General features: G+C 49.7%; 3 protein-coding genes across 8 annotated transcripts in view; all 3 read right to left on the bottom strand.

The window, feature by feature from the left end:
• The window catches only part of cabin1 (calcineurin binding protein 1), a 589,218-nt gene extending 543,254 nt beyond the window's left edge, over nucleotides 1–45,964 (bottom strand). For all 3 annotated transcript variants that reach the window (XM_041202355.1, XM_041202357.1, XM_041202356.1), the window contains exons 1-6: nucleotides 45,621–45,964; nucleotides 40,725–40,814; nucleotides 40,361–40,474; nucleotides 23,329–23,463; nucleotides 22,539–22,719; nucleotides 14,174–14,303 (exon numbers count right to left, since the gene is read on the bottom strand). In XM_041202355.1, coding sequence (XP_041058289.1) covers nucleotides 14,174–14,303; nucleotides 22,539–22,719; nucleotides 23,329–23,463; nucleotides 40,361–40,474; nucleotides 40,725–40,814; nucleotides 45,621–45,623 — 653 coding nt within the window. In that variant the 5' untranslated portion in view covers nucleotides 45,624–45,964. The remainder of the gene's footprint in view (nucleotides 1–14,173; nucleotides 14,304–22,538; nucleotides 22,720–23,328; nucleotides 23,464–40,360; nucleotides 40,475–40,724; nucleotides 40,815–45,620) is intronic.
• Nucleotides 45,965–54,855: 8,891 nt separating this feature from the next.
• Nucleotides 54,856–74,323, bottom strand: LOC121286179 (protein PML-like). 3 transcript variants are annotated; one of them, XM_041203160.1, is made up of 6 exons: nucleotides 74,248–74,323; nucleotides 70,576–71,072; nucleotides 67,506–68,083; nucleotides 63,965–64,038; nucleotides 61,250–61,484; nucleotides 54,856–57,759 (listed from the first exon to the last, which is right to left on the bottom strand). In XM_041203160.1, exons 2-6 carry the CDS (start codon nucleotides 71,067–71,069, stop codon nucleotides 57,716–57,718), a joined length of 1,425 nt encoding a protein of 474 aa, XP_041059094.1. In that variant the 5' UTR covers nucleotides 71,070–71,072; nucleotides 74,248–74,323; the 3' UTR covers nucleotides 54,856–57,715. The 3 variants fall into 3 exon arrangements, with proteins under 3 accessions (XP_041059094.1, XP_041059095.1, XP_041059096.1); XM_041203161.1 differs by having other exon boundaries at nucleotides 61,254–61,484; XM_041203162.1 differs by having other exon boundaries at nucleotides 61,385–61,484.
• An 8,531-nt stretch (nucleotides 74,324–82,854) lies between these two features.
• Nucleotides 82,855–284,994, bottom strand: LOC121285479. Of its 2 annotated transcripts, none has more exons than XM_041201947.1 (4): nucleotides 284,837–284,994; nucleotides 282,400–282,448; nucleotides 275,876–276,032; nucleotides 82,855–83,862 (listed from the first exon to the last, which is right to left on the bottom strand). In XM_041201947.1, exons 2-4 carry the CDS (start codon nucleotides 282,412–282,414, stop codon nucleotides 83,123–83,125), a joined length of 912 nt encoding a protein of 303 aa, XP_041057881.1. In that variant the 5' UTR covers nucleotides 282,415–282,448; nucleotides 284,837–284,994; the 3' UTR covers nucleotides 82,855–83,122. The 2 variants fall into 2 exon arrangements, with proteins under 2 accessions (XP_041057881.1, XP_041057882.1); XM_041201948.1 differs by lacking the exon at nucleotides 284,837–284,994 and adding an exon at nucleotides 283,973–284,119.
• Nucleotides 284,995–288,358: the final 3,364 nt, after the last annotated feature.

Here is a 288,358-nt window from a genome sequence, read left to right as displayed (position 1 = left end):
TCTCTGGCTAAAGAAGTTTCTCCTCATCTCTGTTCTAAAAGGTCTTCCCTTTACTCTGAGGCTGTGCCCTCGGGTCCTAGTCTCTCCTACTAATGGAAACATCTTCCCCACGTTCACTCTATCCAGGCCTTTCAATATTCTGTAAGTTTCAATCAGATCCCCCCTCATGCTTCTAAACTCCATCGAGTATAGACCCAGAGTCCTCAAACGTTCCTCATATGTTAAGCCTTTCATTCCTGGGATCGTTCTCGTGAACCTCCTCTGGACCCTCTCCAGGGCCAGCACATCCTTCCTGAGATACGGGGCCCAAAATTGCTCACAATATTCTAAATGTGGTCTGACCAGAGCCTTATAAAGCCTCAGCAGCACATTCCTGCTTTTATATTCTAGTCCTCTCGAAATAAATGCCAACATTGCATTTGCCTTCATAACTACTGACTCAACCTGCAAGTTAACCTTAAGAGAATCCTGGATTAGGACTCCCAAGTCCCTTTGCACTCCAGATTTCTGAATTCTCTTCCCATTTAGAAAATAGTCCAGGCCTCTATTCTTCCTACCAAAGTGCATGACCTCACACTTCCCCACGTTGCATTCCGTCTGCCACTTCTTTGCCCATTCTCCTAACCTGTTCAAATCCTTCTGCAGCCTCCCCACCTCCTCAATACTAACTGTCCCTCCACCTATCTTTGTATTATCTGCAAACTTAGCCAGAATGCCCTCAGTTCCTTCATCTAGATCATTAATGTATAAAATGAAAAGTTGTGGTCCTAACACTGACCCCTGCGGAACTCCACTAGTCACCGGCCGCCATCCTGAGAAGGACCCCCCTTATCCCCACTCTCTGCCTCCTGCCAGACAGCCAATCTTCTATCTATGCCAGTACCTTGCCTCTAACACCATGGGCTCTTATCTTACTGAGCAGCCTCCTCTGTAGCACCTTGTCAAAAGCCTTCTGGAAGTCCAAGTAGATAACATCCATTGGCTCTCCTTTGTCTAACCTGCTCGTTACCTCCTCAAAGAATTCTAACAGATTTGTCAGGCATGACCTCCCCTTGATGAAACCATGCTGACTTTGCCCGATTTTACCATGCACTTCCAAGTATTCTGAAATCTCATCCTTAATAATCTTACCAACGACCAAGGTCAGGCTAATTGGCCTGTAATTTCCCATTTTTGCCTCACTCCCTTTTTAAACAGGGGGGTTACATTAGCGATTTTCCAGTCCTCTGGGACCCTCCCTGACCCCAGTGATTCCTGAAAGATCACCACTAACGCCTCCACTATCTCTTCAGCTATCTCCTTCAGAACTCTGAGGTGTAATCCATCTGGTCCAGGTGATTTATCCATCTTCAGACCTTTCAGTTTTCCTAGCACCTTCTCCTTGGTAATGGCCACCATACTCACCTCTGTCCCCCGACCCTCTTGAACTTTGGGGATGTCACTCGTGTCTTCCACTGTGAAGACTGACGCAAAGTACCTATTCAGTTCCTCCGCCATTTCTTTGTTCCCCACTACTACTTCTCCAGGGTCATTTTCCAGCGGCACAATGTCCACTTTTTCCTCTCTCTTACTCTTTATATATCTAAAAAAACTCTTGCAATCTTCTTTTATATTACTGGCTAGTTTACCCTCATATTTAATCTTCTCCCTCCTTATTTCCTTTTCAGTTGTCCTCTGTTGGTCTTTGTAGGCTTCCCAATCCCCTGGTTTCCCACTGCTCTTCGCCGCATTGCATGCTTTCTCTTTAGCTTGTATGCTGTCTCTGACTTCCCCTGTCAGCCATGGTTGCCTCAACCTCCCTTTAGAATGCTTCTTCTTCCTAGGGATGAACTTTTGCTGTGTCTCCCAAGTTACTCCCAGAAACTCCTGCCAATGCTGTTCCACTGTCTTTCCTGCTAGGCTCATCTCCCAGTCAATTCTGGCCATCTTCTCCCTCATGCCTCTGTGGTTGCCTTTATTCAACTGTAATACTTATTACATCTGATTCCAGCTTTTTCCTCTCAAATTGCAGGGTAAATTCTATCACTTCCTCCTAAGGGTTCCTTCACCTTAAGCTCCCTTATCAAATCTGCCTCATTACACATCACTAAATCTAGAATTGCCTGTTCCCTAGTGGGCTCCACCACAAGCTGCTCCAAAAAGCCATCTCGTAGACATTCCACAAATTCCTTTTCTTGGGATCCACTACCAACCTGATTTTCCCAGTCTACCTGCATATTGAAATCCCCCATGATCACTGTAACCTTGCCTTTCTTACACGCCTTTTCTATCTCCTGGTATATCTTGTGCCCCACATCCTGACTAATGTTCGGAAGCCTGTATGTAACTCCCATTATGGTTTTTTGACCTTTGCGGTTCCTCAACTCTACCCGCACAGATTCTACATCATCTGACCCTACATCATTTCTTGTTATCGATTTAATTTCATATCTTACTAACAAAGCAACCCCACCCCCTCTGCCAACCTGCTTATCTTTTCAATAGGATGTATATCCTTGGATATTTAGTTCCCAGTCCTGATCCCCTTGCAGCCATGTCTCCGTGATGCCCACCACATCACATCTGCCAATTTCAATCTGCGCCACAAGCTCATTTACCTTATTTCGGATACTGCGTGCATTCAGATACAACACCTTCAGTTCTGCATTTCCCGTCCCCTTTCTCATCCCTTTATCTGATGTGCTTCAAGTTAGATTCCTAGCCCTTTCCAAACACTCTGTCCTATTTTGTGTTCTGGAGACTTTAATAGCCTCTCCTGGACTCTCCTTTCTTTTCAGTTTTTTCATAATTTTCCATGAAGTTGAATCCACCCCCCACCACCCCCCACGCTAACCTGCTACTTTGTTTCCCATTAGTCATGCTTCTTGAAGTTTTACCCTTCCTTCCCTTCCCCCCAACTTTCTAGTTTAAAGTCCTGTTGACCACCCTATTTACTCTTTTCGCTAGAACATTCGTCCCAGATTGGTTCAGGTGGAGACCGTCCCAACGGTACAGACCCCTCCTGTTCCAATACTGATGCCAGTGCCCTACAAAATAGAACCCCTCTTTCCCGCACCACTCCTTTAGCCACGTGTTTACTTCCCTTATTCTCGTATCCCTATGCCAATTTGCACGTGGCTCGGTTAGTAATCCGGAGATTATAACTCTTGAGGACCTGTTCTTTAATTTATTTCCTAGCTCCTGATAATCCCCAAACAGGTCCTCTTTCCTAGTCTTATCTATGTTATTTGTCCTGACGTGGACCACAACAACTAGGTCCTCCCCCTCCCTCTCCAATATCCTTTCAAGCCGGTCAGAGATGTTCGTCACCCTGGCACCGGGCAGGCAACATACCATGCGGGACTCTCGATCCTGCTTACAAAGGAAGCTATCAATTCCTCTAATTATAAAATCCCCTACGACTACCACTTGTCTTTTTGCTCCCCCCTCTTGAATGGCCTCCTGTGCCACAGTGCCGTGGTCAGCTGGCTCATCCTCCCTACAGCCCTCTTTCCTCATCCACACAGGGAGCAAGTACCTCGTACCTGTTGGACAAGGTCAAGAGCTGAGGATCCTCTGTTCCTGAACACAGGATCCCTCTACCTGCCTCACTTGCAGTCACACCCTGCTGACCCTGACCACTGACCGGACTTGAGGTATTTAATCTACCGGGTGTGACCGCCTCCTGATACAAAGCATCCAGGTAACACTCCCCCTCCCAGATGTGCCGCAGTGTCCGGAGCTCGGACTCCAGCTCATCAATTCTGAGCCGGAGTTCCTCCAGCAACCAACACTTGCTGCTGTGGTCACTGTGGCTCGCAATGGGATCTGCCAGCTCCCACATCATACAACTACAGCACATCACCTGCCCGGTCATCTCAACTTAGATAATTAATTTATTAATTAGCTTTGCAGTGTTTTTTTTTCAAATTTGGTGCAGATTTCCTACCAACCAATCAACTCACAGCTTTCCTGTGATGTCACTTTTTCAGTTTTGGCTTCAGTTACTCTGTGCCCCGAGGTCACCGCTCCAGTGCTCCTCCCTCCGACTGGCTTGTTAGCAAAATTGAAACCAATGGAATTATAGGAATTGTGACTCCATGAATATCAGATTGGCTAAGAAGCAAAAAACAGAACGGTTGTTTTTCAGATGGAAGTATACAGTGTTGACCCCAGGATTCAGTGTTAAGACCACAAAGTTTGTAAATGACACAACACTTGTAAACATAGTAACAGTGAGGAACAGGATAGTAACAGACTTCAGGAAGACAGGCAGGCTGGTGAACGGACAGACATATGGCAGATGAAATTTAGCAGAGAGAAGTAAGCAGTAACTTATTTTGGTAGGAAGCACAAGCAAAGGCAATATAAACCAACAAAATGCTACAATTTTAAAAAAGGAAGCAGGGAGTGAGAGATCTGGGGTTGCACATGCACAAGCTTGTAAAAATGCCAGGACAAACTGGGAAGACTTAAAGCCAATGGAACCCTTTATTTTATATATATAGGCACACAGTACAAAAGCAAAGAAGATATGCTAAAGCTTGATAAAACACTGGTTAAGTCTCAGCTGGAAAATTATGCCCAATTCTGGGCACCACACTTTAGGACAGATATCAAAGCCTTAGAGAGGATGCAATGGAGATTTAGCAAAATGAAAGCGGGGATGGTAAGGTTAGACAGAACTTTAGAGTTGGTCAATGGTCAGGGACAGGAGGGTGTGACAGAGTCGGGCAAGTGTGGGGAACCAGCATGTAGCAATGGAAGATCCTCAGCCCCTGAATTTGACCATGAGGTGTGAGGCGTTTACTACCTGTGAGGATGAGAAGGACAGCAATGTGGATGAGAACTGACCATGGCACAATGCAGCAAGATGCTATTCAAGCGGGGAGAGCAAAAAATATGGTAGTGAAAAGGGACAATATGGTTAGGGGGATAGATACTGTTCTCTGCAGCCATGACCAGGAGCTCTGTGTGTTGCCTGCCTGGTGCCAGGGTTAATGACACCTCCGCAGGACTGGAGATAAATTTGGAGTGGGGGCAGGCGGGGGGTTGGGGGGCAGTTGTCACGGTCCACATGGGAACCAGTGACACAAGTAGAACCAGGAATGAAGTTCTGATTGAGTATGTTTGAGGAACTAGGGTCCAAATTAAAACACAGAACAAAGGTGCAAGATTATCTGGTTACTCACTAGAATACTAGTTGATAAAATCTAACTTTATTATTAGAAACTAACATCTAACCTTATTAGGAACTTGTCTTGGTAATATAGTAAAGTGGGAAAACTTAGAATTAGGGCACAGTATAGAAAAGATGCCAAAAGTGGGACCATGGGAAAATTATATCAACATTTAAAATAACTTACTCCCAGCAAAAAGCTAAAGATTTGAGCCTGTCTGTAAGGCTGCTTATGTATGTACAGACAAGGGATTGGAAAGTCTAGGCCCCTCTAGCGGTAAGACCTTGGAACACTGAATTAAGGGAGGTCATTAACTTGTAGATGTGGAAAACATTCTGTAATGGTGTGATGTTCACATGAAAGATACTTGGTTGGTCAGGAAAAATATCCTCTCAAACTGGGCTGAAGAGGATTGGAGTGAAGAAGGGATTAATTTGTTAAGAGCCAGGAAAAGAGCAGCCTTGAATTGTCTTTGTACACAGGGAGAAAACCTCCAGGAACAGAACAAGACAAGGCACAAGGGAGAGAGGGAGAAACACGAAGACTAAAGCTGCAAGTCAAACCATTAGCGCACGCTACAATCTTTACACAGGTAGTATAATCTGTGTTAAATTGTAAATCACCATCCCAGTTTGTCATAATTTTACTGAACTTAATAAGCTTGTTTTGACTTTATCTCATTCATCTCCTGACTGAACAGTCTGTTCCTATAACAGTTATGTGTACAAGAAACCACTCAAAACCAACACAAGTAATCATCTCAGCCATGCACCAATTAGCATAGGGTCAAGCAGATTAGAGAATTAAACATGTGGCTCAAAGAGTGGTGCAGTGCGAGGGGTTATGATATACTGGCACTGGCATCAATACTCAGGGAAGAGGGAGCTAGTCTGTTGGGATGACCCACTTAAACAGAGCTGCGACCAGTGTCCTGGCCAATCATATTACTAGGACTGTGGATTGAGCTTTAAACTAATGAGGAAGTCGGGGGGGGGAGATGGTGAGGAGGGGAGGGTTAGGGTGAACAGAGATTTTGAAACCCAAAGATAAAGTCAAGGTAACAAAACAGTGCAGAAATGTGGGTAAAGACAAGCAGAGTGGGATGGGACAAAGAGGTTAACAGTAATTGAGCATCATTAACTAAGGTCCAGGCAGGGAATAATAATAAAAAGGCTCTTTATCAAAACGTGCAAAGCACCTGCAATAAGACAGGTTAACTAGTGGCACAAATAGAGATAAATGGTTTAGATCTAATTGCCATTACAGAGATATGGTTGCAAGGTGAAGTTTGGGAAATAAATATTCCGGGTACATGATATTTCAGAAAGACAAACAGAATGGAAAAGGTGGAGGGGTAGCCCTGATAGTGAAGGATGACAAAAAGTCATTAGTGAGAAAGGATCTGGGTTCAGAAGATCACGAAATAGAATCAGAATGGGTGGAGGTTAGGAATAGCAAGAGTCAGAAGACACTGGTTGAAGTAGTTTATTGGCCCCCTGACAGTCATCATACCATTAGATAGAGCATTAAACAAGAAATTACTGGAGCTTACAACAAAGGCAATGGAATAATTCTGAGGGACTTTAACCTTCATATAGATTGGGACAATAAAATTGGCAAGGGTGGTCTTGAAGATTTTGAAGAATGTTTTCATGACCACTTCCTACAGCAATAGGATATGGAACGACTAGGGAAAAGGCAATCTAAGATCTAGTATTGTGTATTGAGGCAATCATTAAGGCCCAGGCACACACACACCCACAGTATCAGAAATAAGGGGAGTTAGAGTACAATTAAAAAAAGGTAAAAGAATATACAGTTAAGTGTGCTTTGATTGTCCTTGAGGTATAGATTTTAGGTTAGCTGGTTTCTTGGATGCAGTCAGATGTAGAAGATACTGGAATTATTCGAGATCTCGGTTCACTGATAGGTTTCGGGTACAGTTGGCTTCTCAAACCAGGCGACACACTTATTCCAAAAGAAAGAGTTAGCAGCCCTCAGCTTGTTTCCTCTGCTGAAGACTTTTTAAAACCATCTCTGCCACTTGCAATCTCTCTAGTAGCTAGCATCCTTGCCTTGAAAGACTTTACCCTTGTGTATTTCCAATAAGTTTTGGGTCTGTGTCTGCAGCAGCCATTGTTTCAATATCCAGTACTTTGCATTTTTAATGTCTCTTCCTTAGATAGTCATGAGTTTTGATGAGCGTCTGGATTATAGGAAATATCTCTCTCTTTACACTACCGAGGGTGATTTGTTGGTTTCTCACCTTCACCTTGGAATGTGGCCTTGCATCTTTAAGCAGTTTGCTCTGTCTCAGTTCAAATTACAAAATTTCCAGGCAGTTGAAAGTTGAAAAATCATATTTTCAGAAATAAAAGGGGCATAACCTCGTAACAATGTGCTGAATAATCCTGCAACTGTAACCCATCTATTTAAGAATGGAGGGGGAGAGAAAATAGGGACCTTCAGACCCATTAGCCTGACATCAGTAGTAGGGAAAATGCTAGAACCTATAATAAAGAAAGATAACAGGACACTTTGAAATTAATGCTAGGATTGGGCAGTCAGCATAAAAGGTTTAACAAACCTGTTGGAGTTTATTGAGGATGTAACCAGCAGAATAGATAACAGAGAACCTGTGGATGTGATATTTTTAGATTTTCAGAAAGCTTTTGATAAGCTGCCCACAAGCGGTTGGTAAACAAAATTAGAGCACATGATATTGGGGGGAAATACTGGCATGGATTGAGAACTGGTTAACAGAAAATGAAGAGTAGGAATAAATGGGTCATTTTCAGGTTGCCAGGCTGTGACTAGTAGAATTACACAAGGATCAGTCCTTGGGCCCCTGCTATTAACAATCTCCATCAACGATTTGGACATGAGGGTTAAAGGTAACATTTCCAAGTTTGCAGATGGCAAGTGGAGGTATGAGGAGGATGCAAAGACTCTTCAAGGGGATTTGGATAGGCTAAGCAAGTGGGCAAAAATTTGACAAATGGAATACAATGCGGAGAAATGAGAGGTTATCGACTTTGGTAGGAAAAACAGAAATACAGGGCAGAATTTTGCTGTCAGCGAGCAGGAGGCGGGCTGAACCCCCGACGTCATCCCAGCCCCTTTAAATTTTCAGGAAGGCAGGCCCACAGCTGATTTTGCTGCAGGCCCGCCGACCTCTCAATGGCCAATTGAGGCCATTGACAGGATCATTGAAACAATTAAAGGACCTGCCCGTCCAACCTTAAGGTTGGCAGGCAGGCCAGGAGCCCCAGCGGGCAATAGAAAAAAAACACGAAACCTCATCCATCGGCGGGATGACGTTACATGTAGGTTTTTAAAAAGTTTAATAAACTTATTATGGAAACTATGAACATGTCCTATCTCATTGTCACATGAGGGGGACATGTTAGGGAATTTTTTTTCATATTTTTTAAAAGTGTCAGCGATCTCCCTGAGGCAGCACTTTGCCTCAGGGAGATGTGCGTTCTTTCGTGCGCACACGCGAAAGAGCGCACTATCGCTTTTGGGGAATCCTCCCCCCCACCCGCACAGAAAGTGCACAGCGCTTCCCGCCGGACGTCACGCTGGGCGGGCCTTAATTGGCCCACCCATGTAAAATGGCAGCAGGGCCTGCTTCTCCAGTGGGAATCGGCTCCCCGCCTACCAGAGATTGGGTCGGGCCTGCCCACCCAGCAGACAGAAAACTCTGCCCACAGAGTATTTCTTAAATGGTGAGAGGCCAGAAAATTCAAAGTACTTGAGTGTCCTTGTCCACTGAAATCTAACATGCAGGTACAGAAAGTAATTAAGAAGGCAAATGGTACATTGGCTTTTATTGCAAGAGGATTTGAGTAGAGGAGTAAAGGTGTCTTATTGCAATTTTAGAAAGCTTTGCTGAGACCTCACCTAGAGTAGTGTGCGTAGTTTTGGTCTCCTTACCCAAGGAAAGATATGCTTGCCATAGAGGGAGTACAACAAGGTTTCACTAAATTAATTCCTGGGATGGATGGATTGTTCTATGAGGAGCAATTAAATAAACTGGGTCTTTATTCTCTGGAATTTAGAAGAATGAGGTGTGATCTCATTCAAACATAAAAAGTTCTTACAGGTTCGACAGGGTGGATGCAGGAAGGATGTTTCCCCTGGCTAGGGTGTCTAGAACTTGGGGACACAGTCTCAAAATAAGGGGCAGGTCATTTAGGACTGAGAATGAGGAGGAATTTCTTCATTCAGTGGGTGGTGAATCTTTGGAATTCTCTGCCCCAGAGGGTGTGAAGGTTCAGTCATTGAGTATGTTCAAGACTAGGATTGATACGTTTCTACATAGTAAAAAACATTAGGGGATACGGGGATGATGCAGGAAAATGGTGTTGAATTAGAAGATAGGCCATGATCTCAATGAATGGCGGGGAAGGCTTGAAGGGTTGAATGGACTACTGCTGCACCTATTTCTTATGCTCTTATGGTAATTAGTAACATCATAGTAAAAGATCTGCTGAGAAATAATGATCATAATCCCATTGAATTCCGTATTAAGATTGAAAGTGACATGCTCCAATTGGAAACAAGAATCTTAAGCTTAAACAAAGCCAATTACACAGATATGAGGGGAGAGAAGCTGAGGTTGCTTGGGAAAATAGACAAGATATGTGATAAATAAACAGTGGGAAACATTAAAAGAAACAATACAAAATGTTCAACAAAAATACATTCCACTAATAAACAAAAACTCAGCAAGAAAGACCCATCCGTGGATCACTAAGTTAAGGATTAAAAAGAGAGGCTTATAATGTTGAAAAGAACAGTAGCAAATCTGAAGATTGGGAGTGTTTTAGAAACCAACAAAGGGCGGCCAAAAAGTTGATAAAAAGAGGAAAAATGGACTGAGAGTAAATTAGCCAGGAATATAAAAACACATTGTAAGAGCTTTCACAAGTATATAAAAAGGAAGAGAGTAGCTAAAGTAAATGTTGATCTCCTAGAAGCAGAGACAGGAGAAGTTATCATGGGGAATGAGGAAATTGCACAGGTGTTGAACAAATACTTTGTGTCCGTCTTCACAACGGAAGACACAAGTTGCATACCAGAAATAGAGGGTAACCTAGGGGCTAAAAAGAGTGAGGAAATTAAGGTAATTAATATCAGTATAGAAAAAGTGCCAGAGAAAATTAAGGAACTAAAATCTGAAACCCCCAGGGCTGATGGCCTACACCACACGGTCCTAAGAGAGACAGCTGCAGAGATAGTAGATGCGCTGGCTATGACTTTCCAAAATTCCTTAGGTTTGGGACCAGTCCCACTAAATTGGAAGTTGGCAAAAGCAACACTGCTTTTCAAGAAAGGGGGGAAGAGAGAAAACAGGGAACTACAGGCCAGTTATCTTGACATCAGTCATTGGATGCTGGAATCTGTTAAGGAAGTCTTAACAATGCATTTCAAAAAGCATAGTATGATTAGAACAAGTCAACATGGTTTTACAGAAGGGAAATCCTGTTTGACAGATTTATTAGCAATTTTTGGAGGATGTAACAAGTAGGGTAGAAAAAGGGGAACCAGCAGATTTAGTGTACCTGGGTTTCTATAAAGCATTCAATAAGGTGCCACACAAAAGCTTAATAGGCAAGATAAGAGTTCATGGAGTTGGGGGTAATATATTAGCATGGATAGAGGATTGGTTAATGGACAGGAAGCAAAGAGTAGGGATAAACAGGGCATTTTCAAGTTGACAGGCTGTGACTAGTGGAGTGCCGCAAGGATCAGTGCTGGGGCCTTAGCTATTTACAATCTATATTAACGGCTTAGATGAAGAGACAGAGAGTAACATATCTACGTTTGCTGACGATACAAAGCTCGATGAGAAGGTAAGCTCTGGGGTGTGAACAGAAGCTGCAAAGCTATATGAATAGGTTAAGTGAGTGGGCAACAAAATGCAGATGGAGTATAATGTAGGGAAGTGTGAGGTTATTCACTTTGACCATAAGAATAGAAAAGCAGAATTTTTTTGAACGGTGTGAAACTTGTAAATGTTGATGTTCAGGGAGACTTGTGTATACTCATACAAGAAATGCAGAAAGTTAGCATGCAGGTACAATAAGCAATTAGGATGGCAAATGGCATGTTGGCCTTTATTGCAAGGGTATTGGAGTACAGCAATAAAGAAGTCTTGCTACAATTGTACATGCTTTTGGTAAGACCACATCTGGAATACTGTGTACAGTTTGGTCTCCATGTTTAAAGAAAGGATATACTTGCAATGGAGGCAGTACAAAAAGGCTCACTAAATAGGATTACCCTTTCATCCAGGAACCAAGGATGAGAGACTGAGTAAAATGGTCCTACATGCTTTGGAGTTCAGAAGAATGAGAAACAATCTCATTGAAACATACAAGATTCTGAAAGGTAGACTCAGAGATTGTTTCTGCTGGTTGGGGAAACTAAATCACAGGGGCACAGTCTTAGGGGGGTGTTGATCAATTAGGACTGCGATGAGGTATTACTTCACTTAAAGGGTTATGAATCTTTAGAATTGTCAACCAGAGGGTTGCAGATGCTCCATTGTTAAATACATTTAAGGCTGGGATAAATTGAAGCCAGAGATCAGCCACGATTGTATTGAGTAGCTCAACAGGCCATATGGTCTATTCATGAGCCTATTACTTGTGTTCTAGTTACATGGAGAGGTTGAAGAAGCTAGGCTTGTTCGCCTTAGAGTCGAGACGTTAAAGGGGAAATTTGATAGAGGTGTTCAAAATTAAGAAAATTTTTGGTAGTGTAAATTAGGAGAAACTGTTTCCACTGGCAGGAGGGCCAGCATCTAAAAAGTATAGATTTAGTTAATTGGTACATGGAGAAATAAATCGTACCCTGCGAGTTGTTGTGATCTTGAATGCATTGTCTGAAGGGGTGGTGGAAGCAGATTCAATGGTATTTTTCAAAAAGGGAATTGGATAAGTACTTGAAGGTAAATATTTTGCAAGAGTATGGGGAAAGAGTAGAGGATTAGGACTAACTGTATAGCTCTTCAGGGGCTGGCACAGGCATGACAATCCTAATGGTCTGCACTGTATCATTCCATAAAGCAACTCCTCTAATAAAAGAGGAACCTTTCAGTTCAGTACGTAACATGCTCGCCACACAAGTGGCAGGCAATAACCATATCCATCACTGGGTCTAACCAACTCCCCTCCACATTCAACAGCATTACCATAGCCAAATCCCCTACTATCAACATCTTGCGTCTTACCACTGACCTGAAACTTGACACTGACCTGTAAAATAATTAGAGCACGTCAGAGGCTGGGAGCTCCTTAGCGAGTAACTCACGGCCTGGCTCCCCAAAGGCACAAGTCAGGAGTACGATGGATCGTCTTGCCATTTACCTGGATGAATGCAGCTCCAACAACACTGAAGAAACTCCACACCATCCAGTGCAAAGCTGCCTACTTGATAAGCATCCCATCCACCACCATAAACATCCACTCCCTCCACCACTGACACATTGTGGTTGCTGTATAAGGTACAATGCAGCAACCCACCCAAAGCTGCTTCAACAGCACCTTCAAAACCTGCGATCTCTACCACATAGAAGGACAAGGGCAGCAGGTAAATGTGAACACCACCACCTACAAGTTCCTCCCCAAGTCACAGACGATCCTGACTTGGAACAGTATCACCATTCCTTCATCGTCACTAGAACCTAGCAGCAATTTGGGAGTACCTTCACATCGCAGACTTCAAAAATCCAAGGCGGCAGCTCACCACCACCTTCTCAAGGGCAATAAATGCTGACCTTGCCAACACCCCACAATCCATGCATTAAGAAAAAACAGAGTCATCAGGTATAGAATGCTGAAACAGAACAAAAAACATCTCACTACAGAAAATGCTGTAGCAACAAGCAAAAGTCTTTACACAATAAAAGCTAGTTCTAGTTAGAAACAACAGAGTTTTACCTCCAAAAGTCATTAAAAGGCAGTGTATTCATGAAAGAGTGCTTTGCAAACTCTGCTTAAGAACTGAAGTCAAAAGAGCTCGCCAGACACTGGAATGCTGCAAAGTGAGTACAGGCACACTCTTTCAAACTGGACTGTGTAGAGTTTGTATTAAGCATGAAACTACAAATATTTGTTAAAGATACTTGGCCTCCAACTGAGGCCAATACAACTGACAGGAAGAACTTACAAAGCACTGTTCCCAGCTTCTGCTCTTTCCCTCCTTTCATTACCATATATTTATCCAACTTTCCTCTCCCTTTTATTATCATTCTTTTGTTCACACCTTCATTCTTTCTTCTTCTTTGACCTGCTTGTATTCATTCAGACTTCTTCTTTCTCCACCCTTCCTATTTCTTCCTCTTCTTGCCATCCATTTTATCCCCATTATCTCATCTTCTATCCCACTATTTGCCATCCAATATACCCTCACTCCTGCATCCATTTTGCATCGTCCTCTCTGCATCCATTATGTCATTCATCTCTCAATTTTCCCCTTCTCCTCACTATCCATTCCGTCCACAAACCCTTGCAATCCAGTCTAGCCCTCTCCACTCCTCGGACTATCAACTGTCCCAGTTTCACCTCCACCCATTTTCCCTGCCCTTCCCTCACTATCCATTCACCTCTTCATTATCTCACCCTCCCTTCGCCATCTGTCCCCATCCTTGCATTCATATTTCCATCCACTTGCTACCTTTTTGCCTCCATTTTGGCCCATCTTTGCCATTTATTTTCCACCTCCCCTTTCATGCTCATAGATTTTGCACTTCAAGCGCACTTGATAATTGAACTTATAAATTTGATGATTTTTCAGCATCTTTGCCATATCTACAGACACAAAATTTTCAAGTCCATTGTTCAGCAAAGGATAATTATCAAAGCCTGAGCTCAATGCTGAAAATAGATCTACCATGCTGCAGACTACAATTTTCTTTGCTACTACTGGAAAGGACAGAAAGAGACAAAATTACACAATACCAAATTATATCAGAGCTATGCAGTAACAGATTAAAAACTTACCATTTCAAGAACATACGGAAGGAATCCTTTCTCAAACAAGGCTGTTCTTCAAAGATTTTCTCTTTTAAAACTAAACCCTTGCTGTACCGACAGTCCTTCTCCAAAGCTTTGCAAATATAATAAAGACAATCTGAAACAGGAGAGAAGATCAATGCGATTTTGGTGCTTTTTCTGATTATGCATGAAGCTTGCTCACTAAGCTGCCACCATCCATGCACCCTTCAATATCTATAATAATCAGTTTAATTAACTTCAGAAATTGGCTTCAAAACCCATGTTAAATCTTAAGCATCGGTCTGTTTTGAATGACTTCTAAACCAGGCGCACTAAGCATGTACCTGTCTGTGTGAAAATCAAATCTACACAAACTACCCATGTAAAGATCGCAAATTTAAAGTCTGGGATTTATTCTGCCATTTCTCAGATGCTTCTAATAATTTTAAAATGCTCCCTTCAGTTAAATGCTACAATTGAGGCAGGAATGGCCATTGACAACACAGAACAGCAGCAACATGAGTCATGCAGAGTGCCAGAGTTTCATACCTAATCTGGGCAAAACCAACCACATGGCTTAAAAGAGCACAGAAGTTTGGGTGTAAGAAATCATGCGTTCGGCTACAATACACCCAAATCTCTATCTTTTATGTCTAACCAAGCCATCCACAAAACTAGTCGCACCCTCGACTATCAAATGTGAGTATCCTGCAATTGAGCTTGCATGGGCATGGTCTCAACAGCACATTCCGATTTGCATCTGGTCTCCCCACCGCCAATTATCTTCATTGAGATTAACTCTGTATCATCAGTTCTTTGGATGTATTTTTAGGGCAATGTATAAGTCACATCGACAATTGAAAAGTTACCCCAATCGCAGGTTCTTAAAAATGCTGTTGTTGATGAATATGAATGAAGATTAAATTAACTGAAGCTTTAAGGCTTTGGTGAGGTCACATCTGGAATAAAGTATGCAGTTTTGATCCACATATTTAAGGAAGGATATGCTTACATCAGAGGCAGTACAGCAATGGTTTACGAAACTGCTTCCTGGGATGAGGGGGTTGCCCGATAATGAAAGGCTGAGTAAATTGAGCCTATATTCTCTGGAGTTTAGAAGAATGAGAGGCGATCTGATTGAAACACCCAAGATTCAGAACAGGCTTGATAGGGTGAATGCTGAGAAATTGTTTCCGCTGGTCAGGAATCTAGAACAGAGGGACACAGTCTCAGGATAAGGGGCGGAGCATTTAGGTCTGAGATGAGGGGAAATTACTTCATTCAAAGGGTTGCGAATCTTTGGAATTCTCTACTCCAGAGGGTTGTGGATGCTCTATTGTTGAAAACATTCAAGGGTGGGATAGACAGATTTTTGATCTTTCAGGATTCAAGGGATATGGGGAGTGGGTGGGAAAGTAAATTCAAAATCCAGGATCAGCCACGATGGTGTTGAACAGCGGTGCAGGCTTGATGGGCTGCGTGCTCCACTCTTGCTCCTATTTCTTGTATTCTTGTGACTCAAAGAAATAATCTACTCATATGAGATAAAAACAAAAAACTGCGGATGCTGGAAATCCAAAACAAAAACAGAATTACCTGGAAAAACTCAGCAGGTCTGGCAGCATCGGCGGAGAAGAAAAGAGTTGACATTGCGAATCCTCATGACCCTTCAACAGAACTGAGTGAATATTAGGAGAGGGGTGAAATATAAGCTGGTTTAAGGTGTGCGGGTTAGGGGGTGTGGTTGTAGGGACAAGCAAGCAGTGATAGGAGCAGATAATCAAAAGATGTCACAGACAAAGGAACAAAGAAGTGTTGGAGTTGGTGATATTATCTAAACAAATGTGCTAATTAAGAATGGATGGCAGGGCACTCAAGGTATAGCTCTAGTGGGGATGGGATGGAAAGACTAGCAGGGCATAAAAGATTTAAAAATAATGGAAATAGGGGGAAAAGAAAAATCTATATAAATTATTGGAAAAGACAAAAGGAAGGGGGAAGAAATGGAAAGGGGGTGGAGATGGAGGAGGGGGTCCAAGATTTAAAGCTGTTGAATTCAATATTCAGTCCAGAAGGCTGTAAAGTGCCTAGTCGGAAGATGAGGTGCTGTTCCTCCAGTTTGCGTTGGGCTTCACTGGAACAATGCAGCAAACCAAGGACAGATGTGTGGGCAAGAAAGGAGGGTGGAGTATTAAAATAGCAAGTGACAGGGAGGTTTGGGTCTTTCTTGCAGACAGACCGCAGGTGTTCTGCAAAGTGGTCGCCCAGTTTACGTTTGGTCTCTCCAATGTAGAGGAGACCGCATTGAGAGCAATGAATGCAGTAGACGAAGTTGGGGGAAATGCAAGTGAAATGTTGCTTCACTTGAAAGGAGTGTTTAGGCCCCTGGACGGTGAGGAGAGAGGAAGTGAAGGGGCAGGTGCTGCATCTTTTGCGTGGGCATGGGGAGGTGCCATAGGTGGGGGTTGAGGAGAAGGGGGTGATGGAGGAGTGGACCAGGGTGTCCCGGAGGGAATGATCCCTACGGAATGCCACCAGGGGGGTGAAGGGAAGATGTGTTTGGTGGTGGCATCATGCTGGAGTTGGCGGAAATGGCGGAGGATGATCCTTTGAATGCGGAGGCTGGTGGGGTGATACGTGAGGACAAGGGGGACCCTATCATGTTTCTGGGAGGGAGGAGAAGGCGTGAGGACGGATGCGTGGGAGATGGGCCGGACACGGTTGAGGGTCCTGTCAACGACCGTGGATGGAAAACCTCGATTAAGGAAGAAGGAGGGCATGTCAGAGGAACTGTTTTTGAAGGTAGCATCATCAGAATAGATGCGATGGAGGCGAAGGAACTGAGAGAACGGGATGGAGTCCTTACAGGAAGTGGGGTGTGAGGAGCTGTAGTCAAGGTAGCTGTGGGAGTCAGTAGGCTTGTAATCGATATTGGTGGACAGTCTAACACCAGAGATTGAGACAGAGAGGTCAAGGAAGGGAAGGGAAGTGTCAGAGATGGACCATGTGAAAATGATGGAGGGGTGGAGATTGGAAGCAAAATTAATAAATTTTTCCAAATCCCAACGAGAGCATGAAGCAGCACCGAATTAATCTTCGATGTACCGGAGAAAGAGTTGTGGAAGGGGGCCGGAGTAGGACTAGAACAAGGAATGTTCCACATACCCCATAAAGAGACAGGCATAGCTGGGGCCCATGCGGGTACCCATATCCACACCTTTTAGTTGGAGGAAGTGAGAGCAGTTAAAGGAGAAATTGTTCAGTGTGAGAACAAGTTCAGCCAGACGGAGGAGAGTAATGGTGGATGGGGGTTGTTCGGGCCTCTGTTCAAGGAAGAAGCTAAGGGCCCTCAGACCATCCTGGTGGGGGATGGAGGTGTAGAGGGATTAGACGCCCATGGTGAAGAGGAAGCGGTTGGGACCAGGGAACTGGAAATTGTTGTGTGACGTAAGGTGTCAGAGGAATCACGGATGTAGGTGGGAAGGGACTGGACAAGGGGAGAGAGAAGGGAGTCAAGATTACGAGAAGAGTTCCGTGGGGCAGAAACAGGCTGACACGATCGGTCTACCAGGTCAGTTCTGTTTGTGGATTTTGGGTAGGAGGTAGAAGCGGGCCGTCCGAGGTTGGGCGACTATCAGGTTGGAAGCTGTGGGAGGAAGATCTCCAGAGGAGATGAGGTCAGTGACAGTCATCGGACAGCCTGCTTCTACTTCCTACCCAAAATCCACAAACAGAACTGTCCCGGTAGACCGATCGTGTCAGCATGTTCAGGCCCACCGAACTCATTTCTCATTATCTTGACTCCCTTCTCTGTCCCCTTGTCCAGTCCCTTCCCACCTACATCCGTGATTCCTCTGACACCTTACGTCACATCAACAATTTCCAGTTCCCTGGCCCCAACCGCTTCCTCTTCACCATGGACGTCCAATCCCTCTACACCTCCATACCCCACCAGGATGGTCTGAATGCCCTTAGCTTCTTCCTCGAGCAGAGGCCCGAACAATCCCCATCCACCACTACTCTCCTCCATCTGGCTGAACTTGTTCTCACACCGAACAATTTCTCCTTTAACTCCTCTCACTTCCTCCAAATAAAAGGTGTGGCTATGGGTACCCGCATGGGCCCCAGCTATGCCTGTCTCTTTATGGGGAATGTGGAACATTCCTTGTTCCAGTCCTACTCCGGCCCCCTTCCACAACTCTTTCTCCGGTACATCGATGATTACTTCATGCCCTCGTCAGGACTTGGAAAAATGTATTAATTTTGCTTCCAATCTCCACCTCTCCATCATTTTCACATGGTCCATCTCTGACACTTCCCTTCCTTGACCTCTCTGTCTCAATCTCTGGTGTTAGACTGTCCATCAATATCCATTACAAACCCACCGACTTCCACAGCTACCTTGACTACAGCTCCTCACACCCCACTTCCTGTAAGGACTCCATCCCATTCTCTCAATTCCGTCACATCTGTTCTGATGATGCTACCTTCAAAAACAGTTCCTCTGACATGTCCTCCTTCTTCCTTAACCGAGGTTTTCCATCCACGGTCGTTGACAGGGCCCTCAACCGTGTCCGGCCCATCTCCCGCGCATCCGCCCTCATGCCTTCTCCTCCCTCCCAGAAATATGATAGGGTCCCCCTTGTCCTCACTTATCACCTCACCAGCCTCCGCATTCAAAGGATCATCCTCCGCCATTTCCGCCAAAGCCAGCATGATGCCACCACCAAACACATCTTCCCTTCACCCCCCACCGGCAGCATTCCATAGGGATCGTTCCCTCCGGGACACCCTGGTCCACTCCTCCATCACCTCCTTCTCCTCAACCCCTACCTATGGCACTTCACCATGCCCACGCAAAAGATGCAACACCTGCCCCTTCACTTCCTCTCTCCTCACCATCCAAGGGCCCAAATACTCCTTTCAAGTGAAGCAGCATTTCAGTTGCATTTCCCCCAACTTAGTCTACTACATTCGTTGCTCCCAATGCGGTCTCCTCTACATTGGAGAGACCAAACGTAAATTGGGCGACCGCTTTGCAGAACACCTGCGGTCTGTCCACAAGAAAGTTCCAAACCTCCCTGTCACTTGCCATTTTAATACTCCACCCTGCTCTCTTGCCCACGTCTGTCCTTGGCTTGCTGCATTGTTCCAGTGAAGCCCAACGCAAACTGGAGGAACAGCACCTCATCTTCTGACTAGGCACTTTACAGCCTTCCGGACTGAATATTGAATTCAACAGCTTTAGATCTTGAACTCCCACCTCCATCTCCACCCGCTTTCCGTTTCTTCCCCTTCCTTTTGTTTTTTCCAATAATTTATATAGATTTTTCTTTTCCCACCTATTTCCATTATTTTTAAATCATGTATGCCCTGCTAGTCTTTCCACCCCACCTCCACTAGAGCTGTAGCTTGAGTGCCCTGCCATCCATTCTTAATTAGCATATTCGTTTAGATAATATCACCACCTTCAACACTTCTTTGTTCCTTTGTCTGTGACATCTTTTGATTATCTGCTCCTATCACTGCTTGCTTGTCCCTACAACCACAGCCCCCTCCCTCACCCATCTTAAACCAGCTTATATTTCACCCCTCTCCTAATATTCACTCAGTTCTGTTGAAGGGTCATGAGGACTCGAAACATCAACTCTTTTCTTTTCCGTTCATGCTGCCAAACCTGCTGAATAAATCTACTTAAATGGGTTCAGCATCTCCTTGGACCTCAATTGTTTGCACTGATTTATGAACAGATACATCCACCTTAAACATGGGCATATTCTAATAACACCCAGAGGATATTGGGACGCTATTTGGCATTTGCAAAATGGACACGTTGTTGGGTGCAACTTCCAGGTTGAGCCCAATGAGGGATCACTTAGCATTGATAAATTACCAGCAGATAGAACAAAAGCAAGTAGCACAGTCAATACAGAAACAGGAAGGAAGAAATAAATAGCACAGCACAGACGTTAAAGTTAATGGACCGCAATTTATCGTCAGCAGCTAAGTAACAACATTCACCACTGACTTTAAAGAAAGTTGCCCACAAAGATCTAATGATCTTGTGGTGTGGATGTCACCTTTCCCAGCATTAATCTAATTCTAGCATCAACTATAAAGGCTCTCCAGCATCCAGCAAGTGATGCCATTAAATAGACCAAGCATCCAATCATATTGAAGAATTCTCACAGACAACAAACCAAGAAGCAAAATGCACCAATCATCCTTCACTTTTTAATCCTTTTACAAATAGCAAAGGTAAGATTAAAGTAGTTGAAATATTAATAAAACTCTATGGAATTATCATAATTGAGAAAGTTGACATTCCACAAAAATAAAATTAGTTTTTCAGGGAAGTTGGTCAGCAATAATCATGACTTAATAAACTGTTAAAAATCTGGTTAATGCCATTCAACGATGTTTTTCCAAGGGTTTTTATAGTGAGATTAATAGCATAAAAAGTGAACGCTCACACCAAATCATGTGATTTCTAACATTACCATCTACAGTGATTTCAACAGTACATTCTGTGGAGGGGCAGCAAATCAGTGACAGCAACATGTAGATTTCCTTATTTAACTGTGCATACCACAATTGCTATCAGTTTCACAGCTGAAATGACAGCAAATACTGACATTACAACCATTGATACCATTACAGCCACAAAATCCAGGACACAACAGACAGTAAGCATTAAAAAACAGCAGGTTGTTGACTTCTTAAAGCTGGTAAGCACCCAGCTTTGAGCTACACAACAATTACTTTTCTGTCTCAAACCGTATGGTGCTGATACACCATGGCACTTTTCATGAGGGATACTTATGACTAATTATCCACAGCGCAAGTTACAATCATCTAGCATGATTGTCCCAAAAAATTGATTCCCAATATAGATTTTCTAAATCATAACAAATTATTATCTTGTAAGAAGCAATCCAGGTGTTTTTCTGTCCAAACAAGAACTCTTTTCATAAATAATCTTCCAGTAAGTACTCTGGCTTACAATACCAAAGACTCTAAAGACTGGAGCCACTGCACATCTGCATTACATTCCACAGAGTTGTGTGATCAATGATACACCACAAAGGGCTGACACGTGAAACACAGTTAACTCATTCCAGTATCAAATTAAAGACTCTCCAAGGGGTCAATTAACTCCACTCAGATTCTTACATTTAAAAATTCACTGGGAGCTATAAGTCTGCATCAGGCATTCATTAGGGTTTAGTACAAGTTTCATGTCAAAGTTTACTCTTGTTATTCTTTAAGGAATGTAGAATAAATTTAGCTCTATTAAATCAAATACCTCTTTCACCATTAATAAAACTCAAAAGTCAGGTGTTAGTGCTGCAGGAGAGGAATGCCTCAGGTGAGGAAGTTGCAGAAAGAAAGGAGACCAGCTCCAGTGAAAGAATTTAGAAATAAATCTGCAAGAGCTCCCCTTAGCCTAGGTCACAGTCTGCCAGGCAGCAAGCCAAAGGGCAGGAAGCAGCAACCAAGATCAGAAGTAATAACAAGAATGGGTAAGGGGGCAAGAATGAGCAGGTGGTAGTAAATCAAGCCACAGTGGCCACTGTGACAATGGCAGCAAAGGTTTGGGCTCCAGAAGCGTTAGGAATAGTGGGTCGGAGGGCCATTTAACAAAATAAAATTTTCAATTTTAAAAATAATTGAGTTCCAACAAGCTTACTTTATTCAAAATAACTGAAGTTGCTTCCCAGATATACCTATGGACTTGGGCAGTCTCAAACACTAATTCAACAACAGCATCCAGCATGGAGCACTCAGACCAAGTAAAATAAACAGAGAAACTGAAAAGTACGACAAACAATTCAACATAAATGCAACTGCAGAAAAACAATTGTGACAGAAAAAATATTGACTGCAGGAAGTATAAATTTTTTTTAGAAGATTGAATTAAAAAAGATTGAATTTAATAGTAATTATGATAAATTTATTTCTTTGTTTCTCCACTTTGCACAGCCAACAGGGTTCATTGCACCACTTAAATATTTTCCTTTCCAAGTCACAGTTTTTTCCCCTGAGAAGGTCTGCTGTGTCATTTTACAAGGCTCAGCAACAAAATATTTCTACCTAGTGGCCATTCTGTGTATGCAGGCCTAGGAGTCAGTGTTGGCTGGCAAATGGACCATGGATGTTATCACAATAAAAATCCAAACCTGCACTCTTCCTGACATCCACACTTTCCAGCAAGGGGCACTGCAGCCACCAGAATGCCACAAGGCCCTGCTCACTGTATAATTCCAATCAGCAGCATTTTAAATATCAAATATTGGTCTAATTGCACTGCGCGCAACTGGTAATCCCCATAGAGAACCATGTTCCAGGAATTCAGGATATTAGAACTTACTGGTGTAATCACTAAGCGTGTACAGCACGGTGATGAGATTGTCCAGACATGGCCAGTGATCGACATTACACTTGAGTCCTTCTTCAAAGGCATGGCGGGCCAGTGGCACTCGAATCAGCCTCAGTGCCACTCTTCCTATTTTGTACCAGAGGTTCACATCTGTAGAGTCCAACATTACAGCCTGTGAAAGAGAATCATTACAAATAAAGAGTTGGATTGGAGAGTGCATGCTCAGAGGTGAAGCAAATTTAGATCCAGAGAAATAAAGGTCCCCATGCACAGTCCAATAAATGGTATTTAGTTTCATATAAATCAATGGTTCTCAAACCGTTAGGAATGTCACTGTATTGGGACAAATGGTCTGTCCAAGTGGGATGCGCAGAAGGGCTGATTTGCTGCAGCCTCTGCACCACTCCATGGCAACCCAAACGGCATGGAAAGTAGAGCAAAGTAAAGTATTGCACATGCAGGAGAACGCAGCGCAAGGGGGAAAGGAGATATAAGTGCAGGAAACCGGCGCAAAGAGAGTGGTGCAAGAAATCATGGAGAAGAGGAGCAAAAAGGATATGCAAGCTTTGTTGGCTTTTTGTAATTTGAACACCAGCAACTATAATTGAGCTTTGCAAAAAACAATGGAGCTTGTTGTTGAAAAGAAATCGAGCTACGACCATTTAACAGTTTCACACCTGGCGAAGTCAGAAAATTGATTTCTGTTAAAAGCTTTTCCAAATGTCCACTGCCAAGTCCCTACATAAGCTTTTTTTTTTTTGCAATAAATATATTTTCTCACCTCCAGGTAAAATTCCATAGCTGTACTTGGGTCATCTTTCTGGGATGCTAAACTGGCCAAGTTTTTATATGTAGAATACTTCAGCATCAATCCAGGGTGCTTTAAGCCTTCATTCTCATCACCAGACAGAACAGCCTACAAGTTAAAATAGTATTATAGTGTGTACATTTCATTAAGGGAATAGACAGCTGTCAGCAAGCAACCTGGAGTTACTCTGAACTCTGTCATGTATAAAGAGGTTTCTCGTGTTAGGCTTAATCAAGTGCTTTCAATTAACACAAGGACAAGAGGTGAGCAATTTGCCCATATCAGCATAACAATTAGGTTTTGTAAAGCAATTTGAACAAGAGAGGATATAAGAGGGGTGACTAAAGCTTAGTCAAGAGGTGGGGCTTAAAGAAAGGGAAGGAGGCAGAAATGTTTGGAGAAGGAACTTCAGATTGCAGGGTCTAGTCAGCCAAAGGCATGCTTGCCAATGGTAGGGCAAAGGAGGGAGGCTGAACAACAGGCCAGAGCCAGAAGCAGAAGAAAGCAGGAAAGGTTGTCAGGCTGGAGGAAGACGAGGACTTTAAGTCTGAGGTGTTAGGGGACCAAGAGCCATTGTAGGTCAGCAAGCACAGAAATGATGGCTGAACGGGGCTTGGATAAGGGCAGCAGAATTCTGCATGAGCTGAATTTTATGGAGGATTGAGCATGGCAAGCTAGCACAGGACATCACTGCAATACACCTGTCCGAGAGGTGGGACAGGCCTGGTTGAGAGTTTCAGCAGCAAATGGGTAAAGGTGGGCCATTTTACAGAAGTGGAAATAGATGCCCCTTGTATTAGGCAGGATGTGAGGAAGATCAGTTCAGGGTCAAATTGCAAGCCCTGGTTGCAAACAGTCTAGTTAAATCTGAACAGTGACCGGGAAAGGAGATTATATCAGTAGCAAGGGTATGAGTTTGAGGTGATGGAAGACCCCTTCAATCTGCCCAATATTAACTGGAGGAAACTGCAGCCAGGTTGTTGGAGAAGCAGCTTAACGTCACAGAATTACTCAAGGAATTGTAAGAGGTGTAAGTAAGTGGAGCTGGGTGTCATTTTTTTATTCACTCATGTGATGTGGGCACGCTGGCTAGACCAACATTTATTGCACATCCCTAATTGCCCTTGAGGTGGTGATGGAAAGCTGCCTTCTTGAACCGCTGTAATGTATATACTGTCATCAACCCGTACATACAAACTGGCCCTTGTCAATGGATGATATCTGCAAGGGACAGCAAGAAGAAGAAGAAATGGAATGGGGTGGTGGGGGCAAGGATAAATCCTAGGGAATTCCAGAAGTAACAGTGTACGAAGAAGAAGAGGAGTAATTGCTGGAGCTGGTCAGCTACAACCGGATGAAAGAGGAACCAAGTGAGGGCAGTCCTGCTAAGCAGAACAACAGAGGAAAGGCAGTGGAGTGGGGGACGGTGTGATTGGCAGAATCATAAGATGAAGGAGGACAAGGCAGGATGGAACATTTCTGAAATAAAAGCAAAATACTGCAGGTTCTGGAAATGTGAAATAAGAAGGAAGTGTTGGAAAAACTCAGGTGACAGCATCTGTGGAGAGAGAAACAGTTAACATTTTGAGACCTTTATGACTCTTCTTTGGAAGAGTACTTCATTGTTTATAATGCACTAAGGTGTACACTACTTGTGAAAAGCACTGTAGAAAAGCAAATATTTCTTTCTATTTACATGGTCAACTAGCATAGGAGCCAGAACGCAGTTTTGTGGGAATCAATGAAGTCAAAGAGGTAGAAGGTGAGTAGAATTGGGTCTTGTGGACAAAGTGAGCTTAAAAAGGGAAATGGGGAGATAGGAGACACATCACAGAAACATAGTTGTTCTGGGTTACAGCATAGGGAAACCTCGAGACTTAGAACTTGAGATTTAAAAATTTCTTTCCAATCCATTGACATAGCGCAGCAATATACTTTTTTATTCATCTGTGGGGTGCGGGCATTGCTGGCTAGGCTAGCATTTATTGCCCATCCCTAATTGCCTATTGCCTTTAAAAAGGTGGTGGTGAGCTGCCTTCTTGAAATGCTGCAGTCCATCTGGTGTAGATGCACTCCTAGTGCCTGGTCCAGTTAAGTTTCTGATCAGTGGCGATCACCCACCTCCCCCCAGGATGTTAACGGTGAGTGATTTAGTGACGTTACTGCATTTGAATGGTGAGAGGTGGTGGCTAGATTCTCACTTGATGGAGATAGTCATTCATGCCACACAAGTACCAATCAGTATTCAAGGGAGTGCTAATTAATATTGAGGTTACCAATCCAGGGGAGGTAGAGGATTAGTGGCAATGTCACCGGACTCATAATCCAGAAGCCCAGGCTAATGTTCTGGGGACACAGGTTTGAATCCCACCAAGGCAGCTGGTGGAAATTAAATTCAATTAATAAATTTGGAATTAAAAAGTTAGTCTCCATAACAATGACTGTGAAACGATTGTCAATTGTCATAGAAACCCATCTGGTTCACTAATGTCCTTTCAGGGGTCTGTAGCCGTGGCCGAGTGGTTAAGGCGATGGACTTGAAACCATTTGGGGTTACCCCACGCAGGTTCAAATCCTGCCGACTACGTTTTCCATTATTTCTGAATTTAACCATTGATCTCAGAAACAGTAAATGTCCTTTCAGGAAGGAACCTTGCCATAAAAACAAAAAACTGCAGATGCTGGAAATCCAAAACAAAAACAGAATTACCTGGAAAAACTCAGCAGGTCTGGCAGCAGCGGCGGAGAAGAACAGAGTCGACGTTTCGAGTCCTCATGACCCTTCAACAGACCTGAGTGAATCTTAGGAAAGGGGTGAAATATAAGCTGGTTTAAGGTGTGGTTGTAGGGACAAGCAAGCAGTGATAGGAGCAGATAATCAAAAGATATCACAGACAAAAGAACAAAAGAACACATAGGTGTTGAAGGTGGTGATATTATCTAATCGAATGTGCTAATTAAGAATGGATGGTAGGGCACTCAAGGTACAGCTCTAGTGGGCGTGGGGTGGAAAGGCTAGCAGGACATACAAGAATTAAAAATAATGGAAATAGGTGGGAAAAGAAAAATCTATATAAATTATTGGAAAAGACAAAAGGAAGGGGGGATAAACAGAAAGGGGGTGGGGATGGAGGAGAGAGTTCAAGATCTAAAGTTGTTGAATTCAATATTCAGTCCGGAAGGCTGTAAAGTACCTAGTCAGAAGATGAGGTGCTGTTCCTGCAGTTTGCACTGGGCTTCACTGGAACAATGCAGCAAGCCAAGGACAGACATGTGGGCAAGAGAGCATGGTGGAGTGTTAAAATGGCAAGCAACAGGGAGGTTTGGGTCATTCTTGCAGACAGACCGCAGGTGTTCTGCAAAGCGGTCGCCCAGTTTACGTTTGGTCTCTCCAATGTAGAGGAGACCGCATTGGGAGCAACAAATGCAGTAGACTAAGTTGGGGGAAATGCAAGTGAAATGCTGCTTCACTTGAAAGGAGTGTTTGGGCCCTTGGACGGTGAGGAGAGAGGAAGTGAAGGGGCAGGTGTTGCATCTTTTGTGTGGGCATGGGGAGGTGCCAAAGGTGGGGGCTGAGGAGTTGGGGGTGATAGAGGAGTGGACCAGGGTGTCCCCTGGGAACGATCCCTACGGAATGCCGCCGGGGGGGGGGGTGAAAGGAAGATGTGCTTGGTGGTGGCATCATGCTGGAGTTGGCGGAAATGGCGGAGGATGATCCTTTGAATGCGGAGGCTGGTGAGGTGATAAGTGAGGACAAGGGGGACCCTATCATGTTTCTGGGAGGGAGGAAAAGGCATGAGAGCGGATGCGCGGGAGATGGGCCGGACACGGTTGAGGGCCCTGTCAACGACCGTGGATGGAAAGCCTCGGTTAAGGAAGGAGGAGGACATGTCAAAGGAACTGTTTTTGAAGGAAGCACCATCAGAACAGATGCGACGGAGGGGAAGGAACTGAGAGAATGGAATGGAGTCCTTACAGGAAGTGGGGTGTGAGGAGCTGTAGTCGAGGTAGCTGTGGGAGTCAGTAGGCTTGTAATGGATATTGATGGACAGTCTAACACCAGAGATTGAGACAGTGAGGTCAAGGAAGGGAAGGGAAGTGTCAGAGAAGGACCATGTGAAAATGATGGAGAGGTGGAGATTGGAAGCAAAATTAATAAATTTTTCCAAATCCCAACGAGAGCATGAAGCAGCACCGAAGTAATCATCCATGTATCGGAGAAAGAGTTGTAGAAGGGGGCCGGAGTAGGACTGGAACAAGGAATGTTCCACATACCCCATAGAGAGACAGGCATAGCTGGGGCCCATGCGGTACCCATAGCCACACCTTTTATTTGGAGGAAGTGAGAGGAGTTGACGAAGAAATTGTTCAGTGTGAGAATAAGTTCAGCCAGACGGAGGAGGGTAGTGGTGGATGGGGATTGTTTGGGCCTCTGTTCGAGGAAGAAGCTAAAGGCCCTCAGACCATCCTGGTGGGGGATGGAGGCGCAGAGGGATTGGATGTCCATGGTGAAGAGGAAGCAGTTGGGGCCAGGGAACTGGAAATTGTTGATGTGACGTAAGGTGTCAGAGGAATCACGGATGTAGGTGGGAAGGGACTGGACAAGGGGAGAGAGAAGGGAGTCAAGATAACGAGAAATGAGTTCTGTGGGGCAGGAGCAAGCTGACACGATCGGTCTACCGGGACAGTCCTGTTTGTGAATTTTGGGTAGGAGGTAGAAGCGGGCCGTCCGAGGTTGGGCGACTATCAGGTTGGAAGCTGTGGGAGAAAGATCTCCAGAGGAGATGAAGTCAGTAACAGTCCTGGAAACAATGGCTTGATGTTCAGTGGTGGGGTCATGGTCCAGGGAGAGGTAGGAGGAAGTGTCTGCGAGTTGATGCTCAGCCTCCGCGAGGCTTACCTTACCTGGTCTGGCATACGTTTGACTCCAGGCTCTCTGAAGTGGCCTAGCAAGCCACTCAGTTGTATCAAAACACTACAAAGTCTACAAAAAGGGATGAAACCAGATGGACCAACCATCTGCGATCTCGGCACCACAAGCGACAACAGCAAACCCAGTCCTGTCAACCCTGCAAAGTCCTCCTTACCAACATCTGGGGGCTTGTGCCAAAATTGGGAAAGCTGACACACAGACTAGTCAAGCAACAGACTTACATAGTCATACTCACAGAATCATAACTCACAGATCATGTCCCATGGTGGCAGTGGTATACAGTTGCAAAGGAGTTGCCCTGGGAGTTCTCAACATCGAATCTGTATCCCATGAAGTCTCATGGCATCAGGTCAAACATGGACAAGGAAATCTCCTCTTGATTTTCATCAGCTGAGGGCAGTAGGTGGTAGACTACTCCTCCTCTATGTTGAACACCACTTGGAGGAAGGGTGGCTAGGGGGCAGAGTGTACTCTGGGTGGAAGACTTCAATGTCCATCACCAGGAGTGGCTCAGTAGCACCACTACAGACCAAGCTGGCCAAGTCCTAAGTGACAAAGCTGCAAGACTGAGTCTGCGGCAGGTGGTGAGGGAACCAAGAGGGAAAAGCCTACTTGACCTTGTCCTCACCAATCTGCCTGTCACAGATGCATCAATCCATGACAGTATTTGTAAGAGTGACCACCGCACAGTCCTTGTGGAGACTAAGTACCGTCTTCACACTGAGGATACCCCCCCATCTTTTTGTGTGGCACTACCACAGTGTGGAATGGGATAGGTCTCAAACAGATCTAGCAACTCAAAACTGGGCATCCACGAGGTGCTGTGGTCTATCAGCTGCAGAATTGCATAAAACCACAATCTGTAATCTCGTGGCCTGGCATATACCCCACTCTACCATTACCATCAAACCAATGGATCAACCCTGGTTCAATGAAGAGTGCAGGAGGGCATGCCAGCAGCAGCACTAAGCATACCTAAAAATGAGGTGACAACCTAGTGAAGCTACAACACAGGATCACTTGCGTGCCAAACAGAAAAGGCAGCATGCAATAGACAGAGCTAAGTGATCCTACAACCAACAGATCAGGACTAAGCTCTGCAGTCCTGCCACATCCAGTCGTGAAGGCTGGTGGACAATTAAAGAACTCAGTGGAGGGGGAGGCTCCACAAATAACCCCATTCTCAATGATGGGGGAGCCCAGCACATCAGTGCAAAAGATAAGGCTGAAGCATTCACAATAATCTTCAGCCAGAGTGCCAAGTGGATGATCCATCTCAACCTCCTCCAGAGGTTCCAGTTTCACAAATACCAGTCTTCAGCCAATTCGGTTCACTCCACGTGATATCAAGAAACTGCTGAAGGCACTGGAAACAGCAAAGGCTATGGGCCCTGACAATGTTCCAACAATAGCACTGAAGACTTATGCTCTGAAACTAGCTATGCCCTTAGCCAAGCTGTTCCAGTACAGCTACAACACTGGCATCTATAGGGCTATGTGGAAAACTGCCCAAGTATGTCCCGTCCGCAATGTTAATGTTAGAATTGTGCTGCAATAGAGTAACTCTTTCGAGTACAAACCCGTTTCCATCTGTTTCAGATGAAGTTACATTGTTTCATAGTTTACCATTGTGAGATTTGAACTCTTGATAATCTTTTAAATGAAAACCAAATCAACAAAATTGGGATAAATCAGGCACAGCCCCTAATTCAGGTCAACTGTAAAACCAAGGACAAAAATTTAAAAGAACCTTACAAACTTTAAATCAAAATGTGATTAAAGGGGTCAACAAAACACCCCAGTCCCCGCGGTGCCCACCGAGCACGGAAGGCCTCGAGAGTGCCAGCAGACACCGCGTGCTCCCTCTCCAGGGACATCCGGCAGCGAACGTAGCCGCGGAAGAGGGACAAACAATGGGCGGGACTCCCCCGTCGATCGCCCGCTGCCTGGACCTGTTAATGGCCAACTTGGCCAGGCCCAGGAGCAGGTTCACGAGGAGGTCCTCCTCCTTCCCGACCCCCTTCCGCACCGGGTGCCCATAGATCAGGAGCGTGGGGCTGAAGTGCAAACAAAACATCAATAAAAGGTTTTTCAAATAACTAAAAAGGGAGTGCAGCCTACAACACCCTATGTATACATGGTCCACGGACTCCACAAGACCGCAAAAAGGGCACTTGTCCTGAGAGTCCGTGAACCTATGCATCCTCTTACTATAGGGGACTGCTGCATGCAACACCCTCCAACCCAGGTCCCCGATAGAAAGGGGGAGGACACCTCCATAGAGGGCCTCCCATCGGGGGCCTCCGCCGCCGGACAGCAACAAGGCACGCCAGGGCGTGTCCGGTCGACGGACAAGGGCGAGAAAATGGAAGGTGTGCAGCAGCAGTCCGTACAAAAAGCCCCTCTTTGCCGTGCCAAAAGGCATGGAGGGCATGTCCCCGAGGTGGCTCATATTGCGGGGCACCAGTACCCGAGGGAGGGTTCGGGGCTTGGGGCCAATGTGGAATTCTGTCCGAACAGGGGAACGTTCAGACGGAAGACCACCGCGCACCTGGGCCACCTCAAGACCCAAAATAACGTCGGGTCCGAGCACGACCGTTCTCAGGTCTTGGATGGCATCGGCTGCGACCTGGACACTCACAGACACGCGTCGCGCCAACTCCTGCGGGAGCATCCAGCCCAGTCCTCTGCCACCCAGCACGTCCCCGATCCTGGTCACCCCTGCGGCCACAGCCCTCCTCTCCGCCAACGACTGAAAAGGACGGAGGGGCGAAATTTTCAGAGTTTTGTGAAAGAGCAGGCCGTTAGGAACTCTTTCGAGTACAAACCTGTTTCCATCTGTTTATTCAGATGAAGTTACATTGTTTCATAGTTTGCCATTGTGAGATTTGAACTCTTGATCCTGTCTTGACATACATCCTTGTGTACCCAAGAGTAGGTTATTCCTCCCCTTGAGGCTGTTCCACCACTCACTTAGATCATGGCTGACCTGGACCTCAGCTACATTTAATCACCTTTTAACTCTTTCAAGTACAAACACGTTTCCATCTGTTTTTCAGATGAAGTTACATTGTTTCATAGTTTGCCATTGTGAGATTTGAACTCCTGATACTCTTTTGAGTAAACCTGTTTCCATCTGTTTCAGATGAAGTTACATTGTTTCATAGTTTGCCATTGTGAGATTTGAACTCTTGATACTCTTTTGAGTAAACCTGTTTCCATCTGTTTCAGATGAAGTTACATTGTTTCATAGTTTGCCATTGTGAGATTTGAACTCTTGATACTCTTTTGAGTAAACCTGTTTCCATCTGTTTCAGATGAAGTTACATTGTTTCATAGTTTGCCATTGTGAGATTTGAACTCTTGTTCTTGGGGTTACAAACCCAGTACCATAACCACTTGGCTATTTAGGCCAAGCAAAATGGCACATTCTATGAATGTAACTCTTTCGAGTACAAACCTGTTTCCATCTGTTTCAGATGAAGTTACATAGTTTGCCATTGTGAGATTTGAACTCTTGATACTCTTTTGAGTAAACCTGTTTCCATCTGTTTCAGATGAAGTTACATTGTTTCAGAGTTTGCCATTGTGAGATTTGAACTCTTGATACTCTTTTGAGTAAACCTGTTTCCATCTGTTTCAGATGAAGTTACATTGTTTCATAGTTTGCCATTGTGAGATTTGAACTCTTGATCTTGGGGTTACAAGCCCAGTACCATAACCACTTGGCTATTTAGGCCAAGCTTAAAAATTACATTGTTTCATAGTTTGCCATTGTGAAATTTGAACTCTTAATCTTGGGGTTACAAACCCAGTACCATAACCACTTGGCTATTTAGGCCAAGCTAATAGGAATGTAACTCTTTTGAATACAAACCCGTTTCCATCTGTTTCAGATGAAGTTACATTGTTTCATAGTTTGCCATTGTGAGATTTGAACTCTTGATACTCTTTTTTTTGAGTAAACCTGTTTCCATCTGTTTCAGATGAAGTTATATTGTTTCATAGTTTGCCATTGTGAGATTTGAACTCTTGAGTCTTGGGGTTACAAACCCAGTACCATAACCACTTGGCTATTTAGGCCAAGCTGCTGCAATAGAGTATATGCTTTAAGTTGGTAATCAGGAGCAGCTGTCTCCAATTGAGGATGTATTAGGGCTTCAATACAAGAGTATAAAAAGGTGTTCACACTGAGCGTTGGGAGAATTGGAAGTGTGTGTTTTCACTTCGCAGGTGTGGAAATAAGTCGCTCTTAAAGTCCAGGCTGGCTTTAACTCATTCTTTCCTCAACATACAAATATTGGATTTAACATGGTAGCAGAGGATGAACATTAAGATCTGGTGATTGATTGTTGAATAAGAAATTTCTGTCTCTATTCTCAAAGAAAAAGCATACTATTCCTGATAACCTCAGTTGCAGAATGCAGGAGGACAATGCAAAATCTCAGGCTTTGACTATCCACTGGTTTTTTCCTCAGAGGCAGAACCATATCAGCAATGGAAAAATGAAGTTGAATTGAGGACACGGGTTACCTTGTTACCCTGGAGGAGGCAAGGTATGGCCTTGGCTTTGTCATTACTACTAATCTTACTTTTTGCAGGTAAAGTATTTTCAGAATTGGATTTGGATACTAAAGCAGGATTAACCCTTCTATTACAGATTTTGAATTGGTTAAGTTTTACGAAAGGGATGATTTGTTGAAGATGATGCATGGTCAACTTTTGATAGATTTAAGAAAATAGTTGACCAGTCATGGAGAAGTACATAATGGGCTTTGATAAGTGATATAAGAGACTGAAAAAGTTTAAGCTCGAAATCCCAGAGTCCATTTTGGCTTTGAAATTACTGGAAAAGATTGCTTCTCGACCAGAAGACTGCTGCCCTAAAGTTTTTTGAGAAAGCAGTCCTTTCCAGCTTCACTTCTATCAAATACAGACAACTCTGCTGTAAAGGGTGGAAGACTCCGTGGTTACTGAAGTTTAAGATTGCCAAAATGAGACAGGTTTCAGTACAAAGATGGGGTTGTTGGTCGGTGATCTTAAGACTGTTGCACTTTTAGCCAATTTGAGAATCACAGTATCTTTGCAGTGTAGGAAGAGGCCATTCGGCCTATTAAGTCTGCACTGGTTCTGAAAGAGCATTCCACCTAGTCCCACTCCCCTGCCTTATCCCTGTAACCTTGCACACTCTCTCTTTTCAGGTAGTAATCCAATTCCTTTTTGAATACTTCCATTGAACCTGTCTGCACCACCCTTTCAGGAAGTTTGTTTCAGGTTCCAACCACCCTCTGGGTGAAATTTTTTCCTCACATTACATTTACTCCATTTGCCAATTATTTTGAATCTGTGCCCTCTAGTTCTTGATGTTCTCTCGAGTAGGAACAGTTTCTCTCTATTTATCCTGTGCATACCCCTCAGGATCTTGAATGCCTCTATCAAGTCTCCTCTCAGCTGCCTTTTCTTCAGGGAAAAGAGTCCCAATCACCCTCATAGCTACAGTTCTTTATCCCTGGAATCATTCTTGTGAATCTCCTCTACTCTCTCCAATGCCTTCACATCTTTCCTCAAATATGGCACCCAGAACTGGATGCAGTACTCCAGATGAGGCCAAACTAGTGTCTTATACACGTTCAACACTAACTGCTTACTCTTGTACTTAATGCCCCAATTAATAAAGCCTAAGATATTATATGTTTTATTAACTGGTGTCTCAACATGCCCTGCCATCTTCAATGACCTACGTACGTATACACCGAGGTCCCTCTGTTTCTGCACCTCCTTTTGTGGCTGTCCCTTTATTTTATACAGTCTCTCCATATTTTTCCTGTCAAAATGAATCACCTCTCATTTCTCTGCATTTAACTTCATCTGCCACTTGGCTGCCTAATCTACCAACATGTCTATGTCCTTTTGAAGTTCAAGTCTATTCCCATTATGGTTGAAGACATTTCCAATCTTCAGTATCATCTGAATTTTGAAATCATGCTCTGCATACCACAATCTAGGTCATTAATAGGTATCAGGAAGAGCAAGGGTCCCAACAATGACCACTGGGGAACTCCACTACAAACTTTCCTCTAATCTGAAAAACAATAATTTATCACTCCTCTACTCTTTCCTGTCACTCAGCCAATTTCTTATCCAAGTGCCTACTTTCCCTTTTATTTCATGACCTAGAATTTTGTTCACAAGTTTGTTGTGTGGCACTGTATGCCTTTTGAAAATCCATACACATCATCAAGTGTTTCCCTTATCAACCTTCTGTTACCGCCTCAAAATAATCCAAGTTAGTTAAACATGATTTTCCCTTAATTCCATGCCAGCTTTCCTTAATTATCCTGCACTTGTCTGAGTAACTACTGATTTTATTCTATAGTGAAGTTTCCCTACCACTGAGGTCAAACTGGCTGGTCTGTAGTTGCCAGCTTTATCCTTGCACCCCTTTTTGAACAAGGGTATAACATTCGCAATTCTACAGTCCTCTGGCACCTTCCCTGTGTCTAAAGAAGACTAAGATTATCACTCGTGCCTCTGCAATTTCCACACTCTTCCCTCAGTGCCCTTGGATGCATCTCATCCGGTGCTGGTACCTTATCAATTTTAATTAAAGATAGTCTTTCCAACACCAACTCCTTCTCAATTGTAAGTTCTTCTGGTGTACAGTTATGTCCTCTTTCACCTCGGCCTGAGTAGTATCATCTTCCTTTGTACAGTCCATGTGAGCCAATTGACAACCTGTGGTCAGACACACCACACTATGACGCCAAGTGACAGATGCCACCCCAGACTGATGCTATAGATCTCTCCTCAAGTCCCCCTAGATGCTTGTCACGCCATGAGCCGAACAATCGGTCTCACTGAACTGTCTTTCACATAGGCGGCTATTTTGTCCAGGGATCAGCTGACCAAAGTGTGTTCCCAGGTGTCGTTTTGTCCAGAATAATCGGATACAAAAATAGCAGGACGGGCAGGAAAATCTACTAGAAAATAAGAATGTCCAGGATGGTGTCCAAGCAGTGAAGGCCATGGACTGGGAACACTAAATATAAGAATGGAAAATAAGGAAGCGTAGCCCAAGTTGTAGTAATGGGCCAGATGATGAAACATTCATGTATGGTGGACAGGGCCTCAGACCGGGTACACAGGGGGTCTGTGCGGAGGCAGTGGCATAGTAGTATTGCCACTGGACTACATGTGACCCCAGACCCCAGCAATGTGGTTGACTCTTAAATGCCCTTTCTGAGGGTATTTAGGGGTGGTCAATAAATGCTGGTCTAGCCATCAACACCCACATCCCATGAACAATTTTTTTTAAATCTAAGTCAGAGCCTGGAAAAACTTCAATGGGCAAGCAGGGTTGCAGCTTGACTGGACGACAAAGTGGAGAATACTGAACCTTGACGACAACATGGGAGAAGCATGAGTCCTCATAACGTTTTGGGAACGCCTGACAAGTTAGGGAATAAAGCTACCAGGTTAAACCGAGGGAATTGTGTGTATTCAGAGGTCCCAAACACAGGTTAGCCAGTATTGTCCCACACAGGTGGGTCTGCATGGGAAAGGTCCTACCAGATGGAGCTTGAGGCCAAGGTTAGGTTAGTGGCCCAGGGATTTGAAGAATGCGTAGCAGATAGAGGGGTCAAAGTGGGCTCACCCACAGATGGGAAAGTAATTTTGTAAAAATGTTTTCTGACCTTTTTGCCAACATTTTCATGGAAATGTAAGTTCATAGATATAAAAGGTGTATTTCCGCAGGGTGATCACCTGCAGAGGGAAGTGTTTCTCAAACCTCCTAAGGAGGCGCCAGAGGTAGGGGGAAAACTTTGGAAGTTGAATAAATGTGTATATGGCTTAAACGATGCTTTGAGTATGGTACTTTTCAGCTTGATCAGTTGTTAAAGCTGGGTCATCTCCAACTGAAGACAGATCCTGCTTTGTCTCACTGGTGGGAAACTTGCAGGCATCTTCATGGTGCATGTTGATGACTTCCTGTGGGGTGACAGTAGCGAGTTTCAAAACAGTTATTGAGAAGATCAGAACAGATTTTAAGATTGGGAGTCAGGCAAATGGGACCTTTAAATATATTGGATTATAAATAAAACAGTATGGGTCTGAGGTTACTTTACACCAGCAATCACATTTTAGGAAGTGTTAGCCTTATCGCAGTCAGTCGGGCTAAGTCCTCACAAAAAGGTGCAGGTGCTTCCAAAGACGAAACAGGGCAGCTCCAAAGCCTGATTGGACGATTAAACTGGCTGGACAAACCGAGGCTGGATGAAAGCTTTGATGTTCTTGAACTGAATATTATAATGAAACATCCAAAGGTCCATGACCACATAGGGCAAACAAAACATTAATAAAACTTAAAATGGAGGAATGTATACTGAGGTTTCCAAGAGTATAAAATTGAAGGTGTTCAGTGATGCCTCCCTCTCAAACCTTGTTGATGGGTTTTCAAGTGCAGCGGGTTTTCTAATATTTCTTGTGGATGAAAATGGGAAATGTTGTCCCTTGGCTTGGGAAGGCAAATAGTAAAGAGCACCCTGGCTGCAGAGACTCTCACTGATAAAGGTGGTTGACATGGCATTCCTTTCGTCTAAAACGTTGGGGGAAATGAAGATAGTGTCCCAATGGAATGTTATATTGACAATCAATCCTTTTAGGATAACATATGCTCCACAAAAAAGTGAGTGAAGAAAGGTTGAGTTGATACTGCAAGTCTAAAACAAATGGAGAAAACAGAAATCTTTAAGCTCCAGTGGGTTGATATGAGCCATCACCGTTATCAGATTGCTTCACCAAAAGGAATGCTTATGGTGAAAAATTGAGGGTATTAGAGGAGTGACTCAGGATATGACTTTTGAAAATGTGACATTTCTGTCTTTAGTTTTTTTGGCTGAAAAGAAAATGCACTTGTTATATTTTTTCCGGGAATCTGTTAATGCTGAAAATGTGCTACAATAGAGTACATGCTTTAAGTTTGTAATCAAGAACAGCTGTCCCCAATTGGGGAAGTATTAGGTCTTCATCACAGGGTTTCAAAAGGGGCACTATTTTAAAATTAGACATTGCCCTTAGGGCTGAGGAGGAGAAACTTTTTTCTCTCAGTTGTATGACTTTAGAACTCTCTGCCTCAGAAGGCAGTGAAAGTGGGGTCACTGAATATTTTTAGGTGGAGGTAGATTCTCGTTAGGCAAGGGAATCAAAGGTTATTGGGAGTAGATGGGAATGTGGAACTTGAAACAAACAGATCAGCCACGATCTTATCGAATGGCAGAGCAGGCTCGAGGGACTGAATGGCCTACTTCTGCTCCAATTTCGTATGTGCATATGTCTTCACACTGGGTGTTGGGAGGATTTGGAAGAGTCTGTCTTCACTCAGCAGGCTTGGAAATAAATCTGTCTTAAGGCACAGGCTACCTTCAGAATCATGCATTCTTCAACATATTAGATTTAAAACAGACAGCAGGACAAATCCAACCCAGCCAATTACCACCCCATCAGTCTACTCTATCATCTACAAAGTGATGAAAGGGGTTGTCCACAGTGTTATAAAGTGGCAGTTACTCAAACAACCCATTCACTGACACTCAGTTTGGGTTCCATCAGGACAACTCAGTTCCTGACCTCATTACTGCTTAGTTCAAACATGGACAAAAGAACTGAACTCCAGAACTGCCCTTGACATCAAGACCTCATTCGACAGAGTGGCATCAAGCCCTCGCAAAACTGGAGTCAGTGGGAATCGGAGAAAACCCTCCACTGGTTGAGATCATACATAGCACAATGGATGATGGTTATGGTTGTTACAGGTCAACCGTGTCAGTCCCAGGACACCACTACAGGAGTTCCTCAGGGTAGTATCCTAGACCCAACCATTTCAGCTGATTTGATGACCTGCCCTCATCATAAGATCAGAAGTGGGGACGTACAATCTTCAGTACCATTTGTGACAACTTGGATACTGAAGCAGTCAATGTCCAAATGCACCAAGACCTGGACAATATTCAGGCTTGGGCTGACAAGTGGCAAGTAACATTCATGCCACACAAGTGCCAGGCAACGGCCACCTCCTACAAGAAAATCTAACCATCACCCCTTGATATTCAATGGCATTAGCATTGCTGAATCCCCCCACTATCAACATCCTGGGAGTTACCATTGACCAGAAACAGAACTGGACTAGCCATACAAATACTCTGACTACAAGAGCAGATGAGAGGCTGGGAATTCTGCAGCAGATAACTCGCCTCCCCAAATCCTTCCACCTACAAGGCATAAGTCAGTGGTGAAATATTCTTCACTTGTCTGGATGAGTGAAGCTCCATCAAAACTCTAAGCTCAACACCAAGGACAAAGCAGCCGTGCATGATTGGCACACCATCCACTGCCTCCAACATCCTCTCCCTCCACCAATGCACAGTGGCTGTAGAGTGTATCGTCAAGGTGCAATGCAGCAACTCAAAGTTCCTTCAACAGCACCTTCCAAATCCACAACCGCTACCACCCAGAAGGACAAGGACAGCAGATGCACCACCTGCAAGTTATCCTCCAAGCCACACTATCCTGATTTGAAACTATATCACTGTTCTTTCGCTATTGCTGGGTCAAAATCCTGGAACTCCCTCCCAAACAGCAATGCAGGCATACATGCACCATATGAACAGCAGTGGTTCAAGGCAGCAACTCATCAGCACCTCCTGAAGGGCAATTAGGGGCAAGCAAAAAAAAATGCTGGCCCTAGCCAGAAACACCCATGTCCTGTGAAAGGGTTAAAAAAAACATTCTCGCATTTATCAGCCCAAGCCTGAATGTTGTCCAGGTCATTCTGCATGCAGGCATAGATCACTTCATTAACTGAGGAGTTACGAATGGTATTGAACACTGCAATCATCAATGAACATCCCCAGCTGTGACTTTTTTTTTGATGAAGAGGTGGTCATTGTCGAAGGTGGTTGGGCCTGAGACACTACCCTGAAGAACGCCTACAGCAATGCTTGAGGAACAGCACTTCATCTTTCAATTAAGCATTTTACAGCCTTTTGGACCCAACACTGAATTCAACAATTTCAGACCTTGAATCATTTCCCCCGCCCCCCCACCCCGCCATTTAGTCTCCAGCTTTATTGGCAATTCCTCAGGTCACACCTGCACGCACCAACACCTGGTCAACCTCTAAGCTGAGGCAGCTGAATTCTAAGTAACATTTTGTATCAGAAATTCTAACATTCAATGGCACTACCATTGATGAGTCTCCCCACCATCAACATCCTGGGGTTCAACATGCACCAAAAACCACAGTAAAAGCCTTGGCTATTAGAGTAGGTTAGGGGCTGGGTATTCTAAGGCAAGCAGTTCACACTCCTGACTCCCAAGAGCCATTCCAGCACCAACAAAGCACAAGTCAGGAGTGAGCTGGGATACTCTCCACTTGCTTGGATGAGCACAGTTCTAGATGATCAGCAGTTGATCTGCTGGATTTGCATCCTACCCAATAATCCCTCTGCATAGCTCATGCTCTTTACATTTGGAAACAATTCTGCTGTTCCTGGATTGTAAATATTAAACCACTCACTTGTAAAATAGCTTTAGATGTAACGTAAACCTAATTCTTTAATTATTGGGTATCTGATTTTTAGATCTAATTAGGATATTGCACAATAAGCAATTGTCTTGGATGTTTCTGGAGTTTGTGTATATGCATATACATACGTATTTCCATAAATTCACCAGAGGATCTTCTGACATTGCTGCAGAGCAGCAAATCTCAATCTGTAATGGATTATAATTTACTCCATTCAATCTGCAAGAAACACTTGAATAATGGAATAACAGTGCTGCAGAATGTACACGTAACCCATGGAAAAGAACATTTGCAGGATCAAGATGAAATTTCCATGCATGGTTTCTTAAACTGTTTGTGATGACTGAAGTGCAGCATTCAATATAGGTATAATTTTTATTCAACTAGTCTTGCAAAATAAATCTTAAATGTTATATTAACTGCAAATTCATTGCAATGTGTACAAAATGGGTTTAACTCCAACATCCTACATGTTTTGTAATGCTCACCTCTTTCAACAGCTGCGTATTCAAGAGTTCATGGTAAGCCTTTGAAGATTCTTCATAGCGATCATGTTTCTGGAGATCTAATGCTTTGTGATACAGAGAAAATGCTTCAGCTTCCTATGTTGGAGAAAATATACGTTAATTAAATTAGTTTAGTTTTGAGCCTGGAGAGCAGATGACAATGAACACACGATGTGCATTAGATATCTTCAGCTGAGAAACAATAACTATTTGATATATCATCAGGTGATCACCAGGCACATGATATAACAGGGCTACCAATGGCCTGGAAGATCCTCAGCTTGTGCTGGGTTAGCTAATCTCAGCTGGACTGCCACAATATACTATGTTAAACAATGGTACAAACCTGAGCCTCTTTTGTTTGAGTTTTGTGGCTCTTGAAGGATTCCTCGTGGTCTTCCACCACTGTAGTGTCATTTAAAGCAGCAATACGGATCTAGTAAAACAAATATTTAATCAAAATTATATGGTTGTCACAAAAACAATTAACCAAGTTTAACAAACTTATGAAGAACAGGTACATATCCTAGAACCTGTTAGCGTTGTGATGCTACTCTCAACTCATCTTCACAACCATGAGGGGATAAAATGAAAGAAGCAGGAGCAAGTTACTACACAATAATGCATCACACTGGTCTGGGGATGCATTAGCCATTTCAATATTATTCATACATTGCAGCTCTAATTCACAAAACATCTGCTGGAGAATAAGAAATCTAACTGGCAACATGATTTTAGAAGGGCTGGTATTTATTCTCTTCCTTTCTGAGGCTAGATTTTTGTCCTCAAACTTCACAGGAAAGAAAAATGTAAAGCAGAAAAAATACAGCCTTGGTCTCCCATATACCGCACATTGCTGCTACAACCAACCAAAGGTACAAATAAGTAACATGTGTCAGCCTTTTACCAAAGCCAATATAACTAGTTGCTCAGAACTGCAATTTCAAATGTAGGGATTTGGTGGCAGACTTAAGGCTTTTCCCTTTTAATCACCATCTTCTCCAGCTAACCTCAGGCTAACCCTCCCACTCCTTCCTCACATAACTATGTTGGCTCTTCTATTCATGAACCCAGGGAAACTAAGCAGTAAGGTTCATTTCCACAGAAATGAAATTGAAAAGTTAAACTAGTATCAAACCTTGCTCACACCTCAATATTGCATATAATACAGCTCACCATATCATAAAAAGGATATAGAGGCAGTGGAGAAAACGCAAAGCAGATTTACAAGGATGATACCAGAAATACAGGTATACCTATGAGCAGATGAACAGGCTGAGTCCCTTTTCTCTTGAAAAGAGAAGGCCAAGGGGGTGATTTCAGAGGTCTTTGAAATTATGACAGGGAAGGTAGACAAAAGATTTCTTCTTGTGGAGCAGAGCAAAACTATAGGCCAACAATATAAGATAGTCATCAAGAAATCAAGTATGGAATTCAGGAGAAACTACTTTATCCAAAGAGTGGTGAGAAAGTGGAACTTGCTGCTGCAGGGCACAGTTGAAGTGAATAGTTTTAGATGCACTTGAGAGAAAGCTAGATAAGCCTACAAGGAAAAGGGATTTGAGGATTACGCCAATCGAGTTAGATGGGGAAAGACAGAAGTTGAGAGGAATAGAACTGGTTGGACTGAATGGCCTGTTTCTGTGCTGTATATCCCATGTACGTAATGTATAAAAAAAAATTATCGACTCTGACCACCAACTCTCTGTTGCAATCTTTCCTGTATCTCCTAATGTCATTTAGGTATTTAGCGGTAGGCCACAAAGGACCATAGGCATCTCTCTCCATTAGAGAGACAATTGAGGGGCAAGGTGAGGAGTGCAGGCCTCCATGAACTACCACAGCCAGTATGGGGATGAGCCTTCGCTGTCATTCTGCATCAACCTCTAGCCAAATGAGCTAAAATGTTATTAATGTTGCTATATAGCCATTCCTTCTGAGGTTTCCTCTCAATCTTTTGTTTGGTTTGGAAGTCTAAAATATTAATATAGTTAACACATCATATTACAGCACATCGCCCTGCTTAGATTCTTCCCATTGCAATGAAGGCAAATGTCAGTTAATGACAAAGCTATGCAACATCCACAAAGATATTACCTTGAGACCAGATACCAGAATATACCTAGGGTTCAATCCTGAACAGTATCCAGTGTGGCAGGGTGTACAATAGGTAAGTGTGTGTCTGCCATATTCTGCCAAGGAAGATGGCAGCAAGGCAAACATTTTTAGGCCTCAAACAAGGGATTCTGGTAAAAGCAAAATACTGCGGATGGAAACAAGGGATTCTGGTGTCTGATATTTGTCCAACGAGAGCTCAAACTCTCATGCCAGTAGTCAAATGATAAAAAAATTGACTACTCTCCTTGGGCAGGTACAGATAAGCAGACTCATGGTAGCTTCAGGAGGACATGACTAGGATTGAAGGTTGGAAGAAAGACAATCCTGTAAACTCAGCAACCTGACACTTGAGCCAAGCTTGAAAGACGGGGAGAAAACCTGGATCATTAATGGCTCCTGGAAGGCCAGACCCACAACAGGGGTTTTCTCATCATCAGCTAAGATAACCCTGCAAACTTTAAAGGTATGGTAATGTTGGCTGAATAAGCAGTAAGAAACTGAACAATGTTGGCAAGATATAGTTTTAGCTAACAAAATCCATGCAGTTCTCCTGTACACCTTTAGGGGCTTGGTTCTTGCCACCCTCAACTAAGCCCAGTGTCTCTACAGGAGACTCTTTTCAGGCAAATGGTGTGGATTTCTCAACAGTAATTGGCTTGAAGACTCTTAAGCAGAGACATGGGTTGCTGCATGTTTCCAATACCCAGCTTGAGTACAATGTTACACAGTGATCCAGCTCACTGGATTCTCACTACATTGAAAGCATGACATTCAAAATGTTATTTAAACAAATTCTCAACAACAAAAATAAACATTCCAATTAGAAAGCAGGACGAGATTAATGATGAGCCCAGTTCTGGAGTGTACGGCATTGTTTTAGACACTCTAGTTCAGAAAGAATATAGGTGTATTAGAAAGAATTGAGAGAAGAATGACCAAGACAACTCCAAGAATATACTGATATGCAAAAGTCTGGAGTCAGTGCAGTATCAAGGAGATATTCCACCATTGGAGGTGCCATCTTCTAAATGAAACATTACATTAAGGCCATGTTTGTCCTCTTGGATGTGTATGAATTAGTGTCTCCTAGATTACATGGCCCAAGTCCTGGACTGAGGCATGACCTCACCTAATCAAAAAAAAGTGCTACCATTGAGCTAAGACTATAGGAAAAATTACAGAAACCCAATGTTATCTGATGTAATTCTGGTATGAAGCTCTAAATTCAGACATGAGTACTGCTGCAAACATCACCTATAAAACAGTCGACATTTCGAGTCTGAAACTTCTCGGCCTCCACCTATCATTGGCCTCCTATCGAGCTCTCCTGTCCCACCTCCTTCTACCAGCTTATATTTCATCTCATTTCTATATGTCTTAGTTCTGATGAAGGGTCATACGGACTCGAAACATTAACTGTATCCCTCTCCGCAGATGCTGTCAGACCTGCTGAGTTTTTCCAGGTACTTTTGTTTTTGTTCTAGATTTCCAGCATCTGCAGTATTTTGCTTTTACCTACTTTAGCTAGCATAACGCAGCTCATTATCTCCAGATAAAGCATAGAGTCTTGCATGGCTCAAAGATATCACACCCAAAAAGTTGTTTGAAGTTTTTCATGGTGAGAGTGATAACATTGTGTAAGGACATTGAGTAAATCTGCCCAAAATGTTGAGGCCTACCAGTTCAAAGGAACTCTTTTAAAAGGTAACAACTGCTCTTTTCAGAGAAAATTTTACAAGGTGCAACTGTAAAATCATCATCCACCCCCATTATACTTCAATAAAATTGTGTAAAATGCCTGTACAGTTGCTAGAAAATTCCTCAAGCTTATACTTCCTCAAAGTCCAGTGACAACATTTATCTTTTGTATCTTCAGTTGCCTCAAAACATTATCCTGTGAACAGCACAACAATTATCTTAACACTCCAACAGCATTAGCATACACTAAGCATGTCATAACTTCAGAAGGAAGAGAAAGACTCGCCATCAACTCTGAAGAAGAGTCATACGGACTTGAAATGTTAACTCTGTTTCTCTCTCCACAGATGCTGTCAGGCCTGCTGAGTTTTTCCAGCATTTTCTGTTTTTATTTTAGATTTCCAGTATCTGCAGTATTTTGCTTTTATCGCCATCTAACTGTAGTAAAATCATTCACATATTCTACAATTTCACAGCATTCACAGTGCAGAGAAAATTTCACTGACCAGTCTATTCACTATTCCTCCAACAATGATGCAGTCCATGCCAGTCTACAGTAGAGCATTAAGGATTGGACTGAAAGTTGCAGATAACATTCAGATCACATCATTGCCAGATAATGGCCATGTCTACAAACAATCTTCTTCTGACCTTCAACAGCACCACCACCAACAGTTTGGGCATCACCATTGATCAGAAGGTTTCACTGGCCCAGTCATATCAACACCATAGCCACAAAAGCAGCACACAGATTGCTTATTCTGTGACAAGCGACCTCTCAAAGCCTCTCCACCATCAACAGAGCCCAAGCCAAGAGACTGGATCCTCAACCTGCAATACTACAAATTGTTTCTCTCGCCAGATACTGCCTGACCTGAGAATTTCCAGCACCTTCGGTTTATCTTTGAGTCGTCACTTGTCATGATGATGCAATAGCAACACTCCAAAATCCTGACACTATCCTGGACAAAGCAATCCATGGGATCATCAGCTCCTGTTTCCAGATTCATTATCCATCTCCTTCATTACCGATGCACTGTCTAAAAAGTGCATTGCAATGACAGATCAAGCTTATTTAAATGGTAGCTTCCAGTACCGCAATCTCCACCACCACCGAGGACAGTAACAGTATTCTGAGAAAAGCATCATCTTAGTTCCCCACGTTTCTGCACCATCATTGGGTTAGAATCCTACCCCAGCTCCATTGTAGAAACACTCCCAGCACAGCACTGTGTGGTTTAAGAAGTAGGCCGCCTCAAACTCCATCAGTAAAGGTGTTCTAGGTAACGGCCTGGCACAGAGACATGGCACCTCCTGCCCAACAAACCTCATGTCGCTCCGAGTACTGGGCAAGTTCAGGAGCCCATACCCGGAGCGAGTCAGGAAGCCGGCCGAACAGCCGGCTACCTTCCCCTGCCTCACTCACCATCCTGCGCCGCTGCTGGGCTCTGTTCCGCGGGGAGAGGCTGCTCCTCAATCCGGCCTTCACACGCTCAAGGGCAGAGAGAGATACGACCACCGAAACGCCTAGACAGGCGGCGTCAGCTTAGGGCGGGAGGCCGGGGCAGCAGAGCGGGCCCAAGGGGAAGGGCCCAGGAGGAAGACCGGGGGGGGGCGAGGGGGGCGGGGGGTGCGGACTGGACCCTCACTCACACCCTGGGCGCGGGGGGAGAAGTGCACACTCACTTGCACCCTGGGGGGGTAGAATCTGGACCCTCACTCGCACCCTGGGCGCGGGGGGAGAAGTGCACACTCACTCGCACCCTGGGGGGGGGGGGGGGGGGAAAAGCTGGACCCTCACTCGCACCCTGAGGGGGGGGAGAATCTGGACCCTCACTCGCACCGAGGGGAGGGGGGGGGAGAATCTGGACCCTCACTCGCACCGAGGGGGGGCGGGGGGGGGGGGGGGAGAATCTGGACCCTCACTCGCACCCTGGGGGGGGGGGGGGGGGGGGGGGGAGAGAATCTGGACCCTCACTCGCACCCTGGGGGGGGGGGGGGGGGGGGGGAGAGAATCTGGACCCTCACTCGCACCCTGGGGGGGGGGGGGGGGGAGAGAATCTGGACCCTCACTCGCACCCTGGGGGGGGGGAGAATCTGGACCCTCACTCGCACCCTGGGGGGGCGGGGGGGAGAGAATCTGGACCCTCACTCGCACACTGGGGGGGGGGGGGGGAGAATCTGGACCCTCACTCGCACCCTGGGGGGGCGGGGGGGAGAGAATCTGGACCCTCACTCGCACACTGGGGGGGCGGGGGGGAGAGAATCTGGACCCTCACTCGCACACTGGGGGGGCGGGGGGGAGAGAATCTGGACCCTCACTCGCACACTGGGGGGGCGGGGGGGAGAGAATCTGGACCCTCACTCGCACACTGGGGGGGCGGGGGGGAGAGAATCTGGACCCTCACTCGCACACTGGGGGGGCGGGGGGGAGAGAATCTGGACCCTCACTCGCACACTGGGGGGGCGGGGGGGAGAGAATCTGGACCCTCGCTCGCACACTGGGGGGGCGGGGGGGAGAGAATCTGGACCCTCACTCGCACCCTGGGGGGATGAAATTGACCCTCACTCGCACCCTGGGGGGATGAAATTGACCCTCACTCCCACCCTGGGGGGATGAAATTGACCCTCATTAACACCCTTGGGGGAGGAAATTGACCCTCACTCACCCTGGGGGTGGGGAGAATTGACCCTCACACACCCTGGGGGAGGGAATTGACCCTCACACACCCTGGGGGAGGGAATTGACCCTCACACACCCTGGGGGAGGGAATTGACCCTCACACACCCTGGGGGAGGGAATTGACCCTCACACACCATAGGGTGGGGAGAATCGACTCTCACTCACACCCGGGGGGGGGTGGTAATTGACTCTCACTCAGACCCTGGGGGCGGGGAATTGACCCTCACACATCCTGGGTGGGGGTTGACCGTCACTCACACCCTGGGGGGGGGTGGGACTGACCCTCACTCACTCCCTGGAGGGGGGAGTGGGACTGACCCTCACTCACACTCTGGAGAGTAGGGGGACCTGTCTCACTCTCAGGCCCACCTCTGGCACATTAACTCTTCAAAACCTTTAACCCTCCCCCTTTCACCAGCCATCGGACTTCTGCCCTACACCTCAATAACCTGTCTTGCTACAGGCTTGGAGCTCAAGAAATACATCCAATCAGGTCTCAAGGATCGCATCCTAGCCCGGAATTCAATAACCGCGCGACACTCCAATGGGTGGTGTCAGGAGCCCCTGTGGGCGGAGTCAAGAATTCCAGTGGGCGGGGCAGGAGCTCCAGTGGGCGGGGTCACGAGCTCCAGTGGGCGGAGTCAAGAAATCCCGTGGGCGGAGTCAGAAATCCAATGGGTGAGGTCAAGTATTCCAGTGGGCGGGGCCGGAAGCCCCCCAGTGGGCGGAGTCTGCAACTCCAGTGAGCGTCGTCTGGAATTCCAGTGGGTGGAATCTGGAATTCCAGTAGGGGAAGTAAAGGCAAAATACAGCGGATGTTGTAAATCTGAAAGAAAAACAAAAAATGCTGGAAAAACTCAGCAGGTCTGATGACATCTGTGGAGAGAAAAGACAGAGTTATCGTTTCGAGTCCGTCTGACTCTTCATCAGAGCTAAAGAGAAGTAGGAACGTGGTGAAATATATACTGTTTCAGGGGGTGGAACAAGTGAAGCTGGATAGAGCGCCAGCGATTGGTGGAGGCAAAGGAGAGATTGACAAAGATGTCATAAACAAAAGGTCAAAGGGCTCTAAAGGAGGTGCTGATGGTGACATTAAGAGTAGAAAGCAGAATGTGATAATGGCTGGATCAGGGTAAGCACTCTGGAAAGTGACAGATGGTTATAGTGGGGGTGGGACATGGTGGGAAAAAAGATCAAAAATAGGCTAAAAGCTGCGGATAAAACAATGAAAATAAATGGAAATAAATTTTTTTAAAAATAAGTAGAATAAATAAATAAAAATTAAAAGATAAAAATGAATATTGAGAAAAGAGGATCAAAAAGGTTTGAGGATGGAGGAGAGAGCTCATGGCCTGAAGTTGTTGAATTCAATGTTAAGTCCGGAAGTCTGTAAAGTGCCTAATTGGAAGATGAGGTGCTGTTCCTCCAGTTTGCGTTGAGCTTCACTGGAGCGTTGCAGCAGGCCAAGAATGGACATGTGGGCATGAGAGCAGGGTGGTGTGTTGAAATGGCAAACAACAGGAAGATCTGGGTCATGCTTGCGGACAGACCGAAGGTGTTTCACAAAGCAGTCACCCAGTCTGATTCACTTGAAAATTTATCAATTTTGCTTCCAATTTCCATCCCTCCATCAAATGGTCCATCCCCAACACTTCCCTTCCCTGCCCTGACCTCTCTGTCTCAATTTCTGGTGATAGACTGTCCACCAATATTCATTACCAGCCCACCGACTCCCATGGCTACCTCGACTACAACTCCTCACACCCTGCATCCCATTCTCTCAGTTCCTTCACATCTGTTCTGATGATGCCACTTTCCAAAACAGTGCTTCTGATATTTCTTCCTTCTTCCTTAACCGAGGTTTTCCACCCACGGTGGTTGACAGGGCCGTGTCTGACTCATCTCCCACGCATCCTCACACCTTCCAATCCCTCCCAGAACCATGATAGGATCCCTCTTGTCCTCAATTTTCACCCCACCAGCCTCTGCATTCAAAGGATCATCCTCCGCCATTTCCGCCAACGCCAGCATGATGCACCACCAAACACATCTTCCCTTCACCCCACCGGCGGCTTTCTGCAGGGATTATTCCCTCCGGGACACGCTGGTCCACTCCTCCATTACTCCAACACCTCATCCCCCTCCCATGGCACCTTCCCATGCAATCGCAGAAGGTGCAACACCTGCCCCTTTATTTCCTCCCTCCTCACCGTCCAAGGGCCCAAACACTCCTTTCAAGTGAAGAAGCATTTCACTTGCACTTCCCTCAATTTGGTCTACTGCATTCGCTGCTCCCAATGTGGTCTCCTCTACACAGACTGGGTGACCACTTTGCAGAATACCTTCGGTCTGTCTGCAAACATGATCCTTTCTGTCGCTTGCCATTTCACCACCCCATCTTGCACTCATGCCCACATGTCCGTCCTTGACCTGCTGCAATTTTCCAGTGAAGCCCAACATAAACTGGAGGAACTGCACCTTATCTTCCGGTTAGGAACTTTACAGCATTCCAGACTTAACATTGAGTTCAACAAGTTCAGGCCATGAACTCTCTCCTCCATCCCCACCCCCTTTTTGATCCCCTTCTTAAATATTATTTTTTATCTTTTTATTTTTATTTATTCCACTTATTTTTATTATTATTTTAAACATTTATTTCCATTTTATTCATTGTTTTATCCCCAGCTTTTAGCCTATTTTTGATCTTTTTTCCCACCACCGTCCCTGCCCCCACTAGGGTCATCTGTCACTTTCCAGAGTGCTTACCCTAGTCCGGCCATTATCACATTCTGTTTTCTATTCTTAATGTCACCATCAGCACCATCTTTAGCCAGCACCACCATTATTAACAACCCTTCGACCTTTTGTTTATGACATCTTTTGCAATCTCTCCTTTGCCTCCACCTATCACTGGCTACCCAGCTTCACCTGTCCCAACCCCCTTAAAACAGTATATATTTCACCACATTCCTACTTCTCTTTAGCTCTGAAGAAGAGTCATACGGTCTCGAAACGTCAACTCTGTGTTTCTCTCCACAGATGCTGTCAAACCTGCTTTTCCAGCATTTTTTGTTTTTATTCTAGTGGGGGAATCAGAAGCTCCAGTGGGCGGAGTCAGGAGCTCCAGTGGGCAGTCTCAGGAGTACCATTGGGCAGAGTCAGGAGCTCCAGTGAGCAGGGTCAGTAGCTCCAGTGAGCGGAGATCAGGTGTCCCTTTGGAGGGGGACATCAGGTGCTCTGGTGGTTGAGCCTGGAGCTCTAGTTGGCAAGGTCAGGAGACCCCAGTGGGTGGTGTTATGAGGTCCAGTGGGTGGGATCATGCATTTCAATGAGCGGCATCATGAGTTCCAGTGGGCTGGGTCATGAATTTCAGTGGACTGGGTCACGAGTTCCAGTGAGCAAGCTCATGAGTTCCAGTGGGCAGGATCACGAGTTCCAGTGAGAGGGGTCACGAGTTCCAGTGGGCGGGGTCATGAGTTCCAGTGGGCTGGGTCATAAGTTCCAGTGGGCTGGGTCATGAGCTCCAGTGGGCAGGGTCAGGAATTCCAGTGGGCTGGGTCATGAGGTTCCAGTGGGCTGGGTCAGGAGCCCCCAGTGGGCAGGGTTAGGAGCACCCAGTGGGCTGGGTCAGGAGTGGTGGGATTTTGTCAACTGCTGTTTGTCAAGTGGGCAAGTGACTGGTGGGATTTTAAATCCTGGGATTGGAGGGATTTTAAATCCTGGTTTTAATGCGTTTAGCATTTTATATTATTGTTTTCAACATTCCATATTTGGTAAAGACTACTGCAATCAACACATCTTGGAAACTGGGAATCCCTTTTGAGCATTTCCTTAACACTGTAAGAATTGGATGAGGAGACCAGAGACGGTAGATGGGACCAGATTCTATCCTCCTTGAGATTAATGCCCTACTTCCCTGGGTAGGAGAAGGGAGGAGGGGGGATGTTTTAGGTGGCTTTAACACCTGCTATCAGGAGAGTGGAATCAAGTCAGTGCATTGGTAGACAGAGTGGGGGTGAAAGTGAGTGCTGCATCACCCCCTCTTTAGGCAGTACGCAGCCTCCAAACATTTAAAATTGAATGTTGAGATGTGTGTGCGCACACCTCCAATGGGAAGAGTGACAAACACCATCCTGGCAATGTGAATTTTTACCTAACAACTGCCGACAAACATGCAAAACAGCAGATTATGACATCAGTGACTGTGAAACATTGATTTAACACAAGCACTGCTATTTTCAGATGCCACACTCCAACCGACACCCCATTATAACCTTGCATAGCTGAACACAACATTAAATGACATGAAGGACCCACTCCTCCACCCCTGACATTACTTAACAGAATTACCAATTATTTACAGTTTAGTTGCTGGATTATTTCTTCTGAATATTGTGCAATTGTGCATGTTTTGGAGCTTACATATTGTTATGATCCCCAGCTGAGGTTACCCCTGGACAAGCCTGATCCCAGACTGGAACCCAGCTTGATAGATCCTAACTTTTATTTGTTTGTTTAGAAATGTGGAGAGGGGGTACTGAACAGAGTCACTGAAATCAGCTGATGAACTTTTAACAAAAGAATAAAACATTTATTCAACAAGAAAAGATTAACTGTATTATAATAGTCCTTCACGTACAACTACTCCTTTACGGATATATAGAGATTTGTAAGGATAACACAAGTTACAAAAGCTACCTTATACTCTAATGTCCACAGTAAGTACAGAGTCCATGTAACAATAGGCACTCTGTGGTCAGGTCACATTGTGAAACCAAGTGACAGATGCCACCTCAACCAAATGCCTTGGATCTCTCCTCAATTTCCCCCAGACACTTGTCACACCGTTTGCCAACCAGTCTCACTACACTCTGTCTTTCACACGAAGGTTTCCAATCTCCATTCTCCAACTTGCCTTGGAATCTTCTCCTAAACCGATGCTTTCTGTCAGACGCCTTCCGCAAGAGTTGACCTCAAGGGTTTCAAACTGTCCTTCTGATATCCCTCTTCCTTGGGTCACCGCATGCATTTGAGCTGTCTTTTTCTAAGGATAACACAAGTTACAAAAGCTACCTTATACTCTAATGTCCACAGTAAGTACAGAGTCCATGTAACAATAGGCACTCTGTGGTCAGGTCACATTGTGAAACCAAGTGACAGATGCCACCTCAACCAGATGCCTTGGATCTCTCCTCAATTTCCCCCAGACACTTGTCACACCATTTGCCAACCAGTCTCACTACACTCTGTCTTTCACACGAAGGTTTCCAATCTCCATTCTCCAACTTGCCTTGGAATCTTCTCCTAAACCGATGCTTTCTGTCAGACGCCTTCCGCAAGAGTTGACCTCAAGGGTTTCAAACTGTCCTTCTGATATCCCTCTTCCTTGGGTCACCGCATGCATTTGAGCTGTCTTCCACTCACTGTTTCTCACCGACTCAGCCATCAACAGTAGCACTGCTTCACATGCCCATAGCAAAGAATTACAGACCTTCAGTTGTCTCTTTGGACCCTCTTGCCTCTTGCAAGTTGTTCTCACTTTAAATCTGCTTTCTGCAGTTTTTGTTTCTTTAAACCTAAAGCTTTGAGCTTTTCTCTCTGCCCTCACTCTTAACTTCAGTAACAGGACCTTTTCCAGGTCCCTGTCCTTCCTTTGACTAGAAAGTCTGCTCAGGACTTTCCCCTGTTCCACTCCCCTGGATTTTGGGGCCTTTTCCTTAGCTTGGGATTGGCTATGTGTCCCCTTTGCTCCAAGTCTCTCTCTGGCAGCTACTTTCAAAACCAACTGAACTCAAACAGCTCCAAAATCAAACTGTTGTTTCTCTTGTGTGTGTGTATCTGTGTGAGGGACCTGCCTCTCTGGACCTCTGTTGCTAGGCAACGGCATTGTTTTTTTTCTACTCTTGTTTGCCTAACTTAGCTTACAATCATTAAACTCTCATTAGAAATGCAAGCACCTTTTAAAAGTTAAACTAAAGCTCAATTTGACCTTTCTTAACACACAAATATAGAAATACAAATCAAATTTAAACTTTAAAGCTAAAACTCATTCCTAACACCTACAAGTCCCAATATAATTTACATAAACTATCTCCATTTCTTAACAATATATTTGGTTAAAGTTTCATTAGTCTACAGGGTGTGGTCGAGCTCGTGCTGGGGTTGTTTTTGTTGATTCAACAGCTCATGTTAAAATATGCTACTCCCAGATTTGAGTGGCTTGGAGGGCCTTCCACTTTGAATTGAGCATGACTGGGAAAATGAAGAGAGGTCACACAAAGCAGAACAAGCTGCTGGAAGAGGAGGAGGAGGCCATATCTGCCGCGAGTCTTTAGGGAGCAATTCTGAGCCTCAGTAACGACCAATACTCAAGACATCTTTGCCTCACTGAAGAGATGGTGATTGAAATCTGCAAACTGCTGCAGTCCCAATTCCAACCTCAGAGCAAAGCACAGCCTGTGGCTGTCAAGGTGACTGCGGCTCTTAACTTTTATGTGTCTGGCTCCACAGGGGGGGACAACTTCATCTCATTTTCTATTGCCAGAAGCAAGTAGGCAGATTGAACACAAGGGTTTCCATGGATTACAAACTCCCCCAAGGGACAGGTTGTCATTGACTGACCGCATATCACCTTGTGTACACCTCATGTGATCTCTGCCATTTTCCTGAAGGAAAAGAGGGATTTCACTCCCTTGGGGTGCAGCCTGTGTGTGACCACAGGCAGCACATCCTGCAAGTGACTGTCTATTATCCTTGCAGCAGTTACAGTTCCTTCATTCTGTGCCATAGAGTCATTATGGCCCCGAAGAAGGTAATTTGGCTCATCAAGTCCATGCCAGCTCTCTGTAGAGAAACCCAATCATTACCGTTCCCTCATTCTAATCCTGTAGCCCTGTGAGTGTATTTCTTTTTAAGTGCCCATCCCATTCCCCTTTGAACTCATTCACCTTCTCTGCTTCCATCGTTCTGATGGTGAGATATATAAAATATTAAATGGTATTTTAAGTAAGCCAGGCCAGATGATAAAAAGTTAATTGAGTGAAAAGAAAATTGAAAACAGCTATTAGGAAGAATATGTTTACTGAAATGGTGAGAACATAAGAAATAGGAGCAGGAGTAGACCACATGGTCTGTCGAGCCTGCTCCACTATTCAATATGATCATGGCTGATTTGGGCTTCAATTCCATTTTCTTGCCTGCTCCCCTTAATTTCCTGGGAAACCAATAATCTGTCTATCCCAGCCTTAAATGTATTCAATGATGGAGCATCCACAACCCTGTGGGGTAGAGAACTCCAAAGATTCACAACCCTTTGAATGAAGAAATGTTTCTGCATCTCAGTCCTAAATGATCGGCCCCTTATCCTGAGACTGTGCCCGTGTTTTAGATTCCCTGACCAGTGGAAACAAACTGTCAGGCCATCAGGTCCTGGGGATTTTAGTCCCTTAATTTTCTCCAATACTTAATCTCTGCTGATATTAATTTCCCTAATTTCTTCACTCATTTTAACCCCTAGGTAACTGTCTATTTGTGGTATGGAACTTGTGTCTTCTATTGTGAAGAATGACACAAAGTATTTGTTCAACACCTGTGCCATTTCCTCACTCCCCATGTTAATTTCTCCTATCTCTGCTTCCAAGATCCAACATTTACTTTAGTTACTCTCTTCCTTTTTATCCTTATAAAAGCTCTTAGAATCTGTTTTTATATTCCTGTCTGGTTTACTCTTATGCTCTAATTTTTCCACCTCTGCTTGTTTCTAAAACACACCCAATCCTCAGACTTGCAATTGTTTTTTGCAACATTAAAAGTCTCTTCTTTTAATTTAATATTATCCTTAACCTCCTCAGTGAGACACAGATGGGTCTTTTTGTGCTTCGATGGAATGTATTTTTGTTGAAGATTTTGAATTGTTTCTTTAAATGTTTCCCACTGTTCATCAACCTCCATACTGTTGGAGATTAATCACACCAAGGCATCATTAATACATAGATTTATTACTTGTGCACAAGGGAGAACAATACAACGAGAGCTATTGTACCGTCTCAAAGCAGAATACACAAACACTTGCTTAAAAGCATTTTACAGCCAATCAGTAAATTTTGCACATCTCAATCCGCTTATTTGCATATGTTAACTAACCAATCCATGTTTTATTTAATTTCCATTCCCACCACAACAGATGCGGTGCCTATGCACTTGGTTATCACAACTTTGGTTACATTCGGCCTGAGAAAGAACATGGAATGTCTCAGGGCTCATCCTACAACAGAGGTCAGACAAAATGGTATTGTTCTTCAAGGGTGCAGTACTTTTCTCTTAGACCTAAGCATTTAATTCAATTTTTCCATTAACCCTTTTAGTACTAAGTGGGTTCCATATTTGTCTAGGCCACCACATACCTTTTAGCCTATTTACCCAATTAATCTTAGCCAGTTCTCCCCTCACAGCTATGTAATTGGCTTTGTTTAAGTTTGGAAACTGTTTAAATTTAAGAAGTGTTTGGAAGATAGATACCTGGAGGATGGACTTTGACAGTCAAATGAGTTTCACATCACACACTATGCTTAGGGTTGCTGAACCAGGGAGGCCGAGTCTGTGCTCAGTTAGCCAGGTTGGCATAAGGGATACTGCAGTTGGTCACAGTATCCCACAGCCAGGGACAGAATAGCTAGCTGGGGTTCCTGCTCATACTCACTGCCCAGAGACCCTGTTGGAACTATATGTATGACTCCATCATGAGACTTTATACACTGTGCCAGACATTTGTGCCTGAGCAGAACAGTTGATAGCAATAACTTACACTTATATAGCACCTTTAATGTAATAAAACATCCTAAGGTGCTTCACAGGAACATTATTAAACAAAGTCTGATACCTGAGCCACATAAGGAGATATTAGGTCAGATGACAAAAAGCCATGGTCACTGAGGTGACTTTTAAGGGGTGCTTTAAAGGAGGACAGAAAGATAGAGAGACGGAGGGGTGTAGGAAGGATATTCCAGAGCTTCAGGCCTTGGCAACCGAAGTCACGGCCACCAATGGTGGAATGAGTAAAACCAGTGATGCTCAACATAAGAGGTTATCAGATAAGCAACCTGCTAATTTAGCAACAATGGAGGAGTCAAGAGAGATCATGGTGAGTTCAATGTCATCAGTAAACATGTGAATGCCTTTGGATAGTGTCACCAAGAAGCAGCGTGTAGGTGAGAAATAGGAGGAGGCCAAGAATAGATCTTTGAGGGAAGCCATTGCAAGTGATTCTCTGGATATGATTAGATGGATAAGAATAGAACCAGGCGAGTGCAAGTGCAGTCCCATCCAGCTGGACAACAGTGGAGAGGGTTTGGAGGAGCATGGTGTGGTCAACCATGTCAAAGACTGCACTCAGGTACAGAAGGAAAAGGACGGAAAGTTTACCCTTCTCACAGTCACATAGGATGTAATTTGTGACTTTGATAAGTGTTTTTCAGTAAGCATAAAACATTTGCTTAAGCACTGCAGAGTGAGCCTAACCCTGCAACTGATAGAGAATGAACCTGGCCTCTCAACACTTCACAAGATAGTGTAGTGGGGTCTATACTGTACTGTACAAGTAAACGGTGATGTACCTGCCCTCAGAGTATAACTACTTTGTACTTAATCTCACCTGAGAATGCTCGATGCTGACTAGTATGAAAAAACTTTGCATGCTTCACAGCTGCTATTCCTCAATGGAATGGGCTGGAAAGTTAAAAATAATGTATTTGTTTATGTAGCCTGGACAATATCTAAATACATATCTCCAAAATTGGGAAACTGTTCAAAGTGAGACCTGTGTGGAAATGTGTAAATCTGAGGATGCAGGTAGCTGTCTTTTCCCAACTTCTCTATATAGGTTTTGTCTACGACTGTCCCTGGTCTTTATTTCTTCACAATATAAGCAGGGTAGGACTTGACTGGGGACACATTTTATAATGTGGGGAGGGTAGGACTGCCCGCTGTTGTATTTTAATACTAGGAATCATATACAGTGAGGTTTTCTTTATACCTACAAATAATTATCAATTCTCACATTGTAGTGCAGCATATAACACAAACAGAGATCAGGAGTTTCCTCTCAGCTTCTCTCGAATAGCCGCCCCAACTTTGGCAGAAGATCACCAGCAATCTCATTTACACAACGCAAGTAGGGTTTCAGCCAACCTGCTGCCACAGTTAGGGCAGCCACTTGGGAGAAGCCTTGGTCTGAGTATCTCCTGTGTCATACACAGGATGGAAGTAAAGCTTGAATTTGTGATACTGATATAATTTGCCTATATCCAAACAAGGGATTATCCATTAAAATAAAAGCAAAATACTGTGGAACTGGAGATCTGAGATAAAAACATAAAATACTGGAAGAACTCAGCTGGTCTGACAGCATCTGTGGGAGAGAAACAGAGTCAACATTTTGAGTCCAATAAAAATAGGGATTATTCATTATTAGTATAAATGGATAACATTATCTTGTTTCGAGAGCAGCAATCTGACATCCTCTTGTTTTCTGTAGCCATTTACAACAGCACTTCAGAAACAATCACAGAGCCACAGAATCTCACAGCACAGGAGGCCATTCCAATTTAGAGTTTCCCATTTAGTCCCATTACCCTGCTCTTTGTCTATAGCCTTGCAGTTTTTTCCTTTCCAGATACACATCCAATTCTCTTTTGAATCTGCTTACATCTCCCTTTCAGGCGGTGCATTCCGGGTCATAACAAATATCACAAATGTTTGCATTAGTTGCTGAAGAAAGCTGCTGTCTGTGCCTCTGCTCCAATCTTCCTAGGTGCACTCCGCATCAGGACATTCACCTTTGATTAATCACAGTTGGAATCTTCTGAATCTATTTGTATCAGCTCCACTGAAAAAGGAAGGAAGGAAACATCAAAGTTGAACATTGTGCATGAATGGGAACTCAAATACAACACAAAATTCCAAGTGGATACACACAGCCAAGTGGGGAGATGGCAAGGGTGACAGGGAGCCCGACAATGAAGAGCAACCCAAAGGAAGGACATGGCAGCCTTGCCAATTTTTAACAGCTAGGCCTTATTTAAGTAAATATGTAGCAGGAATTTAGTGGTAGGAAGCTGAGGCTGGGAAGACATGGGGATAGTCCCCAGCAGTCGGGCAGGGGGATGGGGGATGGGTGTTGGGGAAGCTGGACAAGACTCAGGACACAATAGCAATCAGGATGGAGGAGGTCTTGGCATTTTTAGCTGAACACCAAAGGCTACCCTTTGAGGACCAGGAAAACATTCCTGCTCCTCCTGGCCCACAAAAAGCTTCAAAACAGGCCAAGTTACAGACTTATCAGGACCTCGTCTTGCTGGTCGGCTCCTCCTGCCATGTTTCTGTTGCCTGGCAACAGACAGCTCGAGACTGCACCCACAACGAGGGTAAAAATGCATTGCCGTGCCAATGACATCATTGGGCCGTGACTTTGAAACATAGTTATAGGCCTACTTTTAGTGGGAGTCTTGTCCAGTGATAGAATCGCTGTTGTGAATGTCACACTGGCTAAGAATGCTGCAGGTTGAGGTTTTATTACACGACTCCAATATTTTAACCTGCCCATCAGTTGTGTTAAAATCGAGGCCCAGTATCTGGTACCTGCCAAAACTGGTAATATCTTTCAGATTTCATCATGTCATGTCAAAAATTTTTAAAATTTGCAGCTGATTTATAATTTGCATGAAGTAATGTCACGGAAAATAAATGATCATATTAAATACTACATAACAACTTTGCATTTCAAAATGGAAATGATGTGTAAAACACTTTACAGTTATCAATGTGATGGGATAATGTGTAAATTAAAGTCTTATTGCATGTAAGGAGGTTTTGTGGTGCAATGAGTCGTGTCCCTGCCTCTAAGTCAGAAGCTCCTAGTTCAAGTCCCACCCCAGTATTTGAAGGCCAAGGAAGTTTCACTATGTGGCCAAATAGGTTGAGTAGCAATTTATAAATTCTTCTGACATACACTAATGGCAAGTGTTAAGAGTAGGAGAGATTCTTGGTCAGCCGTGTGATAAAAAGTAAATAGGAGCCTCTACCATAACTATCCATAGCTCCAGACTACAACATGCATGTAAAGCAACCAGGGGCTGGTTGGCTCAGTTGGCTAGATGGCTGGTGTGGATCAGGTTGGTGCCAACAGCTCAGGGCCTTTCCAGGTGGGGTGGATTCCTTGCCCTACCTGTGGTGCTGTGGATCAGACCTGTCTTTATTCAGAGAACTAGAGAGGAAGATGATGGTTGTGTATAAAGGACAGGAAGGAGTAAACCATTCAGTGCACAGCTTGAGACCCCAGTGTTTAGGGTTTAGAAACATCTGCCTCCCTGATTGCCTTTGCTCCAAGGCAGAGTCATTTTTTGCCTCTTTAAAAAATTTAACATAATTTTTACCCCCAGATTTGTTTCTTTTTAATTTGAAAGGCAGCCTTTGAAGAGCTGCTTGTCTCCTGATATTCTCCCTTCATCACATTCTCTGTGCAAGGATTGCACAGACAACTTATTCAGATGAAATCCATGAAGTGGTCGGTGGTCTCGTAACATCTAATGAAGGCAGTTCCTCATCACTCAGCCAGTTCTTGCTGAGTGGTTCCATCAGTTCTTTTAGCTGAGATCACTGAATGAACCTTCACTGTGGGAGTGCCTGCAAGGGTAAAATAGGGCCCCTAAGCCATCTGCCAAGACACAGCCAACACTGACATTGCATTTCCACCCAACCATCCACAAGGAAGAATCACTCTCACCATGAGGGAATGCCAAAGACAATGATAATGAGGAACCTTTAAAGCTCACTCGTTGTTCAGCTGGTGTGCTCAATGTTAATATAGGGTGGAAAAGAATTGCTCTTTCCCCAGCCTTAGAATTCTACATTGAAAGAAAGAAGTGGAATTTATCTAGCCCCTTTCACATCCTCCAACATCCCAAAACACTTCACAAACAAGGTACTGGCATTGTTGCTTTGCAGACAAACATAGTCGATTTGCAGCTAACAGGGTCCCACAAGCAACAAGTCAGCTGAACGATTAGGGGATCTGTGATTGGTCTTGTTGATTGAGGAACGAATTTTGGCCAGCACACAGAGAGAATTCCCTGCTCTTCATCACATGTTGACATGGGGACTCCTTACTTCCACTTGACAGGCCGATGGACACTCGATTTAACATCCAATCTGAAAAATTATATTCTCGGACTGCAGCACACCCTCAGGCACTGCATAGGTAATGTACTCAACTACTGGAAAGAAGCTTGAACACACAAACTTCTAACTCGGAGTGCTACCAGCTGACACAAGCTGGCACACTCAATAGTTCATCGTGGCCATATTGATTTTTTCCCCCCTGTAGAGCCAGTCTGTATCTTGTTCTTATGTTTTTGCTTTCAGACAGCACTGACCATTATTCTGCTATTAGTACATTCTGCTATTTTGCTTTCAGACAATGTTGACCTTTATTCTGCTATTCACACCTTCTCTGGACCAAGCCTTTGTTTCTTTAATACTATATTTACCACTCCCTTTGTCTTTGGTTAAGTGGCATCTTTGACATTTAATCTCCCCTACCCTCTAACCTATCCCTGCATTTCTCTGTTGCTCCACCTGCCCCTCCCCGCTTTTGCAACAGCATAAAACCCATCACATTCCTACCTCTCTTCAGTTCCAAAGGAGAATCACATTGGACATGAAATGTTAAGTCTCGTTTCTCTCTCCAGATGCTGCCAGACCTGCTGAGTTTTCCTGGCAGTTTCTGTTCTTACTTCAGATCTCCAGCATCTGCGGTATTTTGTTTTGCTTTGCTCTTGATGTCAGCTTGGCTCAGTGGACGAACTCTTGCTTGGGTCAGCAGGTTTTGGGTTCAAAATGCATTCCAGAAGTTCAGCACATAATTTAGGTCAGCACGTTGTCAGAGGTACCAATTTCTGGATGAGACATTAAGCTGTCTAGTATCTGTTCGTTCAGTGGATGTAAGTGGATTCCACGACACGATTCTATCATGAACAAGGAGTTCTCCAGGACCCTGGCCAACAGCTATCCCTCAAACAACACCAACCAAAGCAACACAACTGATTACTAATTTCACTTGCTATTTGTGGAATCATGCCATGCAAAAATCAGCTCTCACTCAAATAATAACAATGATTACTCATCAAACATAATTCACTGGCTGTGTTGTGTTTCGAAACATCCTGATGACATGAAGAGCTATAAAAGTAAGCTCTTCATTACGTGAAAAATGTAAAACAAATTCACCCAAAGGTGAATAAGACTGGAGGAAAGAAGTGTGGAATGACTTTATTGACAGTGTTAAAGTGTTTTTGAAAAAATAAAGAATGTCAGCTTACCTACCGCATCTAGGACAAAGGGCGAGTTTTGCTTTCCATCATCCTCGGCATACGAAGTGACACTTTCTATGCGGGGGGTTGGGCTGTGGACCCCATAGTTGGAAGAAGTGCTGGAAGTTCCCTCTACACTCTTACCTGTCTCCTCTTTCACACACTGTTTTATAGGGGGTTGTGTTTCTGTCTCTGCATCCCGTTTCCTTTTGTCGCCAATTTTTTGAGCAGTGTGCTCCATATCCTGAAGAAATGAGTGGTTATTTAGGCATGTTATGGACAGAGCATTCATGTCCCGTTTAAAGCCAGGCTCCACCTCGCACATTCCCCATTTATCATGTCACACCCTAAGTCAAATGCAACTTAAAATTTACAAATTGTTTGCCATGGTGATGGTTTCAAAACCCTGAGATGAGAAGTTGGGAATAAGTAGGGAAGTTCCAGAGGAATGATGGGAAAGAGCAGGGCAGGAAGAAAGGGGGAGAAGAGGGGATCTACGAAGAAGCAAGAAGAGAGGTTGGGGTAGAAAGGCAGAGGAGAAAGGGGGAAAGGCAGAGGGGGGCTTAAAGGGACAGAGAGGGAGGATGGGGAAGGTAATTAATTCCTGTAGGGTTACTTTGGTGGCTTTGTAGGGATAGGGAAGAGGAGTGGATGATAGATAAGGCCAGGAAAAGAAATAGCGGGAGGACAGAAAAGTCTCTCAGCACAGACTCCATCCTGGTCTGTTCTAAGATGGTAATTAGAGTTCTTTTTTGGCAATTAGGGTCCTCTGTACCTCAAAGGACCCTTTTATTTTTAATCTTTCATGGGATGTGGGCGTCACTGGCTAGGCCAGCATTTATTGCCCATACCTAGTTGTCCTTGAGAAGGTGGTGATGAGCTGCCTTCTTGAACCGCTGCAGTCCATGTGGTGTAGGTACACCCACAGTGCTGTTAGGGAGGGAGTTCCAGGATTTTGACCCAGCGACAGTGAAGGAACAGCGATATTTTTCCAAGTCAGGATGGTGAGTGGCTTGGAGGGGAACTTCCAGGTGGTGGTGCTCCCATGGATCCGCTGCCCTTTTCCGTGTGGGAGGTAGTGGTCATGGGTTTGGAAGCTGCTGTTGAAGGAGCCTTGTGAGTTGCTGCAGTGTATCTTGTAGATGGTACACACTGTTTTACATATTAAAAACAGCCTATCCCTAAGGCAGGGAAAATATAAGGCCACTCAACAGTTCAACCTAGTAAAAGTGACACGGACCTAGTATTGGTGTTAATAAGGTGGTAAAGCTGCTAAGATCATTTTGAGTCCTCTTACACCAATTTCAGCAAGTTTTAATCATCCCCATGATAACCGTATTGCCAGGGCAAGAATGTAATTGCTGCAAGCTATACATCAGCAGTACCTTATTCATTATAACTAAACTGTGCTACAAATCATGTTGCAAGAGTGGAATGGGAGGAGGAAGATTGCTCCCCTGGTGACCTTGTGCTCATTGACCTATATTGGTTTCAAGTCTGGCAAAACTTCATTTTTAAAATTTAAAATTCTCATCCTTATTTTCAAATCCCTCCACAGACTTGCTTTCCACATCTATATATTCTCCTCTGGTCCTACAACACATGAGATCCCTGCGTTCCTCTAATTCTGAGTGTTGCACATCCCGATTTTAATTGCTCCACCACTGGCGGTTACGCCTTCAGCTGCCTCGATGTTAAGCTCTAGAATTCCTTCCTTAAACTTCTCACCTCTCTAACTCTCTCTCCTTCTTTAAGAGGCTCTTTAGAAGCTATCTCTTTAACCAAGCTTTATGTCACCTGTCTTGCGATCTCTTTATGTGGCTTGGTCAGACTCTAATAACACTCCTGTGAAGCAACTTGGAACACTTTTACTATATAAATGCAAGCTGTAATTGTCATTGAGATCAGCACATTTATGGATGAATTGCTGGGAGCACAAGATTGTGGGCCAGAATTTCAGTTTTCAGATAGCCAGCCATGGAGAACCAGCATTTTTTTCCATCAGCAACAGGGAAGCAACTCCAGGTCGAAGTGCATTGGAGGAGGAGATAGGGTTAGGGTTGTGTAAGGAAAGAGAAGCTGAAAAAATGTTTTGTTTTTCTTCACTGGGTATCCTCTTCAGTAAGGATTGGGATTGGGCGACTGAAGTAGGGAGCTTTGTCAGTCTGACCACATTTTGAATTTGGTGTGGAACTCCTCAGGAGAATCCTGACATTGACACTGCCCCATCAGTATTGTTTTATTCTTTCATAGGTATGGACATCACTGGCATTTGTTGCCCATCCTTAACTGCCCTTGAACTGAACATCTTACTCAGTCATTTCAGAGAGGGCAGTTAAGAGTCAACCACATTACTGTGGGTCTGCAGGCCAGGCCAGGTAAGGATAGTATACTTCCTCCCCTAAAGGGCATTAGTGAACAAGATGGGTGATTATGACAAATGATGATAGTTTCATGATCATCATTATTATTCACTGAATTTAAATTCCACCAGCTGCCAAGTTGGGATTTGAACCCATGTCCCCACAGCATCAGCCTGGGCCTCTGGATTACTAGTCTAGTGACATTACCAGTATGCCACCATCTTCCCTACTTGCTGCTGATAGACGTAAAGCTAGAGGCAATTACCAATTTTCCTACTCTTAATTCCATTCTATGAGATCATATTGCAAAATAACAAAATACTTTAAGTCCTTATAGTCTATAATAATAATATATCTTTACCTCTTTCCCGTACAATACAGGAGTATCGAATCCAGGCAATCTCGACTTTCCATCTGGAACTGCTTCTGGTCTCACTGGAAAGGAATCATTTGAACAGATGGATCAGTGATATAAACAACCAGGTCGAATACATCATTGAACTGATTAATATCCATTTAATTACATAATTCATTCAAAACATTCTTGGAGTGGGACACGTTACCAAACTAAAGCACAAAGTGGAACCATGCAAACATAGACAGCACAAAGATCCTTACCTAACAGCAATACATTCTGAAAGTATGCACAGATCGATACTCTTCTCAATTTATCATGAAGAGATTTTTTCACCAACAGATGCCATAATCTCGAGGGTCTGTGCTGTCATTGGTACTGATAACCAAATACGATGGAGGACAGGAGAGTGGTTACTCAGAGACCCTGCTCACCCCTGTACAAGGTGGGTGTCTGGCTCATTTACTGGGATGGACAGAAGGTGAAAACTGGGGGTCATTTACTGGGATGGACAGGGGAGCAGTCTGGGTGAGTTACTGGGATGGACAGGGATGCAGTCTGGGTGAGTTACTGGGATGTACAGGGATGCAGTCTGGGTCAGTTACTGGGATGGACAGGGGGGCTGTCTGGATTAGTTACTGGAATGGACAGGGGGAGCAGTCTAGGTCAGTTACTGGGATGGACAAGGGGGCAGTCTGGGTCAGTTACTGGGATGGACAGGGGGAGCAGTCTAGGTCAGTTACTGGGATGGACAGGGGGGCAGTCTGGATCAGTTACTGGGATGGACAGGGGGGCAGTCTGGGTCATTTACCGGGATGGACAGGGGGAGCAGTCTGGGTCAGTTTCTGGGATGGACAGGGATGCAAGCTGGGTCATTTATTGGGATGGACAGGGGGAGCAGTCTGGGTCATTTATTGGGATGGACAGGGGGAGCAGTCTGGATCAGTTACTGGGATGGACAGGGGGCAGTCTGGATCAGTTACTGGGATGGACAGGGGGGCAGTCTGGGTCAGTTACTGGGATGGACAAGGGAGCAGTCTGGATCAGTTACTGGGATGGACAAGGGGCAGTCTGGGTCAGCTACTGGGATGGACAGGGATGCAGTCTGGGTGAGTTACTGGGATGGACAGGTGGGCAGTCTGGGTCAGTTACTGGGATGGACAGGTGGGCAGTCTGGGTCAGTTACTGGGATGGACAGGGGGGCAGTCTGGGTCAGTTACTGGGATGGACAAGGGGCAGTCTGGGTCAGTTACTGGGATGGACAGGGGGCAGTCTGGGTCAGTTACTGGGATGGATAGTGGGGCAGTCTGGGTCAGTTACTGGGATGGACAGGGGGAGCAGTCTGGATCAGTTACTGGGATGGACAGGGGTGCAGTCTGGGTCAGTTACTGGGATGGACAGGGGGAGCAGTCTGGGTCAGTTACTCGGATGGACAGGGGTGCAGTCTGGGTCAGTTACTGGGATGGAGAGGGGTGCAGTCTGGGTCAGTTACTGGGATGGACAGGGGGAGCAGTCTGGGTCAGTTACTGGGATGGACAGGGGGAGCAGTCTGGGACAGTTACTGGGATGGACAGGGGGGCAGTCTGGGTCAGTTACTGGGATGGACAGGGGGGCAGTCTGGGTGAGTTACTGGGATGGACAGGGGAGCAGTCTGGGTCAGTTACTGGAATGGACAGGGGGAGCAGTCTGGGTCAGTTACTGGGATGGACAGGGGAGCAGTCTGGGTCAGTTACTGGGATGGACAGGGGGAGCAGTCTGGGTCAGTTACTGGGATGGACAGGGATGCAGTCTGGGTCAGTTACTGGGATGGACAGGGGGGCAGTCTGGATCAGTTACTGGGATGGACAGGGGGCAGTCTGGATCAGTTACTGGGATGGACAGGGGGCAGTCTGGATCAGTTACTGGGATGGACAGGGATGCAGTCTGGGTCATTTACTGGGATGGACAGGGGGCAGTCTGGATCAGTTACTGGAATGGACAGGGGGGCAGTCTGGGTCAGTTACTGGGATGGACAGGGGAGCAGTCTGGGTCAGTTACTGGGATGGACAGGGGGCAGTCTGGGTCAGTTACTGGGATGGACAGGGGAGCAGTCTGGATCAGTTACTGGGATGGACAGCGGAGCAGTCTGGATCAGTTACTGGGATGGACAGGGGAGCAGTCTGGGTCAGTTACTGGGGTGGACAGGGGGAGCAGTCTGGGTCAGTTACTGGGATGGACAGGGGGGCAGTCTGGATCAGTTACTGGGATGGACAAGGGAGCAGTCTGGGTCAGTTACTGGGATGGACAGGGGGCAGTCTGGGTCAGTTACTGGGATGGACAGGGGGAGCAGTCTGGGTCAGTTACTGGGATGGACAGGGGGCAGTCTGGGTCAGTTACTGGGATGGACAGGGGTGCAGTCTGGGTCAGTTACTGGGATGGACAAGGGAGCAGTCTGGATCAGTTACTGGGATGGACAGGGGAGCAGTCTGGATCAGTTACTGGGATGGACAGGGGAGCAGTCTGGGTGAGTTACTGGGATGGACAGGGGAGCAGTCTGGGTCAGTTACTGGGATGGACAGGGGAGCAGTCTGGGTCAGTTACTGGGATGGACAGGGAAGCAGTCTGGGTCAGTTACTGGGATGGACAGGGGTGCAGTCTGGATCAGTTACTGGGATGGATAGGGATCAGTTACTGGGATGGACAGGGGTGCAGTCTGGGTGAGTTACTGGGATGGGCAGGGGTGCAGTCTGGATCAGTTACTGGGATGGATAGGGATCAGTTACTGGGATGGACAGGGGTGCAGTCTGGGTCAGTTACTCGGATGGACAGGGGAGCAGTCTGGATCAGTTACTGGGATGGACAGGGGGGCAGTCTGGATCAGTCACTGGGATGGACAGGGGAGCAGTCTGGGTCAGTTACTGGGATGGACAGGGGGCAGTCTGTGTCAGTTACTGGGATGGACAGGGGTGCAGTCTGGGTCAGTTACTGGGATGGACAGGGGTGCAGTCTGGATCAGTTACTGGGATGGACAGGGGGCAGTCTGGGTCAGTTACTCGGATGGACAGGGGGGCAGTCTGGGTCATTTACTGGGATGGACACAGTGGCAGTCTGGGTCAGTTACTGGGATGGACAGGGGGCAGTCTGGGTCAGTTACTGGGATGGACAGGGGGCAGTCTGGGTCAGTTACTGGGATGGACACAGTGGCAGTCTGGGTCAGTTACTGGGATGGACAGGGGAGCAGTCTGGGTCAGTTACTGGGATGGACACAGTGGCAGTCTGGGTCACTTACTGGGAGCTGCACAGATTGTGGGTCCAGTAAATGCTCCTCAAAGGGGCACAAAGCTCAGTCATCACTGGCTGTTGGTTGGTGCTAAAGACATATGGACTAAAGGACCCTCTTACTGACTGTTCCTGTTAATGACATGGATGTGGAGACTCAAAGCCACAGCCTCACACTGTTTTGGACCAGTGTCCTCAGCAAACACTGAGTTCAGGGCAATTATTGCTTTTAATGACTTTCCATTGAAAGGGAACAGGTGGCACGCAGGGAGTTCTGGATATTACTCACACTTTGTGATGATCAGGCTGCCCAGCATTTTCTCTGGATAAACCCAACACTCCTGAAAATCTATCACCGCATTCTGCATTTGTACATTCAGGGGCTTCTCTTCCCGGAGGCTGCTGAGCGCTGATTTAATTGTTCCTTGCAGCTCCAAGACCTCCTGCTCTGTGGCATAGCGAAGCAACTGGGACACCAGGCTTTTGCTCACAGACATTCTTTTCAGCACATTTTCTGTTTTTGTCACACCTTCCTGCAGCTTCTGGATTCTGGCTGAGTGAAGTTCCTTCAGTTCATTCAGTAGCCTGCCTTCCTCCTCTTTCACCTTTTCAATGGCAGCAGTAACTCTTGCTCTGATCAGTTCCTCCACATTATACTTGCCACTATTCAGTTTGTCTACAAGCATCTCCAGGTCCCCCTGCGTTTTGTTGAATTTTGCTTCATTCTCTTGTACTGCACCCAGCATCTCTCGCAACTCATTCTTCTGTGTGGCGATCTGCTTCCTGATGCCACAGCAGTTATGGTCCTTATGTTCCAGCACCAAACACAGGACACACAACCACACCGAGCAGGTGGTGCAGTAGAGACTAAATGGAAAGTAGAATTAAAAAGCTGTTCAGACAATTGCATCCAAACAGAAGATATATTCAGCGTCTATCTGCTAGCACCATCCCTGGCTTTAGTGTCCTCTTCATCACACAGGTTCCCTCAATGACTGTCTGCTACACCCTCTGCCAGGCACATTCCCTTAGCTGGGGGTAGAATAGCCCTGTACCATCCACATTCTCAAAGGAACTGATAGACCTGACTTTGTCTAATGCTAATTCTGCAAGCAAAGTTATAGACAGACATTCACAGGGATTCACATTCCCCGAGGGTCAGATTGACCCCCTAACACCCACTGTCAGGAAGATATAATAATTCTCATAATGTTATTGGAATTTATTGTAAAATAGAGTAATAGTTTCTACGTGTGTGTGTCTGTGTGTGTGAGACTTAACTGAATTAGAGGTAGCTAGTCTGGGTGCTTTGATATAAGAGAAGTTAGGTTTGAAACGTTAATTAGGTAAACATGGAGAAGTTTAGAAACATAGGGGCAAAGGGAACTTTGCATTTTTAAATAAACCAGACTGGATTGTTTTCAAAAGAAGGAGTGAAATGTGTCACCTAGCCAGGTGAAGTTTAGAAAGAGTGTGTTTATTTTTCCCAAAGATTACTGGTAAAACTTAGTTCTGTGAGAGATTTTTATTATCAGAAAGATAAAATCTGAAGATATAATGAAACAATGGGAATTTGCATTCAATGGGGAAAATATGTATAAAGGACCGATGGCTGTGTGTAAGGGTAGGCAGTCTAAGATTCAACAAGTGCGAAAAACCTTCAGTATCTATGCCTCAAACTACTGTCTTCAGGGACTGAAGACAAGAGAACTCACTTTGAATTCGACTGTTCAGGGTATCATTTACTTTGCCTGGGTCTTTTAAAATCTATGGGCAAAATTTCTACCTCAGCGGGTGGGCTTGCGCCCAACTCGCTCAAGCATAAAATGACGCACATTGACTTCAGGCAAGCGTCTAAAGTCAACGTGCAGTCACGCGATATTTCAGTCGGCAAGTACACGCCAGAGTCAGCAGCGTGCCCACCGACAATTAAAAGGCCTATTAAGTCCATTAAAAAGGTACTTAAAAGAAATTCTTCGCTGCCCATCCAACCTTATGGTTGGCAGACGGGCAGAAAGGTCAAGCAGACTTTCCACTTTTCAGGAAACCTCATCCACAGGCAGGATGAGATTTCCAACAGCAACTAAAAATGAAATTAAAAAATTTACATTTCATTTATAACATGTCCCTGCTTAGGCGGCAGAGTTGCATAAGGAAACATGTTTTATTACATTTTTGAAATCTTTATTTTATATTTGGAAAAATGTTTATCTCTCTGTGCCTCAGGGAGATTTGCAAATGCACACTCACATGCATGCGCGAAGTTTGCGCTCGCACTCCTCCTGCACCCGCTCATTTTTCATGTTGGGTGGGCCTTAACTGCGGTCTGGCCCCAATCGTGGGCAGCGGTCAGCTTCCCGACTGCCTCCACCTGCACCGGCTGAGTCCGCCTAAAAAGGCTAAATTCTGCCCTATGTGTCTTACTATTGCCTTAATGAAAGTGTAACTGGGAGTTAAATTAATTAGGGGATTTAGAAGTTATTAAATTAGTAATTTGTAGATATATATATGTGCTTAAAATCTCTTATTAATAAATGTTTAACTTAGTTTTATAAAAACCACAAGACTCAGTGGTCTTATTACTGAATTCAAAGCCCACATCTTGAAACATACAATTTGAAAATTAGTTGTGACAGTTGTTTCAAGTTTCCTTCTGGGATTTGAGCAGCTCAGCATTTACCATCCGCTGTGTCATAACACCCACACTCTCCGAGTGATGTCAGACTGACCCCCTAATGCCCACACTGTCCAAGTGAGGGTCAGACTAAACCCCTAACACTCACATTCTCGCAGTGAGGGTCAGACTGACCCCATATCACCCACATTCCCACAGTGAGGGTCAGACTGAGCCCCTATCATCCACATTTTCCAATGAGACTGAGCCCCAATCATCTATTCACTGAGTGTAGGTCAGAGTGACTGCCTGACACCCACATCCTCCAACTGAGGGTTAGACTGACTCCCTATCACCCACACTGTCCGAGTGAGGGTCAGACTGAGCCCCTATCACCCACATTCTCTTAATGAGGGTCAGACTGACCCTCTATAACCCACATTCTCCGAGTGAGGATCATACTGACCCCCTATAACTCACATTCTCCGAGTGAGGGTCATACTGACCCCCTATCACCCACATTCTCTGTTGATGGGTCCATTTGGAGATTATCAGACTGGCTATTTTAGACTTTTCCTCTTACTCCATTGTGTGGGACACAGCTGCTTTCTATTCAACACCTCTCCAGTGTTATTGTAGCCCTCTCTCTCATGGTTGATGAGGTAATAGTTCAATGAGACATAAGTTGGGGGAAGATAATAAAACCTTTAAAGGAGTGAGGCCTTCCTTCAGGAGGCAACATTACCTGAGTTGCTGATCATCGTGAGTACTGCAAAAAAGATGCTTTTGTCTTCTAAGGATCTTCAAGAATTCATCAGAATCCAACTTCTTCAATGTCCCCAAGGTCTGAACGTGCTTCTTATGATCTGTCATTAGCACCTGATGTATATTGAGGCACTTTGTACACAGGAGCTTATCACACTCCAGGCACATGAACTCAGGCGTAGCACTGTCCTCACAGGAGACACAGCGCAGCTCACTGCTTGTTAGGATTTGCTGCTGCTTTTTCACTTTGCTTTGTAAGTTTGCCACAAGTATGTTGTCCTGTAAGGAAACAGGATCTCCATTGGTTAGCATCTCACACAGGGGACATTTGACACATTTCTCGTGACATTCTTTCTGTAGGCAACCTTCACAAAAGGTGTGAAGGCATCGGAGCAGCTTGGGTTTAGTGACTGGCTGGTTGCAAATCAAACATTGAAAATATTCCTCGACTCTCACTTCTGATCCAGTTGCCATGACCTGAAACAAAAAGTAACCGCTTAAGAGAAACTTATTTATAGAGATTACTCAGTGGTCTGTGTCTGGCTGGTCCATGCTAAGACTGATATCTAGTTATAGTACAGCATGTTATTGGCTGGCTTAGGGGTTTCCAGGTAAGTCAGATTCCTATTGTCTCAGATCTCCACATCCCCGATCCAGTAGTTTTCACACTGTCACTGTTTCACGATTATACAATCTCAGTCACTAAAAGCCCCAATAGTAACAGGGTGGGTTTGGTTCTGATGCTTGTTTGATTTTCTGTTCTAAATTGAATTTAAAATCAGCTGGGGTGTACAATACCTGACCTGAACCTGTCCTATTTCCACTATAATGGCTGTTTTTAAAAAAATTCTTCATAGGATGTGGGCATCATTAGCTAGGCCAGCATTTATTGCCCTTGAGAAGAAGGTTGTGGTGAGCTGCCTTCTTGAACTGTTGCAGTCCATGTGACGTAGGTACACCCACAGTGCTGTTAGGGAGGGAGTTCCAGGATTTTGACCCATTGACAGTGAAGGAACAGCGATATATTTCCAGGTCAGGATGGTGAGTGACTTGGAGGGGAACTTGCAGGTGGGTGGTGTTCCCATGTGTTTGCTGCCCTTGTCCTTCTAGATAGGTTAAACCCGGGGCTCCAACTGTCTCTGACTGTTTCAACGCCCTGCAGTTTCTGCCTTCCACAATCAGTCTCCTTCTGTCTCAGCCTCTTTCTGTGTCAGCCCTTACCTGTTTCAGCCTCTTTCTGTTTAATCCCCTAAGTGAGCTGAATTTTATTCTGACAGCAGGAGTCCCATGAGCATGCTGGAAAGCCAGGTGTGACCCTGCCTTGGTGGGACCCCTAGTCACATTGTAAGTCCGGGAACTAATTAGTTACCATTTGAGCTACAGTTACCAACCCTCCAGGTCTGGCCTGGAGACTCCAGGAATTGAAGATCAATCTCCAGGACACGGCTGTGTGCAACCCTGGAGGAAAATCAGTAGGGCTTAGCCACCAGGAGCAATGGCCACAGCTGGGACTGCACCTGGAAGATGAGGACTCCATGGAGCAAGGCACCGTCTCAACCAGGTAAATGGAGTTTGGGGGTGACTGGGCCGATCAAGCAGGTCCCGGCAAGTCGGGAGGAGGGGTTGAGTGTGTTGGTGAGGGCAGGCAGCGCCATTGCTATGGGGGCCATTGTTGCTGTCAGCAATGTCCCCTCAAGGCGGAGGGCTCACCTGCCACTGCTAAAATTCCAGAACAGGGAAGTGGCCCTTAATTGGCCACTTAAGTGGTTCAGTTGGCCACTAGGCACTGCTGACAAAATGCCATGGTGGCAGAAGGACAACAGGCACACTACCCATCCCCCCCAACCTTTCCTTGTCATTTTACAGTTCCCAACCACCTACCCCCTCCCTGGAGAACATGATAAATAGAAGCAGGAGTAGGACATCTGAACCGTCAAGTCTGCTCCGCCATTCGATGAGATCATAGCTAATCTGGATATAGCCTTAACTCCACTTTGCTGCCCACCACCCCCCTACCCTCCCACCCCCGCCATAACCTTTGACTCCCTTGTAGACCAAAAATCTGTCTAACTCAGTCTGCCTGACTCAGGTTACATAGAAACCCAGTAAACCTAAGGCAAGAAGAAGGCAATTTGGCACGATGGGCTGGATTTTCCCAGAAATCTGGGGACGGGGTTGGAGATAGGGGTTATAAAACAGGAAAATAGGGGGAAGCCATGACAATGTGACTCCCTGACACACTCCCATCATCCAGGGTAGTTTCCCAGTGCAGGAGATCAGAAGCTCCAGATTTGATCCAGCGCTATTAGCATCTATATTGCACCTTGAACAATCTCAGGACATAACTAAGATCTTTAAAGACAATGAAGTATGTTTGAAATGCAGCCACTGTTTAATGTAGGAAACATGGCAGCCAATATGTGCACAGCAAGATCCCAAATATAGCCGTGAGATAGTGACCAAATTAACTTGTTTTCTGTGATGTTGATTGAGGCATAAATATTGGCCAGGACATCGGGGAGAATTTCCCTGCTCTTCTTCTAAAGCACGGGATTTTTTTATACCTGCCCAAGTAGGCAGATAGAGCCTCGGTTTAGCATCACATCTGAAAGACGGCACCTCCCACAGTGCAGCACTTCCTCAGTACTGCTCTGGAGGATGGGGTCAGGGTGATCGGAGGCCAGAGACTGATCAGAGGCAGGAGTCGGGGCTAATCAATAGGTTTAAATGGTGTCTGATTGAAAGGGCTGGGTGAAGCAGGTGAACTGGAATCAGCAGACAAGTGGGAAGGCATTTACCTCCTCGATCCAGTCTTCCTCGCCTCCCATTAGCTGCCAGCTTTCCCAAGGCTCAGAAAACTTGACCAGCAATGGTTAAGTTTTAAATACTGGTTAAATATGAAAACATAGAACATAAGAATCATAAGGAATAGGAGCAAGAGTAGGCCATTCAGCCCATCAGGCCTGCTCCATCATTCAATAAGATCATGGCTGATCTGATGTGGCCTTAACTCCACTTTCCTTCCTGCACCCCTATTACCCTTGACTCCCTTGTGAATCAAAAATAGAACTCAGTCTTGAATATATTCAATGACCAAGCCTCCACTGCTCGCTAGGAGAGAATTCCAAACACTAACAAAGCTCTGAGAAGAAATTCCTCCTCATCTCCATCTTAATTGGGAAACCCCTGATTTTGAAACTGCTCCCCCTAATGTTAGACTCCTCTGCTTGAGGAAACATCCTTTCAGCATCCACCCTGTCAAGCCCCCTGAGGATCTTATCAGTTTCAATAAGATCACCTCTCATTCTTCTAAACTCCAATGAGTATAGGCCCAACCTGCTCAACCTTTCCTCATATGAGACATGCAGCCTCATTAAAGTATATACACTGCCAAACTGCCTCCTGTGAGTGGTTTGTCAGCCGGGCCCTGTGCTGCCTCCATTAAATCCAGAAACGACGGGAGTTAGGATTCAGATTTTTAACGCTTTAACATCCCACCCAAATAAAAACCTTATTTTTAAAACTCCCCAATTGTCTTTGTCTAAGGAAAGGATTCTCAATCAACAGTCCTGCTTCTGCATTTTAAAAACTGCACTGATCTCTGAAGCGGTGCCCAGTCCACCCAAAGTGCCACTTAGCTGGGAATACTTGCCGTTGGATTTAAGGCTGACAGTTCCTGTAAGTATTCCTCACTCCGTATGCTGCAACCTTGAGAAATGAAACTTAGCTTGGTGAAACTAGCTGAGGGGTAGGGTTCTGTGACTGTACAGAAAGCTGGCTGCTGATTGGCACAAGCCCCTGTGTGCCTGACCGGGGCCCAATCAGGTTATTCACAAAGTAAACAACATGAGATTCAATGGCAGTTGTGGAAGAGTTTCATTTTCTAACTTTAATAAGCAGGGGAGGGGGAGGGACTGTGTGATACCGTATGAAACAACAGCACAGGCAGAATGAAGGGACTTGAATTGAGTAAAACTGCACATGCAATTGTAATGGAGAAATTAATACAATCAAGTTGTTGATAGAATATCTTCTTTGCCTTAAAGATAGAAAACATAGACATAGAACGAGAGATTTATATTTTTTAAATTCATTCTCAGGATAGGTGCATCATTGGCAACTGAATTCAAAGTCCCAAATTCTCACGGTGGGATTTGAATTAATTAATTATCTCTGATGATCTCAGATCCCTGGATTGCTGCACTGTATCATGGCAATCTAGACCCACCACCATTGCGTGAATCAGTATTGATTGAACTAGTCATTTGAAAGTACAGAACTTGAGTATTGCTGAAAAATGAGACATGTCTGAGCTGACAAAGCAAAGCCTTGACCAATCACAGTCAAGCTGCCTGGTTTAAATTTCAAACATGCTTGGCAATTAACTGTCAGTCACTATCACTAGTGCATTCTCCATGGCAACGACACTTGCCAACCAATCAGCACTCTATTCACGTACAGCATAAATAGCTATTTTCCCCTTATATTGGTATTCTTACGAGTGTCCTGATTTGTGCAAGGCAAAAAGCTGAGGCATGCCTCTTTTTTCAGCAATGCTCATTGAACTTATGAACTCAGCAACTCGCACAGTTGATCTCAGTTTGAACGACACCATGTATGCCCAAATAGACGGCGTTGCCATGGGATCCATGGCCCAGCTCTCTCAAACATCTTTGTTTTGGGTTCCATGAGAAAAGTGTCTTCGATGGAATGATACCTAACCTCCTACCCCTCGCATATTTCCGATATGTGGATGATATGTTCACTATACTTAAATCCACAGCTGCATGTAATAATTTCCTTACATGTCTTAATAGACTCCATCCTGCGCTTAAATTCACCTTTGAAATGGAGCAGTCAAATTAACTCCCTTTCCTTGACGTACTAGTTGAGAAATCTGCTGGGGGTTCTCAGTATCACAGCCCACCTTCACTGGTCAATTTCCACGTTGGGATTCTTAGTGTCACACGCTATAAGATTGAGCTTATCAGCAACTTTGTAAATAGGGCCTGAGCCATTTGCTCACCATGCAAACTTGATGCTGAAATAGGGGCATCAAAGGCATCCTGCAGTATAATGGCTACCCTGATCAGATCATTTCACGCAAACTCATGAATGGGCCTAAGGCCGTCACTTTCAGCCCTGAAAAGTGCTCAGTCTATCTCAGATTACTCTGGAAGGTATCTCAAAAATTTGAGCAACAGGTGAAGCCATCTGTTTTATGCTGCTACTTCATGCAGTAGCAACATGAGTGGCATTCACCAATAACAGGATGCTGCCTTCAAGCCAAACTAGGGGAGACGAAGGTATTGTCATTGGACTAGTAATCCAGAGACCAAGGGTAATGCTCTGGGGAACCTGGGTTCAAATCCTGCCACAGCAGATAGTGGAATTTGAATTCAATAAAAATCTGGAATTAAAAGTCTACTGATGACTATGAAATCATTGTCAATTGTTATAAAAACCCATCTGGTTCACTAATGTCCTTTAGGGAAGGAAATTTGGCCTACATGAGACTCCAGACCACAGTAATATGATTTTTAAATGCCCTCTGAACAGGGGCAATTTGGAATGGGCAATAAATGCTTGCCTAGCCAGCGATGCCCACATGTACATGTACACGCATGAACAAATAAAAAAATGCCAAAAAGATGTTCTGCCTATCACACAAATGAATAATGTTGTGTATGAATTTCAGTACCAGTGATGCTAGGTATGTAGGCCCTATGTCCCAAAGACGGGCAGATTGTATCAAACAGCATGTCCCAGCTGCTGTTCACAATGGGCAAGGTACAGACTGTAACAAAAACAGAATTACCTGGAAAAACTCAGCAGGTCTGGCAGCATCGGCGGAGAAGAAAAGAGTTGACGTTTCGAGTCCTCATGACCCTTCAATAGACTCTGTTGAAGGGTCATGAGGACTCGAAACGTCAACTCTTTTCTTCTCCGCCGATGCTGCCAGACCTGCTGAGTTTTTCCAGGTAATTCTGTTTTTGTTTTGGATTTCCAGCATCCGCAGTTTTTTTGTTTTTATCAAGGTACAGACTGTACCCAACCAGCCCATGCTTGCAAAACTCAAAACACTGTGTCCAACGTTGGATGTGATTCTGTGATTGGACAACATTTGTTAAATAATCCTCAGTGCACTAAGAATTACACTGACAACCAATTTAAGATTGTCAGTTGGCCTTGCAGTGTGGCACATTTGCATGTACTGGAAGCTACATATATTAATATACAGGGCTCTGTTCTTTTCCGGCAGAAAGAACATGTACACATATTGCGCATGTTTCAACTAAACAAAATAAGTGACAGTCATTTGTTGACTCATTCCTCAGGGCAAAGCCTTGACCAATCAGGGTCAAGCTGCCTGGTTTAAATTTCAAACAATGCTTGGCAGTTACCTTTCAGTCACCATCACTGGTGCATTCTCCATGGAAACACCTCTACCAATCAGAGTCCACTTGCCAACCAACCAGCACTCTCTTCTCATGCAGTATCAATTATTATTTTCCCCTAAGAATGGTATTCTAAGTATTGTCAAGTGTCCTATTGAATACAAGTCAAAAAGCTTTGACATGTTCCTTTTACCAGCAACACTCAAGTTCTGTACTACCAAACGACTAAATGTGTCTTCTATTAAAGAATGCTCTGCCACCCACATCCAGCACTGGCACTGCCCTGTTTGAGGTTTAACTTATAAGAGCATTGATCATTTATTCTGCTGGATCCTTCCAAGATGCTACAGGGTACTCGGGCCAGGAGGAGCAGGAGTGTTTCCCTCACAGCTCAATCAGGTGACCTGTAAACCCCCAACAATCCATCCATCTCTCCTGACCACAACCTCTTCACTAACCACCATCACGCTGACACCCCCAACCACCATCTTGGCTGCCCGCTGTGATTGACCGCAGTAATGGGAGAAAGTGTGTGTTGCTTTGTGGGACCAAAAGCCCCAATCTCCTGTTATTTCTAGTGGGGTGGGCTTTATTTCTTTCTTCCCTTAGTGCTTCCCGTTGGTGACATTACAAGCAGAATGTCTCCTACGCTATCCCTGACCCCCACCCACCCTGGTCTGACCCCACACACCCTACACCATCGCTCATCCCCACCCACGCTGGTCAGACCCCCACTCACACTACACCATCAACAATTTATACTACAGGCTCATTTAAACTTGCTAGAAGAAACATACACAGGGACCTGTTCTCTGAAAACAAAAGGAATATGTTCAAGCCTTGTGCCTTGTTTGAATTACTAGGGAGCTGGAGGAGTCGAAAGTTCCCCATTGCTTTCTCTATGACAATGCTTTGGCCAATCAGAGTTGACTCGCTAACCAATCAGCATCCTTTTCTCCAGTAATATAAATTGTGGTGATTGTTTGAAATTTGGCATTCTTGCATTTGTCCTGATGAGTGCAAGATGAAAGACTCATAGACGTTTACAGCACAGAAGAAGGCCATTCGGCCCAACGTGTCCACGCCGGTCAACAAATATCTGACGACACTAATCCCATTTTCCAGCGCTTGGCCTATAGCCCTGGAGGCTATGGCAACACAAGTAAATATCAAAATACTTCTTAAATGTTATAAGTTTCTGACTCAACCACCCTTTCAGGCAGTGACTTCCAGACTCCCACCATCCTCTGGGTGAAAAAATTTCTCCTCAACTCCCTTCTTTGCCTTCTACCTCTTACCCTAAATCTTTGACCCTGGTTATTGACCCCTCTACTAATGGAAAAAGTGCCTTCCTATCCACCCTATCTATGCCCCTCAATCTTATACACCTCTATCATGTCCCCTCTCAACCTTCGCTGCTCCAGGGAAACAACCCAGCCTATCCAATCTTTCCTCAAAGTTCAGACCCTCCAGCCAGGCAGCATCCTGGTAAATCTCCTCTGCACCCTCTTCAGTGCAATCACATCCTTCCTATAATGTGATGACCAGAACTGCACACAGTACTCCAGTTGTGGCCTAACCAGCGTTTTAAATAGTCCCAGCATAACCTTCCTGCTCGTGTACCCTATGCCTTGGCTAATAAAGGCAAGTTTCCCATTTGCCTTCTTAACCACCTTATCTACCTGCCCTGCTACCTTCAGGGATCTGTGGATATGCACACCAAGATGTCTCTGATCTTCAGTACTTTCCAAGGTCCTACCATTCATAGCGTAATCCCTTGCCTTGTTAGCCCTCTCCAAGTGCATTACCTCACACTTTTCCGGGTTGAATTCCATTTGACACTTCTCTGCCCACCTGACCAGTCCATTGATATCCTCCTGCAGTTTACAGCTATCGTCCTCACTATTTACCACCCTACGAACTTTGGTGTCATCTGCAAACTTCTTGATTATACGCCCTACATTTAAGTCCAAATCATTTATCATTTAACACAGACAGCAAGGGCCCCAGTACCAAGCCCTGCAGAACCCCACTGGAAACAGAATTTCAGTCACAGAAACATCCCTCTACCATCACCCTCTGCTTCCTGCCTCTCAGCCAATTTTGGATCCAATGTGCCACTTTGCCTTGGATCCCATGGACTCTTACTTTCTTGACCAGTCTGCCATGAAGGACCTTATCAAAAGCCTTGCTAAAGTCCATGTAGGCCACATCAAATGCATTACCCTCATCAACACTCCTGGTTACCTCCTCAAAAAATTCGATCAAATTTGTCAAACTCGACCTCCCCTTAATAAATCCATGCTGACTGTGCCTGATTAATCCATGTCTCTCCCAGTGCAGATATATTCTGCCCCTCAGAATTCTTTCTAGCAACTTGCCCACCACCGAGGTTAGACTGACTGGCTTGTAATTTCCTGGTCTATCCCTTCCTCCCTTTTTTAATAATGGGACGTTAACACCGCTGGGTTTGAAAATTACTGCCAGGGCCCCTGATATCTTTTCCCTTGCCTCCCTCAACAGTCTGGGATACATCTCATTCGGGCCTGCGGATTTATCCACTTTTAAGGTTGCTAAACCCACTAGTACCTCCCCTCTCTCTCTCTCTATGTTAATTTCCTTCAATATTTCACAGTCCTCCACCCTGATCCTAAACCCGCGATATCCTTTTCCATTATGAAGACTGACGCAAAGAATTCATTGAGGACTGTACCCACGTCTTCCAGGTCCTCACACAGATTACCTCCACGGTCCCTAATTATCCCTATTCTTTCCCTAGTTATTCTCTTGCTCTTTATATATTTAGAAAACCCCTTTTCCTTTATTCTATCCACAAATGCTTTCTCACGCACTCTCTTAGCTTTCCTAATTTCCTTTTTAAGTTCTGCCCTGCACATTTTATACTCCTCTAGAGACTCTACTTTTTGAAGCCCTTGGTATCTGTCATAAGCTTCTCTTTTTTTCTTAATCCTAACCTTTATGTCCCTTGACATCCAGGGTTCTCCAGACTAGGTCCCCCCCTTTATCTTTACAGGAACATATTTGCCCTGTACTCTCACTATTTCCTCTTTGAATGCCTCCCACTGCTCTGACAGTTTTATCTCTAAGTAGCTGCTCCCAGTCCACCTGGGCTAAATTGTATTTCATCTTCATAAAATTAGCCTTTCCCCAGTTTAGAACTTTTATTCCCAGCCCAACCGCATCCTTTTCCATAACTATCCTAAATCTAACTGAGTTATGGTCACTATCTCCAAACCGCTCCCCTACTGATACGCCTTTCACTGAATATTAGGTCCAGAATTGTCCCCTCCCTTGTTGGGCTTTCTATGTACTGGCTATAAAAATTATCTTGGATGCAACTTAAGAATTTTGCTCCCTCCCTACCTTGCACACTAAAACTATCCCAGTTAATATTTGGGTAGTTAAAATCCCCTACTGCCTTATTATTCTTACACTTCTCTGAAATTTGATTACATATTTGATCCTCTATCTCTCCCTGACTGTTTGGGAGCCTATAGCACACCCCAACAGTGTGTTTGCCCCTTTTGTGTTTTTTTATTTCTACCCAAATGGCCTCATTTGATGATCCTTCCAAGAGATAATCCCTCCTCACTGCTATAATTGATTAATTGATCAATATTGCAACCCCGTCTCCTCTTCTATCCTCCTATCTCATCTGAATACCTTAAAACCAGGAATGTTGAGCTGCAAATCCCACCCTTCTTTTAGCCAAGTTTCAGTCATAGCTATGATATCATGCTCCCATGTGCCTATCTGTGCCCTCAGCTTATTCCTCAGGCTCCTTGCATTAAAATATATCCCATTTAGCCTTGCTAAACTCACTTCTTTCTTATCTAGCCTATGTTTCCTCTGCTTTCCAGACTCACTTACTAGCCTGTTTAACTTCTAATTCCATTTCGGCTTCTCTCCCCTCTGAACGACTTTTCAGGATCCCATCCTTCTGCTAATTTAGTTTAAATCCGCCCCAACAGTAAACCTCTCCACAAGGATTTTGGTCCTGTTCAGATGTTACTTGTCCAACTTGTACAGGTTCCACCTCCCCCAGAAATGGTCCCAGTGCCCCAGGAATCTAAACCCCTCCCACCTGCACCATCTCTCCAGCCATGCATTCATCTGCTCTGTCCTTATGTTCCTCTACTCACTACTGCGTGGCACCGGGAGTAATCCAGAGATTACTACCTTTGAAGTCCTTCTTTTCAATTTCCTACCTAACTCCCTAAAGTCTGCTTGCAGGACCTCATTTCTCTTTCTTCCTATGTCATTGGTCCCAATATGGACCATGACCTCTGACTGTTCACCCTCTCCTTTCAGAATACCATGCAGCTGTTCCGTGACATCCTTGACCCTGACACTCGGGAGGCAACATCCCATTCTGGAGTCATGTCTACGGCTGCAGAAGCGCCTGTCTACTTTCCTCACTAATGAATCCCCTACCACTATTGCCCTTCCACACTTCTTCCTCCCCCACTAAGCAGCTGGACCACCCACAGTGCCATGGCCTTGGCTCTGGTTGACTCCACAGAGGAACCGTCACTCTCACCATTTTCCAAGGCTGAGATAGATGCACTCAGGGGATTCCCTCACTACCTGCCTGGTCCCCTTCCTCTGTCTGACAGTCACCCATTCCCTCTCTGCTTGCACTTCCTTAAGCTGCGGGGTGACCACATCCTGCAATGTGCTATCCTCGCACCTCTAAGCCTCGTGATTGCACCGTAGTGCCCCCAGCTGCCACTCAAGCTCCAAAACCCAGAGCTTGAGTTGCTCCAGTTGGAGGCGCCTCCTGCACACATGGTCATTAAGACCGCCAGGAATGTCTAGGATTTCCCACATAGCATAGGGTGTGCAAATGAAGGGACTGAGCTCCCTAGACATATCTTAACTAAATAGAATATGGACTCTTGCTTTTATTTTGCCCTTACTCCTACTTAAGTATAGACTAGATGCTAGATCCTCTAGATAGACTAGATGGTCTAGGTGCTGCTAACTGCCTGTCCCAGGGTCCTCCTCTCACACTCTCCTCTGGGTGCTGCTGACTGCCCGTCCCAGGGTCCTCCTCTCACACTCTCCTCTGGGTGCTGCTGACTGCCTGTCCCAGGGTCCTCCTCTCACACTCTCCTCTGGGTGCTGCTGACTGCCTGTCCCAGGGTCCTACTCTCACATTCTCCTCCAGGGACTGCTGACAGCCTGCCACAGAGTCCTCTTGCACTCTCCAAAAACATGTCTTGCTCTTCAGCAATATTCAAATATGTATTACTGAAAATAATCAGAAAATGCCGCATGACTTGTCAGGATTTGATCCCTGAGCTCACCACAAGAGAGCATCTGCATCCCTGGCTAAAGGTCAAATCAGTGAGGGAGTGTTCCTGTCACTGTTCGCTAATTTACCACCCACACTGAACAGAGTGTATGTGAGGACAGGATTGGGTTTGGCAGTGAGTTTAAACACTGAGTCTAAGCTCACATCTGAAATTTGGCTCTGGGACAAGCTACCTGAAGCAGGCCGTGTCTACGGAGCTGTGCCTGAACAGGAGAGTTACCTCTGGAATGTACGAGAGAGTATACTGCTTGACCTGTGTGCTTCTAGTGGCTGGAAGCCCACCTTACATCACCCTGCCTGATTCCCCAACCCCACCTCCCCACCTCCTGTCCACCCACACCTGTCAGGCTGGATATTAACGTCACCTTAACTTAGACAGCAGTCTTTCTATTTACTGACCCAGTCACAACTCAGCACTGCCCTGCTGCACTTACTCAGGGAGCTGCTCTTCTGTGATTCTCCCGTACTCACTCTGTACCCACATTGGAAGTGGGTCATACCCTTAGTAACCAACAGTCAGAAATTTTAAAATATTTTTTATTGAAAGTTACATATTATAACATTGTATATATATAATATATATATTTATATATATAAAAGCAGCGATAAAAGGGTTCCAGCAGTGCGGAGATCTGCAGCAATTAGTAAGTAAGAAAAGGTGAGGAAATACTTTGTGTCTTGGTTCTTAGGAAAAGTGTGTGTTTTTCTTACTTATTGAGAGGAAGACGTGTCCTCATCTGTCCACTGTACAGCAGGTTAACAAAGCAGGAGTAAACCAGCAGCCCGAGCTTTCAAGCACTGAAAAAGCTTGAGAGTCTAATGTAATTAGGCCCAGAGTGTCCCAGAGATTGGAGGAGGGTCTTTAGCCCTGATTCAGCATCTTGCTGATGTGCGAACTTCAGCTTTTCGTAACTAACTTCCTGCATCGCAAGTTTGTGAGCAAGCTGAAAGAATAGGATTTTAGCATCAACAAGAGGCTGCAGAGACACACGGCTTTCAAGCTGACAGAGAGAAAATTGACTGTTCTGTTTCTGCTCCGGAGTAAATTTGAGAACAGAGTACAACTCCTGCAAGCTCTTTACATCTTCGATAGCGTTGTGCGCTTCATAATCTTTCTTAAGATAAGTCCGCACTAAATCAGGTTGCCGATAGCTGCTGACCTCTGACCTGGGAACAATATCCCTGGACAGCCAGAATGTATCCAGAAATCCAGTCAAACAACTGGCAAATTGGTCTTTCATGGAGAGCTCTTCCCAGGCTCTTAGAATAATAGGACAGTCAAATTTCCAGATGTTGTGGCCTGCTAACAGAGGCCTGTCCAGCGACTGCAGGAACTGGAAGAAAGCTGCCATGGCCTCCTGGAGGCTGCAGGTGGGTTTAGGTTCACCTCTCAGGTACAAGATTCCATCCATGATCTGTATCCCAGTAACGGCTACTGCTCCTGCCGACATCGGATTACTGGGCAGGATGTACTTGTCGAAGACCTTCTCACCGCTCACTGCCGACAGCTGCACAATATCACAATATTTTTCTAGAAGACAGATATAATGTTAAAGAACAACATTCCTTTCCGAACGTGATTTCCAGACCGACCAATTCTGCCTTGTTTAGCAGAACTCAGATGGGAGTGAGAAACGGATAGACTGGGATGGGAGTGAGACACGGATAGATTGGGATGGGAGTGAGACACGGATAGACTGGGATGGGAGTGAGACACAGATAGACTGGGATGGGAGTGAGACACAGATAGACTGGGATGGAAGTGAGACACGGATAGACTGGGATGGGAGTGAGACATGAATAGACTGGGATGGAAGTGAGACATGGATAGACTGGGATGGGAGTGAGACATAGATAGACTGAGATGGGAGTGAGACACGAATAGACAGGGATGGGAGTGAGACACAGATAGACTGAGATGGGAGTGAGACACAGATAGACTGGGATGGGAGTCAGACACAGATTGGCCTGGGAGTGAGACACGGATAGACTGGGATGGGAGTGAGGCACAGACAGACTGAGATGGGAGTGAGACACGAATAGATTGGGATGGGAGTGAGACACGGATAGACTGGGATGGGAGTGAGGCACAGATAGACTGAGATGGGAGTGAGACACAGATAGACTGAGATGGGAGTGAGACACGGATAGACTGGGATGGGAGCGAGACACAGATAGACTGGGATGGGAGTGAGGCACGGATAGACTGAGATGGGAGTGAGACACGAATAGACTGGGATGGGAGTGAGACACGAATAGACTGGGATGGGAGTGAGACACAGATAGACTGAGATGGGAGTGAGACACAGATAGACTGAGATGGGAGTGAGACACGGATAGACTGGGATGGGAGCGAGACACAGATAGACTGGGATGCGAGTGAGGCACGGATAGACTGAGATGGGAGTGAGACACGGAAGAACTGGGATGGGAGCGAGACACAGATAGAGAGGGATGGGAGTGAGACACGGATAGACTGGGAAGGGAGAGAGACATGGATAGACTGGGATGGGAGTGAGGAACAGATAGACTGAGTTGGGATTGAGACACAGATTGGCCTGGGAGTGAGACACGGAAAGACTGGGATGGGAGTGAGGCACGGATAGACTGGGATGGGAGTGAGACACGGATAGACTGGGATGGGAGTGAGACACAGATAGACTTAGTTGGGATTGAGACACAGATTGGCCTGGGAGTGAGACACGGAAAGATTGGGATGGGAGTGAGGCACGGATAGACTGGGATGGGAGTGAGACAAACATAGACTGGGATGGGAGTGAGACACAGATTGGCCTGGGAGTGAGACACGGATAGACTGGGATGGGAGTGAGGCACAGAAAGACTGAGATGGGAGTGAGACGTGAATAGGCTGGGATGAGAGTGAGACACAGATAGACTGAGATGGGAGTGAGACACAGATTGGCCTGGAGGGAGACACGGATAGACTGGGATGGGAGTGAATCACGGGTAGACAGAGATGGGAGTGAGACACGGATAGACTGGGATGGGAGTGAGACACAGGTAGACTGAGATGGGAGTGAGACATGAATACACTGGGATGGGAGTGAGACACGGATAGAATGGGATGGGAGTGAGGCACGGATAGACTGGGATGGGAGTGAGACACGAAAAGACTGGGATGGGAGTGAGACACGAATAGACTGGGATGGGATGAGACACAGATAGACTGAGAAGGGAGTGAGACACAGATAGACTGAGATGGGAGTGAGACACGAATAGACTGGGATGGGAGTGAGACACAGATAGAATGGGATGGGAGTGAGACACGGATAGACTGGGATGGGAGTGAGGCACGGATATACTGAGATGGGAGTGAGGCACAGATTGGCCTGGGAGTGAGACATGGATAGACTGGGATGGGAGTGAGGCACAGATAGACTGGGATGGGAGTGAGACACGGATAGACTGGGATGGGAGTGAGACACGGATAGACTGGGATGGGAGTGAGACACATATAGACTGAGATGGGAGTGAGACATGAATAGACTGGGATGGGAGTGAGACACAGATAAACTGAGTTGGGAGTGAGACACAGATTGGCCTGGGAGTGAGACATGGATAGACTGGGATGGGAGTGAGACACGAAAAGACTGGGATGGGAGTGAGACACGAATAGACTGGGATGGGATGAGACACAGATAGACTGAGAAGGGAGTGAGACACAGATAGACTGAGATGGGAGTGAGACACGAATAGACTGGGATGGGAGTGAGACACAGATAGACTGGGATGGGAGTGAGGCACAGATAGACTGAGTTGGGATTCAGACATAGATTGGCCTGGGAGTGAGACACGAATAGACAAGCATGGGAGTGAGACACGGATAGACTGGGAGAGGAGTGAGACACGGAAAGACTGAGATGGGAGTGAGACACAGATAGACTGGGATGGGAGTGAGACACGGATAGATTGGCCTGGGAGTGAGACACGGATAGACTGAGATGGGAGTGAGACACAGTTGGACTGAGATGGGAGTGAGACACAAATAGACTGGGATGGGAGTGAGACACAGAAATACTGGGATGGGAGTGAGACAAAGATAGACTGAGATGGGAGTGAGACAAATATAGACTGGGATGGGAGTGAGACACGGATTGGCCTGGGAGTGAGACACGGATAGACTGGGATGGGAGTGAGGCACAGATAGACTGAGATGCGAGTGAGACATGAATAGACTGGGATGAGAGTGAGACACAGATAGACTGGGATGGGAGTGAGACACAGATAGACGGAGATGGGAGTGAGACACAGATAGACTGAGTTGGGAGTGAGACACAGATTGGCCTGGGAGTGAGACACGGATACACTGGGATGGGAGTGAGACATGAATACACTGGGATGGGAGTGAGACACAGTTGGACTGAGATGGGAGTGAGACACAAATAGACTGGGATGGGAGTGAGACACAGAAATACTGGGATGGGAGTGAGACAAAGATAGACTGAGATGGGAGTGAGACAAATATAGACTGGGATGGGAGTGAGACACGGATTGGCCTGGGAGTGAGACACGGATAGACTGGGATGGGAGTGAGGCACAGATAGACTGAGATGCGAGTGAGACATGAATAGACTGGGATGAGAGTGAGACACAGATAGACTGGGATGGGAGTGAGACACAGATAGACGGAGATGGGAGTGAGACACAGATAGACTGAGTTGGGAGTGAGACACAGATTGGCCTGGGAGTGAGACACGGATAGACTGGGATGGGAGTGAGACATGAATACACTGGGATGGGAGTGAGACACGGATAAAATGGGATGGGAGTGAGGCACGGATAGACTGAGATGGGAGTGAGGCACAGATTGGCCTGGGTGTGAGACATGGAGAGACTGGGATGGGAGTGAGACACAGATAGACTGAGATGGGAGTGAGACATGAATACACTGGGATGGGAGTGAGACACGGATAGAATGGGATGGGAGTGAGGCACGGATAGACTGAGATGGGAGTGAGGCACGGATAGACTGGGATGGGAGTGAGACACAGATAGACTGAGATGGGAGTGAGACATGAATACACTGGGATGGGAGTGAGACACGGATAGAATGGCATGGGAGTAAGGCACGGATAGACTGAGATGGGAGTGAGGCACAGATTGGCCTGGGAGTGAGACATGGAGAGAATGGGATGGGAGTGAAACACGGATAGACTGGGATGGGAGTGAGGCACGGATAGACTGAGATGGGAGTGAGACAAGAATAGACTGGGATGGGAGTGAGACACGGATAGACTGGGATGGGAGTGAGACACAGATAGACTGAGTTGGGATTGAGACACAGATTGGCCTGGGAGTGAGACACAGAAAGACTGGGATGGGAGTGAGGCACGGATAGACTGGGATGGGAGTGAGTCAAATATAGACTGAGATGGGAGTGAGACACAGATTGGCCTGGGAGTGAGACACGGATAGACTGGGATGGGAGTGAATCACGGATAGACAGAGATGGGAGTGAGACATGGATAGACTGGGATGGGAGTGAGACACAGGTAGACTGAGATGGGAGTGAGACATGAATACACTGGGATGGGAGTGAGACACGGATAGAATGGGATGGGAGTGAGGCACGGATAGACGGAGATGGGAGTGAGGCACAGATTGGCCTGGGAGTGAGACATGGATAGACTGGGATGGGAGTGAGGCACAGATAGACTGGGATGGGAGTGAGACACGGATAAACTGGGATGGGAGTGAGACACATATAGACTGAGATGGGAGTGAGACATGAATAGACTGGGATGGGAGTGAGACACGGATAGACTGGGATGGGAGTGAGACACGGATAGACTGGGATGGGAGTGAGAGACAGATAAACTGAGTTGGGAGTGAGACACAGATTGGTCTGGGAGTGAGACATGGATAGACTGAGATAGGAGTGAGACATGGATAGACTGGGATGGGAGTGAGGCACGGATAGACTGAGATGGGAGTGAGAAATGAATAGACTGGGATGGGAGTGAGACACGAAAAGACTGGGATGGGAGTGAGACACGAATAGACTGGGATGGGATGAGACACAGATAGACTGAGAAGGGAGTGAGACACAGATAGACTGAGATGGAAGTGAGACACGGATAGACTGGGATGGGAGTGAGACACAGATAGACTGGGATGGGAGTGAGACACAGATAGACTGAATTGGGATTCAGACACAGATTGGCCTGGGAGTGAGACACGGATAGACTGGGATGGGAGTGAGGCACAGATAGACTGGGATGGGAGTGAGACACGGATAGACTGGGATGGGAGTGAGACACATACAGACTGAGATGGGAGTGAGACATGATTAGACTGGGAGTGAGGCATGGATAGACTGGGATGGGAGTGAGGCACGAATAGATTGGGATGGGAGTGAGGCACGGACAGACTGAGATGGGAGTGAGACACGAATAGATTGGGATGGGAGTGAGGCACGGATAGACTGGAATGGGAGTGAGGCACGGATAGACTGAGATGGGAGTGAGACACGAATAGAGTGGGATGGGAGTGAGACACGAATAGATTGGGATGGGATGAGACACAGATAGACTGAGAAGGGAGTGAGACACAGATAGACTGAGATGGGAGTGAGACACGGATAGACTGGGATGGGAGTGAGGCACGGATAGACTGAGATGGGAGTGAGACACGAATAGACTGAGATGGTAGTGAGACACGGATAGACTGAGATGGGAGTGAGACATGAATACACTGGGATGGGAGTGAGACACGGATAGAATGGGATGGGAGTGAGGCACGGATAGACTGAGATGGGAGTGAGGCACGGATAGACTGGGATGGGAGTGAGACACAGATAGACTGAGATGGGAGTGAGACATGAATACACTGGGATGGGAGTGAGACACGGATAGAATGGCATGGGAGTGAGGCACGGATAGACTGAGATGGGAGTGAGGCACAGATTGGCCTGGGAGTGAGACATGGAGAGAATGGGATGGGAGTGAAACACGGATAGACTGGGATGGGAGTGAGGCACGGATAGACTGAGATGGGAGTGAGACACAGAAAGACTGGGATGGGAGTGAGGCACGGATAGACTGGGATGGGAGTGAGTCAAATATAGACTGAGATGGGAGTGAGACACAGATTGGCCTGGGAGTGAGACACGGATAGACTGGGATGGGAGTGAATCACGGATAGACAGAGATGGGAGTGAGACATGGATAGACTGGGATGGGAGTGAGACACAGGTAGACTGAGATGGGAGTGAGACATGAATACACTGGGATGGGAGTGAGACACGGATAGAATGGGATGGGAGTGAGGCACGGATAGACGGAGATGGGAGTGAGGCACAGATTGGCCTGGGAGTGAGACATGGATAGACTGGGATGGGAGTGAGGCACAGATAGACTGGGATGGGAGTGAGACACGGATAAACTGGGATGGGAGTGAGACACATATAGACTGAGATGGGAGTGAGACATGAATAGACTGGGATGGGAGTGAGACACGGATAGACTGGGATGGGAGTGAGACACGGATAGACTGGGATGGGAGTGAGACACAGATAAACTGAGTTGGGAGTGAGACACAGATTGGTCTGGGAGTGAGACATGGATAGACTGAGATGGGAGTGAGACATGGATAGACTGGGATGGGAGTGAGGCACGGATAGACTGAGATGGGAGTGAGAAATGAATAGACTGGGATGGGAGTGAGACACGAAAAGACTGGGATGGGAGTGAGACACGAATAGACTGGGATGGGATGAGACACAGATAGACTGAGAAGGGAGTGAGACACAGATAGACTGAGATGGAAGTGAGACACGGATAGACTGGGATGGGAGTGAGACACAGATAGACTGGGATGGGAGTGAGACACAGATAGACTGAATTGGGATTCAGACACAGATTGGCCTGGGAGTGAGACACGGATAGACTGGGATGGGAGTGAGGCACAGATAGACTGGGATGGGAGTGAGACACGGATAGACTGGGATGGGAGTGAGACACATACAGACTGAGATGGGAGTGAGACATGATTAGACTGGGAGTGAGGCATGGATAGACTGGGATGGGAGTGAGGCACGAATAGATTGGGATGGGAGTGAGGCACGGACAGACTGAGATGGGAGTGAGACACGAATAGATTGGGATGGGAGTGAGGCACGGATAGACTGGAATGGGAGTGAGGCACGGATAGACTGAGATGGGAGTGAGACACGAATAGAGTGGGATGGGAGTGAGACACGAATAGATTGGGATGGGATGAGACACAGATAGACTGAGAAGGGAGTGAGACACAGATAGACTGAGATGGGAGTGAGACATGGATAGACTGGGATGGGAGTGAGGCACGGATAGACTGAGATGGGAGTGAGACACGAATAGACTGAGATGGTAGTGAGACACGGATAGACTGAGATGGGAGTGAGACATGAATACACTGGGATGGGAGTGAGACACGGATAGAATGGGATGGGAGTGAGGCACGGATAGACTGAGATGGGAGTGAGGCACGGATAGACTGGGATGGGAGTGAGACACAGATAGACTGAGATGGGAGTGAGACATGAATACACTGGGATGGGAGTGAGACACGGATAGAATGGCATGGGAGTGAGGCACGGATAGACTGAGATGGGAGTGAGACACGGATAGACTGGGATGGGAGTGAGACACAGATAGACTGAGTTGGGAGTGAGACAAGAATAGACTGGGATGGGAGTGAGACACGGATAGACTGGGATGGGAGTGAGACACAGATAGACTGAGTTGGGATTGAGACACAGATTGGCCTGGGAGTGAGACACAGAAAGACTGGGATGGGAGTGAGGCACGGACAGACTGGGATGGGAGTGAGTCAAATATAGACTGAGATGGGAGTGAGACACAGATTGGCCTGGGAGTGAGACACGGATAGACTGGGATGGGAGTGAGGCACAGATAGACTGAGATGGGACTGAGACATGAATAGACTGAGATGGGAGTGAGACACAGATAGACTGAGATGGGAGTGAGACACAGATTGGCCTGGGAGTGAGACACGGACAGACTGGGATGGGAGTGAATCACGGATAGACAGAGATGGGAGTGACACACGGATAGACTGGGATGGGAGTGAGACACAGGTAGACTGAGATGGGAGTGAGACATGAATACACTGGGATGGGAGTGAGACACGGAGAGAATGGGATGGGGGTGAGGCACGGATAGACGGAGATGGGAGTGAGGCACAGATTGGCCTGGGAGTGGGACATGGATAGACTGGGATGGGAGTGAGACACAGATAGACTGGGATGGGAGTGAGACACGGATAAACTGGGATGGGAGTGAGACACATATAGACTGAGATGGGAGTGAGACATGAATAGACTGGGATGGGAGTGAGACACGGATAGACTGGGATGGGAGTGAGACACGGATAGACTGGGATGGGAGTGAGACACAGATAAACTGAGTTGGGAGTGAGGCACAGATTGGCCTGGGAGTGAGACATGGATAGACTGAGATGGGAGTGAGACATGGATAGCCTGGGATGGGAGTGAGGCACGGATAGACTGAGATGGGAGTGAGAAACGAATAGACTGGGATGGGAGTGAGACACGAAAAGACTGGGATGGGAGTGAGACACGAATAGACTGGGATGGGATGAGACACAGATAGACTGAGAAGGGAGTGAGACACAGATAGACTGAGATGGAAGTGAGACACGGATAGACTGGGATGGGAGTGAGACACAGATAGACTGGGATGGGAGTGAGACACAGATAGACTGAATTGGGATTCAGACACAGATTGGCCTGGGAGTGAGACACGGTTAGACTGGGATGGGAGTGAGGCACAGATAGACTGGGATGGGAGTGAGACACGGATAGACTGGGATGGGAGTGAGACACATACAGACTGAGATGGGAGTGAGACATGATTAGACTGGGAGTGAGGCATGGATAGACTGGGATGGGAGTGAGGCACGAATAGATTGGGATGGGAGTGAGGCACGGACAGACAGAGATGGGAGTGAGACACGAATAGATTGGGATGGGAGTGAGGCACGGATAGACTGGAATGGGAGTGAGGCACGGATAGACTGAGATGGGAGTGAGACACGAATAGACTGGGATGGGAGTGAGACACGAATAGATTGGGATGGGATGAGACACAGATAGACTGAGAAGGGAGTGAGACACAGATAGACTGAGATGGGAGTGAGACACGGATAGACTGGGATGGGAGTGAGGCACGGATAGACTGAGATGGGAGTGAGACACGAATAGACTGAGATGGGAGTGAGACACGGATAGACTGAGATGGGAGTGAGACACGGATAGACTGGGATGGGAGTGAGACACAGATAGACTGAGTTGGGATTCAGACACAGATTGGCCTGGGAGTGAGACACGGTAGACAAGCATGGGAGTGAGACACGGATAGACTGGGATAGGAGTGAGACACGGATAGACTGAGATGGGAGTGAGACACAGATAGACTGGGATGGGAGTGAGACACGGATAGATTGGCCTGGGAGTGAGACACAGATAGATTGGCCTGGGAGTGAGACATAGATAGACTGAGATGGGAGTGAGACACAGTTGGACTGAGATGGGAGTGCGACACGGAGAGACTGGGATGGGAGTGAGACACAGAAATACTGGGATGGGAGTGAGACACAGATAGACTGAGATGGGAGTGAGACACAGATTGGCCTGGGAGTGAGACATGGAGAGACTGGGATGGGAGTGAGGCACGGACAGACTGAGATGGGAGTGAGACACGAATAGATTGGGATGGGAGTGAGACACGGATAGACTGGGATGGGAGTGAGACACAGATAGACTGAGATGGGAGTGAGACACAGATAGACTGAGTTGGGATTGAGACACAGATTGGCCTGGGAGAGAGACATGGATAGACTGGGATGGGAGTGAGGCACAGATAGACTGGGATGGGAGTGAGACACGGATAGACTGGGTTGGGAGTGAGACACATATAGACTGAGATGGGAGTGAGACATGAATAGACTGGGATGGGAGTGAGACACGGATAGACAGGGATGGGAGTGAGGCACGGAGAGACTAAGAAGACTGTGATACACAGATTGGCCGGGGAGTGAGAAACGAATAGACAAGCATGGGAGTGAGACACGGATAGACTGGGATGGGAGTGAGACACGGATAGACTGAGATGGGAGTGAGACACAAATAGACTGGGATGGGAGTGAGACACAGAAAGACTGGGATGGGAGTGAGACACAGATAGACTGAGATGGGAGTGAGACAAAGATGGACTGGGATGGGAGTGAGACATGAATAGACTGGGATGGGAGTGAGGCACAGATAGACTGAGATGGGAGTGAGACATGAATAGACTGGGATGAGAGTGAGACACAGATAGACTGGGATGGGAGTGAGACACAGATAGACGGAGATGCGAGTGAGACACAGATAGACTGAGTTGGGAGTAAGACACAGATTGGCCTGGGAGTGAGACACGGATAGACTGGGATGGGAGCGAATCACGGATAGACAGAGATGGGAGTGAGACACGGATAGACTGGGATGGGAGTGCGACATGGATAGACTGGGATGGGAGTGAGACACAGATAGACTGAGTTGGGAGTGAGACACAGATTGGCCTGGGAGTGAGACACGGATAGACTGGGATGGGAGTGAATCACGGATAGACAGAGATGGGAGTGAGACACGGATAGACTGGGATGGGAGTGAGACATGGATAGACTGGGATGGGAGTGAGACACAGATAGACTGAGTTGGGAGTGAGACACAGATTGGCCTGGGAGTGAGACACGGATAGACTGGGATGGGAGTGAGACACGGATAGACTGGGATGGGAGTGAGACACGGATAGACTGGGATGGGAGTGAGACACATATAGACTGAGATGGGAGTGAGACATGAATAGACTGGGATGGGAGTGAGACACAGATAAACTGAGTTGGGAGTGAGACACAGATTGGCCTGGGAGTGAGACATGGATAGACTGGGATGGGAGTGAGACACGAAAAGACTGGGATGGGAGTGAGACACGAATAGACTGGGATGGGATGAGACACAGATAGACTGAGAAGGGAGTGAGACACAGATAGACTGAGATGGGAGTGAGACACGAATAGACTGGGATGGGAGTGAGACACAGATAGACTGGGATGGGAGTGAGGCACAGATAGACTGAGTTGGGATTCAGACACAGATTGGCCTGGGAGTGAGACACGAATAGACAAGCATGGGAGTGAGACACGGATAGACTGGGATAGGAGTGAGACACGGAAAGACTGAGATGGGAGTGAGACACAGATAGACTGGGATGGGAGTGAGACACGGATAGATTGGCCTGGGAGTGAGACACAGATAGATTGGCCTGGGAGTGAGACACGGATAGACTGAGATGGGAGTGAGACACAGTTGGAATGAGATGGGAGTGAGACACAAATAGACTGGGATGGGAGTGAGACACAGAAATACTGGGATGGGAGTGAGACAAAGATAGACTGAGATGGGAGTGAGACAAATATAGACTGGGATGGGAGTGAGACACGGATTGGCCTGGGAGTGAGACACGGATAGACTGGGATGGGAGTGAGACATGAATACACTGGGATGGGAGTGAGACACGGATAAAATGGGATGGGAGTGAGGCACGGATAGACTGAGATGGGAGTGAGGCACAGATTGGCCTGGGTGTGAGACATGGAGAGACTGGGATGGGAGTGAGACACAGATAGACTGAGATGGGAGTGAGACATGAATACACTGGGATGGGAGTGAGACACGGATAGAATGGGATGGGAGTGAGGCACGGATAGACTGAGATGGGAGTGAGGCACGGATAGACTGGGATGGGAGTGAGGCACGAATAGATTGGGATGGGAGTGAGGCACGGACAGACTGAGATGGGAGTGAGACACGAATAGATTGGGATGGGAGTGAGGCACGGATAGACTGGAATGGGAGTGAGGCACGGATAGACTGAGATGGGAGTGAGACACGAATAGACTGGGATGGGAGTGAGACACGAATAGATTGGGATGGGATGAGACACAGATAGACTGAGAAGGGAGTGAGACACAGATAGACTGAGATGGGAGTGAGACACGGATAGACTGGGATGGGAGTGAGGCACGGACAGACTGAGATGGGAGTGAGACACGAATAGACTGAGATGGGAGTGAGACACGGATAGACTGAGATGGGAGTGAGACACGGATAGACTGGGATGGGAGTGAGACACAGATAGACTGAGTTGGGATTCAGACACAGATTGGCCTGGGAGTGAGACACGGTAGACAAGCATGGGAGTGAGACACGGATAGACTGGGATAGGAGTGAGACACGGATAGACTGAGATGGGAGTGAGACACAGAAAGACTGGGATGGGAGTGAGACACGGATAGATTGGCCTGGGAGTGAGACACAGATAGATTGGCCTGGGAGTGAGACACGGATAGACTGAGATGGGAGTGAGACACAGTTGGACTGAGATGGGAGTGAGACACGGAGAGACTGGGATGGGAGTGAGACACAGAAATACTGGGATGGGAGTGAGACACAGATAGACTGAAATGGGAGTGAGACACAGATTGGCCTGGGAGTGAGACATGGAGAGACTGGGATGGGAGTGAGGCACGGACAGACTGAGATGGGAGTGAGACACGAATAGATTGGGATGGGAGTGAGACACGGATAGACTGGGATGGGAGTGAGACACAGATAGACTGAGATGGGAGTGAGACACAGATAGACTGAGTTGGGATTGAGACACAGATTGGCCTGGGAGTGAGACATGGATAGACTTGGATGGGAGTGAGGCACAGATAGACTGGGATGGGAGTGAGACACGGATAGACTGGGTTGGGAGTGAGACACATATAGACTGAGATGGGAGTGAGACATGAATAGACTGGGATGGGAGTGAGACACGGATAGACAGGGATGGGAGTGAGGCACGGAGAGACTAAGAAGACTGTGATACACAGATTGGCCGGGGAGTGAGACACGAATAGACAAGCATGGGAGTGAGACACGGATAGACTGGGATGGGAGTGAGACACGGATAGACTGAGATGGGAGTGAGACACAAATAGACTGGGATGGGAGTGAGACACAGAAAGACTGGGATGGGAGTGAGACACAGATAGACTGAGATGGGAGTGAGACAAAGATGGACTGGGATGGGAGTGAGACATGAATAGACTGGGATGGGAGTGAGACACGGATAGAATGGCATGGGAGTGAGTCACGGATAGTCTGAGATGGGAGTGAGGCACAGATTGGCCTGGGAGTGAGACATGGAGAGAATGGGATGGGAGTGAAACACGGATAGACTGGGATGGGAGTGAGGCACGGATAGACTGAGATGGGAGTGAGACAAGAATAGACTGGGATGGGAGTGAGACACGGATAGACTGGGATGGGAGTGAGGCACGGATAGACTGAGATGGGAGTGAGACAAGAATAGACTGGGATGGGAGTGAGACACGAAAAGACTGGGATGGGAGTGAGACACGAATAGACTGGGATGGGATGAGACACAGATAGACTGAGAAGGGAGTGAGACACAGATAGACTGAGATGGAAGTGAGACACGGATAGACTGGGATGGGAGTGAGACACAGATAGACTGGGATGGGAGTGAGACACAGATAGACTGAATTGGGATTCAGACACAGATTGGCCTGGGAGTGAGACACGGATAGACTGGGATGGGAGTGAGGCACAGATAGACTGGGATGGGAGTGAGACACGGATAGACTGGGATGGGAGTGAGACACATACAGACTGAGATGGGAGTGAGACATGATTAGACTGGGAGTGAGGCATGGATAGACTGGGATGGGAGTGAGGCACGAATAGATTGGGATGGGAGTGAGGCACGGACAGACTGAGATGGGAGTGAGACACGAATAGATTGGGATGGGAGTGAGGCACGGATAGACTGGAATGGGAGTGAGGCACGGATAGACAGAGATGGGAGTGAGACACGAATAGAGTGGGATGGGAGTGAGACACGAATAGATTGGGATGGGATGAGACACAGATAGACTGAGAAGGGAGTGAGACACAGATAGACTGAGATGGGAGTGAGACACGGATAGACTGGGATGGGAGTGAGGCACGGATAGACTGAGATGGGAGTGAGACACGAATAGACTGAGATGGTAGTGAGACACGGATAGACTGAGATGGGAGTGAGACATGAATACACTGGGATGGGAGTGAGACACGGATAGAATGGGATGGGAGTGAGGCACGGATAGACTGAGATGGGAGTGAGGCACGGATAGACTGGGATGGGAGTGAGACACAGATAGACTGAGATGGGAGTGAGACATGAATACACTGGGATGGGAGTGAGACACGGATAGAATGGCATGGGAGTGAGGCACGGATAGACTGAGATGGGAGTGAGGCACAGATTGGCCTGGGAGTGAGACATGGAGAGAATGGGATGGGAGTGAAACACGGATAGACTGGGATGGGAGTGAGGCACGGATAGACTGAGATGGGAGTGAGACAAGAATAGACTGGGATGGGAGTGAGACACGGATAGACTGGGATGGGAGTGAGACACAGATAGACTGAGTTGGGATTGAGACACAGATTGGCCTGGGAGTGAGACACAGAAAGACTGGGATGGGAGTGAGGCACGGATAGACTGGGATGGGAGTGAGTCAAATATAGACTGAGATGGGAGTGAGACACAGATTGGCCTGGGAGTGAGACACGGATAGACTGGGATGGGAGTGAGGCACAGATAGACTGAGATGGGACTGAGACATGAATAGACTGAGATGGGAGTGAGACACAGATAGACTGAGATGGGAGTGAGACACAGATTGGCCTGGGAGTGAGACACGGACAGACTGGGATGGGAGTGAATCACGGATAGACAGAGATGGGAGTGAGACACGGATAGACTGGGATGGGAGTGAGACACAGGTAGACTGAGATGGGAGTGAGACATGAATACACTGGGATGGGAGTGAGACACGGAGAGAATGGGATGGGGGTGAGGCACGGATAGACGGAGATGGGAGTGAGGCACAGATTGGCCTGGGAGTGGGACATGGATAGACTGGGATGGGAGTGAGGCACAGATAGACTGGGATGGGAGTGAGACACGGATAAACTGGGATGGGAGTGAGACACATATAGACTGAGATGGGAGTGAGACATGAATAGACTGGGATGGGAGTGAGACACGGATAGACTGGGATGGGAGTGAGACACGGATAGACTGGGATGGGAGTGAGACACAGATAAACTGAGTTGGGAGTGAGACACAGATTGGCCTGGGAGTGAGACATGGATAGACTGAGATGGGAGTGAGACATGGATAGCCTGGGATGGGAGTGAGGCACGGATAGACTGAGATGGGAGTGAGAAACGAATAGACTGGGATGGGAGTGAGACACGAAAAGACTGGGATGGGAGTGAGACACGAATAGACTGGGATGGGATGAGACACAGATAGACTGAGAAGGGAGTGAGACACAGATAGACTGAGATGGAAGTGAGACACGGATAGACTGGGATGGGAGTGAGACACAGATAGACTGGGATGGGAGTGAGACACAGATAGACTGAATTGGGATTCAGACACAGATTGGCCTGGGAGTGAGACACGGTTAGACTGGGATGGGAGTGAGGCACAGATAGACTGGGATGGTAGTGAGACACGGATAGACTGGGATGGGAGTGAGACACATACAGACTGAGATGGGAGTGAGACATGATTAGACTGGGAGTGAGGCATGGATAGACTGGGATGGGAGTGAGGCACGAATAGATTGGGATGGGAGTGAGGCACGGACAGACTGAGATGGGAGTGAGACACGAATAGATTGGGATGGGAGTGAGGCACGGATAGACTGGAATGGGAGTGAGGCACGGATAGACTGAGATGGGAGTGAGACACGAATAGACTGGGATGGGAGTGAGACACGAATAGATTGGGATGGGATGAGACACAGATAGACTGAGAAGGGAGTGAGACACAGATAGACTGAGATGGGAGTGAGACACGGATAGACTGGGATGGGAGTGAGGCACGGATGGACTGAGATGGGAGTGAGACACGAATAGACTGAGATGGGAGTGAGACACGGATAGACTGAGATGGGAGTGAGACACGGATAGACTGGGATGGGAGTGAGACACAGATAGACTGAGTTGGGATTCAGACACAGATTGGCCTGGGAGTGAGACACGGTAGACAAGCATGGGAGTGAGACACGGATAGACTGGGATAGGAGTGAGACACGGATAGACTGAGATGGGAGTGAGACACAGATAGACTGGGATGGGAGTGAGACACGGATAGATTGGCCTGGGAGTGAGACACAGATAGATTGGCCTGGGAGTGAGACATAGATAGACTGAGATGGGAGTGAGACACAGTTGGACTGAGATGGGAGTGCGACACGGAGAGACTGGGATGGGAGTGAGACACAGAAATACTGGGATGGGAGTGAGACACAGATAGACTGAGATGGGAGTGAGACACAGATTGGCCTGGGAGTGAGACATGGAGAGACTGGGATGGGAGTGAGGCACGGACAGACTGAGATGGGAGTGAGACACGAATAGATTGGGATGGGAGTGAGACACGGATAGACTGGGATGGGAGTGAGACACAGATAGACTGAGATGGGAGTGAGACACAGATAGACTGAGTTGGGATTGAGACACAGATTGGCCTGGGAGTGAGACATGGATAGACTGGGATGGGAGTGAGGCACAGATAGACTGGGATGGGAGTGAGAGACGGATAGACTGGGTTGGGAGTGAGACACATATAGACTGAGATGGGAGTGAGACATGAATAGACTGGGATGGGAGTGAGACACGGATAGACAGGGATGGGAGTGAGGCACGGAGAGACTAAGAAGACTGTGATACACAGATTGGCCGGGGAGTGAGACACGAATAGACAAGCATGGGAGTGAGACACGGATAGACTGGGATGGGAGTGAGACACGGATAGACTGAGATGGGAGTGAGACACAAATAGACTGGGATGGGAGTGAGACACAGAAAGACTGGGATGGGAGTGAGACACAGATAGACTGAGATGGGAGTGAGACAAAGATGGACTGGGATGGGAGTGAGACATGAATAGACTGGGATGGGAGCGAATCACGGATAGACAGAGATGGGAGTGAGACACGGATAGACTGAGTTGGGAGTGAGACACAGATTGGCCTGGGAGTGAGACACGGATAGACTGGGATGGGAGTGAATCACGGATAGACAGAGATGGGAGTGAGACACGGATAGACTGGGATGGGAGTGAGACATGGATAGACTGGGATGGGAGTGAGACACAGATTGGCCTGGGAGTGAGACACGGATAGACTGGGATGGGAGTGAGACACGGATAGACTGGGATGGGAGTGAGACACGGATAGACTGGGATGGGAGTGAGACACATATAGACTGAGACGGGAGTGAGACATGAATAGACTGGGATGGGAGTGAGACACAGATAAACTGAGTTGGGAGTGAGACACAGATTGGCCTGGGAGTGAGACATGGATAGACTGGGATGGGAGTGAGACACGAAAAGACTGGGATGGGAGTGAGACACGAATAGACTGGGATGGGATGAGACACAGATAGACTGAGAAGGGAGTGAGACACAGATAGACTGAGATGGGAGTGAGACACGAATAGACTGGGATGGGAGTGAGACACAGATAGACTGGGATGGGAGTGAGGCACAGATAGACTGAGTTGGGATTCAGACACAGATTGGCCTGGGAGTGAGACACGAATAGACAAGCATGGGAGTGAGACACGGATAGACTGGGATAGGAGTGAGACACGGAAAGACTGAGATGGGGGTGAGACACAGATAGACTGGGATGGGAGTGAGACACGGATAGATTGGCCTGGGAGTGAGACACAGATAGATTGGCCTGGGAGTGAGACACGGATAGACTGAGATGGGAGTGAGACACAGTTGGACTGAGATGGGAGTGAGACACAAATAGACTGGGATGGGAGTGAGACACAGAAATACTGGGATGGGAGTGAGACAAAGATAGACTGAGATGGGAGTGAGACAAATATAGACTGGGATGGGAGTGAGACACGGATTGGCCTGGGAGTGAGACACGGATAGACTGGGATGGGAGTGAGACATGAATACACTGGGATGGGAGTGAGACACGGATAAAATGGGATGGGAGTGAGGCACGGATAGACTGAGATGGGAGTGAGGCACAGATTGGCCTGGGTGTGAGACATGGAGAGACTGGGATGGGAGTGAGACACAGATAGACTGAGATGGGAGTGAGACATGAATACACTGGGATGGGAGTGAGACACGGATAGAATGGGATGGGAGTGAGGCACGGATAGACTGAGATGGGAGTGAGGCACGGATAGACTGGGATGGGAGTGAGACACAGATAGACTGAGATGGGAGTGAGACATGAATACACTGGGATGGGAGTGAGACACGGATAGAATGGCATGGGAGTAAGGCACGGATAGACTGAGATGGGAGTGAGGCACAGATTGGCCTGGGAGTGAGACATGGAGAGAATGGGAGGGGAGTGAAACACGGATAGACTGGGATGGGAGTGAGGCACGGATAGACTGAGATGGGAGTGAGACAAGAATAGACTGGGATGGGAGTGAGACACGGATAGACTGGGATGGGAGTGAGACACAGATAGACTGAGTTGGGATTGAGACACAGATTGGCCTGGGAGTGAGACACAGAAAGACTGGGATGGGAGTGAGGCACGGATAGACTGGGATGGGAGTGAGTGAAATATAGACTGAGATGGGAGTGAGACACAGATTGGCCTGGGAGTGAGACACGGATAGACTGGGATGGGAGTGAGGCACAGATAGACTGAGATGGGACTGAGACATGAATAGACTGAGATGGGAGTGAGACACAGATAGACTGAGATGGGAGTGAGACAGATTGGCCTGGGAGTGAGACACGGACAGACTGGGATGGGAGTGAATCACGGATAGACAGAGATGGGAGTGAGACACGGATAGACTGGGATGGGAGTGAGACACAGGTAGACTGAGATGGGAGTGAGACATGAATACACTGGGATGGGAGTGAGACACGGATAGAATGGGATGGGAGTGAGGCACGGATAGACTGAGATGGGAGTGAGGCACAGATTGGCCTGGGAGTGAGACATGGATAGACTGGGATGGGAGTGAGGCACAGATAGACTGGGATGGGAGTGAGACACGGATAAACTGGGATGGGAGTGAGACACATATAGACTGAGATGGGAGTGAGACATGAATAGACTGGGATGGGAGTGAGACACGGATAGACTGGGATGGGAGTGAGACACGGATAGACTGGGATGGGAGTGAGACACAGATAAACTGAGTTGGGAGAGAGACACAGATTGGTCTGGGAGTGAGACATGGATAGACTGAGATGGGAGTGAGACATGGATAGACTGGGATGGGAGTGAGGCACGGATAGACTGAGATGGGAGTGAGAAACGAATAGACTGGGATGGGAGTGAGACACGAAAAGACTGGGATGGGAGTGAGACACGAATAGACTGGGATGGGATGAGACACAGATAGACTGAGAAGGGAGTGAGACACAGATAGACTGAGATGGAAGTGAGACACGGATAGACTGGGATGGGAGTGAGACACAGATAGACTGGGATGGGAGTGAGACACAGATAGACTGAATTGGGATTCAGACACAGATTGGCCTGGGAGTGAGACACGGATAGACTGGGATGGGAGTGAGGCACAGATAGACTGGGATGGGAGTGAGACACGGATAGACTGGGATGGGAGTGAGACACATACAGACTGAGATGGGAGTGAGACATGATTAGACTGGGAGTGAGGCATGGATAGACTGGGATGGGAGTGAGGCACGAATAGATTGGGATGGGAGTGAGGCACGGACAGACTGAGATGGGAGTGAGACACGAATAGATTGGGATGGGAGTGAGGCACGGATAGACTGGAATGGGAGTGAGGCACGGATAGACTGAGATGGGAGTGAGACACGAATAGAGTGGGATGGGAGTGAGACACGAATAGATTGGGATGGGATGAGACACAGATAGACTGAGAAGGGAGTGAGACACAGATAGACTGAGATGGGAGTGAGACACGGATAGACTGGGATGGGAGTGAGGCACGGATAGACTGAGATGGGAGTGAGACACGAATAGACTGAGATGGTAGTGAGACACGGATAGACTGAGATGGGAGTGAGACATGAATACACTGGGATGGGAGTGAGACACGGATAGAATGGGATGGGAGTGAGGCACGGATAGACTGAGATGGGAGTGAGGCACGGATAGACTGGGATGGGAGTGAGACACAGATAGACTGAGATGGGAGTGAGACATGAATACACTGGGATGGGAGTGAGACACGGATAGAATGGCATGGGAGTGAGGCACGGATAGACTGAGATGGGAGTGAGGCACAGATTGGCCTGGGAGTGGGACATGGAGAGAATGGGATGGGAGTGAAACACGGATAGACTGGGATGGGAGTGAGGCACGGATAGACTGAGATGGGAGTGAGACAAGAATAGACTGGGATGGGAGTGAGACACGGATAGACTGGGATGGGAGTGAGGCACGGATAGACTGAGATGGGAGTGAGACAAGAATAGACTGGGATGGGAGTGAGACACGAAAAGACTGAGATGGGAGTGAGACATGGATAGACTGGGATGGGAGTGAGGCACGGATAGACTGAGATGGGAGTGAGAAACGAATAGACTGGGATGGGAGTGAGACACGAAAAGACTGGGATGGGAGTGAGACACGAATAGACTGGGATGGGATGAGACACAGATAGACTGAGAAGGGAGTGAGACACAGATAGACTGAGATGGAAGTGAGACACGGATAGACTGGGATGGGAGTGAGACACAGATAGACTGGGATGGGAGTGAGACACAGATAGACTGAATTGGGATTCAGACACAGATTGGCCTGGGAGTGAGACACGGATAGACTGGGATGGGAGTGAGGCACAGATAGACTGGGATGGGAGTGAGACACGGATAGACTGGGATGGGAGTGAGACACATACAGACTGAGATGGGAGTGAGACATGATTAGACTGGGAGTGAGGCATGGATAGACTGGGATGGGAGTGAGGCACGAATAGATTGGGATGGGAGTGAGGCACGGACAGACTGAGATGGGAGTGAGACACGAATAGATTGGGATGGGAGTGAGGCACGGAAAGACTGGAATGGGAGTGAGACACAGATAGACTGAGATGGGAGTGAGACACAGATAGACTGAGTTGGGATTGAGACACAGATTGGCCTGGGAGTGAGACATGGATAGACTGGGATGGGAGTGAGGCACAGATAGACTGGGATGGGAGTGAGAGACGGATAGACTGGGTTGGGAGTGAGACACATATAGACTGAGATGGGAGTGAGACATGAATAGACTGGGATGGGAGTGAGACACGGATAGACAGGGATGGGAGTGAGGCACGGAGAGACTAAGAAGACTGTGATACACAGATTGGCCGGGGAGTGAGACACGAATAGACAAGCATGGGAGTGAGACACGGATAGACTGGGATGGGAGTGAGACACGGATAGACTGAGATGGGAGTGAGACACAAATAGACTGGGATGGGAGTGAGACACAGAAAGACTGGGATGGGAGTGAGACACAGATAGACTGAGATGGGAGTGAGACAAAGATGGACTGGGATGGGAGTGAGACATGAATAGACTGGGATGGGAGCGAATCACGGATAGACAGAGATGGGAGTGAGACACGGATAGACTGAGTTGGGAGTGAGACACAGATTGGCCTGGGAGTGAGACACGGATAGACTGGGATGGGAGTGAATCACGGATAGACAGAGATGGGAGTGAGACACGGATAGACTGGGATGGGAGTGAGACATGGATAGACTGGGATGGGAGTGAGACACAGATTGGCCTGGGAGTGAGACACGGATAGACTGGGATGGGAGTGAGACACGGATAGACTGGGATGGGAGTGAGACACGGATAGACTGGGATGGGAGTGAGACACATATAGACTGAGACGGGAGTGAGACATGAATAGACTGGGATGGGAGTGAGACACAGATAAACTGAGTTGGGAGTGAGACACAGATTGGCCTGGGAGTGAGACATGGATAGACTGGGATGGGAGTGAGACACGAAAAGACTGGGATGGGAGTGAGACACGAATAGACTGGGATGGGATGAGACACAGATAGACTGAGAAGGGAGTGAGACACAGATAGACTGAGATGGGAGTGAGACACGAATAGACTGGGATGGGAGTGAGACACAGATAGACTGGGATGGGAGTGAGGCACAGATAGACTGAGTTGGGATTCAGACACAGATTGGCCTGGGAGTGAGACACGAATAGACAAGCATGGGAGTGAGACACGGATAGACTGGGATAGGAGTGAGACACGGAAAGACTGAGATGGGGGTGAGACACAGATAGACTGGGATGGGAGTGAGACACGGATAGATTGGCCTGGGAGTGAGACACAGATAGATTGGCCTGGGAGTGAGACACGGATAGACTGAGATGGGAGTGAGACACAGTTGGACTGAGATGGGAGTGAGACACAAATAGACTGGGATGGGAGTGAGACACAGAAATACTGGGATGGGAGTGAGACAAAGATAGACTGAGATGGCAGTGAGACAAATATAGACTGGGATGGGAGTGAGACACGGATTGGCCTGGGAGTGAGACACGGATAGACTGGGATGGGAGTGAGACATGAATACACTGGGATGGGAGTGAGACACGGATAAAATGGGATGGGAGTGAGGCACGGATAGACTGAGATGGGAGTGAGGCACAGATTGGCCTGGGTGTGAGACATGGAGAGACTGGGATGGGAGTGAGACACAGATAGACTGAGATGGGAGTGAGACATGAATACACTGGGATGGGAGTGAGACACGGATAGAATGGGATGGGAGTGAGGCACGGATAGACTGAGATGGGAGTGAGGCACGGATAGACTGGGATGGGAGTGAGACACAGATAGACTGAGATGGGAGTGAGACATGAATACACTGGGATGGGAGTGAGACACGGATAGAATGGCATGGGAGTAAGGCACGGATAGACTGAGATGGGAGTGAGGCACAGATTGGCCTGGGAGTGAGACATGGAGAGAATGGGATGGGAGTGAAACACGGATAGACTGGGATGGGAGTGAGGCACGGATAGACTGAGATGGGAGTGAGACAAGAATAGACTGGGATGGGAGTGAGACACGGATAGACTGGGATGGGAGTGAGACACAGATAGACTGAGTTGGGATTGAGACACAGATTGGCCTGGGAGTGAGACACAGAAAGACTGGGATGGGAGTGAGGCACGGATAGACTGGGATGGGAGTGAGTCAAATATAGACTGAGATGGGAGTGAGACACAGATTGGCCTGGGAGTGAGACACGGATAGACTGGGATGGGAGTGAGGCACAGATAGACTGAGATGGGACTGAGACATGAATAGACTGAGATGGGAGTGAGACACAGATAGACTGAGATGGGAGTGAGACAGATTGGCCTGGGAGTGAGACACGGACAGACTGGGATGGGAGTGAATCACGGATAGACAGAGATGGGAGTGAGACACGGATAGACTGGGATGGGAGTGAGACACAGGTAGACTGAGATGGGAGTGAGACATGAATACACTGGGATGGGAGTGAGACACGGATAGAATGGGATGGGAGTGAGGCACGGATAGACTGAGATGGGAGTGAGGCACAGATTGGCCTGGGAGTGAGACATGGATAGACTGGGATGGGAGTGAGGCACAGATAGACTGGGATGGGAGTGAGACACGGATAAACTGGGATGGGAGTGAGACACATATAGACTGAGATGGGAGTGAGACATGAATAGACTGGGATGGGAGTGAGACACGGATAGACTGGGATGGGAGTGAGACACGGATAGACTGGGATGGGAGTGAGACACAGATAAACTGAGTTGGGAGAGAGACACAGATTGGTCTGGGAGTGAGACATGGATAGACTGAGATGGGAGTGAGACATGGATAGACTGGGATGGGAGTGAGGCACGGATAGACTGAGATGGGAGTGAGAAACGAATAGACTGGGATGGGAGTGAGACACGAAAAGACTGGGATGGGAGTGAGACACGAATAGACTGGGATGGGATGAGACACAGATAGACTGAGAAGGGAGTGAGACACAGATAGACTGAGATGGAAGTGAGACACGGATAGACTGGGATGGGAGTGAGACACAGATAGACTGGGATGGGAGTGAGACACAGATAGACTGAATTGGGATTCAGACACAGATTGGCCTGGGAGTGAGACACGGATAGACTGGGATGGGAGTGAGGCACAGATAGACTGGGATGGGAGTGAGACACGGATAGACTGGGATGGGAGTGAGACACATACAGACTGAGATGGGAGTGAGACATGATTAGACTGGGAGTGAGGCATGGATAGACTGGGATGGGAGTGAGGCACGAATAGATTGGGATGGGAGTGAGGCACGGACAGACTGAGATGGGAGTGAGACACGAATAGATTGGGATGGGAGTGAGGCACGGATAGACTGGAATGGGAGTGAGGCACGGATAGACTGAGATGGGAGTGAGACACGAATAGAGTGGGATGGGAGTGAGACACGAATAGATTGGGATGGGATGAGACACAGATAGACTGAGAAGGGAGTGAGACACAGATAGACTGAGATGGGAGTGAGACACGGATAGACTGGGATGGGAGTGAGGCACGGATAGACTGAGATGGGAGTGAGACACGAATAGACTGAGATGGTAGTGAGACACGGATAGACTGAGATGGGAGTGAGACATGAATACACTGGGATGGGAGTGAGACACGGATAGAATGGGATGGGAGTGAGGCACGGATAGACTGAGATGGGAGTGAGGCACGGATAGACTGGGATGGGAGTGAGACACAGATAGACTGAGATGGGAGTGAGACATGAATACACTGGGATGGGAGTGAGACACGGATAGAATGGCATGGGAGTGAGGCACGGATAGACTGAGATGGGAGTGAGGCACAGATTGGCCTGGGAGTGGGACATGGAGAGAATGGGATGGGAGTGAAACACGGATAGACTGGGATGGGAGTGAGGCACGGATAGACTGAGATGGGAGTGAGACAAGAATAGACTGGGATGGGAGTGAGACACGGATAGACTGGGATGGGAGTGAGGCACGGATAGACTGAGATGGGAGTGAGACAAGAATAGACTGGGATGGGAGTGAGACACGAAAAGACTGAGATGGGAGTGAGACATGGATAGACTGGGATGGGAGTGAGGCACGGATAGACTGAGATGGGAGTGAGAAACGAATAGACTGGGATGGGAGTGAGACACGAAAAGACTGGGATGGGAGTGAGACACGAATAGACTGGGATGGGATGAGACACAGATAGACTGAGAAGGGAGTGAGACACAGATAGACTGAGATGGAAGTGAGACACGGATAGACTGGGATGGGAGTGAGACACAGATAGACTGGGATGGGAGTGAGACACAGATAGACTGAATTGGGATTCAGACACAGATTGGCCTGGGAGTGAGACACGGATAGACTGGGATGGGAGTGAGGCACAGATAGACTGGGATGGGAGTGAGACACGGATAGACTGGGATGGGAGTGAGACACATACAGACTGAGATGGGAGTGAGACATGATTAGACTGGGAGTGAGGCATGGATAGACTGGGATGGGAGTGAGGCACGAATAGATTGGGATGGGAGTGAGGCACGGACAGACTGAGATGGGAGTGAGACACGAATAGATTGGGATGGGAGTGAGGCACGGAAAGACTGGAATGGGAGTGAGGCACGGATAGACTGAGATGGGAGTGAGACACGAATAGAGTGGGATGGGAGTGAGACACGAATAGATTGGGATGGGATGAGACACAGATAGACTGAGAAGGGAGTGAGACACAGATAGACTGAGATGGGAGTGAGACACGGATAGACTGGGATGGGAGTGAGGCACGGATAGACTGGGATGGGAGTGAGGCACGGATAGACTGAGATGGGAGTGAGACACGAATAGACTGAGATGGTAGTGAGACACGGATAGACTGAGATGGGAGTGAGACATGAATACACAGGGATGGGAGTGAGACACGGATAGAATGGGATGGGAGTGAGGCACGGATAGACTGGGATGGGAGTGAGACACAGATAGACTGAGATGGGAGTGAGACATGAATACACTGGGATGGGAGTGAGACACGGATAGAATGGCATGGGAGTGAGGCACGGATAGACTGAGATGGGAGTGAGGCACAGATTGGCCTGGGAGTGAGACATGGAGAGAATGGGATGGGAGTGAAACACGGATAGACTGGGATGGGAGTGAGGCACGGATAGACTGAGATGGGAGTGAGACAAGAATAGACTGGGATGGGAGTGAGACACGGATAGACTGGGATGGGAGTGAGACACAGATAGACTGAGTTGGGATTGAGACACAGATTGGCCTGGGAGTGAGACACAGAAAGACTGGGATGGGAGTGAGGCACGGATAGACTGGGATGGGAGTGAGTCAAATATAGACTGAGATGGGAGTGAGACACAGATTGGCCTGGGAGTGAGACACGGATAGACTGGGATGGGAGTGAGGCACAGATAGACTGAGATGGGACTGAGACATGAATAGACTGAGATGGGAGTGAGACACAGATAGACTGAGATGGGAGTGAGACACAGATTGGCCTGGGAGTGAGACACGGACAGACTGGGATGGGAGTGAATCACGGATAGACAGAGATGGGAGTGAGACACGGATAGACTGGGATGGGAGTGAGACACAGGTAGACTGAGATGGGAGTGAGACATGAATACACTGGGATGGGAGTGAGACACGGAGAGAATGGGATGGGAGTGAGGCACGGATAGACGGAGATGGGAGTGAGGCACAGATTGGCCTGGGAGTGAGACATGGATAGACTGGGATGGGAGTGAGACACGGATAAACTGGGATGGGAGTGAGACACATATAGACTGAGATGGGAGTGAGACATGAATAGACTGGGATGGGAGTGAGACACGGATAGACTGGGATGGGAGTGAGACACGGATAGACTGGGATGGGAGTGAGACACAGATAAACTGAGTTGGGAGTGAGACACAGATTGGCCTGGGAGTGAGACATGGATAGACTGAGATGGGAGTGAGACATGGATAGACTGGGATGGGAGTGAGGCACGGATAGACTGAGATGGGAGTGAGAAACGAATAGACTGGGATGGGAGTGAGACACGAAAAGACTGGGATGGGAGTGAGACACGAATAGACTGGGATGGGATGAGACACAGATAGACTGAGAAGGGAGTGAGACACAGATAGACTGAGATGGAAGTGAGACACGGATAGACTGGGATGGGAGTGAGACACAGATAGACTGGGATGGGAGTGAGACACAGATAGACTGAATTGGGATTCAGACACAGATTGGCCTGGGAGTGAGACACGGTTAGACTGGGATGGGAGTGAGGCACAGATAGACTGGGATGGGAGTGAGACACGGATAGACTGGGATGGGAGTGAGACACATACAGACTGAGATGGGAGTGAGACATGATTAGACTGGGAGTGAGGCATGGATAGACTGGGATGGGAGTGAGGCACGAATAGATTGGGATGGGAGTGAGGCACGGACAGACTGAGATGGGAGTGAGACACGAATAGATTGGGATGGGAGTGAGGCACGGATAGACTGGAATGGGAGTGAGGCACGGATAGACTGAGATGGGAGTGAGACACGAATAGACTGGGATGGGAGTGAGACACGAATAGATTGGGATGGGATGAGACACAGATAGACTGAGAAGGGAGTGAGACACAGATAGACTGAGATGGGAGTGAGACACGGATAGACTGGGATGGGAGTGAGGCACGGACAGACTGAGATGGGAGTGAGACACGAATAGACTGAGATGGGAGTGAGACACGGATAGACTGAGATGGGAGTGAGACACGGATAGACTGGGATGGGAGTGAGACACAGATAGACTGAGTTGGGATTCAGACACAGATTGGCCTGGGAGTGAGACACGGTAGACAAGCATGGGAGTGAGACACGGATAGACTGGGATAGGAGTGAGACACGGATAGACTGAGATGGGAGTGAGACACAGATAGACTGGGATGGGAGTGAGACACGGATAGATTGGCCTGGGAGTGAGACACAGATAGATTGGCCTGGGAGTGAGACACGGATAGACTGACATGGGAGTGAGACACAGTTGGACTGAGATGGGAGTGAGACACGGAGAGACTGGGATGGGAGTGAGACACAGAAATACTGGGATGGGAGTGAGACACAGATAGACTGAGATGGGAGTGAGACACAGATTGGCCTGGGAGTGAGACATGGAGAGACTGGGATGGGAGTGAGGCACGGACAGGCTGAGATGGGAGTGAGACACGAATAGATTGGGATGGGAGTGAGACACGGATAGACTGGGATGGGAGTGAGACACAGATAGACTGAGATGGGAGTGAGACACAGATAGACTGAGTTGGGATTGAGACACAGATTGGCCTGGGAGTGAGACATGGATAGACTGGGATGGGAGTGAGGCACAGATAGACTGGGATGGGAGTGAGACATGGATAGACTGGGTTGGGAGTGAGACACATATAGACTGAGATGGGAGTGAGACATGAATAGACTGGGATGGGAGTGAGACACGGATAGACAGGGATGGGAGTGAGGCACGGAGAGACTAAGAAGACTGTGATACACAGATTGGCCGGGGAGTGAGACACGAATAGACAAGCATGGGAGTGAGACACGGATAGACTGGGATGGGAGTGAGACACGGATAGACTGAGATGGGAGTGAGACACAAATAGACTGGGATGGGAGTGAGACACAGAAAGACTGGGATGGGAGTGAGACACAGATAGACTGAGATGGGAGTGAGACAAAGATGGACTGGGATGGGAGTGAGACATGAATAGACTGGGATGGGAGTGAGACACGGATAGAATGGCATGGGAGTGAGGCACGGATAGACTGAGATGGGAGTGAGGCACAGATTGGCCTGGGAGTGAGACATGGAGAGAATGGGATGGGAGTGAAACACGGATAGACTGGGATGGGAGTGAGGCACGGATAGACTGAGATGGGAGTGAGACAAGAATAGACTGGGATGGGAGTGAGACACGGATAGACTGGGATGGGAGTGAGGCACGGATAGACTGAGATGGGAGTGAGACAAGAATAGACTGGGATGGGAGTGAGACACGAAAAGACTGGGATGGGAGTGAGACACGAATAGACTGGGATGGGATGAGACACAGATAGACTGAGAAGGGAGTGAGACACAGATAGACTGAGATGGAAGTGAGACACGGATAGACTGGGATGGGAGTGAGACACAGATAGACTGGGATGGGAGTGAGACACAGATAGACTGAATTGGGATTCAGACACAGATTGGCCTGGGAGTGAGACACGGATAGACTGGGATGGGAGTGAGGCACAGATAGACTGGGATGGGAGTGAGACACGGATAGACTGGGATGGGAGTGAGACACATACAGACTGAGATGGGAGTGAGACATGATTAGACTGGGAGTGAGGCATGGATAGACTGGGATGGGAGTGAGGCACGAATAGATTGGGATGGGAGTGAGGCACGGACAGACTGAGATGGGAGTGAGACACGAATAGATTGGGATGGGAGTGAGGCACGGATAGACTGGAATGGGAGTGAGGCACGGATAGACTGAGATGGGAGTGAGACACGAATAGAGTGGGATGGGAGTGAGACACGAATAGATTGGGATGGGATGAGACACAGATAGACTGAGAAGGGAGTGAGACACAGATAGACTGAGATGGGAGTGAGACACGGATAGACTGGGATGGGAGTGAGGCACGGATAGACTGAGATGGGAGTGAGACAAGAATAGACTGAGATGGTAGTGAGACACGGATAGACTGAGATGGGAGTGAGACATGAATACACTGGGATGGGAGTGAGACACGGATAGAATGGGATGGGAGTGAGGCACGGATAGACTGAGATGGGAGTGAGGCACGGATAGACTGGGATGGGAGTGAGACACAGATAGACTGAGATGGGAGTGAGACATGAATACACTGGGATGGGAGTGAGACACGGATAGAATGGCATGGGAGTGAGGCACGGATAGACTGAGATGGGAGTGAGGCACAGATTGGCCTGGGAGTGAGACATGGAGAGAATGGGATGGGAGTGAAACACGGATAGACTGGGATGGGAGTGAGGCACGGATAGACTGAGATGGGAGTGAGACAAGAATAGACTGGGATGGGAGTGAGACACGGATAGACTGGGATGGGATTGAGACACAGATTGGCCTGGGAGTGAGACACAGAAAGACTGGGATGGGAGTGAGGCACGGATAGACTGGGATGGGAGTGAGTCAAATATAGACTGAGATGGGAGTGAGACACAGATTGGCCTGGGAGTGAGACACGGATAGACTGGGATGGGAGTGAGGCACAGATAGACTGAGATGGGACTGAGACATGAATAGACTGAGATGGGAGTGAGACACAGATAGACTGAGATGGGAGTGAGACACAGATTGGCCTGGGAGTGAGACACGGACAGACTGGGATGGGAGTGAATCACGGATAGACAGAGATGGGAGTGAGACACGGATAGACTGGGATGGGAGTGAGACACAGGTAGACTGAGATGGGAGTGAGACATGAATACACTGGGATGGGAGTGAGACACGGAGAGAATGGGATGGGAGTGAGGCACGGATAGACGGAGATGGGAGTGAGGCACAGATTGGCCTGGGAGTGAGACATGGATAGACTGGGATGGGAGTGAGGCACAGATAGACTGGGATGGGAGTGAGACACGGATAAACTGGGATGGGAGTGAGACACATATAGACTGAGATGGGAGTGAGACATGAATAGACTGGGATGGGAGTGAGACACGGATAGACTGGGATGGGAGTGAGACACGGATAGACTGGGATGGGAGTGAGACACAGATAAACTGAGTTGGGAGTGAGACACAGATTGGTCTGGGAGTGAGACATGGATAGACTGAGATGGGAGTGAGACATGGATAGACTGGGATGGGAGTGAGGCACGGATAGACTGAGATGGGAGTGAGAAACGAATAGACTGGGATGGGAGTGAGACACGAAAAGACTGGGATGGGAGTGAGACACGAATAGACTGGGATGGGATGAGACACAGATAGACTGAGAAGGGAGTGAGACACAGATAGACTGAGATGGAAGTGAGACACGGATAGACTGGGATGGGAGTGAGACACAGATAGACTGGGATGGGAGTGAGACACAGATAGACTGAATTGGGATTCAGACACAGATTGGCCTGGGAGTGAGACACGGTTAGACTGGGATGGGAGTGAGGCACAGATAGACTGGGGTGGGAGTGAGACACGGATAGACTGGGATGGGAGTGAGACACATACAGACTGAGATGGGAGTGAGACATGATTAGACTGGGAGTGAGGCATGGATAGACTGGGATGGGAGTGAGGCACGAATAGATTGGGATGGGAGTGAGGCACGGACAGACTGAGATGGGAGTGAGACACGAATAGATTGGGATGGGAGTGAGGCACGGATAGACTGGAATGGGAGTGAGGCACGGATAGACTGAGATGGGAGTGAGACACGAATAGACTGGGATGGGAGTGAGACACGAATAGATTGGGATGGGATGAGACACAGATAGACTGAGAAGGGAGTGAGACACAGATAGACTGAGATGGGAGTGAGACACGGATAGACTGGGATGGGAGTGAGGCACGGACAGACTGAGATGGGAGTGAGACACGAATAGACTGAGATGGGAGTGAGACACGGATAGACTGAGATGGGAGTGAGACACGGATAGACTGGGATGGGAGTGAGACACAGATAGACTGAGTTGGGATTCAGACACAGATTGGCCTGGGAGTGAGACACGGTAGACAAGCATGGGAGTGAGACACGGATAGACTGGGATAGGAGTGAGACACGGATAGACTGAGATGGGAGTGAGACACAGATAGACTGGGATGGGAGTGAGACACGGATAGATTGGCCTGGGAGTGAGACACAGATAGATTGGCCTGGGAGTGAGACACGGATAGACTGAGATGGGAGTGAGACACAGTTGGACTGAGATGGGAGTGAGACACGGAGAGACTGGGATGGGAGTGAGACACAGAAATACTGGGATGGGAGTGAGACACAGATAGACTGAGATGGGAGTGAGACACAGATTGGCCTGGGAGTGAGACATGGAGAGACTGGGATGGGAGTGAGGCACGGACAGACTGAGATGGGAGTGAGACACGAATAGATTGGGATGGGAGTGAGACACGGATAGACTGGGATGGGAGTGAGACACAGATAGACTGAGATGGGAGTGAGACACAGATAGACTGAGTTGGGATTGAGACATAGATTGGCCTGGGAGTGAGACATGGATAGACTGGGATGGGAGTGAGGCACAGATAGACTGGGATGGGAGTGAGACACGGATAGACTGCGTTGGGAGTGAGACACATATAGACTGAGATGGGAGTGAGACATGAATAGACTGGGATGGGAGTGAGACATGGATAGACAGGGATGGGAGTGAGGCACGGAGAGACTAAGAAGACTGTGATACACAGATTGGCCGGGGAGTGAGACACGAATAGACAAGCATGGGAGTGAGACACGGATAGACTGGGATGGGAGTGAGACACGGATAGACTGAGATGGGAGTGAGACACAAATAGACTGGGATGGGAGTGAGACACCGAAAGACTGGGATGGGAGTGAGACACAGATAGACTGAGATGGGAGTGAGACAAAGATGGACTGGGATGGGAGTGAGACATGAATAGACTGGGATGGGAGTGAGACACGGATAGAATGGCATGGGAGTGAGGCACGGATAGACTGAGATGGGAGTGAGGCACAGATTGGCCTGGGAGTGAGACATGGAGAGAATGGGATGGGAGTGAAACACGGATAGACTGGGATGGGAGTGAGGCACGGATAGACTGAGATGGGAGTGAGACAAGAATAGACTGGGATGGGAGTGAGACACGGATAGACTGGGATGGGATTGAGGCACGGATAGACTGAGATGGGAGTGAGACAAGAATAGACTGGGATGGGAGTGAGACACGAAAAGACTGGGATGGGAGTGAGACACAGATAGACTGAGAAGGGAGTGAGACACAAATAGACTGGGATGGGAGTGAGACACCGAAAGACTGGGATGGGAGTGAGACACAGATAGACTGAGATGGGAGTGAGACAAAGATGGACTGGGATGGGAGTGAGACATGAATAGACTGGGATGGGAGTGAGGCACAGATAGACTGAGATGGGAGTGAGACATGAATAGACTGGGATGAGAGTGAGACACAGATAGACTGGGATGGGAGTGAGACACAGATAGACGGAGATGCGAGTGAGACACAGATAGACTGAGTTGGGAGTAAGACACAGATTGGCCTGGGAGTGAGACACGGATAGACTGGGATGGGAGCGAATCACGGATAGACAGAGATGGGAGTGAGACACGGATAGACTGGGATGGGAGTGCGACATGGATAGACTGGGATGGGAGTGGGACACAGATAGACTGAGTTGGGAGTGAGACACAGATTGGCCTGGGAGTGAGACACGGATAGACTGGGATGGGAGTGAATCACGGATAGACAGAGATGGGAGTGAGACACGGATAGACTGGGATGGGAGTGAGACATGGATAGACTGGGATGGGAGTGAGACACAGATAGACTGAGTTGGGAGTGAGACACAGATTGGCCTGGGAGTGAGACACGGATAGACTGGGATGGGAGTGAGACACGGATAGACTTGGATGGGAGTGAGACACGGATAGACTGGGATGGGAGTGAGACACATATAGACTGAGATGGGAGTGAGACATGAATAGACTGGGATGGGAGTGAGACACAGATAAACTGAGTTGGGAGTGAGACACAGATTGGCCTGGGAGTGAGACATGGATAGACTGGGATGGGAGTGAGACACGAAAAGACTGGGATGGGAGTGAGACACGAATAGACTGGGATGGGATGAGACACAGATAGACTGAGAAGGGAGTGAGACACAGATAGACTGAGATGGGAGTGAGACATGAATACACTGGGATGGGAGTGAGACACGGATAGAATGGCATGGGAGTGAGGCACGGATAGACTGAGATGGGAGTGAGGCACAGATTGGCCTGGGAGTGAGACATGGAGAGAATGGGATGGGAGTGAAACACGGATAGACTGGGATGGGAGTGAGGCACGGATAGACTGAGATGGGAGTGAGACAAGAATAGACTGGGATGGGAGTGAGACACGGATAGACTGGGATGGGAGTGAGACACAGATAGACTGAGTTGGGATTGAGACACAGATTGGCCTGGGAGTGAGACACAGAAAGACTGGGATGGGAGTGAGGCACGGATAGACTGGGATGGGAGTGAGTCAAATATAGACTGAGATGGGAGTGAGACACAGATTGGCCTGGGAGTGAGACACGGATAGACTGGGATGGGAGTGAGGCACAGATAGACTGAGATGGGACTGAGACATGAATAGACTGAGATGGGAGTGAGACACAGATAGACTGAGATGGGAGTGAGACACAGATTGGCCTGGGAGTGAGACACGGACAGACTGGGATGGGAGTGAATCACGGATAGACAGAGATGGGAGTGAGACACGGATAGACTGGGATGGGAGTGAGACACAGGTAGACTGAGATGGGAGTGAGACATGAATACACTGGGATGGGAGTGAGACACGGAGAGAATGGGATGGGAGTGAGGCACGGATAGACGGAGATGGGAGTGAGGCACAGATTGGCCTGGGAGTGAGACATGGATAGACTGGGATGGGAGTGAGACACGGATAAACTGGGATGGGAGTGAGACACATATAGACTGAGATGGGAGTGAGACATGAATAGACTGGGATGGGAGTGAGACACGGATAGACTGGGATGGGAGTGAGACACGGATAGACTGGGATGGGAGTGAGACATGAATACACTGGGATGGGAGTGAGACACGGATAAAATGGGATGGGAGTGAGGCACGGATAGACTGAGATGGGAGTGAGGCACAGATTGGCCTGGGTGTGAGACATGGAGAGACTGGGATGGGAGTGAGACACAGATAGACTGAGATGGGAGTGAGACATGAATACACTGGGATGGGAGTGAGACACGGATAGAATGGGATGGGAGTGAGGCACGGATAGACTGAGATGGGAGTGAGGCACGGATAGACTGGGATGGGAGTGAGACACAGATAGACTGAGATGGGAGTGAGACATGAATACACTGGGATGGGAGTGAGACACGGATAGAATGGCATGGGAGTAAGGCACGGATAGACTGAGATGGGAGTGAGGCACAGATTGGCCTGGGAGTGAGACATGGAGAGAATGGGATGGGAGTGAAACACGGATAGACTGGGATGGGAGTGAGGCACGGATAGACTGAGATGGGAGTGAGACAAGAATAGACTGGGATGGGAGTGAGACACGGATAGACTGGGATGGGAGTGAGACACAGATAGACTGAGTTGGGATTGAGACACAGATTGGCCTGGGAGTGAGACACAGAAAGACTGGGATGGGAGTGAGGCACGGATAGACTGGGATGGGAGTGAGTCAAATATAGACTGAGATGGGAGTGAGACACAGATTGGCCTGGGAGTGAGACACGGATAGACTGGGATGGGAGTGAGGCACAGATAGACTGAGATGGGACTGAGACATGAATAGACTGAGATGGGAGTGAGACACAGATAGACTGAGATGGGAGTGAGACAGATTGGCCTGGGAGTGAGACACGGACAGACTGGGATGGGAGTGAATCACGGATAGACAGAGATGGGAGTGAGACACGGATAGACTGGGATGGGAGTGAGACACAGGTAGACTGAGATGGGAGTGAGACATGAATACACTGGGATGGGAGTGAGACACGGATAGAATGGGATGGGAGTGAGGCACGGATAGACTGAGATGGGAGTGAGGCACAGATTGGCCTGGGAGTGAGACATGGATAGACTGGGATGGGAGTGAGGCACAGATAGACTGGGATGGGAGTGAGACACGGATAAACTGGGATGGGAGTGAGACACATATAGACTGAGATGGGAGTGAGACATGAATAGACTGGGATGGGAGTGAGACACGGATAGACTGGGATGGGAGTGAGACACGGATAGACTGGGATGGGAGTGAGACACAGATAAACTGAGTTGGGAGAGAGACACAGATTGGTCTGGGAGTGAGACATGGATAGACTGAGATGGGAGTGAGACATGGATAGACTGGGATGGGAGTGAGGCACGGATAGACTGAGATGGGAGTGAGAAACGAATAGACTGGGATGGGAGTGAGACACGAAAAGACTGGGATGGGAGTGAGACACGAATAGACTGGGATGGGATGAGACACAGATAGACTGAGAAGGGAGTGAGACACAGATAGACTGAGATGGAAGTGAGACACGGATAGACTGGGATGGGAGTGAGACACAGATAGACTGGGATGGGAGTGAGACACAGATAGACTGAATTGGGATTCAGACACAGATTGGCCTGGGAGTGAGACACGGATAGACTGGGATGGGAGTGAGGCACAGATAGACTGGGATGGGAGTGAGACACGGATAGACTGGGATGGGAGTGAGACACATACAGACTGAGATGGGAGTGAGACATGATTAGACTGGGAGTGAGGCATGGATAGACTGGGATGGGAGTGAGGCACGAATAGATTGGGATGGGAGTGAGGCACGGACAGACTGAGATGGGAGTGAGACACGAATAGATTGGGATGGGAGTGAGGCACGGATAGACTGGAATGCGAGTGAGGCACGGATAGACTGAGATGGGAGTGAGACACGAATAGAGTGGGATGGGAGTGAGACACGAATAGATTGGGATGGGATGAGACACAGATAGACTGAGAAGGGAGTGAGACACAGATAGACTGAGATGGGAGTGAGACACGGATAGACTGGGATGGGAGTGAGGCACGGATAGACTGAGATGGGAGTGAGACACGAATAGACTGAGATGGTAGTGAGACACGGATAGACTGAGATGGGAGTGAGACATGAATACACTGGGATGGGAGTGAGACACGGATAGAATGGGATGGGAGTGAGGCACGGATAGACTGAGATGGGAGTGAGGCACGGATAGACTGGGATGGGAGTGAGACACAGATAGACTGAGATGGGAGTGAGACATGAATACACTGGGATGGGAGTGAGACACGGATAGAATGGCATGGGAGTGAGGCACGGATAGACTGAGATGGGAGTGAGGCACAGATTGGCCTGGGAGTGGGACATGGAGAGAATGGGATGGGAGTGAAACACGGATAGACTGGGATGGGAGTGAGGCACGGATAGACTGAGATGGGAGTGAGACAAGAATAGACTGGGATGGGAGTGAGACACGGATAGACTGGGATGGGAGTGAGGCACGGATAGACTGAGATGGGAGTGAGACAAGAATAGACTGGGATGGGAGTGAGACACGAAAAGACTGAGATGGGAGTGAGACATGGATAGACTGGGATGGGAGTGAGGCACGGATAGACTGAGATGGGAGTGAGAAACGAATAGACTGGGATGGGAGTGAGACACGAAAAGACTGGGATGGGAGTGAGACACGAATAGACTGGGATGGGATGAGACACAGATAGACTGAGAAGGGAGTGAGACACAGATAGACTGAGATGGAAGTGAGACACGGATAGACTGGGATGGGAGTGAGACACAGATAGACTGGGATGGGAGTGAGACACAGATAGACTGAATTGGGATTCAGACACAGATTGGCCTGGGAGTGAGACACGGATAGACTGGGATGGGAGTGAGGCACAGATAGACTGGGATGGGAGTGAGACACGGATAGACTGGGATGGGAGTGAGACACATACAGACTGAGATGGGAGTGAGACATGATTAGACTGGGAGTGAGGCATGGATAGACTGGGATGGGAGTGAGGCACGAATAGATTGGGATGGGAGTGAGGCACGGACAGACTGAGATGGGAGTGAGACACGAATAGATTGGGATGGGAGTGAGGCACGGAAAGACTGGAATGGGAGTGAGGCACGGATAGACTGAGATGGGAGTGAGACACGAATAGAGTGGGATGGGAGTGAGACACGAATAGATTGGGATGGGATGAGACACAGATAGACTGAGAAGGGAGTGAGACACAGATAGACTGAGATGGGAGTGAGACACGGATAGACTGGGATGGGAGTGAGGCACGGATAGACTGGGATGGGAGTGAGGCACGGATAGACTGAGATGGGAGTGAGACACGAATAGACTGAGATGGTAGTGAGACACGGATAGACTGAGATGGGAGTGAGACATGAATACACAGGGATGGGAGTGAGACACGGATAGAATGGGATGGGAGTGAGGCACGGATAGACTGGGATGGAAGTGAGACACAGATAGACTGAGATGGGAGTGAGACATGAATACACTGGGATGGGAGTGAGACACGGATAGAATGGCATGGGAGTGAGGCACGGATAGACTGAGATGGGAGTGAGGCACAGATTGGCCTGGGAGTGAGACATGGAGAGAATGGGATGGGAGTGAAACACGGATAGACTGGGATGGGAGTGAGGCACGGATAGACTGAGATGGGAGTGAGACAAGAATAGACTGGGATGGGAGTGAGACACGGATAGACTGGGATGGGAGTGAGACACAGATAGACTGAGTTGGGATTGAGACACAGATTGGCCTGGGAGTGAGACACAGAAAGACTGGGATGGGAGTGAGGCACGGATAGACTGGGATGGGAGTGAGTCAAATATAGACTGAGATGGGAGTGAGACACAGATTGGCCTGGGAGTGAGACACGGATAGACTGGGATGGGAGTGAGGCACAGATAGACTGAGATGGGACTGAGACATGAATAGACTGAGATGGGAGTGAGACACAGATAGACTGAGATGGGAGTGAGACACAGATTGGCCTGGGAGTGAGACACGGACAGACTGGGATGGGAGTGAATCACGGATAGACAGAGATGGGAGTGAGACACGGATAGACTGGGATGGGAGTGAGACACAGGTAGACTGAGATGGGAGTGAGACATGAATACACTGGGATGGGAGTGAGACACGGAGAGAATGGGATGGGAGTGAGGCACGGATAGACGGAGATGGGAGTGAGGCACAGATTGGCCTGGGAGTGAGACATGGATAGACTGGGATGGGAGTGAGACACGGATAAACTGGGATGGGAGTGAGACACATATAGACTGAGATGGGAGTGAGACATGAATAGACTGGGATGGGAGTGAGACACGGATAGACTGGGATGGGAGTGAGACACGGATAGACTGGGATGGGAGTGAGACACAGATAAACTGAGTTGGGAGTGAGACACAGATTGGCCTGGGAGTGAGACATGGATAGACTGAGATGGGAGTGAGACATGGATAGACTGGGATGGGAGTGAGGCACGGATAGACTGAGATGGGAGTGAGAAACGAATAGACTGGGATGGGAGTGAGACACGAAAAGACTGGGATGGGAGTGAGACACGAATAGACTGGGATGGGATGAGACACAGATAGACTGAGAAGGGAGTGAGACACAGATAGACTGAGATGGAAGTGAGACACGGATAGACTGGGATGGGAGTGAGACACAGATAGACTGGGATGGGAGTGAGACACAGATAGACTGAATTGGGATTCAGACACAGATTGGCCTGGGAGTGAGACACGGTTAGACTGGGATGGGAGTGAGGCACAGATAGACTGGGATGGGAGTGAGACACGGATAGACTGGGATGGGAGTGAGACACATACAGACTGAGATGGGAGTGAGACATGATTAGACTGGGAGTGAGGCATGGATAGACTGGGATGGGAGTGAGGCACGAATAGATTGGGATGGGAGTGAGGCACGGACAGACTGAGATGGGAGTGAGACACGAATAGATTGGGATGGGAGTGAGGCACGGATAGACTGGAATGGGAGTGAGGCACGGATAGACTGAGATGGGAGTGAGACACGAATAGACTGGGATGGGAGTGAGACACGAATAGATTGGGATGGGATGAGACACAGATAGACTGAGAAGGGAGTGAGACACAGATAGACTGAGATGGGAGTGAGACACGGATAGACTGGGATGGGAGTGAGGCACGGACAGACTGAGATGGGAGTGAGACACGAATAGACTGAGATGGGAGTGAGACACGGATAGACTGAGATGGGAGTGAGACACGGATAGACTGGGATGGGAGTGAGACACAGATAGACTGAGTTGGGATTCAGACACAGATTGGCCTGGGAGTGAGACACGGTAGACAAGCATGGGAGTGAGACACGGATAGACTGGGATAGGAGTGAGACACGGATAGACTGAGATGGGAGTGAGACACAGATAGACTGGGATGGGAGTGAGACACGGATAGATTGGCCTGGGAGTGAGACACAGATAGATTGGCCTGGGAGTGAGACACGGATAGACTGACATGGGAGTGAGACACAGTTGGACTGAGATGGGAGTGAGACACGGAGAGACTGGGATGGGAGTGAGACACAGAAATACTGGGATGGGAGTGAGACACAGATAGACTGAGATGGGAGTGAGACACAGATTGGCCTGGGAGTGAGACATGGAGAGACTGGGATGGGAGTGAGGCACGGACAGGCTGAGATGGGAGTGAGACACGAATAGATTGGGATGGGAGTGAGAACGGATAGACTGGGATGGGAGTGAGACACAGATAGACTGAGATGGGAGTGAGACACAGATAGACTGAGTTGGGATTGAGACACAGATTGGCCTGGGAGTGAGACATGGATAGACTGGGATGGGAGTGAGGCACAGATAGACTGGGATGGGAGTGAGACACGGATAGACTGGGTTGGGAGTGAGACACATATAGACTGAGATGGGAGTGAGACATGAATAGACTGGGATGGGAGTGAGACACGGATAGACAGGGATGGGAGTGAGGCACGGAGAGACTAAGAAGACTGTGATACACAGATTGGCCGGGGAGTGAGACACGAATAGACAAGCATGGGAGTGAGACACGGATAGACTGGGATGGGAGTGAGACACGGATAGACTGAGATGGGAGTGAGACACAAATAGACTGGGATGGGAGTGAGAAACAGAAAGACTGGGATGGGAGTGAGACACAGATAGACTGAGATGGGAGTGAGACAAAGATGGACTGGGATGGGAGTGAGACATGAATAGACTGGGATGGGAGTGAGACACGGATAGAATGGCATGGGAGTGAGGCACGGATAGACTGAGATGGGAGTGAGGCACAGATTGGCCTGGGAGTGAGACATGGAGAGAATGGGATGGGAGTGAAACACGGATAGACTGGGATGGGAGTGAGGCACGGATAGACTGAGATGGGAGTGAGACAAGAATAGACTGGGATGGGAGTGAGACACGGATAGACTGGGATGGGAGTGAGGCACGGATAGACTGAGATGGGAGTGAGACAAGAATAGACTGGGATGGGAGTGAGACACGAAAAGACTGGGATGGGAGTGAGACACGAATAGACTGGGATGGGATGAGACACAGATAGACTGAGAAGGGAGTGAGACACAGATAGACTGAGATGGAAGTGAGACACGGATAGACTGGGATGGGAGTGAGACACAGATAGACTGGGATGGGAGTGAGACACAGATAGACTGAATTGGGATTCAGACACAGATTGGCCTGGGAGTGAGACACGGATAGACTGGGATGGGAGTGAGGCACAGATAGACTGGGATGGGAGTGAGACACGGATAGACTGGGATGGGAGTGAGACACATACAGACTGAGATGGGAGTGAGACATGATTAGACTGGGAGTGAGGCATGGATAGACAGGGATGGGAGTGAGGCACGAATAGATTGGGATGGGAGTGAGGCACGGACAGACTGAGATGGGAGTGAGACACGAATAGATTGGGATGGGAGTGAGGCACGGATAGACTGGAATGGGAGTGAGGCACGGATAGACTGAGATGGGAGTGAGACACGAATAGAGTGGGATGGGAGTGAGACACGAATAGATTGGGATGGGATGAGACACAGATAGACTGAGAAGGGAGTGAGACACAGATAGACTGAGATGGGAGTGAGACACGGATAGACTGGGATGGGAGTGAGGCACGGATAGACTGAGATGGGAGTGAGACAAGAATAGACTGAGATGGTAGTGAGACACGGATAGACTGAGATGGGAGTGAGACATGAATACACTGGGATGGGAGTGAGACACGGATAGAATGGGATGGGAGTGAGGCACGGATAGACTGAGATGGGAGTGAGGCACGGATAGACTGGGATGGGAGTGAGACACAGATAGACTGAGATGGGAGTGAGACATGAATACACTGGGATGGGAGTGAGACACGGATAGAATGGCATGGGAGTGAGGCACGGATAGACTGAGATGGGAGTGAGGCACAGATTGGCCTGGGAGTGAGACATGGAGAGAATGGGATGGGAGTGAAACACGGATAGACTGGGATGGGAGTGAGGCACGGATAGACTGAGATGGGAGTGAGACAAGAATAGACTGGGATGGGAGTGAGACACGGATAGACTGGGATGGGATTGAGACACAGATTGGCCTGGGAGTGAGACACAGAAAGACTGGGATGGGAGTGAGGCACGGATAGACTGGGATGGGAGTGAGTCAAATATAGACTGAGATGGGAGTGAGACACAGATTGGCCTGGGAGTGAGACACGGATAGACTGGGATGGGAGTGAGGCACAGATAGACTGAGATGGGACTGAGACATGAATAGACTGAGATGGGAGTGAGACACAGATAGACTGAGATGGGAGTGAGACACAGATTGGCCTGGGAGTGAGACACGGACAGACTGGGATGGGAGTGAATCACGGATAGACAGAGATGGGAGTGAGACACGGATAGACTGGGATGGGAGTGAGACACAGGTAGACTGAGATGGGAGTGAGACATGAATACACTGGGATGGGAGTGAGACACGGAGAGAATGGGATGGGAGTGAGGCACGGATAGACGGAGATGGGAGTGAGGCACAGATTGGCCTGGGAGTGAGACATGGATAGACTGGGATGGGAGTGAGGCACAGATAGACTGGGATGGGAGTGAGACACAGATAGACTGAGATGGGAGTGAGACAAAGATGGACTGGGATGGGAGTGAGACATGAATAGACTGGGATGGGAGTGAGGCACAGATAGATTGAGATGGGAGTGAGACATGAATAGACTGGGATGAGAGTGAGACACAGATAGACTGGGATGGGAGTGAGACACAGATAGACGGAGATGCGAGTGAGACACAGATAGACTGAGTTGGGAGTAAGACACAGATTGGCCTGGGAGTGAGACACGGATAGACTGGGATGGGAGCGAATCACGGATAGACAGAGATGGGAGTGAGACACGGATAGACTGGGATGGGAGTGCGACATGGATAGACTGGGATGGGAGTGGGACACAGATAGACTGAGTTGGGAGTGAGACACAGATTGGCCTGGGAGTGAGACACGGATAGACTGGGATGGGAGTGAATCACGGATAGACAGAGATGGGAGTGAGACACGGATAGACTGGGATGGGAGTGAGACATGGATAGACTGGGATGGGAGTGAGACACAGATAGACTGAGTTGGGAGTGAGACACAGATTGGCCTGGGAGTGAGACACGGATAGACTGGGATGGGAGTGAGACACGGATAGACTTGGATGGGAGTGAGACACGGATAGACTGGGATGGGAGTGAGACACATATAGACTGAGATGGGAGTGAGACATGAATAGACTGGGATGGGAGTGAGACACAGATAAACTGAGTTGGGAGTGAGACACAGATTGGCCTGGGAGTGAGACATGGATAGACTGGGATGGGAGTGAGACACGAAAAGACTGGGATGGGAGTGAGACACGAATAGACTGGGATGGGATGAGACACAGATAGACTGAGAAGGGAGTGAGACACAGATAGACTGAGATGGGAGTGAGACATGAATACACTGGGATGGGAGTGAGACACGGATAGAATGGCATGGGAGTGAGGCACGGATAGACTGAGATGGGAGTGAGGCACAGATTGGCCTGGGAGTGAGACATGGAGAGAATGGGATGGGAGTGAAACACGGATAGACTGGGATGGGAGTGAGGCACGGATAGACTGAGATGGGAGTGAGACAAGAATAGACTGGGATGGGAGTGAGACACGGATAGACTGGGATGGGAGTGAGACACAGATAGACTGAGTTGGGATTGAGACACAGATTGGCCTGGGAGTGAGACACAGAAAGACTGGGATGGGAGTGAGGCACGGATAGACTGGGATGGGAGTGAGTCAAATATAGACTGAGATGGGAGTGAGACACAGATTGGCCTGGGAGTGAGACACGGATAGACTGGGATGGGAGTGAGGCACAGATAGACTGAGATGGGACTGAGACATGAATAGACTGAGATGGGAGTGAGACACAGATGGACTGAGATGGGAGTGAGACACAGATTGGCCTGGGAGTGAGACACGGACAGACTGGGATGGGAGTGAATCACGGATAGACAGAGATGGGAGTGAGACACGGATAGACTGGGATGGGAGTGAGACACAGGTAGACTGAGATGGGAGTGAGACATGAATACACTGGGATGGGAGTGAGACACGGAGAGAATGGGATGGGAGTGAGGCACGGATAGACGGAGATGGGAGTGAGGCACAGATTGGCCTGGGAGTGAGACATGGATAGACTGGGATGGGAGTGAGGCACAGATAGACTGGGATGGGAGTGAGACACGGATAAACTGGGATGGGAGTGAGACACATATAGACTGAGATGGGAGTGAGACATGAATAGACTGGGATGGGAGTGAGACACGGATAGACTGGGATGGGAGTGAGACACGGATAGACTGGGATGGGAGTGAGACACAGATAAACTGAGTTGGGAGTGAGACACAGATTGGCCTGGGAGTGAGACATGGATAGACTGAGATGGGAGTGAGACATGGATAGACTGGGATGGGAGTGAGGCACGGATAGACTGAGATGGGAGTGAGAAACGAATAGACTGGGATGGGAGTGAGACACGAAAAGACTGGGATGGGAGTGAGACATGAATAGACTGGGATGGGATGAGACACAGATAGACGGAGAAGGGAGTGAGACACAGATAGACTGAGATGGGAGTGAGACACAGATAGACTGAATTGGGATTCAGACACAGATTGGCCTGGGAGTGAGACACGGTTAGACTGGGATGGGAGTGAGGCACAGAGACTGGGATGGGAGTGAGACACGGATAGACTGGGATGGGAGTGAGACACATACAGACTGAGATGGGAGTGAGACATGATTAGACTGGGAGTGAGGCATGGATAGACTGGGATGGGAGTGAGGCACGAATAGATTGGGATGGGAGTGAGGCACGGACAGACTGAGATGGGAGTGAGACACGAATAGATTGGGATGGGAGTGAGGCACGGATAGACTGGAATGGGAGTGAGGCACGGATAGACTGAGATGGAAGTGAGACACGAATAGACTGGGATGGGAGTGAGACACGAATAGATTGGGATGGGATGAGACACAGATAGACTGAGAAGGGAGTGAGACACAGATAGACTGGGATGGGAGTGAGGCACGGACAGACTGAGATGGGAGTGAGACACGAATAGACTGAGATGGGAGTGAGACACGGACAGACTGAGATGGGAGTGAGACACGGATAGACTGGGATGGGAGTGAGACACAGATAGACTGAGTTGGGATTCAGACACAGATTGGCCTGGGAGTGAGACACGGTAGACAAGCATGGGAGTGAGACACGGATAGACTGGGATAGGAGTGAGACACGGATAGACTGAGATGGGAGTGAGACACAGATAGACTGGGATGGGAGTGAGACACGGATAGATTGGCCTGGGAGTGAGACACAGATAGATTGGCCTGGGAGTGAGACACGGATAGACTGAGATGGGAGTGAGACACAGTTGGACTGAGATGGGAGTGAGACACGGAGAGACTGGGATGGGAGTGAGACACAGAAATACTGGGATGGGAGTGAGACACAGATAGACTGAGATGGGAGTGAGACACATATAGACTGAGATGGGAGTGAGACATGAATAGACTGGGATGGGAGTGAGACACAGATAAACTGAGTTGGGAGTGAGACACAGATTGGCCTGGGAGTGAGACATGGATAGACTGGGATGGGAGTGAGACACGAAAAGACTGGGATGGGAGTGAGACACGAATAGACTGGGATGGGATGAGACACAGATAGACTGAGAAGGGAGTGAGACACAGATAGACTGGGATGGGAGTGAATCACGGATAGACAGAGATGGGAGTGAGACACGGATAGACTGGGATGGGAGTGAGACATGGATAGACTGGGATGGGAGTGAGACACAGATAGACTGAGTTGGGAGAGAGACACAGATTGGCCTGGGAGTGAGACACGGATAGACTGGGATGGGAGTGAGACACGGATAGACTGGGATGGGAGTGAGACACGGATAGACTGGGATGGGAGTGAGACACATATAGACTGAGATGGGAGTGAGACATGAATAGACTGGGATGGGAGTGAGACACAGATAAACTGAGTTGGGAGTGAGACACAGATTGGCCTGGGAGTGAGACATGGATAGACTGGGATGGGAGTGAGACACGAAAAGACTGGGATGGGAGTGAGACACGAATAGACTGGGATGGGATGAGACACAGATAGACTGAGAAGGGAGTGAGACACAGATAGACTGAGATGGGAGTGAGACACGAATAGACTGGGATGGGAGTGAGACACAGATAGACTGGGATGGGAGTGAGGCACAGATAGACTGAGTTGGGATTCAGACACAGATTGGCCTGGGAGTGAGACACGAATAGACAAGCATGGGAGTGAGACACGGATAGACTGGGATAGGAGTGAGACACGGAAAGACTGAGATGGGAGTGAGACACAGATAGACTGGGATGGGAGTGAGACACGGATAGATTGGCCTGGGAGTGAGACACAGATAGATTGGCCTGGGAGTGAGACACGGATAGACTGAGATGGGAGTGAGACACAGTTGGACTGAGATGGGAGTGAGACACAAATAGACTGGGATGGGAGTGAGACACAGAAATACTGGGATGGGAGTGAGACAAAGATAGACTGAGATGGGAGTGAGACAAATATAGACTGGGATGGGAGTGAGACACGGATTGGCCTGGGAGTGAGACACGGATAGACTGGGATGGGAGTGAGGCACAGATAGACTGAGATGCGAGTGAGACATGAATAGACTGGGATGAGAGTGAGACACAGATAGACTGGGGTGGGAGTGAGACACAGATAGACGGAGATGGGAGTGAGACACAGATAGACTGAGTTGGGAGTGAGACACAGATTGGCCTGGGAGTGAGACACGGATAGACTGGGATGGGAGTGAGACATGAATACACTGGGATGGGAGTGAGACACGGATAAAATGGGATGGGAGTGAGGCACGGATAGACTGAGATGGGAGTGAGGCACAGATTGGCCTGGGTGTGAGACATGGAGAGACTGGGATGGGAGTGAGACACAGATAGACTGAGATGGGAGTGAGACATGAATACACTGGGATGGGAGTGAGACACGGATAGAATGGGATGGGAGTGAGGCACGGATAGACTGAGATGGGAGTGAGGCACGGATAGACTGGGATGGGAGTGAGACACAGATAGACTGAGATGGGAGTGAGACATGAATACACTGGGATGGGAGTGAGACACGGATAGAATGGCATGGGAGTAAGGCAAGGATAGACTGAGGTGGGAGTGAGGCACAGATTGGCCTGGGAGTGAGACATGGAGAGAATGGGATGGGAGTGAAACACGGATAGACTGGGATGGGAGTGAGGCACGGATAGACTGAGATGGGAGTGAGACAAGAATAGACTGGGATGGGAGTGAGACACGGATAGACTGGGATGGGAGTGAGACACAGATAGACTGAGTTGGGATTGAGACACAGATTGGCCTGGGAGTGAGACACAGAAAGACTGGGATGGGAGTGAGGCACGGATAGACTGGGATGGGAGTGAGTCAAATATAGACTGAGATGGGAGTGAGACACAGATTGGCCTGGGAGTGAGACACGGATAGACTGGGATGGGAGTGAGGCACAGATAGACTGAGATGGGACTGAGACATGAATAGACTGAGATGGGAGTGAGACACAGATAGACTGAGATGGGAGTGAGACACAGATTGGCCTGGGAGTGAGACACGGACAGACTGGGATGGGAGTGAATCACGGATAGACAGAGATGGGAGTGAGACACGGATAGACTGGGATGGGATTGAGACACAGGTAGACTGAGATGGGAGTGAGACATGAATACACTGGGATGGGAGTGAGACACGGATAGAATGGGATGTGAGTGAGGCACGGATAGACGGAGATGGGAGTGAGGCACAGATTGGCCTGGGAGTGAGACATGGATAGACTGGGATGGGAGTGAGGCACAGATAGACTGGGATGGGAGTGAGACACGGATAAACTGGGATGGGAGTGAGACACATATAGACTGAGATGGGAGTGAGACATGAATAGACTGGGATGGGAGTGAGACACGGATAGACTGGGATGGGAGTGAGACACGGATAGACTGGGATGGGAGTGAGACACAGATAAACTGAGTTGGGAGTGAGACACAGATTGGTCTGGGAGTGAGACATGGATAGACTGAGATGGGAGTGAGACATGGATAGACTGGGATGGGAGTGAGGCACGGATAGACTGAGATGGGAGTGAGAAACGAATAGACTGGGATGGGAGTGAGACACGAAAAGACTGGGATGGGAGTGAGACACGAATAGACTGGGATGGGATGAGACACAGATAGACTGAGAAGGGAGTGAGACACAGATAGACTGAGATGGAAGTGAGACACGGATAGACTGGGATGGGAGTGAGACACAGATAGACTGGGATGGGAGTGAGACACAGATAGACTGAATTGGGATTCAGACACAGATTGGCCTGGGAGTGAGACACGGATAGACTGGGATGGGAGTGAGGCACAGATAGACTGGGATGGGAGTGAGACACGGATAGACTGGGATGGGAGTGAGACACATACAGACTGAGATGGGAGTGAGACATGATTAGACTGGGAGTGAGGCATGGATAGACTGGGATGGGAGTGAGGCACGAATAGATTGGGATGGGAGTGAGGCACGGACAGACTGAGATGGGAGTGAGACACGAATAGATTGGGATGGGAGTGAGGCACGGATAGACTGGAATGGGAGTGAGGCACGGATAGACTGAGATGGGAGTGAGACACGAATAGACTGGGATGGGAGTGAGACACGAATAGATTGGGATGGGATGAGACACAGATAGACTGAGAAGGGAGTGAGACACAGATAGACTGAGATGGGAGTGAGACACGGATAGACTGGGATGGGAGTGAGGCACGGATAGACTGAGATGGGAGTGAGACACGAATAGACTGAGATGGGAGTGAGACACGGATAGACTGAGATGGGAGTGAGACATGAATACACTGGGATGGGAGTGAGACACGGATAGAATGGGATGGGAGTGAGGCACGGATAGACTGAGATGGGAGTGAGGCACGGATAGACTGGGATGGGAGTGAGACACAGATAGACTGAGATGGGATTGAGACATGAATACACTGGGATGGGAGTGAGACACGGATAGAATGGCATGGGAGTGAGGCACGGATAGACTGAGATGGGAGTGAGGCACAGATTGGCCTGGGAGTGAGACATGGAGAGAATGGGATGGGAGTGAAACACGGATAGACTGGGATGGGAGTGAGACACAGATAGACTGAGTTGGGATTGAGACACAGATTGGCCTGGGAGTGAGACACAGAAAGACTGGGATGGGAGTGAGGCACGGATAGACTGGGATGGGAGTGAGTCAAATATAGACTGAGATGGGAGTGAGACACAGATTGGCCTGGGAGTGAGACACGGATAGACTGGGATGGGAGTGAGGCACAGATAGACTGAGTTGGGATTCAGACACAGATTGGCCTGGGAGTGAGACACGGTAGACAAGCATGGGAGTGAGACACGGATAGACTGGGATAGGAGTGAGACACGGATAGACTGAGATGGGAGTGAGACACAGATAGACTGGGATGGGAGTGAGACACGGATAGATTGGCCTGGGAGTGAGACACAGATAGATTGGCCTGGGAGTGAGACACGGATAGACTGAGATGGGAGTGAGACACAGTTGGACTGAGATGGGAGTGAGACACGGAGAGACTGGGATGGGAGTGAGACACAGAAATACTGGGATGGGAGTGAGACACAGATAGACTGAGATGGGAGTGAGACACAGATTGGCCTGGGAGTGAGACATGGAGAGACTGGGATGGGAGTGAGGCACGGACAGACTGAGATGGGAGTGAGACACGAATAGATTGGGATGGGAGTGAGACACGGATAGACTGGGATGGGAGTGAGACACAGATAGACTGAGATGGGAGTGAGACACAGATAGACTGAGTTGGGATTGAGACATAGATTGGCCTGGGAGTGAGACATGGATAGACTGGGATGGGAGTGAGGCACAGATAGACTGGGATGGGAGTGAGACACGGATAGACTGGGTTGGGAGTGAGACACATATAGACTGAGATGGGAGTGAGACATGAATAGACTGGGATGGGAGTGAGACATGGATAGACAGGGATGGGAGTGAGGCACGGAGAGACTAAGAAGACTGTGATACACAGATTGGCCGGGGAGTGAGACACGAATAGACAAGCATGGGAGTGAGACACGGATAGACTGGGATGGGAGTGAGACACGGATAGACTGAGATGGGAGTGAGACACAAATAGACTGGGATGGGAGTGAGACACCGAAAGACTGGGATGGGAGTGAGACACAGATAGACTGAGATGGGAGTGAGACAAAGATGGACTGGGATGGGAGTGAGACATGAATAGACTGGGATGGGAGTGAGACACGGATAGAATGGCATGGGAGTGAGGCACGGATAGACTGAGATGGGAGTGAGGCACAGATTGGCCTGGGAGTGAGACATGGAGAGAATGGGATGGGAGTGAAACACGGATAGACTGGGATGGGAGTGAGGCACGGATAGACTGAGATGGGAGTGAGACAAGAATAGACTGGGATGGGAGTGAGACACGGATAGACTGGGATGGGATTGAGGCACGGATAGACTGAGATGGGAGTGAGACAAGAATAGACTGGGATGGGAGTGAGACACGAAAAGACTGGGATGGGAGTGAGACACGAATAGACTGGGATGGGATGAGACACAGATAGACTGAGAAGGGAGTGAGACACAAATAGACTGGGATGGGAGTGAGACACCGAAAGACTGGGATGGGAGTGAGACACAGATAGACTGAGATGGGAGTGAGACAAAGATGGACTGGGATGGGAGTGAGACATGAATAGACTGGGATGGGAGTGAGGCACAGATAGATTGAGATGGGAGTGAGACATGAATAGACTGGGATGAGAGTGAGACACAGATAGACTGGGATGGGAGTGAGACACAGATAGACGGAGATGCGAGTGAGACACAGATAGACTGAGTTGGGAGTAAGACACAGATTGGCCTGGGAGTGAGACACGGATAGACTGGGATGGGAGCGAATCACGGATAGACAGAGATGGGAGTGAGACACGGATAGACTGGGATGGGAGTGCGACATGGATAGACTGGGATGGGAGTGGGACACAGATAGACTGAGTTGGGAGTGAGACACAGATTGGCCTGGGAGTGAGACACGGATAGACTGGGATGGGAGTGAATCACAGATAGACAGAGATGGGAGTGAGACACGGATAGACTGGGATGGGAGTGAGACATGGATAGACTGGGATGGGAGTGAGACACAGATAGACTGAGTTGGGAGTGAGACACAGATTGGCCTGGGAGTGAGACACGGATAGACTGGGATGGGAGTGAGACACGGATAGACTTGGATGGGAGTGAGACACGGATAGACTGGGATGGGAGTGAGACACATATAGACTGAGATGGGAGTGAGACATGAATAGACTGGGATGGGAGTGAGACACAGATAAACTGAGTTGGGAGTGAGACACAGATTGGCCTGGGAGTGAGACATGGATAGACTGGGATGGGAGTGAGACACGAAAAGACTGGGATGGGAGTGAGACACGAATAGACTGGGATGGGATGAGACACAGATAGACTGAGAAGGGAGTGAGACACAGATAGACTGAGATGGGAGTGAGACATGAATACACTGGGATGGGAGTGAGACACGGATAGAATGGCATGGGAGTGAGGCACGGATAGACTGAGATGGGAGTGAGGCACAGATTGGCCTGGGAGTGAGACATGGAGAGAATGGGATGGGAGTGAAACACGGATAGACTGGGATGGGAGTGAGGCACGGATAGACTGAGATGGGAGTGAGACAAGAATAGACTGGGATGGGAGTGAGACACGGATAGACTGGGATGGGAGTGAGACACAGATAGACTGAGTTGGGATTGAGACACAGATTGGCCTGGGAGTGAGACACAGAAAGACTGGGATGGGAGTGAGGCACGGATAGACTGGGATGGGAGTGAGTCAAATATAGACTGAGATGGGAGTGAGACACAGATTGGCCTGGGAGTGAGACACGGATAGACTGGGATGGGAGTGAGGCACAGATAGACTGAGATGGGACTGAGACATGAATAGACTGAGATGGGAGTGAGACACAGATGGACTGAGATGGGAGTGAGACACAGATTGGCCTGGGAGTGAGACACGGACAGACTGGGATGGGAGTGAATCACGGATAGACAGAGATGGGAGTGAGACACGGATAGACTGGGATGGGAGTGAGACACAGGTAGACTGAGATGGGAGTGAGACATGAATACACTGGGATGGGAGTGAGACACGGAGAGAATGGGATGGGAGTGAGGCACGGATAGACGGAGATGGGAGTGAGGCACAGATTGGCCTGGGAGTGAGACATGGATAGACTGGGATGGGAGTGAGGCACAGATAGACTGGGATGGGAGTGAGACACGGATAAACTGGGATGGGAGTGAGACACATATAGACTGAGATGGGAGTGAGACATGAATAGACTGGGATGGGAGTGAGACACGGATAGACTGGGATGGGAGTGAGACACGGATAGACTGGGATGGGAGTGAGACACAGATAAACTGAGTTGGGAGTGAGACACAGATTGGCCTGGGAGTGAGACATGGATAGACTGAGATGGGAGTGAGACATGGATAGACTGGGATGGGAGTGAGGCACGGATAGACTGAGATGGGAGTGAGAAACGAATAGACTGGGATGGGAGTGAGACACGAAAAGACTGGGATGGGAGTGAGACATGAATAGACTGGGATGGGATGAGACACAGATAGACGGAGAAGGGAGTGAGACACAGATAGACTGAGATGGGAGTGAGACACAGATAGACTGAATTGGGATTCAGACACAGATTGGCCTGGGAGTGAGACACGGTTAGACTGGGATGGGAGTGAGGCACAGAGACTGGGATGGGAGTGAGACACGGATAGACTGGGATGGGAGTGAGACACATACAGACTGAGATGGGAGTGAGACATGATTAGACTGGGAGTGAGGCATGGATAGACTGGGATGGGAGTGAGGCACGAATAGATTGGGATGGGAGTGAGGCACGGACAGACTGAGATGGGAGTGAGACACGAATAGATTGGGATGGGAGTGAGGCACGGATAGACTGGAATGGGAGTGAGGCACGGATAGACTGAGATGGAAGTGAGACACGAATAGACTGGGATGGGAGTGAGACACGAATAGATTGGGATGGGATGAGACACAGATAGACTGAGAAGGGAGTGAGACACAGATAGACTGGGATGGGAGTGAGGCACGGACAGACTGAGATGGGAGTGAGACACGAATAGACTGAGATGGGAGTGAGACACGGACAGACTGAGATGGGAGTGAGACACGGATAGACTGGGATGGGAGTGAGACACAGATAGACTGAGTTGGGATTCAGACACAGATTGGCCTGGGAGTGAGACACGGTAGACAAGCATGGGAGTGAGACACGGATAGACTGGGATAGGAGTGAGACACGGATAGACTGAGATGGGAGTGAGACACAGATAGACTGGGATGGGAGTGAGACACGGATAGATTGGCCTGGGAGTGAGACACAGATAGATTGGCCTGGGAGTGAGACACGGATAGACTGAGATGGGAGTGAGACACAGTTGGACTGAGATGGGAGTGAGACACGGAGAGACTGGGATGGGAGTGAGACACAGAAATACTGGGATGGGAGTGAGACACAGATAGACTGAGATGGGAGTGAGACACATATAGACTGAGATGGGAGTGAGACATGAATAGACTGGGATGGGAGTGAGACACAGATAAACTGAGTTGGGAGTGAGACACAGATTGGCCTGGGAGTGAGACATGGATAGACTGGGATGGGAGTGAGACACGAAAAGACTGGGATGGGAGTGAGACACGAATAGACTGGGATGGGATGAGACACAGATAGACTGAGAAGGGAGTGAGACACAGATAGACTGGGATGGGAGTGAATCACGGATAGACAGAGATGGGAGTGAGACACGGATAGACTGGGATGGGAGTGAGACATGGATAGACTGGGATGGGAGTGAGACACAGATAGACTGAGTTGGGAGAGAGACACAGATTGGCCTGGGAGTGAGACACGGATAGACTGGGATGGGAGTGAGACACGGATAGACTGGGATGGGAGTGAGACACGGATAGACTGGGATGGGAGTGAGACACATATAGACTGAGATGGGAGTGAGACATGAATAGACTGGGATGGGAGTGAGACACAGATAAACTGAGTTGGGAGTGAGACACAGATTGGCCTGGGAGTGAGACATGGATAGACTGGGATGGGAGTGAGACACGAAAAGACTGGGATGGGAGTGAGACACGAATAGACTGGGATGGGATGAGACACAGATAGACTGAGAAGGGAGTGAGACACAGATAGACTGAGATGGGAGTGAGACACGAATAGACTGGGATGGGAGTGAGACACAGATAGACTGGGATGGGAGTGAGGCACAGATAGACTGAGTTGGGATTCAGACACAGATTGGCCTGGGAGTGAGACACGAATAGACAAGCATGGGAGTGAGACACGGATAGACTGGGATAGGAGTGAGACACGGAAAGACTGAGATGGGAGTGAGACACAGATAGACTGGGATGGGAGTGAGACACGGATAGATTGGCCTGGGAGTGAGACACAGATAGATTGGCCTGGGAGTGAGACACGGATAGACTGAGATGGGAGTGAGACACAGTTGGACTGAGATGGGAGTGAGACACAAATAGACTGGGATGGGAGTGAGACACAGAAATACTGGGATGGGAGTGAGACAAAGATAGACTGAGATGGGAGTGAGACAAATATAGACTGGGATGGGAGTGAGACACGGATTGGCCTGGGAGTGAGACACGGATAGACTGGGATGGGAGTGAGGCACAGATAGACTGAGATGCGAGTGAGACATGAATAGACTGGGATGAGAGTGAGACACAGATAGACTGGGGTGGGAGTGAGACACAGATAGACGGAGATGGGAGTGAGACACAGATAGACTGAGTTGGGAGTGAGACACAGATTGGCCTGGGAGTGAGACACGGATAGACTGGGATGGGAGTGAGACATGAATACACTGGGATGGGAGTGAGACACGGATAAAATGGGATGGGAGTGAGGCACGGATAGACTGAGATGGGAGTGAGGCACAGATTGGCCTGGGTGTGAGACATGGAGAGACTGGGATGGGAGTGAGACACAGATAGACTGAGATGGGAGTGAGACATGAATACACTGGGATGGGAGTGAGACACGGATAGAATGGGATGGGAGTGAGGCACGGATAGACTGAGATGGGAGTGAGGCACGGATAGACTGGGATGGGAGTGAGACACAGATAGACTGAGATGGGAGTGAGACATGAATACACTGGGATGGGAGTGAGACACGGATAGAATGGCATGGGAGTAAGGCAAGGATAGACTGAGGTGGGAGTGAGGCACAGATTGGCCTGGGAGTGAGACATGGAGAGAATGGGATGGGAGTGAAACACGGATAGACTGGGATGGGAGTGAGGCACGGATAGACTGAGATGGGAGTGAGACAAGAATAGACTGGGATGGGAGTGAGACACGGATAGACTGGGATGGGAGTGAGACACAGATAGACTGAGTTGGGATTGAGACACAGATTGGCCTGGGAGTGAGACACAGAAAGACTGGGATGGGAGTGAGGCACGGATAGACTGGGATGGGAGTGAGTCAAATATAGACTGAGATGGGAGTGAGACACAGATTGGCCTGGGAGTGAGACACGGATAGACTGGGATGGGAGTGAGGCACAGATAGACTGAGATGGGACTGAGACATGAATAGACTGAGATGGGAGTGAGACACAGATAGACTGAGATGGGAGTGAGACACAGATTGGCCTGGGAGTGAGACACGGACAGACTGGGATGGGAGTGAATCACGGATAGACAGAGATGGGAGTGAGACACGGATAGACTGGGATGGGATTGAGACACAGGTAGACTGAGATGGGAGTGAGACATGAATACACTGGGATGGGAGTGAGACACGGATAGAATGGGATGTGAGTGAGGCACGGATAGACGGAGATGGGAGTGAGGCACAGATTGGCCTGGGAGTGAGACATGGATAGACTGGGATGGGAGTGAGGCACAGATAGACTGGGATGGGAGTGAGACACGGATAAACTGGGATGGGAGTGAGACACATATAGACTGAGATGGGAGTGAGACATGAATAGACTGGGATGGGAGTGAGACACGGATAGACTGGGATGGGAGTGAGACACGGATAGACTGGGATGGGAGTGAGACACAGATAAACTGAGTTGGGAGTGAGACACAGATTGGTCTGGGAGTGAGACATGGATAGACTGAGATGGGAGTGAGACATGGATAGACTGGGATGGGAGTGAGGCACGGATAGACTGAGATGGGAGTGAGAAACGAATAGACTGGGATGGGAGTGAGACACGAAAAGACTGGGATGGGAGTGAGACACGAATAGACTGGGATGGGATGAGACACAGATAGACTGAGAAGGGAGTGAGACACAGATAGACTGAGATGGAAGTGAGACACGGATAGACTGGGATGGGAGTGAGACACAGATAGACTGGGATGGGAGTGAGACACAGATAGACTGAATTGGGATTCAGACACAGATTGGCCTGGGAGTGAGACACGGATAGACTGGGATGGGAGTGAGGCACAGATAGACTGGGATGGGAGTGAGACACGGATAGACTGGGATGGGAGTGAGACACATACAGACTGAGATGGGAGTGAGACATGATTAGACTGGGAGTGAGGCATGGATAGACTGGGATGGGAGTGAGGCACGAATAGATTGGGATGGGAGTGAGGCACGGACAGACTGAGATGGGAGTGAGACACGAATAGATTGGGATGGGAGTGAGGCACGGATAGACTGGAATGGGAGTGAGGCACGGATAGACTGAGATGGGAGTGAGACACGAATAGACTGGGATGGGAGTGAGACACGAATAGATTGGGATGGGATGAGACACAGATAGACTGAGAAGGGAGTGAGACACAGATAGACTGAGATGGGAGTGAGACACGGATAGACTGGGATGGGAGTGAGGCACGGATAGACTGAGATGGGAGTGAGACACGAATAGACTGAGATGGGAGTGAGACACGGATAGACTGAGATGGGAGTGAGACATGAATACACTGGGATGGGAGTGAGACACGGATAGAATGGGATGGGAGTGAGGCACGGATAGACTGAGATGGGAGTGAGGCACGGATAGACTGGGATGGGAGTGAGACACAGATAGACTGAGATGGGATTGAGACATGAATACACTGGGATGGGAGTGAGACACGGATAGAATGGCATGGGAGTGAGGCACGGATAGACTGAGATGGGAGTGAGGCACAGATTGGCCTGGGAGTGAGACATGGAGAGAATGGGATGGGAGTGAAACACGGATAGACTGGGATGGGAGTGAGACACAGATAGACTGAGTTGGGATTGAGACACAGATTGGCCTGGGAGTGAGACACAGAAAGACTGGGATGGGAGTGAGGCACGGATAGACTGGGATGGGAGTGAGTCAAATATAGACTGAGATGGGAGTGAGACACAGATTGGCCTGGGAGTGAGACACGGATAGACTGGGATGGGAGTGAGGCACAGATAGACTGAGATGGGACTGAGACATGAATAGACTGAGATGGGAGTGAGACACAGACAGACTGAGATGGGAGTGAGACACAGATTGGCCTGGGAGTGAGACACGGACAGACTGGGATGGGAGTGAATCACGGATAGACAGAGATGGGAGTGAGACACGGATAGACTGGGATGGGAGTGAGACACAGGTAGACTGAGATGGGAGTGAGACATGAATACACTGGGATGGGAGTGAGACACGGAGAGAATGGGATGGGAGTGAGGCACGGATAGACGGAGATGGGAGTGAGGCACAGATTGGCCTGGGAGTGAGACATGGATAGACTGGGATGGGAGTGAGGCACAGATAGACTGGGATGGGAGTGAGACACGGATAAACTGGGATGGGAGTGAGACACATATAGACTGAGATGGGAGTGAGACATGAATAGACTGGGATGGGAGTGAGACACGGATAGACTGGGATGGGAGTGAGACACGGATAGACTGGGATGGGAGTGAGACACAGATAAACTGAGTTGGGAGTGAGACACAGATTGGCCTGGGAGTGAGACATGGATAGACTGAGATGGGAGTGAGACATGGATAGACTGGGATGGGAGTGAGGCACGGATAGACTGAGATGGGAGTGAGAAACGAATAGACTGGGATGGGAGTGAGACACGAAAAGACTGGGATGGGAGTGAGACACGAATAGACTGGGATGGGATGAGACACAGAAAGACTGAGAAGGGAGTGAGACACAGATAGACTGAGATGGAAGTGAGACACGGATAGACTGGGATGGGAGTGAGACACAGATAGACTGGGATGGGAGTGAGACACACATAGACTGAATTGGGATTCAGACACAGATTGGCCTGGGAGTGAGACACGGTTAGACTGGGATGGGAGTGAGGCACAGATAGACTGGGATGGGAGTGAGACACGGATAGACTGGGATGGGAGTGAGACACATACAGACTGAGATGGGAGTGAGACATGATTAGACTGGGAGTGAGGCATGGATAGACTGGGATGGGAGTGAGGCACGAATAGATTGGGATGGGAGTGAGGCACGGACAGACTGGGATGGGAGTGAGACACGAATAGATTGGGATGGGAGTGAGGCACGGATAGACTGGAATGGGAGTGAGGCACGGATAGACTGGAATGGGAGTGAGGCACGGATAGACTGAGATGGGAGTGAGACACGAATAGACTGGGATGGGGGTGAGACACGAATAGACTGGGATGGGAGTGAGACACGAATAGATTGGGATGGGATGAGACACAGATAGACTGAGAAGGGAGTGAGACACAGATAGACTGAGATGGGAGTGAGACACGGATAGACTGGGATGGGAGTGAGGCACGGATAGACTGAGATGGGAGTGAGACACGAATAGACTGAGATGGGAGTGAGACACGGATAGACTGAGATGGGAGTGAGACACGGATAGATTGGGATGGGAGTGAGACACAGATAGACTGAGTTGGGATTCAGACACAGATTGGCCTGGGAGTGAGACACGGTAGACAAGCATGGGAGTGAGACACGGATAGACTGGGATAGGAGTGAGACACGGATAGACTGAGATGGGAGTGAGACACAGATAGACTGGGATGGGAGTGAGACACGGATAGATTGGCCTGGGAGTGAGACACAGATAGATTGGCCTGGGAGTGAGACACGGATAGACTGAGATGGGAGTGAGACACAGTTGGACTGAGATGGGAGTGAGACACGGAGAGACTGGGATGGGAGTGAGACACAGAAATACTGGGATGGGAGTGAGACACAGATAGACTGAGATGGGAGTGAGAAACAGATTGGCCTGGGAGTGAGACATGGAGAGACTGGGATGGGAGTGAGGCACGGACAGACTGAGATGGGAGTGAGACACGAATAGATTGGGATGGGAGTGAGACACGGATAGACTGGGATGGGAGTGAGACACAGATAGACTGAGATGGGAGTGAGACACAGATAGACTGAGTTGGGATTGAGACACAGATTGGCCTGGGAGTGAGACATGGATAGACTGGGATGGGAGTGAGGCACAGATAGACTGGGATGGGAGTGAGACACGGATAGACTGGGTTGGGAGTGAGACACATATAGACTGAGATGGGAGTGAGACATGAATAGACTGGGATGGGAGTGAGGCACGGAGAGACTAAGAAGACTGTGATACACAGATTGGCCGGGGAGTGAGACACGAATAGACAAGCATGGGAGTGAGACACGGATAGACTGGGATGGGAGTGAGACACGGATAGACTGAGATGGGAGTGAGACACAAATAGACTGGGATGGGAGTGAGACACAGAAAGACTGGGATGGGAGTGAGACACAGATAGACTGAGATGGGAGTGAGACAAAGATGGACTGGGATGGGAGTGAGACATGAATAGACTGGGATGGGAGTGAGGCACAGATAGACTGAGATGGGAGTGAGACATGAATAGACTGGGATGAGAGTGAGACACAGATAGACTGGGATGGGAGTGAGACACAGATAGACGGAGATGCGAGTGAGACACAGATAGACTGAGTTGAGAGTAAGACACAGATTGGCCTGGGAGTGAGACACGGATAGACTGGGATGGGAGCGAATCACGGATAGACAGAGATGGGAGTGAGACACGGATAGACTGGGATGGGAGTGCGACATGGATAGACTGGGATGGGAGTGAGACACAGATAGACTGAGTTGGGAGTGAGACACAGATTGGCCTGGGAGTGAGACACGGATAGACTGGGATGGGAGTGAATCATGGATAGACAGAGATGGGAGTGAGACACGGATAGACTGGGATGGGAGTGAGACATGGATAGACTGGGATGGGAGTGAGACACAGATAGACTGAGTTGGGAGTGAGACACAGATTGGCCTGGGAGTGAGACACGGATAGACTGGGATGGGAGTGAATCACGGATAGACAGAGATGGGAGTGAGACACGGATAGACTGGGATGGGAGTGAGACATGGATAGACTGGGATGGGAGTGAGACACAGATAGACTAGGTTGGGATTGAGACACAGATTGGCCTGGGAGTGAGACACGGAAAGACTGGGATGGGAGTGAGGCACGGATAGACTGGGATGGGAGTGAGACACGGATAGACTGGGATGGGAGTGAGACACAGATAGACTGAGTTGGGATTCAGACACAGATTGGCCTGGGAGTGAGACACGGATAGACAAGCATGGGAGTGAGACACGGATAGACGGGGATAGGAGTGAGACACGGATAGACTGAGATGGGAGTGAGACACAGATGGACTGGGATGGGAGTGAGACACGGATAGATTGGCCTGGGAGTGAGACACAGATAGATTGGCCTGGGAGTGAGACACGGATAGACTGAGATGGGAATGAGACACAGTTGGACTGAGATGGGAGTGAGACACGGAGAGACTGGGATTGGAGGGAGACACAGAAATACTGGGATGGGAGTGAGACACAGATAGACTGAGATGGGAGTGAGACACAGATTGGCCTGGGAGTGAGACATGGAGAGACTGGGATGGGAGTGAGGCACGGACAGACTGAGATGGGAGTGAGACACGAATAGATTGGGATGGGAGTGAGACACGGATAGACTGGGATGGGAGTGAGACACAGATAGACTGAGATGGGAGTGAGACACAGATAGACTGAGTTGGGATTGAGACACAGATTGGCCTGGGAGTGAGACATGGATAGACTGGGATGGGAGTGAGGCACAGATAGACTGGGATGGGAGTGAGACACAGATAGACTGGGTTGGGAGTGAGACACATATAGACTGAGATGGGAGTGAGACATGAATAGACTGGGATGGGAGTGAGACACGGATAGACAGGGATGGGAGTGAGGCACGGAGAGACTAAGAAGACTGTGATACACAGATTGGCCTGGGAGTGAGACACGAATAGACAAGCATGGGAGTGAGACACGGATAGACTGGGATGGGAGTGAGACACGGATAGACTGAGATGGGAGTGAGACACAAATAGACAGGGATGGGAGTGAGACACAGAAAGACTGGGATGGGAGTGAGACACAGATAGACTGAGATGGGAGTGAGACAAAGATGAACTGGGATGGGAGTGAGACACGGATTGGCCTGGGAGTGAGACACGGATTTCCTGGGATGGGAGTGAGACACAGATAGACTGAGATGGGAGTAAGACATGAATAGACTGGGATGGGAGTGAGACACGGATAGACTGGGAAGGAGTGAGACAAATATAGACTGGGATGGGAGTGAGACACAGATTGGCCGGGGAGTGAGACACGGATAGACTGGGATGAGAGTGAGACACAGATAGACTGAGTTGGGAGTGAACACAGATTGGCCTGGGAGTGAAACATGGATAGACTGGGATGGGAGTGAGGCACAGATAGACTGGGATGGGAGATAGACACGGATAGACTGGGTTGGGAGTGAGACACACATAGACAGGGATGGGAGTGAGGCACGGATAGACTGAGATGGGAGTGAGACACGAATGGACTGGGATGGGAGTGAGACACAAATAGACTGGGATGGGAGTGCGACACAGATAGACTGGGATGGGAGTGAGACACGGATAGACTGGGATGGGAGTGAGACACAGATAGACTGGGATGGGAGTGAGACACGGATAGACTGAGATGGGAGTGAGACAAGAATAGACTGGGATGGGAGTGAGACACGGATAGACTGGGATGGGAGTGAGACACAGATAGACTGAGTTGGGATTGAGACACAGATTGGCCTGGGAGAAGAACTCGGAGAGACTGGGATGGGAGTGAGGCACGGATATACTGGGATGGGATTGAGGCACGGATAGACTGAGATGGGAGTGAGGCACGGATAGACTGAGATGGGAGTGAGACACGAATAGACTGGGATGGGAGTGAGACACGAATAGACTGGGATTGGAGTGAGACACGAATAGACTGGGATGGGATGAGACACAGATAGACTGAGAAGGGAGTGAGACACAGATAGACTGAGATGGGAGTGAGACACGGATAGACTGGGATGGGAGTGAGACACAGATAGACTGGGATGGGAGTGAGACACATATAGACTGAGATGGGAGTGAGACACGAATAGACTGGGATGGGAGTGAGACACGGATAGACTGGGATGGGAGTGAGACACAGATAGACTGAGTTGGGATTCAGACTCAGATTGGCCTGGGAGTGAGAAACGGATAGACAAGCATGGGAGTGAGACACGGATAGACTGGGATAGGAGTGAGACACGGATAGACTGAGATGGGAGTGAGACACAGATAGACTGGGATGGGAGTGAGACACGGATAGATTGGCCTGGGAGTGAGACACAGATAGATTGGCCTGGGAGTGAGACACGGATATTCTGAGATGGGAGTGAGACACAGTTGGACTGAGATGGGAGTGAGACACAAATAGACTGGGATGGGAGTGAGACACAGAAATACTGGGATGGGAATGAGACACAGATAGACTGAGATGGGAGTGAGACAAATATAGACTGGGATGGGAGTGAGACACGGATTGGCCTGGGAGTGAGACACGGATAGACTGGGATGGGAGTGAGGCACAGATAGACTGAGATGGGAGTGAGACATGAATAGACTGGGATGAGAGTGAGACACAGATAGACTGGGATGGGAGTGAGACACAGATAGACGGAGATGGGAGTAGAACACAGATAGACTGAGTTGGGAGTGAGACACGGAGAGACTGGGATTGGAGTGAGACACAGAAATACTGGGATGGGTGTGAGACACAGATAGACTGAGATGGGAGTGAGACACAGATTGGCCTGGGAGTGAGACATGGAGAGACTGGGATGGGAGTGAGGCACGGACAGACTGAGATGGGAGTGAGACACGAATAGATTGGGATGGGAGTGAGACACGGATAGACTGGGATGGGAGTGAGACACAGATAGACTGAGATGGGAGTGAGACACAGATAGACTGAGTTGGGATTGAGACACAGATTGGCCTAGGAGTGAGACATGGATAGACTGGGATGGGAGTGAGGCACAGATAGACTGGGATGGAAGTGAGACACAGATAGACTGGGTTGGGAGTGAGACACATATAGACTGAGATGGGAGTAAGACACATATAGACTGAGATGGGAGTGAGACATGAATAGACTGGGATGGGAGTGAGACACGGATAGACAGGGATGGGAGTGAGGCACGGAGAGACTAAGAAGACTGTGATACACAGATTGGCCTGGGAGTGAGACACAAATAGACAAGCATGGGAGTGAGACACGGATAGACTGGGATGGGAGTGAGACACGGATAGACTGAGATGGGAGTGAGACACAAATAGACAGGGATGGGAGTGAGACACAGAAAGACTGGGATGGGAGTGAGACACGGATTGGCCTGGGAGTGAGACACGGATAGACTGGGATGGGAGTGAGGCACAGATAGACTGAGATGGGAGTGAGACATGAATAGACTGGGATGAGAGTGAGACACAGATAGACTGGGATGGGAGTGAGACACAGATAGACGGAGATGCGAGTGAGACACAGATAGACTGAGTTGAGAGTGAGACACAGATTGGCCTGGGAGTGAGACACGGATAGACTGGGATGGGAGTGAATCACGGATAGACAGAGATGGGAGTGAGACACGGATAGACTGGGATGGGAGTGAGACATGGATAGACTGGGATGGGAGTGAGACACAGATAGACTAGGTTGGGATTGAGACACAGATTGGCCTGGGAGTGAGACACGGAAAGACTGGGATGGGAGTGAGGCACGGATAGACTGGGATGGGAGTGAGACACGGATTTCCTGGGATGGGAGTGAGACACAGATAGACTGAGATGGGAGTAAGACATGAATAGACTGGGATGGGAGTGAGACACGGATAGAATGGGAAGGAGTGAGACAAATATAGACTGGGATGGGAGTGAGACACAGATTGGCCGGGGAGTGAGACACGGATAGACTGGGATGGGAGTGAGGCACAGATAGACTGAGATGGGAGTGAGACATGAATAGACTGGGATGAGAGTGAGACACAGATAGACTGAGTTGGGAGTGAACACAGATTGGCCTGGGAGTGAAACATGGATAGACTGGGATGGGAGTGAGGCACAGATAGACTGGGATGGGAGTGAGACACGGATAGACTGGGTTGGAAGTGAGACACACATAGACTGGGATGGGAGTGAGGCACGGATAGACTGAGATGGGAGTGAGACACGAATAGACTGGGATGGGAGTGAGACACAAATAGACTGGGATGGGAGTGCGACACAGATAGACTGGGATGGGAGTGAGACACGGATAGACTGGGATGGGAGTGAGACACAGATAGACTGGGATGGGAGTGAGACACGGATAGACTGAGATGGGAGTGAGACAAGAATAGACTGGGATGGGAGTGAGACACGGATAGACTGGGATGGGAGTGAGACACAGATAGACTGAGTTGGGATTGAGACACAGATTGGCCTGGGAGAAGAACTCGGAGAGACTGGGATGGGAGTGAGGCACGGATATACTGGGATGGGATTGAGGCACGGATAGACTGAGATGGGAGTGAGGCACGGATAGACTGAGATGGGAGTGAGACACGAAGAGACTGGGATGGGAGTGAGACACGGATAGACTGAGATGGGAGTGAGACACAGATAGACTGGGATGGGAGTGAGACACGGATAGATAGGCCTGGGAGTGAGACACAGATAGATTGGCCTGGGAGTGAGACACGGATAGACTGAGATGGGAGTGAGACACAGTTGGACTGAGATGGGAGTGAGACACAAATAGACTGGGATGGGAGTGAGACACAGAAATACTGGGATGGGAGTGAGACACAGATAGACTGAGATGGGAGTGAGACAAATATAGACTGGGATGGGAGTGAGACACATATAGACTGAGATGGGAGTGAGACACGAATAGACTGGGATGGGAGTGAGACACGGATAGACTGGGATGGGAGTGAGACACAGATAGACTGAGTTGGGATTCAGACACAGATTGGCCTGGGAGTGAGACACGGATAGACAAGCATGGGAGTGAGACACGGATAGACTGGGATAGGAATGAGACACGGATAGACTGAGATGGGAGTGAGACACAGATAGACTGGGATGGGAGTGAGACACGGATAGATTGGCCTGGGAGTGAGACACAGATAGATTGGCCTGGGAGTGAGACACGGATAGACTGAGATGGGAGTGAGACACAGTTGGAATGAGATGGGAGTGAGACACAAATAGACTGGGATGGGAGTGAGACACAGAAATACTGGGATGGGAGTGAGACACAGATAGACTGAGATGGGAGTGAGACAAATATAGACTGGGATGGGAGTGAGACACGGATTGGCCTGGGACTGAGACACGGATAGACTGGGATGGGAGTGAGGCACAGATAGACTGAGATGGGAGTGAGACATGAATAGACTGGGATGGGAGTGAGACACAGATAGACTGGGATGGGAGTGAGACACAGATAGACGGAGATGGGAGTAGAACACAGATAGACTGAGTTGGGAGTGAGACACAGATTGGCCTGGGAGTGAGACACAGATAGACTGGGATGGGAGTGAGACATGAATACACTGGGATGGGAGTGAGACACGGATAGAATGGCATGGGAGTGAGGCACGGATAGACTGAGATGGGAGTGAGGCACAGATCGGCCTGGGAGTGAGACCTGGAGAGACTGGGATGGGAGTGAGACACAGATAGACTGAGATGGGAGTGAGACACAGATTGGCCTGGGAGTGAGACACGGATAGACTGGGATGGGAGTGAGACATGAATACACTGGGATGGGAGTGAGACACGGATACAATGGGATGGGAGTGAGGCACGGATAGACTGGGATGGGAGAGAGACACAGATACACTGAGATGGGAGTGAGACATGAATACACTGGGATGGGAGTGAGGCACGGATAGACGGAGATGGGAGTGAGGCACAGATTGGCCTGGGAGTGAGACATGGATAGACTGGGATGGGAGTGAGGCACGGACAGACTGAGATGGGAGTGAGACACGAATGGACTGGGATGGGAGAGAGACACGGATAGATTGGGATGGGAGTGAGACACGGATAGACTGGGATGGCAGTGAGACACGGATAGACTGGGATGGCAGTGAGACACGGATAGATTGGCCTGGGAGTGAGACACAGATAGACTGGGATGGGAGTGAGACACAGATTGGCCTGGGAGTGAGACACGAATAGACTGGGATGGGAGTGAGACATGGATAGACTGGGATGGGAGTGAGGCACGGATAGACTGAGATGGGAGTGAGAAACGAATAGACTGGGATGGGAGTGAGACACGAAAAGACTGGGATGGGAGTGAGACACGAATAGACTGGGATGGGATGAGACACAGATAGACTGAGAAGGGAGTGAGACACAGATAGACTGAGATGGGAGTGAGATACGAATAGACTGGGATGGGAGTGAGACACGGATAGACTGGGAGGGGAGTGAGACACAGATAGACTGAATTGGGATTCAGACACAGATTGGCCTGGGAGAGAGACACGGATAGACTGCGATGGGAGTGAGGCACAGATAGACTGGGATGGGAGTGAGACACGGATAGACTGGGATGGGAGTGAGACACATATAGACTGAGATGGGAGTGAGACATGATTAGACTGGGAGTGAGACACGGATAGACTGGGATGGGAGTGAGACATGAATACACTGGGATGGGAGTGAGACACGGATAGAATGGCATGGGAGTGAGGCACGGATAGACTGAGATGGGAGTGAGGCACAGATCGCCCTGGGAGTGAGACATGGAGAGACTGGGATGGGAGTGAGGCACGGATAGACTGAGATGGGAGTGAGACACGAATAGACTGGGATGGGAGTGAGACACAAATAGACTGGGATGGGAGTGCGACACAGATAGACTGGGATGGGAGTGAGACACGGATAGACTGGGATGGGAGTGAGACACAGATAGACTGGGATGGGAGTGAGACACGGATAGACTGAGATGGGAGTGAGACAAGAATAGACTGGGATGGGAGTGAGACACGGATAGACTGGGATGGGAGTGAGACACAGATAGACTGAGTTGGGATTGAGACACAGATTGGCCTGGGAGAAGAACTCGGAGAGACTGGGATGGGAGTGAGGCACGGATATACTGGGATGGGATTGAGGCACGGATAGACTGAGATGGGAGTGAGGCACGGATAGACTGAGATGGGAGTGAGACACGAAGAGACTGGGATGGGAGTGAGACACGGATAGACTGAGATGGGAGTGAGACACAGATAGACTGGGATGGGAGTGAGACACGGATAGATAGGCCTGGGAGTGAGACACAGATAGATTGGCCTGGGAGTGAGACACGGATAGACTGAGATGGGAGTGAGACACAGTTGGACTGAGATGGGAGTGAGACACAAATAGACTGGGATGGGAGTGAGACACAGAAATACTGGGATGGGAGTGAGACACAGATAGACTGAGATGGGAGTGAGACAAATATAGACTGGGATGGGAGTGAGACACATATAGACTGAGATGGGAGTGAGACACGAATAGACTGGGATGGGAGTGAGACACGGATAGACTGGGATGGGAGTGAGACACAGATAGACTGAGTTGGGATTCAGACACAGATTGGCCTGGGAGTGAGACACGGATAGACAAGCATGGGAGTGAGACACGGATAGACTGGGATAGGAATGAGACACGGATAGACTGAGATGGGAGTGAGACACAGATAGACTGGGATGGGAGTGAGACACGGATAGATTGGCCTGGGAGTGAGACACAGATAGATTGGCCTGGGAGTGAGACACGGATAGACTGAGATGGGAGTGAGACACAGTTGGAATGAGATGGGAGTGAGACACAAATAGACTGGGATGGGAGTGAGACACAGAAATACTGGGATGGGAGTGAGACACAGATAGACTGAGATGGGAGTGAGACAAATATAGACTGGGATGGGAGTGAGACACGGATTGGCCTGGGACTGAGACACGGATAGACTGGGATGGGAGTGAGGCACAGATAGACTGAGATGGGAGTGAGACATGAATAGACTGGGATGGGAGTGAGACACAGATAGACTGGGATGGGAGTGAGACACAGATAGACGGAGATGGGAGTAGAACACAGATAGACTGAGTTGGGAGTGAGACACAGATTGGCCTGGGAGTGAGACACAGATAGACTGGGATGGGAGTGAGACATGAATACACTGGGATGGGAGTGAGACACGGATAGAATGGCATGGGAGTGAGGCACGGATAGACTGAGATGGGAGTGAGGCACAGATCGGCCTGGGAGTGAGACCTGGAGAGACTGGGATGGGAGTGAGACACAGATAGACTGAGATGGGAGTGAGACACAGATTGGCCTGGGAGTGAGACACGGATAGACTGGGATGGGAGTGAGACATGAATACACTGGGATGGGAGTGAGACACGGATACAATGGGATGGGAGTGAGGCACGGATAGACTGGGATGGGAGAGAGACACAGATACACTGAGATGGGAGTGAGACATGAATACACTGGGATGGGAGTGAGGCACGGATAGACGGAGATGGGAGTGAGGCACAGATTGGCCTGGGAGTGAGACATGGATAGACTGGGATGGGAGTGAGGCACGGACAGACTGAGATGGGAGTGAGACACGAATGGACTGGGATGGGAGAGAGACACGGATAGATTGGGATGGGAGTGAGACACGGATAGACTGGGATGGCAGTGAGACACGGATAGACTGGGATGGCAGTGAGACACGGATAGATTGGCCTGGGAGTGAGACACAGATAGACTGGGATGGGAGTGAGACACAGATTGGCCTGGGAGTGAGACACGAATAGACTGGGATGGGAGTGAGACATGGATAGACTGGGATGGGAGTGAGGCACGGATAGACTGAGATGGGAGTGAGAAACGAATAGACTGGGATGGGAGTGAGACACGAAAAGACTGGGATGGGAGTGAGACACGAATAGACTGGGATGGGATGAGACACAGATAGACTGAGATGGGAGTGAGATACGAATAGACTGGGATGGGAGTGAGACACGGATAGACTGGGAGGGGAGTGAGACACAGATAGACTGAATTGGGATTCAGACACAGATTGGCCTGGGAGTGAGACACGGATAGACTGCGATGGGAGTGAGGCACAGATAGACTGGGATGGGAGTGAGACACGGATAGACTGGGATGGGAGTGAGACACATATAGACTGAGATGGGAGTGAGACATGATTAGACTGGGAGTGAGACACGGATAGACTGGGATGGGAGTGAGACATGAATACACTGGGATGGGAGTGAGACACGGATAGAATGGCATGGGAGTGAGGCACGGATAGACTGAGATGGGAGTGAGGCACAGATCGCCCTGGGAGTGAGACATGGAGAGACTGGGATGGGAGTGAGGCACGGATAGACTGGGATGGGAGTGAGACAAGAATAGATTGGGATGGGAGTGAGACACGGATAGACTGGGATGGGAGTGAGGCACGGATAGACTGAGATGGGAGTGAGACACGAATAGACTGGGATGGGAGTGAGACACGAATAGACTGGGATGGGAGTGAGACACGAATAGACTGGGATAGGATGAGACACATAGACTGAGATGGGAGTGAGACACAGACAGACTGAGATGGGAGTGAGACACGGATAGACTGGGATGGGAGTGAGACACAGATAGACTGGGATGGGAGTGAGGCATGGATAGACTGAGATGGGAGTGAGACACGAATAGACTGGGATGGGAGTGAGACACGGATAGACTGGGATGGGAGTGAGACACAGATAGACTGAATTGGGATTCAGACACAGATTGGCCTGGGAGTGAGACATGGATAGACTGGGATGGGAGTGAGGCACAGATAGACTGGGATGGGAGTGAGACACGGATAGACTGGGTTGGGAGTGAGACACATATAGACTGCGATGGGAGTGAGACATGAATAGACTGGGATGGGAGTGAGACACGGATAGACTGGGATGGGAGTGAGGCACGGAGAGACTAAGAAGACTGTGATACAAAGATTGGCCTGGGAGTGAGACACGAATAGACAAGCATGGGAGTGAGACACGGATAGACTGGGATGGGAGTGAGACACGGATAGACTGAGATGGGAGTGAGACACGGATAGACTGGGATGGGAGTGAGACACGGATAGATTGGCCTGGGAGTGAGACACAGATAGATTGGCCTGGGAGTGAGACACAGATTGGCCTGGGAGTGAGACATGGATAGACTAGGATGGGATTGAGGCACGGATAGACTGAGATGGGAGTGAGACACGAATGGACTGGGATGGGAGTGCGACACAGATAGACTGGGATGGGAGTGAGACACGGATAGACTGGGATGGGAGCGAGACACAGATAGACTGGGATGGGAGTGAGACACAGATAGACTGAGATGGGAGTGAGACAAGAATAGACTGGGATGGGAGTGAGACACGGATAGACTGGGATGGGAGTGAGACACAGATAGACTGAGTTGGGATTGAGACACAGATAGGCCTGGGAGTGAGACTCGGAGAGACTGGGATGGGAGTGAGTCATGGATAGAATGAGATGGGAGTGAGACACGAATGGACTGGGATGGCAGTGAGACACGAATAGACTGGGATGGGAGTGAGACACAGATAGACTGAGATGGGAGTGAGACACAGATAGACTGTGATGGGAGCGAGACACGGATAGACTGGGATGGGAGCGAGACACAGATAGACTGGGATGGGAGTGAGACACAGATAGACTGAGATGGGGGTGAACATGAATAGACTGGGATGGGAGTGAGACACGGATAGACTAGGTTGGGATTGAGACACAGATTGGCCTGGGAGTAAGACACGGAAAGACTGGGATGGGAGTGAGGCACAGATAGACTGGGATGGGAGTGAGACACGGATAGACTGGGATGGGAGTGAGACACAGATAGACTGAGATGGGAGTAAGACATGAATAGACTGGGATGGGAGTGAGACACGGATAGACTGGGAAGGAGTGAGACAAACATAGACTGGGATGGGAGTGAGACACAGATTGGCCTGGGAGTGAGACACAGATAGACTGGGATGGGAGTGAGGCACAGATAGGCTGAGATGGGAGTGAGACATGAATAGACTGGGATGAGAGTGAGACACAGATAGACTGGGATGGGAGTGAGACACAGATAGACGGAGATGCGAGTGAGACACAGATAGACTGAGTTGGGAATGAGACACAGATTGGCCTGGGAGTGAGACACGGATAGACTGGGATGGGAGTGAATCACGGATAGACAGAGATGGGAGTGAGACACGGATAGACTGGGATGGGAGTGAGACACGGATAGAATGGGATGGGAGTGAGGCACGGATAGACTGAGATGGGAGTGTGGCACAGATTGGCCTGGGAGTGAGACATGGATAGACTGGGATGGGATTGAGGCACGGATAGACTGAGATGGGAGTGAGACACGAATGGACTGGGATGGGAGTGCGACACAGATAGACTGGGATGGAAGTGAGACACGGATAGACTGGGATGGGAGCGAGACACAGATAGACTGGGATGGGAGTGAGACACGGATAGACTGAGATGGGAGTGAGACAAGAATAGACTGGGATGGGAGTGAGACACGGATAGACTGGGATGGGAGTGAGACACAGATAGACTGAGTTGGGATTGAGACACAGATAGGCCTGGGAGTGAGACTCGGAGAGACTGGGATGGGAGTGAGTCATGGATAGACTCAGATGGGAGTGAGACACGAATGGACTGGGATGGGAGTGAGACACGAATAGACTGGGATGGGAGTGAGACACAGATAGACTGAGATGGGAGTGAGACACAGATAGACTGAGATGGGAGTGAGACACGGATAGACTGGGATGGGAGCGAGACACAGATAGACTGGGATGGGAGTGAGACACAGATAGACTGAGATGGGGGTGAGACATGAATAGACTGGGATGGGAGTGAGACACGGATAGACTAGGTTGGGATTGAGACACAGATTGGCCTGGGAGTAAGACACGGAAAGACTGGGATGGGAGTGAGGCACAGATAGACTGGGATGGGAGAGAGACACAGATAGACTGAGATGGGAGTAAGACATGAATAGACTGGGATGGGAGTGAGACACGGATAGACTGGGAAGGAGTGAGACAAACATAGACTGGGATGGGAGTGAGACACAGATTGGCCTGGGAGTGAGACACGGATAGACTGGGATGGGAGTGAGGCACAGATAGGCTGAGATGGGAGTGAGACATGAATAGACTGGGATGAGAGTGAGACACAGATAGACTGAGATGGGAGTGAGACACAGATAAACTAAGTTGGGAGTGAGGCACAGAGTGGCCTGGGAGTGAGACATGGATAGACTGGGATGGGAGTGAGGCACGGACAGACTGAGATGGGAGTGAGACACGAAAAGATTGGGATGGGAGTGAGACATGGATAGACTGAGATGGGAGTGAGACACGAATGGACTGGGATGGGAGTGAGACACGAATAGACTGGGATGGGAGTGAGACACGAATAGACTGGGATGGGATGAGACACAGATAGACTGAGATGGGAGTGAGACACAGACAGACTGAGATGGGAGTGAGACACGGATAGACTGGGATGGGAGTGAGACACAGATAGACTGGGATGGAAGTGAGACACAGATTGGTCAGGGAGTGAGACATGGATAGACTGGGATGGGAGTGAGGCACAGATAGACTGAGTTGGGATTGAGACACAGATTGGCCTGGGAGTGAGACATGGATAGACTGGGATGGGAGTGAGACACAGATAGACTGAGATGGGAGTGAGACATGAATACACTGGGATGGGAGTGAGACACGGATAGAATGGGATGGGAGTGAGGCATGGACAGAATGAGATGGGAGTGAGACATGAATAGATTGGGATGGGAGTGAGACACGAATAGATTGGGATGGGAGTGAGACATGGATAGACTGGGATGGGAGTGAGGCACGGATAGACTGAGATGGGAGTGAGACACGAATAGACTGGGATGGGAGTGAGACACGAATAGACTGGGATGGGAGTTAGACACGAATAGACTGGGATGGGATGAGACACAGATAGACTGGGATGGGAGTGAGGCACAGATAGACTGAGATGGGATTGAGAACCAGATTGGCCTGGGAGTGAGACACGGAGAGACTGGGATGGGAGTGAGACACGGATAGACTGGGATGGGAGTGTGACACGAACAGACTGGGATGGGATGAGACACAGATAGACTGAGAAGGGAGTGAGACACAGATAGACTGAGATGGGAGTGAGACACGGATAGACTGGGATGGGAGTGAGACACAGATAGACTGGGATGAGAGTGAGACACAGATAGACTGAGATGGGAGTGAGACACGAATAGACTGGGATGGGAGTGAGACACGGATAGACTGGGATGGGAGTGAGACACAGATAGACTGAGTTGGTATTCAGACACAGATTGGCCTGGGAGTGAGACACGGATAGACAAGCATGGGAGTGAGACACGGATAGACTGGGATAGGAGTGAGACACGGATAGACTGAGATGGGAGTGAGACACAGATAGACTGGGATGGGAGTGAGACACAGATAGACTGAATTGGGATTCAGACACAGATTGGCCTGGGAGTGAGACACGGATAGACTGGGATGGGAGTGAGCCACAAATAGACTGGGATGGGAGTGAGACACGGATAAACTGGGATGGGAGTGAGACACATTTCGACTGAGATGGGAGTGAGACATGAATAGACTGGGATGGGAGTGAGACACGGATATACTGGGATGGGAGTGAGACATGGATAGACTGGGATGGGAGTGAGGCACGGATAGACTGAGATGGGAGTGAGACACGAATAGACTGGGATGGGAGTGAGACACGAAGAGACTGGGATGGGAGTGAGACACGAATAGACTGGGATGGGATGAGACACAGATAGACTGAGATGGGAGTAAGACAAGAATAGACTGGGATGAGAGTGAGACACAGAAAGACTGGGATGAGAGTGAGACACAGATAGACTGAGACACAGATAGACTGATAGAGTGAGACATGAATACACTGGGATGGGAGTGAGACACGGATAGAATGGGATGGGAGTGAGGCACGGACAGATTCAGATGGGAGTGAGACATGAATAGATTGGGATGGGAGTGAGACACGAATAGATTGGGAAGGGAGTGAGACATGGATAGATTGGGATGGGAGTGAGGCACGGATAGACTGAGATGGGAGTGAGACACGAATAGACAGGGATGGGAGTGAGACACGAATAGACTGGGATGGGAGTGAGACACGAATAGACTGGGATGGGATGAGACACAGATAGACTGAGATGGGGGTGAGACACAGATAGACTGAGATGGGAGTGAGACACGGATAGACTGGGATGGGAGTGAGAAACAGATAGACTGGGATGGGAGTAAGGCACAGATAGATTGAGTTGGGATTGAGAACCAGATTGGCCTGGGAGTGAGACACGGATAGACTGGGATGGGAGTGAGACACAGATAGACTGGGATGGGAGTGAGACACAGATAGACTGAGATGGGAGTGAGACACGAATAGACTGGGATGGGAGTGAGACACGGATAGACTGGGATGGGAGTGAGACACAGATAGACTGAGTTGGGATTCAGACACAGATTGGCCTGGGAGTGAGACACGGATAGACAAGAATGGGAGTGAGACACGGATAGACTGGGATAGGAGTGAGACACGGATAGACAGAGATGGGAGTGAGACACAGATAGACTGGGATGGGAGTGAGACATGGATAAATTGGCCTGGGAGTGAGGCACAGATAGATTGGCCTGGGAGTGAGACACGGATAGACTGAGATGGAAGTGAGACACAGTTGGACTGAGATGGGAGTGAGACACAAATAGACTGGGATGGGAGTGAGACACAGAAATACTGGGATGGGAGTGAGACACAGAAATACTGGGATGGGAGTGAGACACAGATAGACTGAGATGGGAGTGAGACAAATATAGACTGGGATGGGAGTGAGACACGGATTGGCCTGGGAGTGAGACATGAATAGACTGGGATGAGAGTGAGACACAGATAGACGGAGATGGGAGTGAGACACAGAAAGACTGAGATGGGAGTGAGACACAGATTGGCCTGGGAGTGAGACACGGATAGACTGGGATGGGAGTGAGACATGAATACACTGGGATGGGAGTGAGACACGGATAGAATGGCATGGGAGTGAGGCATGGATAGACTGAGATGGGAGTGAGGCACAGATCGGCCTGGGAGTGAGACATGGAGAGACTGGGATGGGAGTGAGGCACGGACAGACTGAGATGGGAGTGAGACACGAATAGATTGGGATGGGAGTGAGACACGGATAGACTGGGATGGGAGTGAGGCACGGATAGACTGAGATGGGAGTGAGACACGAATAGACTGGGATGGGAGTGAGACACGAATAGACTGGGATGGGAGTGAGACACGAATAGACTGGGATGGGATGAGACACAGATAGACTGAGATGGGAGTGAGACACAGACAGACTGAGATGGGAGTGAGACACCGATAGACTGGGATGGGAGTGAGACACAGATAGACTGGGATGGGAGTGAGGCATGGATAGACTGAGATGGGAGTGAGACACGAATAGACTGGGATGGGAGTGAGACACGGATAGACTGGGATGGGAGTGAGACACAGATAGACTGAGTTGGGATTGAGACACAGATTGGCCTGGGAGTGAGACATGGATAGACTGGGATGGGAGTGAGGCACAGATAGACTGGGATGGGAGTGAGACACGGATAGACTGGGTTGGGAGTGAGACACATATAGACTGAGATGGGAGTGAGACATGAATAGACTGGGATGGGAGTGAGACACGGATAGACTGGGATGGGAGTGAGGCACGGAGAGACTAAGAAGACTGTGATGCACAGATTAGCCTGGGAGTGAGACACGAATAGACAAGCATGGGAGTGAGACACGGATAGACTGGGATGGGAGTGAGACACGGATAGACTGAGATGGGAGTGAGACACGGATAGACTGGGATGGGAGTGAGACACGGATAGATTGGCCTGGGAGTGAGACACAGATAGATTGGCCTGGGAGTGAGACACGGATAGACTGAGATGGGAGTGAGACACAGTTGGACTAAGATGGGAGGGAGACACAAATAGACTGGGATGGGAGTGAGACACAGATAGACTGAGATGGGAGTGAGACAAATATAGACTGGGATGGGAGTGAGACACGGATTGGCCTGGGAGTGAGACACGGATAGACTGGGATGGCAGTCAGGCACAGATAGACTGAGATGGGAGTGAGACATGAATACACTGGGATGAGAGTGAGACACAGACAGACTGGGATGGGAGTGAGACACAGATAGACGGAGATGCGAGTGAGACACAGATAGACTGAGTTGGGAATGAGACACAGATTGGCCTGGGAGTGAGACACGGATAGACTGGGATGGGAGTGAATCACGGATAGACAGAGATGGGAGTGAGACACGGATAGACTGGGATGGGAGTGAGACACGGATAGAATGGGATGGGAGTGAGGCACGGATAGACTGAGATGGGAGTGAGGCACAGATTGGCCTGGGAGTGAGACATGGATAGACTGGGATGGGATTGAGGCACGGACAGACTGAGATGGGAGTGAGACACGAATAGATTGGGATGGGAGTGAGACACGGATAGACTGGGATGGGAGTGAGGCACAGATAGATTGAGATGGGAGTGAGACACGAATGGACAGGGATGGGAGTGCGACACAGATAGACTGGGATGGGAGTGAGACATGGATAGACTGGGATGGGAGCGAGACACAGATAGACTGGGATGGGAGTGAGACACGGATAGACAGAGATGGGAGTGCGACAAGAATAGACTGGGATGGGAGTGAGACACGGATAGACTGGGATGGGAGTGAGACACAGATAGACTGAGATGGGATTGAGACACAGATTGGCCTGGGAGTGAGACTCGGAGAGACTGGGATGGGAGTGAGGCATGGATAGACTGAGATGGGAGTGAGACACGAATGGACTGGGATGGGAGTGAGACACGAATAGACTGGGATGGGAGTGAGACACAGATAGACTGAGATGGGAGTGAGACACAGATAGACTGGGATGGGAGTGAGACACAGATTGGCCTGGGAGTGAGACACGGATAGACTGGGATGGGAGTGAGGCACAGATAGGCTGAGATGGGAGTGAGACATGAATAGACTGGGATGAGAGTGAGACACAGATAGACTGAGATGGGAGTGAGACACAGATAAACTGAGTTGGGAGTGAGGCACAGATTGGCCTGGGAATGAGACATGGATAGACTGGGATGGGAGTGAGGCACGGAAGACTGAGATGGGAGTGAGACACGAAAAGATTGGGATGGGAGTGAGACATGGATAGACTGAGATGGGAGTGAGACACGAATAGACTGGGATTGGAGTGAGACACGAATAGACTGGGATGGGAGTGAGACACGAATAGACTGGGAAGGGATGAGACACAGATAGACTGAGATGGGAGTGAGACACAGACAGACTGAGATGGGAGTGAGACACGGATAGACTGGGATCGGAGTGAGACACAGATAGACTGGGATGGAAGTGAGACACAGATTGGTCTGGGAGTGAGACATGGATAGACTGGGATGGGAGTGAGGCACAGATAGACTGAGTTGGGATTGAGACACAGATTGGCCTGAGAGTGAGGCATGGATAGACTGAGATGGGAGTGAGACACGAATAGACTGGGATGGGAGTGAGACACGGATAGACTGGGATGGGAGTGAGACACAGATAGACTGAGTTGAGATTGAGACACAGATTGGCCTGGGAGTGAGACATGGATAGACTGGGATGGGAGTGAGACACAGATAGACTGAGATGGGAGTGAGACATGAATACACTGGGATGGGAGTGAGACACGGATAGAATGGGATGGGAGTGAGGCACGGATAGACTGAGATGGGAGTGAGGCACGGATAGACTGAGATGGGAGTGAGACACGAAGAGACTGGGATGGGAGTGAGACACGGATAGACTGAGATGGGAGTGAGACACAGATAGACTGGGATGGGAGTGAGACACGGATAGATAGGCCTGGGAGTGAGACACAGATAGATTGGCCTGGGAGTGAGACACGGATAGACTGAGATGGGAGTGAGACACAGTTGGACTGAGATGGGAGTGAGACACAAATAGACTGGGATGGGAGTGAGACACAGAAATACTGGGATGGGAGTGAGACACAGATAGACTGAGATGGGAGTGAGACAAATATAGACTGGGATGGGAGTGAGACACATATAGACTGAGATGGGAGTGAGACACGAATAGACTGGGATGGGAGTGAGACACGGATAGACTGGGATGGGAGTGAGACACAGATAGACTGAGTTGGGATTCAGACACAGATTGGCCTGGGAGTGAGACACGGATAGACAAGCATGGGAGTGAGACACGGATAGACTGGGATAGGAATGAGACACGGATAGACTGAGATGGGAGTGAGACACAGATAGACTGGGATGGGAGTGAGACACGGATAGATTGGCCTGGGAGTGAGACATGGATAGACTGGGATGGGAGTGAGGCACGGACAGACTGAGATGGGAGTGAGACACGAATGGACTGGGATGGGAGAGAGACACGGATAGATTGGGATGGGAGTGAGACACGGATAGACTGGGATGGCAGTGAGACACGGATAGACTGGGATGGCAGTGAGACACGGATAGATTGGCCTGGGAGTGAGACACAGATAGACTGGGATGGGAGTGAGACACAGATTGGCCTGGGAGTGAGACACGAATAGACTGGGATGGGAGTGAGACATGGATAGACTGGGATGGGAGTGAGGCACGGATAGACTGAGATGGGAGTGAGAAACGAATAGACTGGGATGGGAGTGAGACACGAAAAGACTGGGATGGGAGTGAGACACGAATAGACTGGGATGGGATGAGACACAGATAGACTGAGAAGGGAGTGAGACACAGATAGACTGGGATGGGAGTGAGACACAGATAGACTGAGATGGGAGTGAGATACGAATAGACTGGGATGGGAGTGAGACACGGATAGACTGGGAGGGGAGTGAGACACAGATAGACTGAATTGGGATTCAGACACAGATTGGCCTGGGAGTGAGACACGGATAGACTGCGATGGGAGTGAGGCACAGATAGACTGGGATGGGAGTGAGACACGGATAGACTGGGATGGGAGTGAGACACATATAGACTGAGATGGGAGTGAGACATGATTAGACTGGGAGTGAGACACGGATAGACTGGGATGGGAGTGAGACATGAATACACTGGGATGGGAGTGAGACACGGATAGAATGGCATGGGAGTGAGGCACGGATAGACTGAGATGGGAGTGAGGCACAGATCGCCCTGGGAGTGAGACATGGAGAGACTGGGATGGGAGTGAGGCACGGATAGACTGGGATGGGAGTGAGACAAGAATAGATTGGGATGGGAGTGAGACACGGATAGACTGGGATGGGAGTGAGGCACGGATAGACTGAGATGGGAGTGAGACACGAATAGACTGGGATGGGAGTGAGACACGAATAGACTGGGATGGGAGTGAGACACGAATAGACTGGGATAGGATGAGACACATAGACTGAGATGGGAGTGAGACACAGACAGACTGAGATGGGAGTGAGACACGGATAGACTGGGATGGGAGTGAGACACAGATAGACTGGGATGGGAGTGAGGCATGGATAGACTGAGATGGGAGTGAGACACGAATAGACTGGGATGGGAGTGAGACACGGATAGACTGGGATGGGAGTGAGACACAGATAGACTGAATTGGGATTCAGACACAGATTGGCCTGGGAGTGAGACATGGATAGACTGGGATGGGAGTGAGGCACAGATAGACTGGGATGGGAGTGAGACACGGATAGACTGGGTTGGGAGTGAGACACATATAGACTGCGATGGGAGTGAGACATGAATAGACTGGGATGGGAGTGAGACACGGATAGACTGGGATGGGAGTGAGGCACGGAGAGACTAAGAAGACTGTGATACAAAGATTGGCCTGGGAGTGAGACACGAATAGACAAGCATGGGAGTGAGACACGGATAGACTGGGATGGGAGTGAGACACGGATAGACTGAGATGGGAGTGAGACACGGATAGACTGGGATGGGAGTGAGACACGGATAGATTGGCCTGGGAGTGAGACACAGATAGATTGGCCTGGGAGTGAGACACAGATTGGCCTGGGAGTGAGACATGGATAGACTAGGATGGGATTGAGGCACGGATAGACTGAGATGGGAGTGAGACACGAATGGACTGGGATGGGAGTGCGACACAGATAGACTGGGATGGGAGTGAGACACGGATAGACTGGGATGGGAGCGAGACACAGATAGACTGGGATGGGAGTGAGACACAGATAGACTGAGATGGGAGTGAGACAAGAATAGACTGGGATGGGAGTGAGACACGGATAGACTGGGATGGGAGTGAGACACAGATAGACTGAGTTGGGATTGAGACACAGATAGGCCTGGGAGTGAGACTCGGAGAGACTGGGATGGGAGTGAGTCATGGATAGAATGAGATGGGAGTGAGACACGAATGGACTGGGATGGGAGTGAGACACGAATAGACTGGGATGGGAGTGAGACACAGATAGACTGAGATGGGAGTGAGACACAGATAGACTGAGATGGGAGCGAGACACGGATAGACTGGGATGGGAGCGAGACACAGATAGACTGGGATGGGAGTGAGACACAGATAGACTGAGATGGGGGTGAACATGAATAGACTGGGATGGGAGTGAGACACGGATAGACTAGGTTGGGATTGAGACACAGATTGGCCTGGGAGTAAGACACGGAAAGACTGGGATGGGAGTGAGGCACAGATAGACTGGGATGGGAGTGAGACACGAATAGACTGGGATGGGAGTGAGACACAGATAGACTGAGATGGGAGTAAGACATGAATAGACTGGGATGGGAGTGAGACACGGATAGACTGGGAAGGAGTGAGACAAACATAGACTGGGATGGGAGTGAGACACAGATTGGCCTGGGAGTGAGACACAGATAGACTGGGATGGGAGTGAGGCACAGATAGGCTGAGATGGGAGTGAGACATGAATAGACTGGGATGAGAGTGAGACACAGATAGACTGGGATGGGAGAGAGACACAGATAGACGGAGATGCGAGTGAGACACAGATAGACTGAGTTGGGAATGAGACACAGATTGGCCTGGGAGTGAGACACGGATAGACTGGGATGGGAGTGAATCACGGATAGACAGAGATGGGAGTGAGACACGGATAGACTGGGATGGGAGTGAGACACGGATAGAATGGGATGGGAGTGAGGCACGGATAGACTGAGATGGGAGTGTGGCACAGATTGGCCTGGGAGTGAGACATGGATAGACTGGGATGGGATTGAGGCACGGATAGACTGAGATGGGAGTGAGACACGAATGGACTGGGATGGGAGTGCGACACAGATAGACTGGGATGGAAGTGAGACACGGATAGACTGGGATGGGAGCGAGACACAGATAGACTGGGATGGGAGTGAGACACGGATAGACTGAGATGGGAGTGAGACAAGAATAGACTGGGATGGGAGTGAGACACGGATAGACTGGGATGGGAGTGAGACACAGATAGACTGAGTTGGGATTGAGACACAGATAGGCCTGGGAGTGAGACTCGGAGAGACTGGGATGGGAGTGAGTCATGGATAGACTCAGATGGGAGTGAGACACGAATGGACTGGGATGGGAGTGAGACACGAATAGACTGGGATGGGAGTGAGACACAGATAGACTGAGATGGGAGTGAGACACAGATAGACTGAGATGGGAGTGAGACACGGATAGACTGGGATGGGAGCGAGACACAGATAGACTGGGATGGGAGTGAGACACAGATAGACTGAGATGGGGGTGAGACATGAATAGACTGGGATGGGAGTGAGACACGGATAGACTAGGTTGGGATTGAGACACAGATTGGCCTGGGAGTAAGACACGGAAAGACTGGGATGGGAGTGAGGCACAGATAGACTGGGATGGGCGTGAGACACGGATAGACTGGGATGGGAGAGAGACACAGATAGACTGAGATGGGAGTAAGACATGAATAGACTGGGATGGGAGTGAGACACGGATAGACTGGGAAGGAGTGAGACAAACATAGACTGGGATGGGAGTGAGACACAGATTGGCCTGGGAGTGAGACACGGATAGACTGGGATGGGAGTGAGGCACAGATAGGCTGAGATGGGAGTGAGACATGAATAGACTGGGATGAGAGTGAGACACAGATAGACTGAGATGGGAGTGAGACACAGATAAACTAAGTTGGGAGTGAGGCACAGAGTGGCCTGGGAGTGAGACATGGATAGACTGGGATGGGAGTGAGGCACGGACAGACTGAGATGGGAGTGAGACACGAAAAGATTGGGATGGGAGTGAGACATGGATAGACTGAGATGGGAGTGAGACACGAATGGACTGGGATGGGAGTGAGACACGAATAGACTGGGATGGGAGTGAGACACGAATAGACTGGGATGGGATGAGACACAGATAGACTGAGATGGGAGTGAGACACAGACAGACTGAGATGGGAGTGAGACACGGATAGACTGGGATGGGAGTGAGACACAGATAGACTGGGATGGAAGTGAGACACAGATTGGTCAGGGAGTGAGACATGGATAGACTGGGATGGGAGTGAGGCACAGATAGACTGAGTTGGGATTGAGACACAGATTGGCCTGGGAGTGAGACATGGATAGACTGGGATGGGAGTGAGACACAGATAGACTGAGATGGGAGTGAGACATGAATACACTGGGATGGGAGTGAGACACGGATAGAATGGGATGGGAGTGAGGCATGGACAGAATGAGATGGGAGTGAGACATGAATAGATTGGGATGGGAGTGAGACACGAATAGATTGGGATGGGAGTGAGACATGGATAGACTGGGATGGGAGTGAGGCACGGATAGACTGAGATGGGAGTGAGACACGAATAGACTGGGATGGGAGTGAGACACGAATAGACTGGGATGGGAGTTAGACACGAATAGACTGGGATGGGATGAGACACAGATAGACTGGGATGGGAGTGAGGCACAGATAGACTGAGATGGGATTGAGAACCAGATTGGCCTGGGAGTGAGACACGGAGAGACTGGGATGGGAGTGAGACACGGATAGACTGGGATGGGAGTGTGACACGAACAGACTGGGATGGGATGAGACACAGATAGACTGAGAAGGGAGTGAGACACAGATAGACTGAGATGGGAGTGAGACACGGATAGACTGGGATGGGAGTGAGACACAGATAGACTGGGATGAGAGTGAGACACAGATAGACTGAGATGGGAGTGAGACACGAATAGACTGGGATGGGAGTGAGACACGGATAGACTGGGATGGGAGTGAGACACAGATAGACTGAGTTGGTATTCAGACACAGATTGGCCTGGGAGTGAGACACGGATAGACAAGCATGGGAGTGAGACACGGATAGACTGGGATAGGAGTGAGACACGGATAGACTGAGATGGGAGTGAGACACAGATAGACTGGGATGGGAGTGAGACACAGATAGACTGAATTGGGATTCAGACACAGATTGGCCTGGGAGTGAGACACGGATAGACTGGGATGGGAGTGAGCCACAAATAGACTGGGATGGGAGTGAGACACGGATAAACTGGGATGGGAGTGAGACACATTTCGACTGAGATGGGAGTGAGACATGAATAGACTGGGATGGGAGTGAGACACGGATATACTGGGATGGGAGTGAGACATGGATAGACTGGGATGGGAGTGAGGCACGGATAGACTGAGATGGGAGTGAGACACGAATAGACTGGGATGGGAGTGAGACACGAAGAGACTGGGATGGGAGTGAGACACGAATAGACTGGGATGGGATGAGACACAGATAGACTGAGATGGGAGTGAGACACAGATAGACTGGGATGGGACTGAGGCATGGATAGACTGAGATGGGAGTGAGACACGAATAGACTGGGATGGGAGTGAGACACAGATAGACTGAGTTGGGATTGAGAACCAGATTGGCCTGGGAGTGAGACACGGATAGACTGGGTTGGGAGTGAGGCACAGATAGACTGGGATGGGAGTGAGACACGGATAGACTGAGATGGGAGTGAGACAAGAATAGACTGGGATGGGAGTGAGACACGGATAGACTGAGATGGGAGTAAGACAAGAATAGACTGGGATGAGAGTGAGACACAGAAAGACTGGGATGAGAGTGAGACACAGATAGACTGAGACACAGATAGACTGATAGAGTGAGACATGAATACACTGGGATGGGAGTGAGACACGGATAGAATGGGATGGGAGTGAGGCACGGACAGATTGAGATGGGAGTGAGACATGAATAGATTGGGATGGGAGTGAGACACGAATAGATTGGGAAGGGAGTGAGACATGGATAGATTGGGATGGGAGTGAGGCACGGATAGACTGAGATGGGAGTGAGACACGAATAGACAGGGATGGGAGTGAGACACGAATAGACTGGGATGGGAGTGAGACACGAATAGACTGGGATGGGATGAGACACAGATAGACTGAGATGGGGGTGAGACACAGATAGACTGAGATGGGAGTGAGACACGGATAGACTGGGATGGGAGTGAGAAACAGATAGACTGGGATGGGAGTAAGGCACAGATAGATTGAGTTGGGATTGAGAACCAGATTGGCCTGGGAGTGAGACACGGATAGACTGGGATGGGAGTGAGACACAGATAGACTGGGATGGGAGTGAGACACAGATAGACTGAGATGGGAGTGAGACACGAATAGACTGGGATGGGAGTGAGACACGGATAGACTGGGATGGGAGTGAGACACAGATAGACTGAGTTGGGATTCAGACACAGATTGGCCTGGGAGTGAGACACGGATAGACAAGAATGGGAGTGAGACACGGATAGACTGGGATAGGAGTGAGACACGGATAGACAGAGATGGGAGTGAGACACAGATAGACTGGGATGGGAGTGAGACACGGATAAATTGGCCTGGGAGTGAGGCACAGATAGATTGGCCTGGGAGTGAGACACGGATAGACTGAGATGGAAGTGAGACACAGTTGGACTGAGATGGGAGTGAGACACAAATAGACTGGGATGGGAGTGAGACACAGAAATACTGGGATGGGAGTGAGACACAGAAATACTGGGATGGGAGTGAGACACAGATAGACTGAGATGGGAGTGAGACAAATATAGACTGGGATGGGAGTGAGACACGGATTGGCCTGGGAGTGAGACATGAATAGACTGGGATGAGAGTGAGACACAGATAGACGGAGATGGGAGTGAGACACAGAAAGACTGAGTTGGGAGTGAGACACAGATTGGCCTGGGAGTGAGACACGGATAGACTGGGATGGGAGTGAGACATGAATACACTGGGATGGGAGTGAGACACGGATAGAATGGCATGGGAGTGAGGCATGGATAGACTGAGATGGGAGTGAGGCACAGATCGGCCTGGGAGTGAGACATGGAGAGACTGGGATGGGAGTGAGGCACGGACAGACTGAGATGGGAGTGAGACACGAATAGATTGGGATGGGAGTGAGACACGGATAGACTGGGATGGGAGTGAGGCACGGATAGACTGAGATGGGAGTGAGACACGAATAGACTGGGATGGGAGTGAGACACGAATAGACTGGGATGGGAGTGAGACACGAATAGACTGGGATGGGATGAGACACAGATAGACTGAGATGGGAGTGAGACACAGACAGACTGAGATGGGAGTGAGACACCGATAGACTGGGATGGGAGTGAGACACTGATAGACTGGGATGGGAGTGAGGCATGGATAGACTGAGATGGGAGTGAGACACGAATAGACTGGGATGGGAGTGAGACACGGATAGACTGGGATGGGAGTGAGACACAGATAGACTGAGTTGGGATTGAGACACAGATTGGCCTGGGAGTGAGACATGGATAGACTGGGATGGGAGTGAGGCACAGATAGACTGGGATGGGAGTGAGACACGGATAGACTGGGTTGGGAGTGAGACACATATAGACTGAGATGGGAGTGAGACATGAATAGACTGGGATGGGAGTGAGACACGGATAGACTGGGATGGGAGTGAGGCACGGAGAGACTAAGAAGACTGTGATGCACAGATTAGCCTGGGAGTGAGACACGAATAGACAAGCATGGGAATGAGACACGGATAGACTGGGATGGGAGTGAGACACGGATAGACTGAGATGGGAGTGAGACACGGATAGACTGGGATGGGAGTGAGACACGGATAGATTGGCCTGGGAGTGAGACACAGATAGATTGGCCTGGGAGTGAGACACGGATAGACTGAGATGGGAGTGAGACACAGTTGGACTGAGATGGGAGGGAGACACAAATAGACTGGGATGGGAGTGAGACACAGATAGACTGAGATGGGAGTGAGACAAATATAGACTGGGATGGGAGTGAGACACGGATTGGCCTGGGAGTGAGACACGGATAGACTGGGATGGGAGTGAGGCACAGATAGACTGAGATGGGAGTGAGACATGAATACACTGGGATGAGAGTGAGACACAGACAGACTGGGATGGGAGTGAGACACAGATAGACGGAGATGCGAGTGAGACACAGATAGACTGAGTTGGGAATGAGACACAGATTGGCCTGGGAGTGAGACACGGATAGACTGGGATGGGAGTGAATCACGGATAGACAGAGATGGGAGTGAGACACGGATAGACTGGGATGGGAGTGAGACACGGATAGAATGGGATGGGAGTGAGGCACGGATAGACTGAGATGGGAGTGAGGCACAGATTGGCCTGGGAGTGAGACATGGATAGACTGGGATGGGATTGAGGCACGGACAGACTGAGATGGGAGTGAGACACGAATAGATTGGGATGGGAGTGAGACACGGATAGACTGGGATGGGAGTGAGGCACAGATAGATTGAGATGGGAGTGAGACACGAATGGACAGGGATGGGAGTGCGACACAGATAGACTGGGATGGGAGTGAGACATGGATAGACTGGGACGGGAGCGAGACACAGATAGACTGGGATGGGAGTGAGACACGGATAGACAGAGATGGGAGTGCGACAAGAATAGACTGGGATGGGAGTGAGACACGGATAGACTGGGATGGGAGTGAGACACAGATAGACTGAGATGGGATTGAGACACAGATTGGCCTGGGAGTGAGACTCGGAGAGACTGGGATGGGAGTGAGGCATGGATAGACTGAGATGGGAGTGAGACACGAATGGACTGGGATGGGAGTGAGACACGAATAGACTGGGATGGGAGTGAGACACAGATAAACTGGGATGGGAGCGAGACACAGATAGACTGGGATGGGAGTGAGACACAGATTGGCCTGGGAGTGAGACACGGATAGACTGGGATGGGAGTGAGGCACAGATAGGCTGAGATGGGAGTGAGACATGAATAGACTGGGATGAGAGTGAGACACAGATAGACTGAGATGGGAGTGAGACACAGATAAACTGAGTTGGGAGTGAGGCACAGATTGGCCTGGGAGTGAGACATGGATAGACTGGGATGGGAGTGAGGCACGGAAGACTGAGATGGGAGTGAGACACGAAAAGATTGGGATGGGAGTGAGACATGGATAGACTGAGATGGGAGTGAGACACGAATAGACTGGGATTGGAGTGAGACACGAATAGACTGGGATGGGAGTGAGACACGAATAGACTGGGAAGGGATGAGACACAGATAGACTGAGATGGGAGTGAGACACAGACAGACTGAGATGGGAGTGAGACACGGATAGACTGGGATCGGAGTGAGACACAGATAGACTGGGATGGAAGTGAGACACAGATTGGTCTGGGAGTGAGACATGGATAGACTGGGATGGGAGTGAGGCACAGATAGACTGAGTTGGGATTGAGACACAGATTGGCCTGAGAGTGAGGCATGGATAGACTGAGATGGGAGTGAGACACGAATAGACTGGGATGGGAGTGAGACACAGATAAACTGGGATGGGAGCGAGACACAGATAGACTGGGATGGGAGTGAGACACAGATTGGCCTGGGAGTGAGACACGGATAGACTGGGATGGGAGTGAGGCACAGATAGGCTGAGATGGGAGTGAGACATGAATAGACTGGGATGAGAGTGAGACACAGATAGACTGAGATGGGAGTGAGACACAGATAAACTGAGTTGGGAGTGAGGCACAGATTGGCCTGGGAGTGAGACATGGATAGACTGGGATGGGAGTGAGGCACGGAAGACTGAGATGGGAGTGAGACACGAAAAGATTGGGATGGGAGTGAGACATGGATAGACTGAGATGGGAGTGAGACACGAATAGACTGGGATTGGAGTGAGACACGAATAGACTGGGATGGGAGTGAGACACGAATAGACTGGGAAGGGATGAGACACAGATAGACTGAGATGGGAGTGAGACACAGACAGACTGAGATGGGAGTGAGACACGGATAGACTGGGATCGGAGTGAGACACAGATAGACTGGGATGGAAGTGAGACACAGATTGGTCTGGGAGTGAGACATGGATAGACTGGGATGGGAGTGAGGCACAGATAGACTGAGTTGGGATTGAGACACAGATTGGCCTGAGAGTGAGGCATGGATAGACTGAGATGGGAGTGAGACACGAATAGACTGGGATGGGAGTGAGACACGGATAGACTGGGATGGGAGTGAGACACAGATAGACTGAGTTGAGATTGAGACACAGATTGGCCTGGGAGTGAGACATGGATAGACTGGGATGGGAGTGAGGCACAGATAGACTGGGATGAGAGTGAGACACGAATAGACTGGGATGGGAGTGAGACACGAATAGACTGGGATGGGAGTGAGACACGAATAGACTGGGATGGGATGAGACACAGATAGACTGAGATGGGAGTGAGACACAGATAGACTGGGATGGGAGTGAGGCATGGATAGACTGAGATGGGAGTTAGACACGAATAGATTGGGATGGGAGTGAGACACAGATAGACTGAGTTGGGATTGAGAACCAGATTGGCCTGGGAGTGAGACACGGATAGACTGGGATGGGAGTGAGGCACAGATAGACTGGGATGGGAGTGAGACACGGATAGACTGAGATGGGAGTGAGACAAGAATATACTGGGAAGGGAGTGTGACACGGATAGAATGGGATGGGAGTGAGACACGGATAGACTGGGATGGGAGTGAGGCACGGATAGACTGAGATGGGAGTGAGACACGAACGGACTGGGATGGGAATGAGACACGGATATTCTGGGATGGGAGTGAGGCACGGACAGACTGAGATGGGAGTGAGACACGAATAGCCTGGGATGGGAGTGAGACACGGATAAACTGGGATGGGAGTGAGACACAGATAGACTGGGATGGGAGTGAGGCACAGATAGACTGAGATGGGAGTGAGACACGAATGGACTGGGATGGGAGTGAGGCACGGATAGACTGAGATGGTAGTGAGACACGAATAGACTGAGATGGGAGTGAGACACAGATAGACTGAGATGGGAGTGAGATACAGATTGGCCTGGGAGTGAGACACGGATAGACTGGGAAGGGAGTGAATCACGGATAGACAGAGATGGGAGTGAGACACGGATAGACTGGGATGGGAGTGAGAAACAGATAGACTGAGATGGGAGTGAGACACGGAAAGACTGGGATGGGAGTGAGACAAATATAGACTGGGATGAGAGTGAGACACAGAAAGACTGGGATGAGAGTGACACACAGATAGACTGAGATGGGAGTGAGACACAGATTGGCCTGGGAGTGAGACACGGATAGACTGGGATGGGAGTGAATCACGGATAGACAGAGATGGGAGTGAGACACGGATAGACTGGGATGGGAGTGAGACACAGATAGACTGAGATGGGAGTGAGACATGAATACACTGGGATGGGAGTGAGACACGGATAGAATGGGATGGGAGTGAGGCACGGACAGAATGAGATGGGAGTGAGACATGAATAGATTGGGATGGGAGTGAGACACGAATAGATTGGGATGGGAGTGAGACATGGATAGACTGGGATGGGAGTGAGACATGAATACACTGGGATGGGAGTGAGACACGGATAGAATGGCATGGGAGTGAGGCATGGATAGACTGAGATGGGAGTGAGGCACAGATCGGCCTGGGAGTGAGACATGGAGAGACTGGGATGGGAGTGAGGCACGGACAGACTGAGATGGGAGTGAGACACGAATAGATTGGGATGGGAGTGAGACACGGATAGACTGGGATGGGAGTGAGGCACGGATAGACTGAGATGGGAGTGAGACACGAATAGACTGGGATGGGAGTGAGACACGAATAGACTGGGATGGGAGTGAGACACGAATAGACTGGGATGGGATGAGACACAGATAGACTGAGATGGGAGTGAGACACAGACAGACTGAGATGGGAGTGAGACACCGATAGACTGGGATGGGAGTGAGACACAGATAGACTGGGATGGGAGTGAGGCATGGATAGACTGAGATGGGAGTGAGACACGAATAGACTGGGATGGGAGTGAGACACGGATAGACTGGGATGGGAGTGAGACACAGATAGACTGAGTTGGGATTGAGACACAGATTGGCCTGGGAGTGAGACATGGATAGACTGGGATGGGAGTGAGGCACAGATAGACTGGGATGGGAGTGAGACACGGATAGACTGGGTTGGGAGTGAGACACATATAGACTGAGATGGGAGTGAGACATGAATAGACTGGGATGGGAGTGAGACACGGATAGACTGGGATGGGAGTGAGGCACGGAGAGACTAAGAAGACTGTGATGCACAGATTAGCCTGGGAGTGAGACACGAATAGACAAGCATGGGAGTGAGACACGGATAGACTGGGATGGGAGTGAGACACGGATAGACTGAGATGGGAGTGAGACACGGATAGACTGGGATGGGAGTGAGACACGGATAGATTGGCCTGGGAGTGAGACACAGATAGATTGGCCTGGGAGTGAGACACGGATAGACTGAGATGGGAGTGAGACACAGTTGGACTGAGATGGGAGGGAGACACAAATAGACTGGGATGGGAGTGAGACACAGATAGACTGAGATGGGAGTGAGACAAATATAGACTGGGATGGGAGTGAGACACGGATTGGCCTGGGAGTGAGACACGGATAGACTGGGATGGGAGTGAGGCACAGATAGACTGAGATGGGAGTGAGACATGAATACACTGGGATGAGAGTGAGACACAGACAGACTGGGATGGGAGTGAGACACAGATAGACGGAGATGCGAGTGAGACACAGATAGACTGAGTTGGGAATGAGACACAGATTGGCCTGGGAGTGAGACACGGATAGACTGGGATGGGAGTGAATCACGGATAGACAGAGATGGGAGTGAGACACGGATAGACTGGGATGGGAGTGAGACACGGATAGAATGGGATGGGAGTGAGGCACGGATAGACTGAGATGGGAGTGAGGCACAGATTGGCCTGGGAGTGAGACATGGATAGACTGGGATGGGATTGAGGCACGGACAGACTGAGATGGGAGTGAGACACGAATAGATTGGGATGGGAGTGAGACACGGATAGACTGGGATGGGAGTGAGGCACAGATAGATTGAGATGGGAGTGAGACACGAATGGACAGGGATGGGAGTGCGACACAGATAGACTGGGATGGGAGTGAGACATGGATAGACTGGGACGGGAGCGAGACACAGATAGACTGGGATGGGAGTGAGACACGGATAGACAGAGATGGGAGTGCGACAAGAATAGACTGGGATGGGAGTGAGACACGGATAGACTGGGATGGGAGTGAGACACAGATAGACTGAGATGGGATTGAGACACAGATTGGCCTGGGAGTGAGACTCGGAGAGACTGGGATGGGAGTGAGGCATGGATAGACTGAGATGGGAGTGAGACACGAATGGACTGGGATGGGAGTGAGACACGAATAGACTGGGATGGGAGTGAGACACAGATAGACTGAGATGGGAGTGAGACACAGATAGACTGAGATGGGAGTGAGACACGGATAAACTGGGATGGGAGCGAGACACAGATAGACTGGGATGGGAGTGAGACACAGATTGGCCTGGGAGTGAGACACGGATAGACTGGGATGGGAGTGAGGCACAGATAGGCTGAGATGGGAGTGAGACATGAATAGACTGGGATGAGAGTGAGACACAGATAGACTGAGATGGGAGTGAGACACAGATAAACTGAGTTGGGAGTGAGGCACAGATTGGCCTGGGAGTGAGACATGGATAGACTGGGATGGGAGTGAGGCACGGAAGACTGAGATGGGAGTGAGACACGAAAAGATTGGGATGGGAGTGAGACATGGATAGACTGAGATGGGAGTGAGACACGAATAGACTGGGATTGGAGTGAGACACGAATAGACTGGGATGGGAGTGAGACACGAATAGACTGGGAAGGGATGAGACACAGATAGACTGAGATGGGAGTGAGACACAGACAGACTGAGATGGGAGTGAGACACGGATAGACTGGGATCGGAGTGAGACACAGATAGACTGGGATGGAAGTGAGACACAGATTGGTCTGGGAGTGAGACATGGATAGACTGGGATGGGAGTGAGGCACAGATAGACTGAGTTGGGATTGAGACACAGATTGGCCTGAGAGTGAGGCATGGATAGACTGAGATGGGAGTGAGACACGAATAGACTGGGATGGGAGTGAGACACGGATAGACTGGGATGGGAGTGAGACACAGATAGACTGAGTTGAGATTGAGACACAGATTGGCCTGGGAGTGAGACATGGATAGACTGGGATGGGAGTGAGGCACAGATAGACTGGGATGAGAGTGAGACACGAATAGACTGGGATGGGAGTGAGACACGAATAGACTGGGATGGGAGTGAGACACGAATAGACTGGGATGGGATGAGACACAGATAGACTGAGATGGGAGTGAGACACAGATAGACTGGGATGGGAGTGAGGCATGGATAGACTGAGATGGGAGTTAGACACGAATAGATTGGGATGGGAGTGAGACACAGATAGACTGAGTTGGGATTGAGAACCAGATTGGCCTGGGAGTGAGACACGGATAGACTGGGATGGGAGTGAGGCACAGATAGACTGGGATGGGAGTGAGACACGGATAGACTGAGATGGGAGTGAGACAAGAATATACTGGGAAGGGAGTGTGACACGGATAGAATGGGATGGGAGTGAGACACGGATAGACTGGGATGGGAGTGAGGCACGGATAGACTGAGATGGGAGTGAGACACGAACGGACTGGGATGGGAATGAGACACGGATATTCTGGGATGGGAGTGAGGCACGGACAGACTGAGATGGGAGTGAGACACGAATAGCCTGGGATGGGAGTGAGACACGGATAAACTGGGATGGGAGTGAGACACAGATAGACTGGGATGGGAGTGAGGCACAGATAGACTGAGATGGGAGTGAGACACGAATGGACTGGGATGGGAGTGAGGCACGGATAGACTGAGATGGTAGTGAGACACGAATAGACTGAGATGGGAGTGAGACACAGATAGACTGAGATGGGAGTGAGATACAGATTGGCCTGGGAGTGAGACACGGATAGACTGGGAAGGGAGTGAATCACGGATAGACAGAGATGGGAGTGAGACACGGATAGACTGGGATGGGAGTGAGAAACAGATAGACTGAGATGGGAGTGAGACACGGAAAGACTGGGATGGGAGTGAGACAAATATAGACTGGGATGAGAGTGAGACACAGAAAGACTGGGATGAGAGTGACACACAGATAGACTGAGATGGGAGTGAGACACAGATTGGCCTGGGAGTGAGACACGGATAGACTGGGATGGGAGTGAATCACGGATAGACAGAGATGGGAGTGAGACACGGATAGACTGGGATGGGAGTGAGACACAGATAGACTGAGATGGGAGTGAGACATGAATACACTGGGATGGGAGTGAGACACGGATAGAATGGGATGGGAGTGAGGCACGGACAGAATGAGATGGGAGTGAGACATGAATAGATTGGGATGGGAGTGAGACACGAATAGATTGGGATGGGAGTGAGACATGGATAGACTGGGATGGGAGTGAGGCACGGATAGCCTGAGATGGGAGTGAGACACGAATAGACAGGGATGGGAGTGAGACACGAATAGACTGGGATGGGAGTGAGACACGAATAGACTGGGATGGGATGAGACACAGATAGACTGAGATGGGGGTGAGACACAGATAGACTGAGATGGGAGTGAGACACGGATAGACTGGAATGGGAGTGAGAAACAGATAGACTGGGATGGGAGTGAGGCACAGATAGACTGAGTTGGGATTGAGAACCAGATTGGCCTGGGAGTGAGACACGGATAGACTGGGATGGGAGTGAGGCACAGATAGACTGGGAGGGGAGTGAGACATGGATAGACTGGGATGGGAGTGAGACACGGATAGACTGAGTAGGGATTCAGACACAGATTGGCCTGGGAGTGAGAAAAGGATAGACAAGCATGGGAGTGAGACACGGATAGACTGGGATAGGAGTGAGACACGGATAGACAGAGATGGGAGTGAGACACAGATAGACTGGGATGGGAGTGAGACACGGATAGATTGGCCTGGGAGTGAGGCACAGATAGATTGGCATGGGAGTGAGACACGGATAGACTGAGATGGGAGTGAGACACAGTTGGACTGAGATGGGAGTGAGACACAAATAGACTGGGATGGGAGTGAGACACAGAAATACTGGGATGGGAGTGAGACACAGATAGACTGAGATGGGAGTGAGTCAAATATAGACTGGGATGGGAGTGAGACACGGATTGGCCTGGGAGTGAGACACGGACAGACTGGGATGGGAGTGAGGCACAGATAGACTGAGATGGGAGTGAGACATGAATAGACTGGGATGAGAGCGAGACACAGATAGATGGAGATGGGAGTGAGACACAGAAAGACTGAGTTGGGAGTGAGACACAGATTGGCCTGGGAGTGAGACACGGATAGACTGGGAAGGGAGTGAATCACGGATAGACAGAGATGGGAGTGAGACACGGATAGACTGGGATGGGAGTGAGGCACGGATAGACTGAGATGGGAGTGAGACACAGATAGACTGAGATGGGAGTGAGACACGGAAAGACTGGGATGGGAGAGAGGCACGGATAGACTGGGATGGGAGTGAGACAAATATAGACTGGGATGAGAGTGAGACACAGAAAGACTGGGATGAGAGTGAGACACAGATAGACTGAGATGGGAGTGAGACACAGATTGGCCTGGGAGTGAGACACGGATAGACTGGGATGGGAGTGAATCACGGATAGACAGAGATGGGAGTGAGACACGGATAGACTGGGATGGGAGTGAGACACAGATAGACTGAGATGGGAGTGAGACATGAATACACTGGGATGGGAGTGAGACATGGATAGACTGGGATGGGAGTGAGGCACGGACAGACTGAGATGGGAGTGAGACACGAATAGACTGGGATGGGAGTGAGACACGAATAGACTGGGATGGGAGTGAGACACGAATAGACTGGGATGGGATGAGACACAGATAGACTGAGATGGGGGTGAGACACAGATAGACTGAGATGGGAGTGAGACACGGATAGACTGGGATGGGAGTGAGAAACAGATAGACTGGGATGGGAGTGAGGCACAGATAGACTGAGTTGGGATTGAGAACCAAATTGGCCTGGGAGTGAGACACGGATAGACTGGGATGGGAGTGAGGCACAGATAGGCTGAGATGGGAGTGAGACATGAATAGACTGGGATGAGAGTGAGACACAGATAGACTGAGATGGGAGTGAGACACAGATAAACTGAGTTGGGAGTGAGGCACAGATTGGCCTGGGAGTGAGACATGGATAGACTGGGATGGGAGTGAGGCACGGAAGACTGAGATGGGAGTGAGACACGAAAAGATTGGGATGGGAGTGAGACATGGATAGACTGAGATGGGAGTGAGACATGAATAGACTGGGATTGGAGTGAGACACGAATAGACTGGGATGGGAGTGAGACACGAATAGACTGGGAAGGGATGAGACACAGATAGACTGAGATGGGAGTGAGACACAGACAGACTGAGATGGGAGTGAGACACGGATAGACTGGGATCGGAGTGAGACACAGATAGACTGGGATGGAAGTGAGACACAGATTGGTCTGGGAGTGAGACATGGATAGACTGGGATGGGAGTGAGGCACAGATAGACTGAGTTGGGATTGAGACACAGATTGGCCTGGGAGTGAGGCATGGATAGACTGAGATGGGAGTGAGACACGAATAGACTGGGATGGGAGTGAGACACGGATAGACTGGGATGGGAGTGAGACACAGATAGACTGAGTTGAGATTGAGACACAGATTGGCCTGGGAGTGAGACATGGATAGACTGGGATGGGAGTGAGGCACAGATAGACTGGGATGAGAGTGAGACACGAATAGACTGGGATGGGAGTGAGACACGAATAGACTGGGATGGGAGTGAGACACGAATAGACTGGGATGGGATGAGACACAGATAGACTGAGATGGGAGTGAGACACAGATAGACTGGGATGGGAGTGAGGCATGGATAGACTGAGATGGGAGTGAGACACGAATAGATTGGGATGGGAGTGAGACACAGATAGACTGAGTTGGGATTGAGAACCAGATTGGCCTGGGAGTGAGACATGGATAGACTGGGATGGGAGTGAGGCACAGATAGACTGGGATGGGAGTGAGAGACGGATAGACTGAGATGGGAGTGAGACAAGAATAGACTGGGAAGGGAGTGTGACACGGATAGACTGAGATTGGAGTGAGACAAGAATAGACTGGGATGCGAGTGAGACACGGATAGACTGGGATGGGAGTGAGGCACGGATAGACTGAGATGGGAGTGAGACACGAACGGACTGGGATGGGAATGAGACACGGATATTCTGGGATGGGAGTGAGGCACGGGCAGACTGAGATGGGAGTGAGATACGAATAGCCTGGGATGGGAGTGAGACACGGATAAACTGGGATGGGAGTGAGACACAGATAGACTGGGATGGGAGTGAGGCACAGATAGACTGAGATGGGAGTGAGACACGAATGGACTGGGATGGGAGTGAGGCACGGATAGACTGAGATGGTAGTGAGACACGAATAGACTGAGATGGGAGTGAGACACAGATAGACTGAGATGGGAGTGAGATACAGATTGGCCTGGGAGTGAGACACGGATAGACTGGGAAGGGAGTGAATCACGGATAGACAGAGATGGGAGTGAGACACGGATAGACTGGGATGGGAGTGAGACACAGATAGACTGAGATGGGAGTGAGACACGGAAAGACTGAGATGGGAGTGAGGCACGGATAGACTGGGATGGGAGTGAGACAAATATAGACTGGGATGAGAGTGAGACACAGAAAGACTGGGATGAGAGTGAGACACAGATAGACTGAGTTGGGATTGAGACACAGATTGGCCTGAGAGTGAGGCATGGATAGACTGAGATGGGAGTGAGACACGAATAGACTGGGATGGGAGTGAGACACGGATAGACTGGGATGGGAGTGAGACACAGATAGACTGAGTTGAGATTGAGACACAGATTGGCCTGGGAGTGAGACATGGATAGACTGGGATGGGAGTGAGGCACAGATAGACTGGGATGAGAGTGAGACACGAATAGACTGGGATGGGAGTGAGACACGAATAGACTGGGATGGGAGTGAGACACGAATAGACTGGGATGGGATGAGACACAGATAGACTGAGATGGGAGTGAGACACAGATAGACTGGGATGGGAGTGAGGCATGGATAGACTGAGATGGGAGTTAGACACGAATAGATTGGGATGGGAGTGAGACACAGATAGACTGAGTTGGGATTGAGAACCAGATTGGCCTGGGAGTGAGACACGGATAGACTGGGATGGGAGTGAGGCACAGATAGACTGGGATGGGAGTGAGACACGGATAGACTGAGATGGGAGTGAGACAAGAATATACTGGGAAGGGAGTGTGACACGGATAGAATGGGATGGGAGTGAGACACGGATAGACTGGGATGGGAGTGAGGCACGGATAGACTGAGATGGGAGTGAGACACGAACGGACTGGGATGGGAATGAGACACGGATATTCTGGGATGGGAGTGAGGCACGGACAGACTGAGATGGGAGTGAGACACGAATAGCCTGGGATGGGAGTGAGACACGGATAAACTGGGATGGGAGTGAGACACAGATAGACTGGGATGGGAGTGAGGCACAGATAGACTGAGATGGGAGTGAGACACGAATGGACTGGGATGGGAGTGAGGCACGGATAGACTGAGATGGTAGTGAGACACGAATAGACTGAGATGGGAGTGAGACACAGATAGACTGAGATGGGAGTGAGATACAGATTGGCCTGGGAGTGAGACACGGATAGACTGGGAAGGGAGTGAATCACGGATAGACAGAGATGGGAGTGAGACACGGATAGACTGGGATGGGAGTGAGAAACAGATAGACTGAGATGGGAGTGAGACACGGAAAGACTGGGATGGGAGTGAGACAAATATAGACTGGGATGAGAGTGAGACACAGAAAGACTGGGATGAGAGTGACACACAGATAGACTGAGATGGGAGTGAGACACAGATTGGCCTGGGAGTGAGACACGGATAGACTGGGATGGGAGTGAATCACGGATAGACAGAGATGGGAGTGAGACACGGATAGACTGGGATGGGAGTGAGACACAGATAGACTGAGATGGGAGTGAGACATGAATACACTGGGATGGGAGTGAGACACGGATAGAATGGGATGGGAGTGAGGCACGGACAGAATGAGATGGGAGTGAGACATGAATAGATTGGGATGGGAGTGAGACACGAATAGATTGGGATGGGAGTGAGACATGGATAGACTGGGATGGGAGTGAGGCACGGATAGCCTGAGATGGGAGTGAGACACGAATAGACAGGGATGGGAGTGAGACACGAATAGACTGGGATGGGAGTGAGACACGAATAGACTGGGATGGGATGAGACACAGATAGACTGAGATGGGGGTGAGACACAGATAGACTGAGATGGGAGTGAGACACGGATAGACTGGAATGGGAGTGAGAAACAGATAGACTGGGATGGGAGTGAGGCACAGATAGACTGAGTTGGGATTGAGAACCAGATTGGCCTGGGAGTGAGACACGGATAGACTGGGATGGGAGTGAGGCACAGATAGACTGGGAGGGGAGTGAGACATGGATAGACTGGGATGGGAGTGAGACACGGATAGACTGAGTAGGGATTCAGACACAGATTGGCCTGGGAGTGAGAAAAGGATAGACAAGCATGGGAGTGAGACACGGATAGACTGGGATAGGAGTGAGACACGGATAGACAGAGATGGGAGTGAGACACAGATAGACTGGGATGGGAGTGAGACACGGATAGATTGGCCTGGGAGTGAGGCACAGATAGATTGGCATGGGAGTGAGACACGGATAGACTGAGATGGGAGTGAGACACAGTTGGACTGAGATGGGAGTGAGACACAAATAGACTGGGATGGGAGTGAGACACAGAAATACTGGGATGGGAGTGAGACACAGATAGACTGAGATGGGAGTGAGTCAAATATAGACTGGGATGGGAGTGAGACACGGATTGGCCTGGGAGTGAGACACGGACAGACTGGGATGGGAGTGAGGCACAGATAGACTGAGATGGGAGTGAGACATGAATAGACTGGGATGAGAGCGAGACACAGATAGATGGAGATGGGAGTGAGACACAGAAAGACTGAGTTGGGAGTGAGACACAGATTGGCCTGGGAGTGAGACACGGATAGACTGGGAAGGGAGTGAATCACGGATAGACAGAGATGGGAGTGAGACACGGATAGACTGGGATGGGAGTGAGGCACGGATAGACTGAGATGGGAGTGAGACACAGATAGACTGAGATGGGAGTGAGACACGGAAAGACTGGGATGGGAGAGAGGCACGGATAGACTGGGATGGGAGTGAGACAAATATAGACTGGGATGAGAGTGAGACACAGAAAGACTGGGATGAGAGTGAGACACAGATAGACTGAGATGGGAGTGAGACACAGATTGGCCTGGGAGTGAGACACGGATAGACTGGGATGGGAGTGAATCACGGATAGACAGAGATGGGAGTGAGACACGGATAGACTGGGATGGGAGTGAGACACAGATAGACTGAGATGGGAGTGAGACATGAATACACTGGGATGGGAGTGAGACATGGATAGACTGGGATGGGAGTGAGGCACGGACAGACTGAGATGGGAGTGAGACACGAATAGACTGGGATGGGAGTGAGACACGAATAGACTGGGATGGGAGTGAGACACGAATAGACTGGGATGGGATGAGACACAGATAGACTGAGATGGGGGTGAGACACAGATAGACTGAGATGGGAGTGAGACACGGATAGACTGGGATGGGAGTGAGAAACAGATAGACTGGGATGGGAGTGAGGCACAGATAGACTGAGTTGGGATTGAGAACCAAATTGGCCTGGGAGTGAGACACGGATAGACTGGGATGGGAGTGAGGCACAGATAGGCTGAGATGGGAGTGAGACATGAATAGACTGGGATGAGAGTGAGACACAGATAGACTGAGATGGGAGTGAGACACAGATAAACTGAGTTGGGAGTGAGGCACAGATTGGCCTGGGAGTGAGACATGGATAGACTGGGATGGGAGTGAGGCACGGAAGACTGAGATGGGAGTGAGACACGAAAAGATTGGGATGGGAGTGAGACATGGATAGACTGAGATGGGAGTGAGACATGAATAGACTGGGATTGGAGTGAGACACGAATAGACTGGGATGGGAGTGAGACACGAATAGACTGGGAAGGGATGAGACACAGATAGACTGAGATGGGAGTGAGACACAGACAGACTGAGATGGGAGTGAGACACGGATAGACTGGGATCGGAGTGAGACACAGATAGACTGGGATGGAAGTGAGACACAGATTGGTCTGGGAGTGAGACATGGATAGACTGGGATGGGAGTGAGGCACAGATAGACTGAGTTGGGATTGAGACACAGATTGGCCTGGGAGTGAGGCATGGATAGACTGAGATGGGAGTGAGACACGAATAGACTGGGATGGGAGTGAGACACGGATAGACTGGGATGGGAGTGAGACACAGATAGACTGAGTTGAGATTGAGACACAGATTGGCCTGGGAGTGAGACATGGATAGACTGGGATGGGAGTGAGGCACAGATAGACTGGGATGAGAGTGAGACACGAATAGACTGGGATGGGAGTGAGACACGAATAGACTGGGATGGGAGTGAGACACGAATAGACTGGGATGGGATGAGACACAGATAGACTGAGATGGGAGTGAGACACAGATAGACTGGGATGGGAGTGAGGCATGGATAGACTGAGATGGGAGTGAGACACGAATAGATTGGGATGGGAGTGAGACACAGATAGACTGAGTTGGGATTGAGAACCAGATTGGCCTGGGAGTGAGACATGGATAGACTGGGATGGGAGTGAGGCACAGATAGACTGGGATGGGAGTGAGAGACGGATAGACTGAGATGGGAGTGAGACAAGAATAGACTGGGAAGGGAGTGTGACACGGATAGACTGAGATTGGAGTGAGACAAGAATAGACTGGGATGCGAGTGAGACACGGATAGACTGGGATGGGAGTGAGGCACGGATAGACTGAGATGGGAGTGAGACACGAACGGACTGGGATGGGAATGAGACACGGATATTCTGGGATGGGAGTGAGGCACGGGCAGACTGAGATGGGAGTGAGATACGAATAGCCTGGGATGGGAGTGAGACACGGATAAACTGGGATGGGAGTGAGACACAGATAGACTGGGATGGGAGTGAGGCACAGATAGACTGAGATGGGAGTGAGACACGAATGGACTGGGATGGGAGTGAGGCACGGATAGACTGAGATGGTAGTGAGACACGAATAGACTGAGATGGGAGTGAGACACAGATAGACTGAGATGGGAGTGAGATACAGATTGGCCTGGGAGTGAGACACGGATAGACTGGGAAGGGAGTGAATCACGGATAGACAGAGATGGGAGTGAGACACGGATAGACTGGGATGGGAGTGAGACACAGATAGACTGAGATGGGAGTGAGACACGGAAAGACTGAGATGGGAGTGAGGCACGGATAGACTGGGATGGGAGTGAGACAAATATAGACTGGGATGAGAGTGAGACACAGAAAGACTGGGATGAGAGTGAGACACAGATAGACTGAGATGGGAGTGAGACACAGATTGGCCTGGGAGTGAGACACGGATAGACTGGGATGGGAGTGAATCACGGATAGACAGAGATGGGAGTGAGACATGAATACACTGGGATGGGAGTGAGACACGGATAGAATGGGATGGGAGTGAGGCACGGACAGAATGAGATGGGAGTGAGACATGAATAGATTGGGATGGGAGTGAGACACGAATAGATTGGGATGGGAGTGAGACATGGATAGACTGGGATGGGAGTGAGACACGGATAGCCTGAGATGGGAGTGAGACACGAATAGACAGGGATGGGAGTGAGACACGAATAGACTGGGATGGGAGTGAGACACGAATAGACTGGGATGGGATGAGACACAGATAGACTGAGATGGGGGTGAGACACAGATAGACTGAGATGGGAGTGAGACACGGATAGACTGGGATGGGAGTGAGAAACAGATAGACTGGGATGGGAGTGAGGCACAGATAGACTGAGTTGGGATTGAGAACCAGATTGGCCTGGGAGTGAGACACGGATAGACTGGGATGGGAGTGAGGCACAGATAGACTGGGAGGGGAGTGAGACATGGATAGACTGGGATGGGAGTGAGACACGGATAGACTGAGTTGGGATTCAGACACAGATTGGCCTGGGAGTGAGAAAAGGATAGACAAGCATGGGAGTGAGACACGGATAGACTGGGATAGGAGTGAGACACGGATAGACAGAGATGGGAGTGAGACACAGATAGACTGGGATGGGAGTGAGACACGGATAGATTGGCCTGGGAGTGAGGCAGAGATAGATTGGCATGGGAGTGAGACACGGATAGACTGAGATGGGAGTGAGACACAGTTGGACTGAGATGGGAGTGAGACACAAATAGACCGGGATGGGAGTGAGACACAGAAATACTGGGATGGGAGTGAGACACAGGTAGACTGAGATGGGAGTGAGACAAATATAGACTGGGATGGGAGTGAGACACGGATTGGCCTGGGAGTGAGACACGGACAGACTGGGATGGGAGTGAGGCACAGATAGACTGAGATGGGAGTGAGACATGAATAGACTGGGATGAGAGCGAGACACAGATAGATGGAGATGGGAGTGAGACACAGAAAGACTGAGTTGGGAGTGAGACACAGATTGGCCTGGGAGTGAGACACGGATAGACTGGGAAGGGAGTGAATCACGGATAGACAGAGATGGGAGTGAGACACGGATAGACTGGGATGGGAGTGAGACACGGATAGACTGAGATGGGAGTGAGACACAGATAGACTGAGATGGGAGTGAGACACGGAAAGACTGGGATGGGAGAGAGGCACGGATAGACTGGGATGGGAGTGAGACAAATATAGACTGGGATGAGAGTGAGACACAGAAAGACTGGGATGAGAGTGAGACACAGATAGACTGAGATGGGAGTGAGACACAGATTGGCCTGGGAGTGAGACACGGATAGACTGGGATGGGAGTGAATCACGGATAGACAGAGATGGGAGTGAGACACGGATAGACTGGGATGGGAGTGAGACACAGATAGACTGAGATGGGAGTGAGACATGAATACACTGGGATGGGAGTGAGACATGGATAGACTGGGATGGGAGTGAGGCACGGACAGACTGAGATGGGAGTGAGACACGAATAGACTAGGATGGGAGTGAGACACGAATAGACTGGGATGGGAGTGAGACACGAATAGACTGGGATGGGATGAGACACAGGTAGACTGAGATGGGGGTGAGACACAGATAGACTGAGATGGGAGTGAGACACGGATAGACTGGGATGGGAGTGAGAAACAGATAGACTGGGATGGGAGTGAGGCACAGATAGACTGAGTTGGGATTGAGAACCAAATTGGCCTGGGAGTGAGACACGGATAGACTGGGATGGGAGTGAGGCACAGATAGACTGGGATGGGAGTGAGACACGGATAGACTGGGATGGGAGTGAGACACGAATAGACTGGGATGGGATGAGACACAGATAGACTGAGAAGGGAGTGAGACACAGATAGACTGAGATGGGAGTGAGACACGGATAGACTGGGATGGGAGTGAGACACAGATAGACTGGGATGGGAGTGAGACACAGATAGACTGAGATGGGAGTGAGACACGAATAGACTGGGATGGGACTGAGACACGGATAGACTGGGATGGGAGTGAGACACAGATAGACTGAGTTGGGATTCAGACACAGATTGGCCTGGGAGTGAGACACGGATAGACAAGCATGGGAGTGAGACACGGATAGACTGGGATAGGAGCGAGACACGGATAGACTGAGATGGGAGTGAGACACAGATAGACTGGGATGGGAGTGAGATACAGATAGACTGAATTGGGATTCAGACACAGATTGGCCTGGGAGTGAGACACGGATAGACTGGGATGGGAGTGAGGCACAGATATACTGGGATGGGAGTGAGACACGGATAAACTGGGATGGGAGTGAGACACATTTCGACTGAGATGGGAGTGAGACATGAATAGACTGGGATGGGAGTGAGACACGGATAGACTGGGATGGGAGTGAGGCACGGATAGACTGAGATGGGAGTGAGGCACAGATCGGCCTGGGAGTGAGACATGGAGAGACTGGGATGGGAGTGAGGCACGGACAGACTGAGATGGGAGTGAGACACGAATAGATTGGGATGGGAGTGAGACATGGATAGACTGGGATGGGAGTGAGGCACGGATAGACTGAGATGGGAGTGAGACACGAATAGACTGGGATGGGAGTGAGACACTAATAGACTGTGATGGGAGTGAGACACGAATAGACTGGGATGGGATGAGACACAGATAGACTGAGATGGGAGTGAGACACAGACAGACTGAGATGGGAGTGAGACACGGATAGACTGGGATGGGAGTGAGACACAGATAGACTGGGATGGGAGTGAGGCATGGATAGACTGAGATGGGAGTGAGACACGAATAGACTGGGATGGGAGTGAGACACGGATAGACTGGGATGGGAGTGAGACACAGATAGACTGAGTTGGGATTGAGACACAGATTGGCCTGGGAATGAGACATGGATAGAGTGGGATGGGAGTGAGGCACAGATAGACTGAGATGGGAGTGAGACATGAATAGACTGGGATGGGAGTGAGACACGGATAGACTGGGATGGGAGTGAGGCACGGAGAGACTAAGAAGACTGTGATACACAGATTGGCCTGGGAGTGAGACACGAATAGACAAGCATGGGAGTGAGACACGGATAGACTGGGATGGGAGTGAGACACGGATAGATTGAGATGGGAGTGAGACACGGAGAGACTGGGATGGGAGTGAGAAACGGATAGATTGGCCTGGGAGTGAGACACAGATAGATTGGCCTGGGAGTGAGACACGGATAGACTGAGATGGGAGTGAGACACAGTTGGACTGAGATGGAGGGAGACACAAATAGACTGGGATGGGAGTGAGAAACAGATAGACTGAGATGGGAGTGAGACAAATATAGACTGGGATGGGAGTGAGACACGGATTGGCCTGGGAGTGAGACACGGATAGACAGGGATGGGAGTGAGGCACAGATAGACTGAGATGGGAGTGTGACATGAATAGACTGGGATGAGAGTGAGACACAGATAGACTGGGATGGGAGTGAGACACAGATAGACGGAGATGCGAGTGAGACACAGATAGACTGAGTTGGGAATGAGACACAGATTGGCCTGGGAGTGAGACATGGATAGACTGGGATGGGAGTGAATCACGGACAGACTGAGATGGGAGTGAGACACGAATAGATTGGGATGGGAGTGAGACACGGATAGACTGGGATGGGAGTGAGACACAGATAGACTGAGTTGGGATTGAGACACAGATTGGCCTGGGAGTGAGACTCGGAGAGACTGGGATGGGATTGAGGCATGGATAGACTGAGATGGGAGTGAGATACGAATGGACTGGGATGGGAGTGAGACACGAATAGACTGGGATGGGAGTGAGACACAGATAGACTGAGATGGGAGTGAGACACAGATAGACTGAGATGGGAGAGAGACACGGATAGACTGGGATGGGAGCGAGACACAGATAGACTGGGATGGGAGTGAGACACAGATAGACTGAGATGGGGGTGAGACATGAATAGACTGGGATGGGAGTGAGACACGGATAGAATGGGATGGGAGTGAGACACAGATAGACTAGGTTGGGATTGAGACACAGATTGGCCTGGGAGTGAGACACGGAAAGACTGGGATGGGAGTGAGGCACAGATAGACTGGGATGGGAGTGAGACACGGATAGACTGGGATGGGAGTGAGACACAGATAGACTGAGATGGGAGTAAGAAATGAATAGACTGGGATGGGAATGAGACACGGATAGACTGGGAAGGAGTGAGACAAATATAGACAGGGATGGGAGTGAGACACAGATTGGCCTGGGAGTGAGACTCGGAGAGACTGGGATGGGATTGAGGCATGGATAGACTGAGATGGGAGTGAGATACGAATGGACTGGGATGGGAGTGAGACACGAATAGATTGGGATGGGAGTGAGACACAGATAGACTGAGATGGGAGTGAGGCACAGATAGACTGAGATGGGAGAGAGACACGGATAGACTGGGATGGGAGCGAGACACAGATAGACTGGGATGGGAGTGAGACACAGATAGACTGAGATGGGGGTGAGACATGAATAGACTGGGATGGGAGTGAGACACGGATAGAATGGGATGGGAGTGAGACACAGATAGACTAGGTTGGGATTGAGACACAGATTGGCCTGGGAGTGAGACACGGAAAGACTGGGATGGGAGTGAGGCACAGATAGACTGGGATGGGAGTGAGACACGGATAGACTGGGATGGGAGTGAGACACAGATAGACTGGGAAGGAGTGAGACAAATATAGACTGGGATGGGAGTGAGACACAGATTGGCCTGGGAGTGAGACACTGATAGACTGGGATGGGAGTGAGACATGAATAGACTGGGATGAGAGTGAGACACAGATAGACTGGGATGGGAGTGAGACACAGATTGGTCTGGGAGTGAGACATGGATAGACTGGGATGGGAGTGAGGAACAGATAGACCGAGTTGGGATTGAGACACAGATTGGCCTGGGAGTGAGGCATGGATAGACTGAGATGGGAGTGAGACACGAATAGACTGGGATGGGAGTGAGACACGGATAGACTGGGATCGGAGTGAGACACAGATAGACTGAGTTGGGATTGAGACACAGATTGGCCTGGGAGTGAGACATGGATAGACTGGGATGGGAGTGAGGCACGGACAGACTGAGATGGGAGTGAGACACGAAAAGATTGGGATGGGAGTGAGACATGGATAGACTGAGATGGGAGTGAGACACGAATAGACTGGGATGGGAGTGAGACACGAATAGACTGGGATGGGAGTGAGACACGAATAGACTGGGATGGGAGTGAGACACGGATAGACTGGGATGGGAGTGAGACACGGATAGACTGGGATGGGAGTGAGACACAGATTGGTCTGGGAGTGAGACATGGATAGACTGGGATGGGAGTGAGGAACAGATAGACCGAGTTGGGATTGAGACACAGATTGGCCTGGGAGTGAGGCATGGATAGACTGAGATGGGAGTGAGACACGAATAGACTGGGATGGGAGTGAGACACGGATAGACTGGGATCGGAGTGAGACACAGATAGACTGAGTTGGGATTGAGACACAGATTGGCCTGGGAGTGAGACATGGATAGACTGGGATGGGAGTGAGGCACAGATAGACTGGGATGGGAGTGAGGCATGGATAGACTGAGATGGGAGTGAGACACGAAGAGACTGGGATGGGAGTGAGACACGGATAGACTGGGATGGGAGTGAGACACAGATAGACTGAGTTGGGAGTGAGACACAGATTGGCCTGGGAGTGAGACACGGAAAGACAGGGATGGGAGTGAGGCACGGATAAACTGGGATGGGAGTGAGGCACGGATAGACTGAGATGGGAGTGAGACACGAATGGACTGGGATGGGAGTGAGGCACGGAGAGACTGAGATGGGAGTGAGACACAGAGAGACTGAGTTGGGAGTGAGACACAGATTGGTATGGGAGTGACACACGGATAGACTGGGATGGGAGTGAATCACGGATAGACAGAGATGGGAGTGAGACACGGATAGACTGGGATGGGAGTAAGACACAGATAGACTGAGATGGGAGTGAGACATGAATAGACTGGGATGGGAGTGAGACACGGATAGAATGGGATGGGAGTGAGGCACGGAGAGACTGAGATGGGAGTGAGGCACAGATTGGCCTGGGAGTGAGACATGGATAGACTGGGATGGGAGTGAGACACGGACAGACTGAGATGGGAGTGAGACACGAATAGATTGGGATGGGAGTAGACACGGATAGACTGGGATGGGAGTGAGGCACGGATAGACTGGGATGGGAGTGAGACACGAATAGACTGGGATGGGAGTGAGACACGAATAGACTGGGATGGGAGTGAGACACAGATAGACTGAAATGGGAGTGAGACACAGATAGACTGAGATGGGAGTGAGACACGGATAGACTGGGATGGGAGTGAGACACAGATAGACTGAGTTGGGATTGAGACACAGATTGGCCTGGGAGTGTGACACGGAAAGACAGGGATGGGAGTGAGGCACGGATAAACTGGGATGGGAGTGAGGCACGGATAGACTGAGATGGGAGTGAGACACGAATGGACTGGGATGGGAGTGAGACACGGATATTCTGGGATGGGAGTGAGGCACCGACAGACTGAGATGGGAGTGAGACACGAATAGCCTGGGATGGGAGTGAGACACGGATAGACTGGGATGGGAGTGAGACACAGATAGACTGGGATGGGAGTAAGGCACAGATAGACTGAGATGGGAGTGAGACACGAATGGACTGGGATGGGAGTGAGGCACGGATACACTGAGATGGGAGTGAGACACGAATAGACTGAGATGGGAGTGAGACACAGATAGACTGAGATGGGAGTGAGACACAGATTGGCCTGGGAGTGAGACATGGATAGACGGGGAAGGGAGTGAATCACGGATAGACAGAGATGGGAGTGAGACACGGATAGACTGGGATGGGAGTGAGACACAGATAGACTGAGATGGGAGTGAGACACGGAAAGACTGGGATGGGAGTGAGGCACGGATAGACTGGGATGGGAGTGAGACAAATATAGACTGGGATGAGAGTGAGACACAGAAAGACTGGGATGAGAGTGAGACACAGATAGACTGAGATGGGAGTCAGACACAGATTGGCCTGGGAGTGAGACACGGATAGACTGGGATGGGAGTGAATTACGGATAGACAGAGATGGGAGTGAGACACGGATAGACTGGGATGGGAGTGAGACACAGATAGACTGAGATGGGAGTGAGACATGAATACACTGGGATGGGAGTGAGACACGGATATAATGGGATGGGAGTGAGGCACGGACAGAATGAGATGGGAGTGAGGCATGAATAGATTGGGATGGGAGTGAGACACGAATAGATTGGGATGGGAGTGAGACACGAATAGATTGGGATGGGAGTGAGACATGGATAGACTGGGATGGGAGTGAGGCACGGATAGACTGAGATGGGAGTGAGACACGAATAGACAGGGATGGGAGTGAGACACGAATAGACAGGGATGGGAGTGAGACACGAATAGACTGGGATGGGGTGAGACACAGATAGACTGAGATGGGGGTGAGACACAGATAGACTGAGATGGGAGTGAGACACGGATAGACTCGGATGGGAGTGAGAAACAGATAGACTGGGGTGGAAGTGAGGCACAGATAGACTGAGTTGGGATTGAGAACCAGATTGGCCTGGGAGTGAGACACGGATAGACTGGGATGGGAGTGAGGCACAGATAGACTGGGATGGGAGTGAGACATGGATAGACTGGGATGGGACTGAGACACGAATACACTGGGATGGGATGAGACACAGATAGACTGAGGTGGGAGTGAGACACGGATAGACTGGGATGGGAGTGAGACACAGATAGACTGGGATGGGAGTGAGACACAGATAGACTGAGATGGGAGTGAGACACGAATAGACTGGGATGGGAGTGAGACACGCATAGACTGGGATGGGAGTGAGACACAGATAGATTGAGTTGGGATTCAGACACAGATTGGACTGGGAGTGAGACACGGATAGACAAGCATGGGAGTGAGACACGGATAGACTGGGATAGGAGTGAGACACGGATAGACTGAGATGGGAGTGAGACACAGATAGACTGGGATGGGAGTGAGACACGGATAGATTGGCCTGGGAGTGAGGCACAGATAGATTGGCCTGGGAGTGAGACACGGATAGACTGAGATGGGAGTGAGACACAGTTGGACTGAGATGGGAGTGAGGCACAAATAGACTGGGATGGGAGTGAGGCACGGAAAGACTGAGATGGGAGTGAGACACGAATGGACTGGGATGGGAGTGAGACACGAATAGACTGGGATGGGAGTGAGACAAGAATAGACTGGGATGGGTGCGAGACACAGATAGACTGGGATGGGAGTGAGACACGGATAGACTGGGATGGGAGTGAGACACAGATAGACGGAGTTGGGATTGAGACACAGATTGGCCTGGGAGTGAGACTCGGAGAGACTAGGATGGGAGTGAGGCACGGATATACTGGGATGGGAGTGAGGCCCGGATAAACTGGGATGGGAGTGAGGCACGGACAGACTGAGATGGGAGTGAGACACGAAAAGATTGGGATGGGAGTGAGACATGGATAGACTGAGATGGGAGTGAGACACGAATAGACTGGGATGGGAGTGAGACACGAATAGACTGGGATGGGAGTGAGAGACGAATAGACTGGGATGGGATGAGACACAGATAGACTGAGATGGGAGTGAGACACGGATGGACTGGGATGGGAGTGAGACACAGATAGACTGGGATGGGAGTGAGACACAGATTGGTCAGGGAGTGAGACATGGATAGACTGGGATGGGAGTGAGGCACAGATAGACTGAGTTGGGATTGAGACACAGATTGGCCTGGGAGTGAGGCATGGATAGACTGAGATGGGAGTGAGATACGAATAGACTGGGATGGGAGTGAGACACGGATAGACTGGGATCGGAGTGAGACACGGATAGACTGAGTTGGGATTGAGACACAGATTGGCCTGGGAGTGAGACATGGATAGACTGGGATGGGAGTGAGGCACAGATAGACTGGGATGGGAGTGAGGCATGGATAGACTGAGATGGGAGTGAGACACGAAGAGACTGGGATGGGAGTGAGACACGGATAGACTGGGATGGGAGTGAGACACAGATAGACTGAGTTGGGAGTGAGACACAGATTGGCCTGGGAGTGAGACACGGATAAACTGGGATGGGAGTGAGGCACGGATAGACTGAGATGGGAGTGAGACACAGACAGACTGAGTTGGGAGTAAGACACAGATAGACTGAGATGGGAGTGAGACATGAATAGACTGGGATGGGAGTGAGACACGGATAGAATGGGATGGGAGCGAGGCACGGAGAGACTGAGATGGGAGTGAGGCACAGATTGGCCTGGGAGTGAGACATGGATAGACTGGGATGGGAGTGAGACACGGACAGACTGAGATGGGAGTGAGACACGAATAGATTGGGATGGGAGTAGACACGGATAGACTGGGATGGGTGTGAGGCACGGATAGACTGGGATGGGAGTGAGACACGAATAGACTGGGATGGGAGTGAGACACGAATAGACTGGGATGGGAGTGAGACACAGACAGACTGAGATGGGAGTGAGACACAGACAGACTGAGATGGGAGTGAGACACGGATAGACTGGGATGGGAGTGAGACACAGATAGACTGAGTTGGGATTGAGACACAGATTGGCCTGGGAGTGAGACACGGAAAGACGAGGATGGGAGTGAGGCACGGATAGACTGGGATGGGAGTGAGACACGGATAGACTGGGATGCGAGTGAGACACGGATAGACTGGGATGCGAGTGAGACACGGATAGACTGGGATGGGAGTGAGAAACAGATAGACTGAGTTGGGATTCAGACACAGATTGGCCTGGGAGTGAGACATGGATAGACAAGCATGCGAGTGAGACACGGATAGACTGGGGTAGGAGTGAGACACGGATAGACTGAGATGGGAGTGAGACACAGATAGACTGGGATGGGAGTGAGACACGGATAGATTGGCCTGGGAGTGAGACACAGATAGATTGGCCTGGGAGTGAGACACGGATAGACTGAGATGGGAGTGAGACACAGTTGGACTGAGATGGGAGTGAGACACAAATAGACTGGGATGGGAGTGAGACACAGAAATACTGGGATGGGAGTGAGCCACAGATAGACTGAGATGGGAGTGAGACAAATATAGACTGGGATGGGAGTGAGACACGGATTGGCCTGGGAGTGAGACACGGATAGACTGTGATGGGAGTGAGGCACAGATAGACTGAGATGCGAGTGAGACATGAATAGACTGGGATGAGAGTGAGACACAGATAGACTGGGATGGGAGTGAGACACAGATAGACGGAGATGGGAGTGAGACACAGATAGACTGAGTTGGGAGTGAGACACAGATTGGCCTGGGAGTGAGACACGGATAGACTGGGATGGGAGTGAGACATGAATACACTGGGATGGGAGTGAGACACGGATAGAATGGCATGGGAGTGAGGCACGGATAGACTGAGATGGGAGTGAGGCACAGATCGGCCTGGGAGTGAGACATGGAGAGACTGGGATGGGAGTGAGGCACGGACAGACTGAGATGGGAGTGAGACACGAATAGATTGGGATGGGAGTGAGACACGGATAGACTGGGATGGGAGTGAGGCACGGATAGACTGAGATGGTAGTGAGACACGAATGGACTGGGATGGGAGTGAGAAACGAATAGACTGGGATGGGAGTGAGACACGGATAGACTGAGATGGGAGTGAGACACGGATAGACTGAGATGGGAGTGAGACACGGATAGATTGGCCTGGGAGTGAGACACAGATAGATTGGCCTGGGAGTGAGACACGGATAGACTGAGATGGGAGTGAGACACACTTGGACTGAGATGGGAGTGAGACACAAAGAGACTGGGATGGGAGTGAGACACAGAAAGACTGGGATAGGAGTGAGACACAGATAGAAAGAGATGGGAGTGAGACAAAGATGGACTGGGATGGGAGTGAGACACGGATTGGCCTGGGAGTGAGACACGGATAGACTGGGATGGGAGTGAGGCACAGATAGACTGAGATGGGAGTGAGACATGAATAGACTGGGATGAGAGTGAGACACAGATAGACTGGGATGGGAGTGAGACACAGATAGACGGAGATGCGAGTGAGACACAGATAGACTGAGTTGGGAGAGGAAAACAGATTGGCCTGGGAGTGAGACACGGATAGACTGGGATGGGAGTGAATCGCGGATAGACAGAGATGGGAGTGAGACACGGATAGACTGGGATGGGAGTGAGACACAGATAGACTGAGATGGGAGTGCGACATGAATACACTGGGATGGGAGTGAGACACGGATAGAATGGGATGGGAGTGAGGCACGGATAGACTGAGATGGGAGTGAGGCACAGATTGGCCTGGGAGTGAGACATGGATAGACTGGGATGGGAGTGAGGCACGGACAGACTGAGATGGGAGTGAGACACGAATAGATTGGGATGGGAGTGAGACACGGATAGACTGGGATGGGAGTGAGGCACGGATAGACTGAGATGGGAGTGAGACACGAATGGACTGGGATGGGAGTGAGACACGAATAGACTGGGATGGGAGTGAGGCAAGAATAGACTGGGATGGGAGTGAGACACAGATAGACTGGGATGGGAGTGAGACACGGATAGACTGGGATGGGAGTGAGACACAGATAGACTGAGTTGGGATTGAGACACAGATTGGCCTGGGAGCGAGACTCGGAGAGACTGGGATGGGAGTGAGGCACGGATAAACTGGGATGGGAGTGAGGCACGGATAGACTGGGATGGGAGTGAGACACAGATAGAATGGGATGGGAGTGAGACACAGATAGACTGAGTTGGGATTGAGAACCAGATTGGCCTGGGAGTGAAACACGGATAGACTGGGATGGGAGTGAGGCACGGATAGACTGGGATGGGAGTGAGGGACAGATAGACTGGGATGGGAGTGAGACACGGATAGACTGGGATGGGAGTGAGACACGGATATACTGGGATGGGAGTCAGACACAGATAAACTGAGTTGGGAGTAAGACACAGATTGGCCTGGGAGTGAGACATGGATAGACTGGGATGGGAGTGAGATACGAATAGACTGGGATGGGAGTGAGACACGAATAGACTGGAATGGGATGAGACACAGATAGACTGAGGAGGGAGTGAGACACAGATAGACTGAGATGGGAGTGAGACACGAATAGACTGGGAAGGGAGTGAGACACAGATAGACTGGGATGGGAGTGAGACACAGATAGACTGGGATGGGAGTGAGACACAGATAGACTGAATTGGGATTCAGACACAGATTGGCCTGGGAGTGAGACACGGATAGACTGGGATGGGAGTGAGGCACGGATAGACTGGGAAGGGAGTGAGACATGGATAGACTGGGATGGGAGTGAGGCATGGATAGACTGAGATGGGAGTGAGACACGAAAAGACTGGGATGGGAGTGAGACACGAATAGACTGGGATGGGAGTGAGACACAAATAGACTGGGATGGGATGAGACACAGATAGACTGAGATGGGAGTGAGACACAGATAGACTGGGATGGGAGTGAGGCATGGATAGACTGAGATGGGAGTGAGACACGAATAGACTGGGATGGGAGTTAGACACAGATAGACTGAGTTGGGATTGAAAACCAGATTGGCCTGGGAGTGAGACACGGATAGACTGGGATGGGAGTGAGGCACAGATAGACTGGGATGGGAGTGAGACACGGATAGACTGAGATGGGAGTGAGACAAGAATAGACTGGGATGGGAGTGAGACACGGATAGACTGAGATGGGAGTGAGAGAAGAATAGACTGGGATGGGAGTGAGACACAGATAGACTGAGTTGGGATTGAGACACAGATTGACCTGGGAGTGAGACTCGGAGAGACTGGGATGGGAGTGAGGAACGGATAGACTGAGATGGGAGTGAGACACGAATGGACTGGGATGGGAGTGAGGCACGGATATTCTGGGATGGGAGTGAGGCACGGACAGACTGAGATGGGAGTGAGACACGAATAGCCTAGGATGGGAGTGAGACACAGATAGACTGGGATGGGAGTGAGGCACAGATAGACTGAGATGGGAGTGAGACACGAATGGACTGGGATGGGAGTGAGGCACGGATAGACTGAGATGGGAGTGAGACACGAATAGACTGAGATGGGAGTGAGACACAGAGAGACTGAGATGGGAGTGAGACACAGATTGGCCTGGGAGTGAGACACGGATAGACTGGGAAGGGAGTGAATCACGGATAGACAGAGATGGGAGTGAGACACGGATAGACTGGGATGGGAGTGAGACACAGATAGACTGAGATGGGAGTTGGACACGGAAAGACTGGGATGGGAGTGAGGCACGGATAGACTGGGATGGGAGTGAGACAAATATAGACTGGGATGAGAGTGAGACACAGAAAGACTGGGATGAGAGTGAGACACAGATAGACTGCGATGGGAGTGAGACAAAGATTGGCCTGGGAGTGAGACACGGATAGACTGGGATGGGAGTGAATAACGGATAGGCAGAGATGGGAGTGAGACACGGATAGACTGGGATGGGCGTGAGACATGAATACACTGGGATGGGGGTGAGACACGGATAGAATGGGATGGGAGTGAGGCACGGACAGAATGAGATGGGAGTGAGACATGAAAAGATTGGGATGGGAGTGAGACACGAATAGATTGGGATGGGAGTGAGACATGGAAAGACTGGGATGGGAGTGAGGCACGGATAGACTGAGATGGGAGTGAGACACGAATAGACTGGGATGGGAGTGAGACACGAATAGACTAGGATGGGAGTGAGACACGAATAGACTGGGATGGGATGATACACAGATAGACTGAGATGGGGGTGAGACACAGATAGAGTGAGATGGGAGTGAGACACGGATAGACTGGGATGGGAGTGAGAAACAGATAGACAGGGATGGGAGTGAGGCACAGATAGACTGAGTTGGGATTGAGAACCAGATTGGCCTGGGAGTGAGACACGGATAGACTGGGATGGGAGTGAGGCACAGATAGACTGGGATGGGAGTGAGACACGGATAGACTGGGATGGGATGAGACACAGATAGACTGAGAAGGGAGTGAGACACAGATAGACTGAGATGGGAGTGAGACACGGATAGACTGGGATGGGAGTGAGACACAGATAGACTGGGATGGGAGTGAGACACAGATAGACTGAGATGGGAGTGAGACACGAATAGGCTGGGATGGGAGTGAGACACGGATAGACTGGGATGGGAGTGAGACACAGATAGACTGAGTTGGGATTCAGACACAGATTGGCCTGGGAGTGAGACACGGATAGACAAGCATGGGAGTGAGACACGGATAGACTGGGATAGGAGTGAGACACGGATAGACTGAGATGGGAGTGAGACACAGATAGACTGGGATGGGAGTGAGACACGAATAGATTGGCCTGGCAGTGAGACACAGATAGATTGGCCTGGGAGTGAGACACGGATAGAGTGAGATGGGAGTGAGACACAGTTGGACTGAGATGGGAGTGAGACAAATATAGACTGGTTTGGGAGTGATACACGGATTGGCCTGGGAGTGAGACACGGATAGACTGGGATGGGAGTGAGGCACAGATAGACTGAGATGGGAGTGAGACATGAATAGACTGGGATGAGATTGAGACACAGATAGACTGGGATGGGAGTGCGACACAGATAGACGGAGATGGAAGTGAGACACAGAAAGACTGAGTTGGGAGTGAGACACAGATTGGCCTCGGAGTGAGACACGGATAGACTGGGATGGGAGTGAGACATGAATACACTGGGATGGGAGTGAGACACGGATAGAATGGCATGGGAGTGAGGCACGGATAGACTGAGATGGGAGTGAGGCACAGATCGGCCTGGGAGTGAGACATGGAGAGACTGGGATGGGAGTGAGGCACGGACAGACTGAGATGGGAGTGAGACACGAATAGATTGGGATGGGAGTGAGACACGGATAGACTGGGATGGGAGTGAGGCACGGATAGACTGAGATGGGAGTGAGACACGAATAGACTGGGATGGGAGTGAGACACGAATAGACTGGGATGGGAGTGAGACACGAATAGACTGGGATGGGACGAGACACAGATAGACTGAGATGGGAGTGAGACACAGACAGGCTGAGATGGGAGTTAGACAAGGATAGACTGGGATGGGAGTGAGACACAGATAGACTGGGATGGGAGTGAGGCACGGATAGACTGGGATGGGAGTGAGACACGAATAGACTGGGATGGGAGTGAGACACGAATAGACTGGGATGGGAGTGAGACACAGATAGACTGAGATGGGAGTGAGACACAGATAGACTGAGATGGGAGTGAGACACGGATAGACTGGGATGGGAGTGAGACACAGATAGACTGAGTTGGGATTGAGACACAGATTGGCCTGGGAGTGAGGCACGGATAGACTGGGATTGGAGTGAGGCACAGATAGACTGAGATGGGAGTGAGACATGAATAGACTGAGATGGGAGTGAGACACAGACTGGCCTGGGAGTGAGATACGGATAGACTGGGATGGGAGTTAATCACGGATAGACAAAGATGGGAGTGAGACAAGGATAGACTGGGATGGGAGTGAGACACAGATAGATTGAGATGAGAGTGAGACATGAATAGACTGGGATGGGAGTGAGACACGGATAGAATGGGATGGGAGTGAGGCACGGATAGACTGAGATGGGAGTGAGGCACAGATTGGCCTGGGAGTGAGACATGGATAGACTGGGATGGGAGTGAGGCACGGATAGACTGAGATGGGAGTGAGACACGAATAGACTGGGATGGGAGTGAGACACGAATAGACTGAGAAGGGAGTGAGACACAGACAGACTGAGATGGGAGTGAGACACGGATAGACTGGGATGGGAGTGAGACACAGATAGACTGGGATGGGAGTGAGGCATGGATAGACTTAGATGGGAGTGAGACACAGATAGACTGGGATGGGAGTGAGACACGGATAGATTGGCCTGGGAGTGAGACACAGATAGATTGGCCTGGGAGTGAGACACGGATAGACTGAGATGGGAGTGAGACACAGTTGGACTGAGATGGGAGTGAGACACAAATAGACTGGGATGGGAGTGAGACAAATATAGACTGGGAAGGGAGTGAGACACGGATTGGCCAGGGAGTGAGACACGGATAGACTGGGATGGGAGTGAGGCACAGATAGACTGAGATGGGAGTGAGACATGAATAGACTGGGATGGGAGTGAGACACGGATAGACAGGAATGGGAGTGAGGCACGGATAGACTGAGATGGGAGTGAGGCACGGATAGACTGGGATGGGAGTGAGACACAGATAGACTGAGATGGGAGTGACACATGAATACACTGGGATGGGAGTGAGACACGGATAGAATGGGATGGGAGTGAGGCACGGATAGACTGAGATGGGAGTGAGGCACAGATTGGCCTGGGAGTGAGACATGGAGAGACTGGGATGGGAGTGAGGCACGGACAGACTGAGATGGGAGTGAGACACGAATAGATTGGGATGGGAGTGAGACAAGGATAGACTGGGATGGGAGTGAGGCACGGATAGACTAGGATGGGAGTGAGACACGAATGGACTGGGATGGGAGTGAGACTCGAATAGACTGGGATGGGAGTGAGACACAGATAAACTAAGATGGGAGTGAGACACAGATAGACTGAGATGGGAGTGAGACACGGATAGACTGGGATGGTAGCGAGACACAGATAGACTGGGATGGGAGTGAGACACAGATAGACTGAGATGGGAGGGAGACATGAATAGACTGGGATGGGAGTGAGACACGGATAGAATGGGATGGGAGTGAGACACAGATAGATTAGGTTGGGATTGAGACACAGATTGGCCTGGGAGTGAGACACGGAAAGACTGGGATGGGAGTGAGGCACAGATAGACTGGGATGGGAGTGAGACACGGATAGACTGGGATGGGAGTGAGACACAGATAGACTGAGATGGGAGTAAGACATGAATAGACTGGGATGGGAGTGAGACACGGATAGACTGGGAAGGAGTGAGACAAATATACACTGGGATGGGAGTGAGACACAGATTGGCCTGGGAGTGAGACATGGATAGAATGGCATGGGAGTGAGGCACGGATAGACTGAGATGGGAGTGAGGCACAGATCGGCCTGGGAGTGAGACATGGAGAGACTGGGATGGGAGTGAGGCACGGACAGACTGAGATGGGAGTGAGACACGAATAGATTGGGATGGGAGTGAGACACGGATAGACTGGGATGGGAGTGAATCACGGATAGGCAGAGATGGGAGTGAGACACGGATAGACTGGGATGGGAGTGAGACATGAATACACTGGGATGGGAGGGAGACACGGATAGAATGGGATGGGAGTGAGGCACGGACAGAATGAGATGGGAGTGAGACATGAAAAGATTGGGATGGGAGTGAGACACGAATCGATTGGGATGGGAGAGGGACATGGATAGACTGGGATGGGAGTGAGGCACGGATAGACTGAGATGGGAGTGAGACACGAATAGACTGGGATGGGAGTGAGACACGAATAGACTGGGATGGGAGTGAGACACGAATAGACTGGGATGGGATGAGACACAGATAGACTGAGATGGGGGTGAGACACAGATAGACTGAGATGGGAGTGAGACACGGATAGACTGGGATGGGAGTGAGAAACAGATAGACAGGGATGGGAGTGAGGCACAGATAGACTGAGTTGGGATTGAGAACCAGATTGGCCTGGGAGTGAGACACGGATAGACTGGGATGGGAGTGAGGCACAGATAGACTGGGATGGGAGTGAGACAAGGATAGACTGGGATGGGAGTGAGACACGAATAGACTGGGATGGGATGAGACACAGATAGACTGAGAAGGGAGTGAGACACAGATAGACTGAGATGGGAGTGAGACACGGATAGACTGGGATGGGAGTGAGACACAGATAGACTGGGATGGGAGTGAGACACAGATAGACTGAGATGGGAGTGAGACACGAATAGGCTGGGATGGGAGTGAGACACGAATAGGCTGGGATGGGAGTGAGACACGGATAGACTGGGATGGGAGTGAGACACAGATAGACTGAGTTGGGATTCAGACACAGATTGGCCTGGGAGTGAGACACGGATAGACAAGCATGGGAGTGAGACACGGATAGACTGGGATAGGAGTGAGACACGGATAGACTGAGATGGGAGTGAGACACAGATAGACTGGGATGGGAGTGAGACACGGATAGATTGGCCTGGGAGTGAGACACAGATAGATTGGCCTGGGAGTGAGACACGGATAGAGTGAGATGGGAGTGAGACACAGTTGGACTGAGATGGGAGTGAGACAAATATAGACTGGGATGGGAGTGAGACACGGATTGGCCTGGGACTGAGACACGGATAGACTGGGATGGGAGTGAGGCACAGATAGACTCAGATGGGAGTGAGAGATGAATAGACTGGGATGAGATTGAGACACAGATAGACTGGGATGGGAGTGCGACACAGATAGACGGAGATGGAAGTGAGACACAGAAAGACTGAGTTGGGAGTGAGACACAGATTGGCCTGGGAGTGAGACACGGATAGACTGGGATGTGAGTGAGACATGAATACACTGGGATGGGAGTGAGACACGGATAGAATGGCATGGGAGTGAGGCACGGATAGACTGAGATGGGAGTGAGGCACAGATCGGCCTGGGAGTGAGACATGGAGAGACTGGGATGGGAGTGAGGCACGGACAGACTGAGATGGGAGTGAGACACGAATAGATTGGGATGGGAGTGAGACACGGATAGACTGGGATGGGAATGAGGCACGGATAGACTGAGATGGGAGTGAGACACGAATAGAGTGGGATGGGAGTGAGACACGAATAGACTGGGATGGGAGTGAGACACGAATAGACTGGGATGGGATGAGACACAGATAGACTGAGATGGGAGTGAGACACAGACAAACTGAGATGGGAGTTAGACAAGGATAGACTGGGATGGGAGTGAGACACAGATAGACTGGGATGGGAGTGAGGCATGGATAGACTGAGATGGGAGTGAGACACGAATAGACTGGGATGGGAGTGAGACACGGATAGACTGGGATGGGAGTGAGACACAGATAGACTGAGTTGGGATTGAGACACAGATTGGCCTGGGAGTGAGACATGGATAGACTGGGATGGGAGTGAGGCACAGATAGACTGAGATGGGAGTGAGGCATGGATAGACTGAGATGGGAGTGACACACGAATAGACTGGGATGGGAGTTAGACACAGATAGACTGAGTTGGGATTGAGAACCACATTGGCCTGGGAGTGAGACACGGATAGACTGGGATGGGAGTGAGACACGGATAGACTGAGATGGGAGTGAGACAAGAATAGACTGGGATGGGAGTGAGACACGGATAGACTGAGATGGGAGTGAGACACGAATGGACTGGGATTGGAGTGAGGCACGGATATTCTGGGATGGGAGTGAGGCACGGACAGACTGAGATGGGAGTGAGACACGAATAGCCTGGGATGGGAGTGAAACACGGATAGACTGGGATGGGAGTGAGACACAGATAGACTGGGATGGGAGTGAGGCACAGATAGACTGAGATGGGAGTGAGACACGAATGGACTGGGATGGGAGTGAGGCACGGATAGACTGAGATGGGAGTGAGACACGAATAGACTGAGATGGGAGTGAGACACAGATAGACTGAGATGGGAGTGAGACACAGATTGGCCTGGGAGTGAGACACGGATAGACTGGGAAGGGAGTGAATCACGGATAGACAGAGATGGGAGTGAGACACGGATAGACTGGGATGGGAGTGAGACACAGATAGACTGAGATGGGAGTGAGACACGGAAAGATTGGGATGGGAGTGAGGCACGGATAGACTGGGATGGGAGTGAGACAAATATAGACTGGGATGAGAGTGAGACACAGAAAGACTGGGATGAGAGTGAGAAACAGATAGACTGAGATGGGAGTGAGACACAGATTGGCCTGGGAGTGAGACACGGATAGACTGGGATGGGAGTGAATCACGGATAGGCAGAGATGGGAGTGAGACACGGATAGACTGGGATGGGAGTGAGACATGAATACACTGGGATGGGAGTGAGACACGGATAGAATGGGATGGGAGTGAGGCACGGAAAGAATGAGATGGGAGTGAGACATGAAAAGATTGGGATGGGAGTGAGACACGAATAGATTGGGATGGGAGAGGGACATGGATAGACTGGGATGGGAGTGAGGCACGGATAGACTGAGATGGGAGTGAGACACGAATAGACTGGGATGGGAGTGAGACACGAATAGACTGGGATGGGAGTGAGACACGAATAGACTGGGATGGGATGAGACACAGATAGACTGAGATGGGGGTGAGACACAGATAGACTGAGATGGGAGTGAGACACGGATAGACTGGGATGGGAGTGAGAAACAGATAGACAGGGATGGGAGTGAGGCACAGATAGACTGAGTTGGGATTGAGAACCAGATTGGCCTGGGAGTGAGACACGGATAGACTGGGATGGGAGTGAGGCACAGATAGACTGGGATGGGAGTGAGACAAGGATAGACTGGGATGGGAGTGAGACACGAATAGACTGGGATGGGATGAGACACAGATAGACTGAGAAGGGAGTGAGACACAGATAGACTGAGATGGGAGTGAGACACGGATAGACTGGGATGGGAGTGAGACACAGATAGACTGGGATGGGAGTGAGACACAGATAGACTGAGATGGGAGTGAGACACGAATAGGCTGGGATGGGAGTGAGACACGGATAGACTGGGATGGGAGTGAGACACAGATAGACTGAGTTGGGATTCAGACACAGATTGACCTGGGAGTGAGACACGGATAGACAAGCATGGGAGTGAGACACGGATAGACTGGGATAGGAGTGAGACACGGATAGATGAGATGGGAGTGAGACACAGATAGACTGGGATGGGAGTGAGACACGGATAGATTGGCCTGGGAGTGAGACACAGATAGATTGGCCTGGGAGTGAGACACGGATAGAGTGAGATGGGAGTGAGACACAGATAGACTGAGATGGGAGTAAGACATGAATAGACTGGGATGGGAGTGAGAAATGGATAGACTGGGAAGGAGTGAGACAAATATAGACTGGGATGGGAGTGAAACACAGATTGGCCTGGGAGTGAGAAACGGATAGACTGGGATGGGAGTGAGGCACAGATAGACTGAGATGGGAGTGAGACATGAATAGACTGGGATGAGAGTGAGACACAGATAGACTGAGATGGGAGTGAGACACAGATAAACTGAGTTGCGAGTGAGACACAGATTGGCCTGGGAGTGAGACATGGATAGACTGGGATGGGAGTGAGGCACGGACAGACTGAGATGGGAGTGAGACACGAAAAGATTGGGATGGGAGTGAGACATGGATAGACTGAGATGGGAGTGAGACACGAATAGACTGGGATGGGAGTGAGACACGAATAGACCGGGGTGGGAGTGAGACACGAATAGACTGGGATGGGATGAGACACAGATAGACTGAGATGGGAGTGAGACACAGACAGACTGAGATGGGAGTGAGACACGGATAGACTGGGATGGGAGTGAGACACAGATAGACTGGGATGGGAGTGAGACACAGATAGACTGAGATGGGAGTGAGACACGAATAGGCTGGGATGGGAGTGAGACACGGATAGACTGGGATGGGAGTGAGACACAGATAGACTGAGTTGGGATTCAGACACAGATTGGCCTGGGAGTGAGACATGGATAGACAAGCATGGGAGTGAGACACGGATAGACTGGGATAGGAGTGAGACACGGATAGACTGAGATGGGAGTGAGACACAGATAGACTGGGATGGGAGTGAGACACGGATAGATTGGCCTGGGAGTGAGACACAGATAGATTGGCCTGGGAGTGAGACACGGATAGAGTGAGATGGGAGTGAGACACAGTTGGACTGAGATGGGAGTGAGACAAATATAGACTGGGATGGGAGTGAGACACGGATTGGCCTGGGACTGAGACACGGATAGACTGGGAGGGGAGTGAGGCACAGATAGACTGAGATGGGAGTGAGACATGAATAGACTGGGATGAGATTGAGACACAGATAGACTGGGATGGGAGTGCGACACAGATAGACGGAGATGGAAGTGAGACACAGAAAGACTGAGTTGGGAGTGAGACACAGATTGGCCTGGGAGTGAGACACGGATAGACTGGGATGTGAGTGAGACATGAATACACTGGGATGGGAGTGAGACACGGATAGAATGGCATGGGAGTGAGGCACGGATAGACTGAGATGGGAGTGAGGCACAGATCGGCCTGGGAGTGAGACATGGAGAGACTGGGATGGGAGTGAGGCACGGACAGACTGAGATGGGAGTGAGACACGAATAGATTGGGATGGGAGTGAGACACGGATAGACTGGGATGGGAGTGAGGCACGGATAGACTGAGATGGGAGTGAGACACGAATAGACTGGGATGGGAGTGAGACACGAATAGACTGGGATGGGAGTGAGACACGAATAGACTGGGATGGGATGAGACACAGATAGACTGAGATGGGAGTGAGACACAGACAGACTGAGATGGGAGTTAGACAAGGATAGACTGGGATGGGAGTGAGACACAGATAGACTGGGATGGGAGTGAGGCATGGATAGACTGAGATGGGAGTGAGACACGAATAGACTGGGATGGGAGTGAGACACCGATAGACTGAGTTGGGATTGAGACACAGATTGGCCTGGGAGTGAGACATGGATAGACTGGGATGGGAGTGAGGCACAGATAGACTGGGATGGGAGTGAGACACGGATAGACTGGGTTGGGAGTGAGACACATATAGACTGAGATGGGAGTGAGACATGAATAGACTGGGATGGGAGTGAGACACGGATAGACTGGGATGGGAGTGAGGCACGGAGAGACTAAGAAGACTGTGATACACAGATTGGCCTGGGAGTGAGACACGAATAGACAAGCATGGGAGTGAGACACGGATAGACTGGGATGGGAGTGAGACACGGATAGACTGAGATGGGAGTGAGACACGGATAGACTGGGATGGGAGTGAGACACGGATAGATTGGCCTGGGAGTGAGACACAGATAGATTGGCCTGGGAGTGAGACACAGATAGATTGGCCTGGGAGTGAGACACGGATAGACTGAGATGGGAGTGAGACACAGTTGGACTGAGATGGGAGTGAGACACAAATAGACTGGGATGGGAGTGAGACACAGATAGACTGAGATGGGAGTGAGACAAATATAGACTGGGATGTGAGTGAGACACGGATTGGCCTGGGAGTGAGACACGGATAGACTGGGATGGGAGTGAGGCACAGATAGACTGAGATGGGAGTGAGGCATGAATAGACTGGGATGAGAGTGAGACACAGATAGACTGGGATGGGAGTGAGACACAGATAGACGGAGTTGGGAATGAGACACAGATTGGCCTGGGAGTGAGACACGGAGAGACTGGGATGGGAGTGAATCACGGATAGACAGAGATGGGAGTGAGACACGGATAGACTGGGATGGGAGTGAGACACAGATAGATTGAGTTGGGATTCAGACACAGATTGGCCTGGGAGTGAGACACGGATAGACAAGCATGGGAGTGAGACACGGATAGACTGAGATGGGAGTGAGACATGAATACACTGGGATGGGAGTGAGACACGGATGGAATGGGATGGGAGTGAGGCACGGATAGACTGAGATGGGAGTGAGTCACAGATTGCCCTGGGAGTGACACATGGATAGACTGGGATGGGAGTGAGGCACGGACAGACTGAGATGGGAGTGAGACACGAATAGATTGGGATGGGAGTGAGACACGGATAGACTGGGAAGGGAGTGAGGCACGGATAGACTGAGATGGGAGTGAGACACGAATGGACTGGGATGGGAGTGCGACACAGATAGACTGGGATGGGAGTGAGACACGGATAGACTGGGATGGGAGCGAGACACAGATAGACTGGGATGGGAGTGAGACACGGATAGACTGAGATGGGAGTAGACAAGAATAGACTGGGATGGGAGTGAGACACGGATAGACTGGGATGGGAGTGAGACACAGATAGACTGAGTTGGGATTGAGACACAGATTGGCCTGGGAGTGAGACTCGGAGAGACTGGGATGGGAGTGAGGCATGGATAGACTGAGATGGGAGTGAGACACGAATGGACTGGGATGGGAGTGAGACACGAATAGACTGGGATGGGAGTGAGACACAGATAGACTGAGATGGGAGTGAGACACAGATAGACTGAGATGGGAGTGAGACACAGATAGAATGGGATGGGAGCGAGACACAGATAGACTGGGATGGGAGTGAGACACAGATAGACTGAGATGGGGGTGAGACATGAATAGACTGGGATGGGAGTGAGACACGGATAGAATGGGATGGGAGTGAGACACAGATAGACTAGGTTGGGATGGAGACACAGATTGGCCTGGGAGTGAGACACGGAAAGACTGGGATGGGAGTGAGGCACAGATAGACTGGGATGGGAGTGAGACACGGATAGACTGGGATGGGAGTGAGACACAGATAGACTGAGATGGGAGTAAGACATGAATAGACTGGGATGGGAGTGAGAAACGGATAGACTGGGAAGGAGTGAGACAAATATAGACTGGGATGGGAGTGAAACACAGATTGGCCTGGGAGTGAGACACGGATAGACTGGGATGGGAGTGAGGCACAGATAGACTGAGATGGGAGTGAGACACAGATAAACTGAGTTGGGAGTGAGACACAGATTGGCCTGGGAGTGAGACATGGATAGACTGGGATGGGAGTGAGGCACGGACAGACTGAGATGGGAGTGAGACACGAAAAGATTGGGATGGGAGTGAGACATGGATAGACTGAGATGGGAGTGAGACACGAATAGACTGGGATGGGAGAGAAACACGAATAGACTGGGATGGGAGTGAGACACGAATAGACTGGGATGGGATGAGACACAGATAGACTGAGATGGGAGTGAGACACAGACAGACTGAGATGGGAGTGAGACACGGATAGACTGGGATGGGAGTGAGACACAGATAGACTGGGATGGGAGTGAGACACAGATTGGTCTGGGAGTGAGACATGGATAGACTGGGATGAGAGTGAGGCACAGATAGACTGAGTTGGGATTGAGACACAGATTGGCCTGGGAGTGAGGCATGGATAGACTGAGATGGGAGTGAGACACGAATAGACTGGGATGGGAGAGAGACACGGATAGACTGGGATGGGAGTGAGACACAGATAGACTGAGTTGGGATTGAGACACAGATTGGCCTGGGAGTGAGACATGGATAGACTGGGATGGGAGTGAGGCACAGATAGACTGGGATGGGAGTGAGGCATGGATAGACTGAGATGGGAGTGAGACACGAAGAGACTGGGATGGGAGTGAGACACGGATAGACTGGGATGGGAGTGAGACACAGATAGACTGAGTTGGGAGTGAGACACAGATTGGCCTGGGAGTGAGACACGGATAAACTGGGATGGGAGTGAGGCACGGATAGACTGAGATGGGAGTGAGACACAGACAGACTGAGTTGGGAGTGAGACACAGATTGGTATGGGAGTGACACACGGATAGACTGGGATGGGAGTGAATCACGGATAGACATAGATGGGAGTGAGACACGGATAGACTGGGATGGGAGTAAGACACAGATAGACTGAGATGGGAGTGAGACATGAATAGACTGGGATGGGAGTGAGACACGGATAGAATGGGATGGGAGTGAGGCACGGAGAGACTGAGATGGGAGTGAGGCACAGATTGGCCTGGGAGTGAGACCTGGATAGAATGGGATGGGAGTGAGACACGGACAGACTGAGATGGGAGTGAGACACGAATAGATTGGGATGGGAGTAGACACGGATAGACTGGGATGGGAGTGAGGCACGGATAGACTGGGATGGGAGTGAGACACGAATAGACTGGGATGGGAGTGAGACACGAATAGACTGGGATGGGAGTGAGACACAGATAGACTGAGATGGGAGTGAGACACAGATAGACTGAGATGGGAGTGAGACACGGATAGACTGGGATGGGAGTGAGACACAGATAGACTGAGTTGGGATTGAGACACAGATTGGCCTGGGAGTGAGGCACGGATAGACTGGGATTGGAGTGAGGCACAGATAGACTGAGATGGGAGTGAGACATGAATAGACTGGGATGAGAGTGAGACACAGATAGACTGAGATGGGAGTGAGACACAGACTGGCCTGGGAGTGAGATACGGATAGACTGGGATGGGAGTGAATCACGGATAGACAAAGATGGGAGTGAGACAAGGATAGACTGGGATGGGAGTGAGACACAGATAGATTGAGATGAGAGTGAGACATGAATAGACTGGGATGGGAGTGAGACACGGATAGAATGGGATGGGAGTGAGGCACGGATAGACTGAGATGGGAGTGAGGCACAGATTGGCCTGGGAGTGAGACATGGATAGACTGGGATGGGAGTGAGGCACGGATAGACTGAGATGGGAGTGAGACACGAATAGACTGGGATGGGAGTGAGACACGAATAGACTGGGATGGGAGTGAGACACGAATAGACTGCGATGGGAGTGAGACACGAATAGACTGGGATGGGATGAGACACAGATAGACTGAGAAGGGAGTGAGACACAGATAGACTGAGATGGGAGTGAGACACGGATAGACTGGGATGGGAGTGAGACACAGATAGACTGGGATGGGAGTGAGGCATGGATAGACTTAGATGGGAGTGAGACACAGATAGACTGGGATGGGAGTGAGACACGGATAGATTGGCCTGGGAGTGAGACACAGATAGATTGGCCTGGGAGTGAGACACGGATAGACTGAGATGGGAGTGAGACACAGATGGACTGAGATGGGAGTGAGACACAAATAGACTGGGATGGGAGTGAGACAAATATAGACTGGGAAGGGAGTGAGACACGGATTGGCCAGGGAGTGAGACACGGATAGACTGGGATGGGAGTGAGGCACAGATAGACTGAGATGGGAGTGAGACATGAATAGACTGGGATGGGAGTGAGACACGGATAGACAGGGATGGGAGTGAGGCACGGATAGACTGAGATGGGAGTGAGGCACGGATAGACTGGGATGGGAGTGAGACACAGATAGACTGAGATGGGAGTGACACATGAATACACTGGGATGGGAGTGAGACACGGATAGAATGGGAAGGGAATGAGGCACGGATAGACTGAGATGGGAGTGAGGCACAGATTGGCCTGGGAGTGAGACATGGAGAGACTGGGATGGGAGTGAGGCACGGACAGACTGAGATGGGAGTGAGACACGAATAGATTGGGATGGGAGTGAGACAAGGATAGACTGGGATGGGAGTGAGGCACAGATAGACTAGGATGGGAGTGAGACACGAATGGACTGGGATGGGAGTGAGACACGAATAGACTGGGATGGGAGTGAGACACAGATAAACTGAGATGGGAGTGAGACACAGATAGACTGAGATGGGAGTGAGACACGGATAGACTGGGATGGTAGCGAGACACAGATAGACTGGGATGGGAGTGAGACACAGATAGACTGAGATGGGAGTGAGACATGAATAGACTGGGATGGGAGTGAGACACGGATAGAATGGGATGGGAGTGAGACACAGATAGATTAGGTTGGGATTGAGACACAGATTGGCCTGGGAGTGAGACACGGAAAGACTGGGATGGGAGTGAGGCACAGATAGACTGGGATGGGAGTGAGACACGGATAGACTGGGATGGGAGTGAGACACAGATAGACTGAGATGGGAGTAAGACATGAATAGACTGGGATGGGAGTGAGACACGGATAGAATGGGAAGGAGTGAGACAAATATACACTGGGATGGGAGTGAGACACAGATTGGCCTGGGAGTGAGACACGGATAGACTGGGATGGGAGTGAGGCACAGATAGACTGAGATGGGAGTGAGACACAGATAAACTGAGTTGGGAGTGAGACATAGATTGGCCTGGGAGTGAGACATGGATAGACTGGGATGGGAGTGAGGCACGGACAGACTGAGATGGGAGTGAGATACGAAAAGATTGGGATGGGAGTGAGACATGGATAGACTGAGATGGGAGTGAGACACAAATAGACTGGGATGGGAGTGAGACACGAATAGACTGGGATGGGAGTGAGACACGAATAGACTGGGATGGGAGTGAGACACGAATAGACTGGGATGGGATGAGACACAGATAGACTGAGATGGGAGTGAGACACAGACAGATTGAGATGGGAGTGAGACACGGATAGACTGGGATGGGAGTGAGACACAGATAGACTGGGATGGGAGTGAGACACAGATAGACTGAGTTGGGATTGAGACACAGATTGGCCTGGGAGTGAGACACAGATAGACTGGGATGGGAGTGAGGCACAGATAGACTGAATTGGGATTGAGACACAGATTAGCCTGGGAGTGAGGCATGGATAGACTGAGATGGGAGTGAGACACGAATAGACTGGGATGGGAGTGAGACACAGATAGACTGGGATGGGAGTGAGACACAGATAGACTGATGGGATTGAGACACAGATTGGCCTGGGAGTGAGACATGGATAGACTGGGATGGGAGTGAGGCACAGATAGACTGGGATGGGAGTGAGGCATGGACAGACTGAGATAGGAGTGAGACACGAAGAGACAGGGATGGGAGTGAGACACGGATAGACTGGGATGGGAGTGAGACACAGATAGACTGAGTTGGGAGTGAGACACAGATTGGCCTGGGAGTGAGACGCGGATAAACTGGGATGGGAGTGAGCCACGGATAGACTGAGATGGGAGTGAGACACAGACAGAGAGTTGGGAGTGAGACACAGATAGACTGGGATGGGAGTGAATCACGGATAGACAGAGATCGGAGTGAGACACGGATAGACTGGGATGGGAGTAAGACACAGATAGACTGAGATGGGAGTGAGACATGAATAGACTGGGATGGGAGTGGGACACGGATAGACTGGGATGGGAGTGAGGCATGGATAGACTGAGATGGGAGTGAGACACGAAGAGACTGGGATGGGAGTGAGACACGGATAGACTGGGATGGGAGTGAGACACAGATAGACTGAGTTGGGAGTGAGACGCAGATTGGCCTGGGAGTGAGACACGGATAAACTGGGATGGGAGTGAGGCACGGATAGACTGAGATGGGAGTGAGACACAGACAGACTGAGTTGGGAGTGAGACACAGATAGACTGGGATGGGAATGAAGCACGGATAGACAGAGATGGGAGTGAGACACGGATAGACTGGGGTGGGAGTGAGACATGAATAGACTGGGATGGGAGTGAGACACGGAGAAATGGGATGGGAGTGAGGCACGGAGAGACTGAGATGGGAGTGAGGCACAGATTGGCCTGGGAGTGAGACATGGATAGACTGGGATGGGAGTGAGACACGGACAGACTGAGGTGGGAGTGAGACATGAATAGATTGGGATGGGAGTGAGACACAGATAGACTGAGATGGGAGTGAGACACAGATAGACTGAGATGGGAGTGAGACACGGACAGACTGGGATGGGAGTGAGACACAGATAGACTGAGTTGGGATTGAGACACAGATTGGCCTGGGAGTGGGACACGGAAAGACTGGGATGGGAGTGAGGCACGGATAGACTGGGATGGGAGTGAGACACGGATAGACTGGGATGGGAATGAGACACGGATAGACTGGGATGGGAATGAGACACAGATAGACAGAGATGGGAGTAAGACATGAATAGACAGGGATGGGAGTGAGACACGGATAGACTGGGATGGGAGTGAGACACGGATAGACTGGGATGGGAGTGAGACACAGATTGGCCTGGGAGTGAGACACGGATAGACTGGGATTGGAGTGAGGCACAGATAGACTGAGATGGGAGTGAGACATGAATACACTGGGATGGGAGTGAGACACAGATAGACTGAGATGGGAGTGAGACATGAATAGACTGGGATGGGAGTGAGACACAGATAGACTGAGATGGGAGTGAGACACAAATAAAGTGAGTTGGGAGTGAGACACAGATTGGCCTGGGAGTGAGATACGGATAGACTGGGATGGGAGTGAATCACGGATAGACAAAGATGGGAGTGAGACACGGATAGACTGGGATGGGAGTGAGACACAGATAGACTGAGTTGGGATTGAGACACAGATTGGCCTGGGAGTGAGACATGGATAGACTGGGATGGGAGTGAGGCACAGATAGACTGGGATGGGAGTGAGGCATGGATAGACTAAGATGGGAGTGAGACACGAAGAGACTGGGATGGGAGTGAGACACGGATAGACTGGGATGGGAGTGAGACACAGATAGACTGAATTGGGAGTGAGACACAGATTGGCCTGGGAGTGAGACACGGATAAACTGGGATGGGAGTGAGGCACGGATAGACTGAGATGGGAGTGAGACACAGACAGACTGAGTTGGGAGTGCGACACAGATTGGTATGGGAGTGACACACGGATAGACTGGGATGGGAGTGAATCACGGATAGACAGAGATGGGAGTGAGACACGGATAGACTGGGATGGGAGTAAGACACGGATAGACTGAGATGGGAGTGAGACATGAATAGACTGGGATGGGAGTGAGACACGGATAAAATGGGATGGGAGTGAGTCACGGAGAGACTGAGATGGGAGTGAGGCACAGATTGGCCTGGGAGTGAGACATGGATAGAATGGGATGGGAGTGAGACACGGACAGACTGAGATGGGAGTGAGACACGAATAGATTGGGATGGGAGTAGACACGGATAGACTGGGATGGGAGTGAGGCACGGATAGACTGGGATGGGAGTGAGACACGAATAGACTGGGATGGGAGTGAGACACGAATAGACTGGGATGGGAGTGAGACACAGATAGACTGAGATGGGAGTGAGACACAGATAGACTGAGATGGGAGTGAGACACGGATAGACTGGGATGGGAGTGAGGCACGGATAGACTGAGATGGGAGTGAGACACAGACAGACTGAGTTGGGAGTGAGACACAGATAGACTGGGATGGGAATGAAGCACGGATAGACAGAGATGGGAGTGAGACACGGATAGACTGGGGTGGGAGTGAGACATGAATAGACTGGGATGGGAGTGAGACACGGATAGAATGGGATGGGAGTGAGGCACGGAGAGACTGAGATGGGAGTGAGGCACAGATTGGCCTGGGAGTGAGACATGGATAGACTGGGATGGGAGTGAGACACGGACAGACTGAGGTGGGAGTGAGACATGAATAGATTGGGATGGGAGTAGACACGGATAGACTGGGATGGGAGTGAGGCACGGATAGACTGGGATGGGAGTGAGACACGAATAGACTGGGATGGGAGTGAGACACGAATAGACTGGGATGGGAGTGAGACACAGATAGACTGAGATGGGAGTGAGACACAGATAGACTGAGATGGGAGTGAGACACGGACAGACTGGGATGGGAGTGAGACACAGATAGACTGAGTTGGGATTGAGACACAGATTGGCCTGGGAGTGAGACACGGAAAGACTGGGATGGGAGTGAGGCACGGATAGACTGGGATGGGAGTGAGACACGGATAGACTGGGATGGGAATGAGACACGGATAGACTGGGATGGGAATGAGACACAGATAGACAGAGATGGGAGTAAGACATGAATAGACAGGGATGGGGGTGAGACACGGATAGACTGGGATGGGCGTGAGACACGGATAGACTGGGATGGGAGTGAGACACAGATTGGCCTGGGAGTGACACACGGATAGACTGGGATTGGAGTGAGGCACAGATAGACTGGGATGGGAGTGAGACACAGATAGACTGGGATGGGAGTGAGACATGAATAGACTGGGATGGGAGTGAGACACAGATAGACTGAGTTGGGATTGAGACACAGATTGGCCTGGGAGTGAGACATGGATAGACTGGGATGGGAGTGAGGCACAGATAGACTGGGATGGGAGTGAGGCATGGATAGACTAAGATGGGAGTGAGACACGAAGAGACTGGGATGCGAGTGAGACACGGATAGACTGGGATGGGAGTGAGACACAGATAGACTGAATTGGGAGTGAGACACAGATTGGCCTGGGAGTGAGACACGGAGAAACTGGGATGGGAGTGAGGCACGGATAGACTGAGATGGGAGTGAGACACAGACAGACTGAGTTGGGAGTGAGACACAGATTGGTATTGGAGTGACAAACGGATAGACTGGGATGGGAATGAATCACGGATAGACAGAGATGGGAGTGAGACACGGATAGACTGGGATGGGAGTAAGACACGGATAGACAGAGATGGGAGTGAGACATGAATAGACTGGGATGGGAGTGAGACACGGATAAAATGGGATGGGACTGAGGCACGGAGAGACTGAGATGGGAGTGAGGCACAGATTGGCCTGGGAGTGAGACATGGATAGAATGGGATGGGAGTGAGACACGGACAGACTGAGATGGGAGTGAGACACGAATAGATTGGGATGGGAGTAGACACGGATAGACTGGGATGGGAGTGAGACACAGATAGACTGAGATGGGAGTGAGACACAGATAGACTGAGATGGGAGTGAGACACGGATAGACTGGGATGGGAGTGAGACACAGAAAGACTGAGTTGGGATTGAGACACAGATTGGCCTGGGAGTGAGACACGGAAAGACTGGGATGGGAGTGAGGCACGGATAGACTGGGATGGGAGTGAGACACGGATAGACTGGGATGGGAGTGAGACACGGATAGACTGGAATGGGAGTGAGACACAGATAGACTGAGATGGGAGTAAGACATGAATAGACAGGGATGGGAGTGAGACACGGATAGACTGGGATGGGAGTGAGACACGGATAGACTGGGATGGGAGTGAGACACAGATTGGCCTGGGAGTGAGACACGGATAGACTGGGATTGGAGTGAGGCACAGATAGACTGAGATGGGAGTGAGGCATGAATAGACTGGGATGAGAGTGAGACACAGATAGACTGAGATGGGAGTGAGACACAGATTGGCCTGGGAGTGAGATACGGATAGACTGGGATGGGAGTGAATCACGGATAGACAAAGATGGGAGTGAGACACGGATAGACTGGGATGGGAGGGAGACACAGATAGATAGAGATGAGAGTGAGACATGAATAGACTGGGATGGGAGTGAGACACGGATAGAATGGGATGGGAGTGAGGCACGGATAGACTGAGATGGGAGTGAGGCACAGATTGGCCTGGGAGTGAGACATGGATAGACTAGGATGGGAGTGAGGCACGGATAGACTGAGATGGGAGTGAGACACGAATAGACTGGGATGGGAGTGAGACACGAATAGACTGGGATGGGAGTGAGACACGAACAGACTGCGATGGGAGTGATACACGAATAGACTGGGATGGGATGAGACACAGATAGACTGAGAAGGGAGTGCGACACAGATAGACTGAGATGGGAGTGAGACGCGGATAGACTGGGATGGGAGTGAGACACAGATAGACTGGGATGGGAGTGAGGCATGGATAGACTTAGATGGGAGTGAGACACAGATAGACTGGGATGGGAGTGAGACACGGATAGACTGAGATGGGAGTGAGACACAGTTGGACTGAGATGGGAGTGAGACACAAATAGACTGGGATGGGAGTGAGACAAATATAGACTGGGATGGGAGTGAGACACGGATTGGCCAGAGAGTGAGACACGGATAGACTGGGATGGGAGTGAGGCACAGATAGACTGAGATGGGAGTGAGACATGAATAGACTGGGATGGGAGTGAGACACGGATAGACTGGGATGGGAGTGAGGCACGGATAGACTGAGATGGGAGTGAGGCACGGATAGACTGGGATGGGAGTGAGACACAGATAGACTGAGATGGGAGTGACACATGAATACACTGGGATGGGAGTGAGACACGGATAGAATGGGATGGGAGTGAGGCACGGATAGACTGAGATGGGAGTGAGGCACAGATTGGCCTGGGAGTGAGACATGGAGAGACTGGGATGGGATTGAGGCACGGACAGACTGAGATGGGAGTGAGACACGAATAGATTGGAATGGGAGTGAGACACGGATAGACTGGGATGGGAGTGAGGCACGGAGAGACTAGGATGGGAGTGAGACACGAATGGACTGGGATGGGAGTGAGACACGAATAGACTGGGATGGGAGTGAGACACAGATAGACTGAGATGGGAGTGAGACACAGATAGACTGAGATGGGAGTGAGACACGGATAGAATGGAATGGTAGCGAGACACAGATAAACTGGGATGGGAGTGAGACACAGATAGACTGAGATGGGGGTGAGACATGAATAGACTGGGATGGGAGTGAGACACGGATAGAATGGGATGGGAGTGAGACACAGATAGATTAGGTTGGGATTGAGACACAGATTGGCCTGGGAGTGAGACACGGAAAGACTGGGATGGGATGAGACACAGATAGACTGAGAAGGGAGTGAGACACGGATAGACTGAGATGGGAGTGAGGCACAGATTGGCCTGGGAGTGAGACATGGATATACTGGGATGGGAGTGAGGCACGGACAGACTGAGATGGGAGTGAGACACGAACAGATTGGGATGGGAATGAGACATGGATAGACTGGGATGGGAGGGAGGCACGGATAGACTGAGATGGGAGTGAGACATGAATAGACTGGGATGGGAGTGAGACACGAATAGACTGGGATGGGAGTGAGACACGAATAGACTGGGATGGGAGTGAGACACGAATAGACTGGGATGGGAGTGAGACACGAATAGACTGGGATGGGATGAGACACAGATAGACTGAGAAGGGAGTGAGACACAGATAGACTGAGATGGGAGTGAGAACCGGATAGACTGGGATGGGAGTGAGACACAGATAGACTGGGATGGGAGTGAGGCATGGATAGACTTAGATGGGAGTGAGACACAGATAGACTGGGATGGGAGTGAGACACGGATAGATTAGCCTGGGAGTGAGACGCAGATAGATTGGCCAGGGAGTGAGACACGGATAGACTGAGATGGGAGTGAGACACAGTTGGACTGAGATGGGAGTGAGACACAAATAGACAGGGATGGGAGTGAGACACAGAAATACTGGGATGGGAGTGAGACACAGATAGTCTGAGATGGGAGTGAGACAAATATAGACTGGGATGGGAGTGAGACACGGATTGGCCTGGGAGTGAGACACGGATAGACTGGGATGGGAGTGAGACACAGATAGACTGGGATGGGAGTGAGACACAGATAGACTGGGATGGGAGTGAGGCATGGATAGACTTAGATGGGAGTGAGACACAGATAGACTGGGATGGGAGTGAGACACGGATAGATTAGCTTGGGAGTGAGACACAGATAGATTGGCCAGGGAGTGAGACACGGATAGACTGAGATGGGAGTGAAACACAGCTGGACTGAGATGGGAGTGAGACACAAATAGACTGGGATGGGAGAGAGACACAGAAATACTGGGATGGGAGTGAGACACAGATAGTCTGAGATGGGAGTGAGACAAATATAGACTGGGATGGGAGTGAGACACGGATTGGCCTGGGAGTGAGACACGGGAGACTGGGATGGGAGTGAGGCACAGATAGACTGAGATGGGAGTGAGACATGAATAGACTGGGATGAGAGTGAGACACAGATAGAATGGGATGGGAGTGAGACACAGATAGACGGAGATGGGAGTGAGACACAGATAGACTGAGATGGGAGTGAGACACAGATTGGCCTGGGAGTGAGACACGGATAGACTGGGATGGGAGTGAGACATGAATACACTGGGATGGGAGTGAGCCACGGATAGAATGGGATGGGAGTGAGGCACAAATTGGCCTGGGAGTGAGACATGGAGAGACTGGAATGGGAGTGAGACACAGATAGACTGAGATGGGAGTGAGACATGAATACACTGGGATGGGAGTGAGACACGGATAGAATGGGATGCGAGTGAGGCACGGATAGACTGAGATGGGAGCTAGACACAGATAGACTGGGATGGGAGTGAGACACAGATTGACTGAGATGGGAGTGAGACATGAATAGACTGAGATGGGAGTGAGACATGAATAGACTGGGATGGGAGTGAGACACGGATAGAATGGGATGGGAGTGAGGCACGGAGAGACTGAGATGGGAGTGAGGCACAGATTGGCCTGGGAGTGAGACATGGATAGACTGGGATGGGAGTGAGGCACGGACAGACTGAGATGGGAGTGAGACACGAATAGATTGGGATGGGAGTGAGACACGGATAGACGGGGATGGGAGTGAGGCACGGATAGACTGGGATGGGAGTGAGACATGAATAGACTGGGATGGGAGTGAGACACGAATAGACTGGGATGGGAGTGAGACACAGATAGACTGAGATGGGAGTGAGACACAGATAGACTGGGATTGGAGCAAGACACAGATAGACTGGGAAGGGAGTGAGACACGGATAGACTGAGATGGGAGTGAGACAAGAATAGACTGGGATGGGAGTGAGACATGGATAGACTGAGATGGGAGTGAGACACATATAGACTAGGTTGGGATTGAGACACAGATTGGCCTGGGAGCGAGACACGGAAAGACTGGGATGGGAGTGAGGCACGGATACACTGGGATGGGAGTGAAACACGGATAGACTGGGATGGGAGTGAGACACAGATAGACTGAGATGGGAGTAAGACATGAATAGACTGGGATGGGAGTGAGACACGGATAGACTGGGATGGGAGTGAGACATGAATACACTGGGATGGGAGTGAGCCACGGATAGAATGGGATGGGAGTGAGGCACAAATTGGCCTGGGAGTGAGACATGGAGAGACTGGAATGGGAGTGAGACACAGATAGACTGAGATGGGAGTGAGACATGAATACACTGGGATGGGAGTGAGACACGGATAGAATGGGATGGGAGTGAGGCACGGAAGAACTGAGATGGGAGCGAGACAAAGATAGACTGGGATGGGAGTGAGACACAGATAGACTGAGATGGGAGTGAGACATGAATAGACTGAGATGGGAGTGAGACATGAATAGACTGGGATGGGAGTGAGACACGGATAGAATGGGATGGGAGTGAGGCACGGAGAGACTGAGATGGGAGTGAGGCACAGATTGGCCTGGGAGTGAGACATGGATAGACTGGGATGGGAGTGAGGCACGGACAGACTGAGATGGGAGTGAGACACGAATAGATTGGGATGGGACTGAGACACGGATAGACGGGGATGGGAGTGAGACACGGATAGACTGGGATGGGAGTGAGACACGAATAGACTGGGATGGGAGTGAGACACGAATAGACTGGGATGGGAGTGAGACACAGATAGACTGAGATGGGAGTGAGACATGAATAGACTGGGATGAGAGTGAGACACAGATTGACTGAGATGGGAGTGAGACACAGATAAACTGAGTTGGGAGTGAGACACAGGTTGGCCTGGGAGTGAGACATGGATAGACTAGGATGGGAGTGAGGTACGGACAGACTGAGATGGGAGTGAGTCACGAAAAGATTGGGATGGGAGTGAGACATGGATAGACTGGGATGGGAGTGAGGCACGGATAGACTGAGAAGGGAGTGAGACACAGACAGACTGAGATGGGAGTGAGACACGGATAGACTGGAATGGGAGTGAGACACAGAGAGACTGGGATGGGAGTGAGGCATGGATAGACTGAGATGGGAGTGAGACACGAATAGACTGGGATGGGAGTGAGACACGGATAGACTGGGATGGGAGTGAGACACAGATAGACTGAGTTGGGATTGAGACACAGATTGGCCTGGGAGTGAGACATGGATAGACTGGGATGGGAGTGAGGCACAGATAGACTGGGATGGGAGTGAGACACGGATAGACTGGGCTGGGAGTGAGACACATATAGACTGAGATGGGAGTGAAACATGAATAGACTGGGATGGGAGTGAGACACGGATAGACTGGGATGGGAGTGAGGCACGGAGAGACTAAGAAGACTGTGATACACAGATTGGCCTGGGAGTGAGACACGAATAGACAAGCATGGGAGTGAGACACGGATAGACTGGGATGGGAGAGAGACACGGATAGACTGAGATGGGAGTGAGACACGGATAGACTGGGATGGGAGTGAGACACGGATAGATTGGCCTGGGAGTGAGAAATAGATAGATTGGCCTGGGAGTGAGACACGGATAGACTGAGATGGGAGTGAGACACAGTTGGACTGAGATGGGAGTGAGACACAAATAGACTGGGATGGGAGTGAGACACAGAAAGACTGGGATGGGAGTGAGACACAGATAGACTGAGATGGGAGTGAGACAAATATAGACTGGGATGGGAGTGAGACACGGATTGGCCTGGGAGTGAGACACGGATAGACTGGGATGGGAGTGAGGCACAGATAGACAGAGATGGGAGTGAGACATGAATAGACTGGGACGAGAGTGAGACACAGATAGACTGGGATGGGAGTGAGACACAGATAGACGGAGATGCGAGTGAGACACAGATAGACTGAGTTGGGAGTGAGACACAGATTGGCCTGGGAGTGAGACACGGATAGACTGGGATGGGAGTGAATCACGGATAGACAGAGATGGGAGTGAGACACGGATAGACTGGGATGGGAGTGAGACACGGATAGAATGGGATGGGAGTGAGGCACAGATAGACTGAGATGGGAGTGAGACACGAATAGATTGGGATGGGAGTGAGACACGGATAGACTGGGATGGGAGTGAGACACGGATAGACTGGGATGGGAGTGAGACACGGATAGACAGGGAGGGGAGTGAGACACGGATAGACTGGGATGGGAGTGAGACACAGATAGACTGAGATGGGAGTGAGACACAGATTGGCCTGGGAGTGAGACACGGATAGACTGGGATGGGAGTGAGGCACGGATAGACTGTGATGGGAGTGAGACACAGATAGACTGAGATGGGAGTGAGACATGAATACACTGGGATGGGAGTGAGACACGGATAGAATGGTATGGGAGTGAGGAAAAGATTGGCCTGGGAGTGAGACATGGAGAGACTGGGATGGGAGTGAGAGACGGATAGACTGGGATGGGAGTGAGACACAGATAGACTGAGATGGGAGTGAGGCACGAAAAGATTGGGATGGGAGTGAGACATGGATAGACTGGGATGGGAGTGAGACACAGATAGACTGAGATGGGAGTGAGACACGAATAGACTGGGATGGGAGTGAGACACGAATAGACTGGGATGGGAGTGAGACACGAATAGACTGGGATGGGAGTGAGGCACGGATAGACTGAGTTGGGATTGAGACACAGAGTGGCCTGGGAGTGAGACATGGATAGACTGGGATGGGAGTGAGGCACAGATAGACTGGGATGGGAGTGAGACACGGATAGACTGGGCTGGGAGTGAGACACATATAGACTGAGATGGGAGTGAGACATGAATAGACTGGGATGGGAGTGAGACACGGATAGACTGGGATGGGAGTGAGACACAGATAGACTGAGATGGGAGTGAGACAAATATAGACTGGGAGGGGAGTGAGACACGGATTGGCCTGGGAATGAGACACGGATAGACGGAGATGGGAGTGAGGCACAGATTGGCCTGGGAGTGAGACATGGATAGACTGGGATGGGAGTGAGGCACGGACAGACTGAGATGGGAGTGAGACACGAATAGATTGGGATGGGAGTGAGACACGAATAGACTGGGATTGGAGTGCGACACGGATAGACTGGGATGGGAGTGAGGCACAGATAGACTGAGATGGGAGTGAGACATGAATAGACTGGGATGAGAGTGAGACACAGATAGACTGGGATGGGAGTGAGACACAGATAGACGGAGATGCGAGTGAGACACAGATAGACTGAGTTAGGAGTGAGACACAGATTGGCCTGGGAGTGAGACACGGATAGACTGGGATGGGAGTGAATCACGGATAGACAGAGATGGGAGTGAGACACGGATAGGCTGAGATGGGAGTGAGACACGGATAGGCTGAGATGGGAGTGAGACACAGATATACTGAGATGGGAGTGAGGCACAGATTGGCCTGGGAGTGAGACATGGATAGACTGGGATGGGAGTGAGGCACGGATAGACTGGGATGGGAGTGAGACACGGATAGACTGGGATGGGAGTGAGACACGGATAGACAGGGAGGGGAGTGAGACACGGATAGACTGGGATGGGAGTGAGACACAGATAGACTGGGATGGGAGTGAGACACAGATAGACGGAGATGGGAGTGAGACACGGATAGACTGAGATGGGAGTGAGACACAGATTGGCCTGGGAATGAGACACGGATAGACTGGGATGGGAGTGAGACATGAATACACTGGGATGGGAGTGAGACACGGATAGAATGGGATGGGAGTGAGGCACGGATAGACTGAGATGGGAGTGAGACACGGATAGACTGAGATGGGAGTGAGACACAGATAGACTGAGATGAGAGTGAGACATGAATACACTGGGATGGGAGTGAGGCACGGATAGACTGAGATGGGAGTGAGGCACGGATAGACTGAGATGGGAGTGAGGCACAGATTGGCCTGGGAGTGAAACATGGATAGACTGGGATGGGAGTGAGGCACGGACAGACTGAGATGGGAGTGAGACACGAATGGACTGGGATGGGAGTGAGACACGAATAGATTGGGATGGGAGTGAGACACAGATAGACTGAGATGGGAGATAGACAGGAATGGACTGGGATGGGAGTGAGACACGAATAGACTGGGATGGGAGTAAGACACAGATAGACTGAGTTGGGAGTGAGACACGGATAGACTGGGATGGGAGTGAGACACAGATAGACTGAGATGGGAGTGAAACATGAATAGACTGGGATGGGAGTGAGACACGGATAGAATGGGATGGGATGAGGCACAGATAGACTGAGATGGGAGTGAGACAAGAATAGACTGGGATGGGAGTGAGACACGGATAGACTGGGATGGGAGTGAGACACAGATAGACTAGGTTGGGATTGAGACACAGATTGGCCTGGGAGTGAGACACGGAAAGACTGGGATGGGAGTGAGACACAGATAGACTGAGATGGGAGTGAGACACAGATAGACTGGGATGGCAGTGAGACACGGATAGATTGGCCTGGGAGTGAGACACAGATAGATTGGCCTGGGAGTGAGACACGGATAGACTGAGATGGGAGTGAGACACAGTTGGACTGAGATGGGAGTGAGACACAAATAGAATGGGATGGGAGTGAGACACAGAAAGACTGGGATGGGAGTGAGACACAGATAGACTGAGATGGGAGTGAGACAAATATAGACTAGGATGGGAGTGAGACACGGATTTGCCTGGGAGTGAGACACGGAAAGACTGGGATGGGAGTGAGGCACAGATAGACTGAGATGGGAGTGAGACATGAATACACTGGGATGAGAGTGAGACACAGGTAGACTGGGATGGGTGTGAGACACAGATAGACGGAGATGCGAGTGAGACACAGATAGACTGAGTTAGGAGTGAGACACAGATTGGCCTGGGAGTGAGACACGGATAGACTGGGATGGGAGTGAATCACGGATAGACAGAGATGGGAGTGAGACACGGATAGACTGGGATGGGAGTGAGACACAGATTGGCCTGGGAGTGAGACATGGATAGACTGGGATGGGAGTGAGGCACGGACAGACTGAGATGGGAGTGAGACACGAATAGATTGGGATGGGAGTGAGACACGAATAGACTGGGATTGGAGTGCGACACGGATAGACTGGGATGGGAGTGAGGCACAGATAGACTGAGATGGGAGTGAGACATGAATAGACTGGGATGAGAGTGAGACACAGATAGACTGGGATGGGAGTGAGACACAGATAGACGGAGATGCGAGTGAGACAAAGATAGACTGAGTTAGGAGTGAGACACAGATTGGCCTGGGAGTGAGACACGGATAGACTGGGATGGGAGTGAATCACGGATTGACAGAGATGGGAGTGAGACACGGATAGACTGAGATGGAAGTGAGGCACAGATTGGCCTGGGAGTGAGACATGGATAGACTGGGATGGGAGTGAGGCACGGATAGACTGGGATGGGAGTGAGACACGGATAGACTGGGATGGGAGTGAGACACGGATAGACAGGGAGGGGAGTGAGACACGGATAGACTGGGATGGGAGTGAGACACAGATAGACTGGGATGGGAGTGATACACAGATAGACGGAGATGGGAGTGAGACACAGATAGACTGAGATGGGAGTGAGACACAGATTGGCCTGGGAGTGAGACACGGATAGACTGGGATGGGAGTGAGACATGAATACACTGGGATGGGAGTGAGACAGTGATAGAATGGGATGGGAGTGAGGCACGGATAGACTGGGATGGGAGTGAGACACAGATAGACTGAGATGGGATTGAGACATGAATACACTGGGATGGGAGTGAGGCACGGATAGACGGAGATGGGAGTGAGGCACAGATTGGCCTGGGAGTGAGACATGGATAGACTGGGATGGCAGTGAGGCATGGACAGACTGAGATGGGAGTGAGACACGAATAGATTGGGATGGGAGTGAGACACGGATAGACTGGGATGGGAGTGAGGCACGGAGAGACTGAGATGGGAGTGAGACACGGATAGACTGGGATTGGAGTGAGACACGAATAGACTGGGATGGGAGTGAGACAGAGATAGACTGAGATGGGAGTGAGACACGGATAGACTGGGATGGGAGTGAGACACAGATAGACTGAGATGGGAGTGAGACATGAATAGACTGAGATGGGAGTGAGACACGGATAGAATGGGATGGGAGTGAGGCACAGATAGACTGAGATGGGAGTGAGACAAGAATAGACTGGGATGGGAGTGAGACACAGATAGACTAGGTTGGGATTGAGACACAGATTGGCCTGGGAGTGAGACACGGAAAGACTGGGATGGGAGTGAGGCACGGATAGACTGGGATGGGAGTGAGACACGGATAGATTGGGATGGGAGTGAGACACAGATAGACTGAGATGGGAGTAAGACATGAATAGACTGGGATTGGAGTTAGACACGGATAGACTGGGAAGGAGTGAGACAAATATAGACTGGGATGGGAGTGAGACACAGATTGGCCTGGGAGTGAGACACGGATAGACTGGGATGGGAGTGAGGCACAGATATACTGAGATGGGAGTGAGACATGAATAGACTGGGATGAGAGTGAGACACAGATAGACTGAGATGGGAGTGAGACACAGATAAACTGAGTTGGGAGTGAGACACAGATTGGCCTGGGAGTGAGACACGGATAGACTGGGATGGGAGTGAGGCACAGATAGACTGAGATGGGAGTGAGACATGAATGGACTGGGATGAGAGTGAGACACAGATAGACTGAGATGGGAGTGAGATACAGATAAACTGAGTTGTGAGTGAGACACAGATTGGCCTGGGAGTGAGACATGGATAGACTGGGATGGGAGTGAGGCACGGACAGACTTAGATGGGAGTGAGACACGAAAAGATTGGGATGGGAGTGAGGCATGGATAGACTGGGATGGGAGTGAGACACGAATAGACTGGGATGGGAGTGAGACACGAATACACTGGGATGGGAGTGAGACACGAATAGACTGGGATGGGATGAGACACAGATAGACTGAGATGGGAGTGAGACACAGACAGACTGAGATGGGAGTGAGACACGGATAGACTGGGATGGGAGTGAGACACAGATAGACTGGGATGGGAGTGAGGTATGGAGAGACTGAGATGGAAGTGAGACATGAATAGACTGGGATGGGAGTGAGACACGGATAGACTGGGATGGGAGTGTGACACAGATAGACTGAGTTGGGATTGAGACACAGATTGGCCTGGGAGTGAGACATGGATAGACTGGGTTGGGAGTGAGGCACGGAGAGACTAAGAAGACTGTGATACACAGATTGGCCTGGGAGTGAGACACGAATAGACAAGCATGGGAGTGAGGCACGGATAGACTGGGATGGGAGTGAGACACGGATAGACTGAGATGGGAGTGAGACACGGATAGACTGGGATGGGAGTGAGACACGGATAGATTGGCCTGGGAGTGAGAAATAGATAGATTGGCCTGGGAGTGAGACACGGATAGACTGAGATGGGAGTGAGACACAGTTGGACTGAGATGGGAGTGAGACACAAATAGACTGGGATGGGAGTGAGACACAGAAAGACTGGGATGGGAGTGAGACACAGATAGACTGAGATGGGAGTGAGACAAATATAGACTGGGATGGGAGTGAGACACGGATTGGCCTGGGAGTGAGACACGGATAGACTGGGATGGGAGTGAGGCACAGATAGACTGAGATGGGAGTGAGACATGAATAGACTGGGACGAGAGTGAGACACAGATAGACTGGGATGGGAGTGAGACACAGATAGACGGAGATGCGAGTGAGACACAGATAGACTGAGTTGGGAGTGAGACACAGATTGGCCTGGGAGTGAGACACGGATAGACTGGGATGGGAGTGAATCACGGATAGACAGAGATGGGAGTGAGACACGGATAGACTGGGATGGGAGTGAGACACGGATAGAATGGGATGGGAGTGAGGCACAGATAGACTGAGATGGGAGTGAGACACGAATAGATTGGGATGGGAGTGAGACACGGATAGACTGGGATGGGAGTGAGACACGGATAGACTGGGATGGGAGTGAGACACGGATAGACAGGGAGGGGAGTGAGACACGGATAGACTGGGATGGGAGTGAGACACAGATAGACTGAGATGGGAGTGAGACACAGATTGGCCTGGGAGTGAGACACGGATAGACTGGGATGGGAGTGAGACACAGATAGACTGAGATGGGAGTGAGACACGAATAGACTGGGATGGGAGTGAGACACGAATAGACTGGGATGGGAGTGAGACACGAATAGACTGGGATGGGAGTGAGGCACGGATAGACTGAGTTGGGATTGAGACACAGAGTGGCCTGGGAGTGAGACATGGATAGACTGGGATGGGAGTGAGGCACGGATAGACTGGGCTGGGAGTGAGACACATATAGACTGAGATGGGAGTGAGACATGAATAGACTGGGATGGGAGTGAGACACGGATAGACTGGGATGGGAGTGAGACACAGATAGACTGAGATGGGAGTGAGACAAATATAGACTGGGAGGGGAGTGAGACACGGATTGGCCTGGGAATGAGACACGGATAGACGGAGATGGGAGTGAGGCACAGATTGGCCTGGGAGTGAGACATGGATAGACTGGGATGGGAGTGAGGCACGGACAGACTGAGATGGGAGTGAGACACGAATAGATTGGGATGGGAGTGAGACACGAATAGACTGGGATTGGAGTGCGACACGGATAGACTGGGATGGGAGTGAGGCACAGATAGACTGAGATGGGAGTGAGACATGAATAGACTGGGATGAGAGTGAGACACAGATAGACTGGGATGGGAGTGAGACACAGATAGACGGAGATGCGAGTGAGACACAGATAGACTGAGTTAGGAGTGAGACACAGATTGGCCTGGGAGTGAGACACGGATAGACTGGGATGGGAGTGAATCACGGATAGACAGAGATGGGAGTGAGACACGGATAGGCTGAGATGGGAGTGAGACACGGATAGGCTGAGATGGGAGTGAGACACAGATATACTGAGATGGGAGTGAGGCACAGATTGGCCTGGGAGTGAGACATGGATAGACTGGGATGGGAGTGAGGCACGGATAGACTGGGATGGGAGTGAGACACGGATAGACTGGGATGGGAGTGAGACACGGATAGACAGGGAGGGGAGTGAGACACGGATAGACTGGGATGGGAGTGAGACACAGATAGACTGGGATGGGAGTGAGACACAGATAGACGGAGATGGGAGTGAGACACGGATAGACTGAGATGGGAGTGAGACACAGATTGGCCTGGGAATGAGACACGGATAGACTGGGATGGGAGTGAGACATGAATACACTGGGATGGGAGTGAGACACGGATAGAATGGGATGGGAGTGAGGCACGGATAGACTGAGATGGGAGTGAGACACGGATAGACTGAGATGGGAGTGAGACACAGATAGACTGAGATGAGAGTGAGACATGAATACACTGGGATGGGAGTGAGGCACGGATAGACTGAGATGGGAGTGAGGCACGGATAGACTGAGATGGGAGTGAGGCACAGATTGGCCTGGGAGTGAAACATGGATAGACTGGGATGGGAGTGAGGCACGGACAGACTGAGATGGGAGTGAGACACGAATAGATTGGGATGGGAGTGAGACACAGATAGACTGAGATGGGAGATAGACAGGAATGGACTGGGATGGGAGTGAGACACGAATAGACTGGGATGGGAGTAAGACACAGATAGACTGAGATGGGAGTGAGACACGGATAGACTGGGATGGGAGTGAGACACAGATAGACTGAGATGGGAGTGAAACATGAATAGACTGGGATGGGAGTGAGACACGGATAGAATGGGATGGGATGAGGCACAGATAGACTGAGATGGGAGTGAGACAAGAATAGACTGGGATGGGAGTGAGACACGGATAGACTGGGATGGGAGTGAGACACAGATAGACTAGGTTGGGATTGAGACACAGATTGGCCTGGGAGTGAGACACGGAAAGACTGGGATGGGAGTGAGACACAGATAGACTGAGATGGGAGTGAGACACAGATAGACTGGGATGGCAGTGAGACACGGATAGATTGGCCTGGGAGTGAGACACAGATAGATTGGCCTGGGAGTGAGACACGGATAGACTGAGATGGGAGTGAGACACAGTTGGACTGAGATGGGAGTGAGACACAAATAGAATGGGATGGGAGTGAGACACAGAAAGACTGGGATGGGAGTGAGACACAGATAGACTGAGATGGGAGTGAGACAAATATAGACTAGGATGGGAGTGAGACACGGATTGGCCTGGGAGTGAGACACGGAAAGACTGGGATGGGAGTGAGGCACAGATAGACTGAGATGGGAGTGAGACATGAATACACTGGGATGAGAGTGAGACACAGGTAGACTGGGATGGGTGTGAGACACAGATAGACGGAGATGCGAGTGAGACACAGATAGACTGAGTTAGGAGTGAGACACAGATTGGCCTGGGAGTGAGACACGGATAGACTGGGATGGGAGTGAATCACGGATAGACAGAGATGGGAGTGAGACACGGATAGACTGGGATGGGAGTGAGACACGGATAGAATGGGATGGGAGTGAGGCACAGATAGACTGAGATGGGAGTGAGACACGAATAGATTGGGATGGGAGTGAGACACGGATAGACTGGGATGGGAGTGAGACACGGATAGACTGGGATGGGAGTGAGACACGGATAGACAGGGAGGGGAGTGAGACACGGATAGACTGGGATGGGAGTGAGACACAGATAGACTGAGATGGGAGTGAGACACAGATTGGCCTGGGAGTGAGACACGGATAGACTGGGATGGGAGTGAGACACAGATAGACTGAGATGGGAGTGAGACACGAATAGACTGGGATGGGAGTGAGACACGAATAGACTGGGATGGGAGTGAGACACGAATAGACTGGGATGGGAGTGAGGCACGGATAGACTGAGTTGGGATTGAGACACAGAGTGGCCTGGGAGTGAGACATGGATAGACTGGGATGGGAGTGAGGCACAGATAGACTGGGATGGGAGTGAGACACGGATAGACTGGGCTGGGAGTGAGACACATATAGACTGAGATGGGAGTGAGACATGAATAGACTGGGATGGGAGTGAGACACGGATAGACTGGGATGGGAGTGAGACACAGATAGACTGAGATGGGAGTGAGACAAATATAGACTGGGAGGGGAGTGAGACACGGATTGGCCTGGGAATGAGACACGGATAGACGGAGATGGGAGTGAGGCACAGATTGGCCTGGGAGTGAGACATGGATAGACTGGGATGGGAGTGAGGCACGGACAGACTGAGATGGGAGTGAGACACGAATAGATTGGGATGGGAGTGAGACACGAATAGACTGGGATTGGAGTGCGACACGGATAGACTGGGATGGGAGTGAGGCACAGATAGACTGAGATGGGAGTGAGACATGAATAGACTGGGATGAGAGTGAGACACAGATAGACTGGGATGGGAGTGAGACACAGATAGACGGAGATGCGAGTGAGACACAGATAGACTGAGTTAGGAGTGAGACACAGATTGGCCTGGGAGTGAGACACGGATAGACTGGGATGGGAGTGAATCACGGATAGACAGAGATGGGAGTGAGACACGGATAGGCTGAGATGGGAGTGAGACACGGATAGGCTGAGATGGGAGTGAGACACAGATATACTGAGATGGGAGTGAGGCACAGATTGGCCTGGGAGTGAGACATGGATAGACTGGGATGGGAGTGAGGCACGGATAGACTGGGATGGGAGTGAGACACGGATAGACTGGGATGGGAGTGAGACACGGATAGACAGGGAGGGGAGTGAGACACGGATAGACTGGGATGGGAGTGAGACACAGATAGACTGGGATGGGAGTGAGACACAGATAGACGGAGATGGGAGTGAGACACGGATAGACTGAGATGGGAGTGAGACACAGATTGGCCTGGGAATGAGACACGGATAGACTGGGATGGGAGTGAGACATGAATACACTGGGATGGGAGTGAGACACGGATAGAATGGGATGGGAGTGAGGCACGGATAGACTGAGATGGGAGTGAGACACGGATAGACTGAGATGGGAGTGAGACACAGATAGACTGAGATGAGAGTGAGACATGAATACACTGGGATGGGAGTGAGGCACGGATAGACTGAGATGGGAGTGAGGCACGGATAGACTGAGATGGGAGTGAGGCACAGATTGGCCTGGGAGTGAAACATGGATAGACTGGGATGGGAGTGAGGCACGGACAGACTGAGATGGGAGTGAGACACGAATAGATTGGGATGGGAGTGAGACACAGATAGACTGAGATGGGAGATAGACAGGAATGGACTGGGATGGGAGTGAGACACGAATAGACTGGGATGGGAGTAAGACACAGATAGACTGAGATGGGAGTGAGACACGGATAGACTGGGATGGGAGTGAGACACAGATAGACTGAGATGGGAGTGAAACATGAATAGACTGGGATGGGAGTGAGACACGGATAGAATGGGATGGGATGAGGCACAGATAGACTGAGATGGGAGTGAGACAAGAATAGACTGGGATGGGAGTGAGACACGGATAGAATGGGATGGGAGTGAGACACAGATAGACTAGGTTGGGATTGAGACACAGATTGGCCTGGGAGTGAGACACGGAAAGACTGGGATGGGAGTGAGACACAGATAGACTGAGATGGGAGTGAGACACAGATAGACTGGGATGGCAGTGAGACACGGATAGATTGGCCTGGGAGTGAGACACAGATAGATTGGCCTGGGAGTGAGACACGGATAGACTGAGATGGGAGTGAGACACAGTTGGACTGAGATGGGAGTGAGACACAAATAGAATGGGATGGGAGTGAGACACAGAAAGACTGGGATGGGAGTGAGACACAGATAGACTGAGATGGGAGTGAGACAAATATAGACTAGGATGGGAGTGAGACACGGATTGGCCTGGGAGTGAGACACGGAAAGACTGGGATGGGAGTGAGGCACAGATAGACTGAGATGGGAGTGAGACATGAATACACTGGGATGAGAGTGAGACACAGGTAGACTGGGATGGGTGTGAGACACAGATAGACGGAGATGCGAGTGAGACACAGATAGACTGAGTTAGGAGTGAGACACAGATTGGCCTGGGAGTGAGACACGGATAGACTGGGATGGGAGTGAATCACGGATAGACAGAGATGGGAGTGAGACACGGATAGACTGGGATGGGAGTGAGACACAGATTGGCCTGGGAGTGAGACATGGATAGACTGGGATGGGAGTGAGGCACGGACAGACTGAGATGGGAGTGAGACACGAATAGATTGGGATGGGAGTGAGACACGAATAGACTGGGATTGGAGTGCGACACGGATAGACTGGGATGGGAGTGAGGCACAGATAGACTGAGATGGGAGTGAGACATGAATAGACTGGGATGAGAGTGAGACACAGATAGACTGGGATGGGAGTGAGACACAGATAGACGGAGATGCGAGTGAGACAAAGATAGACTGAGTTAGGAGTGAGACACAGATTGGCCTGGGAGTGAGACACGGATAGACTGGGATGGGAGTGAATCACGGATTGACAGAGATGGGAGTGAGACACGGATAGACTGAGATGGGAGTGAGGCACAGATTGGCCTGGGAGTGAGACATGGATAGACTGGGATGGGAGTGAGGCACGGATAGACTGGGATGGGAGTGAGACACGGATAGACTGGGATGGGAGTGAGACACGGATAGACAGGGAGGGGAGTGAGACACGGATAGACTGGGATGGGAGTGAGACACAGATAGACTGGGATGGGAGTGATACACAGATAGACGGAGATGGGAGTGAGACACAGATAGACTGAGATGGGAGTGAGACACAGATTGGCCTGGGAGTGAGACACGGATAGACTGGGATGGGAGTGAGACATGAATACACTGGGATGGGAGTGAGACAGTGATAGAATGGGATGGGAGTGAGGCACGGATAGACTGGGATGGGAGTGAGACACAGATAGACTGAGATGGGATTGAGACATGAATACACTGGGATGGGAGTGAGGCACGGATAGACGGAGATGGGAGTGAGGCACAGATTGGCCTGGGAGTGAGACATGGATAGACTGGGATGGCAGTGAGGCATGGACAGACTGAGATGGGAGTGAGACACGAATAGATTGGGATGGGAGTGAGACACGGATAGACTGGGATGGGAGTGAGGCACGGAGAGACTGAGATGGGAGTGAGACACGGATAGACTGGGATTGGAGTGAGACACGAATAGACTGGGATGGGAGTGAGACAGAGATAGACTGAGATGGGAGTGAGACACGGATAGACTGGGATGGGAGTGAGACACAGATAGACTGAGATGGGAGTGAGACATGAATAGACTGAGATGGGAGTGAGACACGGATAGAATGGGATGGGAGTGAGGCACAGATAGACTGAGATGGGAGTGAGACAAGAATAGACTGGGATGGGAGTGAGACACAGATAGACTAGGTTGGGATTGAGACACAGATTGGCCTGGGAGTGAGACACGGAAAGACTGGGATGGGAGTGAGGCACGGATAGACTGGGATGGGAGTGAGACACGGATAGATTGGGATGGGAGTGAGACACAGATAGACTGAGATGGGAGTAAGACATGAATAGACTGGGATTGGAGTTAGACACGGATAGACTGGGAAGGAGTGAGACAAATATAGACTGGGATGGGAGTGAGACACAGATTGGCCTGGGAGTGAGACACGGATAGACTGGGATGGGAGTGAGGCACAGATATACTGAGATGGGAGTGAGACATGAATAGACTGGGATGAGAGTGAGACACAGATAGACTGAGATGGGAGTGAGACACAGATAAACTGAGTTGGGAGTGAGACACAGATTGGCCTGGGAGTGAGACACGGATAGACTGGGATGGGAGTGAGGCACAGATAGACTGAGATGGGAGTGAGACATGAATGGACTGGGATGAGAGTGAGACACAGATAGACTGAGATGGGAGTGAGATACAGATAAACTGAGTTGTGAGTGAGACACAGATTGGCCTGGGAGTGAGACATGGATAGACTGGGATGGGAGTGAGGCACGGACAGACTTAGATGGGAGTGAGACACGAAAAGATTGGGATGGGAGTGAGGCATGGATAGACTGGGATGGGAGTGAGACACGAATAGACTGGGATGGGAGTGAGACACGAATACACTGGGATGGGAGTGAGACACGAATAGACTGGGATGGGATGAGACACAGATAGACTGAGATGGGAGTGAGACACAGACAGACTGAGATGGGAGTGAGACACGGATAGACTGGGATGGGAGTGAGACACAGATAGACTGGGATGGGAGTGAGGTATGGAGAGACTGAGATGGAAGTGAGACATGAATAGACTGGGATGGGAGTGAGACACGGATAGACTGGGATGGGAGTGTGACACAGATAGACTGAGTTGGGATTGAGACACAGATTGGCCTGGGAGTGAGACATGGATAGACTGGGTTGGGAGTGAGGCACAGATAGACTGAGATGGGAGTGAGACATGAATAGACTGGGATGAGAGTGAGACACGGATAGGCTGAGATGGGAGTGAAGCACAGATTGGCCTGGGAGTGAGACATGGATAGACTGGGATGGGAGTGAGGCACGGATAGACTGGGATGGGAGTGAGACACGGATAGACTGGGATGGGAGTGAGACACGGATAGACAGGGAGGGGAGTGAGACACGGATAGACTGGGATGGGAGTGAGACACGGATAGACTGGGATGGGAGTGAGACACGGATAGACTGAGATGGGAGTGAGACACAGATTGGCCTGGGAATGAGACACGGATAGACTGGGATGGGAGTGAGACATGAATACACTGGGATGGGAGTGAGACACGGATAGAATGGGATGGGAGTGAGGCACGGATAGACTGAGATGGGAGTGAGACACGGATAGACTGAGATGGGAGTGAGACACAGATAGACTGAGATGAGAGTGAGACATGAATACACTGGGATGGGAGTGAGGCACGGATAGACTGAGATGGGAGTGAGGCACGGATAGACTGAGATGGGAGTGAGGCACAGATTGGCCTGGGAGTGAAACATGGATAGACTGGGATGGGAGTGAGGCACGGACAGACTGGGATGGGAGTGAGACACGAATGGACTGGGATGGGAGTGAGACACGAATAGATTGGGATGGGAGTGAGACACAGATAGACTGAGATGGGAGATAGACAGGAATGGACTGGGATGGGAGTGAGACACGAATAGACTGGGATGGGAGTAAGAAACAGATAGACTGAGATGGGAGTGAGACACGGATAGACTGGGATGGGAGTGAGACACGGATAGACTGGGATGGGAGTGAGACACAGATAGACTGAGATGGGAGTGAAACATGAATAGACTGGGATGGGAGTGAGACACGGATAGAATGGGATGGGATGAGGCACAGATAGACTGAGATGGGAGTGAGACAAGAATAGACTGGGATGGGAGTGAGACACGGATAGACTGGGATGGGAGTGAGACACAGATAGACTAGGTTGGGATTGAGACACAGATTGGCCTGGGAGTGAGACACGGAAAGACTGGGATGGGAGTGAGACACAGATAGACTGAGATGGGAGTGAGACACAGATAGACTGGGATGGGAGTGAGACACGGATAGATTGGCCTGGGAGTGAGACACAGATAGATTGGCCTGGGAGTGAGACACGGATAGACTGAGATGGGAGTGAGACACAGTTGGACTGAAATGGGAGTGAGACACAAATAGAATGGGATGGGAGTGAGACACAGAAAGACTGGGATGGGAGTGAGACACAGATAGACTGAGATGGGAGTGAGACACAGTTGGACTGAGATGGGAGTGCGACACGGAGAGACTGGGATGGGAGTGAGACACAGAAATACTGGGATGGGAGTGAGACACAGATAGACTGAGATGGGAGTGAGACATGAATAGACTGGGATGAGAGTGAGACACAGATAGACTGGGATGGGAGTGAGACACAGATAGACGGAGATGCGAGTGAGACACAGATAGACTAAGTTAGGAGTGAGACACAGATTGGTCTGGGAGTGAGACACGGATAGACTGGGATGGGAGTGAATCATGGATAGACAGAGATGGGAGTGAGACACGGATAGGCTGAGATGGGAGTGAAGCACAGATTGGCCTGGGAGTGAGACATGGATAGACTGGGATGGGAGTGAGGCACGGATAGACTGGGATGGGAGTGAGACACGGATAGACTGGGATGGGAGTGAGACACGGATAGACAGGGAGGGGAGTGAGACACGGATAGACTGGGATGGGAGTGAGACACGGATAGACTGGGATGGGAGTGAGACACGGATAGACTGAGATGGGAGTGAGATACAGATTGGCCTGGGAATGAGACACGGATAGACTGGGATGGGAGTGAGACATGAATACACTGGGATGGGAGTGAGACACGGATAGAATGGGATGGGAGTGAGGCACGGATAGACTGAGATGGGAGTGAGACACGGATAGACTGAGATGGGAGTGAGACACAGATAGACTGAGATGAGAGTGAGACATGAATACACTGGGATGGGAGTGAGGCACGGATAGACTGAGATGGGAGTGAGGCACGGATAGACTGAGATGGGAGTGAGGCACAGATTGGCCTGGGAGTGAAACATGGATAGACTGGGATGGGAGTGAGGCACGGACAGACTGGGATGGGAGTGAGACACGAATGGACTGGGATGGGAGTGAGACACGAATAGATTGGGATGGGAGTGAGACACAGATAGACTGAGATGGGAGATAGACAGGAATGGACTGGGATGGGAGTGAGACACGAATAGACTGGGATGGGAGTAAGAAACAGATAGACTGAGATGGGAGTGAGACACGGATAGACTGGGATGGGAGTGAGACACGGATAGACTGGGATGGGAGTGAGACACAGATAGACTGAGATGGGAGTGAAACATGAATAGACTGGGATGGGAGTGAGACACGGATAGAATGGGATGGGATGAGGCACAGATAGACTGAGATGGGAGTGAGACAAGAATAGACTGGGATGGGAGTGAGACACGGATAGACTGGGATGGGAGTGAGACACAGATAGACTAGGTTGGGATTGAGACACAGATTGGCCTGGGAGTGAGACACGGAAAGACTGGGATGGGAGTGAGACACAGATAGACTGAGATGGGAGTGAGACACAGATAGACTGGGATGGGAGTGAGACACGGATAGATTGGCCTGGGAGTGAGACACAGATAGATTGGCCTGGGAGTGAGACACGGATAGACTGAGATGGGAGTGAGACACAGTTGGACTGAAATGGGAGTGAGACACAAATAGAATGGGATGGGAGTGAGACACAGAAAGACTGGGATGGGAGTGAGACACAGATAGACTGAGATGGGAGTGAGACAAATATAGACTGGGATGGGAGTGAGACACGGATTGGCCTGGGAGTGAGACACGGATAGACTGGGATGGGAGTGAGGCACAGATAGACTGAGATGGGAGTGAGACATGAATACACTGGGATGAGAGTGAGACACAGGTAGACTGGGATGGGAGTGAGACACAGATAGACGGAGATGCGAGTGAGACACAGATAGACTGAGTTAGGAGTGAGACACAGATTGGCCTGGGAGTGAGACACGGATAGACTGGGATGGGAGTGAATCACGGATAGACAGAGATGGGAGTGAGACACGGATAGACTGGGATGGGAGTGAGACACAGATTGGCCTGGGAGTGAGACATGGATAGACTGGGATGGGAGTGAGGCACGGACAGACTGAGATGGGAGTGAGACACGAATAGATTGGGATGGGAGTGAGACACGAATAGACTGGGATTGGAGTGCGACACGGATAGACTGGGATGGGAGTGAGGCACAGATAGACTGAGATGGGAGTGAGACATGAATAGACTGGGATGAGAGTGAGACACAGATAGACTGGGATGGGAGTGAGACACAGATAGACGGAGATGCGAGTGAGACAAAGATAGACTGAGTTAGGAGTGAGACACAGATTGGCCTGGGAGTGAGACACGGATAGACTGGGATGGGAGTGAATCACGGATTGACAGAGATGGGAGTGAGACACGGATAGACTGAGATGGGAGTGAGGCACAGATTGGCCTGGGAGTGAGACATGGATAGACTGGGATGGGAGTGAGGCACGGATAGACTGGGATGGGAGTGAGACACGGATAGACTGGGATGGGAGTGAGACACGGATAGACTGGGATGGGAGTGAGACACGGATAGACTGGGATGGGAGTGAGACACGGATAGACAGGGAGGGGAGAGAGACACGGATAGACTGAGATGGGAGTGAGACATGAATACACTGGGATGGGAGTGAGACACGGATAGAATGGTATGGGAGTGAGGAAAAGATTGGCCTGGGAGTGAGACATGGAGAGACTGGGATGGGAGTGAGAGACGGATAGACTGGGATGGGAGTGAGACACAGATAGACTGAGATGGGAGTGAGGCACGAAAAGATTGGGATGGGAGTGAGACATGGATAGACTGGGATGGGAGTGAGACACAGATAGACTGAGATGGGAGTGAGACACGAATAGACTGGGATGGGAGTGAGACACGAATAGACTGGGATGGGAGTGAGACACGAATTGACTGGGATGGGAGTGAGGCACGGATAGACTGAGTTGGGATTGAGACACAGAGTGGCCTGGGAGTGAGACATGGATAGACTGGGATGGGAGTGAGGCACAGATAGACTGGGATGGGAGTGAGACACGGATAGACTGGGCTGGGAGTGAGACACATATAGACTGAGATGGGAGTGAGACATGAATAGACTGGGATGGGAGTGAGACACGGATAGACTGGGATGGGAGTGAGGCACGGAGAGACTAAGAAGACTGTGATACACAGATTGGCCTGGGAGTGAGACACGAATAGACAAGCATGGGAGTGAGACACGGATAGACTGGGATGGGAGTGAGACACGGATAGACTGAGATGGGAGTGAGACACGGATAGACTGGGATGGGAGTGAGACACGGATAGATTGGCCTGGGAGTGAGACACAGATAGATTGGCCTGGGAGTGAGACACAGATAGATTGGCCTGGGAGTGAGACACGGATAGACTGAGATGGGAGTGAGACACAGTTGGACTGAGATGGGAGTGAGACACAAATAGACTGGGATGGGAGTGAGACACAGAAAGACTTGGGATGGCAGTGAGACACAGATAGACTGAGATGGGAGTGAGACAAATATAGACTGGGAGGGGAGTGAGACACGGATTGGCCTGGGAATGAGACACGGATAGACTGGGATGGGAGTGAGGCACAGATAGACTGAGATGGTAGTGAGACATGAATAGACTGGGAGGAGAGTGAGACACAGATAGACTGGGATGGGAGTGAGACACAGATAGACGGAGATGCGAGTGAGACACAGATAGACTGAGTTAGGAGTGAGACACAGATTGGCCTGGGAGTGAGACACGGATAGACTGGGATGGGAGTGAATCACGGATAGACAGAGATGGGAGTGAGACACGGATAGACGGAGATGGGAGTGAGGCACAGATTGGCCTGGGAGTGAGACATGGATAGACTGGGATGGCAGTGAGGCACGGACAGACTGAGATGGGAGTGAGACACGAATAGATTGGGATGGGAGTGAGACACGAATAGACTGGGATTGGAGTGCGACACGGATAGACTGGGATGGGAGTGAGGCACAGATAGACTGAGATGGGAGTGAGACATGAATAGACTGGGATGAGAGTGAGACACAGATAGACTGGGATGGGAGTGAGACACAGATAGACGGAGATGCGAGTGAGACACAGATAGACTGAGTTAGGAGTGAGACACAGATTGGCCTGGGAGTGAGACACGGATAGACTGGGATGGGAGTGAATCACGGATAGACAGAGATGGGAGTGAGACACGGATAGGCTGAGATGGGAGTGAAGCACAGATTGGCCTGGGAGTGAAACATGGATAGACTGGGATGGGAGTGAGGCACGGATAGACGGGGATGGGAGTGAGACACGGATAGACTGGGATGGGAGTGAGACACGGATAGACTGGGATGGGAGTGAGACACGGATAGAGAGGGAGGGGAGTGAGACACGGATAGACTGGGATGGGAGTGAGACACAGATAGACTGGGATGGGAGTGAGACACAGATAGACGGAGATGGGAGTGAGACATGAATACACTGGGATGGGAGTGAGGCACGGACAGACTGAGATGGGAGTGAGACACGAATGGACTGGGATGGGAGTGAGACACGAATAGATTGGGATGGGAGTGAGACACAGATAGACTGAGATGGGAGATAGACAGGAATGGACTGGGATGGGAGTGAGACACGAATAGACTGGGATGGGAGTAAGACACAGATAGACTGAGATGGGAGTGAGACACGGATAGACTGGGATGGGAGTGAGACACAGATAGACTGAGATGGGAGTGAAACATGAATAGACTGGGATGGGAGTGAGACACGGATAGAATGGGATGGCATGAGGCACAGATAGACTGGGATGGGAGTGAATCACGGATTGACAGAGATGGGAGTGAGACACGGATAGACTGAGATGGGAGTGAGGCACAGATTGGCCTGGGAGTGAGACATGGATAGACTGGGATGGGAGTGAGGCACGGATAGACTGGGATGGGAGTGAGACACGGATAGACTGGGATGGGAGTGAGACACGGATAGACTGGGATGGGAGTGAGACACGGATAGACTGGGATGGGAGTGAGACACGGATAGACTGGGATGGGAGTGAGACACGGATAGACAGGGAGGGGAGAGAGACACGGATAGACTGAGATGGGAGCGAGACATGAATACACTGGGATGGGAGTGAGACACGGATAGAATGGTATGGGAGTGAGGAAAAGATTGGCCTGGGAGTGAGACATGGAGAGACTGGGATGGGAGTGAGAGACGGATAGACTGGGATGGGAGTGAGACACAGATAGACTGAGATGGGAGTGAGGCACGAAAAGATTGGGATGGGAGTGAGACATGGATAGACTGGGATGGGAGTGAGACACAGATAGACTGAGATGGGAGTGAGACACGAATAGACTGGGATGGGAGTGAGACACGAATAGACTGGGATGGGAGTGAGACACGAATTGACTGGGATGGGAGTGAGGCACGGATAGACTGAGTTGGGATTGAGACACAGAGTGGCCTGGGAGTGAGACATGGATAGACTGGGATGGGAGTGAGGCACAGATAGACTGGGATGGGAGTGAGACACGGATAGACTGGGCTGGGAGTGAGACACATATAGACTGAGATGGGAGTGAGACATGAATAGACTGGGATGGGAGTGAGACACGGATAGACTGGGATGGGAGTGAGGCACGGAGAGACTAAGAAGACTGTGATACACAGATTGGCCTGGGAGTGAGACACGAATAGACAAGCATGGGAGTGAGACACGGATAGACTGGGATGGGAGTGAGACACGGATAGACTGAGATGGGAGTGAGACACAGATAGACTGGGATGGGAGTGAGACACGGATAGAATGGGATGGGATGAGGCACAGATAGACTGAGATGGGAGTGAGACAAGAATAGACTGGGATGGGAGTGAGACACGGATAGACTGGGATGGGAGTGAGACACAGATAGACTAGGTTGGGATTGAGACACAGATTGGCCTGGGAGTGAGACACGGAAAGACTGGGATGGGAGTGAGACACAGATAGACTGAGATGGGAGTGAGACACAGATAGACTGGGATGGGAGTGAGACACGGATAGATTGGCCTGGGAGTGAGACACAGATAGATTGGCCTGGGAGTGAGACACGGATAGACTGAGATGGGAGTGAGACACAGTTGGACTGAGATGGGAGTGAGACACAAATAGAATGGGATGGGAGTGAGACACAGAAAGACTGGGATGGGAGTGAGACACAGATAGACTGAGATGGGAGTGAGACAAATATAGACTGGGATGGGAGTGAGACACGGTTTGGCCTGGGAGTGAGACACGGATAGACTGGGATGGGAGTGAGGCACAGATAGACTGAGATGGGAGTGAGACATGAATACACTGGGATGGGTTGAGACACAGGTAGACTGGGATGGGAGTGAGACACAGATAGACGGAGATGCGAGTGAGACACAGATTGGCCTGGGAGTGAGACATGGATAGACTGGGATGGGAGTGAGGCACGGACAGACTGAGATGGGAGTGAGACACGAATAGATTGGGATGGGAGTGAGACACGAATAGACTGGGATTGGAGTGCGACACGGATAGACTGGGATGGGAGTGAGGCACAGATAGACTGAGATGGGAGTGAGACATGAATAGACTGGGATGAGAGTGAGACACAGATAGACTGGGATGGGAGGGAGACACAGATAGACGGAGATGCGAGTGAGACAAAGATAGACTGAGTTAGGAGTGAGACACAGATTGGCCTGGGAGTGAGACACGGATAGACTGGGATGGGAGTGAATCACGGATTGACAGAGATGGGAGTGAGACACGGATAGACTGAGATGGGAGTGAGGCACAGATTGGCCTGGGAGTGAGACATGGATAGACTGGGATGGGAGTGAGGCACGGATAGACTGGGATGGGAGTGAGACATGGATAGACTGGGATGGGAGTGAGACACGGATAGACTGGGATGGGAGTGAGACACGGATCGACTGGGATGGGAGTGAGACACGGATAGACAGGGAGGGGAGTGAGACACGGATAGACTGGGATGGGAGTGAGACACAGATAGACTGGGATGGGAGTGATACACAGATAGACGGAGATGGGAGTGAGACACAGATAGACTGAGATGGGAGTGAGACACAGATTGGCCTGGGAGTGAGACACGGATAGACTGGGATGGGAGTGAGACATGAATACACTGGGATGGGAGTGACACAGTGATAGAATGGGATGGGAGTGAGGCACGGATAGACTGGGATGGGAGTGAGACACAGATAGACTGAGATGGGATTGAGACATGAATACACTGGGATGGGAGTGAGGCACGGATAGACGGAGATGGGAGTGAGGCACAGATTGGCCTGGGAGTGAGACATGGATAGACTGGGATGGCAGTGAGGCATGGACAGACTGAGATGGGAGTGACACACGAAAAGATTGGGATGGGAGTGAGACACGGATAGACTGGGATGGGAGTGAGGCACGGAGAGACTGAGATGGGAGTGAGACACGGATAGACTGGGATTGGAGTGAGACACGAATAGACTGGGATGGGAGTGAGACACAGATAGACTGAGATGGGAGTGAGACACGGATAGACTAGGATGGGAGTGAGACACAGATAGACTGAGATGGGAGTGAGACATGAATAGACTGAGATGGGAGTGAGACACGGATAGAATGGGATGGGAGTGAGGCACAGATAGACTGAGATGGGAGTGAGACAAGAATAGACTGGGATGGGAGTGAGACACAGATAGACTAGGTTGGGATTGAGACACAGATTGGCCTGGGAGTGAGACACGGAAAGACTGGGATGGGAGTGAGGCACGGATAGACTGGGAAGGAGTGAGACAAATATAGACTGGGATGGGAGTGAGATACAGATTGGCCTGGGAGTGAGACACGGATAGACTGGGATGGGAGTGAGGAACAGATAGACTGAGATGGGAGTGAGACATGAATAGACTGGGATGAGAGTGAGACACAGATAGACTGAGATGGGAGTGAGATACAGATAAACTGAGTTGTGAGTGAGACACAGATTGGCCTGGGAGTGAGACATGGATAGACTGGGATGGGAGTGAGGCACGGACAGACTGAGATGGGAGTGAGACACGAAAAGATTGGGATGGGAGTGAGGCATGGATAGACTGGGATGGGAGTGAGACACGAATAGACTGGGATGGGAGTGAGACACGAATAGACTGGGATGGGAGTGAGACATGAATACACTGGGATGGGAGTGAGACACGAATAGACTGGGATGGGATGAGACACAGATAGACTGAGATGGGAGTGAGACACAGACAGACTGAGATGGGAGTGAGACACGGATAGACTGGGATGGGAGTGAGACACAGATAGACTGGGATGGGAGTGAGGTATGGAGAGACTGAGATGGAAGTGAGACATGAATAGACTGGAATGGGAGTGAGACACGGATAGACTGGGATGGGAGTGTGACACAGATAGACTGAGTTGGGATTGAGACACAGATTGGCCTGGGAGTGAGACATGGATAGACTGGGTTGGGAGTGAGGCACAGATAGACTGGGATGGGAGTGAGACACAGATAGACTGGGTTGGGAGTGAGACACATATAGACTGAGATGGGAGTGAGACATGAATAGACTGGGATGGGAGTGAGACACGGATAGACTGGGATGGGAGTGAGGCACGGAGAGACTAAGAAGACTGTGATACACAGATTTTCCTGGGAGTGAGACACGAATAGACAAGCATGGGAGTGAGACACGGATAGACTGGGATGGGAGTGAGACACGGATAGACTGAGATGGGAGTGAGACACGGATAGACTGGGATGGGAGTGAGACACGGACAGATTGGCCTGGGAGTGAGACACAGATAGATTGGCCTGGGAGTGAGACACAGAAAGACTGGGATGGGAGTGAGACACAGATAGACTGAGATGGGAGTGAGACAAATATAGACTGGGATGGGAGTGAGACACGGATTGGCCTGGGAGTGAGACACGGATAGACTGGGATGGGAGTGAGACACGAATAGACTGGGATGGGAGTGAGACACAGATAGACTGAGATGGGAGTGAGACACGGATAGACTGGGATGGGAGTGAGACACAGATAGACTGAGATGGGAGTGAGACATGAATAGACTGGGATGGGAGTGAGACACGGATAGAATGGGATGGGAGTGAGGCACAGATAGACTGAGATGGGAGTGAGACAAGAATAGACTGGGATGGGAGTGAGACATGGATAGACTGGGATGGGAGTGAGACACAGATAGACTAGGTTGGGATTGAGACACAGATTGGCCTGGGAGTGAGACACGGAAAGACTGGGATGGGAGTGAGGCACGGATAGACTGGGATGGGAGTGAGACACGGATAGACTGGGATGGGAGTGAGACACAGATAGACTGAGATGGGAGTAAGACATGAATAGACTGGGATGGGAGTTAGACACGGATAGACTGGGAAGGAGTGAGACAAATATAGACTGGGATGGGAGTGAGACACAGATTGGCCTGGGAGTGAGACACGGATAGACTGGGATGGGAGTGAGGCACAGATAGACTGAGATGGGAGTGAGACATGAATAGACTGGGATGAGAGTGAGACACAGATAGACTGAGATGGGAGTGAGACACAGATAAACTGAGTTGGGAGTGAGACACAGATTGGCCTGGGAGTGAGACACGGATAGACTGGGATGGGAGTGAGGCACAGATAGACTGAGATGGGAGTGAGACATGAATAGACTGTGATGAGAGTGAGACACAGATAGACTGAGATGGGAGTGAGACACAGATAAACTGAGTTGTGAGTGAGACACAGATTGGCCTGGGAGTGAGACATGGATAGATTGGGATGGGAGTGAGGCACGGACAGACTGAGATGGGAGTGAGACACGAAAAGATTGGGATGGGAGTGAGGCATGGATAGACTGGGATGGGAGTGAGACACGAATAGACTGGGATGGGAGTGAGACACGAATACACTGCGATGGGAGTGAGACACGAATAGACTGGGATGGGATGAGACACAGATAGACTGAGATGGGAGTGAGACACAGACAGACTGAGATGGGAGTGAGACACGGATAGACTGGGATGGGAGTGAGACACAGATAGACTGGGATGGGAGTGAGGTATGGAGAGACTGAGATGGAAGTGAGACACGAATAGACTGGGATGGGAGTGAGACACGGATAGACTGGGATGGGAGTGAGGCACAGATAGACTGGGATGGGAGTGAGGCACAGATAGACTGGGATGGGAGTGAGACACATATAGACTGAGATGGGAGTGAGACATGAATAGACTGGGATGGGAGTGAGACACGGATAGACTGGGATGGGAGTGAGGCACGGAGAGACTAAGAAGACTGTGATACACAGATTGGCCTGGGAGTGAGACACGAATAGACAAGCATGGGAGTGAGACACGGATAGACTGGGATGGGAGTGAGACACGGATAGACTGAGATGGGAGTGAGACACGGATAGACTGGGATCGGAGTGAGACACGGATAGATTGGCCTGGGAGTGAGACACAATAGATTGGCCTGGGAGTGAGACACAGAAAGACTGGGATGGGAGTGAGACAAAGATAGACTGAGATGGGAGTGAGACAAATATAGACTGGGATGGGAGTGAGACACGGATTGGCCTGGGAGTGAGACACGGATAGACTGGGATGGGAGTGAGGCACAGATAGACTGAGAAGGGAGTGAGACATGAATAGAATGGGATGAGAGTGAGACACAGATAGAATGGGATGAGAGTGAGACACAGATAGACGGAGATGAGAGTGAGACACAGATAGACGGAGATGAGAGTGAGACACAGATAGACTGAGTTGGGAGTGAGACACAGATTGGCCTGGGAGTGAGACACGGATAGACTGGGATGGGAGTGAATCACGGATAGACAGAGATGGGAGGGAGACACGGATAGACTGGGATGGGAGTGAGACACAGATAGACTGAGATGGGAGTGAGACACGGATAGACTGGGATGGGAGTGAGACACAAATAGACTGGGATGGGAGTGAGACACAGAAAGACTGGGATGGGAGTGAGACACAGATAGACTGAGATGGGAGTGAGACAAATATAGACTGGGATGGCAGTGAGACACGGATTGGCCTGGGAGTGAGAAACGGATACACTGGCATGGGAGTGAGAAACGGATACAATGGGATGGGAGTGAGGCACGGATAGACTGGGATGGGAGTGAGGCACAGATAGACTGGGATGGGAGTGAGACACGGATAGACTGGGATGGGAGTGAGACACAAATAGACTGGGATGGGAGTGAGACACAGAAAGACTGGGATGGGAGTGAGACACAGATAGACTGAGATGGGAGTGAGACAAATATAGACTGGGATGGCAGTGAGACACGGATTGGCCTGGGAGTGAGAAACGGATAGACTGGGATGGGAGTGAGGCACAGATAGACTGAGATGGGAGTGAGACATGAATAGACTGGGTTGAGAGAGAGACACAGATAGAATGGGATGGGAGTGAGGCACGGATAGACTGAGACGGGAGTGAGACACAGATAGACTGAGTTGGGAGTGAGACACAGATTGGCCTGGGAGTGAGACACGGATAGATTGGCCTGGGAGTGAGACACGGATAGATTGGCCTGGGAGTGAGACACGGATAGACTGTGATGGGAGTGAGACACAGATAGACTGGGATGGGAGTGAGACACAGATAGACTGGGAAGGGAGTGAGACACAGATAGACTGGGATGAGAGTGAGACACAGATAGACTGAGATGGGAGTCAGACACAGATAGACTGAGATGGGAGTGAGACACAGATTGGCCTGGGAGTGAGACACGGATACACTGGGATGGGAGTGAGGCACAGATAAATTGGCCTGGGAGTGAGACATGGACAGATTGGGATGGGAGTGAGACACGAATAGACTGGGATGGGATGAGACACAGATAGACTGAGATGGGGGTGAGACACAGATGGACTGAGATGGGAGTGAGACACGGATAGACTGGGATGGGAGTGAGACACAGATAGACTGGGATGGGAGTGAGGCACGGATAGACTGGGATGGGAGTGAGACATGGATAGACTGGGATGGGAGTGAGACACGGATAGACTGGGATGGGAGTGAGACACGGATCGACTGGGATGGGAGTGAGACACGGATAGACAGGGAGGGGAGTGAGACACGGATAGACTGGGATGGGAGTGAGACACAGATAGACTGGGATGGGAGTGATACACAGATAGACGGAGATGGGAGTGAGACACAGATAGACTGAGATGGGAGTGAGACACAGATTGGCCTGGGAGTGAGACACGGATAGACTGGGATGGGAGTGAGACATGAATACACTGGGATGGGAGTGACACAGTGATAGAATGGGATGGGAGTGAGGCACGGATAGACTGGGATGGGATTGAGACATGAATACACTGGGATGGGAGTGAGGCACGGATAGACGGAGATGGGAGTGAGGCACAGATTGGCCTGGGAGTGAGACATGGATAGACTGGGATGGCAGTGAGGCATGGACAGACTGAGATGGGAGTGACACACGAAAAGATTGGGATGGGAGTGAGACACGGATAGACTGGGATGGGAGTGAGGCACGGAGAGACTGAGATGGGAGTGAGACACGGATAGACTGGGATTGGAGTGAGACACGAATAGACTGGGATGGGAGTGAGACAGAGATAGACTGAGATGGGAGTGAGACACGGATAGACTGGGATGGGAGTGAGACACGGATAGACTGGGATGGGAGTGAGACACAGATAGATTGGCCTGGGAGTGAGACACAATAGATTGGCCTGGGAGTGAGACACAGAAAGACTGGGATGGGAGTGAGACAAAGATAGACTGAGATGGGAGTGAGACAAATATAGACTGGGATGGGAGTGAGACACGGATTGGCCTGGGAGTGAGACACGGATAGACTGGGATGGGAGTGAGGCACAGATAGACTGAGAAGGGAGTGAGACATGAATAGAATGGGATGAGAGTGAGACACAGATAGAATGGGATGAGAGTGAGACACAGATAGACGGAGATGAGAGTGAGACACAGATAGACTGAGTTGGGAGTGAGACACAGATTGGCCTGGGAGTGAGACACGGATAGACTGGGATGGGAGTGAATCACGGATAGACAGAGATGGGAGGGAGACACGGATAGACTGGGATGGGAGTGAGACACAGATAGACTGAGATGGGAGTGAGACACGGATAGACTGGGATGGGAGTGAGACACAAATAGACTGGGATGGGAGTGAGACACAGAAAGACTGGGATGGGAGTGAGACACAGATAGACTGAGATGGGAGTGAGATAAATATAGACTGGGATGGCAGTGAGACACGGATTGGCCTGGGAGTGAGAAACGGATACACTGGCATGGGAGTGAGAAACGGATACAATGGGATGGGAGTGAGGCACGGATAGACTGGGATGGGAGTGAGGCACAGATAGACTGGGATGGGAGTGAGACACGGATAGACTGGGATGGGAGTGAGGCACAGATAGACTGGGATGGGAGTGAGACACGGATAGACTGGGATGGGAGTGAGACACATATAGACTGAGATGGGAGTGAGACACGAATAGACTGAGATGGGAGTGAGACACGGATAGACTGGGATGGGAGTGAGACACGGATAGACTGGGATGGGAGTGAGACACAGATAAAATGAGTTGGGAGTGAGACACAGATTGGCCTGGGAGTGAGACATGGATAGCCTGGGATGGGAGTGAGGCACGGATAGACTGCGATGGGAGTGAGACACGAATAGACTGAGATGGGAGTGAGACACAGATAGAATGGGATGGGAGTGAGGCACGGATAGACTGGGATGGGAGTGAGACACAAATAGACTGGGATGGGAGTGAGACACAGATAGACTGAAATGGGAGTGAGACAAATATAGACTGGGATGGGAGTGAGACACGGATTGGCCTGGGAGTGAGACACGGATAGACTGGGATGGGAGTGAATCACGGATAGACTGAGATGGGAGTGAGACAAATATAGACTGAGTTGGGAGTGAGACACAGATTGGCCTGGGAGTGAGACACGGATAGACTGGGATGGGAGTGAATCACGGATAGACAGAGATGGGAGTGAGACACGGATAGACTGGGATGAGAGTGAGACACAGATAGAATGGGATGAGAGTGAGACACAGATAGACGGAGATGCGATTGAGACACAGACAGACTGAGTTGGGAGTGAGACACAGATTGGCCTGGGAGTGAGACACGGATAGACTGGGATGGGAGTGAATCACGGATAGACAGAGATGGGAGTGAGACACGGATAGACTGGGATGGGAGTGAGACACAGATAGACTGAGATGGGAGTGAGACATGAATACACTGGCATGGGAGTGAGACACGGATACAATTGGATGGGAGTGAGGCACAGATTGGCCTGGGAGTGAGACATGGATAGACTGAGATGGGAGTGAGACACGAATGGACTGGGATGGGAGAGAGACACGGATAGATTGGGATGGGAGTGAGACACGGATAGACTGGGATGGCAGTGAGACACGGATAGACTGGGATGGCAGTGAGACACGGATAGATTGGCCTGGGAGTGAGACAAGGATAGACTGAGATGGGAGTGAGACACGGATAGATGGGCCTGGGAGTGAGACACGGAGAGATTGGCCTGGGAGTGAGACACGGATAGATTGGCCTGGGAGTGAGACACGGATAGACTGTGATGGGAGTGAGACACAGATAGACTGGGATGGGAGTGAGACACAGATAGACTGGGATGGGAGTGAGACACAGATAGACTGAGATGGGAGTCAGACACAGATAGACTGGGATGGGAGTGAGGCAAAGATAAATTGGCCTGGGAGTGAGACATGGACAGATTGGGATGGGAGTGAGACACGAATAGACTGGGATGGGATGAGACACAGATAGACTGAGATGGGGGTGAGACACAGATAGACTGAGATGGGAGTGAGACACGAATAGACTGAGATGGGAGTGAGACACGGATAGACTGGGATGGGAGTGAGACACGGATAGACTGGGATGGGAGTGAGACACAGATAAAATGAGTTGGGAGTGAGACACAGATTGGCCTGGGAGTGAGACAAGGATGGACTGGGATGGTAGTGAGGCACGGACAGACTGCGATGGGAGTGAGAAACGAATAGACTGGGATGGGAGTGAGACACGAATAGACTGGGATGGGATGAGACACAGATAGACTGGGATGGGAGTGAGGCATGGATAGACTGAGATGGGAGTGAGACACGAATAGACTGGGATGGGAGTGAGACAGGGATAGACTGGGATGGGAGTGAGACACAGATAGACTGAGATGGGAGTGAGACACAGATTGGCCTGGGAGTGAGACACGGATAGACTGGGATGGGAGTGAGACACAGATAAATTGGCCTGGGAGTGAGACATGGATAGACTGGGATGGGAGTGAGGCACGGATAGAACTGAGATGGGAGTGAGACACAGTTTGGCCTGGGAGTGAGACACGGATAGACTGGGATGGCAGTGAGACACGGATAGATTGGCCTGGGAGTGAGACACAGATAGACTGATATGGGAGTGAGACATGGATAGAGGGGCCTGGGAGTGAGACACGGTTAGATTGGCATGGGAGTGAGACACGGATAGATTGGCCTGGGAGTGAGACACGGATAGACTGTGATGGGAGTGAGACACAGATAGACTGGGATGGGAGTGAGACACGGATAGACTGGGATGGGAGTGAGACACAGATAGACTGAGATGGGAGTGAGACACAGATTGGCCTGGGAGTGAGACACGGATAGACTGTGACGGGAGTGAGACACAGATAGACTGGGATGGGAGTGAGACATGGATAGATTGGGATGGGAGTGAGACACGAATAGACTGGGATGGGATGAGACACAGATAGACTGAGATGGGAGTGAGACACGGATAGACTGGGATGGGAGTGAGACACAGATAGACTGGGATGGGAGTGAGGCACGGACAGACTGAGATGGGAGTGAGACACGAAAAGATTGGGATGGGAGTGAGACACGGATAGACTGAGATGGGAGTGAGACACGAATAGACTTGGATGGGAGTGAGACACGAATAGACTGGGATGGGAGTGAGACACAGATAGACTGAGATGGGAGTGAGTCATGGATAGACTGAGATGGGAGTGAGACACGAATAAACTGGGATGGGAGTGAGACACGGATAGACTGGGATGGGAGTGAGACACAGATAGCCTGAGTTGGGATTGAGACACAGATTGGCCTGGGAGTGAGACAAGGATAGACTGGGATGGGAGTGAGGCACAGATAGACTGGGATGGGAGTGAGACACAGATAGACTGGGATGGGAGTGAGACACATATAGACTGAGATGGGAGTGAGACATGAATAGACTGGGATGGGAGTGAGACACGGAGAGACTAAGAAGACTGTGATACACAGATTGGCCTGGGAGTGAGACATGAATAGACAAGCATGGGAGTGAGACACGGATAGACTGGGATGGGAGTGAGACACGGATAGACTGAGATGGGAGTGAGACACGGATAGACTGGGATGGGAGTGAGACACGGAGAGATTGGCCTGGGAGTGAGACACAGATAGATTGGCCTGGTAGTGAGACACGGATAGACTGAGATGGGAGTGAGTCACAGTTGGACTGAGATGGGAGTGAGACACAAATAGACTGGGATGGGAGTGAGACACAGAAAGACTGGGATGGGAGTGAGACACAGATAGACTGAGATGGGAGTGAGACAAAGATGGACTGGGATGGGAGTGAGACACGGATTGGCCTGGGAGTGAGACACGGATAGACTGGGATGGGAGTGAGGCACAGATAGACTGAGATGTGAGTGAGACATGAATAGACTGGGATGAGAGTGAGACACAGATAGACTGGGATGGGAGTGAGACACAGATAGACGGAGATGCGAGTGAGACACAGATAGACTGAGTTGGGAGTGAGACACAGATTGGCCTGGGAGTGAGACACGGATAGACTGGGATGGGAGTGAATCACGGATAGACAGAGATGGGAGTGAGAACACGGATAGACTGGGATGGGAGTGAGACACAGATAGACTGAGTTGGGATTGAGACACAGATTGGCCTGGGAGTGAGACACGGAAAGACTGGGATGGGAGTGAGGCACGGATAGACTGGGATGGGAGTGAGACACGGATAGACTGGGATGGGAATGAGACACGGATAGACTGGGATGGGAGTGAGACACAGATAGACTCAGATGGGAGTATGACATGAATAGACAGGGATGGGAGTGAGACACGGATAGACTGGGATGGGAGTGAGACACGGATAGACTGGGATGGGAGTGAGACACAGATTGGCCTGGGAGTGAGACACGGATAGACTGGGATTGGAGTGAGGCACAGATAGACTGAGATGGGAGTGAGACATGAATAGACTGGGATGAGAGTGAGACACAAATAGACTGAGATGGGAGTGAGACACAAAAGAGTGAGTTGAAAGTGAGACACAGATTGGCCTGGAAGTGAGATACGGATAGACTGGGATGGGAGTGAATCACGGATAGACTGAGATGGGAGTGAGACATGAATAGACTGGGATGGGAGTGAGACACGGATAGAATGGGATGGGAGTGAGGCACGGATAGATTGAGATGGGAGTGAGACACGGATAGAATGGGATGGGAGTGAGGCACGGATAGACTGAGATGGGAGTGAGGCACAGATTGGCCTGGGAGTGAGATATGGATAGACTGGGATGGGAGTGAGGCACAGTTGGACTGAGATGGGAGTGAGACACAAATAGACTGGGATGGGAGTGAGACACAGAAAGACTGGGATGGGAGTGAGACACAGATAGACTGAGATGGGAGTGAGACAAAGATGGACTGGGATGGGAGTGAGACACGGATTGGCCTGGGAGTGAGACACGGATAGACTGGGATGGGAGTGAGGCACAGATAGACTGAGATGTGAGTGAGACATGAATAGACTGGGATGAGAGTGAGACACAGATAGACTGGGATGGGAGTGAGACACAGATAGACGGAGATGCGAGTGAGACACAGATAGACTGAGTTGGGAGTGAGACACAGATTGGCCTGGGAGTGAGACACGGATAGACTGGGATGGGAGTGAATCACGGATAGACAGAGATGGGAGTGAGAACACGGATAGACTGGGATGGGAGTGAGACACAGATAGACTGAGTTGGGATTGAGACAGAGATTGGCCTGGGAGTGAGACACGGAAAGACTGGGATGGGAGTGAGGCACGGATAGACTGGGATGGGAGTGAGACACGGATAGACTGGGATGGGAATGAGACACGGATAGACTGGGATGGGAGTGAGACACAGATAGACTCAGATGGGAGTAAGACATGAATAGACAGGGATGGGAGTGAGACACGGATAGACTGGGATGGGAGTGAGACACGGATAGACTGGGATGGGAGTGAGACACAGATTGGCCTGGGAGTGAGACACGGATAGACTGGGATTGGAGTGAGGCACAGATAGACTGAGATGGGAGTGAGACATGAATAGACTGGGATGAGAGTGAGACACAAATAGACTGAGATGGGAGTGAGACACAAAAGAGTGAGTTGAAAGTGAGACACAGATTGGCCTGGAAGTGAGATACGGATAGACTGGGATGGGAGTGAATCACGGATAGACTGAGATGGGAGTGAGACATGAATAGACTGGGATGGGAGTGAGACACGGATAGAATGGGATGGGAGTGAGGCACGGATAGATTGAGATGGGAGTGAGACACGGATAGAATGGGATGGGAGTGAGGCACGGATAGACTGAGATGGGAGTGAGGCACAGATTGGCCTGGGAGTGAGATATGGATAGACTGGGATGGGAGTGAGGCACGGACAGACTGAGATGGGAGTGAGACACGAACAGATTGGGATGGGAATGAGACATGGATACACTGGGATGGGAGTGAGGCACGGATAGACTGAGATGGGAGTGAGACAAGAATAGACTGGGATGGGAGTGAGACACGAATAGACTGGGATGGGAGTGAGACACGAATAGACTGGGATGGGAGTGAGACACGAATAGACTGGGATGGGAGTGAGACACGAATAGACTGGTATGGGATGAGACACAGATAGACTGAGAAGGGAGTGAGACACAGATAGACTGAGATGGGAGTGAGACACGGATAGACTGGGATGGGAGTGAGACACAGAGAGACAGGGATGGGAGTGAGGCATCGATAGACTTAGATGGGAGTGAGACACAGATAGACTGGGATGGGAGTGAGACACGGATAGATTAGCCTGGGAGTGAGACACAGATAGATTGGCCTGGGAGTAAGACACGGATAGACTGAGATGGGAGAGAGACACAGTTGGACTGAGATGGGAGTGAGACACAAATAGACTGGGATGGGAGTGAGACACAGAAATACTGGGATGGGAGTGAGACACAGATAGTCTGAGATGGGAGTGAGATAAATATAGACTGGGATGGGAGTGAGACACGGATTGGCCTGGGAGTGAGACACGGATAGACTGGGATGGGAGTGAGACACAGATAGACTGGGATAGGAGTGATGCATGGATAGAATTAGATGGGAGTGAGACACAGATAGACTGGGATGGGAGTGAGACACGGATAGATTAGCCTGGGAGTGAGACACAGATAGATTGGCCTGGGAGTGAGACACGGATACACTGAGATGGGAGTGAGAAACAGTTGGACTGAGATGGGAGTGAGACACAAATAGACTGGGATGGGAGTGAGACACAGAAATACTGGGATGGGAGTGAGACACAGACAGTCTGAGATGGGAGTGAGACAAATATAGACTGGGATGGGAGTGAGACACGGGAGACTGGGATGGGAGTGAGGCACAAATAGACTGAGATGGGACTGAGACATGAATACATTGGGATGAGAGTGAGACACAGATAGAATGAGATGGGAGTGAGACACAGATAGACGGAGATGGGAGTGAGACACGGATAGACTGAGATGGGAGTGAGACACAGATTGGCCTGGGAGTGAGACACGGATAGACTGGGATGGGAGTGAGACATGAATACACTGGGATGGGAGTGAGCCACGGATAGAATGGGATGGGAGTGAGGCACAAATTGGCCTGGGAGTGAGACATGGAGAGACTGGAATGGGAGTGAGACACAGATAGACTGAGATGGGAGTGAGAAATGAATACACTGCGATGGGAGTGAGACACGGATAGAATGGGATGGGAGTGAGGCACGGATAGACTGAGATGGGAGCGAGACACAGATAGACTGGGATGGGAGTGAGACACAGATAGACTGAGATGGGAGTGAGACATGAATAGACTGAGATGGCAGTGAGACATGAATAGACTGGGATGGGAGTGAGACATGGATAGAATGGGATGGGAGTGAGGCACGGAGAGACTGAGATGGGAGTGAGGCACAGATTGGCCTGGGAGTGAGAAATGGATAGACTGGGATGGGAGTGAGGCACGGATAAACTGAGATGGGAGGAGACACGAATAGATTGGGATGGGAGTGAGACACGGATAGACGGGGATGGGAGTGAGGCACGGATAGACTGGGATGGGAGTGAGACACGAATAGACTGGGATGGGAGTGAGACACGAATAGACTGGGATGGGAGTGAGACACAGATAGACTGAGATGGGAGTGAGACACAGATAGACTGGGATGGGAGCAAGACACAGATAGACTGGGAAGGGAGTGAGACACATATAGACTAGGTTGGGATTGAGACACAGATTGGCCTGGGAGCGAGACACGGAAAGACTGGGATGGGAGTGAGGCACGGATAGACTGGGATGGGAGTGAGACACGGATAGACTGGGATGGGAGTGAGACACAGATAGACTGAGATGGGAGTAAGACATGAATAGACTGGGAGGGGAGTGAGACACGGATAGACTGGGAAGGCGTGAGACAAATATAGACTGGGATGGGAGTGAGGCACAGATAGACTGAGATGGGAGTGAGACATGAATAGACTGGGATGAGAGTGAGACACAGATAGACTGAGATGGGAGTGAGACACAGATAAACTGAGTTGGGAGTGAAACATGAATAGACTGGGATGGGAATGAGACACGAATAGACTGGGATGGGATGAGGCACAGATGACTGAGATGGGAGTGAGACAAGAATAGACTGGGATGGGAGTGAGACATGGATAGACTGGGATGGGAGTGAGACATGGATAAACTGGGATGGGAGTGAGACACAGATAGACTAGGTTGGGATTGAGACACAGATTGGCCTGGGAATGAGACACGGAAAGACTGGGATGGGAGTGAGACACAGATAGACTGAGATGGGAGTGAGACACAGATAGACTGGGATGGGAGTGAGACACGGATAGATTGGCCTGGGAGTGAGACACAGATAGATTGGCCTGGGAGTGAGACACGGATAGACTGAGATGGGAGTGAGACACAGTTGGGAGTGAGACACAAATAGACTGGGATGGGAGTGAGACACAGAAAGACTGGGATGGGAGTGAGACACAGATAGACTGAGATGGGAGTGAGACAAATATAGACTGGGATGGGAGTGAGACACGGATTGGCCTGGGAGTGAGACACGGATAGACTGGGATGGGAGTGAGGCACAGATAGACTGAGATGGGAGTGAGACATGAATAGACTGGGATGAGAGTGAGACACAGATAGACGGAGATGCGAGTGAGACACAGATAGACTGAGTTAGGAGTGAGACACAGATTGGCCTGGGAGTGAGACACGGATAGACTGGGATGGGAGTGAATGACGGATAGACAGAGATGGGAGTGAGACACGGATAGACTGGGATGGGAGTGAGACACAGATTGGCCTGGGAGTGAGACATGGATAGACTGGGATGGGAGTGAGGCACGGACAGACTGAGATGGGAGTGAGACACGAATAGATTGGGATGGGAGTAAGAAACGAATAGACTGGGATTGGAGTGCAACACGGATAGACTGGGATGGGAGTGAGGCACAGATAGACTGAGATGGGAGTGAGACATGAACAGACTGGGATGAGAGTGAGACACAGATAGACTGGGATGGGAGTTAAACACAGATAGACGGAGATGCGAGTGAGACACAGATAGACTGAGTTAGGAGTGAGACACAGATTGGACTGGGAGTGAGACACGGATAGACTGGGATGGGAGTGAATCACGGATAGACAGAGATGGGAGTGAGACACGGATAGACTGAGATGGGAGTGAGGCACAGATTGGCCTGGGAGTGAGACATGGATAGACTGGGATGGGAGTGAGGCACGGATAGACTGGGATGGGAGTGAGACACGGATAGACTGGGATGGGAGTGAGACACGGATAGACTGGGATGGCAGTGAGACACGGATAGACTGGGATGGGAGTGAGACACGGATAGACTGGGATGGGAGTGAGACACGGATAGACAGGAAGGGGAGTGAGACACGGATAGACAGGGAGGGGAGTGAGACACGGATAGACTGGGATGGGAGTGAGACACAGATAGACTGGGATGGGAGTGAGACACAGATATATGGAGATGGGAGTGAGACACAGATAGACTGAGATGGGAGTGAGACACAGATTGGCCTGGGAGTGAGACACGGATAGACTGGGATGGGAATGAGACATGAATACACTGGGATGGGAGTGAGACACGGATAGAATGGGATGGGAGTGAGGCACGGATAGACTGGGATGGGAGTGAGACACAGATAGACTGAGATGGGAGTGAGACATGAATACACTGGGATGGGAGTGAGGCACGGATAGACGGAGATGGGAGTGAGGCACAGATTGGCCTGGGAGTGAGACATGGATAGACTGGGATGGGAGTGAGGCACGGACAGACTGAGATGGGAGTGAGACACGAATAGATTGGGATGGGAGTGAGACACGGATAGACTGGGATGGGAGTGAGACATGAATGGACTGGGATGGGAGTGAGACACGAATAGACTGGGATGGGAGTGAGACACAGATAGACTGAGATGGGAGTGAGACACGGATAGACTGGGATGGGAGTGAGACACAGATAGACTGAGATGGGAGTGAGACATGAATAGACTGGGATGGGAGTGAGACACGGATAGAATGGGATGGGAGTGAGGCACAGATAGACTGAGATGGGAGTGAGACATGAATACACTGGGATGGGAGTGAGGCACGGATAGACGGAGATGGGAGTGAGGCACAGATTGGCCTGGGAGTGAGACATGGATAGACTGGGATGGGAGTGAGGCACGGACAGACTGAGATGGGAGTGAGACACGAATAGATTGGGATGGGAGTGAGACACGGATAGACTGGGATGGGAGTGAGACATGAATGGACTGGGATGGGAGTGAGACACGAATAGACTGGGATGGGAGTGAGACACAGATAGACTGAGATGGGAGTGAGACACGGATAGACTGGGATGGGAGTGAGACACAGATAGACTGAGATGGGAGTGAGACATGAATAGACTGGGATGGGAGTGAGACACGGATAGAATGGGATGGGAGTGAGGCACAGATAGACTGAGATGGGAGTGAGACATGAATAGACTGGGATGAGAGTGAGACACAGATAGACTGAGATGGGAGTGAGACATGAATAGACTGGGATGAGAGTGAGACACAGATAGACTGAGATGGGAGTGAGACACAGATAAACTGAGTTGTGAGTGAGACACAGTTTGGCCTGGGAGTGAGACATGGATAGACTGGGATGGGAGTGAGGCACGGACAGACTGAGATGGGAGTGAGACACGAAAAGATTGGGATGGGAGTGAGGCATGGATAGACTGGGATGGGAGTGAGACACGAATAGACTGGGATGGGAGTGAGACACGAATAGACTGGGATGGGAGTGAGACACGAATACACTGGGTTGGGGGTGAGACACGAATAGACTGGGATGGGATGAGACACAGATAGACTGAGATGGGAGTGAGACACAGACAGACTGAGATGGGAGTGAGACACGGATAGACTGGGATGGGAGTGAGACACAGATAGACTGGGATGGGAGTGAGGTATGGAGAGACTGAGATGGAAGTGAGACACGAATAGACTGGGATGGGAGTGAGACACGGATAGACTGGGATGGGAGTGAGACACAGATAGACTGAGTTGGGATTGAGACACAGATTGGCCTGGGAGTGAGACATGGATAGACTGGGTTGGGAGTGAGGCACAGATAGACTGGGATGGGAGTGAGACACAGATAGACTGGGTTGGGAGTGAGACACATATAGACTGAGATGGGAGTGAGACATGAAAAGACTGGGATGGGAGTGAGACACGGATAGACTGGGATGGGAGTGAGGCAGAGATAGATTGGCCTGGGAGTGAGACACAGAAAGACTGGGATGGGAGTGAGACACAGATAGACTGAGATGGGAGTGAGACAAATATAGACTGGGATGGGAGTGAGACACGGATTGGCCTGGGAGTGAGACACGGATAGACTGGGATGGGAGTGAGGCACAGATAGACTGAGATGGGAGTGAGACATGAATAGACTGGGATGAGAGTGAGACACAGATAGAATGGGATGAGAGTGAGACACAGATAGACGGAGATGCGAGTGAGACACAGATAGACTGAGTTGGGAGTGAGACACAGATTGGCCTGGGAGTGAGACACGGAGAGACTGGGATGGGAGTGAATCACGGATAGGCAGAGATGGGAGTGAGACACGGATAGACTGGGATGGGAGTGAGACACAGATAGACTGAGATGGGAGTGAGACATTAATACACTGGCATGGGAGTGAGACACGGATACAATGGGATGGGAGTGAGGCACGGATAGACTGAGATGGGAGTGAGACACGAATAGTCTGGGATGGGAGTGAGAGATGGATAGACTGGGATGGGAGTGAGACACAGATAGACTGAGATGGGAGTGAGACACAGATTGGCCTGGGAGTGAGACACGGATAGACTGGGATGGGAGTGAGACACAGATAAATTGGCCTGGGAGTGAGACATGGATAGACTGGGATGGGAGTGAGGCACGGATAGAACTGAGATGGGAGTGAGACACAGTTTGGCCTGGGAGTGAGACACGGATAGACTGGGATGGCAGTGAGACAAGGATAGATTGGCCTGGGAGTGAGACACAGATAGACTGATATGGGAGTGAGACACGGAATGAGGGGCCTGGGAGTGAGACACGGATAGATTGGCATGGGAGTGAGACACGGATAGATTGGCCTGGGAGTGAGACACGGATAGACTGGGATGGGAGTGAGGCACGGATAGACTGATATGGGAGTGAGACACGAATAGACTGGGATTGGAGTGAGATACGAATAGACTGGGATGGGAGTGAGGCACAGATAGACTGAGATGGGAGTGGGACATGAATACACTGGAGTGGGAGTGAGACACGGATAGACAGGGATGGGAGTGACGCACAGATAGACTGAGATGGGAGTGAGGCACAGATTGGCCTGGGAGTGAGACATGGATAGACTGGGATGGAGTGAGGCACGGATAGACTGAGAGGGAGTGAAACACGAATAGACTGGGATGGGAGTGAGACACAAATAGACTGAGATGGGAGTAAGACACAGATACACTGAGATGGGAGTGAGACACAGATAGACTGGGATGGGAGTGAGACACAGATAAATTGACCTGGGAGTGAGACATGGATAGACTGGGATGGGAGTGAGGCACGGATAGACTGAGATGGGAGTGAGACACAGATTGTCGGGGGGTGAGACACGGAGAGACTGGGATGCGAGTGAGACACGGATAGACTGGGATGGGAGTGAGACACATATAGACTGAGATGGGAGTGAGACACATAGAGACTGGGATGGGAGTGAGACACGGATAGACTGGGATGGGAGTGAGACACATAGAGACTGGGATGGGAGTGAGACACGGATAGACTGGGATGCGAGTGAGACACGGATAGACTGGGATGGGAGTGAGACACATATAGACTGGGATGGGAGTGAGACACGGAGAGACTGGGGTGGGAGTGAGGCACGGAGAGACTGAGAAGGGAGTGAGACACAGATTGGCCTGGGAGTAACATACGGAGAGACTGGGATGGGAGTGAGGCACGGATAGACAGGGATGGGAGTGAGACACAGATAAATTGGCCTGGGAGTGAGACATGGATAGACTTGGATGGGAGTGAGGAACGGATAGACACAAATGGGAGCGAGACACGACTAGATTGGGATGGGAGTGAGACACGGATAGAATGGGATGGGAGTGAGGCACGGATAGACTGATATGGAAGTGAGACACGAATAGACTGGGATTGGAGTGAGACACGAATAGACAGGGATGGGAGTGAGACACAGATAGACTGAGATGGGAGTGAGACATGAATAGACTGGGATGGGAGTGAGACACGGATAGACTGGGATGGCAGTGAGATACGGATAGAATGGCCTGGGAGTGAGACACGGATAGACTGATATGGGAGTGAGACACGGATAGATGGGCCTGGGATTGAGACACGGATAGATTGGCCTGGGAGTGAGACACGGATAGACTGGGATGGGAGTGAGGCACAGATAAATTGGCCTGGGAGCGAGACATGGATAGATTGGGATGGGAGTGAGGCACGGATAGACTGAGATGGGAGTGAGACACGAATAGATTGGGATGGGGGTGAGACACGAATAGATTGGGATGGGAGTGAGGCACAGATAGACTGAGATGGGAGTGAGACACGAATAGATTGGGATGGGAGTGAGACACGAATAGATTGGGATGGGAGTGAGACACGGAGAGACTGAGATGGGAGTGAGACACGGATAGATTGGGATGGGAGTGAGACACGAATAGACTGGGATGGGAGTGAGACACAGATAGACCGAGATGGGAGTGAGACATGAATAGATTGGGATGGGAGTGAGACACGGAGAGACTGGGGTGGGAATGAGGCACGGATAGACTGAGTAGGGAGTGAGACACAGATTGGCCAGGGAGTAAGACACGGATAGACTGGGATGGGAGTGAGGCATGGATAGACTGGGATGGGAGTGAGACACAGAAAAATTGGCCTGGGAGTGAAACATGGATAGACTTGGATGGGAGTGAGGCACGGATAGACAGAGATGGGAGCGAGAAACGAGTAGATTGGGATGTGGGTGAGACACGGATAGACTGGGATGGGAGTGAGGCACGGATAGACTGATATGGGAGTGAGACACGAATAGACTGGGATTGGAGTGAGATACGAATAGACTGGGATGCGAGTGAGGCACAGATAGACTGAGATGGGAGTGGGACATGAATACACTGGAGTGGGAGTGAGACACGGATAGACAGGGATGGGAGTGACGCACAGATAGACTGAGATGGGAGTGAGGCACAGATTGACCTGGGAGTGAGACATGGATAGACTGGGATGGAGTGAGGCACGGATAGACTGAGAGGGAGTGAAACACGAATAGACTGGGATGGGAGTGAGACACAGATAGACTGAGATGGGAGTAAGACACAGATACACTGAGATGGGAGTGAGACACAGATAGACTGGGATGGGAGTGAGACACAGATAAATTGACCTGGGAGTGAGACATGGATAGACTGGGATGGGAGTGAGGCACGGATAGACTGAGATGGGAGTGAGACACAGATTGTCGGGGGGTGAGACACGGAGAGACTGGGATGCGAGTGAGACACGGATAGACTGGGATGGGAGTGAGACACATATAGACTGAGATGGGAGTGAGACACATAGAGACTGGGATGGGAGTGAGACACGGATAGACTGGGATGGGAGTGAGACACATAGAGACTGGGATGGGAGTGAGACACGGATAGACTGGGATGCGAGTGAGACACGGATAGACTGGGATGGGAGTGAGACACATATAGACTGAGATGGGAGTGAGACACATAGAGACTGGGATGGGAGTGAGACACGGATAGACTGAGATGGGAGTGAGACATGAATAGACTGGGATGGGAGTGAGACACGGAGAGACTGGGGTGGGAGTGAGGCACGGAGAGTCTGAGAAGGGAGTGAGACACAGATTGGCCTGGGAGTAACATACGGAGAGACTGGGATGGGAGTGAGGCACGGATAGACAGGGATGGGAGTGAGAAACAGATAAATTGGCCTGGGAGTGAGACATGGATAGACTTGGATGGGAGTGAGGAACGGATAGACACAAATGGGAGCGAGACACGACTAGATTGGGATGGGAGTGAGACACGGATAGAATGGGATGGGAGTGAGGCACGGATAGACTGATATGGAAGTGAGACACGAATAGACTGGGATTGGAGTGAGACACGAATAGACAGGGATGGGAGTGAGACACAGATAGACTGAGATGGGAGTGAGACATGAATAGACTGGGATGGGAGTGAGACACGGATAGACTGGGATGGCAGTGAGATACGGATAGAATGGCCTGGGAGTGAGACACGGATAGACTGATATGGGAGTGAGACACGGATAGATGGGCCTGGGATTGAGACACGGATAGATTGGCCTGGGAGTGAGACACGGATAGACTGGGATGGGAGTGAGGCACAGATAAATTGGCCTGGGAGCGAGACATGGATAGATTGGGATGGGAGTGAGGCACGGATAGACTGAGATGGGAGTGAGACACGAATAGATTGGGATGGGGGTGAGACACGAATAGATTGGGATGGGAGTGAGGCACAGATAGACTGAGATGGGAGTGAGACACGAATAGATTGGGATGGGAGTGAGACACGAATAGATTGGGATGGGAGTGAGACACGGAGAGACTGAGATGGGAGTGAGACACGGATAGATTGGGATGGGAGTGAGACACAGATAGACCGAGATGGGAGTGAGACATGAATAGATTGGGATGGGAGTGAGACACGGAGAGACTGGGGTGGGAATGAGGCACGGATAGACTGAGTAGGGAGTGAGACACAGGTTGGCCAGGGAGTAAGACACGGATAGACTGGGATGGGAGTGAGGCATGGATAGACTGGGATGGGAGTGAGACACAGAAAAATTGGCCTGGGAGTGAAACATGGATAGACTTGGATGGGAGTGAGGCACGGATAGACAGAGATGGGAGCGAGAAACGAGTAGATTGGGATGTGGGTGAGACACGGATAGACTGGGATGGGAGTGAGGCACGGATAGACTGATATGGGAGTGAGACACGAATAGACTGGGATTGGAGTGAGATACGAATAGACTGGGATGCGAGTGAGGCACAGATAGACTGAGATGGGAGTGGGACATGAATACACTGGAGTGGGAGTGAGACACGGATAGACAGGGATGGGAGTGACGCACAGATAGACTGAGATGGGAGTGAGGCACAGATTGGCCTGGGAGTGAGACATGGATAGACTGGGATGGAGTGAGGCACGGATAGACTGAGAGGGAGTGAAACACGAATAGACTGGGATGGGAGTGAGACACAGATAGACTGAGATGGGAGTAAGACACAGATACACTGAGATGGGAGTGAGACACAGATAGACTGGGATGGGAGTGAGACACAGATAAATTGACCTGGGAGTGAGACATGGATAGACTGGGATGGGAGTGAGGCACGGATAGACTGAGATGGGAGTGAGACACAGATTGTCGGGGGGTGAGACACGGAGAGACTGGGATGCGAGTGAGACACGGATAGACTGGGATGGGAGTGAGACACATATAGACTGAGATGGGAGTGAGACACATAGAGACTGGGATGGGAGTGAGACACGGATAGACTGGGATGGGAGTGAGACACATAGAGACTGGGATGGGAGTGAGACACGGATAGACTGGGATGCGAGTTAGACACGGATAGACTGGGATGGGAGTGAGACACATATAGACTGAGATGGGAGTGAGACACATAGAGACTGGGATGGGAGTGAGACACGGATAGACTGAGATGGGAGTGAGACATGAATAGACTGGGATGGGAATGAGACACGGAGAGACTGGGGTGGGAGTGAGGCACGGAGAGACTGAGAAGGGAGTGAGACACAGATTGGCCTGGGAGTAACATACGGAGAGACTGGGATGGGAGTGAGGCACGGATAGACAGGGATGGGAGTGAGACACAGATAAATTGGCCTGGGAGTGAGACATGGATAGACTTGGATGGGAGTGAGGCACGGATAGACACAAATGGGAGCGAGACACGACTAGATTGGGATGGGAGTGAGACACGGATAGAATGGGATGGGAGTGAGGCACGGATAGACTGATATGGGAGTGAGACACGAATAGACTGGGATTGGAGTGAGACACGAATAGACAGGGATGGGAGTGAGACACAGATAGACTGAGATGGGAGTGAGACATGAATAGACTGGGATGGGAGTGAGACACGGATAGACTGGGATGGCAGTGAGATACGGATAGAATGGCCTGGGAGTGAGACACGGATAGACTGATATGGGAGTGAGACACGGATAGATGGGCCTGGGATTGAGACACGGATAGATTGGCCTGGGAGTGAGACACGGATAGACTGGGATGGGAGTGAGGCACAGATAAATTGGCCTGGGAGCGAGACATGGATAGATTGGGATGGAAGTGAGGCACGGATAGACTGAGATGGGAGTGAGACACGAATAGATTGGGATGGGGGTGAGACACGAATAGACTGGGATGGGAGTGAGGCACGGATAGACTGAGATGGGAGTGAGACACGAATAGATTGGGATGGGAGTGAGACACGAATAGATTGGGATGGTAGTGAGACACGGAGAGACTGAGATGGGAGTGAGACACGGATAGATTGGGATGGGAGTGAGACACGAATAGACAGGAATGGGAGTGAGACACTAATAGACTGGGATGGGAGTGAGACACAGATAGACTGAGATGGGTGTGAGACACAGATAGACTGAGATGGGAGTGAGACACGGATAGACTGGGATGGGAGTGAGACACAGATAGACTGAGATGGGAGTGAGACATGAATAGACTGGGATGGGAGTGAGACACGCATAGACTGGAATGGGAGTGAGGCACGGATAGACTTAGATGGGAGTGAGGCACAGATAGGCCTGGGAGTGAGACACGGACAGACTGAGATGGGAGTGAGAAACGAATAGATTGGGATGGGAGTGAGACATGGATAGACTGGGATGGGAGTGAGGCATGGATAGACAGATGGGAGTCAGACACGAATAGACTGGGATGGGAGTGAGACATGGATAGACTGGGATGGGAGTGAGACACATATAGACTGAGATGGGAGTGAGACATGAATAGACTGGGAAGGGAGTGAGACACGGATAGACTGGGATGGGAGTGAGGCACGGAGAGACTGAGAAGACTGTGATACACAGATTAGCCTGGGAGTGAGACACGAATAGACAAGGATGGGAGTGAGACACGGATAGATTGGGTTGGGAGTGAGACACAGATAGACTGGGATGGGAGTGAGGAATGGATAGACTGAGATGGGAGTGAGACACGAATAGACTGGGATGGGAGTGAGGAATGGATAGACTGAGATGGGAGTGAGACACGAATAGACTGAGATGGGTGTGAGACAGGATAGACTGGGATGGGAGTGAGACACGGATAGACTGGGATGGGAGTGAGACACGGATAGATTGGGATGGGAGTAAGACACAGATAGACTGGGATGGGAGTGAGGAATGGATAGACTGAGATGGGAGTGAGACACGAATAGACTGGGATGGGAGTGAGACACGGATACACTGAGTTGGGAATGAGACACAGATTGGCCAGGGAGTGACACACGAATAGACTGGGATGGGAGGGAGACACGACTAGATTGGGATGGGAGTGAGCCACGGATAGTCTGGGATGGGAGTGAGGAACGGATAGTCTGATATGGGAGTGAGACACGAATAGACTGGGATGGGAGTAAGACACGAATAGACTGGGATGGGAGTGAGACACAGATAGACTGAGATGGGAGTGAGACATGAATACACTGGGATGGGAGTGAGACACGGATAGACTGGGATGGGAGTGACGCACAGATAGACTGAGTTGGGAGTGAGGCACAGATTGGCCTGGGAGTGAGACATGGATAGACTGGGATGGGAGTGAGGCACGGACAGATTGAGATGGGAGTAAGACACGAATAGATTGGGATGGGAGAGAGACACGGATAGACTGGGCTGGTGTGAGGCACGGATACACTGAGATGGGAGTGAGACACGAATAGACTGGTATGGGAGTGAGACACAAATAGACTGGGATGGGAGTGAGACACAGATAGACTGAGATGGGAGTGAGACACAGATAGACTGAGATGGGAGTGAGACACATATAGACTGAGATGGGAGTGAGACACAGAGAGACTGAGATGGGAGAAAGACACAAATAGACAGGGATGGGAGTGAGACACGGATAGACTGGGATGGGAGTGAGATACAGATAGACTGAGTTGGGATTGAGACAGATTGGCCTGGGAGTGAGACACGGATAGACTGGGATGGGAGTGAGACACGGATAGATTGGCCTGGGAGTGAGACACGGATAGACTGGAATGGGAGTGAGACACGGATATATTGGACTGGGACTGAGACACGGATAGATTGGCCTGGGAGTGAGACACGGATAGACTGGGATGGGAGTGAGACACAGATAGACTGGGATGGGAGTGAGGCACGGATAGATTGCCCTGGGAGTGAGACATGGATAGACTGGGATGGGAGTGAGACACGGATAGATTGGCCTGGGAGAGGGACATGGATAGACTGGGATGGGAGTGAGACACAGATAGACTGAGATGGGAGTAAGACACAGATAGACTGGGATGGGAGTGAGACACGGATAGACTGGGATGGGAGTATGACACAGATAGACTGGGATGGGAGTATGACACAGATAGACTGGGATGGGAGTGAGGCACGAATAGACTGGGATGGGAGTGAGACACGGATAGACTGGGATGGGAGCGGAACACAGATAGACTGAGATGGGCGAAAGACGCAGTTTGGCCGGGGAGTGAGACACGGAGAGACTGGGATAGGAGTGAAACACTGATAAACTGGGATTGAAGTGAGGCACAGATAGACTGGGATGGGAGTGAGCCATGGATAGACTGGGAAGGGAGTGAGACACAGATAGACTGAGATGGGAGTGAGGCACAGATTGGCCTGGGAGTGAGACATGGATAGACTGGGATGGGAGTGAGGCACGGACAGACTGAGATGGGAGTGAGACACGAATAGATTGGGATGGGAGTGAGACACGGATAGACTGGGATGGAGTGAGGCACGGCTAGACTGAGATGGGAGTGAGACACGAATAGACTGGGAGGGGAGTGAGACACGAATAGACTGGGATGGGAGTGAGACACAGATAGACTGAGATGGGAGTGAGACACAGATAGACTGGGATGGGAGTGAGACGCATATAGACTGGGATGGGAGTGAGACACAGATAGACTGATATGGGAGTGAGACACGAGTAGACTGAGATGGGAGTGAGACATGAAAAGACTGGGATGGGAGTGAGACAGGGATAGACTGGGATGGGAGTGACGCACAGATAGACTGAGATGGGAGTGAGGCACAGATTGGCCTGGGAGTGAGACATGGATAGACTGGGATGGGAGTGAGGCACGGACAGACTGAGATGGGAGTGAGACACGAATGGATTGGGATGGGAGTGAGTCACGGATAGACTGAGATGGGAGTCAGACACAGATAGACTGGGATGGGAGTGAGACACGGATAGACTGGGATGGGAGTGAGACACGGATAGACTGGGATGGGAGTGAGGCACGGATAGACTGAGATGGGAGTGAGACACAGATAGACTGGGATGGGAGTGAGACACGGATAGACTGGGATGGGAGTGAGACACGGACAGACTGAGATGGGAGTGAGACACAGATAGACTGGGATGGGAGTGAGACACGGATCGACTGGGATGGGAGTGAGACACAGATAGACTGGGATGGGAGTGAGACACGGACAGACTGAGATGGGAGTGAGACACAGATAGACTGGGATGGGAGTGAGACACGGATAGACTGGGATGGGAGTGAGGCACGGATAGACTGGGATGGGAGTGAGACACAGATAGACTGGGATGGGAGTGAGATACGGATTGACTGAGATGGGAATGATACACGGATAGACTGGGATGGGAGTGAGACACAGATAGACTGGGATGGGAGTGAGATGCAGATAGACTCCGATGGGTGTGAGACATGGATAGACTGGGATGGGAGTGAGGCACGGATAGACTGGGATGGGAATGAGACACGGATAGACTGGGATGGGAGTGAGACACAGATAGACTGAGATGGGAGTAAGACACAGATTGGCCTGGGAGTGAGACATGGATAGACTGGGATGGGAGTGAGGCACGGATAAACTGGGATGGGAGTGAGACACGGATAGACTGGGATGGGAGTGAGATACAGATAGACTGAGATGGGAGTGAGCCACGGATAGACTGGGATGGGAGTGAGACACGGATAGACTGGGATGGGAGTGAGATACAGATAGACTGGGATGGGAGTGAGATACAGATAGTCTGGGATGGGAGTGAGGCACGGATAGACTGGGATGGGAGTGAGATGCAGATAGACTGGGATGGGAGTCTATCATGTTTTTGTATTACCTCTCACTGATTGTCGCTCTGAATTCTTCCAATACCCCTTACCGAGTCTCCTCATTACATGCTACCCTTCAGCCCATCTCCTTTCCAATTCTCCTACCATACCTACTATACTAATCATCCCAGATTTGCACTAAGTGTGGTAGCGGGCAGGGAAAATGGATGTTTTCCCCACTGGCTCCAGTGGCGGGTTTTCGCATCCTTTTGTCCCCTACCCAGCACATTCCCGCCTCATTAATAATACATTCCCCGGAAACACGCCGGATCGCTGGTGGGCAGCCTCTGATTCACCAGCCCCACCGTCACCTCAGGCCTTCAATAATCCAGGCGCCATATTTAAAGGGCACCTCTGTACAGAGCTGGCTCTCTCTCCAGCATTGGAAGCTGCTGGAAAGTTATGGCTGCTAAAGCTGCCCCAAAATTTTGCAACACCTCCCCCGGGCGCCTTCTAGATGTAGTGAAGGCCTGTCGTGATGTCCTCTACCCCTCAACTTGGGAAATATGAAGTTATCATTTTCCCTCCTCTGATCTTCCTTTGTTTTATTCTGGTGAAGTCTCCACACAGCTGCAAACTTGCACACAGAGAGCAAACAGGCACCACAGTGTTTGTGGATGCAGCGCCTTAGTACAAGGTAAAGGGGGTCTCAGGTCAGGTCAGATGGTCATTACCTAGGCCTGTGGTTTCCAGGTCAAAGAACACCAGGGTCTCCTTGGTGATCGCTGGAGGGGTACTGGGTTCATCACTGGTTGGCTCGGCACTGGGCACTGTACTGCTGGTATCACTTGGTGCTGTCTCTTTCACTCCATCCTCCGTGAGCTGTGGATTCTAAAGTAAACAATCAGGATTCACTAGCTGAACCAACTTCAGCATTTTTAACCGCATAAAATCGTGCTCTAAATTTTGTTGGAATCAGGTGGAATACTCTGTTAAAATCTGGTGGTGGTCAATCATTTAACTGTAACAGAATCGTGCTGTTTATGTAAATGCTGTCCAACATGCTTGTTTACAAACATCAACACTTCCTCCATTTTGATATCACTACAAATCAGGAATAAGGAACTTTTATTTTCTTTCCAACATACACGGTGTGAAGGATTTTGAATACATTGGCCAGGCCAAAGCAAAATACTGCAGATGCTGGAAATCTGAAATAAAAACAGAATGTGCTGGTCAGCAGGTCAGACAGCACCAGTGAAGAGAAATAGAATTAAAGTTTCATTCTGATGATCTTTTGTCAGAAGGCGGAAGTTGTTGGAGATAAACAAATTCAAACAAGTACAGGGTCAGGAGAAAGTGACAGCAAATGGGTGGAACAAGAGGATGGTCTATGATAGGCTGGAGGGCAGGAATGATGCAATGCTAAAAGGAATGATGGTGCAAGGCAAAAAGGTGTTTATGAGGGACAAGAAAGCAAAAAAAAAAGGATGAGTCTAAAGGGTAAATAGTTACAGCAGAATAACAGAGGCAGAAGAGGATACATTCCTTTGTCATAATAACATCCCTCAGTCCTACACCCAAGAAAAGTGCAAAAAACAAAATACTGCAGATACTGGAAATCTGAAATAAAAGCAGAACATGCTGGATGCACTCAGCATGTCAAGCAGCATCTGTGGTGAAAGAAACAGACAGAGTTAATGAGCAGAATCATCCCAGATTTGCACTAAGTGCGGTAGCGGGCAGGGAAAATGGATGTTTTCCCCACTGGCTCCAGTGGCGGGTTTTCGCATCCTATTGTCCCCTGCCCAGCACATTCCCGCCTCATTAATAATACATTCCCGGGAAACACGCCGGATCGCTGGTGGGCAGCCTCTGATTCACCAGCCCCACCGTCACCTCAGGCCTTCAAAAATCCATGAGTCATATTTAAAGGCACCTCTGTACAGAGCTGGCTCTCTCTCCAGCATTGGAAGCTGCTGGAAAGTTATGGCTGCTAAAGCTGCCCCAAAATTTAGTAACACCTCCCCCGGGCGCCTTCTAGATGTAGTGAAGGCCTGTCGTGATGTCCTCTACCCCAGCTCTGGACAAAGACCAGAAGCAAGGTCACCAATCCAGCATTGGAGGTGGTGGCAGCTGTGGTCAGCACCAATGCCCTGCAAAAGAGGACAGCCACCCAGTGCTGAAAAAGGAAGAATGATCTCATCTGTTCCACCTCTTCTCATCACCCTTAACTCACACACTCACAAACCCATCACACATCCACAGGGATCTCACTCACTCAGGGGACTTCAAGGGACATCACAACTCACTGTCCCTCACACACCTTCATCTGCCCTGCAGATTGTATCCTCATCCCGTCCATGGCACCACTCACCACCCACACATGCCAGGTATTCTTCTCCTGGCCTGGCAGGCTTCCTGCTTATACTCTCTCCATCTGTTTTCATGCAGGACAAGCTGGCACACAACAAAAGGGAGAGGTCACAGACTGGTGGAGGAGTGGCCCACATCAAGGTCCTGCCAGACTTTGAGAACAGAGCCATCCAGCTGGCCTGTGAGGATCTGGACCAATCTTGTGCTGATGGTGAGGTCAATGGTGCTCTACCAAGTGAAGATCCAGCAGTGCAACATCCATCAGATAACCATGCCGTGACTCAGTTCCTCTGCTCCGCAGTCCCCTGCCATTCACTAATTATCTATCCTTGTTTTCGCAGGCACATCTGGGTAGCAGCTGAGAGGGTCCACAAGCCAGGTCCTTGACTCAAGCCCTGAAGACACCTTGGAAGAAGAATTTGATGACGCCCTAACTGAGGTCCCATCACAGCACTCACCCACATCCTCCACCAGTGCAGAGACACACCCCTTGTTCTGGAGTAGCCTCAGGGTCACAATCTGGTTAGCATATCGCACTGTCTGATCCATGGCAGGCAGCTGCAAGGATTTTCCAGGTCTCTGAGGACTGACAGAGGCCAGAGATCTGCTGATTCTGTGTCAGTCGAGGAGCCTCTAGACTCAGTCATGTCACAGTTGCTGGACCTGCAAAGGCAAAATCAGGAACATCAGGAAGGGATGTCCACTGCACTCCTCAGATTGCAAGGCACGATGGAGGAGTCTGTTTACCTTCACTCTGTGTGATAGCGCCAGCATGCTAACGCACTGAGGTCAACACTGGTAGGATGGCAGCCGCTATGGAGACCTTGGTCTAGGACATCAATCCTGCACTGCTGCGCGGGCTGAACTCCACCGCTGACGCCATAGTCAGCCTCCAACAGTGTCAACGTGAGAGGGGTGCAGGACAGCTCAATCTCTCACCAGCTTCCCCTTCTCAAGGAGTCAGCCAGGGTTCTTGGACACCCAGAGGGAGGAAGATCAGCAGGTGCACACCCCAGGGCCATCCACCCAGGTCATTCTGGGAGTAACCGGACTATCGAATCCTCTCTTCCTGTGACCAAGCAGCTTCAGCTCCACAGTCTGAGCAGAGGGACACTGCCAAACAGCAGGCCCTGAAAGCAGGTCTGGGCCCTCCAGAGGTCAAGGTTATCACAGACAGGGCGTTGCAGTCAGCAAGCTGCCTCCACCTCCACTGTGGATGCCCAGGGAGCACCAACACATAGTGGCAGGGTCAGGAAGGTCAAGAAGATGTAACTCTTTTGGAGAATAATGGTTTTATGGTCATCATTACACATTTAGTTCCAGATTTTCATTGAATCCAATTTTTTTTTATTTGATTCAAATTCCACTATCTGCCATGGTGGGATTTGAACCCTGGTCCCTAGAGCATTAACCTAGGTCACTGGATTCCTCGTCCAGCAACAATACCACTATGCCATTGCTTGATCAAGGAAAGGTTAAGAAGATGTAACTCTTTCGAGTACAAACACGTTTCCATCTGTTCCTATTCAGATGAAGTTACATTGTTTCATAGTTTGCCATTGTGAGATTTGAACTCTTGATACTCTTTTGAGTAAACCTGTTTCCATCTGTTTCAGATGAAGTTACATTGTTTCATAGTTTGCCATTGTGAGATTTGAACTCTTGATCTTGGGGTTACAAACCCAGTACCATAACCACTTGGTTATTTAGGCCAAGTTGCACAGACTGGGCACAGGTGTTAATCACTTGTACTTAATGTTCACTATTGTAAATAAACTTGCAAGAATGTCTCCCTGCCTTTGGCTGCTTATTATGATGAGCAGTGTTTGTGTCACTCAGATGTGAAACCTTGGTTCCTGCACAAGATAAAGGCAGGTGTCTAAGTCCAGGGTCTCTTCCCTGTACAGTGTGTAACCTTCAGACCAAAGTGATGCTCCAGCCTCACACTCCCTGGACACATTAGTGATGCCTGAAGTTCGATAATGGGCTTGTCATTGCTGCCAGAATGTAGTGGGCAGGTGTCACAGAGTTCCGTCATTTTCTCTGAGTGCTCTCAGCACCTTTGAGGTGGGGCTGGCCCCTCCACCTCTTCAGCATCTGTGACTAGTGATGCTGTGCTCCTGAAGGGCTCAGGTGCTGAAGGCTGACAAAGAGTCAGATGAATTTGAAGTTTCACAGTTGCATCTCCATGATATGAACCTGATCACAGAGCGCAAGCAAGCTGCCCTCAGCCAGACTGGGAGTCAGATATTCCCAGAGGCTGTGTGAAGATCTATAGAGTGTCCTCACTGCATGTCATCATCATCCTCCTGGAATCAAGTGACTATTAGGGCCTCCGCTGCGATTCCATGACATGAGCCTCTGCACTGAGGGTATGTGCACTGACATCAGCCACACAGGAGTCAAACGGTCACAGATGCAAGGTGAGGATGTCAGGACTGTCCTCACTGCATCTTGTCATCATCCTCCATGAATCTTGTGGCTATGAGGACCTCCCGAGCATGTCTGCCTTGTCTGGCCAGTGCGATGGCCTCATCATTGTCATTCCCTTCGATGTCCTCCTCATCGGAAGAGATGCGCAGCTCCTTCATCTCATCAGGCAGCTCCTCACCCACTTGGCAGGGCCAGGTGGTGTAGTGCGCAGCAAGCTACGATGATGATGTGCGACACCCTCCGAGGACTATGTTGCAGTGCTCCACTGGATCTGAGGCACTGGAACCTTATTTTCAATATGTCTATTGTTTGCCTTATTATAGCATCGGTCTGCTGCAGTCTGAGGCTGCCACATGGGTGTCATCAGCTTCGGCCTCTGTGGGTAGCTCTTGTCTCTGAGGTGCCAATCCTGCAGCCCCTCGGGACCTGGAAGATATCAGGGAACTGAGACCTGCGAAAGATGTAGGAGTCGTGGATGCTCCCTGGAAATCACGTGCAGACCTGCAAGATGTGTTTGTGCTGGTTTCACACCATGTGCAGGAGGCCCTACCACACTTTCATCTTGAGAGTGGTGCTCCTCCCTTTACTGAGCCAGGTACCTCCGCCACTCTCTTCCTCTTCTTCTCTACTCTCTGTAAGCCATAAGGCATTCTGCTAAATCACCAGGCTCCATGTTTCTGATGTTCTCCTCTGCAATATCAAAGAAAGAGACGTGTAGCTTTGCATAGGTGTACTAAGAACCTTTCTTGGTTAAGTCTGAAGGCCCCATCACATATGCCAGAGTGCTGGCCATCAGTTGGATGGCCATTGTGTAGTGTGCTTCATAGCTGTCCAAAACCCCACCCACCTCCGGCCCTACTCCACTTGACCAATTGGCAGCAGCTTCGGCTACTGGACTTCATGCTGTGCTCTCAGCTCAGGCATTCTCCTAACCCGCACTGCAAGGCTAAGCGGTTAGCTGTAACCATAATGGATACTGATCCAAAAGTTAATAAAGACATTACAAGGGGCTGTGAGCACCTCCACCAGTGACTGCAACATGGCCAGCTTTCACAAGGAGATTCTACAACTTGCCCAGTTGGCCAATTGCTCTGTTGCCCCCTAAAGCACACATTAATTTGCAGTCTGTGCCTGAGGGGTGAAAGGTTCTGGAGCATTTGGTGGCATTTTCATGCTTTTGCATTGTTTAAGTGGGCAGAAAAGCTTCAGAGCCCCAACACCAAGCATGTCAATGGAGCTGCAGCTGAACAGTCTCAGCTGTGGAAGAATGGTCACTTTTGACAAGCTTTTCCAAGTGTGTGGCTGCTTCCCTCAGCCACCAACCCCTGGCATGTGCTTGAGTATTTCCTTCAGTCTGTGCTGCTTTGTCCCTGCCCCCATCCCCCAAGTCTGACCCGCACTGGAGCCCTGGCCCCAGCACTGTACTGAAAGCCAGCCGGGAAAAACCATCTTGCCTGTGCCCCCAATGAATGTGTGGCACCTCTTCCTTGATGTCCTATGGGCAACGCTCACGAGCGCTGCACAATGTTAGTGTGCACTCACCTCCGAGTTCCCCGTGAAGTTCAGCTCGCCTGGTGCATGCCTTTTAAAGGCAGTTGCGAAGCACACCGTTCTGAAGTCACGGTGACGCGGGTGGAAAATATGATGTGGGGGGATGATACCAGTGAGCAGGGCTTATAATTAGATGCAAATGTATTAAAATGATGGTCCCGGTCTGTGGCGGTGGGAAACCCGGCCCACCACTGATGGGTGGAACAGACATTCAGTTGCAAACTGATTTCGCGACGGTGTGAAACCGATTTTTGGCCTTCTCGCCATATTGTCCCCACCCCCATCAACCATGACACCTGACAGGACTAGAAAACTCCAGCCAATGTTTCAGGTTGATGACCTTTCGTCAGAATGGGTAGTAAAAGGTCATCGACCTGGAACTTTGACTCTTTCTCTCTCCGCAGATGCTGCCTGACCTGCTTAGTGCTTCCAACACTTTCCGCTCTGATACCAGGAGAAGATCCCTTGACTGCACAGAAATTATATTTTCCACTGACCACAGCCCATGGCCATTTGAAAAGACACGTTGGTTCTGAAATTTCATGGGGTTCCCCCAAACTCTAGCTGGAGGCCTGAGAAGAAACGGAATAAAGGACTGCTCTTCAGTGAGGGCTGGTCCAGTCTCCCACAAGAGTTGTGTGAGATGCCAATAGATCACAATGTTTCTGGCTCCTTCCCTTCAGTGCTGATTTAATTCCATCTGCAACAGGCCTGAGCCCCCTCCAGCTCCTACTGACCCTTTACAATGGAGATTTTTATTATTGTATCATTTAAGCCTACTGATACAAACCTGCAGAACCAGTTTGAGAATAGTCCAGCCGTTAGGTGCACAGAACCCCTTTTATATATTTCCTAACCTTAGAGTCCATGTGTATAGGAGCTTCTGTTAAATGCTTACCAGAGGAGATGCCATGTCACAGAGAAGTCACCAAATCAAGCTGCAAGATCTGTAACACAAAAAAACAACTCATCTCAGAGTGAATCATTTCCCACTTTCCTTTCCCCTCATACCCTGGTTCCTAGGCCTCAAGTATCTTTTGCCAAGCAACCAGGTTTCATGTCTGAGGAAACCCAGTGAAACGTCACATCTGAGCTCGATTCTAACCTCACTCTGTCACCAAACCATCTCCCCTTTCCACTGTTGTCTTTTTGTAAGAGAAAGAAGGACTTGCACTTACATAGCACCTTTCACAATCATCAGACTATCCAAAGTCCTTTTCAGGCAATTAAGTACTTTTAAAGTGTTGTCACTGTTATAATGTAGGAAATGTGGCAACCACTTGGCACACAGCAAGCTCCCACAAACAGCAATGAGTTAATACCAGATATTCTGCTTTTTAGTGATGTTGATTGAAGGATAAGTATTGGTCAGGGCCCTAGGAAGAACTACCCTGCTCTTCTTCAAAATAACACCATGGGATCCTTCACATCCACCCTGACAGGGCAGATGGGGTTTAACATCTCATCTGAAAGACAGCGCTAATAACAGTGCAGCACTCCTTCAGTACTGCACTGGAGTGTCAGCCTAGGTTGCTGTCTCTGAGGTGGGATTCAAATCTTCTGCCTTCTGCCTCAGAGAAGAGAGTTCTACCCACTGAATCACCCCAACACTTAAATAATAAGGAGAGTATGAAGATTCAAAGAGGCTTCTATTTGACCATGAGATGAAACTAATGCAGCCTCCCATGGAGATAGTAGCAAGAGGCAAATTCCCATCAGTCAGTGGGTTAGGTTGGAGAGGTGTTCCAGGGAGAGTGCAGGTAAAATGGGTTCATCTCGGTATAAACCCCATCACAGAGAGCAGGTAGGGAAGCTTTTCCCCTCATCTAGTTGGGCTGGGGGCAGGCAGGGGAAGCTTTCACCCCATCGAGCTGGGCTGGGGGCAGGCAGGGGAAGCATTTCCCCCCATTGAGCTGGGCTGGGGGCAGGCAGGGGAAGCATTTCCCCCCATTGAGCTGGGCTGGGGGCAGGCAGGGGAAGCATTTCCCCCCATCGAGCTGGGCTGGGGGCAGGCAGGGGAAGCTTTCCCTCCAATGAGCTGGGCTGAGGGCAAGCAGAAAACTGGAGCTGAGACCATAACCAGATCAGCCATGATCTTACTGAATGGAGGAGCAGGCTCGATGGGCCAAATGGCCTAGTCCTGCAGACACTCCCAGCAATAGGGGTCCCAGGACAATACTGCTGAGATTAAACCCTGGTGGTCCTGAGGCCCATTGTCACTGCTCCTCGCCTGTCCCCCTCTGACTAGGACATGACTGGAGCTAAATTAGCGCCTGCGGAGGAACACAGGGAAAGGGTAGAAACATAGGAGGAAGTGAGAAAGGCCAGAGAGAGAAAGGGAGACGAGGATAAGGGAGGGGAGACGCCACTACCCTTGTCCTGTTTAAACAGGACCAGCAGTTCAACTTCCCTAGTGAACAGAATAATACGAATGTTATAGATTCCGGTTACCCCTGACCCCTGTCAATTACCTGCCACTTTCACCTCGTGTGAAAACAGTCTGTCACCTTCTGCTGGCTTGTTAAAATTTGGATCAACAAGTAGCCTCGGTTTAAATGAAATGATGAGTTCATCTCCAGATCTGAACAGCCCGTTTCTTTGGAAAGTGGTTCTAAGCCTCTCCCTAATCCGCCCAGGCGGGGGAGTGTGATGCTACCACAGATATCCCTGCTTCTGTCCACACCCTATAGCTGCACCTTCCAACACTGACTGATAGGTCTCAGGGCTGACTTCGCTCCCTGAACCCAAGAGTTCATAGCCCAGTTGAGCTCAGTGATCTTAGTGCAGACTGGGGGATTGAGAAAGTTTCCCTGAACTAAAAGCAAAATCCTACAGATGCTGGAAATCTGAAATAAAAGCAGAAAATGCTGGAAAAACTCAGATCTCAGCAGTTAACGTTTCAAGTCCAATATGGCTCTGCATGTTCCGAAGAAGCCACATTGGATCTGACACGTTAACTCTGTTTCTCTCTCCATAGATGCTGTCAGACCTGCTGAGTTTTTCCAGCACTTTCTGTTTTTATTATAAGTTTGCCTGATGTTAATTTACAGCTCAGGCAGATCACTGCAAATCCCACTCGTCCCAAGTCCCCGCAGCATGTGTCCTGCTCTCCTACTGAGACCCCCCACCCAGCCTCCTCCACTGGCCGTGAGCCCCCTCCCCTCAATCCGACCCTCACTCTAAGAAGTATCTACAAGCATCGTAAACGTTTTTGTATAACACAAGTGCCTTTCCACACCCCCGCAGACACACAGACCGCCCCCGCCCCCTCCTCACTGCAGCTTCCCAAAACTCCCCCCCCCCAACCCACACACATATACATCAGAAGCACTCACAGCTTTCCGTCCGTCCCGGAGCTCCCAGTGACTCTGATCTGATGGCCCCAGTAGCGATTAACCGGAAAGCAAAACTAAAAGGTAATGGTTCTGCAAACTTCCCAGTGATTGGTTTAGAAACCCGTGTCCTCACTGTCAGCCCAAACAAGCCGGGGCATGCTCTGTGCAGCGTTGTAGCAACAGAACCTTGTAGGCGCCCTCCCTGTGTGACAGCCTCCAGCAGGCTGCCACTCCACCAGCCTTCAATACAACTACCTCCCTACTGCTGAGTGAAGCGGATTGTTAACTGCTCCTGTTACTGTACAACCTGGAGGGGACAGACTTTACAATGTCTCATTGGGAGCAGGAGTGTAAAGGGACCAGCTGAGAGGACCATAAAGCAGCTAAACCAATAAAATGATCTTCAAATAGAGTCCTGCTTTATTGTAGAACTTAAAGCCCTTCCACATTGGTGTGAAACCCTGTTTTGGGATGTTACATACTCTAACATTGCTTCCTAGAGAACTTATTTAAATATGTAAAACAAAAACAGAATTACCTGGAAAAACTCAGCAGGTCTGGCAGCATCGGCGGAGAAGAAAAGAGTTGACGTTTCGAGTCCTCATGACCCTTCGACAGAACTTGCGTTCGAGTCCAAGAAAGAGTTGAAATATAAGCTGGTTTAAAGTGTGTGTGTGGGGGGCGGAGAGATAGAGAGACAAAGAGGTGGAGGGGGGGGGGGGGTGGGGGGTGTGGTTGTAGGGACAAACAAGCAGTGATCATCAAAAGATGTTAATGACAATAGTACAATAGAACACATAGGTGTTAAAATTAAAGTTGGTGATATTATCTAAACGAATGTGCTAATTAAGAATGGATGGTAGGGCACTCAAGGTATAGCTCTAGTGGGTTTTTTTTATATAATGGAAATAGGTGGGAAAAGGAAAATCTTTATAATTTATTGGGAAAAAAAAAGGGAAGGGGGAAACAGAAAGGGGGTGGGGATGGGGGAGGGAGCTTACGACCTAAAGTTGTTGAATTTAATATTTAGTCCAGAAGGCTGTAAAGTCCCTAGTCGGAAGATGAGGTGTTGTTCCTCCAGTTTGCCTTGGGCTTCACTGGAACAATGCAGCAAGCCAAGGACAGACATGTGGGCAAGAGAGCAGGGTGGAGTGTTAAAATGGCAAGCGACAGGGAGGTTTGGGTCATTCTTGCGGACAGACCGCAGGTGTTCTGCAAAGCGGTCGCCCAGCTTACGTTTGGTCTCTCCAATGTAGAGGAGACCACATTGGGAGCAACGGATGCAGTAGACTAAGTTGGGGGAAATGCAAGTGAAATGCTGCTTCACTTGAAAGGAGTGTTTGGGTCCTTGGACGGTGAGGAGAGAGGAAGTGAAGGGGCAGGTATTGCATTTTTTGCGTGGGCATGGGGTGGTGCCATAGGAGGGGGTTGAGGAGTAGGGGGTGATGGAGGAGTGGACCAGGGTGTCCCGGAGGGAGCGATCCCTACGGAATGCCGATAAGGGGGGTGAAGGGAAGATGTGTTTGGTGGTGGCATCATGCTGGAGTTGGCGGAAATGGCGGAGGATGATCCTTTGAATGTGGAGGCTGGTGGGGTGATAAGTGAGGACAAGGGGGACCCTATCATGTTTCTGGGAGGGAGGAGAAGGCGTGAGGGCGGATGCGCGGGAGATGGGCCGGACACGGTTGAGGGCCCTGTCAACGACCGTGGGTGGAAAACCTCGGTTAAGGAAGAAGGAGGACATGTCAGAGGAACTGTTTTTGAATGTAGCATCATCGGAACAGATGCGACGGAGGCGAAGGAACTGAGAGAATGGGATGGAGTCCTTACAGGAAGCAGGGTGTGAGGAGCTGTAGTCGAGATAGCTGTGGGAGTCGGTGGGTTTGTAATGGATATTGGTGGACAGTCTATCACCAGAGATTGAGACAGAGAGGTCAAGAAAGGGAAGGGAAGTGTCAGAGATGGACCACGTGAAAATGATGGAGGGGTGGAGATTGGAAGCAAAATTAATAAATTTTTCCAAGTCCTGACGAGAGCATGAAGCGGCACCGAAGTAATCATCGATGTACCGGAGAAAGAGTTGTGGAAGGGGGCCGGAGTAGGACTGCAACAAGGAATGTTCCACATACCCCATAAAGAGACAGGCATAGCTGGGGCCCATGCGGGTACCCATAGCCACACCTTTTATTTGGAGAAAGTGAGAGGAGTTGAAGGAGAAATTGTTCAGTGTGAGAACAAGTTCAGCCAGACGGAGGAGAGTAGTGGTGGATGGGGATTGTTCGGGCCTCTGTTCGAGGAAGAAGCTAAGGGTCCTCAGACCATCCTGGTGGGGGATGGAGGTGTAGAGGGATTGGACGTCCATGGTGAAGAGTAAGCGGTTGGGGCCAGGGAACTGGAAATTGTTGATGTGACGTAAGGTGTCAGAGGAATCACGGATGTAGGTGGGAAGGGACTGGACAAGGGGAGAGAGAAGGGAGTCAAGATAACGAGAAATGAGTTCTGTGGGGCAGGAGCAAGCTGAGCACTTGAGAGAAAGAGAAAAAGTTTCTTGTTGAGGCGTCGGATGAGCCGAAGGATAAAATGAAACTGGGGGCACGCGCAGCTTTGAAAAAGGGTACAATAAATTATAAAGATTTTCCTTTTCCCACCTATTTCCATTATATAAAAAAAATTTAAAAAAAACCCACTAGAGCTATACCTTGAGTGCCCTACCTTCCATTCTTAATTAGCAGATTCGTTTAGATAATATCACCAACTTTAACTTTAACACCTATGTGTTCTACTGTACTATTGTCGTTGACATCTTTTGCTGATCTGCTTCTATCACTGCTTGTTTGTCCCTACAACCACACCCCCCCACACCCCCTCCACCTCTTTGTCTCTCTATCTCTCCGCCCCCCACACACACACCTTAAACCAGCTTATATTTCAACTCTTTCTTGGACTCGAACGCAAGTTCTGTCGAAGGGTCATGAGGACTCGAAACGTCAACTCTTTTCTTCTCCGCCGAAGCTGCCAGACCTGCTGAGTTTTTCCAGGTAATTCTGTTTTTGTTTTGGATTTCCAGCATCCGCAGTTTTTTTGTTTTTATTTAAATATGTGTCATTTTACAGCACTGCATAACATTACAACATGTCATACAGAAATAGGCCTGCTTTGTTGGACAAAAAGGTCTAACTGCATTTTCCTCAAAAATAAGGAGTAACTTTAATCACTGGATTATTGTTTCTGAGCATCAATCAAATGTAATTGAGTCGTCTTTGAAATTAAAAAAAACTTCTGGGATTAAAACTATAAGATAACTGTGGATGGATCTTGTGGTGCAGTGGGTAAGTGTTCCTACCCTTGGGGTAGAAGCTCTGGTTTCAAGTCCCACTTCAGGACTTGATGGCCACTGAAGGTTTGTTCATAATGTGGCCAACCAGATTGATGATCAGCCTGTAAATCCTTCCAGTGTGCCTAACAGCAGGTGGTAAAAGTGGGAGAATTTCCTGGTCAGCCATACTGCAGAAGGCAATGGCA

This window comes from Carcharodon carcharias, chromosome 13 (assembly GCF_017639515.1).
Source record: "Carcharodon carcharias isolate sCarCar2 chromosome 13, sCarCar2.pri, whole genome shotgun sequence".
Lineage (NCBI taxonomy): Eukaryota > Metazoa > Chordata > Chondrichthyes > Lamniformes > Lamnidae > Carcharodon > Carcharodon carcharias.
The sequence above is the reverse complement of the archived record's forward strand: the minus strand, read 5'-3'. Positions and strand labels throughout refer to the sequence as shown.

Excerpts from the sequence above, each read along its gene's own strand:
- LOC121286179 (XM_041203160.1), bottom strand. The coding sequence starts at position 71,069 with ATGGCAACTGGATCAGAAGTGAGAGTCGAGGAATATTTTCAATGTTTG. Across the intron at positions 68,084-70,575 it reads CACGATGATCAGCAACTCAG|TCTCTACTGCACCACCTGCT; the intron begins GTAATGTTGCCT and ends CTTTCCATTTAG. Across the intron at positions 61,485-63,964 it reads CTGTATTGTACGGGAAAGAG|GATATGGAGCACACTGCTCA; the intron begins GTAAAGATATAT and ends TCATTTCTTCAG.
- LOC121285479 (XM_041201947.1), bottom strand. Across the intron at positions 83,863-275,875 it reads CCTGGAAACCACAGGCCTAG|AAAAATATTGTGATATTGTG; the intron begins GTAATGACCATC and ends TCTGTCTTCTAG.